This window comes from Heloderma suspectum, chromosome 3 (genome assembly GCF_057233095.1).
Source record: "Heloderma suspectum isolate Gila_16-S chromosome 3, 16-S_ref, whole genome shotgun sequence".
Classification (NCBI taxonomy): Eukaryota; Metazoa; Chordata; class Lepidosauria; order Squamata; family Helodermatidae; genus Heloderma; species Heloderma suspectum.
The window spans coordinates 294836643-295075360 of record NC_139460.1 but is presented as its reverse complement, the minus strand read 5'-3'; the positions used below and the strand labels follow the sequence as shown (position 1 = coordinate 295075360).

At 45.2% G+C, this 238718-nt stretch overlaps 1 long non-coding RNA gene across 1 annotated transcript; it reads left to right on the top strand.

The window, feature by feature from the left end:
* Positions 1–10455: 10455 nt before the first annotated feature.
* On the top strand, positions 10456–185175 carry LOC146351453 (uncharacterized). The gene is made up of 6 exons (XR_014788900.1): positions 10456–10618; positions 11719–11793; positions 42819–42919; positions 47826–47913; positions 180068–180154; positions 184995–185175. It is a non-coding gene; the product is annotated as an uncharacterized LOC146351453 (long non-coding RNA).
* The last annotated feature ends 53543 nt before the right edge of the window (positions 185176–238718 follow it).

The following is a 238718-nucleotide window of genomic DNA, read 5'->3' as shown; positions in this document are numbered from 1 at the left end:
AATCATTGGCAGTTCTCTGGATCTCATTGTAATTTCCACTCATGTCCATATCAATTTGCCAGGCCCATAATTCAGCGTGTAAGCTAGAAAGAGTGGCACCCCATCACAATCACCTTTTTGAGATGGGAAAAACAAAGATGCCTCTTGGAGTTTGTGGTTAGAATTAATTCACAGTGAACAGGAAGTGCTTTTTCAAGTAACCTCCAAATGGAGTGCACAATGGCAAAAAGTATTATATCTGCAATTTGAAGAGAGTTAGTTGGATAATATTTGTTTAACTTGGATGCTGAGTGGTTTTACAGCTTGCACAATATGTGGCTTACATTTGACAGAGGCATCTAGCATTACCAAGCTGGCTATTTTTATTTTTGTTGGATGCGATTTATTAGTGTACATTTGCACTCTATGCTCCTGCACCAGCCTGGAGCTTCTGCAACATTATTTATATCATGAAAATCACACTGTAACATACATAAACCATAGTAAGAATTCTAGTATCTGCTTGTCCATTTGCCTTCTGTTTGAATTTTTAACTGCGACTCCATCATAACTGCAATTGGTTTGCATGCAACAAACACAGTCCTTTTCTCTCTCACTATGTTATCTTTTATGGGGCTGTTAAAGTACTGTCTGTTTTCTCAGATCTCTTTAGTTTTCTATTAACTGGTTGCCAGTACTTACATACTCTATGATAACGTGCAGTTACAGATAGTCCTGATACGGGTAATGTATTATGTTTGGCATGGCAAGAAAGCATTTGTTCCTCCTTTGGTTGGCTTGGCTTCTGTATTAGTACTCTCTCTGCTGCCCCCAGAACCAGATATTATGCTTACATTCATGTCCGAGCGCTCTGCGGAATATCCAAATTATGTTCTAAACATGAGGTGTAGGGATGCGGGTGCTGAAATGTTTAGCACCTGCCATTTAAAAAAGAAACATCCGAACATCATCCCCAGGACTCAGAGATCATCAGGTGCCATGCTGTGATTTAATGGACAAAGAATACCACTAGTGCAAGCAGGCTTCCACATTCATGTCAACGTTGGAGGGTCTCCATTCTAGGAATGCATGTGAAGAGTTGTACCCATCATTTAAACGAAGCCTTTGCACATGCTGGAATTCCACTGAAACGCAGAAGGAGCATCAGGCTTACATTACAATTTATGCAATGCATTCGGGATTTATTTATTTTTCTGATCAGCAATTGCTGCTCGATGGCCTTCCAAGTAATAAATCTGGCTGTAAAGCCTGTCTTTCTTCCTCTTTTTTGGTGTGCATATTATCTGTCCTCAGCATTTCTATAGCTCTTTATCTTAGGACAACAGGTAAATACATGTTTTGTATTACAGGCTTAATTGTTCTTTTCAGTTAAAGTTTTAAAGCCTGTACATTGCACTTGAGCGAGGTGTGCCTCTCTCTGACCTCCAGGACCACATCTTATATGGATTATTAGCTGAAGGGGAAAGATACCTTTTGATAAAGGAATAGCAAGGAGAAAGAGAGGATGAACTGAAGTTGAGCTGGGGCTCAGTTCATATTTTCAATGACATGGCTCAAATCTGGAAGATATTTTGTTTGTTTCATAGAATCATAGAATCATAGAATAGTAGGGTTGGAAGGGGCCTACAAGGCCATCGAGTCCAACCCCGTGCTCAATGCAGGAATCCAAGTCAGAGCATCCCTGACAAATGGCTGTCCAGCCTCGTCTTGAAGGCCTCCAGTGTGGGAGAGCCCACCACCTCCCCAGGTAATTGGTTCCATTGTCGTATTGCTCTGACACTCAGGAAGTTTTTCCTGATGTTCAGCCGGAATCTGGCTTCCTGTAACTTGAGCCCATTATTCCGTGTCCTGCACTCTGGGATGATCAAGAAGAGATCCTGGCCTTCTTCTCTGTGACAACCTTTCAAGTACTTGAAGAGTGCTATCATATCTCCCCTCAGTCTTCTCTTCTCAAGGCTAAACATGCCCAGTTCTTTGAGTCTCTCTTCATAGGGCTTTGTTTCCAGCCCCTGATCATCTTTGTTGCCCTCCTCTGAACCCTCTCCAGTTTGTCTGCATCCTTCTTAAAGTGTGGTGCCCAGAACTGGACACAGTACTCCAGATGAGGCCTAACCAGTGCTGAGTAGAGGGGAACTAGTACTTCCCGGGAGTTGGAAGCGATGCTTCTATGAATGCAGCCCAAAATAGCATTTGCCTTTTTTGCAGCCACATCACATGGTTGGCTCATATTCCGCTTGTGATCGACAACAATTCCAAGATCCTTCTCGCTTGTAGTGTGGTTGAGCCACGTATCCCCCATCTTGTAACTGTGCATTTGGTTTCTTTTTCCTAGGTGCAGAACTTGGCATTTGTCCCTATTAAATGTCATTCTGTTGTTTTCTGCCCAGCGCTCCAGTCTATCCAGATCACTTTGAATTTTGTTTCTGTCTTCCAAAGTATTAGCTATCCCTCCCAGTTTTGTGTCATCTGCAAATTTGATCAGCATTCCCTGCACCTCCTCCTCCAAGTCATTAATAAAAATGTTGAAGAGCACTGGGCCCAGGACTGAGCCCTGCGGTACCCCACTCGTTACCTCTCCCCAGTTTGAGAAGGTCCCATTGATAAGAACTCTTTGAGTCCGATTCTGTAGCCAACTGTGGATCCACCGGATCGTTGTTTCATCTAGCCCACTTTGAGCTAGTTTGCTCATCAGGATATCATGGGGCACTTTGTCGAAAGCTTTGCTGAAGTCAAGGTATATGATGTCTACAGCATTCCCACGGTCTACAAGGGAGGTTACTTGATCAAAAAATGAGATCAGATTTGTCTGGCAGGACTTGTTTTTGACAAATCCATGTTGGCTTCAAGTAATCACGGCATTGTTGTCAAGGTGCTTCCAGATGGATTGCTTTATCATCTGCTCCAGAATTTTCACAGGGATTGATGTCAGACTGACTGGTCTGTAGTTCCCAGGGTTCCTCCTTTTTACCGTTTTTGAAGATAGGGACAATGTTAGCCCTCCTCCAGTCATCTGGCACTTCCCCCGTCCTCCATGATTTCTCAAAGAGAATAGACAGCGGTTCTGAGAGTTCTTCTGCCAGTTCCTTTATGACTCTAGGATGCAGTTAGACTCTAGGATGCAGTTTGTTTGTTTGTTTTCTTAATCTCCCATTTGGCCGGTCACCTGGCCACTCTGGGCGATGTACAACAATACAAACAGTTTAAAACAATAAAATTTCACATTAAAACATCATATTTCTAAAATTACCCTAACCCACCCCAAATGCCTGCCTGAACATTCAAGTTTTCAATGCGTGGCAGAAGCTCATTAAAGAAGGGGCATGGCAGAATTTCCTAGGGAGGGAGTTCCACAGAGTGGGGGCCACCACAGAGAAGGCCCTCTCCCTCATCCTCACCAGCCTAGCTGGCCTGGCTGATGGGGCAGAGAGAAGGCCATCCGGGGCTGATCTTGTTGAGTAGTCTGTCTGGTGTTGCTGGAACCATATGAAATACTACCACTACTACTACTGATAGCAAGGCTGTTTCTGAGCCCATGCATGGTATTACTTCCTCTCCATAGTGAGCCCACCTCTACAGATCTCCAATGAATGCCCAAGATATTTTTTCAAATAAGTGACGTGAGCAGAAAGGGTTGAGTATTAGGATTTTTTAAAGGGAAAAATGAAGTTCTAAGAGAGGAAGGGACGACATGGAAGCTTTACCAAGCTTCTGATGATGTAAGACTGATGTCCAAATTTATGATGTTTGCAGCCTTTGTTTCTTGTATTTTGAAGATGGATTTAAACAATGAGAGGAAAATATCTTGGTATGTGTAAAGGTGGTGGCTGGATATGGGGAATGGATATGGAAAAAACAAGAAACCTCAAAATAGGAGGAAAGAACAAAGAGATATTGCTGCCATTTCTGTCCTAATTGGTCAGTTCTAGAATGGGTGAACATTTTTTTTCAGTTTTTTTTCCTAATAAGAACTTACCCAAATCTGCAAATTTCTTCATAAACTGGATGCAAAGAATGTGAGGTTTAAAACAAAAATGGAATGTGGGAAGAACTGAAATGAACAGATTAAACTGTCTAGGCCCAGGACTTTGAGCACTTAGCTCTTAATAGTCAGGTTTTGAATCCCTGTACATTCAGGCACGTTTGTGGTGCAGAGTTGGCATTGCCAGCTCTTTTTTAGGATGGGCCCCTCATCTTTAGCAGGGAGGAAGGTACAACATGGTCCTCCCCATTCTGGGAATAGCTGTACCTATTGAATTTGGTTCATGCAGACATACGAGGATTTCGTTCAGTATGTTTCAGTATGGTATTAAGGAATATATATTTATTCCTCAAACAATCTTAACATCATTCTCATCCTCATCCTCATTATTATTATTAACATTTCTTTACCACCCCATAGCCGAAGCTCTCTGGGCAGTTTACAGAAGTTATACTGAACCAAACCATTAGTCTACCTAGCCCAGTGCTGTATATTCTGACTAGAAGCAAGTTCTCTTAAGCAAAGAGACCTTTGCTTTTGTCTCTTTTCCAGCCTGCAAACTTGAGACCCTTTCTTAGATGGAAATGGCAAGGCCCAAATCTTCTGGGTGTTGGGAATATTGCAACCTCATCTGCAAGTTTCAGGAAAGGGGCAGTGTTACTGTTCGTTCATGGGAATTTGAGGCATAGCTAGCCTTAGGATCTCTATAGCCTACAGTGTGGTTTCCTGCTTCTCCCCTTCCTTCTCTTCCCCCTCTCTCTATGACCTTCTACCATTGCTGGGAGCACACATGTTTGCTCTCTCTCCTGCCAGTGTTATAGAACACAAAGAAACAGACTGAACAAACTGTGTCTGAAACTATATGCTGTACCTGTATTTTTATGCAAGAATATTTGTGAGTAAACCATTTACCTTTTCTTCACTAAAGAAGGGCGTGGTCTCCTCTTTTTTTAGCTTTTCTGTGCATGTGGAATACTCATTCTGTTCTGCCTTTTGTTTTTCTCTGCTAACTGCCTTTTGAACAGGAGGCAGCAATACCAAATAATCCCATAACTGGGATCTTCTGTACGCAGAGCATGTGGTATTCCACTGACTATGACCCCTCTGCTATACTGATCTGATTTTAATTGATCTATATTGTGAATGAGTAAACCCTACATTGGCCAGAATGCACATCTGAACTGCAGAATGCCTCTCTTCCAATCTGCTTTCTGTTCTGAATTATAAATGGCCACTGAGTGGCCAAAAGGCAATTTAAGCCTCATATGTGAAAATGCACAAATCTCTTTTATCAACCAATATCACGTCTGTTTAATGATGGCTGTTCCTGATGCTCCCGTGAACAGGTGAAAGCATTTATGATACACACACATCTTATATGCATCTTTCTATAAGGTGCAGGCCAGGTTTAAAATATGAATATATATATATTCATAAAAACACAGCCAGTATATGGTCCAAAGCTTTCTCAAAACTGTGTCAACCATTTGTCTTTATAAATGGAACAGGTGGTAGTATTTGTACATCATATGAAAAAGTAAAGCAAAGACCAAACATGTCCGCCTGCTTTAAAAAAAGCAGCAAACCTTTTCTTTTTTGCTTTTGAAGGAATATTAGAAAATTGACGTCAGACTTGTCCACTTGCCCTCATTTTGTAATGGAAGATTTTTGGAAGGACATGAAACTGTACAGGGTTTTCAATAGAATTGTTAGTACGAAATTCAGTATGAAACCAAGTTTGTCATATGTTGGAATCAGGAAGTTAAAGACATTTTTTAGGCTGCAACCCTATACCCTCTTACCTAACAGAAGTCAATAGAACTTACTTCTGAGTAGGATTGCACCATGAATATTTAGGCTAATGGTACAATCATATGCATAGTTAGACAGGAAAACATCCTACAAGCCCCAGCATTCCCCAGCCAGCATGCTGGATGGGGAATACTGGAACTTGCAGGACTTTTCCCTATCTAAATGTGTATACAATTGCACCCAAAAATGCTTTATGTTTTAGCCTGCTAGGGTTCCAGCCTTTAGATATTTTAATGGAAAGCTTTTATATCATTTTTAATCCATAGGGCTCTCCCAAGAACAGTGCTATAACAAAGGCATACATTTTTAAAAAGCAACAAAAAATCAGCAAAAAACCTTCTCTTTTCGTTTCAAAAAAGCAGGCATTGACGAACAGAGACACGATTGTTATTTTTTCTTTTATTGTCATCTTTAAAGTACTTTCAGGGAATCAAACCAACTGTAAGGGCTTAAAATCAAGACTGAAGCAAAATATACAAATGCCAATCTAAATTCATTTTGCTGCTTGTAAATTTCATAATAAATGTCAGCAGAAGCTCAAGGAGATCAATGCCTGTCTAGTTGGATTTGTGCGTAGAATGAACAAGCAGGTTGACTGGAATAGCACCAGACGTGTTAACATGTTTCATACAGAGCCTCTGCTAACAGAGTGCTGCCGGGATTGATTTTCATGATGTGTAATTTCTTCCCCAGCAAAGTCCTGCTCAAGTCAATCAGAACAAGGCACTATTTAAAGCAGAACCGGTGTTTTCTTTTAGGCAACGTTTTGGACCAAGCTTAGTATACCCTTCACTAACCCGGTGTGCCCAACTGTGTCAGACTATAACTCCTGTCATCCCCAGGCAGCATGACCATTGGCTATGGGAGTTGTTGGCTTAGTGCATAATAATACCTAGAGTTGGATCCAGACTTAGTTGTAGTTAGAGTTGTTGTCGTTGTCGTTCAGTCGTTCAGTCGTGTCCGACTCTTCGTGACCCCATGGACCATAGCACGCCAGGCCTTCCTGTCCTGCGCTCTCTCCCGGAGTGTGCCCAAGTTCATATTCATTGCATCGGTGATGCTATCTAGCCATCTCATCCTCTGCCGTCCCCTTCTCCTTTTGCCTTCAGTCTTTCTCAGCATCAGGGTCTTTTCCAGAGAGTTTTCTCTTCGTGTTCGGTGGCCAAAATATTTCAGCTTCAGCTTCAGGATCTGTCCTTCCAATGAGCACTCAGGGTTGATTTCCTTTAGGATGGACTGATTTGACCTCCTTGCAGTCCAGGGCACTCGTAAGAGTCTTCTCCAGCACCACAGTTCGAAAGCATCAATTCTTCGGCGCTCAGCCTTCCTTATAGTCCAGCTCTCACAGCCATACATTACTACTGGGAAAACCATAGCTTTGATTAGACGGACCTTTGTCGGCAAGGTGATGTCTCTGCTTCTTACTATGCTGTCTAGGCTTGCCATAGCTTTCCTCCCAAGGAGCAAGCGTCTTTTAATTTCATGGCTACAGTCACCATCTGCGGTGATCTTGGAGCCCAAGAAAGTAAAATCTGTCACTGCTTCCATTTCTTCCCCTTCTATATGCCAGGAAGTGATGGGGCCAGAGATGCCATGATCTTAGTTTTTTTAATGTTGAGTTTCAAACCAGCAGTTAGAGTAGATCCATTGAAATAAATGGGACTTAAGTTAGTCACGGAACTACTCTATGACTAAGTCTGAATCCAACTTACAGCATTTTAATAAGAAAAAAATAAGAAAATAAGTAGAGCCGTGCTGGATCCGACCAAGGGTCCATCTAGTCCAGCATTCTGTTTGCACAGTGGCCAACCAGCTGCCCACAAGCAGGACATGAGTGCAACAGCACCTTCCCACCCATGTTCTTCAGCAACTGGTATACGTAGGGATGTTGCCTCTGATACTGGAGGTAGGATATAGCCATCAGGACTAATAGCCATTGATAGCTTTATCCTCCATGAATATGTCCAATCCCCCTTAGTTTAAAGCCGTCCAAACTGGTGGTGATCACCACACCTCGTGGAAGTCTATTCCATAGTGTAACTATGCACCTCTTGAAGAAGTACTTCCTTCTAACTGTCCTGAATCTCCCAACAATCAACTTTATGGGTTAACCTCAGGATCTGGTATGAGAGAGAAAAATATCTCCCTATCCACATTCTCCACACCATGCATAATTTTGTACACCTCTGTCATATCTCCCCTTACTTCCCTCTTTTCTTAAGCTAAACGGTCCCAGATGTTGTAATCTTTCCTCATAGGGGAGTTGCTCCAGCCCCTTGATCATTTTAGGGCACAATCCTATGGGGATAGGCAGCTGCCTCCGAACACAGAGGTGACTGCCTATCTAATACAGGGCAGGAGAAGCACAGAGGAGATTGTTCCCTCTGCACTTCTCCTGCCCTGCATTTTTGTCTAGACTAGGGATGGCGGAGAATTTTGCCATGGATTCCAGGGAGGCCGAATGCCAGCGCATTCGCCCCCTGGAATCCGTGGCAGAGCGAAGCCCCCCACCCTGCAAAATGCGCATGGAATGGAACTTACCTGCTGCTGTTCACTGGTGCTTTGTGAATGGCGGCCACGTCTGCAGCCGCCATTCACCTCCCCACGAATGCCGTGATAGGCTACGTAAGTATTTACGTAGCCTATCACAGATAACGCAGGGATGCCATTTGCATCCCTGCAGAGGCCGTGATAAGCTACGTAAATACTTACGTAGCCTATCACTGCAAAAGGCAGGAACGCAAATGGCGGCCGCTATCATGGCAAAAGTGGGGATGCAAATAGCGTAGCGGCCGCTGTTTGCATCCCTGCCCTTTGCTGTGATAGGCTACGTAAGTATTTACATTGCTTATCACAGCAAAAGGCAGGGACGCAAATGGCGGCAGCTACGGCAGCCGCCATTTGCGTCCCTGCGCAGCCCAGCAGTGGCTGGATGTCAGTGGCTGGAGGCCCTGGCTGGCGGCTCTGTGGAGTTGCCACAGAGCGAAACCAGCCGGTGAGGATTTTGGGGGGAGGGATAGAGCGCCTCCCCCCACCGTGGATGCCACGAAACTGTAAGTGACATTCGTACATCCCTAATCTAGACAGCTGATTTCGGCTGTCTAGCCATGGGAAGGCGGAGCAGGGGAAGAGGCTGCTGGGCAACACATTGGATGTGTCGTACCGGCATTTCTGCCTTCCCCGCCCCGGAATGCCCCCCGGAATGCCCTGTTTTGGCCGCTCCACACTCCTTTTTCAAGCGCAGAGCATGAGGCTGTTTTGTGCTCCCTGCAAGGAAGGGGGGAAGGTCGGTTCCCAGAAAACCAGATATCTTATAACCATCTAGCCGCTGACTGGCAGCCATAAGATTGCTCCCCCAGTTGCCCGTTTCCCAACTCTACACTATCCTTTTTTAGATGTGGTGACCAGAACTGTACACAGTATTTGACCACCCTTAGAATACTGTGTACAGTTAGAGTGTCCCATAAGTAATTTAATTAAGTAATTTGCGATATTTATATACCACTAAATATAATAAAATATCTGAACGGTTTCATAGTGCTTCACCCATATAATATCTCAGCCCTTATAACAGCCTGTAAGATGAATGGTTTTATATTATCCCATATTGCTGATGGAGGGGGAAATGAGGCTAAGAGTGGTTTTTCTAATGCTACCCTCTGAGTTTGTGGCAGAAGTAACATTATTGATTTATTTGAAAGATGTTTAGCCTGCCTTTCAGGGTGCACTGTCCTCACAAGGTGGCTTATAATATTAAAAAAACCCGATTGTACAATTTTTAATTTGATGCATGCGCGAGCGTGCACATGCACACAACGCAGTAGTAGCAGGAGTAACAGCAGCAAATAATTTTAAGCACCAATGATGACTGGAATAAATGTGTCTTCAGGGTTTTTTTTTCTTTTTCTTTTAAAGGCCAGCCTAGGGAGGAAGTGGTGTGTGGAGCCACCACTGAGAAAGCCCTATTGCTAGCCCTAATGACTCTTGTTTGTCTTTAGGCCAGAGAGAACGTCATCTGATGCTGATCTTAATGCTTGGGCAAGCTCACACAGGTCCTTCAGAACCAGTGTGCATAACAGTATGTTCAGAACCTTAGCATTCAGTGGGGTTTACTCCAAAGTAAAGAGGAGTGCAGCCAGAGCCACTCTTCCTACAGGTTTGTAATGGTATGCCTCTACACATGGATTCAAAGTCCTCTTCAGCTATTGATGAATTCAGTCGCTATAGGACAAGTTAATTCTTTGCTCTCCACTTAATAATATTTGTCAAACACCTATAAAAATGGGCATTGTAACAAATTATTTTTTAAATGGCCCTGTCTTAAAAAGAAGAAGAAGCTTATCTGCTAATAAATGTCATTTTTAAGAAGGAGGGCAAAAAGGAAAAGAAAGACAAAAACAGGAGAAGAGACTGATAGTGAATTTGCCAAAAGGGCAATGAGGATCGGAGAACAAGCCAGGAGTCAGGGCCAAGGAGCAATGAGGATCAGAGGGTAAACAGAACAGAGGACCAGAAAGCAAGAGTAGAAACACAGGACACAGAGCTCAGGAACAGCTTGTTGCTCAAACAAGGCTCAGCTGCAACAATAAATGTACTCCCACAGAAATATACTCCAAATGATCCAATGGCCACTTTGGGTGGGCGGAGTCAGCTCAGGCCTGGAAGATTCTTTGCTGAGAAGCTGCCACCTGCAGTTCAGTGATTCTCCACATGGGGCAGCTGCATCCAGTTCCTGGCAAGAATAGGGATGGATGAGCCTATCTACATCCGGGGTGGGGGGAGCTCGATGAACTGCCCCCCGCAGCTCGTGCAGCTTGGACCTGCTCGGTGAGCTTCCCTGTTCGCCCTGCCTGCCTGCGAGCTGTGCGAGCCACCCCTCTTCCTCGCACCGGCTGTCAAGGGCTGGCATGGGGAAAAATGGCCTCAGTGGCCAGCCCCCAGCCTCCCACCCTGGCCTTCTCTAGAGGACACCAGGGCGAGAATGCTGGGGTGCCACCATTGCCCTTCTTCCTCGCACTGGCTGTCAGGGGCTGGTGCGGGGAAAAAGGGTCTTGGTGGCCAGCCCTCCACATCTCACCCTGGCCTCCAGCAGTTGGCGGGGGGGGGGGATAGGTGCCTCCTTCTTCTGTCTGCTCCCACCTGCTACAGCAGCAGCACCAAGGGACAAGCTGATCATTTTCCATAAGGCTCTTACATTTACAGAAAATGACCAGCCTGCCCTGTGCCACTGCCACTGTAGCAAGGATGGGAGAAGGAGGAGAGAGAGATGCTGCCTTCTGCTCCTTTCAGCGATAGGTGACTGGCTCACCGAGGGAGTGGGTGCCCATGTTCTTGCCAGACGGAGCATGCCACCGAGTCGGGCAAGAGCTCAGGTCCACGAACTGGTGTCCGGGGGGCCGAACTGGCAACTTCTTGCTGGGCTTCGAGCATCAACCAGACGCTCGCACTATCCCTAGGCAAGAATACACTGAGAGGATGTTCAGAGCTAAGACAACAACTGTAGTTTACCATCTCCCGCCTGTCTCTTTCGATCCTGGTTTGTGGGCAAACCATGATTGGCTGGGTTCAGATGAAATATACAGGAAAGGAGACTGACCTCTTGTGAACAAAAACAAAAGAACAAAGGGGCTAATTACATTTGTGTAAGAATATATGATAGAAACAAGTCCCAATAATGATGAATTAATCCCCCAAACAGAAAATACAATAAAATCATAGAATCATAGAATACTAGGGTTGGAAGGGGCCTATAAGACCATTGAGTCTAACCCCCTGCTCAATGCAGGAATCTAAGTCAAAGCATAGAGAATACAAATGCAAAATGATGTAGAATACAAACAAATTGCCAATGTGCATCCAGAGTTCCTGATCTAACACAGAATTCTGCTTCTTCATATGGACCTCTCTTTTTGGATTACGACATTCAGCTGTGCTGCCTTCAGCTGTATGCCATGCTGTAGCATCTAAGGAGCCCAAATTCAAGACCTATTCAACAGAGATATGTGAGTTGTTCTGCGCTGCGCGCACATTTTTATTTGCATATTGGTTGTTTTATTTTCACATAGATTTCCTCATGATGAAGAAACTCTGAACAGTGGTCCTACCAGTTTGTGACTTTGTGTAATATTATTAGTGATGAGGAACACAGGGTATAATCTAGCCAAATGTAAGCATGGCATGAAAGCTTTCTGCTGAAATCAATGAGACTTAAAAATACTTCCATATAGCTGGATCATGCCCAAATGTTTTTGAGGTTGTTTTCCCAAGCCTTCTTGTTTAAGACTTTTAGGGTGCAACCCTATGCAGGGCTGGCTGGAGGGATGCAGGGAGTAGTAGGACTTTTTCTAGGGATGGACAGACTCACCTGTCTGTGCCACAGGGTGCTCACCGAGCTGCCACCACCTGTCTACGCCTGTTCGGCTCCCTGGACAAGCTGCTGCATGGGCCATCAGCACCCAGCAAGAGCCTGGCAGCCTCCCAACCCCTCAGCGAGCCGTCATTTTGCAAAAAAAATGGCAGCTCTGGTTTTTCCATAAATGTAAGGTTGTGTAAATGGACCCTTCACAGCCACCATTTAAGTACCATTACATTTACGGAAAAAAAAGAGATGCCATTTCTTTTGCAAAATGGCAGCGCACTGAGGGGTCAAGCAGCTGCCAAGGGCTCATGGACCATGTGGTAGATCAGCAAGCAGGATCTGGTAAGTGCAGTCGCTCGGCAAATGGGGTCTGGGAGGCCAAGCATGGGGGGAGTACACCGGACTGCACCTCGCTCTCAGATTCCCATGACATCCCTACTTTTTTCTGTCTAAACATGCACAGGATTGCGCCCTAACTCCTTTAACACATAATTTGCTGGAAAGGGTTGACAAACCCATACGGCCCCATCTGATCTATCTCCAAACTGAAACTGCTGTTTCAAAAATCACTTGCATTTTTTTTACTTGTTAGTTTATCAAGAGCCAGACCAAGAAGAAAGGTTGTGCCCCTTCTGCTGCCATTTTGTCTGGAGCTGAACATTCAGAAGCCTTATTACTCACTGGATTTCATAGTATTGGTAGTATGTTTCAGTGTGTCCAGTTATTCAGTGTAGCGACCAACATAGTCATTTTTATGTTCCTTACATGAATATGAACATATGAAGCTACCTATAAAGGGGCATGGGTGGCCATCTGTCCTACTTTACAGAGGACAGTCCTCTATTTGAAGGCATCCTGTATTTGAAGGGCTATCCAAGTCTGGTTTTAAAATAAAGAACCATAAGCAGGGAGTCTAGGAGGGGCCTTGAGGTTGTCCATTGTCCAGTCCCAACTTCTTGGTACTGAGTCTCAGGTTTCAGTAAAGCTTTTATTGCAGTAATTCTAGTAAATGGCTTTCAGCCTTTACAGTCCCAATATAAATCAGCAGAGAACAGATTACAATGTAGTTCCTTAACCAGGATCACTTTCTGGGTTTCCCAACAAAACATCCAAACAGACTACAGAATAAGTGCAAAGGAGTTTATAGTTCCAACAAAGAAACAAGACAATGAAGTTTTTCAGGTTAGAAAGATGTTACATCTAGCAAACTCTATTGCCTGTTGCTCTCATTTAAATACAAGGGAATGGCCACTAAAGATTACTACCGGACACTCGCCCCTGGCAGGGAAACCCAGTTCGCAAATGCGTGCGGCGTAAAGATGTATGGATTGTGTTAAACCTGTTCTGTCTGTGTTTCTCAGGTTGTCAGGTGCCTTTCATTCAATCATCCACCCATTGAAGGAAGTGGATTTGTTTTTTAGTTTCTGAATTTGCACAAATTTGTATTTGTGCAAATTTGCATGCACAAAAATGCGCAAATCCCCACAAAATGTGCAAATCCCCACAAAATGCCCATTTTCACGCTTTAGCCTATGGGGTAAATGAACATTTTGGCCCTCTTTTAAAAAAAAATGCATAGTTTTCTATGACAAAATTTGTGCAAAGTTCCTGAAGGTTAGAAAAACAGTCCACAAGTCTGCGGAATCCACCTGACAAGGGAAAAACTGGTCCACTGTGGAATCCAGGGGTCAGATTAATAAAATCCGAACTCATCTGGTTCCGTTGCGGATTTCTCCAACAGCCCTACTGCTGCACCTCACCAGATGCCTCTGTTCCACTCTCTTGAGTTGACACACCCAAGAATAGGGATGTACGAAAGTCACTCACCTTTCCGCGGATTATGTTGATGGTGTGTGTGGGGGGAGGCGTTCCATTCCTCCCCCCTGGAATCCTCCATGGCCGGCTGTGCTCCGTGGCAGCTCCATGGAGCAGCCGGCCAGGCCCAGGCCAGAGCCGTCCGCAGTCGGATTTCTACGGCCACCTCCATTTGCATTCCTTATTTTTGGCCGTCTTAATCTACGTAAATATTTATGTAGACTATGACAGCGAAAATAAAGGGGAACACAAATAGCGTAGCGGGCGCTATTTGCGTCCCTTTTTGATTCACCGTCTTATCCGACGTAAATATTTACGTAGGCTAAAACGGCGAATCAAAAAGGGACGCAAATAGCGCCCGCTACGCTATTTGCGTTCCCCTTTATTTTCGCCATTATCGTCTACGTAAATATTTACGTAGACTAAGACGGCGAAAAATAAGGAACGCAAATGGTGGTGGCCATAGCCGCCACCATTTGCATATGCAGTTTGTTTGTTTTTTAACCCAGCCATGATAGGCTACGTAAATCTTTACGTAGCCTATCAAGTCTTGTAAAAAAAAACAACTCCCCCCCCCCCAACAAGACTGCAAATGGTGGTGGCGGCAGCCGGTCGGAAGACCAGCCGCCGCAGCTGCTGCAGCCGCCGCCGCAGCCACCACCGCCTGGAACATCCGCCCCAGGTACGTCTCATCCCAGGGGGGATCCGTGGGGGGGTAGGCTGTTCTGCCATGGAGTTCAGGGGGCCGAATGCACTGGCATTCGGCCTCACCGAGATCCGTGGTGAAATTCTCTGACATCCCAAGAAGCCTCGTCTCCTTCAGAGTCCTCCCCATGATGCCCTGTTCCATGGAAGGTGCCCTTGATCAAGAAGCAGGGGCCTCCATCAAGGTCAGGTCTCCCAGCTATGGAAGATAGGCTGTATCAGCATCCTGAGTCTCACCCCCTCCTGGCTCGTAACCAGGTGCGAGGCCTGGTAGAACTGAAGTCTCCAGCTTCCCTGGCTTCTCACAGCTGGCCTTGCTCCACAGCATCCCGCACTGACCTAGAATCAGTGTCACAGGCTATTGCTCCCCCCAGACGGGGGCACGGCCTGACACCCATCAACATTTAGCACCTGGACAGCAGACTGAGCAGGCACACAGCTCACCACTATGGGGAGATGCATTGCATTTCTATTTAAATTGCAGCATTTGTAAATTTGCATCTACCCATATTAATTAGCACATTATCCTTTAGGGATAGGCCTGATTTGCATGGATCTTTCCTTTTTTATTTTAACAGCAAAGAGCAGAGAATGATCAAGCTACCTGCTTATTTTATTTATTCAAATGATATGTATCTTGCCTTTGGGACTGTAACAAAAAAAAGTGTCTCATAGTATTAAAACAACACCAACAACATACAGTTAGGGACAAAGCAGATGTGCACCATTTCGGCTATATAATAATGGGATTGGGTTTAAGTTTTTACAGTAAAAGAAGCACACCTGTGAAGGAGAAAAAGCCATCTCTGCTGCTGCCTTACTTCCCAGTGTTCTGCTGCTTTAAGGGCACAACCCTACGCATGTTTAGACAGAAAAAAGTCCTACAATTCTCAGTGTGCCCCAACCTACATGGCTGGCTGAAGGGATGCTGAGAGTTGGAGGGGTGTCTTTCTGTCTAAATATGCATAGGATTGCACCCTCAGATACTTTCCCCAAGCTCAGCTCTTCTCCAGGAAGTGAATTAGCAGGGAGAGCTTGTCTTAAGCAGGGAGCATGCGGAGGTAAGGCAGGTTTTCCTCCTCTCCCCCTGGAAGCTGTAAAAAGTTAATCCCTCACCCCTGTTCGAAAGCCAAACTGATGAGAGCATATTTAAAACGCATACACACACCTGGTTGGGTCCTAAATTGTAAACAATAAATAATTTAAAACACACACACAAACTCATTGTTTAGCTCTAAAAGCAAACCTGTAAACAATAGACCATGAAAGAGATATCATCAATATAAATAACAATCACATCAAATGATCAGCAGTAATATAAGACAGCAGCATGTTTAAATCAACCCAAACATGACCAAAAGCCAGCCATGAACAAACCTACTCAGCTTTCTGAGGGAGGGAGGTTGTAAGGGCACCAAGACCCTTAAGAACTGATTTCTAACATATCCTTACACAGGAAGGCATTGATAAACACATACCTTTGTACATATGGAATGTAGCACAACTGAACCAACCCCTTTTTTTCGGGGAGGATTTTCTCATCATCATCATTATTATTATTGTTATTATTAATTGGCTAAGCAATATTTCATGATCTTAGGAAAGAGATGGCCTGGGCCAGGGAGCTTTGTTCTGATCTGCCAAACATGTAAGGCCAGACTTGTTCTACCTAAGGGGCCTAGCACAAGACTGTGTAGAACAGGGGTGGGCTACTTCTGCGGATCGGGGGATGCATTGCCCCTCCTGGAAACCACTGGGAATTGGGCTGCACCACTGCCACCCAAATTGCTGCTGAATTTGCTTCTTCAGCGGGAGGTTTTTGGAAGCTTGATTTGGGCTTGGCAGCCAAGCACACAGTTCCCATGCAGCTTGTTTTCTTGCAACATCACTGCTTTGGGTGGGTGGGGCACTGCTGTGGCAAGTTCGGGGGCAGGGGTGCCAAAATGCTCAAGAGACGGCATCAGTTTCATGTTTGATGTGAATTTGTCCTATACATAAAACACTTGAGGGCCAGCATGGTATAAGCGCATCCTTCCCCAATATGATGCTCTTCAGATGTTTTGAACTATAGCTCCCATCAGCCCCAGCTGGCATGGCTACTAGCTGGGGATCATTGGAGTTGTGGTGGTCCAAAATAGCTGGAGGGAACAACATTGGGGAATTGGGGAAGCCTGGTGTAATGGGGCTAGAGTGTTGGACTAGGTCCTCTTTCTCATCATTGCTACAAACAAGCAGAGATCTGATGAGCAAATGGGCAGCGGCATTTCTTGTTCCTCCATCTTACCACCACTGTCGCCTGGGCCAGAGAGAGAGAGGCAGGTGAACAAGCAGGTTGCAACAGTGAAGGGGAACAAGTCCAGGGGACTCTTGTCACTGGGCCCCTGCTTGACCGCAGGCCCTCAGCAAGTGCCTGACCATGCCTACCCTTGATGCCGACCCCGGCTGTGATGATAAAAGCGTGTGTGTGGTGGGGATGAGCTTCTTGAAAGGAGGATGGGGTGTAAATGTAAGAAATAAATAGAGAAAAAACAAAGGCAGTCATGCTGGTCCATAAGGGGGAGGGGAAATCCAAAACCCACAGTTGGGCATGTGCCACATGGAACTTTTTCATCTAATATTTCCTCCATTGTTAAGGGCTGTCACTTTCAGCTTCTTAATCATTCCAAGATTTGGTTGTTGTTTTTCTTTCTGTTTGCTGCTCATTCTTTACTCCATTCTTTGATTTTTATCTCAGATGGATTATTATATCCTTTACTTCATTCTTTGTTTTGATCTTGGTTGGATTATTATAATCCTTTGTTGGCTCACCCTTATCTCATCCTAGGCCTCTTATTTCAGTCTTCCTTCTTCTGCTTGTCTTATTTTTTAAGTCTGTAAATTTCATCATGCCACTCCTTCGTCGCTTTCCCTTCATGAGTTATTTATCCCTTCCATATTGGTAAATAATAGTTGATTACGGTCATAAGACCAGCAAAGTAAAGTAGCAGTATAAATACAATAATATGAAAGCAATAAGAATTAGTTAAAATGCAAATAAATAAGAATTGCACCTAATCCCGCATAATATTAAAATACTTAACAAATTAAAACATTATCAAACAATTGACATCATCCCACACCGACAAACAATTGCAGCAGCGCTGAACCTAGCCACCTTAGAGGTTACCTGAGAATTCTGGTTAGCCAGCAGGTAATCTGTATAGAACACATCAGATCTCCCAGGTACTCCTTGTAAAATAGGAGTAATAAAAATATGCTGAAAATCATGATAGACAGAACAATGCAGCAGTATTGCAGCCCACAGTCTCCACCACACCAGCTTCATGGGGGCATAAGCACTCAGAGTGTAAGGTACCATATATCTACCCTCCAAAACTGCAGAAGATAACACATTGACCTTGGCCAGCGTGAACGCTCTCCTATATTTTGGAATGGTTAGAGTAGTTAAATAGGTTGCAGGTAAGAAAGCCCACCCCCTATCTCTGAATTTGGAATATGGAGTAGCTACTCTTATATGATCTTGTAACTCATTATCCCTAATATGCTGGCGTACGTCCCCTTTGGCTTTTGTGTGGCCCAGCCGCCCAGGGCAAAGGTGGCATTTTGCAAGAAACCCAAATTATGAAGTTTCTCGTTCACAGCCCTTTTCCATTTTGACTGAAATGCGTCAGTCAAAGTCAGAGGGGCCAAACCTTGAGGAGCAAATATCAATTTTAACCAAAAAATGTAACATATACATCCAAACCCGGGATTCAACCGAGATTTGGCCTGTCTCTAGACGCAAGGGCACATTGGGCATACAACTTGGAAGGCCAAGGATATTTCTCAGAAATTTTGTTTGAGTGGATTCCATAGCGGCAATGTTACTGTAAACACACAGCTGTGCACCATATAACATTTGTGTTAACACCCTGACAGAAAAAACAGTTAGGGCTGATGGCATGTTCTGGCCTCCTTTGGCATAAAAAAAAAAAAAGAGATGAGCGATTTAACACTCCTCTGAGCATTTTCAATGGCGTTAGAGATTTGAGTTCTCCAAGAGCCAGATGACTGGAAAATTACTCCCAAATATTTGTAGGATTTAACCTGCTCGATTGGATGCCCATTTATCTGCCAGTGATGTTTAGTCCATTTTCAAGTAAAGACTCAGACTTTAGATTTGGCATAGTTAATCACCAGTTTCTCAGTTTTGCAATAAATGTGCAAGGTTCTTAATAACCGCCTGAAGCCAATGCATATCAAAGAGAGAAGTGCTGCATCATCTGTATATAATAAGATAAACAAAGGTCTAGTTGCCAATTTAGGAGGGTGGGACTTTGTCTCGGAAAAACTATTGACCAGGGAATTCATGTAAATGTTGAACAAAGTAGGGGCTAAAACACAGCCCTGTTTGACACCGATATAAGTTGGTATCGGTGTGGTCAGATGGCTTACGCGGTTGCATCTCTCCTGCAGCCAAGTTTTATCATAGAGACTACAAATAAGAGTCAACAATCGGCTATTGATGTTAGCAGCCTCAAGTTTTTGCCATAACCTGTCCCTCAGAATTAGATCAAAAGACTTAAAGTCAATAAAGGCTGTGTAAAGTGCCCCCCCCCAGGAACAGAAGAATATTTTTCAACCAGGTGCTGCAACACAAGCCCCTGGTCAGCTGTGGAGTGCCCTGGTCTGAAACCTGCCTGCTTGTCTTCCAAAAGGTTTTCCTCCTCCATCCAGCTTGAAAGTTTCTCAAGGAGGTGACTGGCATACGGCTTACTGACAATACTCAGTAGACTGATTGGCCTGTAATTAGCAGGGTCTGATCTTTTCCCGCTTTTATATATCAGAGTGATGGTAGCGAGGCCCGAATCCTCTGGTATATATGCTGACTGATCGATACAGGTAAATAAGACTGCTAGGACCAGGGCCCACCGCTCCATGTTGGCCTTAAGCAACGCGGGTGGAATGTTGTCGCTCCAGGGTGCTTTGCCCAATTTAAGCTTAGAAATAAGCCAGTCAGGTAGAGCATTCATTTCAGTTTGTAATAGTGGGGCTCTGGATTCTCTTTTTGCATACAAATCCCTAAAATATAATTCCCAGGTTTTAACTGGAATGTGGAAATCCATTCCACCTGGTTTACTATGCCAACCTCTAGAGGCAATTCTCCAGAAGGCGGCTGAGTCATGAGCCCTCAAAGCGGCATTCAGATTCTGCCAACTCACTCTCTGTACCTGGTTCTTTTTCTCCCTAATTAAGTTTTTAACTCTTCTTTAGAGTCAACCATTCAGGGGGTATAACTGGCAAATCCTATTTCCTGTATAGTCTATATTTATCTATTAGGGATTTCTTCACGTCCACGCATTCTTGGTCGAACCAAGGTTTGGGCATACAAAGAGGAACATGCTGCCCCACGGGTTTTATAGGTCAAGTAATTTTGCAAGGATAAGATCAATTCTTGATACAAGTCCAAAACATTTTGCGGGGATCTCGCAGTTAACAAAGTATTCTGCAGTCTGAGACAGCTTTCAGAGTGTAACAATGAAGATAATTTTTCCTCTGACTTGGTTGACCATCTTATACATGAAGCTCGAATAGAACAGGGGTTTAAGATCCGCATGGATATCCTGATTCTCAGGGTTTAAGAGTACAATTAAAGGGAGGTGCTCACTCTCAGTGCACGTACCCACCCTGCAACTGATCAGCTAATTTAGTGAATTATAGGAAATAATAAAACAATCAGTTGTTGATGCTCCAGAACCTGATAAAAATGTGAATTCACCTTTTCTATCCTCTTTGAAGCCCCCATTCAGCAGTACTAAATCTAAGTCATTTATCATACGTAGCAGGAAAAACGCAGAGTAATTGCAGCTCTTATCTTTGGACTGCCTTTCAGGTATTAAGTGGGCCACCTCTATTTCAGGAGGATACTCACCAAAGTGATGGTAAGGAGCTTCATCATTCTGGCCAATTCTGGCACTGAAGTTTCGTGCCAGTATCACAAATGCTTCTAGATACAAGGTTATCCTTCTGTCAATAAACTCTTGCAGTCTTAACCATCTATCCTTATTTGGCTGTTTTTGGCGCAACTTGGATAAATAAACGTTTATTAACAGTAGGGAGAAAGAGCAGAAGTTAATAACTAGGGAGACTGTGATATTAGGATATAAGGAGCCTGGGGAAGGAGGACCAGCCAGCAGCTGCACCGGGTGATCCTGAGCCTGAGCCTGCTTCTGCCCCCGCCCACAGGTACTTAAGGCGGGGCTGCCAGAGGCAGCGCCTCAGCATGCGCCTCGGCGTAGCGCCAAGTGCGACACTAAGTGCGTGCTTAGCGTCGCAGTTGGAGTCGCATAGGACCTGAAGATCTACCCACCTGCCTCTCCAGAGACATCAGCAGCCACAATACCAGCAGCAAATAGCAGCAGCAGCAGAGGGCAGCAGCTTTAAAGACAAGGGGAAGGGGCAAACGTGGACTATCTGCTCCTTCTTAGCTGCTGTTCTCTTTTATCTCTTTTATATTCTTTTAAACTGTTGTGTATTTTATATCTTAATATTTTAATATGTGCCTGGGAGGACTATTGGGCAACTCAGGGGGTGGGGGAGGTGCCACCATAACTGTGGTCACGGGCAGGGGGAGGTATGGCGTTGGGGGATTAACAGGCCAGCTGAGGAGAAGAGGGGCTAGACACCTTACAGCTGTCCCCTCTTCTGGTTCTTCCCCCAACCTGATGGTTCCTGGCAGCCTTACCAGTCTGCCCTCGGGTCTGGTGGTGCTGCTGCTGAATGCCAGGTCTGCCCAAAATAAGACCTCCCTCATCCATGATTTGATTGTGGATGAGGGGGCTGACCTGGCATGTATTACTGAGACCTGGGTGGGGGAACTGGGAGGGGTCACTCTCTCCCAGCTGTGCCCTCCTGGGTACTCGGTGCAGCACCAACACCGACTTGAGGGTCGGGGAGGGGGGGTTGCCGTGGTCTATAGGAATTCAATCTCCCTCTCCAGGCTTCCTGCTCATTCGAGTGCAGATCTTGAGTGTTTGTACCTTGTGTTGGGTACCCGGGACAGATTAGGGATTCTGTTGGTGTATCGCCCACCCCGCTGCCCATCAGACTCCCTGCCTGAGCTGACGGAGGTGGTCTCGGACTTGGTGTTGAGGACCCCCAGGATGATGGTCCTGGGGGATCTCAACTTCCATGCCGAGGCCGCTGTATCCGGGGCGGCTCAGGACTTCATGGCCGCCATGACAACCATGGGGCTGTCCCAACATGTCATCGGCCCAACGCATATAAAAGGACACACACTTGATCTGGTTTTCTCAACTGGGCAGGTGGATGGTGATCTGAAAGTAGAGGAATTAACATCTGTCCCTTTGTCATGGTCAGATCACTTCCTGCTGAGGTTTAGACTTCTGGTGGCCTTTCCCCTCTGCAAGGGTGGGGGACCTATTAAAATGGTCCGCCCCCGGAGATTAATGGATTCCGATGGATTCCAGAGGGCTCTGGGGGATTTTCCTGCTGGTATGGCTGGTGCTCCTGTCGAAGCCCAGGTCGCTCTGTGGAATGCAGAGATGACTCGGGCGGTTGACACGATCGCGCCCAAGCGCCCTCTCCTCTGAGCAGAGCCCGGCCAGCTCCTTGGTATACACCTGAGCTGAGGGCAATGAAGCAAGAGGGGAGACGGCTAGAACGCAGGTGGAGGAAAACTTGTGCTGAGTCTGACCGAACACAGGTAAGAGCCCACTATCGAGCCTACTCTGTGGCGGTGAGGGTGGCAAAGAGGCAGTTCTTTTCCACCAGCATTGCATCTTCTCAGTGTCATCCAGCGGAGCTTTTCTGAGTGGTTCACGGCCTGTTACATTCTGGGCCAGGGAGAGAGATGGTGGAACCCTCGGTAGCACGCTGTGACAAGTTTGCGCGGCACTTTGAGGATAAAGTCGCTCAGATTCGTCATGAATTGGACACCACCATTAATGCAGTTCCATTGGTAGAGGCATTCAGAGCACCGTCTGGTCCAGTTTTATTGGATGAGTTTCAGTTACTGAGGCCTGAGGATGTGGACAAGGTGCTTGGCCAAGTCCGATCGATCACTTGTGTGCTTGACCCTTGCCCTTCATGGCTTATTAAATCAAACAAGGAGGGGTTGTCCGGCTGGGTCCAGGAGGTTGTAAATTCCTCCTTGAGAGAGGGAGTGGTGCCTGCTGCTTTAAAAGAGGCAGTAATTAGACCACTCCTGAAAAAGCCTAACCTATACCCAGAGGATGTTAACAATTATAGGCCAGTGGCCAACATCCCCTTCCTGGGTAAGGTGCTTGAGCGGGTGGTTGTAGGACAGCTCCAGGCACTCTTGAATGAAACGGATTATTTAGATCCATTTCAATCGGGCTTCGGGCCTGGTTTTGGAATGGAAACTGCCTTGGTCGCCCTGTGGGATGACCTCTGCCGGGAGAGGGACAGGGGGAGTGCGACCCTGTTGATTCTCCTGGACCTCTCAGCGGCTTTCGATACCATCGACCATGGTATCCTTCTGGATAGGTTGTCTGGGTTGGGAGTTGGAGGCACTGCACTACAGTGGTTCCGCTCCTACTTGGATGGCCGATTCCAGAAGGTGGTGCTGGGGGATTATTGCTCTGTGCCATGGCAATTGTGCCATGGGGTTCCACAGGGCTCTATTTTATCCCCCATGCTGTTTAACATCTACATGAAACCGCTGGGGGAGGTTATCCAGAGGTGTGGGCTGAGGTGCCATCAATATGCGGATGACACCCAGCTCTACCTCTCTTTTTCATCAAACCCAGGTGAGGCAGTGGCTGTTCTGAACCAGTACCTGGGCACGGTAATGGACTGGATGAGGGCTAATAAACTGAAACTCAATCCAGACAAGACAGAGGTACTGTTAGTGGGTGGTTCGTCTGCCCGGCTAGGTGATATTCAACCTGTTCTGGAGGGGGTTGCACTCCCCCTAAAGGATCAGGTTCGTAGTTTGGGGGTGCTCTTGGATCCAGAACTGTCACTTGAGGCACAGGTGAACTCAGTGGCATGGAGCACTTTTTATCAGCTTAGGCTGGTATACCAACTATGCCCTTATCTGGACAGAGATAGCCTAGCTACAGTTATCCATGCTCTGACAACTTCTCGTCTGGATTACTGCAATGCGTTATACGTGGGGCTGCCTTTGAAAACGGTCTGGAAACTTCAGCTGGTCCAAAATAGGGCAGCAAGATTGTTAACAGGGACTGGCCTGCGAACTCATATTACGCCAGTACTTTTCCAGCTGCACTGGCTGCCAGTCCATTTCCAGGCCCGATTCAAAGTGCTGGTGTTAACATTCAAAGCCCTTAACGGCTTGGGGCCAGGTTACCTGAAGGATCGCCTCCTCCCATATGTGCCTGCCTGGACCTTAAGATCATCATCAGCGGCCCTTCTCCGTGAGCCCCTGCCAAAGGAAGTGAGGCGGGTGGCTACTAGGAGGAGAGCTTTTTCTGCTGTGGCACCCCGGCTCTGGAATGAGCTCCCTAGTGAGGTTCGCCTGGCGCCTACATTGTACTCCTTTCGGCGCCAGGTGAAGACCTTTTTATTTTCCCAGGCTTTTTAGCTTTCTAAATTTTTATCTTTGCTGTTTTAAATCTGTATTTTAAATTCCTGTACTGCTGCTAGGTTTTATTGTGGTTCTATTGTTATATTGTGGTTTTAATGTTCTATATATTTTAAATTGTTTTATTGTGTGTTGTTTGGTTTTAATTTTTGTGAACCGCCCAGAGAGCTTCTCCTATTGGGCAGTATAGAAATGAAATGAAATAAAAATAAATAAATAAATATTAGGCAAAGAATCTAAACTGATAGGGGTGGCTCGGAGTTTAGTAGAAACCAACACCCCGAGACCTCCTTTGGGACAACCGCCCCTAATGCTAGGCTTAGCATGACCTCCCAAGTCTCTTCCATATTAAGTCCAAGATTTTTTGGCTACATATTTTTGGGTGCATCCTTTCCATATTCCATTGCTCCTTCATATCTATCTTCTGTGCTTTCACTTTATTCTCTTTCAACCTTTAAGAAGCATCTTAAAGCACATGTAATTCAGTTAGGCACAGGGACAGATAGATCATAGTATTTTTGGTTCATGGCATTTTCACATCCATTCATTCATAAGCCTATTATTTCCTATTCTCCACATGAATCTCCATTTTTTTAATCCTTGCGAAAATTTGCATTTAAATATGTAGTTTTGCATTTTCTCACAAAATACGCATTTCCAAATGTATTTTATATAAAATACATATTTGGTATACACATTTTGGTACATTTTCTAAACCAAGAGATGGAGATTGCAAAATCTGGAGAAATGAGAAATTCAGAGGATAACTGCATTGTGATCCACACATTAGCTCAGAAGTTGGGTATCAGATCAGTTCATGTCAGAATTTGCAAAGAATGAATTCCTCAAGCATCTCCTGTTAGGTCACATTCATACATAACATTAAGGGCACAATCCTATGCGTGTTTAAACAGATAAAAGTCCTACAACTCCTATAATTCCCCAGCCAGTCTAAACATGCATAGGACTGTGCTCTAAACAAACCTCGGGCTTCACTATTTTTTCCCTTTCTTCTCATATTATTTATTTAAATCCTTTTTCTAGGCCATTGGCCTCCACAAAGTAGCCTACAAAGTAACCAAAGGAGTACATTTTAAAGCAATAGCATAGGCAATCAACATAAAATCAATTTAGGGTCAATTCTATTGGATTGCTACCCATTAGATGGAAACCTCTCATCTCAGAGAATCTGGTACCCTCCGGTACCCTACTGGGCTGTTGCCAGCAGAGCAGGAGGAATGATGGAGGTGATTTTCACCTCCTGGTCTTCCTTTTCAGCAGTTTGCATGAGATGGGCTTCTGAGCCTATCTAGTGGAGTCATGTTGCTGGGGAAGGGGCCAGGACTTCAGATGCTTTAAGATCTGGTGGATCCTGACATCTTGTCCTCCCTCCCCTCCCTGTCCACCAGCATGGCCCCCTTTTTCTAGGGATGTACGAAAATTCTGCCACGGATCTGGGGGAGGCCCCCGGGATGAGACTTACCTTGGGCGGATCTTCCTGGTGGTTGCGGCGGCGGCTGCGGCGGCGGTTCGGCGGCAGCAGCTGGTCTTCCGACCGGCTGCCACCACCGTCATTTCCAGTTTAAAAAAAAAACAAAAAAAAAACGTGATAGGCTACGTAAAGATTTATGTAGCCTATCACGGCTAGGTTTAAAAAAAAAATGTGATAGGCTACGTAAATGTTTATGTAGCCTATCATGTCTGACTTTAAAACAACAACAACAACAACAACAACGCGCGTACACAAATGGCGGCGGCCGTGGCTGCCGCCATTTGCGTACGCGCGTTGTTTTTTTTAAGTCAGCCGTGATAGGCTACGTAAACATTTATGTAGCCTATCACGGATGACTGCAGGCGGCTACGGCCACCACCATTTGCGTCCCTGCTAGCCAGCGGCTGGATGTCCGGCTGCTGGCGGAGCCGGCTGGCGGTTCCGCAGAATCCCTGCGGAGCACAGCCGGCCGGGCAGGATTCCGGGGGGGAGGAACGGAGCGCCTCCCCCCCGGTGAGGATTCCAGGGGGAGGGATGGAACGCCTCCCCCCCAACCATAAACATAATCCGCGAAAGGTAAGTGCCTTTCGTACATGGTAAGTGCCTTTTCCTCTGCCATCCTGTTATGGATCTGCCACGAAAGGTTGGTGGTACAGTTCTCAATGTGCTCAAAATGATTACTGACTATTACTGACTATTCCCTACGCCCACCAAAGCAAAAACTGTCTTGTCTTGGAGCTGTAAGCATGTTGCATAGAAGGTAATGAGGAATCCAGAGAATTAAATAAATAATAAAATAACTGGTACCGATAAGGAAGATACAGAGTCACAAGCAGGTTCATAATAGGGATATACGAATTACTTACCTGTTCCGGTCGGGGCATCCACTGGGGGGGGGAGGCGCTCCGTCCCTCCCCCGGAATCCTTGACTGGGGGGGGAGGCGATCCGGTCCTCCCCCCCCCGGAATCCTTCCTGGCTGGCTCTGCCCCGCGGCAGCTCCGCGGAGCAGCCGGCCAGGTCTGTCCGCAGCTGGACTTCCGTCCACGGATGGGCTGCTGCGGATGCAAATGGCGGCCGCCATAGCGGCCGCCATTTGCATCCTTCCAGGCTGCCGTGATACGCTATGTAAGAATTTATGTAGCCTATCATGGCTACCCCCACCCCCCCCAAAACATGTACGCAAATGGCAGTGGCTACGGCGGCCGCCATTTGCGTTCCCTATTTTTCGCCGTTCTAGCCTACGTAAATATTTACGTAGGGAATTACGGCGAAAAAAGGGAACCACAAATAGTGTAGTGGGCGCTATTTGTGGTTCCCTTTTTTCGCTGTAATTGCCTACGTAAATATTTATGTAGGCTAGAACGGCGAAAAATAGGGAATGCAAATGGCAGCCGCCGTAGCTGCTGCCATTTGTGTACGCCATTTTTTTTGGGGGGGTAGCCATGATAGGCTACGTAAATTCTTATGTAGCCTATCACTGCAGCCTGGAGAGATGGCAATGGCGGCCGCAGCTGGCCAGCCGCCGCATCCGCCACTGGAACCGCCACCGCATCCGCTGCATCCGCCGCATCTGCCCCAGGTAAGTGCCGTCCCGGGGGATTCCGTGGGGGGGCGGGGGGCAGGAGGCCGTTCCGCCATGAATTCTGGGGGGGCGGATTCTATAGAATCCGGCCTCACTGGAATCCATGGCGGAATTCTCCACCATCCCTAGTTCATAATGCATTCTGGGTAAGTGGCATAAAAATAATGGTCAAAATGACCTGAATGGTATACAAAGAGAAAATGCTGATTTAAAGCCCTGTCACTTGGGCCAAAATGTTATCTGAGACATGAACAGGTGTGAGACCGTATTGTTGTTGTCTATTCATTCAGTCGCTTCCGACTCTTCGTGACTTCATGGACCAGCCCACGCCAGAGCTTCCTGTCAGCCGTCGCCACCCCCAGCTCCCCCAAGGTTGAGTCCGTCACCTCCAGAATATCATCCATCCATCTTGCCCTCGGTCAGCCACTCTTCCTTTTGCCTTCCACTTTCCCTACAATCAGCATCTTCTCCAAGGTATCCTGTCTTCTCATTATATGGCCAAAGTACTTCAGTTTTGCCTTTAATATCATTCCCTCAAGTGAGCAGTCTGGCTTTATTTCCTGGAGTATGGACTGGCTTGATCTTCTTGCAGTCCAAGGCACTCTCAGAATTTTCCTTCAGCACCACAGTTCAAAAGCATCTATCTTCCTTTGCTCATCCTTCCTTATGGTCCAGCTCTCGCAGCCATAGGTTACTACGGGGAATACCATTGCTTTAACTATGTGGACCTTTGTTGTCAGTGTGATGTCTCTGCTCTTCACTATTTTGTCAAGATTTGTCATTGCTCTCCTCCCAAGAAGTAAACATCTTCTGATTTCCTGGCTGCAGTCAGTGTCTGCAGTAAACTTTGCGCCTAGAAAGACAAAGTCTGTCACTGCCTCCACGTTTTCTCCCTCTATTTGCCAGTTATCAATCAAGCTGGTTGCCATAATCTTGTTTTTTTTTTTTAGGTTTAACTGCAAACCAGCTCTTGCACTTTCTTCTTTCACCTTCGTCATAAGGTTCCTCAGCTCCTCCTCGCTTTCAGCCATCAAAGTGGTATCATCTGCATATCTGAGATTGTTTATGTTTCTCCCAGCGATTTAAAATCAAGCCTTGGCTTCATCATGCCCAGCACATCGCATGATGTGTTCTGCATACAGGTTGAATAGGTAGGGTGAGAGTATACAACCCTGCCGTACTCCTTTCCCAATCTTAAACCAGTCCGTTGTTCCATGATCTGTTCTTACTGTTGCTACTTGGTCATTATACAGATTCCCCAGGAGACAGACAAGATTATTTGGTATCCCCATACCACCAAGAACTTGCCACAATTTGTTATGATCCACATAAAAGGTAAAGGTATCCCCAACCAGTCGTGTCCGACTCTAGGGTGCGGTGCTCATCCCCGTTTCTAAGCCGAAGAGCCAGCGCTGTCATGTGGCCGGCATGATTGAACACTGAGGTGCACGGAACGCTGTTACCTTTCCCGCCGAGGCGGTACCTATTTATCTACTTGCAATTTCTTGCTTTCGAACTGCTAGGTTGGCAGGAGCTGGGACTGAAGACGGGAGCTCACTCCGTCACGCAGCACTCGGGTCTCAAACTGCTGACCTGCCAACCTTCCAGTCTGCAGTTCAGCGTCTTAACCACTAAGCCACCGCGGCCCCACATGATACACATAGTCAAAGGCTTTAGAATAGTCAATAAAACAGAAATAGATGTTTATCTGAAACTCCCTGGCTTTCTCCATTATCCAGTGGATATTGGCAATATAGTCTCTAGTTCCTCTGCCTTTTCTAAACCCAGCTTGTACTTCTGGCAATTCTCATTCCATGAATTGCTGGAGTCTACCTTGCAAGATCTTGAGCATTACTTTACTGGCATGTGAAATAAGTGCCACTGTTCGATAGTTTGAATATTCTTTAGTGTTTCCCTTTTTTGGTATGGGGATATAAGTTGATTTTTTCCAATCTGATGGCCATTCTCATGTTTTCCAAATTTGCTGGCATATGGCATGCATCACCTTGACAGCATCATCTTGCAGGATTTTAAACAGTTCAGCTGGGATACCGTTGTATCAGCATTATACGTATTAGCAAAGCTTCTTAAGGCCCATTCAACCTCACTCTTCAGGATGTCTGGCTCTAGCTCACTGACCACACCGTCAAATCTATCCCCGATATTATTATCCTTCCTATACAGATCTTCCGTATATTCTTGCCACCTTTTCTTGCTCTCTTCTGCTTCTGTTAGGTCCTTGCCATCTTTGTTTTTGATCATACCCATTTTTGCCTGGAATTTACCTCTGATGTTTCTAATTTTCTGGAAGAGGTCTCTTGTCCTTCCTATACTATTATCTTCTTCCGCTTCCGCGCGTTGCTTGTTTAAAAAATAATTCCTTATCTCTTCTGGCTAACCTCTGGAATTTTGCATTTCATTGGGCATAACTCCCCCTATCACTGTTGCTTTTTGCTTTCCTTCTTTCTTGGGCTACTTCCAGCATCTCAGCAGACAGCCTTCTTGCCTTCTTGGTTTTCTTTTTCTTTGGGACGTTTTTTGTTGCTGCCCCCCGAACAATGTTGCGAACTTCTGTCCATAGTTCTTCTGGGACCCTATCTACTAAATCTAGTCCCTTAAATCTGTTCTTCACCTCCACTGCATATTCATGAAGAATATTAGTGAGCTCATATCTAACTGATCTGTGGGTCTTCCCTATTCTCTTTAGTCTGATTCTAAATTGTGCAATAAGAGGTTTGTGATCTGAACTACAGTCAGCTCCAGGTCTTGTTCTTACCGACTGTATAAATGTCCGCCACCTTTGGCTACAAAGGGTGTAGTCAATCTGATTTTGGTGTCGACCATCTGGTGAAGTCCATGTATAAAGTCGTCTTTTAGGTTGTTGGAAGAAAGTGTTTGTTATGCACAGTGAGTTGTCTTGACAAAATTCTATCAGCCTATGTCCTGCTTCATTTTGCTCTTCCAGACCATGCTTGCCTGTAATTCCAGGTGTCGTTTGACTACCCACCTTAGCATTCCAGTCTCCTGTAATGAAAATAACTTCTCTTTTTGGCGTATTATCCAGTAGGTGCTGCAGATGCTCATAGAACTGATCTACTTCTGCTTCTTCAGCATCTGTGGTTGGGGCGTATATTTGGATCACTGTGATGTTAAATGGCTTACCCTGAATTTGAATTGAGACCATTCTATCATTTTTTGGATTGTATCCAAGCACTGCTTTAGCCACTTTATTATTAATTATGAAGGCTTCTCCATTTCTTCTGTGGTCCTCTTGTCCACAGTAGTAGATCTGGTGGTCATCTGATGTGAAATGGCCCATTCCAGTCCATTTCAGTTCACTGACACCCAAAATGTCTATATTTAATCTTGACATCCCCCCAGTAACTACATCCAATTTGCCCTGGCTCATAGATCTTACATTCCAGGTTCCTATGGTGTGTTGATCTTTAGAACATCGGATTCGTCGTTCACCACCAGCACCGTCGGCCGCTAGCCATCCTTTCAGCTTTGAGCTAGCTGTGTCATTCTATTTGGGGCTAGTTGAACTTATCCTCTGTTCCTCCCCAGTAGCATTTTGACCATCTTCCAACCTGGAAGTCCCGTCTTCCAATGGTATACCAACATATCTCTGGTTGTACTGTTCCATTTAGTTTTCATGACAAGAATACTGGGGTGGGTTGCTGTTACCTTCCCCAAGGATCGTATTTAGTCTGACCTCTCTACCATGACCTCCCTGTCTTGGGTGTCCCTTCACGGTTTAGCTCATGGTGTCATTAAGGTGCTCAAGCTCCAGCACCACGAAAATGTAACTATCTCCTTTGCTGGAGGAGACTGTATTATTCCAGGTCAAAAGTGTTCTTAAAGTTTTCACTTATCAGTTAATGAGCAACAAATATCATGTAAGGTATACACATCAAAAAGCTTTATATACAGGTGTCTAGAAAGATTTATAGAATAGGTTCAACTGGGAAATGTTGAGTAAGTAGTTATCTTCTCAAAGGTATAATTCAAAATTGATCTTATTTAGCCTGAAAGGTATATGTTTAAGCCTTTTAAGTATGCTCTAATTTTTTTAGGGATGGTTAATAAGAATAATTAAGACTGTGAGCTCTTATTTATGGGAGTAGATAATAGTAGATATGAAATTATTTCTACACAAAAAAGTATAAGTATGTGCTGATTTTTGAATGTGGGAGCTTATTAGAAGCTCACCAGGCCTGTGTACCTGTCAGCTGAATAGCCTATTCAGTACTGAGCTTTGTAATTAGAATGAGATCTGTTCTTTTTAAGCTATTAAGAACTAAGTAAGGATCTCTAGCAATGCTCTCTTTTACAACAAAAATGTCACTGTAGTTATATTTTAATGTGATGCTAGAAGTATATTTCTAATTTTTAAAAAATGTATCAGAAAGGTTTTCCTTTACTAATTCTTGTTAGTACAAAACCAAAATTGCACCCACCTAAAACAATTTCCAAACTTTGAAGTGTATTGATCAGCTATGGGTAGTTAACTGGCAGCCAATGGCTTCCTAAATTCTGGAGCTATATTATGATTACTCAGCAAAGTCCCAAATCTGCAAGTGTTGTGTCCTTTCTATCTTCTTTTGGCTAGAAAGCCACAGGAGTCCAGAATGGGTTTTTTTCTGCTGCTTACTTAATTGAAACTTCTAGAAGTACTGAGCACACCAAAGGGGACTTGCCTGGATCTGTTTGCAGGGAGCCCTAAATAATCAAAAGGAGGGGAGAACAACAGATCACAGGCACACTCAGTCAACTATAGTTACAATAACGCTGACCTAATACATTATAGTAACAATTCTCTTCCAAGGTCATGACACCAGTCTTGGAAGAGGAGCTGCCATAGAGCTTTCTGTGGAGGCCAAAAGGGGGACGGGGGGAGGATCTGAGTGAGGATTTTTACCTCCAAGGTCATAGCTTTGTCTATTACCATGGAGGTGAAAATCCCCATGGCCCCCCTCCCAAGTGTCCAGGGGCCAAAGGATTGTTCTTGTTAGAATAAAAATGCATATGACATTTTTTAACCTTAAGACAGTAGCATATAAAACACCCTAATTCAGACTAGCAAAGATAACACAGAGAGCAATAACAGTTTTGAAACTCCAGACCAGCCTCAGGGTACTTCATACTGAATGACAAAGATTTAATCAAAACTGATTTTTTTTTTTTGCCAGCTATCCATCATCATATATATTATGTAACCAACTTTGTATTAACAACATCATTAACAACGTGAACCTACAATTCTTCTTCTGAAATGTTATTGTTTTTTTTGCCAGTGAAATAACGACATCAGTTGGGTGTATTTATTATATTCAATTTGTAATATTTGGCTTGCATTTGCATTCGGGACTTAAAGATGCGTAGTGATGTACATTCACAAACAAGACATCCGATAAGTCTCTGTTCTCACTGCACGGTGTGAATGCAATGCATTTCAATTGTGAAGAGCATTAATGGAATGAATGCTCTCGTGTCACTAATTGGGCACAGATGCCCAATCATCTTATATGGCCAAACTAGATGTGAAATCTGCAGTACAAATCATGTAATGCAAATAGCAGCTGTGCGGTCGGTAGGTTGGTGGAGAAGAGGGGCTGATAATTATTGGAATAACAGCAAGTGAGGCAGGGACATTTAACCTAGTGGAGGTGGGTGGCTCTGATGTCAGTGGGGCTTTGAATCCGCTCCAGGTTTCAGTCAGAACCAGCCATAATTCTACAGGAGCTATCCAAGGTACAGATGTGACCAGTCTGCACTGGTTTAGCCCTTTCTTCCCCTGTTGCATTTCTGAAGAATACCACTCCTCTGAAGCTGCTATTTGCATTGGGAGGACGAAAGCTCCCACTGGTGTCCAGTGGTGTGCTTATGTGCAAGAGAGTTTCTTGGGATCCATATGCACTGACAGTGCAACTGTGCATTATCTTTTCAAAGCCAGTATAAAACAAAGTATGAAATAAGAGAAAACAGACACAAAATCAAGCACAAGTATGAATCCCCTAATTCCAAATCAGCCCATTAGAACACCAGATCCAGAAGGAACACTACACCAATCTTTATAATGTATTAATAAACAAAACAAAACCCACTTTGTTTCTCCTATAAATGTTGCAGAACTCAAACTGTTTTGACTTATTTTCAAACTCTCCCACCTTATGTGAGTTTTGACAGATCTTCGCACACTTCAGAGATTTTCAACATTGCCATTATATAACAGATTTGGCTAATCCAAGCCGGCTTCCCTTTTCCCGGAATGTCATTATGGTCATCTTAGCTACAACAATAGAAAGTATAATTGGACCCATATTATGTTTTTAATAGTAGTAGCAGCTGACTGCACCTCACTGAGAAGTCCCCCATGTAGCTTCCAACTATGAATCGGAAGAGTTGCTAAATTCTGTTTGAACATCAAGCATGTACTTTTCCCTTCCTCTTTCTTCACTGAATTGGCTTTTTAAAGGCCACGGGCTGCTGAGTGTTGCAGAGATAACAAGGACTAAAGAATCTACAACAGGTGGCACCAACTGTGCAACTTTAACTCCCAGCCAAAATAATCTGATGTCCCACTGTGGGGGAAGTTTGGGACTCAGAAGCATGTGTGAGTCTGCAGGAAGTGGGGGTAGCATGCCTGGCTTTCCAGATAGATTTGGATTCCTGTGTTATTTTGTGGAAAGTCAGTGTGGCATGCCATGTCCAAAACGTTTAAACCCTCTTGACTCATGCAGAGAGAAGACACAAAACACAAAAGCTGGCTTGCAAACTGTGCCAGGCAAATTTGGGGCAATGGAAGAGTTAGAACCCAGTCATATGCAGAGTTAGGATAAGCATGTCTCCGAGTCAAACTATACTGTTACCTTAATTGCTTTCAACAGACATCTTAATTCCATGACAGTAGGTTACTCCTCATCCTCCCTGTCCTGGGGGGGGGGGGGTAGAGATTAACAGCACAATCTTATGCATGTCTACTCAGAAGTAAGTTCTACCAAATTAAATTATTTATTCATTATTTATTTATTGCATTTATATCCCACCTTTTTTCCTCTTGCAAAGAACCCAAGATGGCTTACATTATCCTCCACTCCATTTTATCCTCACAACAACAACCCTGTGAGGTAGGCTGGGCTGAGAGTCTGTGACAGGCCCAAGGTCGCTGTCAGGAGCGCCCTAGCTGCCTCTTACAGTCCCCTCCAATAGCCAACTCAAGACACAGATGAAAGGGATTCTTTCCAAGGCTTTATTCCATTACAACTTAATGACTCTTTCAGATGTTAATCACTAGCGACTAAGCAAGGAACAGCACTAGGGAAAGATAGCAGAGTAGCCTAAGCTCCAGGTAAGGCAGCTGGTCCCCGTTTGAAGGAGAACCACGGGAAGACCCTGAACTTATGGGCTAGGGAGAGATCCTCCCTCTTTCCCTTGGGTCCTCGGGACGCGACCGTTGTTTGAGTGCCAAACGAGCGGTACACCTCCTTTCGGCGCCCTCCATCTCTCGTCACTCCCTGCATCTGCGCCGAGCGTCCAGCAAGCCCCCCTCCAACGCTCTCTCACTGCCAGTGTCACTATCTATCCCAGGAATGCTGGCAGGAGGAATCTCTGCCAGCTGCTGTGCTTGTGAGAGATGAGCGAGCTCCTCTCCCATGGGTTGTAGCTCTTCCTCAGAATCAGAACTGTTCTGGGGCTCTATGGGCTCAGTTTCCACCCTGACAGTCACCTAGTGAGCTTCCATGGCTGAGTGGGGACTAGAACCCGGATCTCCTGGCTCCCAGTCCAACACTCTCACCACTACACCACACTGGCTTATGGGACTCATTCCCGGGTAAGCGTGTTTAGGACTGCAGCCTAAAATGCTTAAATGGTCTGGGAAATTTTTGTTTAAAAGCCTTCACCCAGAGCCAAAAAGACATCAAGGTAGGTGCCAGTGTGACATGCCTGATGGAACAGATCTTTATCAGTAATTATTATGTGTGTGCAGCCCCAATTCAGATCCAGATCACCACACACTGGGCGGGGAAAACCTCCCCGCCACCATTTCCTCCTGAAACTCCCCCATACACACGAGTTTTAAAAGAAAAAAAAGTCGGTTGGCATCGATCGGTGTGCAGCGGAGGGGAGGGCGTGATTTCAGGTAAAATGGTGTGTGAGGGTGCTACTTCAGGGTGCTATTAAATCATAGATTTGCTTTAGCAGAAAGTGCTTTTACTCACGCATGTCAGGGCACCTGATTTTGGGTAATTCCCCTACTCAGTGACGACCTATGCCCCTCTGAAACACTGCCTTTAAGGGCTGAGGAGCCCTCTGAAACAGAATGGGATATGGCTTTGAGAACTGCAGGAGGTCGCTGGGATTAGTGAAAATTGGGTGCAGTGATGGAAGGGCACGGAAGTGCTTTCTGCTAACGCAGTGGAGGCTGGTGGCTCCAATGTCAGTGCGGCTGCGAATCCATCCTGGGTTTCAGTCAAGACCAGTCAGAACTCCACAGGAGCTACCCAAGGGGCTGAACCTTTTGGGGGTGTTCAGCTCAGAACCTTGGATAGCTCCTTTGGCGTTCTGACAGGTTCTGATTGAAACCCAGAGTAGATTTACTGCCCCACTGAAATCAGAGCCACCAGCCTCCACTGCGCTAAGGCAAAGCTAACATTGGATACAACCCTAAATGCTTCCATTTGGGTGGAAGCACACTCAAAATGTTTGGAGACCCATCACTTGTGTTGTAGGTATTATAGGCTTAGTAGCATAACAACATTGGAATCTTGAACTGGGCCAGTCGCTTTGAATCAGCTTAACATCTCACCGGGGTGCTGTGAGGATCAAACAGGGGTGGGGGGATGAGACCATGTATACTACCTTGAGCTTCTTGGAAGAAGGGTGGAATCAACATGGAATGAAGAAACAATAATATCAAGAGCTTATTAGCCTGTGTTTTTCTGAAGAATGGTTAAAAATGTGGCTTTTTCATCCAACTGAATAAGAATGGTTGAAAAAATGCAGAAGAAAGTGTTGGGCCTATGCTAGAAAAAGCTGAAAATCCTAGTTTTAGATAAGTATTTCTGTCTCAAATATATCTTTGAAGTGAACCGTGGTTGACCTTTAGAGAGCTTTTGGCTTCTTCAGAACAAGAGGATGTGCAACAACTAGAATATCCTCTCTTTAACAGAATATGTGCCCAAATAAACTTTGATTATACAGACACAACACCTCATTCCTTTCCACCATTTCTTTCAACGAGTGTCTCTTAAGTCTGTGACAGTAAGTTATTCCTCATTCTCCCTGTCTTGGACGGGGCTGGGCATGTGCTCTTTATTCTGCAATCATGCTTTCATCACTAAGCCGCAAAGATCTCCCCTTTTTATTTTCTTCTCTCTGCGCAAATAAATTTCCTCTGCTTCTGCTGTCACCCCTTGCAATATGCCCATATATCTAGTCATTTTTAAGAATTTATACCCCACCCTTCACTATAAATATTACCACAGTGGGTTGCAGTGACGAACAATTGTGACAAAAAGGGAAAACGACAATTAAATACAAAATAAAACAGCAAACTTACAGCATTATTAAAATTAGCTGCTCAGAGATTAACAACACAATCCTATATATATCTACTCAGAAGTAAGTTCTACTGATTTAAATGGGACTTATTCCCAGGTAAGCATTTTTAGAACTGCAAATTAAAATACTTAACAAGTCTTTGAAAAAAATGATGATGATGACGACGATGATGATTTTCACCCAGGGCCAAAAAGACATCATAGTAGGTGCCAGTGTGACATGCCTAATGAAACAGACCTTTATCAGTAAAAACTGATGACTTATCCCAGAAAACTTAGAAGATTTAAAACCTCCGAGAATTTAGGGTTGAAAAGTCTCCTGCTAACTCGTTGAAAGAAATGGTGGAAAGGAATGAGGTGTTGTGTCTGTATAATCAAAGTTTATTTGGGCACATATTCTGTTAAAGAGAGGATATTCTAGTTGTTGCACATCCTCTTGTTCTGAAGAAGCCAAAAGCTCTCTAAAGGTCAACCACGGTTCACTTAAGCTGGTCAAAAAAAATGGGAAGAGAGTGTGTTCATTTCTCTCTTGTTAGCCTTTATTAAAAAAGTAACATATAATAAAAAGAGTAATTAGATTTTTTTAAATAATAGAAAATAATAATGAATCACACCATGAAAAAACCTTTATCCAACACTCTATAAAAGCCTCATTGACCTAAAAGTTTAGGGCCTAGAAGCCCAATGAGGGCAAAAGCCCATCCAAAGTGGCATACATGATTCTATTCTCTCCTTTGTTCTCCTCCTAGTTCCCTTTTCAAGTCTGTCTTAATTCTGTCCAAAATGTCATTATGTTTCTGGATTCTCATAAGAACAAAACATTATTTGTACACTCTGAGAGTAGCTGGACATGAGTGCAACAGCACCCTCCTGCCCATGTTCCCAGCAACTGGTGTACATAGGCATACTGCCTCTGATACTGGAGGTAGCACATAGCCATCAGGCCTAGTAACCATTGATAGCCTTCTCCCCCAGGAATGTATGAAACCCCTTTGAAGCCATCCAAATTGATGGCCATCACTACACTTTGTGGTAGTGATTTCCATAGTTTAACTATGCGCTGGGTGAAGAAGTACTTCCTTTTATCTGTACTGAATCTCCCACCAATCAGCTTCATGAGATGACCCTGGGTTTTAATATTATGAGAGATGGAGAAAAATGTCTCCCTATCCACATTATCCACACCATACATAATTTTCTACACTTCTATCATGTCTCCCCTTAGTCTCCTTTTTTTTTCAAGCTAAACAAACCCAGCTGTTGTAACGTTCCCTCATTTGGGAGATGCTCCAGCCCCTTGATCATTTTAGTTCCCCTTTCTGCACTTTTTCCAGCCCTAAATACTTTTTTTTAGGTATGGTGACCAGGACTGTACACAGTACTCTAAGTGTGGTCGCACCATAGACTTATATAAAGGCAGTATGATATTGGGAATTTTATTCTCAATTCCTTTTCTAATTGTGCCTAACATGGAGCTGGCCTTTTTTTTTTACAGCAGCTGAACACTGGGTTGACATTTTCATCGAGCTGTCCACCACAACCCCAAGGTCTCTTTTTAGGTGGGTCATCACTAGCTCAGATCCCATCAAGTTATACTTGAAGTTGGGATTTTTTGCCCCAACGTGCATCACTTTACACATGCTTACATTGAACCTCATTTATCATTTAGATGTCCATTCTCCCAGCTTGAAGAGATCCTAATTTCTCCATATTAATAAAATAACACTGGTACAATGAAAATAAAAATAACAATCAAAATAACAACAATAACAACAAAGAATCTGCTAAGTTACCGTCAAAAGGACATGAGGGGAAGGGACAAAAAGGCACGATGTTACAGAAGAAATCACATAAAATATCAAGCTAAACCAAAATCAAATAATGTTAGAAGCAAATATGAGATAATAAGTAGGGATGGGCGGATTCCCTACCTGTCAGTCCGTGGGGAATCCACCCACAGGGGGGAGGCGATCTGTTCTTCCCCCTGGAATCCTCTTTAGCCGGCTCCGCTCTGTGGCGATTCCATTTACAGCTGCATTTACCTTAAACTAAGACCTTTACAGCTGCAAATGGCATCCTGGACGCCATTTGTGTCCACAGTCAATACCCCTCAGCCAGCGATATGCCATAGCAGCTGTATCGCTGGTGCTTCGGAGCTGGCCAGCAGCTCTGCGGAATCACTGCAGAGCAGAGCTGGCCAAAGAGGATTCCAGGGAGAGGAACAGATCGCTTCCCCCCGCGGTCGGATTCCCCACAGATCGGCAGGTAGGGAATCCGCCCATCCCTATCCTAACCCCTGCTCCCCACTGCTGCCACTCTGGGACTCCCCAAAAGCCCATCTGGAGAGTCAGGGGCCCTCTTGAGGGTAGGGATGTATGAAAGTCACTTACCTTTAACGAAATTTTATTCGCAGTGGGGGGGAGGCGCTCCGTCCCTCCCCCCGAAATTCTGGCCGGGGGGGAGGCACTCCGTCCCTCCCCCCCGAAATTCTGGCCAGGGGGGAGGCGCCTCATCCCTCCCGCTGCGAATCCTGGCCGGCCGGGAACGCAAATGGCGGTGGCCATAGCTGCCGCCATTTGCATCCCTGCAGTCAGCCGTGATAGGCTACGTAAACGTTTACATAGCCTATCACGGCTGAGTAAAACAAAAAACAAAAAAACCGCGCGTACGCAAATGGAGGCGCCCATGGGTGCCGCCATTTGCGTTCCTTATTTTGGCACGTCTAGTCTATGCAAACATTTACGTAGACTACAGCGAAAATAAGAGGAACGCAAATAGCGTAGACGCTACACTATTTGTGTTCCCCTTATTTTCGCCGTAGTGTATGTAAATGTTTACGTAGACTAGACGTGCCAAAATAAGGAACGCAAATGGCGGCACCCATGGGCGCTGCCATTTGCGTATGCGCGGGTTGTGTGTTTTTTTTTTTACTCAGCTGTGATAGGCTACGTAAATGTTTATGTAGCCTATCACATTTTTTTTTTTTACTGGAAATGGCGGCGGTGGCAGCCGGTCGGAAGACTGGCTGCTGCCGCCCCGCCACTGGAGCTGCTGCCGCCAGAGAGATTCGCCCAAGGTAAGTCCCATCCTGGGGGGGGCGGGGGGGCAGACTGTTTCGCCACCGATTTCGGGGGGCCGAATGTGGTGGCATTCGGCCTCCCTGAGATTCGTGGCGAAATTCTCTGACATCCCTACTTGAGGGGTGTGAGATGGGAGGGGGCATGAGAGACTGCTAGGGGGAACAGAAGATGGCAAATTTGTCTTCCATGAAATTTGTTAATTTCACTTATCTTAGGAACAAAGCCTGATTTTAGGTGATTCTCACCTCCCACAGCACCCCCTCCCCCCACACACCCATGCCCACCCTACATGATTCAGGACCAAGGCTTTGACCCTCCAGAGGGGCTTTTGGGGGGCACAGGTAGCTACAGAGGAAAGATGGGGGCAGGAAGCTTTTCTTCCATGACCTCCTTTAAGTTATTTATCATAGGATCCAAGCCTGAGAGATTCACCAGAATTTTAATGAATTCTTATACATTCTAGAGCTGTGCTGAAAATTTATTCCACCTTCCCCCACCCCAATCATTCTCACTCAATTGGATAGAAAAGAAATTGGTCTCAAAACGAAATTCAAAGGAGAAGAATATTCTGGAGAACTTCTCATGGATTGGGTTTGGTGTTCTTGTGATTTTCTTACTTATGAGGTGGCCAGGTGTTCTGCATTTCATTGTTGCCACCCCAGCTTCCTGCACTTCAGTTAAAACCTTGGGGAAGACATCATGAGGTAATTCCCCTGACAGGGCTTTTTCAGATCAAGAAGTGCAGGGAGCCTGCATGGCTATGTAGCAGAACATTCATTGTACTGCATTGAATTGATAAGAATTTATTGTATTTTGTAGACGTGACTTGTTCCATGTGTGTGTGTTATGAGATAACTGTGAGTAATGGAATGTAGTAGAGATGTACAAATCCCTTACCTTGTTCCGGGTGGGGGCCTCAGTAGTGGGGGGGAGGCAATCCTTCCCTCCCCCCAGAATCCTCCTTGGCCAGCTTCACTCTGTGGCAAGTCTGCAGAGCTGCCAGCCAGGACTGGCCACTGCCTGACTTCTGGCCACGGCCGGTCTTCAGACGCAAATGGCGTCTGTCGTGGCGGACAACATTTGCGTCCCCTGCCTTTTGCCATGATAGGCTACGTAAATTTTTACGTAGCCTATCACGGCAAAAGGTAGGGATGCAAATGGCGTAGCAGACGCCATTTGTGCCCCTGCTCTTTGCTGTAATCATTTGCATCTGAAGAGGAGCGGCGGCGGATGGTGGAGGGCAGCTGGAGGGGTCCGTCCTGGGGGAATCCGTTGTGGTAGGGTCCATCCAGGGGGGATTCCGTGGGGTGGCGGCGGGGTAGTCCGTTCCACCACCGACTCTGGGGGGCTGGATTCTAAAGAATCCGGCCTCATTGGAGTCCATGGCAGATTTCTACGCCATCCCTAATTCTAGGAATTGAAGGAAGGCTACTACAGCTGGGTCAGTTAGGTACTGGAAGCAGCAAGCTGCTTAGTTTAGTAGGGATACCTTTGTCTAGGTGTTACTGGTGTCAATGGCAGGGCTGGTTACATTGAGAACAATGGGAATGATAGTATGACCAGGCCCAAAATTAAGGATGAGGTCATTGACATCATGGGGGTTATAAAAGACCAGGGTTTGATTTGTTTGGGAGAGAGATCTTGGGAGATGTGTGCCTAAGCTCGCTTCGCCCACCATGCCTTCCATTTAGGTAAATATGAAACTTTGATATTGACTGTTAGATTGAAGGAACCTAGGTTTGACCATGTTAACAACATGCTTGCTATTATTTTCATTATACTCTTAGTGATCATGCTTGTGTCTATTTAGGGATGTTTGTAACCTGCCTCATCTTAGCTAAAGATCAGCCCTGGATGTGTCTTTACTTATGATTGACAGTTCAAAGTTGTTTTTAGTTATATTTTGTTTGTGTATATTGTCTGTGTGTTTTTATGTAAATGGCTTTTAAACTTTTTATATTGTATTTAATGTTTTAATTTCTGTAAACCACCCAGAGAGCTTCCACTATGGGGCAATATAGAAATGTAAATAATAATAACAATAACAACAACAACAACACTCTTAAGACTGTTTGAGCAATAAATATATATCCCTTAATACCATATTTGTGTTGTTTGGCTTGAGAGAGGTTTCAGGGACCACTACCCATACATTAATTCTTGAAGCCCTAAACACTTGGTAGAAGTTTGCAAACCTATCACTGAGTGGGGTCTGTCCTTAAAACCATTCTCCCTTGAGGTGGTGAATCTCAGATACACCCATTCAAGTTTGGGCAACAAGCTAGTTGGATGGAGTGACAAGAAGTTACTCGTCTTAGCTACAGAGTAGTACTAGAGAGATGTGTACTAAAAAGAAGAGAAACACACACACACACACACACACACACACACACACAGAGCATTCTTGGACATCTTGCAGTGGTTAGGTAAGCTCAAAACACCACCCAAAGAAATTCAACATAAATTATAGACTGCCCTGAGAATGAGGCAGAAAAATGGAAGCCTCTTTCATGGTGGATTCCCCCGCCCCCCGGAAATTGGAAGACAGAATTTTAGCACAGCATTAACTCTACCCCTTTCCTGGAGCTGGAGACAACAGTTGCCCCATCACATTTGCTTCAGGGCATTCAGTGAAGGAGTAGGATCAGAAGCATCAGCAATAGAGACAAGATGTATCCACCATCACCGCTCAGAAATTTTATGTTTGGAAGACCCTGAGGAAGGTGCTGAATCCTGAAGAACGATCTTCCTCGGGGTCTTCCAAATCAATTTATCTCGGCATATGAGCAGTTGTTTCACAGCATACTATGTAATAATAATAAAGGTAATAACAAACACATATTTGGGGATCATTGCCTTATAGGTACAGAATGGGGAAGCAACTTCACACACCGACGGAGATTGATTGGAAAGAGGCACACCCAAAGCAGCAATCACGCAGAGTAACGTAGGCCAGATTCCTCTGTGAGTAGGTGCTTTGTCTTTTAAAGGACTTTTGGTTATTTGATTAACCAGTTTATCTTGGCATACTTGCAGTTGTTTCATGGCATGCTGTTTGCGAATCATTGCTTTAGGTATGGACAGTGGAGGCTGGTGGCTCCAATGCCAGTGGGGCAGTGCATCTGCTCTGGGTTTCAGTCAGAACCAGCCAGAACTTTAAAAGAGTTATCCAAGGTGATGAACTCAATTTGGCGATTGGCTTCGGCACTTTGGATAGTTCCTTTAGAGTTCTGACTGGTTCTGACTGAAACCCAGAGCGGATGCACTGCTCCACTGAAATAGGAGCCACCAGCCTCCACTGGCTATAGAATGGGGGAAGCAACATATCTAAATAAACAAATGACAGACAGCTGACATTTAACGCATAATCCAGTGATGGAAATTTGTGGATAAAAGCGTTCAGCTCTGCACTTCATTTTCAGTTATCTCAATGTGACTTAAGAAAATCTCACTATGTGTCTCATGATGTGTTCAATCAATGGGGCTTACCCCCAGGAAAGTATGCATTGGATTACTTGTTTAAAGTTTATTTGTTATTTGCTATGGATTTGTCATCTGGCTTTGTACAAATCAAGAGCAATCAGACAAATTCATTTGAAATATTTGGATTTATAATGCTTTTGGGCCCAAAAATCAATAGAATTAAACTAGTTTAGAAGCAAGCCAGCTAGCTTGACTAATGTATCATGTGCTTGGGATTTTTTTTGTTTTTGTTTTTTTGAAAAAAAAACATATCAGGAAGATTGTAAGGTTATAAAAACAATTTGTTACTACAGTGAGGCTAAAGGATCTGCTTCGGTATTTAATTTGTGAAGCTCAAAAGAAGTTATTCACCAAATTCCCTCCTTTTTATAGAATAATTTACAAATATTTTATCTAATCACTGCCTCAATAATCACCTTAGCAAAACGTCTCAGAAGAATTACTGAACATTCTAATGATTTATTAGCATTCTTGCTGAAACAGTTTCTCCAGAAGAACACTTCCAAACACAGCGATCTGTTTCACACAACATGACAACCCACCGTGGGTTGTCAGCCTTGTTTGTTTCAGAATGGCTTGTCATGACATTCAAACCTGCCACGCTAGATTCAGCGTGGCTTGTTAACCTCACACAAGTCACCCTGAGAACCAATGGGTTGTGGTTGAGTTGTTGGCAGTGGCTTGTTTTCAGAGTAGCTTGTTGTGACTTCAGAACCTGGCACCATGGCTTGTGCCAAAAGGCTACAGATAGGGATGTTGGAGAATTCTGCCATGGACTCCAGTGAGGCTGGATTCTTTAGAATCCGGCCCCCCAGAGTCTGTGGTGGAACGGGGCAATCCCCACCACCACCCCGCGGAATTCCCCCGGGACAGAGCCTACCTGGTGGCAGCGGCTCCAGCGGCTCCAGGGGCTCCAGCGGCAGCTCCGGCAGCAGCGGCTCCGGCGGTGGCTCCGGGTGGTCTTCTGGCCGCTGCCAGGCTGCGGCCGCAAATGGCGGCTGCTACGCCGGCTGCCATTTGCGTCCCTGCCAAGCCATGATAGGTTACATAAGTATCTACGTAGCCTATCACGGCTAACGCAGGGACGCCATTTATGTCCCTGTCTTTTGCTGTGTTTGGCTATGTAAATATATACGTAGCCTATCATGGCTAACGCAAGGACACAAATGGTGTAGTGGGGGGGGATGGAGTGCCTCCCCCCCCACCGCGGATGACCCCAGTGGAACAAGGTAGGTATTTCGTAAACCCCTTGCTACAGAGTCTCTTGACAAGAGCAGCAGAAAACCTGACCGCTTCGCTTGCTCTCTTGCGATCGCATATGTCAGACTGGCAACTGATCGCATATGTCAGACTCGATTCTCATTTGCAGTTGCAATCACTTCTCACTCTGTGCAAACAGGACAGTTGTGCAGATTGAGCACTGACAGACTATGGAATTTGCACAAATTTCCTAATTGGGGGACAATTTTTTTAAAAAGTTCTGGAATAGTATACCAATTTAGTCATACAAAAATATGGTGGGGGAGGGGGCAGCAGGGGGAAGCAAGAGACCAAAAATACACACTTCCCCCCTCCCCATAGGCTAAAGCATGAAAAAGTGGATTTGGGGGAGATTTGTGCTTTTTAACCTTTTTTTCACTTGTGGGGAGACTTTTGCAAATTCGCATTAACTAGTGGGCATTAGTTAATGTGAATTTGTGCAAATCTCCCCCAAAGTGAAAAAAAAGGTTAAAAAGTGCAAATCCACTCCAAATCCATATTTTTATGCTTTAGCCTATGGGTGGGGGTTTGGTGGGAATCTGTATTTTTGGTCTCTGGGTTTTTGCCCCATATTTTATTTTTTGTACGATAAAATCTGCATACAATTCTGGATTTTTTTTTAAAAAAAAGATGCCTGACAATCCAAGAAACACAGATAGAATGGATTTAACAAAATCCATACATCCCTAGTTTTACTCTTTAAAAAAAGTTATGCTGCAAAGGCCACTGGGATATGTGCCAGGAGCAGGTGGGAAAGAAACTATGGCAAAGGAAGAGTGCCTGATCATCTGATGGCAGCAGCGTGAGTTAGCGATGGATTAAACAAGCCACTGCAGTTTGTTTTTAGTTTGGCTTATCATGATGTGCAAACTTGCCCTATGGCTTGGTCTAGATGTAACGGGGAACCACAGTTTCCATTACAAGAATGAGCCACAGCAAGCCTTGAGCTCACATGCTCCATCTTCCTCTCTTTCACAGTTATGAGGAGGAAACTTGAAAGCTTCTGATTTCAATATTAAACTAACCACAGTTCCCTGTGACATCCAAACACAGGGAATTATGGCTTGCTTAAACTTTGAGTGAAACCAGGCTAGAATCAAACCATGGTTTCAGATCCTGGCTTGTTCTCAAAACATAATTGAAACAAACCATAGTTTCCTAAGTTCGGACATAATGGGTACATGTGGTTAGTTTTTTAAATAGAGCATTCAATCTCCTTCTCATGGCATGAAAGAAGGGGAAGCAGGGGCATAGGAGGCAGATCATTTGTGTAGTGGAAAAGCACCATTTTTCACTATGTGAACCAAGCTTATTTCTACACAGTCCTTGTTTCATTTTTGAGTAATGGGACAAACACTCCTATTGCTATATCAGTGTTAGAAAATGTACTTCCTCATTTGGTGCTACCATGCAGGAAAACTTGATGATCCACCCAGCTGCCTTTCCGAATATCAATTGTTTATCTTTACGATCTAGCCTTTCTATTATCCCATAATGTACTCACTGGGTTTATGATGCTATTTGAAAAAAATGCCTACAAATTCGAGTCCCTCTCTTTCCATTTGTTATGTAGGGTTTTTGTTATTTTTGATTTAGAGTCCTGATTGTTTTTGCTACATGTAGTTTGCCACATGGGGGCATTGATGGTATAAATTACAAATGCTGCACTATGGGTGGAAAATACATTAAGGATTAGTAAAAGGTTTCACTATGTAGGTTTATAATAGCAACGTAGTCTGCCAAGTGAAAGCAGTAGTCATGGGTTCTTGTTCATATAAAGATTAGAATTGCTTTTCTTTATATGGCAGATCTGAGAATCAATCACTTTCTTTTGTGCTATTTTCACTGTGCTACCTGGATAGCTCCCTTTGAGCAAGTTGGTACTCATTATCACACTGCCATTATTAAACTCTAAAGCTAGGGTGCTGATGTGTCCTACTTTACAGAGGATGGTCTTCTATTTAAATGACTAACAGAGGACAGGCCTCTGAAGCTTTCCTCTATTTGAAGGGCCATTCAGTGCAAGTGCCATTTACAAATATAGAACCATAAGAAGGGAAAGCAAGGGCCTTGAACTGGCCCATCAACAGTTAGCAACTGGTAGACTGCGCAGCAGGCATACCTGGTAATATGGTGAGATGCATTGTATTTCTATTTTAATTATAGTAATGATCACTGAATTTGCATATATGTTGATGGGCAGAATTCAATGGGGCCCTTCAGCCCTCAGCAATTTTCTTCCACCCTGCCATTGTGCAAATGGGACCCAACGCTTAAGCAAGGGAGATTTAATGCTTCCTAGGGGAGGCCGTGAAATGAGCCTGTTTCTGGAAGTAGGCAGGTCGGTGGAGCTTACATAAGGGAACTCCACTGATCTGCCTCCTTCTAGAAATGAGCGCTTCCAATTGTTCCAGGGGCTCCCCAAGGAAGCGCTGAATCTGCCTTGCATAAGCATTGGGTCCTGGTTGCGCAACAGAATTGGTGGGACCCACTGCTTGTGGAAAGGAATTGGCAGGGCAGCAGAAAGGAATCAGTGGGGGCGTAAGTGCTCTGTTGGATTTTGCCATCTATCTATCTATCTATCTATCTATCTATCGCATATACTCTCTCTTTCTCTCTCTCTCTCCCTTTCTCCTCCCCCCCCCCCAGACATATACACACACACATACACAATTTCTTTTGTTTTGGCAATGCGTACATGGCCACTTTATATGAAAAGCTGGGACAATTTCTTAATATGTATGAAATATCCATATGGCAAGTTATGCCTTATGGACTATCATAACAGAGGAATTTAATGTAGCGGTAGGTTTTCTATACATAGAAATACACAGCTTTAAAAAAAAAAGACTAAACTAAAAACTCCAAAAAGTGAATTTCCTTAATGCTGAATGTCATTTCAAAGGTAAGATCAACATATCTAGGATTGAGCCGTATGAGAATAGACTCTAATTCCTCTAGATTACAACCCTATATTGCACAAGATATCAGCCATATATTGCCTTCCACAACAATGGCCTATAAAAATTGATTTGTTGAAGTGCAAATGAATTCATTCTCAAAGACCACCATAAATAAAACATCTGAATATATCACTTTGCTTACAAAGGAATTGTTTTCTTTGTAGATTATGGAACTATTCTTCCTGCTTTTGTGTCATAATAAGGCTGGCAACTCAGTTTACAGTCAGAAAGTAATCCTACGAAGGAAGCCAAGTGAGTGTTTATAATAAGAGCTCTCAATTCTGTCTCCTTTCAAATGTAGGGAAGTGATGACACAGGAGATATAGGGACCTGGTGAAAAGAGGCAACATATTTGTAGTCTACACTGGGCATTGTCTAAAAACAAGTGTATTGTATTTGCAGTTTTAAGAGAAGAATTACAATTTGGAAACCATAACAATTTGCTTTCCTGAATGCTTTACTTATAATCCCTGAGTTAAATAAATGATGGGATTTGAAGGCACCTGTCAAAAACATAACTTTAGGAATGTTTATTTTTCTTTAATTCAAAGCAGACATGGGGGACTGCTAATTTTATCTGGGATGCAGTACTAGGGGACTTCTTAAAAACTTTCTCCTATTGTGCCATTTCCCATCAATGTCAACCCCTTCCAAAAGCTGCAATTAACCCGTGGGAGGTATGTATATTTTTTTTTGTAGGGCTAATAAGTGACTTTGGGGTGGGGGCATTTCAACTGTGGGGAAACAAAGTAGCAGGAAGGGTTAAACGCCATCCTTTCTCAGTGTTCCTGCTCCAATCAAATTAGCACATCATTTCCCCTGTGACTCAGGGCTGGCCCTGCCGTTAGTAAGGATGTTTGAAAAATTATTTTCTTAGTGTTTGCCAGAATTTATCCAGTATAAACCTCCCAGGACGGAACCTGGACCCGAATGCAATCAATACTTGAAGTCCTTATAGGTCTAAGCTTGTGTGATGTGATTCATGGAACAAAACAAATGTGTTTAAAAATGCATGCATTTGAAAAATGCATATGAAACAATGCATACTACTGAAAAATGTGCACAGCCACACTTTAATCAATGGGAGAAAAATGGATACATTTCAGAAGTGCTCACATTTGATGCATACATTTGAAAAAAAATATGCAAGCAAATATGGACACATTCCATGCAGAAAGAAACAAAGCTTGCAATCCAGTACTGGTTCGAGTCAAAATGAGCTTCAAGGTGGAATTCGGAAAATCTTGACAAACTCCAAATGTGCTGATTTGCACATCATTATAGTCAAAGTGAGACGGCTGTCTCTAGCACGTGTATTAATATCTTACAAATGGTCAACAAATTAAAATATATTTTGAGAGCAATCTAATGGTCCCTTGGCGAGCATTCCAGGGACCATAGGACAATAGGATTATTCAGATTCCCCCTTCTGAGGTTGGAGACAGTGCTCTAGAAGGGGGAGTTGGAGATCCAGACCTTCTCCCCCGCCGCCTTGCAGTTGGAGCAGAAAGAATATGGCAGCTGCCCTCTGAGGTCAGAAAAGTGACCTCAGAGAAGGAGGAAGGGGGGCGTTCCAGTGGGAGGGAAGGAGACTGGAGAGGTCAGCATATGAATTATCTCCTCCAGCCTCCTTCCCTCCCCCTCCAAAGCACCCTTGCTAGACAGGCTAAAAAGCCTATCTAGTGAAATCTGCAGGGCAGGAGGATGGGTAGGGGAAGATTGGCTCCACCTCTCCTCCCAGCCTGCATTGGATGATTGGATGCCTCCGAGTTCAAGGTCTTCTGACCACTGAAGGCGCAATCAACAGGATTGTGCCTAGGGATGTCACAGGAGTCCAAGAGGTGGGTGGAGTCTGGTGGACTCCCCACTGTTCAGCCTCCTGGACTCCTGTCCATGGACCCTTGCCACTTATGTGCCATATTTGGCTCCTTGGTCAAGCCGGGAGGCAGTCTGCAGGTGGCCAGTGAGCAGTGCGTGGATGCCCGACTCCTCAGCGAGCTGCTCTTTTTCATAAAAATGGCAGTGTGTTGTTTTACACAAAATACATTTTATGTAAATGGTGGCTATAAAGTGACCATTAACGCAAGGTTATGGGTGTGAATAGACCATTCACACCTGTAATCTTGGGTAAATGGCCACTTTACTGCAGCCATTTACATAAAAAACTTTTTACATAAAAGAACAAGCTGCCATTTTTATGCAAAATGGTGGCTCGCTGAGGAGTCGGGCGGCCATGTGCCATTTGCCAGATGCCTGTGGACCACCCACCGGCTCAACCAGGGAGCCCAACATTGTGGGTAAGTGGCAGGGGTCTGGCAAGTAGTGCAAGATGGTTCGCCCGACCCTAATTGCACCCTTAATTTACTACTATTGCATTTTTATTTCCAGGGCCTGGCAGTTGCTGGACCTTCTCTAAACCTGGCCAGCTTTGGGAGCTATGCACCTTGGTTTTGGCTGGGGGGGTGGGCCACCATTTTCTGCTCCACCTCAGCCAGCAAAGTGTCTTGGGCCAGCCCTATTTGAAGTAAAGACAAAGAAGTCATAGTTTGGCCTTGAGTTATCCATTGTGTTTCCATGTTCCCAAGAAGCTGGAATGACAAACCTAAATTTAGCTGTTGTAACATTTTTGGTCTGCCCAGATTTATCCTTCAAGAGTGGTTTGATTAACAATCATATATTTTGGTACTGTACACTATTTTATTAAGCTGAATGAGAACTGGGTGTCTTCAGAATGAGGCGTAAGGAGAACTGAGGAGCTGTAGCTCAGTGGAATAGTACAGGCACAGTACACAAGAGGCTCCAGGTTCAAATCCTAATCCCAGACTCCTTGGAGGAAGGGCTGCGATGCATAGCTGTAGCAAAACACTGGCCTCCCTCATATAACTCTCTCTTGCAAATAGTGTCCTCCTGCCATTCATTTCAGGGAGGGGCTGTACCTGAGTGTTAGAGCACATGCCTTGTGTACAAAAACTCCCATGTTCAAATACTGGTATCTCAAGATATGACTGGGAAGGACTCCTGTCTAAATCCCTGGAGCACCATTGCTAGTCAGTGTAAACCAGCCTTCCCTAACTGGATGCCTTCCAGATAGATCTTTTGGACTTCAACTCCCAGCATTCCTGGCCATTGGCCATGTTGGTTGGGGCTGATGGGAATTGAAGCCACATAGAACCAGCAGATTTGGGAATACAGGAAGCTGCCTTATACTAAGCCAGATCTTGGTCCATCTAGCCCAGTATCGACACTGACTGGCAGTGGCTCACCAGGGTTTCAGGCAGGATTCTTTCCAGCCCTACCTGGAGATGCTGGGGATTGAACCTGGGATCTTCTGCATGCAAAGCAGGTGCTCTACCACTGAGCTTCAGACCTTCCTATAGCACCCTTTTATTGCCACTCCTCTCTGGTAGAATGTTCTGGCTCACCAAACTGGTGCCCTCCAGATGTTTTGCACTTCAATTCCCAGTATTCCTGACCAATGGCCATGTTGGTTAGGGCTGATGGGTGTTGCAGTCCAAAACATCTGGAGGGCACCAGGTTGGGGAAGGCTGGTGTAGATAATACCGCGCTGGTTGGACCACTGGCAGTTTCCTGTGTTCCATATAGTGAATCAGAGACTGCAATCTTGCACCCACTCACCTAGGAATAAGCCCCAGTAAACTCCGGGGGACTTACTTTTGAATAAACATGTATAGGGGGACTGCACTGTGAATCATGCAACTAGGGATGTACGAACACCCTACTGTCCAGTCAGGGGCGTGGCATTGTGGGACAATTTGGGCCACTTGGGGCCCTGCTGCATCCACCGGAATTGGCAGAGTGGCTCTTCGGCTTCCTATAAAATGCGATACGCTAATGGCGGCTGCCATTAGCCTATCGTGGGAAAATTCCAGCCATAAATGGCATTTTTTACACCAGTTGCAGCTGTAAATCACTTACTTTTACCTAAATTGCAGCTTTTTACAGCTGTAGTTAGGTCAAAGTCAGTGCTTTATGGCTGTAAATGGCGTACAATATGCCATTTACGGCTGCAACTTTCCTGAGAAAGGCTAATGGCAGTCACGATTAGCATATTGCATTTTATAGGATGCCGGAGAGCTGCCTCGTGGGGATTCGTGGGGATCTGGAGGTAAGTGTGGCCAGTCCTCCACAGACTCTGGAGGTCGGATTCTTTGGAATCCGGCCTCATTTGAGTTGGCAGCAGATTTCTCCAGCATCCCTACATGCAACATCGCCAAACATCCATTTAGGAAATAAACCCTATGTTCCATACTAAGTTTTTTGTTTAAGAGCTATGAGGTGTGTCAGTAAAGTTATATATATTTTTTAAAAATCTGATTAATAATACATGGCCTAAGTAGCAAAGTATATCAAACCCAGCAAAACTGGATCTTTTGCTGCATGTGGTCTGAATGAGTCATTTCAGTTTCACCCAGAAAGCTTTGCTTTATGTCAGTAAAAGATCATTGTTCCCCCCCCACACACACAAATTTAACATCTGCATCAGCCAAGCTAAACAAGTAATTAACTTAAAAGGCATAGGCTGAGTACTAAACTATTATCACTAGCATTCAGCCTCCCCCAAAGACCATCATTATGCTCAGCCAAGGATGATTAAGCCATGGGAGGCACAGCAATGGGTTCATGACACCTGTGGATCTTAAGATAAAGGTGAGCATGCAGTGTTCAAGATGATTGCCAATCAGTCTGACCCAGCTGAATGCAACAGAGTTAAATTTTTAATCAGCACTCGTGAAAGATAAGGTCACTCTGTGGCAAATGATATTATTTTAAAAAGTGTTATTTGGAATATAATGTTTTGCTTTGCAGCTATGATTATCCAAGAAAATATCAGACCATGGGTTTTGGTGATCTACCCCTCAGATGAGATAACAAATACCATAGAATGACTTTTACTCATTGCTGAGTAAAATGACTGAAACGTGTGCAACAAGTTGACTGAAATGTGTGCAACAAGCTGTTTTATGAATAATAAAGTTCAAAAGCAGAACATGCCCAGATGTTACCCCCTTTTTTCTGATTGTGTCTCAGAAATGGCACGATTCTCTGAATATATACTAGTTAGTCCTCATGAACCTTCTGTTGTGACTGGATTATCAGCCTTGTCCATGTTTTCATAGTATGAATCAGCGCATCTTCAAAAAGCCCTCACAACCTGGCAGAAAACGTTTTCATGCTGTTTTACATGGTGAGGTGTATATTTTCCCCCTTTTCTTTTGAGAGATTAACAGACAAGCAGTATAATCAGAGGCAGACAACCCTTTTGTCCTGTGGGCACGTTTGGCAATTTGAGAAATTGTCCTGGGCACCACCACAAATGGCTGCCGTACAAAGTAGAGGTGGTGTCTGAGCCCCAACTAGGGATGCTGGAGAAATTTGGGAAGAACTAAAATGAGCTCAGATTTCTAAGAATCCAACCTGCAGAATCCACTGCACAACAACCCCCAGAGTCTGTGGACTTTTGGATTATTATTTTTTTACTTTCCCGAAATTTACGCATATTTATTTGTAGGAAAATATGCAAGTTTCTGCTGAGGAAAAGATGAATCAAATGGGGGACAATACACTAAATGTTACATACTAAGGTAAATCATGTAAATTCTTACGAAACCTCTTATGTAACTATTTGCATATTTTTCTGCATGATGAAAAAAATTGTTTGCATCCATCTGTGAACAGATGATGGAACAAAAGGTGCCTGACAACCCACAAAACACAGACGGAGCGGCTTTTACACAGTCTGTACACCCCTAGCCCCAACACACTGAACAACTCCTTTGAACGTCACAGTGTTCAGCAGCACCAACTGCTATTGGACAGCAATCCCAGCAGCCATTAAGAAATGAGATCTTAATGATATAGGGCAGGATACAAATGTTTTAAGTAAAATAAATAACATGTGATTGATTGATTGATTGATTGATTTAAAGTGGCAGGAGTAGGGCACCTTGGGGGCATTGAAGTGTCCAAGGTCATCATGTTGCCTACTCCTGGTGCACATTCTAAGCCCTAACTGCTTTTTCTGCATCACCATCTCCCTCATATTCCTACTAATACATGATCATATAGTTCCTTATTTGTATATATGTTTTGTTTATGTACAAATATACATAAAGGAACCTGGAAATGGCTCAATAGTGGCGGGTGGGTGCAGGCAAATATGCTTGTGCAAGCTCATCCCTCCCTCTCCTTCATTGCTTACTTATTATTGGATAAAGAACCAAGACTGCTGAGGTACTTTAAAAACTCTTGAGGAATCTAAACATGACGCGCGCGCGTGCGCGTGTGTAAATTGCCATAAAATTTCTAATTCTGTATCATTTTTGAAGACTGAGATCAGAATGAAACTTTGTATGCACATTCAGTAGATTATTCTATGTTTAAAGTTCTAGGTACAGATTGTCCCACACCGTTTTTTAGGGGCTCAAGGAAGATGTATAATATGCTATTTTCAGCATTGATACTACAATGAAACTGGGCATCTATCTATGTTTATGACACAATTCTCTGTTTACTGTTTAGTCATCAACTCTACCCTCATACTTGTTTTCTTGGGGACTATAAAATATGTGAAACACACTGTAATAACATATCTCTCTTGAGCCCTGAGGGAGCATGGTGAAATTTGATCCATAAAGTTTACGAACTCTTACTCAACACTCACATCCATTTTTAATACAACAATTTGTTATAAAGTGAGACCTCTTGAACATGGTGCTTTACAAGTGTAGAGTATGCATGGGTGTATCTGTCTGTTTTGCTTCCTTCCACATTCAATCTCAAGTTCTTTCTGTCCCATTCATGAAAAAATTTGCAAACTTCTGCAAGTTCTTATCAGAAAATGAACCAAATGAAATCCTCACCCACCTGCACTGGCCAAATTAAATAGGCACAGCTATCCATAGCAAGGAGACAACCATGTTGTACCTGCCTGCCATAGTTCTGTCAAAGATGAGCAGCCTGTCAGACAAAAGAGGTGTCAACCTTAATTCAGCACCAGAAACATGGTTGAATACAAATGCTGTTGAATTTTGTAATTAAATTAGTCGGCTTGTTGGTCGAATCTCATCCCTTAGTAACATGCACCTTTGTAGTGAGCTTGGATCGATGTATTATGAATTCTCTATCAAGTTTGGAAATGATTGTGAGCTTTGGGGGCTGCACACTAAGGCAGTACACAGATTCCCCTCCCCACATTTTCAGCCATCCTACCACCTAGAACCCCCCAAACTTACCTGAAGCAGCCTCCTTAGCAGCTTCTGACTCCACGAGGAGAAGGACTTGGCAGGGTTCATCTTCATATCAGTTATGACAAGTAAACATCACATGACATCATCACGCAGGTAGGCCGTGTGAAAACAACCAATTAGAAAGGGGCATAACATGGTGACGCATGCCACATGCCACACTATGCAATTCCAAATTACAGCTCTCAAAATGCACACTGATATTGTGCATGTGCAAAAACTCATATATATGGAACAAGTGTTCATCTGAAAGGAGTACTGTTGTCTGAGCTCACATGGGCAAATTCGTTACTTTCCAAGTAAATTATGAGTTGACTCAGAGTAAGTTCCCCCATCGCTAGAGCTAAGCTCTCAAAGCCCTCTGCTTAGGTGGATGAATCTGTCAGTTCCACTGTCTCCCACATGTTTTTAAATCTCACGTTTTTCCCATCCCATTTATGAATATATGAATTTTGTTATTATCAAACAACAAACCAAATGCAATTCTCACCCATCCCTAGCATAGAGTTGCTTTGGGTTCTGTTATTGGGACTAGCACTGGATCATGTTTCTGAAGCTCAGTTCACACTGTACTCCAAACTTCCTTGTGTTTCTCTCTCCCCACCTTTTCTTTTTCCCTATGTATGAACACTTCTTTCAGTAGGAGACATAATGCAGAAAAATATTCTCTTGGTGTTTACTTCAACACTGTTTCATTTTGCCTTTCTGTAGATTTTTGTAATGACTCCATAACTGCTTAAGCATCGATGTCTGAAAGGTAGAGCAGAAATACAATAAAGCTCCTTTCTTTTCTTACTGCCCCTTTTTCACATAACATCACACCACAAAAGCGGATAACATAGATGTTAGAAAAAGGACTGTTTGCTGGATTTAAGAGACTTAAGGCGGGAGAAGACATTGAAATGGGCTAAATTCTGAATCCTGAGAGAGAGTATCTCTGTCCTTAATATTGGGCTTGAATGTTTAAAGTTTGGAAGTTCAGAACAGATTGAAAACAGGGTTTTCCATGGATGCTGAGATGATTATACCACCCAAATACTTTGAATTGTCCCTTTCCTAAATAGCCATCTGTAATGTGATGTTTTAATGAGGCAGAAGCACACAGACCAAAGCAAATGGGGAAGGGCCATAGCGCAGTGATACAGCACCTGTTTTGCATGCAGAAGGTCTTGGGTTCAATCCCCACCATCTCCAGGCAAGGCCAGGAAAGAATCCTGCCTGAAAAAACCCTGGAGAGCTGCTGCCATTCAGTATAGGCAATACTGGGCTAGATGGACCAAGGGTGTGACTCTGTGTAAGGCAGCTTCCTATGGTCCAAAATGTGCAACTAGATTGTGATGTCTTCATATAGGTTATTCATGTAGAAAAATCTCTTCAGCAACATGGTATTTCCTCATTATTTTAACTGAAAGGAAAAACTGAACAAACATGAAGACACTAGCTAAGTAGCATCACCTTTTTAATGTGGGAAATTGTCTAGATGGACTTTGTTGAGGGAAGTTAGCTTCTTGGAAGGGAGAGCTATGATATTTCATGATTAGTAGAGATGTAAGCCATTTACTATGGCTGATATTACATGTTACAGGAAGAGGTGTGGGTGCTGTTGACCCATGTGTATCTTCATTTCATTGGCAGCCTCTCATGCAGGAGGGAAAGTGCTAATGCAATGACAACATCGCTCACATTTTTCAGTGGTACCTTTGTTTGTTTGGGAGTGCTTCCGAACAGAGGGGTCCTAGTGCTACCAATGATAAGTCATTGTGCACGTATTCGATCTTTTCTTAATGGGTTATCTGCAAAAGGAAAACAGATTGAAGAAAAGGTGGTAATCAAGGGAGGGTGACAAAAGAGAAATGATAACATCTGAAATCTTCCTCCATAACATTCTGTGAACAAGGTAGGGCAACGGTACCAAAAAAGCCTTCACCTAGAAGCACCCTGCTTGTTTAAAGTAGTTGGATGGATCCAGACTTAGTCATTCTTGGAGAAGACCAATTGAAATCAGTTGGAAATCAGGTAAGGGCAATCCAAAGCTTCCATCAGGGGTGGGCAGAAGGTAGATCTCCAGATGTCTGGGACTTTAATACTTAGCTTTCTTGACCATTGGCTATGCTGGCAGGGGCTTATGAGAGTTGAAGTCCAAAACACCTGAAGATCTACCTTTTTCCTACCCCTTGCTTAGATGACATGGCAACTGAGGTGGCCCTCTCCTGCATCCCTAGATAGATGTGAGTTAGCAGCAGCTACACATCTCTCCAAAATGTATAACTTAGGCCTGTGGCCCATCAGTGAACTATACCCCTGAAGAAAGTGTAGTGATGCAATACACTCTTTGACTCACTGTGTACCTTTTACAGTAGTAGCAGGTATAACACCACCATGGGGAGAGAAGAAATGGAGCCTGCATTTGTGTCATGGGGCAAACAGTCTTCTCCTCCCTCAGGACAAAAGGACCAGGGAAGAAACAGATGACAGTGTGGCTATCTCACCTCCTACCTGACAGGTGCATTTAAAGGTAAATGCTCATTTTCTGGGTTTCAGGCTGGCAACTCTCTTCCTAGAGCATTTGTGAGGCTTAAATCCCAGTTATGGCCACCCTACTTATAGGATATAAAACTGGCCCACTCAACTTCTATTATGTATTTTTTACATTTATATCCCACCTTTCCTTCAAGGAACCCAAGGCAGCATACAAGATGCTCCTCCTCTCCGTTTTAGATTCACAACCTTGTGAGGTAGATCAGGCTGAGAGTGAGCATCTGGCCCGAAGTCACCCAGTGAGCTTCATGGCGAGTGGGGACTAGAACCTGGGTCTCCCAAGTCCCAGTCCAGTACTCTAACCACTATACTACACTGGCTCTCTAACCTGCCAAACCAAATGCAGGCTACCAGCCAGGTGTTGCAGGCCATCTCTGTTTTTGCAGTCCCAGGTATGGTTATCAAGCCTTTGGTGGGCCACCATGTTTGGCTAGTGGCCTGTAGTTGGTTTGATGGGTCACAAGTTGTCTAGGCCTGTGGTATGTGGCCCTGTACACATATCCCCTATTTATGGAGAATACAGGAAGAATAACTACCCTTACATTTGCATTAGTGAACCATCTTTGGCTAAATTTAGTAAAAAGCATCCTGTTCTAAAAACAAAAAAGTCACCTTGATTAAATACAGAATCATTTGAAGGGTTATGCAAGACATGGGCGCTGTTATTCTATGAAAAAGGATTGGGTTAAGAGATGATCTATGAGAATGTTTCTCCAATGAAAATTTCCTTGGTGACAAAGGTGTTTAAAGAAAGAGGAGCCCATCAAAATGAACTGAAAAAGAAAACAGCTCAAATACCTACATGCAATAAGTTATGGGCCTGGAGCTAGACTTCATAATACAGTTTGCTATATTCTTCTTTAAAAGTTGCTGACAAGTCTGATTGGTCTCTGACCTTAAAACATGCACAGTTTTATTGACTAGATCTTGTCAATCTCACATGATAAAACCCCTCACCATACTGAGAGAGAAAATGCTTTGAGCCCCCACTCCCCCATTTCAAGCAGCATCTCCTCCTCTTCCATTCCTGAAAGATTAAACAAGCATAATATGAGGATTGAGAACACTTCATTCCTAGAAGACATTACAGTTCTTGTGCAAAGTTTCAATCTTGCCAAATTTAGTCATTTAGTTCAGGGATGGGCAGAAGGTAGATCTCCAGATGTTTGGGACTTCAACTCCCAGAAGCCACTGCCAGTATGGCCAATGGCCAGGAATGCTGGGAGTGACCAAACACCTGGAGATCTACTTTCTGCCCACCCTTGATTTAGGTGATTTCCAAGTGGTTTTGCATAGAGTTCACAGTAAATGTTTCTAATGATTTCACCAATAACGTTTCTAGAAATCTACAGGTATACGATCATTAGTCAGGCAAAGGATCAATTCAAAACTTCCTTTTAACCCCGTCCCTCATTCTTAACTATTTAGGGTGCAATCCGATACACACTTCCCAGGGAGTAAGTTAGTGGGGACCCAGGGGGACTTACTTGTAAGTGGACATGCAGAGGATTGAGCTGCTAATTGTTAATACCTTCTTTCAGTAAAACCTATTTTCTGGGAAAGCTCAGACCTGTCTCTGTTGCTCTCCAAGTACTTTCCAAGGGCACCCCTCTATCCACACTAAGCAGTCACAATGTTACTCATGCTTGGCTCCTGTATGGTCACCAAATGACTGGTGACAGCAGAAAAAGGGGTGGGGTTGAGAGAGGGGGCATGGCTACCTGGAGAACCCCGGAGGGCTTGATTTGGCACATGGGCCTGAGATCCTAAGTGCTTATGGACCAACAGCAGCCTGTACCCAATAGTCACATTGGGAAGTGATTTCCACTAGCCAGGCCCAGTATCAGCAGTGCTGAGGGTCCTAGGGATGTACGAAAATCACTTACCTTTCGGGGATTCTGCTGATGGTGGGGGGGGGAGGCGTTCCGTCCCTCCCCCGGAATCCTCACCGGGTGGGGAGGTGCTCCGTTCCTCCCCCCCCCGGAATCCTGGCCAGCCAGCTGTGCTCCACAGCGATTCTGCGGAGCTGCCGGCCGGCTCCGCCAGCAGCCGGACATCCGGCCGCTGGCTAACAGGGACGCAAACGGCGGCAGCTGTAGCTGCCGCCGTTTGCATCCCTGCAGTCAGCCGTGATAGGCTACGTAAATGTTTACGTAGCCTATCACGGCTGACTTAAAAAAAAAACAACAACGCGCGTATGCAAATGGTGGCGGCCATGGCCGCCGCCATTTGTGTTCCTTATTTTGGCACGTCTTAGTCTACGTAAATGTTTATGTAGACTAAGACGTGCCAAAATAAGGCCATGGCCGCCGCCATTTGTGTACGTGCATTTTTTTTTTATAAGTCAGCCGTGATAGGCTACGTAAACATTTACGTAGCCTATCATGGTATTTTTTTAAAATCTAGCCGTGATAGGCTATGTAAATCTTTACGTAGCCTATCACTTTTTTTGTTTTTTGTTTTGTTTTTTTTAACCTGGAAATGGCAGCGGCGGCAGCCGGTTGTAAGACTGGCCGTCGGAGCCGCCGCTGCCGAACCGCCGCCGGAGCCGCCACCAGAGCCACCACCGCCAGGAAGATCCGCCCAAGGTAAGTCCCGTCCCGGGGGGGGGGGGCGGGCTGTTCTGCCACCGATTTCAGGGGGCCGAATGCGCTGGCATTCGGCCTCCCCAAGATCCATGGCGGAACTTTCGTATATCCCTAGAGGGTCCAAAGGCTGAGAAAGGCCTCTCTTCCCAAGCCTGCCACAGCTGCTGCCATCTTCCCTCTTGTCCTCCCAGCCAGCCCTGCTGATGAAAGATACAGCTACAAGCCAAGCCTGCAGGCTCCATGATGGTGCTCTACTCAAAGTTTTTTTTTTTTTTAAACACCTTCTGAGTAGCAGTAATGTGAACCAATCAGATACTGCCTGGGGGGGGGGCATGCAGTCAGTGAGGGCACAGGGCAGTCCTTACATTACCATATACCATTATTGGCTGAATACTCTCCAAATGCAGAATCTGATTGGTTCAGAACACTTCTACTCAAAATATAAGTTAAAACCCCCACCTTTTAAATTTGCATTCAGGAGCTGAGGCTTGGTTGGATGTCTCAGCGCTTTGCCAGTGAGGCCACCTGGGAAGGATGAGGCCAATGACAAGCAGCTGCCCTTACTCCATATTAAAAATTGCAGGAAGGCAGGCAAACAGCCTTTGGTGGCTGTATCTCTGAGGCTGCCTTTGGCAGGCAGGGGGCTTTGGTGGCTGGCAGTGGGAGCAGCTGGGCAGGCAGGTTAGGCTGGCTGCTGGCTATTGTGGTAGGCAGGAGTTCTGGGGGCTTTGGTGATGGGCGTGTGGGAGGCTTCAGAAACTGCCCGTAGCACAATGTTTGGACTGAATTCACCCAGCACTCATGTTCCAGAAAACCTTATTCCCCCAGCAAGAAGAATTAGGATGCAGACATATTTGCTGACAGGAATCCTGAGCAAGCATGGTAATATAGCAGATCCAGGTAGAATGATGAGCCCCCCCCCTCCCAGTCTGTACACGATGGGCTCAGAAAAAAGCTGAACTTCTTCCACACATTCCTATATCTCACCTTGCAGGATAACTCCCTCCTTGCAAAACAGCTTACAGAGATTTGAAAAAAAAACCCAACAACAATCAAAACATCCAACAACAACAATTGTAAGCCATTTTGAATACCTCTGTAGAAAGATGGGATGGAAATAAATAAATATAAAATAAAACGGTACCTCTACAAACAGTGGTACGGATTCTAAGTTTTCACTCTATGAATGGAGTTTCTGCCACGAAGACAGAATCATAGAATCATAGAATAGTAGGGTTGGAAGGGGCCTACAAGGCCATCGAGTCCAACCCCCTGCTCAATGCAGGAATCCAAGTCAGAGCATCCCTGACAGATGGCTGTCCAGCCTCGTCTTGAAGGCCTCCAGTGTGGGAGAGCCCATCACCTCCCTAGGGAATTGGTTGCATTGTCGTATTGCTCTAACAGTCAGGAAGTTTTTCCTGATGTTCAGCCGAAATCTGGCTTCCTGTAACTTAAGCCCATTATTCCGGGTCCTGCACTCTGGGAAGATCGAGAAGAGATCCTGGCCGTCGTCTCTGTAACAACCTTTCAAGTACTTGAAGAGTGCTATCATATCTCCTCTCACTCTTCTCTTCTCAAGGCTAAACATACCCAATTCTTTCAGTCTCTCTTCATAGGGCTTTGTTTCCAGTCCCCTGATCATCTTTGTTGCCCTCCTCTGAACCCGCTCCAGTTTGTCTGCATCCTTCTTAAAGTGTGGTGCCCAGAACTGGACACAGTACTCTAGATGAGGCCTAACCTGTGCTGAAAAGAGGGGAACTAGTACTTCCTGGGATTTGGAAGCTATGCTTCTATTAATGCAGCCCAAAATGGCATTGGCCTTTTTTGCAGCCACATCACATTGTTGGCTCATATTCAGCTTGTGATCAACAACAATTCCAAGATCCTTCTCGCTTGTAGCGTTGTTGAGCCATGTATCTCCCATCTTGTAGCTGTGCATTTGGTTTCTTTTTCCTAGGTGCAGAACTTGGCATTTATCCCTATTCAATGTCATTCTGTTGTTTTCTGCCCAGCACTCCAGTCTATCAAGATCACTTTGAATTTTGTTTCTGTCTTCCAAAGTATGAGCTATCCCGCCCAATGTTGTGTCATCTGCAAATCTGATCAGCATTCCCTGCACCTCCTCCTCCAAGTCATTAATAAAAATGTTGAAGAGCACTGGGCCCAGGATTGAGCCCTGCAGTACCCCACTCATTACTTGATCAAAAAATGAGACCAGATTCATCTGGCAGGACTTGTTCTCAACAAATCCATGTTGGCTTTGAGTAATCACTGCATTGTTTTCAAGATGCTTCCAGATGGATTGCTTTATCATCTGCTCCAGAATTTTCCCAGGGATTGATGTCAGACTGACTGGTCTGTAGTTCCCAGGTTCCTCCTTTTTACCCTTTTTGAAGATAGGGACGTTAGCCCTCCTCCAGTCATCTGGCACTTCCCCTGTCCTCCATGATTTCTCAAAGAGAATAGACAGCAGTTCTGAGAGTTCTTCTGCCAGTTCCTTTATTACTCTAGGATGCAGTTTATCTGGCCCTGGAGATTTGAACTCATTCAAAGTAATTAGGTGTTTCCTGACCATATGCCTATCGATCTCAAGCTGCAATCCTGCCCCTTCAGGTGAGAGTGTTGGACTAGGAGTCGGGAGATCCGGGTTCTAGTCCCCACTCGGCCATGGAAGCCCACTGGGTGACTTTGGGCCAGTCACAGACTCTCAGCCCAACCCACCTCACAGGGTTGTTGTTGTGAGGATAAAATGGAGGAGGAGGATCGTTGTGTAAGCCGCCTTGGGTTCCTTAAGGAGGAAAAAAGGCGGGATATAAATGTAATAAATAAATAAATAAATAAATAAATAAATAAATAAATACTTCGCCTTTGCCAGGGGGGTCATAGACCCTCTTTTGGGAGAAGACTGAGCCAAAATAGGAATTGAGCACCTCTGCCTTTTCATTGTCATCTGTTATCATTTTGCCATCCTTATTTAATAGCTGAACAACCATTTCTTTCCTCTGTCTTTTACTGTGCACGTAGCTGAAGAAAACCTTTTTGCTGCTTTTAGCATCCCTCGCTAACCTCAGCTCGTTCTCAGCTTTAGCCTTCCTGACGCCATCCCTGCAATTCTGTGCTACCTGCCTGTACTCTTCCTTTGTTGATTGGCCTTCTTTCCACTTCCTATATGTGTCCTTTTTTTGTTTTCAGGTCATCTCTAAGCTTTTTGTGAAGCCACATTGGCTTCTTCTGTTGTCTTCCACCTTTTCTTCTTGTTGGAATTGTTTGTAATTGTGCCTTGAGAATTTCCTTTTTTAAAAGCTCCCACCCATCTTGGACTCTTTTTCTTGTTAGAGTCGCTTGCCATGGGGCCTTACTGATCATTGTTCTGAGTTTATTAAAATCAGCTTTCCTAAAATCCAGGGTATGCGTTTGACTACACTCAGCTTTTGCTTCCCTTAGAACCAAGAACTCAAGGACAACATGGTTGCTTTCCCCCAGAGTTCCTGTAACTGATACTTTATCCACTAAGTCATCTCTGTTGCTTAGGATCAAGTCAAGGATAGCCGATCCTCTAGTTCCTTCCTCTACTTTCGGTAGGAGAAAGTTATCCACCATACAAGTCAGGAATTCATGGAGGGGCCATGTTTTGCAGAATTTGTCTCCCAACAAATATCGGGGAAATTGAAGTCCCCCATTACTACTACATCATGCTTCCGTAAAATATTGGCTATTTGCTTTTCAAAAGTTTCATCCTCGTCTTCTCCTTGATTGGGTGGCCGGTAGTAGACTCTGACCACCATATTCCTTTTATTCTTTGCTCCATTTATTTTGATCCAGATGCTCTCAATAGGGCTACCAAGCTCATCCTCCTGTATTTCTGTGCAGAGATATGTATTTTTCACATACAGTGCAACCCCACCTCCCTTTCTGTTCCTCCTTTTCTTTTTGAGCAAGTTATATCCTTCAATTGCTGTATTCCAGTCATGAGAGTCATCCCACCAAGTCTCAGTTATACCTATCAAGTCATAATTTCCCTCTTGTATTAAGAGTTCAAGTTCGTTCTGTTTGTTTCCCATACTCTGGGCATTAGTGTATAGACATCGAAGACCATGTGCTTCATAGTCTGGCTTTCTTCCGACATGTATCTGAAGACTATTGGGTGCTATTAGAGCTGTTCTCCCCGTTGCGGTGCATGAGCCTTCATCCCTTGTTACCCCCAACTTTACATCTCCCTTCCCCGTAGGATTCAATTTAAAGCCCTCCTGATGAAGTTCTTCATGCTGAGAGTTGCACACACAGAATTCTCCTTCCATAAATGGATGTTTCTCCCACTGACATAGCAAATTTTAGGATCCAAACCATTGTCTCTCCATTATATATCCCTCAATTTGTTGTCATGGCCTGTTAGTCCCCCCCACACCCAGTGATTCTAGCAGAGAATCAGTGAAGGATGTTAGCATGCTGGAATGTAAAGTGCAAAATTGGTTTTCTTGGACTATATGCTATTGATTGCAATGATAATAATAGCCACAATCCTAACCTTCCGGGCAGGCTGGCCACAGGGTTTTAGGAAGCTATGTAAGTGCTGCTCTGCTGGTAGAGAGGGAAATCTGCTGATGGGATGACATTCCACAGGAATTCTCCAGTTCCACCAGCAGGGGTGGGTGTGGATCTGCCAGATCCAAAGCCCCCTTGTTCCCTTGAAATGCTAACAGAAATGGCCCAGCACTCCACCAGCGATGGGGCTTGCTTAATTATTTCCCTTCCATTGTGGTCAATGGGAGGGAAGAAGAAGAAGCTGCCCCCCACGTCCTGCCCAAGTCACAGTGAAATGGCAGGGCAATAGGTTTAATGGTTGCTCTGGCGGCTGATCTCCTTCCTCCTGCATAAATGCAAGGTAGGATTGCTCTGCTATACTTGTTATTTATAGAAGAAGGAGATAATAACAAGGGGAAGTAGATGGTGGGATAAATACAATCTGAAAATGCAAGAATGGCCACAGGAGTGCATTTGCTATTACTTACACCACTGTTTTTAATCAGTTCGGTTCTTTGCCGTTTAATAAAATGAACACGCCTGCAACGTTTTCCTCACTGCAATCTCCAAAAATTGTTGTTGTTTGATACAGATTCTTAAACCCATGTTTGGTGAGGAAGTATTTGGCTATGAGTGGGGGCATTTGGACTGCAGTCTGTATTGTACTTTGACTTATAAGGTAACTCAATGTCTCCTTGCAGGCCAAATTGCTTTCATACTTTATCCAGTTAAAAAATAGTATGGACGTGGACCTGGCAAGAACATTTGATAAGTGCTTGGCTAAAGTTTTGAGCATTTTTAGAAATGTTTCTTCATCGTTGCTCTCTTTGATACAGTTGCAGCTGCTGCAGTTCCAACATGTTCTTAAGAAGCTGTAGCATTTGCGGGGAGATGCCCTGCAATGGGAAATTAATTCTGTTGGTTTTACAACTCCCCATGTTCATGAACTGCATCAGGAATTCAGTCCCCACAATCAGAATCTTTGAAATGTGAAGAGCTGGTGAGGAATGATCTTGGTGGAGCACAGTTCTGGTTGCCACAGCTCAAAAGCGGTTATTGTAGAGCTGGAAAGGTTCAGCAAAGGGCAGCCAAAACGAACAGGGGCCTGGAGCAACTCCCTTAGTAGGAAACATTGGAACATTTAGAAATAAGTTGAGAGGGCCGTGCTAAGAGGTATAAACAAATATGTATGGCATGGAGCACATGGATAGAAAGAATGTTTTCTTCCTCTCTAAGAATACTAGAACCTGGGGTTGCCCAGAGAAGCTGAACAGTGTGAGACAGACTGAGATTCAGGACAGAGAAAAGGAAGTACTTCTTCACACAGTGTGTAGTTAAAAAATGGAAATGGCTAGAAGCACTAGCTTAGAAGGCTTGAAAAGGAGAGTAGACAGGTTCATGGAGGATGGCTGCTAGTCATGATGGCTATTAGCTACTTCCATGATCAGAGGCCTCTGAATACCAGTCACTGGGGAACAACAGTGGAAGAGGGATATTAATTACCCTAATGTCCTGCTTTGACACCAGGTTGTGGGAAACAGGATGCTGGACTAGATAGACCTCTGAACTGATACAACATATGTTCTTATGTTCCGAAACCATTATTATCCTTAGCATGGTAGCAGTTTCTCAGTAACCTTTCCATACCATTTCTGCACCATGGTTTATAGTGCAATATTTGTTTTTAACCTCTGAAAAGAAAACAAGGCATCGATTGTTATTCCTTGACTGTAAATATTCTAGGGATGGAAGAATCAGTGAGACCCAAGCTCACTGAGATCCTTCAAGTTCCACCTTGAAGCTTGGAGCACCTCATTCCCATTCCCAGATGTGAGCCTTTTTGTTGTTGTTTGAACGGGAAATGTGCGCATTTAAGTGCACATTTTTAAAAGCATCCAAATGTGTATTTTCCCCCCATTGACTAAAGCATGAAAACGCTATTTTTCATCCCAAATGCACACTTTTAAAGTGTACATTTTTCTAACAAATACATTTTGCAAATATGATTTCAAAATCATATCTGTGCCCCCACCCCCATGCTTGCATTTGAGTTCAGGGTGGGACTGGGGCCCTCCATCCCCAGATTGTCATCAGCCGCAACTGTTTCTCTCTCTGTGTGTCTTTCCTCTGTGTCTTCCAAACTTCCCACTGCCATTTTCACACACACAATCTGATCTGCTTAACACTCAACTCAGATGTCACACATTGGTGAATTGCCCATTCAGGGGATCATCCACAGCAACGAAGAGATGAATTCGTCTATTTTGGGTCAATGTCAATTTTGCATGTGTTCATTCATAAATCCACTCTGTCTTGATTTTTGCATTTAGCTGTTTAAAAAAAATACTACACAAAAATCCATATTTAAAGTTTAATGCATATTTTGAATGTATTCTCATAAAATACACATTTCTATATGTATTTTGTCCTAATATACACATTTATATGTGTGTTTTAGTATACCTTTTGAGCCTACATTGCATTGCCAAATTCAGAGGTGTGAGATCTCAAGGACATCACAGCTATTTCAAACAAAACACCCCCCCCCCAACATACACACACCATTAAAATACTTCTGTACAAACCCTGACTCTAATCAGGTGACAATTTATGGCAAAATCATAGTGATAGACACAAACTAGCAATAACATCACAGAAGGGGCAAATCATATATATAAAGGCATACAGATATAGATTCTCTCTCTCTCTCTCTCTCTCTCTCTCTCTCTCAGACACACACACACACACACACACTTTATTTATTTATTTATTTATTACATTTCTATACAGCCCAATAGCTGAAGCTCTCTGGGCAGTTCACAAAAATTAAAACCACAAGTAGAGCAGAAAAACAATATAAAACATAAAAGCACAGCCAGCATAAAACCTAGCAGCAATGCAGATATTTAAAATACAGTAACAAATATAAAACAGCAAAGCTAAAAGACTAGAATGTTAAAATGCTAAAATACCTGGGAAAATAAAAAGGCCCTGGTGCCAGAAAGAATACAACGTAGGCACCAAGCAAACCTCTCTAGGGAGTTCATTCCACAACCGTGGTGCCACAGCAGAAAAGGCCCTCTTGCTGGTAGCCACCTACCTCACTTCCTTTGGCAGGTCTCCTGGAGAAGGACCCCAGAAGATGATTTTATGATCTGGGCGGGTACATATGGGAGGAGACAATCCTTCAGGTAACCTGGACCTAAGCTGTTTGCATCTTTATGAGCACTTTATACATCTTTATGAGTGGATGAATAGAGTGTGTCTCCAATTTTAAGTTAGGAAACTGCCCAGGAATCAAAACCTGGGGAAAAAATGAGGTAGAAACTGGGAAACAATGAGGCAGAATTATCATGGGACAGGGTCATCTGGCATTTGTTCTTGTACAAATGATTGCTCTTCACACAATGGTTTGGACAGAGTTGGTGAATATTATTCGATGTACACAACATTCATAATATTATTATTGAGTATTCGTATGTTACGTTACTCACATCCTAGAAAAATGGCTTTATTTACCCTTCGAATTACGAGAACTAAAAGCAATTGCAAAGTTAACAAGGAACTTTAACCACATCTCTCTCTCTCCCTCTCTCACTTTTATACTAAAGTACCCCAAGCATAACATAAAGAGGGGAGATGTAGCTTCTCTCTCTGCATCTTCAACCCATTTGAGGGTTATTATATAACAGGCAGCACAAGGAAAAACTATTTTTATGGTGAAATCTAGAGGGGAAAACGTTGACAGGGAGAACTCTCATTTAATGTGTTTGATGCATCAAGGGGAAGCTTGTTCTGGGCAAAAGTGCAACCTGACAGGAAGAGGAATGGCGCTTTACATGCAGAAGGTGGCATCTCCTGTTAAAAAAGGATAAAGTAGCAGGTGACATAAGAATGGAAAATTCCATTCCAAAGCTTGGAATGGGACTACAAAGAGACAAAAGAGAGGATGTGGATGAACACTGCTCAGGCGTTAAGAAAATGATGATAGTAAATGTGTGAGAAGAGGGGGGGACCTTGCCCCTAACCCCTCTGTCGTTGCCCTCTGCATGTGGAGGGTGACTTTGTGAAGAGGAGAGCCTCCTATATCCATGGGGGCTCTCGACAGGATCCAAAAGGTGTAGAAGGTGACAAAAGCGATGGTGGGGGTATGTGTGGCTAGCACGTTCCCCCTCCTTGCATGTTTACTGTTGTCGTTTTCCTAATGCCTGAACAGGGCTTAAGTAGAATTCAGGAAGCAAACAGGGGTATCTCTGTTTTCTCTGTTGAGTATTGCAACTTTGTCTGCAAGTGACAGGAAGGGGGCAGTGTTGCAGTTAGTTAGCTAATGAATGGGCATTTTGGGCACAGCTAGCCTTAGGATCTCTATAGCCTCCAGTGTGGCTTCCTGCTCCTCCCGTTCCTTCCCCCACCCCTTCTCTCCGACCTTCCTCCATTGCTGGGAGCACATGGCTTGCTCCTGCCTCTGTCAAGGAACACAAAATGGACTGAACAAACTCCTCTTGAAACCCTATGCTGTGCCTGCATTTGTATGTGCAAGAATACTTGTGAGTAAAGCTGTTTTCTTTCCTTCACTAAAGGAAGAGTGCGGTCTCTCTCTCTCTCTCTCTCTCTCTCTTTTACTAAGATACTGCATGTGGGACTGGTAAATGCTCATTCTGTTCTGCCTTTTGTTTTTTCTCTCGTAACTGCCTTTTTAACAGGAGGCATCAATACTAAATAATCACATTATTCTTTTATGGTAACTGAAGAAATTACAGACCACTTTTTACCAGTAGAAGCAGCCCCCTCTGCACCACCACCTTGGGATGCAATTGGTCGATCTCTGCCACTCCACTCCGCCCTGGTCTCATTTGGGATTGCTCTGTAATTTATAAACAGCAGCTAAGAGATACAGATATATAGATGTAGTCAGTAAATTGGGAAAACTTGCTCCTCTCATTTCAGAATGGTAAAGGTATGCTCTATTGTGATCACTTCTAAGGTTATTCATTACTTGATAAACGGGGAGTGGGAGGATGACGGATATATAAGATGGTGGATTTTGTTTGTAGCATATCAGAACAAGTTGTAGGATGCCATTCAAGCTTTAGTTTTGTTTTTTCTTTGATGTAAATAGTTGTGTTTCATGGGTTTAATATGAATAATTCATAGTGTGAACATTTGCAGGAGCTATGTATAGTAAATCTGTATATTTTGTATACATGTAATATTTTAAGGGGGTATGACCCTTCCTTCTTGGTGGAGATAGAAACGATCCTCATATGAACACTTCGGGAGCATGCATTTTTCTCAAGCCATCTTCATCTCAGGAATCTTGTCAGCTGTGTATATACCGATTCACATGGTGGCTTGAACTCTCACAAACATAGCCCCACACAAATCCAGACCGGTATAATGATTGTCTGGTGCTGGGATTTACATATGAGCTTGCTAGCCCAGAGTCAGAGGTAGAAAGGTGCCTCTTTGTTGTTGTTCAGTCATTAAGTCGTGTTCAACTCTTCGTGACCCCATGGACCATAGCACGCCAGGCCTTCCTGTCCTCCACTCTCTCCCGGAGTGCACTCAAGTTCATATTCATTGCATCGGTGATGCTATCTAGCCATCTCATTCTCTGCCGTCCCCTTCTCCTTTTGCCTTCAATCTTTCCCAGCATCAGGGTCTTTTCCAGGGAGTTTTCTCTTCACATTAGGTGGCCAAAATATTTGCGCATCAGTTTCAGTATCTGTCCTTCCAATGAGCACTCAGGGTTGATTTCCTTTAGGATGGACTGATTTGACCTCCTTGCAGTCCAGGGGACTCGTAAGAGTCTTCTCTAGCACCACAGTTCGAAAGCATCGATTCTTCGGCGCTCAGCCTTCCTTATAGTCCAGCTCTCACAGCCATACATTACTACTGGGAAAACCATAGCTTTGATTAGACAGACCTTTGTCGGCAAGGTGATGTCTCTGCTTCTTACTATGCTGTCTAGGTTTGCCATAGCTTTCCTCCCAAGGAGCAAGCGTCTTTTAATTTCATGGCTACAGTCACCGTCTGCAGTGATCTTGGAGCCCAAGAAAATACAATCTGTCACTGCTTCCATTTCTTCCCCTTCTATATGCCAGGAAGTGATGGGGCCAGATGCCATGATCTTCGTTTTTTTAATGTTGAGTTTCAAACCAGCTTTTGCACTTTCCTCTTTCACCCTCAACAAGAGGCTCTTTAGATCCTCTTCGCTTTCTGCCATTAGGGTGGTATCATCTGCGTATCTGAGGTTGTTGATAATTCTCCTGGCAATCTTAATTCTGAGCTGTGATTCATCCAACCCGGCGTTTCTCATGATGTACTCTGCATATAAGTTAAATAAGCTGGGCGACAATATGCAGCCTTGTCGTACTCCTTTCCCAATTTTGAGCCACTCGGTTGTTCCATGTCTGGTTCTTACTGTTGCTTCTTGACCCTCGTACAGGTTTCTCAGGAGACAGGTAAGGCGGTCTGGTACTCCCATCTCTTTAAGAATTTGCCAGAGTTTATTGTGATCCGCACAATCAAAGGCTTTAGCATAGTCAATGAAGCAGAAATAGACGCTTTTCTGGAATTCTCTTGCTTTCTCCATGATCCAGAGAACGTTGGCGATTTGATCTCTAGTTCCTCTGCCTCTTCGAAACCCAGCTTGTACTTCTGGTAGTTTTTGGTTCACATACTGCTGAAGCCTAGCGTGTAGGATTTTGAGCATCACCTTGCTGGCATGGGAAATGAGTGCAATTTTATGTTAGTTGCAACACTCTTTGGCATTGCCCTTCTTTGGAATTGGAATGTAAACTGACCTTTTCCAGTCTTGTGGCCTCTGTTGAGTGTTCCAAATGTGTTGGCATATTGCGTGCAGCACTTTAACAGCATCATCTTTTAGGATTTTAAATAGCTCACCTGGAATACTGTCATCTCCACTAGCTTTGTTGTTAGTAATGCTTCCTAAGGCCCACTTGACTTCACTCTCTAGGATGTCCGGCTCAAGTTCAGTGACCGCACTTAGGGACTGCCCATTTCCGTACGCGCTTTTTTTTTTTTCCAAAGTCACCCGTGATAGGCTACGTGACGATTTACGTAGCCTATCACGGCTGACTTTGGAAATCTAGCCGTGATAGGCTACGTAAATCGTTACGTAGCCTATCACGGGTGTTCTTTTTTTTTTTTTTACTTTAGTTTTTTTTTTTTTGCAATGGCGGTGGCGGCAGCCGGTCGGGAGACCGGCCGCCACCCGCGCCGAACCGCCGCCGAACCACTGCCGGGACCCGCCGCCGGGAGGGACATTCGCCGAAGGTAAGTCTTCGGGGGGCCGAATGCGTCGGCGCTTGGCCTCCCAAAGATTTGGTGAGAAATTCTCCGCCATCCCTACTAGAATTACTGTGATGTTGAATGGTTTGCCTTGGATTCGTACTGAGGTCATTCTATCATTTTTGAGATTGTACCCCAGTACTGCTTTTCTCACCCTTTTATTGACTATGAGTGCTACTCCATTTCTTCTAAGGGATTGTTGCCCACAGTAGTAGATATAGTGGTCACCTGAATTAAATTCGCCCATGCTTGTCCATTTTAGTTCGCTGATTCCCAAGATGTCGATGTTCAATCTTGCCATCTCATGTTTGACCACCTCCAGCTTACCTTGATTCATTGAACTTACATTCCAGGTTCCTAAACAATATTATTCTTTACAGCATCGGATTTTCTTTTCACCACCAGACACATCCACAGCTGAGTGTCTTTTCGGCTTTGGCCCAGCCCCTTCACTCTTTCTGGCGCTACTTGAAAATATCCTCTGCTCTTCCCCAGTAGCATATTGGACACGTTCCGACCTGAGGGGCTCATCTTCCGGCGTCATCTCTTTTAGCCTTGTGATACGTTCCATGGGGTTTTCTTGGCAAGAATACTGGAGTGGGTTGCCATTTCCTTCTCCAGTGGACCACAGTTTGTCAGAACTCTGTGCCATGACCTGTCCGTCTTGGGTGGCCCTGCACGGCATAGGTTATGGTTTCACTGAGTTACGCAAGCCCCTTTGCCACAACAAGGCAGTGATCCATGAAGAGGAAAGTTGCCTCTACTAGAACATAAATACAACTGAAACAGCAATCCTATACCCACTTACCTGGGAGTAAGCCCCCATTTACTTCTGAGTAGATCTGCATAGGATTGGGCTGTAAATGTGCAATGATGAAGGAATAAAATCATTTTATCATAGAATCATAGATAATAGAATAGTAGGGTTGGAAGGGGCCTACAAGGCCATCGAGTCCAGCCCCCTGCTCAATGCAGGAATCCACATCTACTCTAGATCCCTACGGTAGATCTAGATATTGCATAACAAAAAACATTTTTATATCTCATAAATGTACTTCATCTATACATTAATATATAGAAGTAATATGGGTTTGTGCCAGAAAAATGATTTGAGGCAACGTGGAAACAAATGAGCTAGTTGGTAACAAATCTGGCATTTCACTCTCTAGAATCTCCAGCCAGATCCTATTACACTGAAGCTGCTCCTTTCAATAGTTGGATTCTCCATCTGGGTCCTTTGTTAACCTCTGTTGTGTACAGTTCTTTTGCTTGCCTTTGTTCCAAACATTTTATGTGCCCTCTTGGATTCCCATGCCAGCTTATGAGAGCAACGCTCCTTCTCCTGTTTCATTAAGATCTTTCCTGCTTAACTATTATTTTGATAGCCTTTGATTAAATTAAGGAATGCTCATTATGGATCTATAGACAGAAATGAGCCTTATATGATGCATATTTCTGTGTTAGGGGCTGACATTTATTTTTTGTTCTGTACTCTTGTCAGTGATTCCAAAGCCAGCTTTTCACTTTTGTTGCTTCCTTAAAACTTCCTGAGTTGATAGATTTCCAGAGTGCTCAGTTCTAGGGATGCCAGGCAATATTTTATTTGGAGCTAGACTAATCAGCATGGAAAATTCCAGCGGCATCATTAATGTCATTTGAGAAGGCAGGCAATTGTATTTCATCCTTTCTTTTTCTTTTTTTTTGGCTTGCATTTATGCCTGATCTTGTACACACAAGATTTATTGAGCAGGAGTATAACTACCCCTTCCAAAAGGTATAATCATCATAGGATGGATTAGTTGAACTGCTTAGAATCCCACAATATGGTGAATTACTGATGGCCACTCCATTGAAATATAACGGTTCTTTCTTTATGGTAGTGAAGGCTGCAATCCTATGCACACTTACATGGGAGTAAGCCCCATTGAATTCAATAGGGGTTATTTCTGAGCAGACATGCATAGGATTCCACTGTAGGTGACATTTAGGGTAGCTACTTACACATCATGAGAAATGTGTCACCAAAAAAGAGGACAAAAGAGGACACCAGTTAGCATAACATTTGAATATGTTATGCAAACAGGTGCAAATTTAGAAATAATTGTTATTTAAATAGAACTACAGCATATCTTGCCACATGGGAAAGACTGTGATCAGGTAACCTGTGTGCCTGTTCAGTCTGCTGTCCAGGTGCTACCTGTAGAAGGCTCTTGCTCTCCACTTCTTATAGTTCTTTGAGCATCTCTACACCAGCCTAAATTCCTGCATTTAAAATGGGGCTTTTTGCTTTTGTGTTAAATGCAGGTTAACAACCCCCTCCCCCTCCTCCTTATCTGAGTCTTCCATATGTTTCATTGACCTTGCTCCTCTTCTTGTGGCTTTTCCTTTTTCATGGAGAGAACTCAAGCAGAACACAAGAGGGGTAATTTGATAGCTCATTATCTCCAATCTATTTAAAAATGGAATACAACTCATTTAGTGCAGGAGATGCCCTGCAGCAGGTTCACGACATCATCTAAAGGGCCTGCAAACTCAATAGCAGGATAAAAGCTCCGTGTGAAGAAGCCCTTTGACTTTAAACTAGACTTGGACTGGACAGTCCAGCAAATAGAGGACAACTTCAAATAGAGGACTCTCCTCTGTAAAGTAGGACATCTGGCCACCCTAGCAATTCCATATAAGAAATTAATGCCATCTTACATTTTTCAGACTTAATTCATTTTACTGTTCCTCTTATTTTATAATTCTCCTTCATTTCCCCGCATTCTGGGTGGGTCTGACGGCCTGACTACAAATCACATACAAAATGCATATAATAGAAGAATCCCAAAACTCTTAAAAAAGAAGAAAGAAATGGAAAAAAAAAACACAGTTTGGGGAGGAGGTAATTTGGAGCTGAAAAGCAGCAGGAGACAGGATTGTATTTATTTATTTACCAGGTTCCTGGGGTGATGTACAATTCAAACATTACAACATTACTATTTCACACACACAAAAGAACCACAAAGAGCCAAGGAGCAACAAAACCACACACACACTAAAATCAAAGAGTAGCATTAAAATCAAAGAGAAACAGAACATTAGAAAACATTAAGGGAAGAATTGAACAAAACAGTATCATCTAAAGCAAAACGAAGGAGCCAAACTCTCCTCCCGGGGGAGGGGTAGTTTCACAATAGGGGTGCTGCCACCAAAAAGGCCCTGTCTCACGTTTCCATCAAACTAGCCTCTCTAGGTAGTGGGACATAAAACAAGGCCTACCATGATGATTGCACGTTATGGTCAGGTTCATGTGGAAGGATATCCTGTACCCTTACCCTGGTCTAGGGATGTACAAAGCCCCTACCTTCCATTCCGGGGGGGGGTCCACAGGGGGGGAGGCGACCCGTTCCTCCCTCCCCCCAGGATCCTCTTGAGCGTCTGTGCATCTGCTGGGTTCCACGGACTGGCACGCCTACTCCGGATCCTCTGGCGATATGGCAATGGCAGCTGCCATTGCCGCTTTGCTTTGAGAAAGACAGCCACAAATGGTGTAGTGGACACCACTTGCAGCCGTAAAGCCCTTGCAGCCATTTACGGCTTTATTTACGTAAAGCTCAGGGCTTTACGGCTCTCTTTCTCAAAGCAAAACGGCAATGGCAACTGCCATTGCCGTATCGCTGGAGGATCCGGAGCAGGCATGCTGGTCCGGCAGGAATCCTCCCAGAGTGGAGGTAAGAGGCGCTGTCCTGCCGCAGACCCCGGAGGCCAGATTCCAAAGAATCCGGCCTCATTGAAGTCCACAGAGGATTTCTCCAACTTCCCTACCCTGGTCCTTCAGATATGCCGGCCCCAAACCATTTAGGGCTCTGCAGGTCAAAGCCAGCACCTTGAAGTAGACAGAAAGCCAGTGAAGTTGTTCCAAAACTGGTGAAATATGGTCTACAAAGTGCACGCCTGGTAAAAGTCTAGCTACCACATTTTGCACTAGCTACAGTTTCTGAACACTTTTCAAGGGCAACCCAATGTAGAGAGCAAAATAGACTCAACACATACATAATGAAGGTATGATGCTTTCCCCACTTGATGCTGCTTCTCTGCAAATCCCTTCCCAAGGTTCATGCTGTTGAGGGGAAAAGTGGTTGAGTAAAGCCCTATCCAGAATGCATGGATTGTGGCCTTTCCCAGGCACTGGATAGGAAGAAATGTCTGTTGTAGCTCTAATCTCTTTTCTTTTATTTTAAAAATGTAATGCTTTATGCAAAGCAGTTCTAATTTAAAGTCTAGTGATAGAAACTATACAGAGTGGTGTAACATTGGTTGCAGCCCTGCTCCAAGTTAGGTAATTTTGTGCTAGAATGCAATATTAAAGCCTGATCTTATAAATCTGCTTTTTTTTTTAAGCTGTGGTGACAGCATGGATTAGGAAACCATTTATTTCAGGGTGGTGCCCATCATGTGTAGGGGGCAGATGTCAATTAATAGGAAGTCAGTGTGGGATGGCAGAGAAACAGAGTCTGGGCCAAATTCCAAGAAAACCATTTATATACTGCAGTGCTTTTTCAGCCTTAGGCATATGGATTAGGCTGAATTTACTGATCTAGAGAATCGACCAGGCCTACACAACCAAGCTGAATACAGCCTATCAGATAGTAGTGTTGCTTGCCAGGCACTCAGTAAACCTCCTGTTTATGCTGCTTACCTGAAAGAAAGAGGAAGGTGTTAGTGGAAGTGGCTGCATAAGCAGACTGAATCCAGAACAGGAAGGGCTGGGCAACCATTCCTCAGTGATGAACAGATGGTCCCCTGGCTAAGCCAGAGATATAAAAGATCAGGCCTAGCTGCTGGCAGCATGAAACCACCACTGCTCCCACTGCCACTACAAGACATAGTGAACATCCTAGTCTTTTTGTAGACAAGAAACCCAGCCAAAAGGAACCGTATTTGGCTCCACCTGGCTTCTAGCTACCTGTAACCCTCTACACAATTATGCATTTAGAGCTCTGTACTTTGAGTGACTCCTTTCACTGCAGCTACGAACTGCTTTGAAAAAACCCCCAGGAACAAATCAACCCTTAACCTTCATCTTTCTTTGGTGTGTTCCCCTGCCATCACTATTCCAATGGGAAGGGGATGTTCTCAGACTCTTGGCAGACTATAATATATGGGAGCTGGATTGCATTCAACTTGGTGGGTGATAAGTAATTTGTTGCAGGCCTGGAATAGACTGGCCTAGTAACAATCTAAGGCTGTAATCCTATACAACAACTTGTGGCTGTCCAGATGTCATTGAACTGCAGCTCCCATCATCCCTTGCTGGCTAGCACTAATGGGCGTTGCAGACCAACCACAAATTGCCTATCTGTGCTCTACACACAAACCTGGGGGTAAGTACACTGAACTCAGTGGGACCTCTATCTGAGTGGGCATGTCTAGGTCTGCATTGTGAGAGCATTTGCTTGAGTGCTGCAGATTCTTAAGATCTACTTGATGGCCGTGTTCATTATTCCTGCTGCGGCATTGAAAGGATTTGTACTATTGAAGATGAAGTCACAGGAGGACAAGAGGAAACCAAAGCGGCCTCCTTGGGATTTCTGATTTACAGTTTATGTTCAACCAGTGGGAGAGAGAAATGCAGGGTCTCTGGTTACATTCCTGTCAAAGCCATATAAATTCAAGCATTGAAAGGAGGAAAAAGAAAGAAGTACAACTGGACAAAATAAACAGAACTTCTATCTCCTTCAGAGTTTTTGTCCTGACTTGTGCTTTGTAAAGATCCCACGAATAAATAGAAAATGGCCTGTGTTTTTGTTTTACTATTCTCCATCTTTGTTTCTTTCCGAATACTACGACTACTACTACTAAATAGCCCCATGTTTGAGAAAGAAATCTTACAGAAGCTAAACGTTTCAAATCTGTTTGAATGAAGCCATGTTAAAATCATAATGGAGGTGTGAATCCAAAAATGCCGTTCTTTTGCAGGAAGGAGTCCTTCCTCCTGTGGAAGCTTGTTCTATTGGAAAAAGCCAGTCTACTTTTGGATACAACCAGTGGCGTTGAGTTCATCACAAACTAGGGTGTAGTTCCCCCAACAAAACCTGGGGTGATTGGGGCAGCCTTTACAGCAGGGGTAGGGAAACTGCATTCCTTGGGTGGCAATTTGTTGATGGCCACATGCCAGTGATGGGTGGGTCCAAAGCCAGAGGTGGGTGGGGCCAAAAACAAAATTGGATGGGGCCACCCCTTTCTCTCTCTCTCTCTCTGCCACCCCTACTCTCTCTCCCCATTCAGTTTTTGGGGAAGGGGGGATAGATTGCTCTTGCCAAAAGGTTGAAATGATCACTTGCAAAGGGCTTTTGAGATTAGGTTGAGGGCACCGTGCATCCCTGGAGCCACAGTTTTCCCACCCCTGCTTTACAGAACCAGTGTTGTTTGGAGGAAAGAACACTGGAAATGTGTATGCCTCAATCCAGACCATGGGCTCCTTCACACGGAGCTTTTATCCTGCTATTGAGATTGCTCACTCACGGAAGTTCAAGGTCCTTTTCTTGACATCGTCAACCTCCAGGGCACATCCAGAGGTATTTCCTGTTTATTCCATCTCAAAAAGATTCAGAACTAATGAACTATCTTTTAAAGTCAGAATGTTATGAGATTAAAACAGCCACTAGATGGCCTTGTTTCATTGAGTTCTATGGAACTGTGAAAAATAAAACCTTCCCCTCTCAGCAACCACGTGGGCACTGTCTGGGAGCCCGCAATAAATGAGGAAAGGCTCCAGAGCAGGAGGACTACAGGGGTTTTCTTAAGTGTAAAGGCAGCCCATAGTACGTACTGCAATGCCTGCCCAGATTTCCCCTTCCATTCAGATAAATGAAGGTGGGGGAGATACAGGAGACTTTTGAAACAGAAAGAGCAGAGGCAGGACAAGTTCCGCAGCAACATCAACCCATCTTTCCAAATGTCCAGCAAGCTCTAAGTACAACAAAATGCAAAGCAATTCTTTCCTATCAAACCTCTCCTGGAAACTCTTGAGTCAGACCAGGCAAATGTTTCAACATGCCCCCTCCCACCCCACCAGCAAATGTGGATTGGTATGAATGCCAGATACATTCCAGATATTTGTTGACTATAGGTTTTGACCTCTGGATTCTTTTGAGAGTGGCTTTGAGTCTTATAGAACATTGGTGTGGGTGCATGGGTGTGCAGAGCAGTGGCGCAAAACCCCTTTGAGCCTGAGGGCTGAATTCCATTTCTGAGAAGCTCTCCATTCCAGTGGTGAGAGGGGGCAAGGGCAAAGGGGGCAGGGCCAAATTGGCAAAAATATCCACTCATTTTAGCTCAAAGTTCTTACTGCCAGTAAATAAGCTTCAGGAGAGGGCATTCAGCCTTTTAGAATGAGGGGCGGGGGCAGAGCTACACAAAAGTCAGGGAGCCACCAAACAATTGGTTGTTGGTGGAAAGGGTTGTGGCCATTTGCAGCAGAGGCTGGTGGCTCCAATGACAGTGGGGTGGTGAATCCAGTCTGGGTTTCAGTCCGAACTCTGAAGGAGCTCTCCAAGGTGCTGAACCTATTTGGGGGAAAGCGTTGAGTGCCTTGGATAGTTCCTTTAGAGTTCTGACAGGTTGTGACTGACACCCGGTGTCACTGCCCCACTGACATCGCAGCCACCAGCCTCCACTGGCCATCTGGGAAATCCCAGAAGCCCAGATTGGGATCCCATGCGGGCTGGATTTGGCTACCAGGCCTGAGCTTCTGCATCTCCCATGAAGAGAGAGGATGGAAATGATGGAGGCATGAACGTGACATGCCTCCATCATTTCTGTGTAACTCTTTGCCTCTTTGTAACATGCAAAGAGTATAAACACAGCTATCTTCCCAAAGAGAATGTGAGGTCTCCCCTCTCCACCATCAGGTGGAGTGATGCAGCCCACCACAGGGAAGGTCCCACTTCGGATGTTACAGAGGCAAGGTGATTCTCTCTCCCTCTCCCACGCTTGGCCTCTTTTTGTGTAATGTGCAAGCTGCCCTCAATTTCTCCTGTTCACTAGCGTGATCTCCAGCATAAGGAGCTCTGAGCTGGAGCAAACACATGGCTATTTTATAAGAACCATCCTGTAACTAGAAAGGAAACAAACTGGTACGATAATATACTGGTGATGAGATGTCATGCATAAAACTGAGCATCTCTACACCAGCCTAAAATCCTGCGTTTAAAAGGGGGCTTTCTGCTTCCGTATAAAATGTAGGATCACAACGGACTCCCTTTATACGTGCTTCCTTTCCCCCCTCCCCTTTCCCCCTCCTTCTCCCCCCATTTGAGTCTTCCAGATCTTGCTCCTCTTCTTGTGGCTTTTCCTTTTTCATGGAGGGAACTCAAGTGGAACACAAGTGGGGTACTTTGATAACACATTATCTTTGATCTGTTTAAAAATGGAATAAAGGTCATTTAGTGCAGGAGATGCCCTGGGGGTTTACAACGTCATCTAAAGGGCCCACAAAATTCCACAAGTGAGCAATCTCAATAGCAGGATAAATGCTCTGTGTGAAGTAGGGATGTCAGAGAATTTCTCCCCGAATCTCGGGGAGGCTGAATGCCAACGCATTCGGCCCCCTGAAATTGGCAGTGAAATTCTCCGCCCCCCCGTGCCCCCCCCCCCGGGATGGGACTTACCTCCTGCGAATGTCCCTCCCGGCGGCGGGTCCCAGCGGCGTTTCGTCGGGGGCGGGGGCGGCGGATGGTCTTCCGACCGGCTGCTGCCGCCGCCATTACAAAATAAAGTAAAAAAACCCACAAAACCCGTGATAGGCTACATAACGATTAATGTAGCCTATCACGGCTGACTTTGGAAATCTAGCCGTGATAGGCTACGTTAATCGTTACGTAGCCTATCACGTTTTTTTTTTTCACTTTTTCTTTCGCGGCCGGGGAGATGGGGCGCTTCTCCCCGGCCTGAATTTCAGCCGGGCGAGGCGGGACGCCTCCCCCCCGCCATGAACTTCGGGGGGAGAACCGAAGCGCCTCCCCCCACCGCGAAGCAAGCTGCGGGACCAGGTAAGTCCTTTTCGTACATCACTAGTGTGAAGAAGCCCGGTGTCTCTGGTGGCTGAAAAGAAGACATGCATTTGCAACTGAGTGAGGCATATCAAGCCCCAAAAGACAGAAGGCTGGAACTGTCTTAGGGTAGAACAAGTTCATAAGAACCATCAGGACTTCTACTCTGCCACCTCAAGGCTACAGCTCTGAGGAAAGCATCTGTGTTCCTCCAGTGTCCCTGCCAAGTGAGGTGTACAGAAGGTGGTACCTGGGTAAAGGGCCTTTCTGGTAAGGGCACCCTGGTTGTGCAATATTCTCCCTAGAAAGGCTCACCTGGAGTCTGCTTTGTGTTCTTTTTGGCACCAGGCGAAGACCTGATTTCATTCCCAGGCCTTTTAAACTTGTAATTTAAAATATAACATCTGTTCGGTTTGTTTCTTGTTGTTGCTAAGAGGTCTTGTGGGTGGCATACATTGTTAATAACAAGCAAACAAGCAAACAAATAAAGAAATAATAGACATGGGATTCTCAGCTTCCTATTGGGTAGCATATTAATTTTGTTAACAATAAACAATCAAACGTGGGATTCCCAGCTCCCTTTTTCCCTTGTAAGGCCAATATGGTCCAGGCCATCTTTGTGCACTTTGAGTCATAATGCTGAGACAATGTGGGGAACAAGGGAGGGTCAACAGGCAAGCAGGGTTGCCAGACCCTTCCCTAACTTGCCAATTGTCCCCTCCAAATCCCACACTGACCACTTTTAATTCACTGTTGTTCCCTGGCCTGGCCAGGAAGTGAGCCTGGCTGAAGTTAGCCTTGTGGAGTTAGGGTGGCCATGTGTCCTACTTTACAAAGGATGGTCTTCTGGTTGGAAGGCTGTCAGAGGTCACTCCTCTGTTTGAAGGGCTGCCCAGACCAAAGACAAAGAACCTCAAGAAGGAGGAGCAGGGACCTTGAAGTTACCTGCCTACACTTAGCACCTGGACAGCACAGCAGATTAAGCAGACACATAGGTCAACTGCTCAAAGTCTCCCTCACTATGGTGAGAAGTATTGCATGTCTATTTAAAGTAGTAGTCATTCTTTCTAAATGTGCACCTATATATATACAATAGCACATGCAAATTTTATGAAAACCTGTGCCCTCTTTTGTCTTCTTGTCAATGTGTAAGACTGTTTGTAAGGAAGGAGCAGAGTTAAGGACCATCCTGTATTCCAGTTACTGCGGGAAATTTAGGCATAGGAACATATACTGTATATCTAGTAGTTTCACCGTAAGGCAGCATCAGTCTTCTTGTATATCTCGTTGGGGTGTATTGATAATTCTGTTAAAAAGGATTTTTAATTCTGCAAATTTGGAATCCTTTAAGAGCACCAAGAATGTTGCTTGCCCCTAAAGGGTGACCATCAATGGCTTCTACAATTAGAGAATTGCTTTGCAAAATGACAAAAATTGCAGAGAGAGAAAATTAACAGACATGAGAATAGTTATACAAAGCTCTAAGTTCTGTTGCTTACTGTGTATTAAGTATTTTAAAGGATGCTTTAATTCTGATACAACAGAAAACACCCATTTTTTATATTAATATCCATATAACTTCACATGTGTTCATCTATAGTTAACTCCACATGGTAGCATATCTTGGAAACACTTTCCAATTATGTAATTGAATTAATATTATGAAAATTATTTTTAAATGATCGCGTTCTACCATCTTCTTGAGGATCCAGGAAGTGTGGTGTCCCTGACTGTTTAAAAACCAGTTATTCAACCAGAGCCACTTAAAGGCGCAATCCTATGCATGTTTGGACAGAATAAAGTCCCACAGCTCCAAGCATATCCCAGCCAGCATGGCCCTAAGATAAGTAATGCCACCCATTAACCAGTAAGAGCTGTTAGATTGCTGGATACTGGGGACAGGGCCTTTTTAGTGATGTCGCCCCCCCCCATTGAATTCCCTCCCATGGGAAGTATGTACAGCTCCTGTACTGCCAGTTTTTAAAGGAACTCTGAAGATGTTTTTATTCCAGTCCACATTTCTTTGATATGTTGTGCTTTGAAAAAACCTTTTAGCCATTGCTGGCTTAAATAATTGTTTTGAAACTGTAATATGGTGTTTGCTTATGATGGGATTATTTAGTAATAATGCCTCCTGTGAGAAAGGCAATTAGCAGAGAAAAACGAAAGGCAAAACAGAATGAGTGTTTACCAGTCCCACATGCACATAGGGCTATCTTATAAAGGAGACCACACCCTTCTGTAGTGAAGAATGGTAAAACAGGTTTACTCACAGATGTTCTTGAATAAAAATGCTGGTGCAGCAAAGGGTTTCAAAAGGAGCTTGTTCAGTCTGTTTTGTGTTCTGTTACACAGGCAGGAGCAAGGGCAAACGCTTTTGCTCCCAGCAATGGTGGTCAGAGAAAGAGAGGGAGAGAGGGAAGGAAGGAAGGAAGGAAGGAAGGGGAGAAGCAAAAGGAAGAAATCTTAGGAAACCACTTTGTAGGCTATAGAGATCCTAAGGCTAGCTGTGGTCAAAATTCCGATAAACTAACTGCAACAGTGCCCACTTCCAGTAACTTGCAGACGAGGTTGCAATATTCCCAACAGCTTATTGCTCTGTATTTATTATATCTGTATGTGTTCTAAATCTTTTTTTAACTGCCTTGTAACGGCAATATATCCTGAAAGATGGGTTAGAATTTTCAATACATAAATATTAGGAGGAGGTTGGGGCAGGGCCGAGGGCCACGCAGCTGAGGCCTGTCGGAACGATCCCAGTTCTGCCTCCATGGGTTGCCTATGCAGGATATATGAAGCTGAAAACCGTGTTTCTGAGTCTTTCTGCTGAGTCATTGAGTTCTTCCTCTTGTAAGCTTTTTTTATTGTGTTTAAACTCCACTTGCTTTGATAAAAGCAACTGTTGTTGCTCATCTCCCATTTGAAAATACTGCATGAATTATACAAGCCACATAAGAAACAGACGGTGCGGCATTTGTTTCCATTCGCTTGAGTTCCTAGAAGGGATAATCAAGAATCACGGAACAGCAAGAGTAAATAAAAGGGATTTATTTGTTGTTGCTGCTGTTGAATTGAGCCAACTGAACTAAATCATGTTTCATAATAACTGCTCTGCATTTTTTATTTTTTTTGTTCTGGCTATCAGTAAGGATTCCAGCTTTCCCATCAAGCAATGGATTCCTGGATACCCACTTCTGTATTTCTGATCAACAAAATAGTAATTTTCCAAAGCCAGGTCTTTTCTGGCACATAAGCTTGAGTGTGTGGGATGATGGAGAATGTGCTAGTGTTTTAACATAATTTAATATGTTGCCTTATATATTTATGTTAGCTGCCTCGTAGATTGGAAAGGTAGCATATGCATGAAGCAATCACAGCCATTGCGGGTCAAATGCCACCCTACAGACAGAGCTTTTATTTCATTCAAGACAGATAAAAGGAAATACTTCTTCACACAGTACATAGTTAAACTATGGAATTCATTACCACAGGATGCAGTGATGGCCACCAAATTGGCTAGCTTTAAAAGGGGGGTTGGACAAATTCCTGGAGGAAAAGGCTATCAACGGCTACTAGGCTTGATGGCTACATGCTACCTCCAGTACCAGAGGCAGTGAGCCTGTGTACACCAGTTGCTGGGGAACATGGGTCGGAGGGTGCTGTTGTGCTCATGCCCTGCTTGGGGGTTCTTGGCCAACAGCTGGTTGGCCACTGTGTGAACAGAATGCTGGACTAGATGGACTCTTGGTCTGATCCAGCATAGCTCTTCTTATGTTCTCATATTCTTATATCGGGGGGGGGGGGACTGTCTGACTATTTAATAACCAGCCATTCTCCTGAGGCTACTGAAGAGCCGAAATATAGTTCCATCTATTCAACCATCTTCTAGAGGGGCCTTCTCCAACCTAGTGCCTTCTAGAAGTGCTGTACTACAACCATTCACCCTCAGCCAACATGGCCATTGTAGTCTTACACTACTGGAGGACACTACTTGGAGAAGGCTGTTGTTGAGGAGACAAGCGTGCTGCTTACAGTGGCATGGGAACAGAGCTCCAGGGATTTAGCCAGGGTCAATACCAAAGGCAAGGTGCATAGGTAGTCCAAAATCCAGAGAAGAGCTAGGTTAATAGGAAAATGTAAGGTAGGTATCTAGGAGCTGGTGTGTAGACATTGTTCCAGCTTTCTGTGCCTACAACAGAAGGCTTTTAAGCCTGAGCCTTCAGAGCCCCTTCCAGATCACAGCTGCAGGCCATTAATGCCTCCTGAGGAATGGTCTACTCATGAGTAGATCACAAAGAAGAGAAACATAAGAAGAGCTCTGCTGGATCAAACCAAGGGTCCATCTAGTCCAGCATTCTGTTCACACAGTGGCCAACCAGCTGTTGACCAGGGACCCACAAGCAGGGCATGAGCGCAACAGCACCCTCCCACCCATGTTCCCCAGCAGCTGGTGTACACAGGCTCACTGCCTCTGGTACTGGAGGTAGCACGTAGCCATCAAGCCTAGTAGCCATTGAGAGCCTTTCCCTCCAGGAATTTGTCTACCCTCTTCTAAGGCCATCCAAACTGGTGGCCATCACCACTTCCTGTGGCAGCAAATTCCATAGTCCAACTATGCGCTGTGTAAAAAAAACACTTCATTTTATTTTTTCCTGAATCTCCCACCAACCAGCTTCATGGGATGACCCCAGGTTCTACTATTTTGAGAGAGGGAGAAAAATGCCTCCCTATCCACCTTCTCCACACCATGCATAATTTTGTACACCTCTATCATTTCTCCCCTTACCCTCCTTTTTTCCAAGCTAAGAACCTGTTTTGCATCCTGAGAACCTGTTTTTCTTAGAATCATGGGATAGTAGCGTTGGAAGGGACCTATAAGACAATCAAATCCAACTCCCTGCTCAATGCAGGAATCTAAGCAAAGCATCCCTGACAGATGGCTGTCCAGCTTAATCCTGAATGCCTCCAGTGTGGGAAAGCCCACCACCTCCCTATGGAATTGGTTCCATTGGCGCATTGCTCTAACAGTCAGGAAGTTTTTCCTGATGTTCAGCTGGAATCTGGCTTCCTGTAACTTGAGCCCATTATTCCATGTCCTGCACACTGGGATGCTCGAGAAGAGATCCTGGCCGTCCTCTCTGTGACAACCTTTCAGGTACTTCAAAATCACTATCATATATCCCCTCAGTCTTCTCTTCTCAAGGCTAAACATGCCCCGTTCTTTCAGTCTCTCCTCATAGGGCTTTGTTTCCAGTCCCCTGATCATCCTCGTTGCCCTCCTCTGAACCCCATCCAGTTTGTCTGCATCCTTCTTAAAGTGTGGTGCCCAGAACTGGACACAGTACTCCAGATGAAGCCTGACCAGTGCTGAGTAGTGGGGAACTAGTACGTCCTGGGATTTGCAAGCTATGCCTCTATTAATGCAGCCCAAAATAGCATTTGCCTTTTTCCAGCCACATCACATTGTTGGCTCGTATTCAGCTTGTGATCTACCACAATTCCAAGATCCCTCTTGCTTCTTCTTTGTGACCTACTTTGGATGCTCCTCTCCCCTCTGCTTTTTTATTTTTCTGCTCCTGAGTAGAGTCTTCCTTACAAGTATACCTTCGTGCTGAGTCCTTATCCTCCGGGCAGGCACTTCTGCATCTGGTAGTCGGCTGAGCCTGCACAGATGTTATGTGTCTGTTTTCCCTGGGGCTAGGTGGCCCCCATTCCACCTGGATCTCTTTGGGTGTATTTCTCCCGACTGTGCGCAACTCTCTCTCCATCAGCCGCATTCTAGTTAGAATAAAAGTTGCTCTTCTGGACCCTGAAGTATCCGACTCTGCATCTGACTCTGGAGAAAGGCTTTCTGGGAGCTGAGGGCAGTATCCAAAAGGAGTGCTGAGCCCACTCCCAGTGGTGGTGGGCCTGCGATATCCCTGCTGGCCCTGGGGTGTGTGTGGTGGTGAAGTCGCGCTTCCAGGGGCTCCTCCCAGAAACAGCAAAAACATCCCTTCCTGGAAGGGGTGCAACGTGCCCCTTCTGGGAACAGGTGTTCTCAGTGTTTCTGGGCTTTGCTCCAGAAGCATGACTTCACCACTGTGTGCGGTAGGGGCTGCATGCACACCAGGACCGGCAGGACTAGGACAGGCACGCTGGCCCCAGGAACCTCAGTCAGTCTTGGATACTGCCCTGAGTCTGAAAACCCTCTGAACCCATGTATAAACAGGAATATTCTATAACCCGTGTTGATTAACAGGAGAGTATTACGTGTGCTTTGTATTGTTCTTATAAGTCACTTTAAGAGCCTAGTCATCTGAAAAGCAGCTAACACATGTATTAAATAAATAGAAGCACCTCATCTCACCCAGCCACAATATATCTCAGGAGAGTCAGCTCACAAATCAGGGTAACTTAAGCCACAGACGTATCAAATTATGTGCATTAACATATTACTCATCACAGCCACTGTTGTGTTATCTCAGGTTTGTTTCCTACCATCAGACAATCCCACCTTCATGCCACGGTTTAGTATACGGGAAACAGCAGCACACGCCCCATGTCTTTGTAATGATTTGTAAGAGGGGCATACATGTCTTAACTGAACAACTGTCAGGGTTGTCCTGGCCCCCAAGAGGTTATGTAGGCTCAACCGCTCCTGACTGGTTTCTGTGCCAAAGTGAAAGCATTCCCTTCTATTCCTCTCCCATGGCCTGCTAATACTGAGGCCTTCTGGGCTTTCCTCTTAAAGAAGCAGTGCCGAACAGCCACAACCCATGACGAAAAACTGTATCTATTGCTTGGCTGTTCCATGTTGTTCTGCAGATGGGAGAGATGGAATGTCTGGAGGTTCTCCCTTTATAAGTGCTAAGAGTTGTTATGTGGGGAAGCATTCAATCCCACACCTGCAATGGGAAGTAGTATAGCCCAGCAACCGATCCATCCCATCGGATTGGTGATGGTTTGTTTTGGCTCTCAGACCTGTGATAAAAAAAGGGAAATGGTCCAAACACAAAGCTCACAATAAACTGACAACATCTCCTTCTTCAAGAATATGGTGTTCTTTAAGAAGTGTATGGAATGCTCTCAAAAAGAACACAACATTCCTGTGGGAAGAGAAGCCCAGAAGAAGCAGAGGACATTTCATTGGCTGGGTAGGGACCCGCCAAAAACGTACCTCTCTATACTAAAAAATGCTTGTACTTCCTTAGGCAAGACTGCCTCATGGTTTGAGGGCCGTGTGTGGACAATGTAGCTCAAATGGGATATGATAAATCATGTGATGAACGAAGACAGCTATTATTATCACTTCAGTACTGGAACTTAATTAAACACAGCCCATATTCATTTGGCAAGGCAGAATAGCAATCAGTCATGTTTGGATGATAAAAAACCTGGCCTGAATTTAAATGAAAGACCTTGAAATGAACAGATAGCACATGGCCAGTTTGGATTCCATAACAACAACATTCTTGTGTAGCTTCCTGACTGTTGTGCCTTCTTATCCTTTCATGACACCAATGGAACCTTAATCACAAGGCTGTTTGAAAGGATCTCAGAAAAGATATGATAGAACTGGAGAATGTGCAGAAACAGGGACCTGAAATGAACAGGGGTCTGGAGCAAGTCCCCTTGAGAAAAGACGATAACTTCTGAGACTTTTTAGTTTCAATAAAAAGCAGGTAAGGGGGATTTATAAAATTATGCAAAGTGTGGAGAAAGTGGATTGTAGAGAGATATTTTTTTCTATCTCTCCCACAGAAGAAGAACCCAGGGGTCATCCATAGGGATGTTGGAGGAATCCTTCCAGGGAGTCAAGTCCACTGAGGTTTGGGGGCTTAGACTTTGCCTCTCTTGTCCACGAGCTGCTCCAACTTGACATACGTTGACTCGGGCCAACTCACGGACTGCCGCTGGGTGGCTTACATAGCATGCCGAGTGGGTCCAGGCTGTATGGGGGGGGGGGAGCTTGATGAGCTCCCCCATGCCCTGGACAGAGGTGAGTCTGTCCATCCCTACTTGCAATAAAGCTGCAATCCTAAGCACACTTACTGAGGAGGAAGCCCCATTTGTGTAAACATGCATAGGATTGCATTTTAAAATACATTAATAGAATGATTTCATCTCAATCCAATAACATTTTACTACCTGGATACTCAGTTATGGAATGGGTTATAGAAAGGAAGCTGGTGGTGCATGCTTTCAACATTTGATGAACATTCATCCCCAAAGTCACACTACCCATGAAGACAAATGCCTTCTACCAACCAGGTATGGAGGCCCATCTGAGGGCTAATATGCCACTTGTTTTTGCTGGTGCCTAGGAGTATAAAATCAGAGGATTCCCCCTTCATGTGTTAATCAGAATTAAGTTGAAGCTGGACTGCACCACTGGCTATGCACCTCACTCCCCAACTTTGTCACCCAACCTCTGTCCATCGAGTGAAGGCCTGAAGGGGGAACTAGCTGTACTTGGGGAGGAGAGTTTGGCCAACTGTTTTGTCACTAGGCAATGGTTCTTTTTGGAAATTCAGAGGCAATGAACACACCAATGGGTGAAGGCAAGAAGTTTATTTAGCTAAAATAGGCTAATAAAGCAAGAACAAGCAAGACAATAGGTTCAAAGCATAACACATATGATCCTTCAGCTACTGGGAACCCCATACTCTTAGCAAGGTAGGAGTCAACAGCAAATGTAACCCCATAATGGCTTGGCCTGCAGCACCGGTTCAGGCTTGGCTAGGGATGAACGAAACTCCCCTTACCTGGCTCGACCGGGTTCCGCTGGGGCGGGGAGGCGCTCCATCCCTCCCCCTGGAATCCTGGCCGGCTGGCTCCGCTCTGCAGGGATTCCGTGGAGCCGCCGGCTGGCTCCACCAGCAGCTGGACATCCGGCCACTGGCTAGCAGGGACGCAAATGGCGGCGGCCGTAGCCACTGCCATTTGCATCCCTGTAGTCAGCCATGATAGGCTACATAAAGACTTACATAGCCTATCACGTCTGGCTAAAAAACACACACAAAACCATGCGTACGCAAATGGCGGTGGCTATGGCCGCCGCCATTTGCGTTCCTTATTTTTGGCCGTCTTAGTCTACGTAAATATTTACATAGACTATTATGGCTAAAATAAAGGGGAACGCAAATAGCATAGCGGGTGCCATTTGCGTACGCGGGTGTTTGTTGTTTTTACCCAGAGCCCTCCGCGGCCGGAAATCCGGCTGCGGACGGCTTTGGCCTGGGCCTGGCCGGCTACTCTGCGGAGCTGCCACAGAGCACAGCCAGCCGGTCGAGGATTCCAGGGGGGAGGAACGGAGTGCCTCCCCCCCCTGGGGGGAGGGATGGAACGCCTCCCCCCCACACCATAAACATAATCCGTGGAAAGGTAAGTGACTTTCGTACATCCCTAGTTAGTTGTAAAGCCTGGACTGGTGTTTATGGACAGAGAAGATAAATGCCAGTTGTGTGCTTCACAACTGAACTAATACACCTGGCCATCTAAAGCTGCCCCCCCACTGCCCCCGTCCAAAGATATTGAAGTCCAGTTGCACTATGTGGTATGATACTGGGCACAGGGTAAGTGGTGCAACCCACTTCCCTTTAACCATGTAGAGCTCCTTTACACAACTGATGCTTAAAGGGAGTAAGGGTTAGGGATGTGTGAACCCACTCCTGTCCAAGGTTCTCTGGGTGCCTGCTCAGCCCTTGCCCCTGATTGCTGGTCCTTGGACTGCACTCGAGCCCCTCCCATGCTCAATGAGCAGCCCACACTCACCCCGGTGGCCTCGTTGAGCGCCGTAGTCGCCATTTTGATCATTTTGATCTCAAAAATGTGCATATTTGCGTATGCACAAAAATGTGCATTTCCACGCATACGCAAATATGCACATATGCAAATATGCACATTTTTGCAATCACCATTTGTTTTTCAAAAATGGCGACCACGGAGCTCCAAGTGGCCGCCGGGGTGAGTGTGGGCCACTCGCTGAGTGCGAGCAGGGGCAAAGGCTCAGTGAGTGGGGCTCGGGGGTGCAGACAGGGGGGTTTCCACGGGATCCCCAGATGGAATCAGGCCCCCACACCATCCCTAGTTAGGGTGTCATATGCCTGACAGACTACAACATATCACAACTGGTGGACTGTGCTTAACTTGGTGGCTTACCAGTTGTGGACATCTTCTGTATTTCTTTCCAGAGGGGTAGTCATGTTAGTCTGTTGTAGCAAAACGACAACTTGTCTTGGGGCACCTTAAAGACTAACAAATTTATTTTCACATAAACTTTCATAGATAATAGTCCATTTCATCAGATGTATTAAGTGTTACCCTGAGGTGCGGGTTTACACATGGATGAGGAGTGGCCTTGATGGTGGGAAGTAAACAGGGAGCTCAGAGGGAAATAAGATGCAGAAAGTACAGTCAGTGACAATTACAACAAAGATTCTTGCGGCACTTCAAGGTACCACAAGACTCTGTTGTTTTTGCTGAAACAGATGAACCCTCTGGAAATAGTGACAATTATATTATTAACAGTGGCCATGCACAAAACAGTTGTTGGTATTATTAGCACAGACATGCTGGCACTGGTAAGCAAATTAACACCATAGTATAATAAAGGTCTGCTCTAGTTGGTCAAGCATACAAACCACTGTCTATTCGACACTTCAGACACAACTGTTTTTGTTTTGTGGGACAGTCAGTAACAGACACCTTCAGTATATCTCGCATAGTAAGAGGGTATCTAAGAGGGTATGTGAATAATACCAACCAACCCACCGAAACTGTCAAAATGTGTTTTAACATTTGTATTTTTTACTGATGATCTCCTAAGGGAAACAAATGTTTTAAAAATGACCATTAGCAGAATGCCTGGAACAGGTTTGATGGACGAATTTGGGGTCAGGGAGGAATTGTCCAAAAGGTCAAATTGGCTGTAGAGCCTGTTTTCTTTTCTGTTTTCTCTGCAGGGTGGGTTTAGCTAACTCGCTTGACTCATCGTTTTTGTGATTATTTTGATTTCCCTATAAACCACTTTGAGCACCAGGGGGTAAGGTGGCCTAGAAATTGAATAAATAATTCATAAAAATAATCTAAAGCCATTTGCTCTGTGGGCATCTTCAGCGGCGCCTCTGCTCTCTGTTTGTGGCACACTGTTTAGGGATTGGGTCAAGAAGTCACTGAAGGGGCGGTGGGAGTGGTGTGGGGATTGCTTGCTATATGGAGCTAGACTGAAAAAAACACTCTACTTTTACTTGGAAATGTGGAATAGGCAGGGCAGAGGGCATGGTAATAATTGAGCACATCAGTTTGTCAAGCGATCAGTGAGGCCACAAACTTAAATTTAGGCCTACTGCTGTAAAGTCCATGCAAAAAAGGGCAACCAAAATGATCAAGGGGCTGCAGCAAATCGCCTATGAGGAGCAGTCACAACGTCTGGAACTGTTTAGCTTAGAAAAAAGGCGAGTATGGGCAGATATGATGTTGTTGTTGTTGTTCAGTCATTAAGTCGTGTCTGACTGTTCGTGACCCCATGGACCATAGCACACCAGACCTTGCTGTCCTCCGCTCTCTCCCGGAGCATGCTCAAGTTCATATTCGTTGCATCGGTGATGCTATCTAGCCATCTCATCCTCTGCCATCCCCTTCTCCTTTTGCCTTCAATCTTTCCCAGCATCAGGGTCTTTTTCCAGGGAGTTTTCTCTTCGCATTAGGTGGCCGAAATATTTGAGCTTCAGCTTCAGTATCTGTCCTTCCAATGAGCAGTCAGGGTTGATTTCCTTTAGGATGGACTGATTTGACCTCCTTGCAATCCAGGGGACTCATCGTAAGAGTCTTCTCCAGCACCACAGTTGGAAAGCATCAATTCTTCGGCGCGCAGCCTTCCTTATAGTCCAGCTCTCACAGCCATACATTACTACTGGGAAAACCATAGTTTTGATTATATGGACCTTTGTTGGCAAGGTGATGTCTCTGCTTCTTACTATGCTGTCTAGGTTTGCCTAGGGATGTACGAAAGTCACTTACCATTTCGAAGGGTGACATTCGCGGTGGGGGGGAGACACTCCATCCCTCCCCCTGAAATTCTTTCCAGCCGCCAGCTGGGGCTGCCTGCAGCCGGACATCCGGCCACTGGGCACCCTGCAGGGATGCAAATGGCGGTGGCCGAAGCCGCCGCCATTTGCGTCCCTGTATTTTGCCGTGATAGGCTATGTAAATATTTACGTAGCCTATCACGGCAAAAAAACCCCAAATACAGTGGATGCAAATGGCGGCGGCTACGGTGGCGACAATTTGTGTTCCCTTTTTTTTGCTGTTTTAGCCTACGTAAATATTTACGTAGGCTATTACGGTGAAAAAAAAAAGAAAACGCAAATGGTGGCCACCGTAGCCGCCGCCATTTGCGTCTGCTGTGTGTGTGTTTTTTTGCCGTGATACGCTACGTAAATACTTACGTAGCCTGTCACAGCCTCCGCAGGGACACAAATGGCGTCCCTGCATTAGCCGTGATAGGCTATGTAATTATTTACGTATCCTATCACGGCTATAATGAGGAAGCAAATGGCAGGTGCAGACGCGGCCGCCATTTGCAAGTCAGCGTGGATGGCAGCAGGTAAGTGCTCTGTTTCGTGTGCCTTTTGTGGGGGGGGCAGGGGGCTTTGTTCCGCCATGGATTTCGGGAGGCCGAATGCACTTTCTTCAATTTAAGCCAAAATTTTGCAAGAAGCAGCTCAAGATCTGAGCCACAGTCAGCTCCAGGTCTTGTTTTTACTGACTGTATAGAGCTTCTCCATCTTTGGCTGCAAAGGACATAATCAATCTGATTTCGATATTGACCATCTGGTGATGTCCATGTGTAGAGTCGCCTCTTGTGCTGTTGGAAAAGAGTGTTTGCTATGATCAGCGTGTTCTCTTGGCAAAACTCTATTAGCCTTTGTCCTGATTCATTTTGTACACCAAGGCCATGCTTGCCTGTTATCCCGGTGATTTCTTGACTTCCTACTTTAGCATTCCAATCCCCTATGATGAAGAGGACATCTTTTTTTGGTGTTAGTTCTAGAAGGTGTTGTAGGTCTTCATAGAACCGATCAACCTCAGCTTCTTCGGCCTCAGTGGTTGGGGCATAGACTTGAATTACTGTGATGTTGAATGGTTTGCCTTGGATTCGTACTGAGATCATTCTATCATTTTTGAGATTGTACCCCAGTACTGCTTTTCCCACACTTTTATTGACTATGAGTGCTACTCCATTTCTTCTCAGGGATTCTTGCCCACAGTAGTAGATATAATGGTCACCTGAATTAAATTCGCCCATGCTTGTCCATTTGAGTTCACTGATTCCCAAGATGTCGATGTTCAATCTTGCCATCTCATGTTTGACCACCTCCAGCTTACCTTGATTCATTGATCTTACTTTCCAGGTTCCTAAACAATATTGTTCTTTACAGCATCGGATTTTCTTTTCACCACCAGGCACATCCACAGCTGAGTGTCCTTTCGGCTTTGGCCCAGCCACTTCACTCTTTCTGGTGCTAGTTGGAAATACCCTCTGCTCTTCCCCAGTAGTATATTGGACACCTTCCGACCTGAGGGGCTCATCTTCCGGCATCATCTCTTTTAGCCTTGTGATACATTCCATGGGGTTTTCTTGGCAAGAATACTGGAGTGGGTTGCCATTTCCTTCTCCAGTGGGACCACATTTTGTCAGAACTCTCCGCCATGACCTGTCCATCTTGGGTGGCCCTGCACAGCATAGCTTATGGCTTCGCTGAGTTATGCAAGCCCCTTCGCCACAACAAGGCAGTGATCCATGAAGGGGGCAGATATAATAGAGTGGTACAAAAGTATGCATGGTGTGGAGAAAGTGGATAGGGAGACACATTTCTCTCTCTCCCATAATACTAGAACCCAGGGTCATCCAACGAAGCTGAATTGTGGGAGATTCAGGACAAACAAATGGAAGTACTCCTTCACATAGCACATAGTTAAACCATGGAATTTGCTATGACAAGATGTAGTGATGGGCACGGAGGGAGAAATCCACTACACAGTGGCTACACAGTGGCTAGACAGCCATGGGATATTGTGTTATCTGGGAACAGACCTCACAGCTGGCGCTCCAAGTTCAGTTCCCAGAGAACCGACCTCCCCCCACTTCCGCGCTGCCTTGGAGGCAGTTTGGAATATACAACCATCGTGATTAGTAGCCATTGATAGCCTTATCCTCCATGAAAATGTGTAACCTCCTTTTAAAGCCATCCAAGTTAGGGCACAATCCTGTCCAGATAGGCAGCCGCTTCCAAACTCAGAGGCGACCACCTATCCAAAGCAGGGCAGAAGCACGGAGGGGATTGTTCCCTCTGCGCTTCTCCTACCCTGCATTTTTGGCTCGACAGCCTTTTCAGATGCTCCGTGCTCCTCTCATGAGCACAGAGGATGCGGCTGTTCCAATTTATTACCTGCAGTATCAGAGTATGCCTCCATATAAAAGTTGCAGGAGTGCCATTGCACTCATATCTTAATTCTGGGCTTTGCATAGGCAGCTGGCTGGCCACTGTGTGAACAGAATGCTGGACTAGATAGGCTTATGGTCTGATTCGGCATGGCTCTTCTTATGTTCTTATGCTTCCAAGGCCAATTGGGGAACTCCCTTCTGCTTCCCTTTTTTTTTTCTCCAAAAATTCCAGTGGCAGCATTTTCCTAGTGGGGCGTGAATCAAGAAAACACGTATTTTATTACCCCCAAAGGAAGATTTTTCTGCATGTGTGTGATGGAAGAATGCTTCCTCAAGGTTTCCAAGTTTCAGCCCTCAAAGAAATGCTGAAGTCTGGTATTCTTTCTAACCATACCTTCTTTCTCTCCCCTCACCCCCAAATTATAGTGATTGTAACTGTTCACTATAAAAGCAAGATAATTACTCATGACCATGAAATCCTATGATGTACTCATTAAAAATGAAACACATCTGGAAGTCATTTATTATACACATGGAACAAAAGCATGGGGACTCTTTTAATGTCAGGAGTGATGCAATATAATTTTGCTCTCGTCAAGCACCAACTGAGTCTGATTAAGCCTTGGGCTACACTGCAGATAGTAAAGGAAAGATGTGATTATGTTCTTTGAATTTCAAACCACGGGTGAATTTACATTTTCCCCATTTCTGTTGTAGAATATGTAATGATTATCATGGATCCAGTGGAGGCTGATGGCTCTGATGACAGTGGGGTGGTGAATCCACTCCAGGTTTCAGTCAGAACCAGACTGAACTTCACATTTCACTGCTTCACACCATAGAGAGCTACTTTAAAGTTTTGACTGGTTCTGACTGATATCTGGGGTGGATTCACTGCCCCACAGATATTGGAGCCACCAGCCTCCACTGCATGGATCCAATCCATGAAGATATACATAACCAGGGGAAGTTGCATTCCAATACTTCTGATAGGAAAATAACCACACTCACATTGTATGTGAAATCATGAGCCACGCAATCTTAGCATCCCAATTTTGCTCAGTACGGATTGTGATTTTTGCCTAACTGCTGCATTGGGTTCTCTATATATGCAGAGCACTTTGGTGTATAGAGTTAGTGCTTTATGATCACTATCTATGAGATAGCAGGGAGGCCATTATTGTCCCATTTTACAGATGGAGACTTGAGTCAACTGACATTTCCACTTGCCCTAAACCCAGCAAATGATAATCTATGAAACATTGACCAACTCTCCAACTTTCACATACCTTACACCAGAGGTGAGGATCATGTGGCCTTCCAGATGTTGGTGGGCTTCAACTCCCACCATCCTAAACCACCTTAGCCAATGGTGGATGATGGGAGTTGCAGTCCAACAGCATCTGGAGGGCCACATCATCCCTATCCCTGCCTTCCACTGTATTGTGGACCTTAGTGACAGCTCTTGCCAAGGGATGTGCAAATCAGCGAAACTCGAGCTTGCCAAATTTCTCCAAATTCCATCTTGAAACCCGTTCTGACTGGAGTCCATATCGGATTGTGAACTTTTTTTTTCTTTTTGCATGAAAATCCATGTGTAGTTCCTAGTGTATTTTCCCAAATGTACACATCAATTGTGCACATTTTTGAAGCATTTGTTGTTGTTGTTCAGTCGTTCAGTCATGTCCGACTCTTCGTGACCCCATGGTCCATAGCACGCCAGGCCTTCCTGTCCTGTGCTCTCTCCCAGAGCGTGCTCAAGTCCATATTCATTTACCTTGATTCATTGATCTTACATTCCAGGTTCCTAAACAATATTGTTCTTTACAGCATCGGACTTTCTTTTCACCACCAGACACATCCACAGCTGAGTGTCCTTTCGGCTTTGACCCAGCCCCTTCACTCTTTCTGGCGCTACTTGGAAATTCCCTCTGCTCCTCCCCAGTAGTATATTGGACACCTTCCGACCTGAGGGGCTCATCTTCCGGTGTCATCTCTTTTAGCCTTGTGATACGTTCCATGGGGCTTTCTTGGTAAGAATACTGGAGTGGGTTGCCATTTCGTTCTCCAGTGGACCACATTTTGTCAGAACTCTTCGCCATGACCTGTCCGTCTTGGGTGGCCCTGCACGGTATAGCTTATGGCTTCACTGAGTTACGCAAGCCCCTTCGCCACAACAAGGCAGTGATCCATGAAGGGGTTTTGAAGCATACACATTTTGAAATGTACACATTTTTGAAGCATATGCATTTTTGAAGTGCATACGTGCTGTCAAATGCATTTTTTGGTGGATCCACGAAACACACTGCAAGCTTGGAAATGTACAGATGTCAACTGCAGATTGCTTTTGAGTCTGTGTTTGATCCGGAAGATGTGAACCGGGTAAAATATTGATAAAAAATGAACTGAAATAAATTTCTTGTACATCCCTACTCTTGCCTCCTAGCAAAGACGCCCATAGACTAATCACACACATATTTTCAATGTATGGTGATGGAAGTCTCAGATGAAGTCCATGTACACTTGGCACATCAAGGCAATTGATACATATAGCAGCTTATATCTCAATAGACTTTGGGAAAAATAAGAAGAGCCTTGCTGGATCAGACCAAGGGTCCATCTAGACCACTATTCTGTTCACACAGTGGCCAACCTGTTTGAACCCACAAAAAATATATAAGGCAAGGGTGCAGAACCTATTTCAGCCTGAGGGCCAAATTCTATTTTAGAGAAGCTTCTGGGGCCCACATCCCAGCGATGGGTGTGGCTGAAGGCAGAAGAGGAATAGGCAAAGGAAAAAAGGTGGAATCAAAATACCTCATGGCCTTATGGGGAACCCCAGAGAGCCTTATGGGACCTCCCAGAGGGGCAAATTTGGCCCCAGGTCTGAGGCTCTCCACCCCCCTGATATAAGGGGTCTTACTACTTATTAATTATTACATTTCTACACTGCCCAATAGCCAAAGTTCTCTGGGCAGTTCACAACAATTATAACTGTAAAATGTTGTTGTTGTTGTTGTTGTTTAGTCGTGTCCGACTCTTCGTGACCCCATGGACAATAGCACGCCAGACCTTCCTGTCCTGCGCTCTCTCCCGGAGCGTGCTCAAGTTCATATTCATTGCATCGGTGATGCTATCTAGCCATCTCATCCTCTGCCATACCCTTCTCCTTTTGCCTTCAGTCTTTCCCAGCATCAGGGTCTTTTCCAGACAGTTTTCTCTTCGCATTAGGTGGCCAAAATATTTGAGCTTCAGCTTCAAGATCTGTCCTTCCAATGAGCAGTCGGGGTTGATTTCCTTTAGGATTGATTGATTTGACCTCCTTGCAGTCCAGGGGACTCGTAAGAGTCTTCTCCAGCACCACAGTTCGAAAGCATCAATTCTTCGGCGCGCAGCCTTCCTTATAGTCCAGCTCTCACAGCCATACATTACTACTGGGAAAACCATAGCTTTGATTAGACGGACCTTTGTTGGCAAGGTGATGTCTCTGCTTCTTACTATGCTGTCTAGGTTTGTCATAGCTTTCCTCCCAAGGAGCAAGCGTCTTTTAATTTCATGGCTACAGTCACCGTCTGCGGTGATCTTGGAACCCAAGAAAATAAAATCTGTCACTGCTTCCATTTCTTCCCCTTCTATATGCCAGGAAGTGATGGGGCCAGATGCCATGATCTTAGTTTTTTTAATGTTGAGTTTCAAACCAGCTTTTGCACTCTCCTCTTTCACCCTCAACAAGAGGCTCTTGAGATCCTCTTCGCTTTCTGCCATTAGGGTGGTATCATCTGCATATCGGAGGTTGTTGATAATTCTCCCAGCAATCTTAATTCCGACCTCTGATTCATCCAACCCAGCATTTCTCATGATGTACTCTGCATATAAGTTAAATAAGCAGGGTGGCAATATGCAGCCTTGTCGTCCTCCTTTCCCAATTTTGAACCACTCGGTTGTTCCATGTCTGGTTCTTACTGTTGCTTCTTGACCCTCGTACAGGTTTCTCAGGAGACGGGTAAGGTGGTCTGGTACTCCCATCACTTTAAGAATTTGCCACAGTTTGTTGTGATCCACACAATCAAAGGCTTTAGCGTAGTCAATGAAGCAGAAATAGATGCTTTTCTGGAATTCTCTTGCTTTCTCCATGATGCAGCGAAAGTTGGCGATTTGATCTCTAGTTCCTCTGCCTCTTCGAAACCCAGCTTGTACTTCTGGTAGTTCTCGGTTCGCATACTGCTGAAGCCTAGCTTGTAGGATTTTGAGCATCACCTTGCTGGCATGTGAAATGAGTGCAATTGTGCAGTAGTTTGAACACTCTTTGGCATTGCCTTTCTTTGGAACTGGAATGTAAACTGATCTTTTCCAGTCTTGCGGCCATTGTTGAGTGTTCCAAATTTGTTGGCATATTGAATGCAGCACTTTAACAGCATCATCTTTTAGGATTTTAAATAGCTCAGCTGGAATACTGTCATCTCCGCTAGCTTTGTTGTTACTAATGCTTCCTAAGGCCCACTTGACTTCACTCTCTAGGATGTCCGGCTCAAGTTCAGTGACCGCACTATCATGGCTATCAGGGACATTCAGATCTTTCCTGTATAGTTCTTCTGTGTATTCTTTCCACCTCTTCTTAATCTCATCTGCTTCTGTTAGGTCCCTGCCTTCTTTGTCCTTTATCATGCCCGTCTTTGCACAAAACGTTCCCTTGAGATCTCCAATTTTCTTGAAGAGATCTCTAGTCTTTCCCATTCTGTTGTTTTCCTCGATTTCTTTGCATTGTTCATTTAATTGTTCATTCATTGTTCATTGTTCATTGAGCCTTCTTGTCTCTCTTTGCTATTCTCTGGAACTCTGCATTCAGTTGGATATATCTTCCCCTTTCTCCCTTGCTTTTTGCTTCCCTTCTTTCTTCAGCTACTTGTAAAGCCTCATCAGACAGCCACTTGGCTTTCTTGCATTTCTTTTTCTTTGGGATGGATTTCGTTGCTGCCTCCTCAACAATGTTACAGACCTCCGTCCATAGTTCCTCAGGCACTCTGTCTATCAGCTCTAATCCCTGAAATCTATTCCTCACCTCCACTGTATATTCACTGTAAAATACAGGATGATAAAATATAATGTAAAAGTCTAAAACTGCAGTATAAAAAGTAAAAAATACTAACCAAATAGAAGCTAGCAGCAGCACAAAGATTTAAAATACAGTACCAGATTTAAAACAGAAACTCAAAAACCAAAATGCCTGGGAAAATGAAAAGGTCTTCACCTGGCACAACGTAAACACTAGGCAAACCTCTCTGGGAAGCTCATTCCACGAGTAGGGTGCCACAGCAGAAAAGGTCCTGTATTTGGTAGGCACCCGCCTCACTTCCTTTGCTGGGGGCTCTGGGAGAAGGATCGCTGAAGCCGATCTTAGGGTCTGGACAGGTGGATATGGGAGGAGATACGCCCCTTCATGGAATGGCTGTACTATCTGCCAGTTGTGACCAAGGCTGAATCTACATATGGCAGTTATACCTCTATCATACTGTTATCATAACCATTGGTGCTAATTGGTGTCATGTGTACCAATAGTTACGATAATGGTACGATAATGGTATAACTGCTATGTGTAGATTCAGCCCAAGTTAAAGCAATGCCAGTTAGCCACACTAGAGAACAGAGCACACAGAAGACAGTAAGGAGTAAACTTGCTCTGGAGAGCCCAGCCAGCCACCCTCCTGCCATGGCATTTGCAGAGCTGACAGAGCAGCTGGTGGGGCTCTCTGGAGCAGCCGCCCACCCTGTTTCCCTCACATTGTGTGCCCTCCCTTCCCCTTAGCTCTTCTCCTCTAAGGGTCCAGCTGGCCGGCCAAGCTGCCATGAGAGCCACACAGCCAGGAAGGGGCATGAGGCAGTGGCGGCAGTGGGGAGGGAAGGGGCATATGGCGGAGGCAGTGGAAGTGGCAGCGGTGGGAAGCAGTGGTGACAGTAGCACATGTTCTTGCCTCAGGTGGTAAGAAACCTTAGGCTGGTGCTGGTCTTCTGTGAGTGCCAGGTGAATAACATTTTTCACCCAGGCCTTTTAAATAACTAATGTGAGCTATGTTTCGAATCGATTACAGTTTACGCTCATGTGGTAAACACCAATGGTCAAAATTCACCTCATAAGCCTGACCTGGTAAGATCATCTCATGGTAATGAAGTACAACCAGGACCCTTCCCTGGACCTCAGAAGAGGAACATAAGAGTTCTGTATCTTCTTCTCAGGAAGGAGGACCCAGAAGCAAGATTTGTATGAAACGTGATTTCTAAACTCTTATTTACAATGTTTTTCCTTCCACTCATCTCCTCCTTTCTTTCTACCGCCCTCTCTTTCTGTCTGTCCTCTCCTTGCATTTCCACCTCCTCTACTGGGGCCCTCTATGGACAAAACTTTTCACAACTCAAAACAAGGAAGCGCCTATAGGATGCAACAAAGAGCCATGCTGGATCAGACCAAGGGTCTATCTAGTCTGGCATTCTGTCCATACAGGGATGCCCACAAGCAGCCATGAGTGCAACAGCATCCTCCTGCTCGTGCTCCCCCGTCATTGGTATACGTCGGGATATTTCCTCTAATACTACAGGTAGAATATAAGGGCTGTGCACCGCTTTGGCCTGAAGCCCGAGCTCTGAGTTGAAGTGGGGAGCTTTGGGCTGCCTCCAAGGTGAGGCAGAAGGCTCACGAAGTGGCATGAAGCAGGTCAGATCATTCCGAAGCACTTCGGTGTGCTTCGGCACAAACTGGCAGCCCAGCTGCATTGCTGCCGCTGCCCAGCCCCCAGCTCCTTACCTCGGCCCTCTGGATGCATGCCGGCATCCATCTTGTTGTTCCGGAGGGGGGAACCATTCTAAAAATGGCTCCCCCTGGAGCAGCAAGACAGCTGCTGGAACACATCTGGGGGGCCCAGGAGCTGGTGGCAGCTGTGGCTCCCCTGGTGGTGGTAGCTCCCCCAGAAACAGTGGCTCCCCCCAAAAAAAAGATGGCTGGCAGTGTAAGGGCCCAGGTAAGGAGCCGGGGGCTGGGTAGCGCATTGGAGGTTGGGGGGTCCGAATCCTACTTCAGCTTCATAAGCGAAAGCGGGTTGTGGGGGGCCTGAATCAGCCCGAAGCAAATCAGGCCTGCCTTGGAAGCCCCGAAGTGGCCTCTGAGGTAGATTGGGGGGTCCACGCACAGCTCTACAGAGAATAGTTATAATGACTAATAGCCATAGATACTGACCTCAGATTGTAGGGGAGGGTGCTCCATTCACCCTTGCCTTCCAACACTCATCACCTCAGCTCTGAGGAGGTTGCTGCCTTCTGATGCTCTGACTTGGATTGATGCTCTGACTAGGATTCCTGCATTTAGCAGGAGGCTGGACTTGATGGTCTTATAGGTCCCTTCCAACCCTACTAGTCTATGATTCTATGATTCTGTGCAATGTTTTGTGCTGTTGTCTCCTACTGGTTCAGGACTCCCTCACCAATTGTCTGTGGTCCCTGTGGCTCTTTAGGGCAGAACTAAAGAACTAATGTTGAACTAAAGAACTAAAGAAACAGAACTAAAGAACTAATGTTGGTGACACACTTTTTAGACATGGATCATTTCGTGACACGGTAATTCAGTTTTACTAGAGGTTAAACTAACCCGTTATAAGAGATACGGACACATACATAAATTGTAATAACGAAATGTATGGGGATAGAACATATCTCATGAAAACCTTTCATTTATATTTTTAAAAATATATGATTTGTATGATAATAACATACATTGTTGTCATTTATGAGTAACAGTATGTACGTATGTGCAAGAAAATGTGAAAAATAAACAAAACTAACTAAAGTATTTACAATACATATTAGGACACATACGCCCAGGTAGGAGCTCAGCTGCAAAAACACATGAAGTAGAGAAGCAAACGTCCAAAAAAAAATGGTGTAAATATATATGTCTCACTACAAGGCTATACTGCTGTAAATATTTGCAATGCCTATGTCCAGAGTCCAGTTCCAGCACTCTCTGGTGGTACACTGCCGGTGTGTAGTTAATCCACAATTACAGCAGAGTAAAAATAAAAATAAATGGCAGAAATCAAATCATAAGTGCCACGTGGTGGGTGGCTTGCTGTTTGCCACGTTGGGTTTGGGAGGGTGGCCTCCCTTCAGCCAGCAGCAGGTGGGTTCACTGGGTGACAGCCTGCAGCTGCGCTCGCCCGGGTGCTTGGGAGCACACTGATTCTGAGGCTTCTGGCCTCCACTGAGCTCCGTTCCGACTGGCCAAGATGGCGGACGGCCCGCTTGGTGCAGTCCCAGGCGGCGTTTCCACCCACGCGCTACTCTGGCCTGGCTGCACAGGAGCATGGTGCAGAAGTCCGCGAAGGGCGAGCTCGAAATCTCACAGGGCTGGTGGCCGCTGCCACTTCTCCGCGCCGGCGTCGGCCAAGCTCTGCTCCCAAGGCAGCATCTCCCTTCCCCTCTCTTCGCCTCACGCCTCTGCCTCGCCGTACTGCTCCAACACCGCCAATCACATACGTCCTACGTCAAGGCGCCACCTGATCCTAAAGCAGCTAATGTTAAAGCAGCTAAGCCTTAGCTGCTTTAACATTAGCTGCTTTAGGAGGTTCCGGGGGAGGGGCCAAGGGAAGCAAACGCGAGTAAGGGAGCTCCGCGGTGCCCTTCCGCACAATTTTCTGCATTTCGCGCGACACACCTACACACTGCCGCCGACACGCTAATGTGTCGCGGCACACAGTTTGGAAAGCTCTGCTCTAGGGGCTGCCATAGACTTCCCACTGATGTCAGTTTCTGGACAGACATTGGAGATGAACTGCTGCTTGGTCAGCAGTGGCAGCAGGGCAAACCTTAGCACCAGGAACCTCAGCGCTTTCACTAGATGATTTTGGCCCATTTCCACCCCAGACTGTTACCGGGAGTCCTTTCCTCATAGTTGGAGGAGCATGTCTTACCAAACTGCAGATGCTAGAAGGAGGGTTCCACTTCAACCCACACTCATGCACAGAGAGTAGCCTTTTGGGCTAGCAGGGGCGTCAATCTACATGCAGAACCCTGCAGCCACATATGTATTGGCTTCTCTGAGTTGGGGCAAAAAATGTTGAGAGTTTTTAACAGCTTTGCCAGTGCAGTCGTCCTCAGAGGCCTTCAGCTGTAGGGAAACAGCAAGAGGAACTATTACTGCTTACAGACGGTACGGTCTTTGTACATTTCCAAAATCTGCTTAGCTGCACATACAGAAGCAAATTTGTGTGAGAATTCATGTGTGTTGTGTTGCTTTCGGCACCTCCTGAAGACATTGTTATTTTGAGAGGCCTTCCCTGAGTGACCAGCTGCGGTTTATTAGGTTCCGAATCTGTTCTTTTAAAATGTTTTAATGGTTTTAATTATGGGGTTTTATTCTTTTATCTTGTTGTTCACCACTCCGAAACCTTTGATGTGGAGCGGTATATACATATTGTAACTAACTAACTAACTAACTAAGTGTTAATGGGGATGATCCAGTCGACACTGTTTACTTGGTTTTCCAAAAGGTTTTTGACAAAGTCTCCCACCAAAGATTTCTGTCCAAACTTAACAGTCATGGAATAAAAGAAGAGGTCCTCTTATGGATCAATAACTGGTTAAAGAAGAGAAAGCAGAGAGTAGCAATAAATGTAAACAGTGGGACCCCACAAGGATCTGTATTGGTACCAATGATTTTCAACTGGTTCATATATGAGCTGGAATTTGGGGTGAGCAGTGAGGTGTCCAAGTTTGCTGATGACACTAAATTATTTAGGGTGTTTTAAACAAAAAGGAATTGTGAAGAGCTGCAAAACCAAAAGGATCTCTCCAAACTGGGAGAATGGGCATCAAAATGGCAAATTGGGCTCAACGAAAGCAAGTGTAAAGTGATGCATGTTGAGGCAAAAAATCCCAACTTCACATATAAGCTGGTGGTATCTGAGCTAGTGTTGACTGACCAAGAAACAGACCTTGGGGCTATGGTGGACAGCCTGATGAAAATTGAGGGGAGCCCAATGGATTCCTGGACCCAGTCAGGTGCAATTTACATTAGAACGACCGAAAACTTCTCTATAACCAGTGACTGCATGTACTTCCACAAGCGCAATTGTGTGGGTAGCCTTTCTTAGAATAAAAATGGATTGGTGCTCCATTTGTTGAAATAAATGGTTCTTCTTCTTCTTTTTGGTTGCAAAATAAATGTGATTGAATTTGAAAACCAATTATTTCCCTCTTGCTAGAAGAGATATTAAGAGCTAACCTGGCTCTGCTCCCTGAGCTGTGGCCTCGGGGAAAAAAAAAAAGCCTTGCTTTTGCAACATCTCCTTCTATGGATTTATGAATAAAATATTCAAACCAATGCACTGAGAGGTACAGCTATGCCAGTTCTGACATCTCAGATGGGATTTGGGCAATAAAATTCTAGTGCAACACTGTTAAAAATAGATGCACAATTGGCCAACTGCTTCTACTCCCTGCATGTTTAGAGCAGATCCAACAAAATACAGTAGACATGAACTGGGCTGAAGGTATGGGAGATGCAATTGCAGGCATATAGAGATACACATTTCCAAAAGCCTGATTCCAAAAGGCAGCATGTGAAGAGACCAACTTAATAGGACTCCGGAGGCTTCCCCTTCTGACCAAATCCATCTGGACCACCTGCACTTTTTTTCCCCCCTGAATCTTGGATGATTTTCAAAAGCAGACAACATCAATGCAGCACAAACAGCTGTGGTCAGAAAAAAAACAGGCCCTAGTGACTACCCAGGCAGTGCAATTGTGCATTCCAACATGCTCTTTGACTCAAAGCCAGTCTCATACAGTTCAGATATTTTGGAATTATATCCATTACTTTACTCCATGCAACTTGGATAGTGTATGTCGGTAGGGTCGCCACTAATGCATCTCTGAACATGAAGAGATGCACCGCAGCAAAAGAGGGCAAAAGAGGACACAGAACAGCATAAAATGTGCCTATGCTAATGTACATATATAGATACAAATTTAGAAACGATTACTCTTATTTATTTATTACATGCTTGTCCAGAGCCAATTTGGCCCTTGGCCCCCAAAATGTTCCCTACCCCTGAAATAGAGGACACCTTCAAATAGGGCCCTGCTCCTTGACATCCCTTCAAACAGAGTGCTATCCTCCTCAAAGTAGCATGCATGGCCATCCTAGTAGGCATGCACATGCTGCTTGCCTCCATTTAGGCTCTATTTGTGTATCTGTAAATGCTTGAGAAAAAGCAGCATAAGTCTCCAAAGCTCTCCATCAAAGCTGGCAAGGAACTGGAGACAGCAGGTGGCGGAAGAGGTTCAGTGGAATAAAGAGCTTTTCTACACGAGGCCTTTATTGTGCACTTTGGTTATTTATGAGTTCTTTAGATGATGTCATGACCCTCCAGTTTCACTTTTGTTTTTAAAGAGCATTTTCCTAGAGGTTTTTTAGAGCAGGGAAAATGGAGTATTATTTGTAAAGGCAAAAGAAAGTGTATTTTCCTACTTGTGTAATTGTGTTATTCCACTATAGCACAGCACCACCTAGAGATTATGTAGTGGAAAAGCAGAAAAGGAAAATGTCTTTGTGTAGAGTTCGTATCTCAATTCTGTGTTGAAACTGAAAGCAGATACAGCTGATTAACAGTCTCATGTAGAAAAGCCCATAGAGAATGTGTGGCAATTTGGTGAATGGAGATAGGGTTGAGGGACAGAAAGAAAGCCTTCAAAAGAACTTACATCTGCAAAATGTTCAGAAGTGAAGGGTGTTTGTTTGTTTTTACATTAATTTGTAGTTGCAAGACGCAATCCAGGCCACATCATACCACTGAACTTCCTCCTGTGTTCGTAAGATGTAGGATCCATAGCTGTTATTTCAATTTATTTGAAGACAGCCAGTGTGGTGAAGTGGTTAGAGTATTGGACTCAGGAAAGCCTGGTTCTAGTCCCCACTCAGGCACAGTGGAGGCTGGTGGCTCCAATTTTGGTGGGGCAGTGAATCCATTTTAGGTTTCAGAACCAGCTGGAACTCTGAAGAGCTACCCAAGGTGCTGAACCTATTTGGGGGATAGGGTTCAGCACCTTGAATAGCTCCTTTAGAATTCTCCCAGAAGAGATACACAGCCCCACCTAAATCAGAGCCTCCAGCCACCACTGCTCAGCCATGAAGCTTACTGGGTGACTTTTGCCTAATCACTGACTCTCAGTCTAACCAACCCCACAGGATTCTTGTGAGGATAAGATGGAGAGGAGGAGTACCACATAAGCCATGTTGGGTTCTCTTGCAACTGCAAGTGGAAAAAGGTGGGATATAAATAAAATAATACATACAATAAACTGTTCATAGCGCTCCATGATCATTGCCTCAATAATGAGACCTCTGTAATATAAGTCAGCTTTATTACTCCCATATTGCAAATGGAAGACTGAGGTTCGTTTACGGCAACCAAGGATTGTCATGGTAAGATTTGAACCAGGGACTTCGCAGCTCATCCTCTTAGCCACTACACCAATGTATATTCATTGCTCAGTATATTCGCTGCAACTAGGTAAGGAGCATCTGAAGGCACCGTGCATGTCATACAATGCATTATGCAAGCGAGAAATAAAATACTCAGAAGGTGTGCTTTCTGGTGTAGCTGGTTCACTGGAGTCATTTAATAGAAGTGTCCCCAACTTCTTCACAATCCTGCCTTCAGAACACTTAGGGGCAATCCTATGCATGTTTAGACAGAAGAAAGTCCTAGCTGGCTGGAGAATGCTGGGAGGTGTAGGACTTTCTTCTTCATGCATAGGATTGCCCCCTAAATGTGTTAAGCCAGTGAACCATCTTTCATAGGTGTTGACAAATATCTGCAATGAAAATGCTATTAAGAATCTTTTTAGCAGTAAGGGTGTCTCATTTTATTATTTATAGTCTGGATTCCCTTCTTTTAATATTTTACCATTCAGAGAGAAGTTGGAATTAAATCCCAGCTAAATGTAGGCTATCCAAGCTCCAATTACTTTGGCAGCATATGAACAAAAAATTAAACAAGTGGAAGTAAAAATTTAACCATTTTTCTTTTGGCTTAACATTTATTTTGGGGGGAACAGAGGAGAACACGAAGGAAAGCACAGCACTGTGGACCACCGATTTACACAGAAAGGGTCCTGGGCTCAGGTCCAAGGCAAGATGTTTAAGTCTCTTCTTTTTGGTTCATTCAACCCAGTTATAAATTTGGGTGAAAGGACAGCCTTTATCTAAAGTCACATCTCACACAGGAGCATATGGTTCCTTTGTGACAGTGGTTCAGCTTTTGTATCTGCAGTGAATTGCGGAACACAATGTCACTGTTTCAGATTTGTGGTTGAAGTAAGTGGATTCTTTAAGATAATCATTTTGCAGGACTTTGTCAGAGGAAGACATGCTAAGATGTACAAAACTTTGTTAAGAATAATTAGTAGGGCTTTTCACATTTATTTATTTAATAGATTTATATACCATTGAACATATTAAAAATATCTCTAGGCAGTGTAGTTTCTTAATTATACAAATCAATTGATAACTTTTGCTCAATTAAAAAGCTGCCTCCAATTAAATGAGCAGCAGATCCCCCCCCCCCAATGGCTTACTATTTTTAATTTACATAAACCAGAGATGAGTAACCTCCAACCCATGGGCTGACTGACTGGAGCTCACCCAGCTCACTGACTGGAGATAAGACAGTTGCCCTGCTCCACCCTAATGCTGCATTAAAGGTGCAATCCTCTGCATGCTCAGACAGAAAAAAGGTCTACAACTCCCAGCTTGCCCCAGGCTTTCTTCACACAGAGCTTTTGTCCTGCGATTGAGATGGCTCCTTCATGGAAGTTTGCAGGCTCTTTACATGACACCGTGTTCCTCCAGGGCGTCTCCTGCACTAAATGCCCTTTGTTCCATTTTTAAATAGATCACAGATAACATCCACTGAGCTATCAAATTACCCCGTTGTGTTCCACTTGAGTTCCCTCCGGGAAAAAAGTTAAAGCGGCAAGAAGAGGAGTGACATCAATGAAAGATAATGGAAGGGGGGAAAGGAGTTGGAAAGGGGAGGGGGAAGCACGTGTAAAGGGAGTCTGTTGTGATCCTGCATTTAACACGGAAGCAGAAAGCCCCAGTTTAAATGTGGGATTTTAGGCTGGTGTAGATGCCCCCAGCCAGCATGCATAGGACTGCATCCGATGACTATTCCAAAGCCTCCATTGGTGCCAATGGAGGCTTTCTAAAAGCCTAACTGCAGATAGGGAGTATTTTGGGGGGCCCACCGGGGGGGCTACCCCCTCCAACTCTGCAACCCCTCAAAAAATCACTCCTCCCCACTGCAGTCCAACTTTTAAAAAGCTCCTGTGGAGTGGGAAATCAAGTTGCAGGGTCACGTTGGACCTCGGCCCTGCCCACTGCGGGGCATGCATGCCCATGACTAACTCAGCCCTTGAACTAAGAAAGGCTCCCCAATCCTGACATAAACCAATCTTAGAAGAGGCATTTTTGCCTTCCCTCTCTCCACAAGAACAGTTGCCTTCTAAGAGGGGTCTTGCTGTGACATGGGCATGCCCCATCCCCAAATAAAGGAAAAGCACCCCCCCCCATCAGAACAGGTTTTAATTCATATTTATATAGATTCAGTCAACTAATTAATGAAACAAACTATTGCTTAAAACTCATATGGTAAAATCTACAGAGATTCCTTTAATTAAATAACATTCCTAAGAACTACCGTAGCTACTCTACAATCCATTTTTTAAGCTGCCAGAGAACCATCCTCTATTTGAAGGCATCCTCCATTTGCTAGGCTGTGTAGTTCAAGTGTGGGTTTGGCGATGCATAAAAGACCACTGTAATTCCTCTTTGGCAGCAGACCCAGTACTTCACCTTGGACCTCTAGAGACAGGCACTCATCAAAGCAACCTCTCAGCTCTCTCCCCTCCCCATGTCAAAAAAACTGCATGTTTTGTTTCTTCATACACCCTCCCTGCCGTTGCACCAGAACCCCTCTCCTTAACTCTGTGTGTGCATGGGGTGGGGTGAGAAGAAGTGTATGCAATCTAAAACAGCACAGCGCAGTCCATAAGCACTCATTTAAAAACAGCAGCAGAATTACACACAAAATAGTGAAGAAACCAGATGAATTTCAATTTGGTAGGCCACAGCTGTGGTGCCACCATTAAGAAGGCCTTGTCTCTCATGTTCATCCGCATTGTGGCCTGGAATGAAGACACAACAGACAGGGCTTCTGAGCCAGATCTCAAAGCCCAGGCAGTTCTGTATGGGAGTAGGGGGCTCTTAGGGGAACCTGGTCTTGGCTGCCTTGGTTTGACTAGCTAGTGCTTTGGCATGGATCTTGGTACAGCATAGGAGCGGACCCAAACAGCTGCCCCCAATTCACCAGCCTATTTGCAAGTGATGAATTTGGGGCAGTTGATTCTGTGCCATGCTGAGGACTGTGATTTGACCCTCAAAACAGTTTCAGCTTATGATGGCAAGGGGGGAGGGTCTTACTTTAAAAAACACACACACCAAAAGTTGCTTTGGTGGAATGGCAGCAGTGCCACTTTGGCCACCGTCATCATCCTTTCCTTACAGAACAATGGTAGGAAGGACACTAGCATGTCATGCTGACATCATTCACAGAGGTATACTGGGAAATAAGATGTCCACCACACTTCCGCCGCCCCTGCCATACGAACATAGGAAGCTGCCTTATACCAAGTCATGTCATTGGTCCAACTAGCTCAGTATTGTCTACACTGACTGGCAGCAGTATTTCAGAATTCCAAACAGGGGTCTTTCCCAGGCCTACTTGAAGATGTCAGGGATTGAACCTGGGACCGTCTCTATACAAACCATGTGCTTAACCATGGAGCTATAGCCCTTTCCTAGTATTACCATCTCCAGCCATAGATTTGTGAGAGAACAGATTATGTTTACATACACCACAAGTCTTCACTGCTCCCTTCTCCAAAGAAAATTGATCCCATAAAATCTGCTCTTTCACATGACGTGACTGGGGCAGTCTATCCATACAGGAGATATGTAAGCACAATGACACCTACAGATCTCTGAATCAGGACAGAGTTAAAACCGAGATGACGTGCTCCAAAACCCATTCCAACGCATTGCAAAACAATCCATTTGATAGTTGAGGAAGTTACTGAAATTAGAGCTCTACTATCATTACAGCTAACTAAATTCTGATGAAATAAACATTCTCTTAAATTTCAGAAGACTTTGATTTCAACGTTCAAAATTGCGAAATACATTGGTTTCACCATTCAAACTACAAATTACAGGAAAACATTTGCGCATTGCTGCCCTGCACATTCTTCCAATAATATGTAACTGGAAAAGGTGTGAAATGCATAATCAGATTCATGGTTCCCCCATGACCAAGCAGAAATTGATGAATTAGGGACACTTTACAGGAGATATGTGAGACGAGATATGTGTTAGCAGCATCAAGATTTTTGCCATAATGCAGTATCGGTATCTCAGTGCTGAGTTGGAATGTCAGTGACATTTTTAAAAGGCCACTGATAATGCAATCTTATATAGGTCTCCTCAGAAGTAAGCCTCATTGAGATCAATGGGGCTTAACCTCGAGATAAGTAGGTATAGGATTGTAGCCTAGGGGTGTATGGATCCCCTACCTTTCCGGTCTGGGGGGGTCTGCAGGGGGGGGGGAAAGTGATCCATCCCTCCCCCCTGGATTCCGTCCAAGTCGCCTCCCTCTGCGCGTCGATCCTGCGGAGCTGGCCACTGGGCCAGCATCGCTGGCGATACGGCCGGCCGCCATTGCCGTGCCATATCGCTTCGCTGGGCTAACTAACTCTGGCCACAAATGGTGTCCACTATGCCATTTGCAATGGTAAAGCTGTTAGATTAGCCTAAATACAGCCATTTACAGCTGCATTTAGGTAAATCTACCAGCTTTACGGCCACAAATATTTGCGTAGCCTATCGCATGAAAAAACAGGGATGCAAATGGCGTCCATTACGCCATTTGTGGCCGTAAAGCTGGTAGATTTAGTGGCGTAGTGGACGCCATTTGCAGCCGGAGTTAGTTAGCCCAGCAAAGCGATATGGCATGGCAATGGCGGCCAGCCGTATCGCCAGCGATGCGGACCCAGCGGCCAGCTCCGCAGGATTCCCGCAGAGCGGAGCCAACCCAGACGGATGCTGGGGGAGGCGGAGGTGAGTGCTCCATTCCACCATGGGTCCCAAAGGGGCTGGATTCTTGGAATCCGGCCTCATTGGGGTCCATGGGGGAATTCTCCGCCATCCGTATTGTGGACTAAATCATACAAGATACATGCCTACATAGAAGAATGAAACATTCTCATAGGGAAAGCAAATGACTCCTAGGGGTGTACGAAACCCCACTTACCTGGCTCCGCCGGGTTCCACTGCGGGGGGGAGGCGCTCTGTCCCTCCCCCCGGAATCCTCACCAGGGGGAGGCGCTCTGTGCCTCTCCCTGGAATCCTGGCCGGCCGGCTCTGCTCCACGGGGATTCTGCGGAGCCACCAGCTGGCTCCGCCAGCAGCTGGACATCCGGCTGCTGGCTAGCAGGGACGCAAATGGCGGCAGCCGTAGCCGCCGCCGTTTGTGTACCTGTATTCAGCAATGATAAGCTACGTAAAGACCTACGTAGCCTATCACGTCTGGGTTAAAACAAAAACAACGCGTACGCAAATGGCGGCGGCTACGGCAGCCGCCATTTGTGTGCCTTATTTTTGGCCGTCTTAGTCTACGTAAATATTTACGTAGACTAAGACGGCGAAACTAAGGGGGAACGCAAATAGAGTAGCCAACACTATTTGCGTTCCCCTTTATTTTCACCGTCTTAGTCTATGTAAATATTTACGTAAACTAAGATGGCCAAAAATAAGGAACGCAAATAGCGGCGGCTGTAGCCACCGCCATTTGCATACACTTTTTTTTTTTTTAACCCAGGCGTGATAGGCTACGTAAGTCTTTACCTAGCCTATCATGAATGGGGGGGGAAACAGACTGTAAATGGCGGCAGCGGCGGCAGCCGGTCGGAAGACCAGCTGCCGCCTCCTCCGAAGCTGCAGCTGGAGCCGCCGCCACCCAGAACATCCGCCCCGGGTAAGTCTCGTCCCAGGGGGGATCCGCAGGGGGCAGGGGGAGGTGGCAGGCCATTCCGCCACGGAGTTCGGGGGCCCGAATGCATTGGCATTTGGCCTCACCGAGATCTGTGGTGGAATTCTCTGACATCCCTTGACTCCTACTATCTGAAACAAAGTCTTCTTAAATGAAGATATAAAGCCAAAGGGTTGTATCCAATAAAGATCAGACTGCTGACAGAAGACATCCACCAGCAAAATGGAAGAAAGGTTATTTTTGGCGATTCCCCTTGCAACCGATCACACATCCCCCAAATCTTTTTGAGGAAAGGTCTAGAGCAGATGTGGGCAGTGCACAGAGGACCACAAGGGGGACAAGAATTGCTCAAAATCTCTTCCCTTTCCATTCCATTCCATTCCATTTTATTTATTTATTTATTACATTTATATCCCACCTTTCTTCCATCTTGGAACTCAAGGTGGCTACATGTGGTTCCCAGGTGGTCATAGAATCATAGAATAGAAGAACTGTAGGGTTGGAAGGGGCCTACAAGACCATCAAGTCCAACCCCCTGCTCATCTCAGGAATCCAAGTCAAAGCATCCCTGACAGATGTCTGTCCAGCCTCATCTTACATGCAGTGTGGGAGAGCCCACCACCTGCCTAGGTAATTCGTTCCATTGTCGTATTGCTGTAACAGTCAGGAATTCTTTCCTGATGTTCAGCCAGAATCTGGCTTCCACTAACCAGACCTAGACCTGCTTAGCTTCAGCAAGGTGGCTGCCTCATGTGCCTTCAGACCATGCCCTGGCACTAGCAGGCATCTTCTGACAGCAGAGTGTCTGCCACTGGATACAATCCAGGGGCTTGAACTCATCATTCAGTTTTTCTCCTTATGTTCCTTCCTTTTCCTTTCTTCCCCTTGTCATCTCTTATTCCGTCTACTAATGTAAATATTAGCTGCTACTCAGAACACTAGCTGACATTTGGAAATTAAACCACGACAGGATTTCATTGGGGGATTTCTAGCAACCATAATGAACACATGTTATTCAATGGAGAGCAAAGAGCAAGCAAAATAGGTCAGCCAGCAGGACAATTGTTAAGAATAAAATGATTAGTTATGACATTTCAAAGGCACAAAAACATATGTACCTGTCTCTGGTTTGCTGTATTCTGATGTTTTTACAGGAGGAGCTGCGACCACTCCTGTCCTGAGATCAGAAGATGATAATTAATGATACCCTGGTTTTTCTGCTCTAAAACAGGGGTAGTGCAAAGTGGCTTACAAAATATATAACACCCTTAAAAACAATAATCATTAAAACACATTTATAACAAGCCTAAAACAGCAGCAATGACAAAAACACGATGATCCACACAAGCTAACAATCAATGAATAAAATTAAGCAACAGAGTCAAATTCTTATATAAATAGAAATGTCCTCAATTGCTGGTGGAACCCAAGTAAAGAGGAAAGTGACCTAATCTTTTGGGGACAGGGAGCCTTAGATATGGGGTGCTGCTGCTGAAAAAGCCCTCTCGTGTGTCACCTCCAGCCATGCCTCTGGAAGGCAACAGCACATGCAGGTGATCTTCACGAACTGATCGGTTCACGCAGGAGAAGATGGTCCTTCAAGCAGCCAGGTCCCAAGCCTTTTGGGGCTTTAAGGTGATAACCAGCACCTTGAATTGCATTCAGAAATGGACTGGCAGCCAGTGCTGTTAATACAATAAATGGGTCACATGATCCCAGCACTTTATTTATTACATTTATATCCCACCTTTCTTCCATTTGTGGAAATCAAGGTGGCTACATGTGGTTCCCAGGTGGTCTCCCCTCTAAGACCTGGCCAGATCCAGACCTGCTTAACTTCAGCAAGGTGGCTGCCTCATGTGCCTGCAGACCATTGCCCCGATCAACATTCTAACAGCAGCATTTTGCACTAATTAACATTTCCAAGTGGGTTTCAAGGACAGACCCATGCAAAGTGTGTTACAGTAACCTAGTCAAGACATAACTAATGCATGCAGGATCATGGCCAGGTCTGACTGTACTAGGAATGGATACAGCTGGTGCCCCAGCCAAAACTGGGCAAAACATTATTTGGCTGTAGCTGATGCCTGGTCATCTAATAACAGGATCAAGGCTGGAATAGCTCCCAAGCTAAGGACCTGATCTTTTAAAAGTGCAACCCCATCCAGAGTGGCTGACATCTTTTCAACCAACAGCACCTCTTTCTTGTCTGGATTCAATTTCAGTTTGTTTAATTTATTCTTTTAAATATTTGTGTTTTGTTATATATATTTTTAACAGTTTGTATGGCATCTTAGTCTTTGAACTATCTGTGATCCACCCAGAGAACAGTGGTTATTGGGTGGATTAAAAAAATATAATAAACTAAGGGAACAATCCTATGCATGTTTAATGCATAGTCTCCTTCGCTATTGGAAATACTTATTGAAGCTGATCAGATATATTGACCTACAATTCATGTTTATAAAGATTTATTATCAATGAATAAATATGACACAAGTAGTTTACAGTACGGATGTCAGAGAATTCCGCCATGGATCTCGGTGAGGCCGAATGCCAGTGCATTCGGCACCCCGAACTCCGTGGCGGAATGGCCTGCCCCCCCGCCCCCTGCGGATCCCCCCCGGGACGAGACTCACCTGGGGTGGATCTTCCAGGCGGCGGTGGTGGCGGCTCCAGCGGCGGCTCTGGCGGCGGCTTCGGCAGTGGTGGCGGCGGTGGCGGCGGCAGCTGGTCTTCTGACTGGCTGCCGCTGCCACCATTTCCAGGCTTGCCTTGTGTAAAAAAAAAAAAAGACGTGATAGGCTACACAAAGATTTACGTAGCCTATCATGGGTAGGTTTAAAAAAAGAAGAAGATGTGATAGGCTATGTAAATCTTTACGTAGCCTATCACGGCTGGGTGGGTAATAAAAAAACAACAACGTGTATGCAAATGACAGCGGCTATGGCCGCTGCCATTTGCATTCCTTCTTTTTACCGTCTTAATCTACATAAATATTTACGTAGACTATGACAGTGAAAATCAAGGGGAACGCAAATAGCGTAGCGGGCGCTATTTGCGTCCCCCTTTGATTCACCATTCTAGCCTAAGTAAACATTTATGTAGGCTAAAACGGGGAATCAAAAAGGGACGCAAATAGTGCCCGCTACGCTATTTGCATTCCCCTTGATTTTCGCCGTCATAGTCTACGTAAATATTTACGTAGATTAAGACGGCCAAAAAGAAGGAACGCAAATGGCGGCGGCCGTAGCCGCTGCCATTTGCGTACACGGGTTTTTGTTTTGTTTTGTTTTACCCAGAGCCCTCCGCGGCCAGAAATCTGGCTGCAGACGGCTCTGGCCTGGCTGGGTCAGACCTGGCCGGCTGCTCCACGGAGCTGCCGCGGAGCACAGCCAGCCATTCGAGGATTCCAGGGGGAGGCGCCTCCCCCCCAGCCAGGATTCCGGGGGGAGGGACGGAACGCCTCCCCCCCCCATCAACATAATCCACGAAAGGTAAGTCACTTTCGTACATCCCTAGTTTACAACAGGGATGGAACAGGGAATTGGAATGACCTATTTTGCTTAATCAATGGACTGCTGTTTTGGGGTCTGTGTCGGACACTTCAATGCATCTTCAGTTACGCCTTATTCAGCAAAATCTTTTGTTTCGGGTCTATTGGATGCCACAATGTCTTTTTAGTAAAGGCTTGTCAAATTCAGCTAATTGTTGGAGGTGTAATGCAGCCAATGCTTCTTTTATTCACATGTTTTGGAAATGCCCAATGGCCACCTCCTTTTGGGAGGAAGTCATTGTATGGATAAATTTTGTATTGGAAAGCTCATTAATATTTACTGATGTAAATGTTCTCTTAAATTACTTACCTGCTTCTTGGAATGTAACACATGGTCAATGTAAATTGATTTTTTGTGCCTTTGGGTTGCAAAAAGACTGATAATATGATATTGGAAAGGTAAAAGCTCACCGCCTATAACACAGTGGACTGAAGATGTAACAACACTAGCAACATTTGAAGGAGTGGTATATAGGTATAACTAGAAAATGGACTTATATGTGGATATTTGGTCTGCTTTTACTGAAGTTTATTTGTAACCTTTTTTTTTTTTTCTTCCCACCCCCCCACCCCCAAATATTGTAATGTTAGAAACTGAGGATATTGAATAAGTTGTTGGTATTTTTTATTTCACTTTTTCTTCTTTTTTTCTTTTTAGGTTTTGTAATGTTTTCAGTTTGTTTTGTTTTGTAAAAAATTCACAAAAAACTTATCAACCCTCCCCCCCCCCTGAAAAAAAGTCCTACAGCTCCCAGCATTCCCCAACCAGCATGGAAAATGCTGTCTTTTTTCTGTCTAAACATGTATAGGATTGCACCCCAAACAACAAATAAATAAATAGTCTCATCTAATCCATCACTGACTCCAAACACCAACTCAGAACCTCCATAGTAGTGGTATAAGAAGTCAATGTAAAGCAGGAAGTGTAAACTTCCTAGATAACAAAGGCCATGTCTGAAATCTGCTTTTGTTAGTAGCAGCAATGGGTGACAATTTAGTTTCGGTTGGGTTTTGATAAGAATTTACCAATATTTGTGAAATTCTCATATTTGGGACAAAAATAACTTGAGATGTAAAACAAACAAAAAAACAAATACGGGAGAAAGTGAAACTAGCAGACCCAGCCATCCAGGCCCAGGGCAGTGAGTGCTTTGCTCTTATAAGTCATAATCGAATCCCTGAGTATCCAACCCTGGTAGTCCTTAATTAAGGTTGGCGACTCTTTTTTTTTCTGCCAGGTTCTTCATCTTTAACAGCTATATGGCTGGAAGGCACAGCATGGCCCTCTCCATGCTTGGAATAGCTGTACCTATTAAATTTGGCTGGTGCAGATGGGTGAGAATTTCAGTTCAGTTTCGGTTTTGATAAGAATTTACCAAAAATGTGCAAAGTCCTTCATATTCAGGAGAGAAAGAACTTGAGATTGTCAACTTGAGATACCTCCTTACTACATCCTTTACTGTTCTGGGTAGATATCATAATCTCTGGAAATTTTAGTCCCTTGCCTTGATAAAAGAAGCAGAAATTTGACCTGGGCACATTACTCCATTTTTCCAGACAGAAACTATAGCCAGGATCCAGTGTAGCGAGCGTGTGTGTGTTTGAAAGGTTGCCATGTAGCACAGGGAATGGTTGCTCAAACAAGCCAAGAAGAAATGCAAGGTTGTCTGGGGCCAGATCTACACCTTGTGTCATACCGTTATGATCCCATCGTGGTAACACTATATCCCTCTTGCGCATTTATACCTCATAGGACACACAATGACAATTGTTGTGGTATGTTGAATAATGTGGAATAAAAAGCAGGAAATAACACTACAAAATATATCGAATGTGTGATGTGCCCCAACAGTTATCAGTGCACCTCAATACCAGTATAAAACAGTAGTGTAGATCTAGCTCAAGTCTTTTTAACAAATATAACAAACATGTTATATTCTGCACATATCTCAATGCTGAAAAAGCTTTATGTTCTTATGTAAGAGCCATGACTTAGTTCTCACTGAGATGATAAACCTGTATCATTTCAGGCTCCGGATGAGGCTTCACATGCATAACTGTTCTACCATACAGAAATTCCTTCCACATAGAAAACTACTTGCTAGGGAGCAGGCTAAGCAAGAACTCCCCCTTTCCATGACATTCTAGCTTTTCTTTTGGCAGGGGCAACATGCATTCAAAACTCATGGACTTCTGCATGTTAGGTGCTAATCCAGACCTATTCTGAGCGATGAAGCATTTACGTATTAATCGGCTACAAAGAGATTGAACCTTTTCTTGCTAAGATACAAGGACATTTTCCTGTAAACATAACTGGTAAAAAGCCTAAAGCAAATACACACTAGCTGGTGATCCCAAGCACATCAAACAATATTTTCAGAACAAAACTCTAGCCAACTCACTGTACACAGTTGAAGCTGTTCGGAGCAAGCAAAAGGGGGATGATATGTTGGGGTCAATAGTTTGGGGCCAATTTATGACTTCAAAATAGCTGACATGCGCTGTCGCTCACATAAAGACCCATCTAGTTGTAGTGGCTAGAGCAGTGGTCTTCACTATTTTTCAAGCAAGAGCCACTTCGGCTCCAGACAATGCTGCTGGGGCCACACCATGTGCAGGTCCACACACTGCTCTCTCTCTCTCTCTCTCTCTCTCTCTCTCTCTCTCACACACACACACACGCACACAATTCCCCACCCTTCATCAGCTGCACAGCCATCACTGCAGCTAGCCAATCACTTATTTATTTATTTAGTAATTAATTTATATCCCACCCTTTTTCCTCTTGCAAGGAACCCAAGGAGGCTTACATTATCCTCCTCCTCCTCTCCATTTCATCCTCACAACAACTCTGTGGGGTAGGTTGGGCTGAGAGTCTGTGACTGGCCCAAAGCCACCCAGTGAGCTTCCATGGCCGAGTGGGGACTAGAACCCGGATCTCCCAGCTCCCAGTCCAACACTCTCGCCACTACACCACGCTGGCTCTCATGTTGCTCTTTGTCTCTGGGGCTCCTCCCCAGCACACCCAACTGGCTGATTGCACCTGCGTTCTCCTCCCCGCCCCCGCCGCCTTGCAGCAGGTGAGCAGCAGGTCACCTGAAGCCTCTTCCAGTAGCTCAGAGCAAAACAACAAAGCAAAGCTAGAGAGCCCCTGCTGAGACTGAGCAGCCGCTACAGAAACAGAGAGAGGCAGAGGGCCCCACTTGAGATGACTAGGAGCCCCCGGTGGCCCCCAGGCCTTACAGTGAATAACACTAGGCTAGATGGATAGGTAATCTAGGGCCCTCTGCATGTTTTGGACTAAGAGGTTCATAATCTCTGCCCATTGGCCATGCTGGCTGGGGCTTACTGTAGCCCAAAAGTTGTGGAGGGCACCAGGTTGCCTACCCTGCTGGTCTAGGGGCTTTTCAAAATGAGGCTTTTATCGTGTGCTCATCATTTCCTACTCACAGTTGTTTATAGGTTCTTTAGATGACATGGGCCTCCAGTTTTGCTTTTGTGTCTAACAAGCACTTTTGGTGTGTGTGTGTGCGTGTGCGCGCGCGTGTGCACGTGCGCGTAGGGAATATGTGGCATTTAACCATGACACAGCAAAAGAAACCATTTTTCTCATTTGTGTATTTGTGCTACTTCACTCTACCACAGTGTCACCTAGCGGTTATATAGTGGAAAAGCAGGAAAGGAAACACTGTTCGTGTAGTGCTTGGATCTCAGTTCTGCAACAAAACCGAAAGTAGATATGCTGGATTAACAGCTGATCAACAGCTGTGGACATCCAAGGAGGGAGAATGAGGATGATCGCGGTAGATTCACCCACCGTCACCCTCCTTGGCATTACTATCTGTGGAGTGCAACTTGTCTGCAGGCTCTATTCATGGAGGTTCTCTGCATGATTTTGAACCTTGGAATATCAGACTTCTAAACTGTGTGAGGAGCCTCCATTGGTACAAAAAGCTCTCTGCTGCAGACAGTCACCCTCGGTGCTACAGCTAGGTAGTTTTAGACCATGGACTTAATGATCTTAGGGCGCAATCCTATGCATTGCTGGCTGGGGTATGCTGGGAGTTGTAGGCCTTTTCTCTGTCTAAACATGCATAGGATTGCACCGTGTGTGTGTGTGTGTGTGTGTGTGTTGGGGGGGGAGTCCTTTAGATGGCCAGGTGTATTACTTAAGTTGTGAAGCACACAATTAACATTTCTCTTCTTCCCTCCCCATCATTCCATGCTTCACAACTGGTTTTACATTTACATTCCTGATATGTCAGAGCAAGGAAAGGAAAGGAAAGGAAAGGAAAGGAAAGGAAAGGAAAGGAAAGGAAAGGAAAGGAAAGGAAAGGAAAGGAAAGGAAAGGAAAGGAAACAGGGGCGGGGAGCCACTGTTTGCCAAAAAAGAAACACTCTAAGCACGTGCAGTTTTGAATTTTAAACTCACTCGAATCACAGAACTGCAGGAATGAAACGGAGCTTGCTTCCGCTAGATGCGTTTAAGCACTATTTTGATGTAGAAAAGGAAAATATATTTTTAAAGTAGAAATAATAACATGAGCATCTGTATACATGTACATGCCCAGACAGCTGCTCCGTAACTCTAAAATGTTTCAAAATAAGAAGAAAGGATGTTGCACTGAGCAGCGTCAGCCCTGGTGGGCCAGGCTAGCCCAGGGCCTATTTGCCACTCCCTGGATGGTCAGGGCGGGGGTGTTGGGGGGGCTGTGGGGGCCCTGGACTTCAGCCCCGAGGTCCAGTCCTAGCTGCACCACTGCTCAACCTCAACATGGAGAGGGTGATGGAGGAAAGTGGAGCTAATGTTCTCATCCTTGCTCTCTCTTCTTGCAAGTTTATAGAACGCCTTTCTCAGATGCTTGAACAGGTCTCTTGCTAAATGACTTTCTGTACAGTATGCTATACAGCAGAAGCAACTATGGGCCAATCTTGAATGATGTGGTTGGGACTGTCACATTAGCATTTACTCTACTTTTATTTGGACTATAGATAGAGGATATGAGTTACATGTGCTCTTTGTCCAACAGCCTGTTCAAACCAAAGTGCCCAGCTTTCACCGAAACTAATCCTTTTGTTCACACCTGTCATCTTTTTTGTTACACTTTTCGTTATAGCTGTCAGGAAAAGGGATGTCAGAGAAATCCGCAATGGAATTAGACGAGTTCAGATTTTGATGAATCCGAACCGCAGATTCCGCAGTGGACCGGCTTTTCCTGAGTCAAATGGATTTTCCCGAGTTGCACTTTTCCCATGTCACACAGATACACTGACAGAACTGATTTTAGAAATCTGTACATCCCTAGTCAGGAAAGACATATTCTTTCATGTTTCATGAGATAGATATAGTCCACCATTATTCATTAGTGATTCTTACACTTAATAAAGATATTCTAAGTACTTTGATTGTTAATTTGCCCATGCTTCAAACAATCATCGCTCTCTTAACACTTCTGGAATTTCTTCCTGATGTATATGTACATATTTGAGGACAAAATTATTTGGATTAAATATTAAACCTCTGGTTTAAACCTCTTGGCTCAAAAAGTGGGTGGGAACCTAAAAGAAGAGTTCAGGGTGAGAACAATTTTGAAAGCAAACCAGGATTGAAAAAAAGCCATGATATAATAAGAAATTTAAAAATATATATCTGGTAAGGACAACCAGCTCTGGACTTTCTTTATATGGTCACATTACTGAAGCTTTGATATATATATATTTTTGAATAGTTAAATACGTTCCATTGTATACGCTCAGGGAAAGTGGAAGGCATGAGGAAGAGGGGGTGACCAAGGGCAAGATAGATGGATGATATTCTGGAGGTGACGGACTCGAACTTGGGGGAGCTGGGGGTGGCAATGGCTGGCAGGAAGCTCTGGTGTGGGCTGGTCCATGAAGTCATGAAGAGTTGGAAGCGACTGAATGAATAAGCAACCAACAACATATGCCCAATTGCATATACAGTTTTAAATCCAGTTTACCGAAATGAAATCAGTGGAATTCAAGAAGTGCTTAACTTTGGCTGTGTTGTGCTCTGTGGATGCTTCTGGCAAAATTAGTACGTTCATTTTTGAAAGCAAGCCCAACTGCCTTCCTAGTGGAGTAGGGTTCTCCCTCCCCAAGGGTTGACAGCTTAGCTCCAGCCCTGCTGTGAGTAATTTTGCTATAATACCTTTATTCACAAGCCTCTCATTCATTCCAGAGCAGCTCTATCGGATCCCCATTTCCATCCTGATCTCTACTATGAGATTGACTACAAAAAAAATGTTTCAATTGGCTGTTTGGTGAGGTGTGGCTGGACAATGAATAGTAGCTTTGCCTGGCATGGGAAATGTTATGTCTGCAACTCAAGTAGCAGAACAAAGGGGTCTTCAGATCTTGAAAAATAGGGAGATGCTTTCAGCTCAAATGTGAGAATTCATCATGCCAGGCAGAAAAGAGTACCCCCACCCACCCACCCCCACCCTGGCCTTGCCACAAGAGTTGAAGATGGTAGAATAGAGGCTCAATTCCCACTGGGGTGCAAACTCATCCCACTACCATCTCTGTTCTCATACATGTCAGGCTTTTGTACTGCTTCAAAAATATGCAAAACCTGAAATACTCATGTATACCTGGAATACCTGGAATACTCAGGAATACTTCGGATAGCTGGAATACACATCCCACTACCATCTCTGTTCTCATACATGTCAGGCTTTTGTACTGCTTCAAAAATATGCAAAACCTGAAATACTCATGTATACCTGGAATACCTGGAATACTCAGGAATACTTCGGATAGCTGGAATACACATCCCACTACCATCTCTGTTCTCATACATGTCAGGCTTTTGTACTGCTTCAAAAATATGCAAAACTTGAAATACTCATGTATACCTGGAATACCTGGAATACTCAGGAATACTTCAGATAGCTGGAATACACATCCCACTACCATCTCTGTTCTCATACATGTCAGGCTTTTGTACTGCTTCAAAAACATGAAAAACCTGGAATACTCATGTATACTCATCCCACTACCACCTCTGTTCTCATACATGTCAGGTTTTTGTTTGACCAGGGACAACATGAGGGCCAAAAGAAAAGAAGAAAAGAAGCAAGTGTGTGCACCACAAGTAATGATGCCACAAGTAGGGATGTACGGACTGTGTAAAATCCGCTCCATCTGCGTTACGCGGATTGTCAGATGCATTTTGTTTTGTCATCCATCCACAGATGGATGCAAATTTTTTCCCCCATCATGTGGAAAAATACAGAAATAATTACGTACATAATTACGTAAGTATTTATGTAATTATTTACATAATTTACCTCAGTACATAACATTTAGTGTATTGTCCCCCATTCCATTCAACGTTTTCTCAGCAGAAACATATGTATTTTTCTACAGATTTATATGTGTAAATTTCAGGAAAGTAAAAAAATCATCTGAAAGTCCATCGACTCCGCACAGCCTGAGGGGGCCACTCCACAGTAGATTCTGCAGAAATCCGAGCTCATTTTAATCAGTCTCGAATTTCTCCAGCATCCTAGCTGCAAGTGAGTCCTTTGTTATACCACCTTCAACCAGCAGGGTCATCAAGGTATGCATCAGTGGTAGACACTAAGGCAGGCAGTCTAGAAGGCAGAAATGCTTTTTATTGGATGTTGGGAATATTAAAATGTGTTACCGTTAAAAAATAAATGTCTCAATAACGGCAGTTTCAGGTAGGGATGTGTGAATCAGAAAAACTTGACCTCACCGAACTTCTTCAAATTCCATCTTGAAGCTCATTTCGGACTAAGTTTACGAAACTGCACCACTACATAGAAGCATAGAATATTAGGGATGGAAGGGGCCTACAAGGCCATCGAGTCCAACCCCCTGCTCAATGCAGGAATCCAGGTCAGAGCATCCCTGAGAGATGGCTGTCCAGCCTCATCTTGAATGCCTCCAGTGTGGGAGAGCCCACCACCTCCCTAGGGAATTGGTTCCATTGTCATATTGCTCTAACAGTCAGGAAGTTTTTCCTGATGTTCAGCTGGAATCTGGCTTCCTGTAACTTGAGCCCATTATTCCGTGTCCTGCACTCTGGGATGATCGAGAAGAGATCCTGGCCTTCCCCTCTTTGACAACCTTTCAAGTACTTGAAGAGCGCTATCATATCTCCCCTCAGTCTTGTCTTCTCAAGGCTAAACATGCCTAGTTCTTTCAGTCTCTCTTCATAGGGCTTTGTTTCCAGTCCCCTAATCATCTCTGTTGCCCTCCTCTGAACCCTCTCCAGTTTGTCTGCATCCTTCTTAAAATGTGGTGCCCAGAACTGGACACAGTACTCCAGATGAGGCCTAACCAGTGCTGAGTAGACAGGAACTAGTACTTCTCAGGATTTGGAAGCTATGCTTTTATGAATGCAGCCCAAAATAGCATTGGTCTTTTTTGCAGCCACATCACATTTTTGGTTCATATTCAGCTTGTGATCGACAACAATTCCAAGATCCTTCTCGCTTGTAGTGTTGTTGAGCCATGTATCCCCCATCTTGTAACTGTGCATTTGGTTTCTTTTCCCTAGGTACAGAAGTTGGCATTTATCCCTATTAAATGTCATTCTGTTGTTTTCTGCCCAGCGCTCCAGTCTATCAAGATCACTCTGAATTTTGTTTCTGTCTTCCAAAGTATTAGCTATCCCGCCCAATATTGTGTCATCTGCAAATCTGATCAGCATTCCCTGCACCTCCTCCTCCAAGTCATTAATAAAAATGTTGAAGAGCACTGGGCCTAGGACTGAGCCCTGCAGTACCCCGCTCATTGCCTCTCCCCAGTTTGAGAAGGTCCCATTGATAAGCACTCTTTGAGTCCGATTCTGTAGCCAACTGTGGATCCACCGGATCATTGTTTCATCTAGCCCACTTTGAGCTAGTTTGCTCATCAGGATATCATGGGGCACTTTGTCCAAAGCTTTGCTGAAGTTGAGGTATATGATGTCTACAGCATTCCCACGGTCCACAAGGGAGGTTACTTGATCAAAAAATGAGCCCAGATTCATCTGGCAAGACTTGTTCTCGACAAATCCATGTTGGCTTTGAGTAATCACTGCATTGTTTTCAAGATGCTTCCAGATGGATTGCTTTATCATCTGCTCCAGAAGTTTCCCAGGGATTGATATCAGACTGACTGGTCTGTAGTTCCCAGGGTTCCTCCTTTTTACCCTTTTTGAAGATAGGGACAACGTTAGCCCTCCTCCAGTCATCTGGCACTTCCCCCGTCCTCCATGATTTCTCAAAGAGAATAGACCTATCTTCTAGGTCTACCTAGAAATCGCTACCTTCAGGTATTGTTTGTCTCCAGTATGATTCCATGGATGTGACATCCAGCATCACCTTCAGTGTATTCTGCTCTCTGGGTAGAGCACATGCTTTGTGTTGTGGAAGTTGTAGGTCAAAGGGCAGAACCTCAGGCCTGGGAATGAAATCTGGCCTGCCTGAAGCCCCACTCCAGTACTCCGCAGTTCCCCAGATGGCTATACCCCTTACCCCTGGTCTCACTCCCTTTTCCCCAACCACCAGTCATTTGGTGGTTTCCTGGTTTTATTCCATTTTCCCTCATTCTAAAAGGTTGAAATGCCTCTCCTAATGCACATTACTGGCAGTAAGAGCTTTAAGCTATGATGTGCCGGTATTTTTTGGACCTGCCTCTTTTGCCTTTGGCCCTGCCCACTCTGGAATGCAGCCTCCAAGAGCTTCTGTGAAATGCAATTCAGCCCTCGGACTGGAAGAGTTTCAACATCTCTGGGCCTGGTTTAGCCCCTGTCATCCCCAGTTTAGAAGGATTAAGAAACAGATGAGGTGAAAGACATCTGCCTGAGAGCCTGAAGAGCTGCTGTCAGTCCAAATAGACAATACTGGGCTCAATGAACCAATAGTCAAATGTGGTGTAAAGCAGCTTTCTGTGATCCACATTTTTAATCTGAGTGCACATCTTTAACTCAGGCTGAAGATGAGGAAATTTGTAGGTTTTGTAAGGCTCTGATAGGGGAGGGATTGGTTATAAGAACATAAGAAGAACCATGCTGGATCAGACCAAGGGTCCATCTAGTCCAGCATTCTGTTCACACAATGGCCAACCAGCTGTCAACCAGGAACCCACAAGCAGGGCATGAGCACAACAGCACCCTCCCAACCATGTTCCCCAGCAACTGGTGAATATAGGCATACTGTCTCTGATACTGGAGGTAGCATATAGCCATCGATTGCCTTCTCCTCCATGAATTTGTCCAATCCCTTTTTAAAGCCATCCAAATTGGTGGTCATCACTACATCTTGTGCAAGTGATTTCCATAGTTCAACTATGCACTGTGTGTATAAGGTTATAGCCTTAGTGACATAAAAGAGGCATTTGAAAAAAAGTTCTTATTGCCCTGAATCAATCAGATTGTCCACAAATGCAATAATTAGTCAGTGTGTGTGTCCCCCATCACTCAGATTATACTCTAAATGTTTTTTTAAAAACAAAACAAAAACCAACAATCTGTGATTCATATTGTTTTATGAATTGTTGTAAACTGCCTAGAGAGCTTTGGCTATTGGGTGGCATAGAAAGGAAACAAACAAACAAACAAATCCATGAATTCATTCCGTTCAGGCCTAACACTTCAACATAACAACAACAACAACAACAACATTAATTCATTCAGTTCAAGCCTATCACTTCACATAAGCTGTAACCAGTAGACATTTCAAGTCTTTTCCCCTAGCATTTAGGTGAGCTGAACCTTTTGTCATTCAGCATTCTTCCCAGCTACCCAATTGAAACTATACAGCACAATAAGCTCAAACTAGAAAGCATGTGCCAGAATGAGGTGAGTCGGAAAATGTGAGACTCCTCATGGGATACAAACATCTCATATTTAATGGGTCACTGAAATGGGCCATTCAGGAATCAGATGTGGGTGACGGTCTTCTGAACTCCCAGTCATGGGATGTCTTGGAGCAGGCACAGGATGCCTTTGTTCTACACCAGATTGAGTGTATTCTTTTGTATGATTTTGTAAGAGTATAAAACACTATCACAGAAGGACCAATGGGAATCGCACAGGATAACCACACTCGAGTCTCCAGTTGCAACAGACAACGTTACAACACACAAAAGAACATCTTTCTCATTTTGAGGCTATTGTGCCAAGATCCGTTACAAATCATGCTCCCAATTTTTTGTGAACACTGAGCCCTCTTTATTTTTCAACGAGGGCAACCTCAGTGCATTTCTCGTCTCCGTTATGGCTACAGCCTCATTTTGCCCAATAAGACACTAGCACCCAATGTATAAGCAGGTGAGTGTATTTCTGAGATGGCATAGTATACATGGAGCTAGGTGAGAATGCCAGCATTGGAGTCAAGGGGACTTTTGAAGATATCACTCTAAAAATGTATGTGTAACAAAATGGAAAATTTGGTGTTCTAGGGTAAGGAGGCGATGCTTGATCAGCCTTAGAAATTTCACTTTCCTCTAAGCCCATTCAATACACACACACACACACACTTCCCCACCCCCTCCCATGTTTAAAGGAAAGTAAATGAATCAAACAACTGTGAAAGGGTGAATATATTCGTGTTGATTAGTCAAAAACATGAGACTTCAAGCTTGGACTTCTTGAAAAATTCTCAGAATAGTTGCTTTTCCACTTGAATCAAAGATAGCAGGTAGCAATATAATTATGAGTCATGTGAGTGCTAAAATTGTCAGGACTATCACTCTGTTCTTGCTTTTCACACAATCCTGGTTCACACATGTCTGTCTGTCACTGCAACATCAAGTGATGAGTGTGTGTGGATGCCCCATCACAGAGAGAGAACACCGCAGACAGAACTTTCATATTGCTCCAAATCACTTCAAACACAATTATTTTTCAATGGATGCTCACACATAGAATCATAGAATCATAGAATAGTAGGGTTGGAAGGGGCCTACAAGGCCATCGAGTCCAACCCCCTGCTCAATGCAGGAATCCAAATCAGAGCATCCCTGACAGATGGCTGTCCAGCCTCGTCTTGAACGCCTCCAGTGTGGGAGAGCCTACTACCTCCCTAGGTAATTGGTTCCATTGTTGTATTGCTCTAACAGTCAGGAAGTTTTTCCTGATGTTCAGCCGGAATCTGGCTTCCTGTAACTTGAGCCCATTATTCCATGTCCTGCACTCTGGGATGATCAAGAAGAGATCCTGGCTGCCTTCTCTGTGACAACCTTTCAAGTACTTGAAGAGTGCTATCATATCTCCCCTCAGTCTTCTCAAGGCTAAACATGCCCATTTCTTTCAGTCTCTCTTCATAGGGCTTTGTTTCCAGTCCTCTGATCATCTTTGTTGCCCTCCTCTGAACCCTCTCCAGTTTGTCTGCATCCTTCTTAAAGTGTGGTGCCCAGAACTGGACACAGTACTCCAGATGAGGCCTAACCAGTGCTGAGTAGAGAGGAACTAGTACTTCCCGGGATTTGGAAGCGATGCTTCTATGAATGCAGCCCAAAATAGCATTGGTCTTTTTTGCAGCCATATCACATTGTTGGCTCATATTCAGCTTGTGATTGACAACAATTCCAAGATCTTTCTCACTTGTAGTGTTGTTGAGCCACGTATCCCCCATCTTGTAACTGTGCATTTGGTTTCTTTTTCCTAGGTGCAGAAGTTGGCATTTATCCCTATTAAATGTCATTCTGTTGTTTTCTGCCCAGCGCTCCGTCTATCAAGATCACTTTGAATTTTGTTTCTGTCTTCCAAAGTATTAGCTATCCTGCCCAATGTCGTGTCATCTGCAAATCTGATCAGCATTCCCTGCACCTCCTCCTCCCAGTCATTAATAAAAATGTTGAAGAGCACTGGGCCCAGGACTGAGCCCTGCGGTACCCCACTAGTTACCTTTTCCCAGTTTGAGAAGGTCCCATTGAGAAGCACTCTTTGAGTCCGATTCTGTAGCCAACTGTGGATCCACCAGATCGTTGTTTCATCTAGCCCACTTTGAGCTAGTTTGCTCATCAGGATATCATGGGGCACTTTGTCGAAAGCTTTGCTGAAGTCGAGGTATATGATGTCTACAGCATTCCCACAGTCTACAAGGGACGTTACTTGATCAAAAAATGAGATCAGATTTGTCTGGCAGGACTTGTTTTTGACAAATCTATGTTGGCTTTGAGTAATCACGGCATTGTTGTCAAGTTGCTTCCAGATGGATTGCTTTATCATCTGCTCCAGAATTTTCCCTGGGATTGATGTCAGACTGACTGGTCTGTAGCTCCCAGGTTCCTCCTTTTTACCCTTTTTGAAGATAGGGACAACATTAGCCCTCCTCCAGTCATCTGGCACTTCCCCCGTCCTCCATGATTTCTCAAAGAGAATAGACAGCGGTTCTGAGAGTTCTTCTGCCAGTTCCTGTATTACTCTAGGGTAGAGTTCATCTGGCCCTGGAGATTTGAACTCATTCAAAGTAATTCGGTGTTCCTTGACCATATGCCTATCGATCTCAAGCTGCAATCCTGCCCCTTCAGCCTGCACTTTGCCTTTGCCAGGGGGGTCATAGACCCTCTTTTGGGAGAAGACTGAGCCAAAGTAGGAATTAAGCACCTCTGCCTTTTCTTTGTCATCTGTTATCATTTTGCCATCCTTATTTAATAGCTGAACAACCATTTCTTTCCTCTGCCTTTTACTATGCACGTAGCTGAAGAAAGCCTTTTTGTTGTTTTTAGCATCCCTCGCTAACTTCAGCTCATTCTCAGCTTTAGCCTTCCTGATGCCATCCCTGCAATTCTGTGCTACCTGCCTGTACTCTTCCTTTGTTACTTGGCCTTCTTTCCACTTCCTATATGTGTCCTTTTTTGTTTTCAGGTCATCCCTAAGCTTTTTGTGAAGCCACGTTGGCTTCTTCTGTTGTCTTCCACCTTTTCTTTTTGTTGGAATTGTTTGTGATTGTCCCTTAAGAATTTCCTTTTTTAAAAGCTCCCACCCATCTTGGACTCCTTTTCTCGTTAGAATCACTTGCCATGGGACCTTACTGATCATTGTTCTGAGTTTATTAAAATCAGCTTTCCTTAAATCCAGGGTACGCGTTTGACTACACTCGGCTTTTGCTTCCCTTAGAACCAAGAACTCAAGTGTAACATGGTCGCTTTCCCTCAGAGTTCCTGTAACTGCTACTTTATCCACTAAGTCATCTCTGTTGGTTAGGATCAAGTCAAGGATAGCCGATCCTCTAGTTCCTTCCTCTACTTTCTGTGGGAGGAAGTGATCCGCCACACAAGTCAGGAATTTCCTGGAGGGGCCATGTTTTGCAGAATTTGTCTCCCAACAAATATCGGGGAAATTGAAGTCCCCCATTACTACTACATCATGTTTCCTTGAAACATTGGCAATTTGCTTTTCAAAAGTTTCATCCTCGTCTTCTCCTTGGTTGGGTGGCCAGTAGTAGACTCCGACCACCAGGTTCCTTTTATTCTTTGCTCCATTTATTTTGATCCAGATGCTCTCTACGTACATTCAGTTATGTACACTACAGTACATACAGTAACCAAGCCTAAATTTATTTTATTTATTTTATTAGTAAAACTTATGTAAGATCATAAGAAGAGCTGCACTGGATCAGACCAAGGGTCCATCTAATCCAGCATTCTGTTCACACAGTGGCCAACCAGCTGCCCACAGGAAACCCATGAGTGCAAGAGCACCCTCCCACCCATGTTCCCTGGCAACTGGTGTACATAGGCATACTGTCTCTAATACCGGAGGTAGAATATAGCCATCAGGACTAGTAGCCATTGATGGCTTTATCCTCCATGAATTTGTCCAACCCCCTTTTAAAGCTGTCCAAATTGGTGGCCATCACTACATCTTGTGGAAGTGAATTCCACAGTTTAAGTATGCAGTGTGTTAAGAAGTACTTCCTTTTATCTGTCCTAAATCTCCCACCAATCAGCTTCATGGGATGACTCCAGGTTCTAGTATTATAAGCGAGGGAGAAAAATGTCTCCCTATCCACTTTCTCCAACCATGCATAATTTTATACACCTATTAATATAATAAAATACCACTCAATATAATAAAATACCACTCAATATAATAAAATCTCTAAGTGGTTAATGAATAAGTCAAGAGATATACGTACCTCTGTGTAAACTGTTTTAGGCAGATTTCCACAGGAGAATTCCAATGGGTGATAGTAGCTCTGTTCAGGCATTAAGCCCAACAGTGTACATAAGCAAGGTCCAGGGGGTTATGTGCAATGTCCCTGCATGCACCGGCCTCAACTCCACAATTCTTAACCTCCCCATGTTGAGCATGAAGAGGAGTTCTATTTGCAGTCACTTCAATGTGAGTAGAAGTCTCTGCATGATCAGGGACACTGTTTTCCCTGATCGCATGGAGAGTTCTACGTGTGTTTAAGTGAACATGAGTGGAAGTCCTCTTCAGACTGTGCTGGTCAACACAGCAAGGTTGGGGACTGAGGGGGTGTGCCTGGACCTTATGGCAACATAATTGCAGGGCCATCATGTGCAGTCCCATGTCCCTCCTGTTGGGGCTTAATACTTGCACAATGCTAGTGCTGAACAGAAAACCGGATAGGCCCAAATATTTAGCCCCAGACTGGAACACCATGGCATTATTAAATATTATTATCAGATGCCCAGGAAAGGAACACGAGATTTTTTAACACAGCTTGGTAGTTCTAACTATCCCTGGGGGTATCGTAATGCAACACTTAAGTTATTCTGTAAACAGACAGAGACAATTTTCTCCATCATACTAGAAGCTGGCCTGTCAAATGCCTCTTCCCACCTTTTCGCAAGGAACATCTTGGATGCAGATGAAAAGAGAGACAGAAGCTGGTTCAGTAAGAATTCTGAAGGTGATAGGTGAATGAATGAATGACCAAAGTCTGAAATTAAATAGGAAACAAAAACCATCCAGAGAAGACAGGGGGAATTGTTTCTTCCTAGGGTGAGGCAATAGGCCAAAATGTCTCTCTCCATACTTCAGATACAGGGGAATCTAAGGGCTGCTTTGTGTGGAACTGAAACACAAGTGAAGGCATGTTGTGCTTCCACTGGCTGAGTGCCTCCAAGGCACCTGCAACAGGGGATCTTGTGCATTGTCCCTGTGCAAAGACCCCAGAAGAGGGGGGAAAGGGGGCTAGAGTTTCCCCTAAGATTGGCCAAGGGCTGAGCCCCATTGGAGATGATCAGAGAGCTTGGGGGGGATCTTTTTGTTGGGGTCATGGTGTAGGAGAAAAAACTGACACCCCCTCCCCCTGTGTGTTGCAGTCTCAATCCTAGTTGTGCCTCCCCGTGGCTATTTGTAACCGTAAGCACATTCACAGAATCTAAAATGTCATGTTTACCATCAGGGCCAGAGTCAAGTGTAAGCATGTTTAGGCTCCTGCTGAGAGCCCGCATCCCAGGAGGGGTCCACTGACAAAACCTCCCTGGACTTTGCAGCTTGCTTATTCATCTGCCTCTCATTCTGGCCCAGACAAACGTGATGGTGAGAAGGATGAACCACAGATGCCCCGCCTTCTTGCTTGCTGGCTCTCTGCCTGTCAAGCAAGCAGGGAGTAGCGATGATGAAGAAGAGCAACAGGAGCTGGTGGCAATGGTGGTGGGAAGATGGGAGGGAGCCCATCGAGGGTGTCTTCCTCAAGGGCTCTCATAAACCTGGAGCCAACAGTGCCTCGCTTCATGCGTAGCTTGGCCCTAAAACTGATCAAACCTATGCTGTGGGTGCCAGAAGTGTCACAGGCATAGAGGGTTTTGGACATCAGCAGGAAGGGTCATTGCTAGGGTGGATGGCTGTCCTATTTTACAGAAGACAGACAGGTCTCTATTTTGGAGAGCTGGCAGACAACAGTCCTCTAATTGAAGGTGTCCTCTGTTTGAAGGGCTGTCCAGCCCAGGTCAGTTTTATAGTCAAAGGACCATAAGATGGGGAGAGCAGGAGGGGCCTTGAAGTGGCCCATCCACAGTTAGCCCCTGGACAATAGCAGACTGAGAAGGCATACAGGCCATGTGGTCAGTCTTCTCCACTATGTCATGCAAATGGGTGCTCTCTTTAGTCCTCTTTTTTGCGGATTTATTTCCTCTTTTGGGGAGAAGCGTAGGTGGCCACCCCACCCATTGCCCTCGTTTTGGCACAGAGAGCAGTCTGAACATTCCTGCCTTCCTCTCCCACGCAATGTTGCTGCCTTCTCCGCAGCTCTGTAGGCTTGAGGCAACCCCCCACCCACCCCAAGACGCGGAGAGCTGCATAGATGTGCTCTAGTTTGCATCAGAGGGCCATCATTTGATTCTCTGGACTTCTGGCATGCTTTCTAAAAACCTTGGCCACCCCAGCTTAGACCATATATTACTAGGAAGAACTGGAGCCCTGCAGGCCCCATGATTTCAAGCCACAACTCCCCTAGGGCCAACTGCATGCAACACCAGGCAGGCAGGATAAGACCCAGGAGGCTGCGTCCCTAGCTGACCTTTCCCACTAAGACCTCTTAAGCCCAGTGATTCAGCAGGCAGTGTCTGCCATCTGAATCCTGGAATTTATTTTCTGCTTGCTGCCTGGCAGTTTTCCACTATCTTCTCCCCTTCTCATCTTTCCATCTTCACACTCTGACACATTCTTGTTCTCTTTCCTCTCCCACAGTTTTAAGCGATCCTTACCTCCCCCTCCCTGCTCTGAACGTCCCTTTCCCCATTTTCCCCCAAATCTCCCTGACCCCTCCTCCGTTTTTCCTTAGTAATCAGGAAATACTTTGATAGTGTGTGCAGTTAAAAATGAATGCATCCTCTGCCCAGCCTTGCTCTGATCATTTTGCTTGTACTTTCCTTTATCATACCATTGCTTTTTGCTGCTGCTGCTGCTGCTGCTTCTTCTTCTTCTTCTTCTTCTTCTTCTTCTTCTTCTTCTTCTTCTTCTTCTTCTTCTTCTTCTTCTTCTTCTTCTATTTAAGCCTCTACCTTTTGGGGGGCAAAAATTGTCCTAATATGAGCCCTGTGTTGTTTGACCTGACAGGTGGTATGTTTATGGCACAACAATTAAAATATTTAGTTTTGATAGAAGAAGACAAGCAGAACCTAGAATAGGGGTGGGCAGAAGGTAGATTTCCAGATGTTTTGGACTTCAACTCCCAGGAGCCCCTGCCAGCATGGCCAGGAATGCTGGGAGTTAAAGTCTAACAGATCTAGAGATATACTTTCTGCACACCCCTAGCCTAGAACAATATGTTGCAGTGTGGAGTGATCCTGCTGTGTGCCAGCCAGCCAGCCAGCCAGCCATGCTCTTTTTCAGGATACTCTATTCCATCCCCCCCACACAGGGTTTCATCCCCCAGCCATCAAACACTCAGAACTCTGTGGTCACTGAGCATGTTCAGTCCTAAATATCAGGTGGTATAGACACGTAATAAATAATAATAACAATAATAAATTATGGTTTTGTTTTTTACTCCCTTAAGTCCCCCCACACCCTGGTCTCATCCTAAGGATTTGTTGTAAATCCTTATACGTGTTCCTGTAATCTGTATCCATCCTAAAATACACATTATGATAATAACTGACAACTAATGTGAATATAAATATAATAACTACTGTGTGTGTACGTATGTGCATATGCATGCACACACATGTGTGTGCCTGTGTGTGCATATGTGTGCATATATATGTGTTTATAGATTTTAATATCTTAATATCTTTACAATTATTATTTATCTGAAGAAGCAACTCATATGCAAAACAGGATTACACCGGATTCCTGTAAGACTTTTTGGATGGACTTTGAGATCCTTTGAACAAATTATAATATTTATATGTATATACCTGTGGTACAGATGCTTCTGTTATCTTCCAATATATGTACAATTGTATTCATATTGTTTTCATATGTATAATTATATTGTTCCAACAATTGTTGTTGTTGTTGTTCAGTCGTTCAGTCGTGTCCAACTCTTTGTGACCCCATGGACCATAGCACGCCAGGCCTTCCTGTCCTGCGCTCTCTCCTGGAGTGTGCTCAAGTTCATATTCATTGCATCGGTGATGCTATCTAGCCATCTCATCCTCTGTCGTCCCCTTCTCCTTTTGCCTTCAGTCTTTCCCAGCATCAGGGTCTTTTCCAGAGGGTTTTCTCTTTTCATTAGGTGGCCAAAATATTTGAGCTTCAGCTTCAGTATCTGTCCTTCCAATGAGCACTCAGGGTTGATTTCCTTTAGGATGGACTGATTTGACCTCCTTGCAGTCCAGGGCACTCGTAAGAGTCTTCTCCAGCACCACAGTTCGAAAGCATCAATTCTTTGGCACTCAGCCTTCCTTATAGTCCAGCTCTCACAGCCATACATTACTACTGGGAAAACCATAGCTTTGATTAGACGGACCTTTGTCGGCAAGGTGATGTCTCTGCTTCTTACTATGCTGTCTAGGTTTGCCATAGCTTTCCTCCCAAGGAGCAAGCGTCTTTTAATTTCATGGCTACAGTCACCATCTGCAGTGATCTTGGAGCCCAAGAAAGTAAAATCTGTCACTGCTTCCATTTCTTCCCCTTCTATATGCCAGGAAGTGATGGGGCCAGATGCCATGATCTTAGTTTTTTTAATGTTGAGTTTCAACCCAGCTTTTGCACTCTCCTCTTTCACCCTCAACAAGAGGCTCTTTAGATCCTCTTCACTTCCTGCCGTTAGGGTGGTATCGTCTGCATATCGGAGGTTGTTGATAATTCTCCCGGCAATCTTAATTCCGACCTGTGATTCATCCAACCTGGCGTTTCTCATGATGTACTTTGCATATAAGTTAAATAAGCAGGGTGACAATATGCAGCCTTGTCGTACTCCTTTCCCAATTTTGAACCACTCGGTTGTTCCATGTCTGGTTCTTACTGTTGCTTCTTGACCCTCGTACAGGTTTCTCAGGAGACAGGTAAGGCAGTCTGGTACTCCCATCACTTTAAGAATTTGCCACAGTTTGTTGTGATCCACACAATCAAAGGCTTTAGCGTAGTCAATGAAGCAGAAATAGACGTTTTTCTGGAATTCTCTTGCTTTCTCCATGATCCAGCGAATGTTGGCAATTTGATCTGTAGTTCCTCTGCCTCTTCGAAACCCCGCTTGTACTTCCGGTAGTTCTTGGTTCGCATATTGCTGCCTAGCTAGTAGGATTTTGAGCATCACCTTGCTGGCATGTGAAATGAGCGCAATTGTGCGGTAGTTTGAACACTCTTTGGCGTTGCCCTTCTTTGGAATTGGAATGTAAACTGACCTTTTCCAGTCTTGTGGCCACTGTTGAGTGTTCCAGATTTGTTGGCATATTGAATGCAGCACTTTAACAGCATCAACTTTTAGGATTTTAAATAGCTCAGCTGGAATACTGTCATCTCCGCTAGCTTTGTTGTTACTAATGCTTCCTAAGGCCCACTTGACTTCACTCTCTAGGATGTCCGGCTCAAGTTCAGTGACCGCACTATCATGGCTATCAGGGACATTCAGATCTTTCCTGTATAGTTCTTCTGTGTATTCTTTCCACCTCTTCTTAATCTCATCTGCTTCTGTTAGGTCCCTGCCTTCTTTGTCCTTTATCATGCCCGTCTTTGCACAAAACATTCCCTTGAGATCTCCGATTTTCTTGAAGAGATCTCTAGTTTTTCCCATTCTGTTGTTTTCCTCGATTTCTTTGCATTGTTCATTTAAGAAGGCCTTCTTGTCTCTCCTTGCTGTTCTCTGGAACTCTGCATTCAGTTGGATATATCTTCCCCTTTCTCCCTTGCTTTTCGCTTCCCTTCTTTCTTCAGCCACTTGTAAAGCCTCATCCGACAGCCACTTGGCTTTCTTGCATTTCTTTTTCTTTGGGATGGATTTCGTTGCTGCCTCCTGAACAATGTTACGGACCTCCGTCCATAGTTCCTCAGGCACTCTATCAGGTCTAATCCCTTAAATCTATTCCTCACCTCCACTGTATATTCATAAGGGATATGATTTAGGCCATACCTGAATGGTTTATTGGTTCAAAATTTAAGCTGAAATTTTGCAACAAGAAGCTCATGATCTGAGCCACAGTCAGCTCCAGGTCTTGTTTTTACTGACTGTATAGAGCTTCTCCAGCTTTGGCTGCAAAGGACATAATCAATCTGATTTCGATATTGACCATCTGGTGATGTCCATGTGTAGAGTCGCCTCTTGTGCTGTTGGAAAAGAGAGTTTGCTATGATCAGCGTGTTCTCTTGGCAAAACTCTATTAGCTTTTGTCCTGCTTCATTTTGTACACCAAGGCCATGCCTGCCTGTTATCCTGGTGATTTCTTGACTTCCTACTTTAGCATTCCAATCCCCTATGATGAAGAGGACATCTTTTTTTGGTGTTAGTTCTAGAAGGTGTTGTAGGTCTTCATAGAACCGATCAAACTCAGCTTTTTTGGCATCAGTGGTTGGGGCATAGACCTGAATTACTGTGATGTTGAATGGTTTGCCTTGGATTCGTACTGAGATCATTCTATCATTTTTAAGATTGTACCCCAGTACTGCTTTTCCCACCCTTTTGTTGACTATGAGTGCTACTCCATTTCTTCTAAGGGATTCTTGCCCACAGTAGTAGATATGATGGTCACCTGAATTAAATTCGCCCATGCCTGTCCATTTTTGTTCGCTGATTCCCAAGATGTCGATGTTCAGTCTTGGCATTTCATGTTGACCACCTCCAGCTTACCTTGATTCATTGATCTTACATTCCAGGTTCCTAAACAATATTGTTCTTTACAGCATCGGATTTTCTTTTCACCACCAGACACATCCACAGCTGAGTGTCCTTTTGGCTTTGGCCCAGCCGCTTCACTCTTTGTGGCGCTACTTGGAAATACCCTCTGCTCTTCCCCAGTAGTATATTGGACACCTTCTGACCTGAGGGTCTCATCTTCCGGCGTCATATCTTTTAGCCTTGTGATATGTTCCATGGGGTTTTCTTGGCAAGAATACTGGAGTGGGTTGCCATTTCCTTCTCCAGTGGACCACATTTTGTCAGAACTCTCTGCCATGACCTGTCCGTCTTGGGTGGCCCTGCACGGCATAGCTTATGGCTTCACTGAGTTACGCAAGCCCCTTCGCCACAACAAGGCAAATAGATCACTAACACCCACTATGTTCATCGTGTGTTTATATTGTTATAACATTATACTATTATTACCTGACCTATTTACAGTTGTGTGCTTGTTCGCTTATTTCTTATTGGTTTTTACAACTATGGCCCTTTTTGTACTCATTGTGCCAGCCAGCCAGCCAGCCAGCCAGCCAGGCTCTCTTTCGGGATACTGTATTCCATCCCACCCACACAGGGTTTCATCCCCCAGCCCCCAACCATCAAATACTCCAAATTCTGTGGTCACTGAGCATGTTGAGTCCTAAATATCGGGTGATATAGACATGTAATAAATAATAATAACAATAATAAATTATGGTTTTGTTTTTTACTCCCTTAAGTCCCCCCACACCCTGGTCCCATCCTAAGGATTTGTTGTATTTCTGCAAAACTTGGGGTTCCCGCTAGGGATGTCCAGATTTTGTGAAACCTCTTCCGTGTGTGCTTCGTGGATTGTGTGGTGTCATTTGTTCCAGCATCTCTTCACAAACAGATTAATTTTGTTGTTGTTATACAGAAGGTACGCAAATAATTCTGTATGAGAGTTTGCAACAATGTACGTAATTTATATTAGTACATAATATTTAGCGCATTGTCCCCCATTCCATTCAGCTTTTCCAGTCTCAGGAGAAACTTTGCAATTCCCTTTGAATAAATGTGTGTAAATTTTGGGAAAGTTAAAAAAAAACCACCTATCTGGAAGTCAATGGACTCCACGAGGAGGCCAGTCTGCATCAGGTTCCACAGGTTGGATTTTTAGAAATCCGAACTCATTTTAGTCTGGCTCGAATTTCTGCAGCATCCCTCATTCCTGTAAGCATGTTCCTTCTTGTTTATCAGTTTCCCTTCTTTAGCCACTATCCTATCAGCACTCACCAGTGCTGATAGTGAGAATAGGCCACAGAAAGTCCCTGTCCGAATGGTATTGTGAGACAGAATGGACACCTGCAGGTGAGCAAGATAGCCAAAATGCATCTGGGATTTATTTCCAGTGATACCCGTACACTGGGGAGAGGGGCAGAACCCAATGCATGTGCTGCCAAGGACAGGTGAACCCTCTTTAGGTCCTTCCAAGGAAGGTGGCCAGGTGCCCTACTTTTCAGATGACAGTCCTCCATTTTGGAGAGCTGGTGGAGGACAGTCCTCTATTTGAAGGTGTCCTCTATTTGATAGGCTGTCCAGTCCAAGCCTGGTTTAAAGATAAAGAACCATAAGAAGGGGAGAGCAGGAGGGGCCTTGAAGTTTCCCACCCACAGTTAGCCCCTGGACAGCAGACCGAGCAGACACACCAGTCCCCTAGTCAGTCTTCTCCACTATGGTGAGATGTCTCGTATTTCTGTTTAAATAACACTTATTATTTCTAAATTGGTAGCTATACATATACACTTGCAAATGCAGATGTTACGCAAATAGGTGACCTCTTTTGCCTCCTCTTTGGGTAATGCACTTCCTCTTTTGGAGTGATGCCTAAGTGGACTCCCTACTGCCAAGAGAACTGCTACTGCATGAGTCCTTTCCTGCTCATTGAAGCTTAGAATTATCTCAGAAAGTTACAGAGAAATCTGAGACGTGCTAAGTCAGAAGTCAGTCCCTTGGCATCTGGTGTGGCTTATCCACCGGACAGTGTGCATGAGACTCCAGCCTTAGTAACCTTTTGGATATGCTCTTTGGGTGTCCATGGAGGACGGAACTATCATGGCAGGTTAAATGCAATCCCAACGCTCAGAGGCAATATTCAGAGCATCAGATGCAGTGACAGAAACAGAGGGTTGTTCTGATCTTTATGCAGGAGTGGGGAACCTGTGGACTACAACTCCCATAATCCCTTCATTCCACCAGCCCCCATCATTACAGCTCTTCAAGGGGGCCCTAAAGACTTATTTATTTGCCTTGGCCTATTAACTAGTCTACAGGGTACCCTTGGGCCTATGGTGTTATCTTTTGACACCATATTAACATGGTGCATATAGTGTTAGGTTTCTATTAAGCTTGTTTTCAAGCTGAATTTGGCTGTTTGGGCCTTCTGTAGAGGGTTGCCACTGACAAAATTGCTGATTTTTGTTGGCAGCAGGAACGTGGACTGAAAGGGGGGGTCCAGGAGGGGAGAAGTGGCCCTTGGACCCCTTCCCCAAAGATGCCCACCCATGAGATAGACCTTAGTGTGATCCAGCCAGGCCTGTGAGTTGTTTTTTTTTTAGTTCTTATGCTCCTAAAGTTAAAATCCCCCGCATACTTGTTTGGGAATGTGGCCCATGGAAATCAGTGGGACTCACCCTGAGTAAACATGCATCAAGCAAGGGGTTGGACTAGATGGCCTACCAGATGGCCTCCAATTCCTTGATTCTATAATTCTATGCATAGGATTGGGCTGCACACATAGCCTTTCTGGAGCCGTGGTTGCAAACTTTTAATCATCTGCGCCTGCTTCTTTGACTTTAATAGCCCCCTGACATGTAGAAATTCAGCAGCGGAAACTTTCCTTGTCACTTTATCCTCATGCTAGGAAAAATCTCACCTGCTTAATTTCTGCATGTCAGGCTTCTGTTAAAGTCGAAGGAGCAGAACCAGTGAAAAAAGCTGGCAACCCTACATTCCCGCCCTTCCACTGTTAAATGTTCATTCACACATCCCCTTGCCTTCTGATTACTCTGTGTTGCAGTCTTACCTTCCTGATGCATCTATCTTAGTTGATCAGTCTCTCATACAGTAGTGATGCTTGTAATGCGATATGGGATTGAAATCATGTTGTCAGTCAATCAGCAATTGTTGCCACAAGCAGATAATTAAGTAAATTTACCCTGAATTTGTCCACTTGAAACCGCCCCACGGCTTATGTAAAGAAGTGAAAAAGAGAACCATTGGTCTTGACAGCAACTCTGAAATGCCATTGAAGTGCAAATCACGAAATTCAAATATCCAGCAAAGGTAAATAAGATTCAGACTACTAACTGTAGCTTGTTTACTCTAATGAAATAAAAGGGGTTCTAAAGTTGGATCACTAATAATTACCCAGGCAGTGCAGGAGAGGTAGAAAAACACAACTTTTCACGGTAGCTTAGTGGTTAAGACCCTGAACTGCAGACCGGAAGGTCAGCAGGACAGCAGTTCGAGACCTGAGTGCCGCGTGACGGAGTGAGCTCCCGTCTTCAGTCCCAGCTCCTGCCAACCTAGCAGTTCAAAAGCAAGGAATTGCAAGTAGATAAATAGGCACCGCTTCGGCGGGAAAGGTAGCAGCGTTCCGTGCACCTTGGTGTTCAGTCATGCTGGCCACATGACCACGGAAGCATCTTCGGACAGCGCCGGCTTTTCGGCTTAGAAATGGAGATGAGCACCACACCCTAGAGTCGGACACCTTTACCTTTTTTTACATCCAAGAAGATCTGCCCATAATCAAAGGGCTTGGGGGTAGGAGTGCTCGAAAGTCACTTACCTCGTCTTGCAGCTTGCTTCGCGGTGGGGGGGAAGCGCTTCGCTTCTCCCCCCGAAATTCAGGCCGGGGGGGGAGGCGCTTCGCCTCGCCCGGCCGAAATTCAGGCCGGGGGGGAGGCGCCTCGCCTCGCCCGGCCGCGAAATAAAAAGTAAAAAAAAAAAAACGCCCCCGTGATAGGCTACGTGACGATTTACGTAGCCTATCATGGCTAGATTTGCAAAGTCAGCCATGATAGGCTACGTAAATCGTCACGTAGCCTATCACGGGTGACTTTAAAAAAAAAAAAAAGCGCATACGCAAATGGCGGCCCCCATAGGGAGCCGCCATTCGCGTTCCTTATTTGGTCGCTGTAGTCTACGTAAATCTTTACGCAGACTACGGTGAAAATAAGGGCAACGCAAATAGCGTTGGGCAACGCAAATATACCCAGGAGAGGAGATGAAATTAAGTGGGTGGTTGCCACCAGCGCCTGTGTTGGAGGCTCCCCTCCCCTGTGTAGAGCATAATAAATGCCCTGCCAATGAAGTTAACTCAGCAGGCTGGCAAATATGCAGGGGAAATGGAGGCTGGCAAATATGGAGGGGAAAACCCTGGTCAATCTCAGAAAAACCTGCCCATAAAACAATTCTATACTATATTCACAAATCATTCAGTTGCTTTACGACATGTAGAAATGTTCTTATGTATCCATGCTTGCTGCCTGCTTTTCAAGGTCTTTGCCAGATAGCATATCAAGGGGGAAAGATCCGTTCTGCCATTTGCCCCTCCTTCAATCACCCTTTTTCTCCACTGCTTCATTTGATGCTTCCTCTGCGAGCCCCCACATCACTCGTTCCTAAGCGCTTCAGATGAGGGACCAGTGCAACCTTCCCCAACTGGCCCCTCTCCAGTTGTCTTAGACTATAACTCCTATTTTCCATAGCCAGGACTTTGACCATGCTGGCTGTGGGTGATGGGAGTTGTAGTCCAGCACATCTGGGAGGTGCCAGGTTGGCCAAGGTTGGACGAGGCTAATATGATGTAGGACAATTGTATAGCCACCTATATTTAGCAGTGAGCTCGTTATCAAATCGGCAAAATGCCTTTATGGAGAAATGATTTAGGGAGTTGGTTTTAGACTTGCTAACTGTATGGTTCTCTAGCCTTCCAGGAAATGGGAGATGGTGAATTTACATGCCCACTCATTTGATACATTTTAACTAGCCTTGACCTCTCTGGTTTGTCCTAAGCCCTACTGCTAATTACTTCAAGCTAGTTTCAGTGCACAACCCTCCTAATGCAGACAATAGAGAAGTTTGTGTGACCTTCTCATTACTAAGTAATATGATCCAATTTGGCTTGTATGTGTTTTTTACATCATATACCACCTAATATTAATCTGCAGTTTTGTTAAGATAAACAAAAAATGCCTAGTTTTTCTTTACTTCTGTTTTTCTCCTAGCAAGGACAGGTGACACTGTCAATTCTGGTTTTTCCCAGTTCCTGATTTTCCCAACTGTAAGTTGATTTCAGCCCATTTCCACATCAGCTTGCACATTTAGCAAAAAAAAAAAAGAAAAAAAAAAGAAAGAAAAATGTGTACAAACACACTTCAAGCAATGGGAGAAGAATGCGTACATTTCAAAGATGTGCACAATTGATGCCTGCATTTTGAAAAATATGCACAGAAATTAGGGATGTATAAATCCCTTACCTGGCTCCATGCAGGGGCATCCGCGGTGGGGGGGAGGCACTCTGTCCCTCCCCCAAGAATCCTCGACGGGGGGGGAGGCGCTCCGTCCCTCCCCCCGGAATCCTGCCCAGCCGGCTTCACTCCACGGCCGAGCCGCGGAGCCACCAGCCGGCTCCAGCCGCCCGCAGCTGGACATCCGGCTGCTGGGCAGCCCTGAAGGGATGCAAATGGCGGCTTTCATAGCCACTGCCATTTGCGTCCCTGTATTGAGCCATGATAGGCTACATAAATATTTACGTAGCCTATCACGGCAGGGAGAAAAAACCCAGTGTACGCAAATGGCAGTAGCCGTCATTTGCATAGGCTGGGTCCCCCCCCCCCCGCCGTGATAGGCTACGTAAATACTTACATAGCCTATCACGGCCTCCGCAGGGACGCAAATGGTGTCCCTGCGTTAGCCGTGATAGGCTACGTAAGTATTTATGTAGCCTATCACGGCTGGAAGAGGAGGAAGCAAATGGTGGCCAGGACGGCCGCCATTCACAAAGCAGCGCGGACGGGAGCAGGTAAGTGCTCCGTTTCGTGCGCCTTTTGTGGGGTGGGGGCGGCGGGGACTTCGTCCTGCATGCCTTTCATGGGGTGGGGTTGGGGGCTTCATTCCGCGACGGATTTCAGGGGGGCTGAATGCACTGACATTCGGCCTCACCAAGATCCGTCGCGGAATTCTCTGACATCCCTAACAGAAATATACATAATTTTTCATGCAAAAAGAAAAAAAACAAAGATTGCAATCTGATACTGATACAAGATGGAACAAGCTTCAAGCTGGAATCTGGAGAACTTCAACAAGTTCACATTTTGCTTGTACACACATGGCTAGTAACAGGTGGATTTTATATTTTCAAAGAGGGGGCATCAACCATTGTATGTTCCTTTGTCCCAGAAGCCCTAGGTGCACCCTGAAACCTAGTAGACTCCTTGTAGGCCAAAAATACCAGAATACTGTAGCTTAAACCTCTTTCAACCAGTAACTAACCCTCAGGAGAGGCATTTCAACCCTTAAGAATGGTGGGGAGGGGGATATCCTGGGAAACCACTAAAGGATTGGTGGCTGGGGAAACCGGGAAACCACTAAAGGATTGCTGGCTGGAGGAAATGGGTGGGTTCAGGAGAAGGGGGTGTGGCCATCTGGGCTGGGTTGGGACCCCAGGAGGGCCAGATCTGGTCCCCACACCAGAGGTTCTGCACGCCTGTAGTAGAAACCCAGTCTAATTAAGGCTACAATGCTATGCCTCCGTACTAGGTAGTAAACCTTCTTGACCTCAACAGGACTTATATCTGAGTAAATATGCTTAGAACTGCACAGTAAATACAGGGAAACATCTGAATGTGAATTTGCCTGAGGTGAAGAAGTAGTCCTGGGACATCATTAAGGGATAGCTGTAATTCATCACATGTGAGTGAATATTGGCTCCAGCCATTATCAAGCTGTTCAGTGAATCTTCCTGGTCTGGTTGTTAAAACCACACAGAGAGATTTCTTTGCAGTGACGTTTGCTGGTACATTAGCTCTATATTTGCTTTGCTGAACGGGTCAGATGAGCAGGCCTGGAAAAAGAGAAGGGAGTTATTCAATCAACATTTCTCCTCAGGTTCTTCTGTGAAAACAGTTGGTTTAACTGAGAGGAGCTGACCTTTTCCATTTGCATTCCACAGATTGTTGTAACACTTGCTCAAATCTATTCTCTACGGTGGAGGGGTGGGGGCAAGGCAGGGAAGGATTCTGATGCAGTCAATTAATGTGAATCCGAACAGGTTGGAAGCTCAATACATAAAGCTGCAAGGACTAAATCTCAGCAGAAGGAAACTTTTTCCTGCTCTTGCAATATGGAACTTGGTGTCGCCTAATGAAATGAAATTGCAGTGGGTTCTCAGACCACCCGACAAAAGCGATTCCTACGTCACACCACTCAGAATTTATGGACAGAAGGTGAAATCATGTTAGTCTGTTGCAGCAAAACCAACGAAGGGTCTTGTGGCATCTTGAAGACGAACACATTTATTGTGGTATAAGCTTGACCAGAGTTTGCCGCCAGAAAACATGGTGGTGGTCACTGACTTGGAGGGCTTTAAAAGCAGTAGTTTAACGGAGTCAGGGTTTTCAGGGATGCAGCACTGACACCTTTTTATTAGTGGGGATCTGATGTCGTCTCCCAGCCCCCTCAGAATTCCCTGTTCCCTCTGAGCTTAGCTGTGTGTGTGTGTGTGTGTGTGTGTGTGTGTGCGCATGGGGGGTGGGGGTGGGGAATGAATTTTCCCTGCAACTATATACTGTTCCCTGTTGTAATGCAAAGTATTCTGCAGTGGCTTGGTCTGGAATGGGCAATTAAGGGTGAAATCTGTTAGTCTGGCTGATTGTCTCATTGCTCCTTAGGTCCCACCTTTGACCAGAGCAGGGGTATAAAAGCCCAGGGAATGGGAGCTCCGGTGTGGTGCTTTTTGTTCCTGCTGCTGCTCCACTTCCCTCTTTCTGCCGTGCCACCAGACCCATGGATTTAGGTAACTATGGACTGAATTCACTAAATCCTATGCATATTTAGACAGGGAAAGCCCTACAACCCCCAGCATAGCTGGCTGGGGAATGCTGGGAGTTGTAGGACTTTTTCCTGTCTAAACATGCATAGGATTGTGCCCTAAGTTCTATTACCTTTAAAAAAGACCTGCTCTAGAGGTGAACACTAAGGGATTTCTACACCAGCCTAAAATCCTGCATTTAAAATGGGGCTTTCCACTTCCATTTTAAATGCAAGATCACAACTGATGCCCTTCACACGCGCTTCCTTCTCTGTAGATGGCCATTCCCATAGCGTTATGTTTCCGTGAAGAGGCTTTACATATGCTCCAGGTTCAGCAATACTTGCTCCTGGGTTCCTGCCCCTTTCCTTCCCCTTGCACATTACTGGTGGATGGGTCTGACACGTGGACAGCCCCCCCCCCCGCTGGGGCCCACCTCCCTCTTCCATGCTTTTGGCCACTCCCTGATGCTCAGCCCCTCTGCTGCCCTCCTCGCTGCCGCTCTGCCACTCTGTTTTTAACAGGCAGGCTGAAAATGAGGAGGAGCCAAAATGGTGCAAGAGCGGGAAGGCTGAACACCCATCAGAACTTCGTCACCATGGAGGACATGGCACTCCATTTGCGCATATCTGGAAAAATATCCATTTTTTTCCATTTGAGGAAAACATGGGATAGAGGGGAGGAAATAGTGGAATAATGACTGGACAATGATAATGTCATGTATTGGAACCACACGATTCAGTGACTGAGCAACCATGAATGCGCAATAAACTTGAGGTGTAGAGATCCCCTAAAACTGGTTTGTTGATATGGATTAACACAGCTGCCACTACACCACTGGGGATTAGATGTCATAGAATCAGTAAATTCAGTTTGAAAATTGCATCAGGGGCATTTAGTTCTTCAATATCATTTGCGTGTATCTTTCCACAGTTCTCCATGATTCCTCAGTGGAGGTCCCTAAAGTCAATAAGCTGGAACCACGTTTCAATAAATGTGTCTGTCTCCTTCTGTCATCTTGGTGCTTGGCTAAGACAAAGTTCCAAACATAGTTATATCTTGTTTCAATTGACAGATCTGTTAGTTCTTCCCCATGTTTAGCTCTCAATTGTGCTGTAACCATCAGAAAGGCCAGGAATTGTGGGAATTGCAGTCCAACACATCTGGAAGGCAACTGGTTGGGGAAGGATAATCTAACCACTGCTCAAGACCAGATTGACCCATAGTCCAATCAAAGATTTTTTCCCACATATTCTGAAGGGTTTGGATTGGGCCACAATATGTTGGCTTCCTCCAGTGAGTTGGATTCCTCAGCCTGGGCCAGACTGAACCCATCACGACTGGGGCAACAGGAATGTCTTGACAAGTTATCAAAAACCACGGAAGGTTGAGAGATTGAATTGGAAGGTTGCTGAGAAAAGGAATCCTGCACCTTGTCCATAGAAGCAGGGCTGGATTAAATGCCACGCCAAGTATGCGGTTAAGCAGAACTGCCCCAGTTATCTAATATTTTCCCCTTGTGTGGAGTACAAGTTCTGGAATTAGGTACAAATTCTGTACAGTTGCAACAGAGAGTGCACATTGGGAAGACAGGCTTTGTGGCTATTATATCAGTACCTTCCTAAAGTAAATTTCAAGTCTCTGATATTGCAGAAGTAAGTTGTCTTTATATGAGGGAAAGAGCACCATGATAAAAGCTAGAATGAGAAACTTTGACACACACACACACACACATACACACACAGTGTTTTTTTTTTTCTTTCCTTCTAACATAATTGTGTGCTTGGAAATGGTATTTCTGTCATACATCTACAAGCCTCAAGCAGCAGCCATGATACTTCTAATAAAGCAATAGCCTATAGATTTGCAAGGCTCAAACTGTGTTATCATCTTTATTACATCTGAGCTTTAGTGGCATCAAACGCTGCATCTCAATATTGGACTTTTTTTAAAAAAAGAAACTCTGATGCTGTAATCTTTCTTTGGTCTCCGTATGTAATGAAAAGTCAAAAGTGTCCACAATGTCAGAAGAAAGAAATCAGGTAGGTCAAAGGATGGATGAAAAAGGGAAACATGAAGTGAAAAGATGTCATTTCATCTGATTTTTAATTGCTCACTTTGATGCATTTGTGTAATAGCGCTGTACACCTCTTGCTGCACTAGCAAAATCCAAACTTGTACTCCATATTTAAGAAGAACTTTCTCCTCTGAAATAGAGGTGGGGAACATCTGACTCATCGGCCTAATCTGGCCTGATGCAGCCCACTGAGGCTTGGACTCAATCCATGGGACTACCCACTCCCTTCCCCAATATGCCCCTGGAGTCTACCAGGAGCTTGGCAGTGGAGGCTGGTGGCTCTGATGTCAGTGGGGCGGTGAATCCGCTCCGGGTTTCAGTCAGAACCAGTCAGAACTCTAAGACAGCTATATAAGGTGCTTCTGCACCTTGGATAGCTCCTTTAGAGTTCTGACTGGTTCTGACTAAAACCTGGAGCAGATTCGCCACCCCACTGACATTGGAGCCACGAGCCTCCACTGGAGCTTGGAGAGGAGACAGGAGGAGGGATCTCTTTGTTATCTCCAATCTGTAATCAGAGATAACAATAGGATTCCCCTATGTGCTGTTCCCTCTCCCGATGGGAGGGCAAGCAGCACAAAGGGGTGTTATCTCCCTTGTTATCTCTAGGGATGTGCATTGCTTGGAACTCCACCTTGCTTTTGGCTCGACGGAGTTCTGAGGGGTGCCTGGCTCGGCTGACATTTGCAGGCCAAGCAGCACCTTTTTCCCTGAACTTTGTCAAGCCAACCATAACTTGTGCAACTAAAGATTTGCAGCTGTGATGTGTGTGCAAATTCACGCAATTTGCACAAATTGTGGCTGTAATTTGTGCAAATAAAAAAACAAACTTGCCCAACATGCTACAGAGTGACTTGGGATCCACAGGATGAAAACAGACCAAAGTCCAGGGGGCCAAATCAATGGAAGCTTGTTGAGCTCCATACACCGCCCCCCCCCCCGATGGATTTCTCTGACATCCGTAGTTATCTCCAATCACAGAGTTTAAAAGATGTTTCTGACTGAGGAGGTGCAAATGTGTAAGCTGCTTTACAATGCAATCCTAGACATGACTACTGAAAAGCATTATTTATATTTTATTTATTTATTACATTTATATCCCACCTTTTTTTCCTCTTGCAAGGAACCCAAGGTAGCTTACATCCTCCTCCTCCTCTCCATTTTAGCCTCACAACAACAACCCTGTGAGGTAGGTTGGGCTGAGAGTCAGTGACTGGCCCAAAGTCACCCAGTGAGCTTCCATGGCCGAGTGGGGACTAGAACCCAGATCCCCTGTCTCCCAGTCCAACACTCTAGCCACTACACCACACTGGCTCTCAATGGGACTTACCCCCAAGTAAGTGTATATAGGATTGCAGTGGCACTATCTGTGTACAGTCAATCTTTAAAACAGCCCTGTGAGTTAGTCACCCACTGAGTTCATGGCTGGCCAAGAATTTGAGCATTGCTCTCCCGCTTCCCTACATTAACTGCTTGACTATATTGGATTATGCCAGCATACAAGGGGCACCCGTGTTAGTTGTTTCACCACTTCATAGCAATTCCATTAGAATAGTATGAGTATGACAAAACTTTTATTTCTTTTAACATACATTGTACAAGCCCCTGGGACGAAATGTTCCACCTTCCTGGAATCCATGTAGTTTTTCACTTGACTGAAATTAACCCACCTTAAGGCTGCCATGGAGCCAATTTAATGCCTCTTGTAGTTACTAAATGCTCAGCAAATATAGCAGCAGACTGAGAAACCTCACACCAGTTATCCTGGGATTAATTCTTCACTACCCACTCATTCTTTAATCTTTGTCTTGCTGCTTATTCTCCTGAAACTCTCAGCAGACTGGATACATTCTGGATGGCAGGTGGGTGGGAGGGGAAGTATAGTTAGGGCTGCCTTCCCCAATCTGGTGCTTTCCAGATATTTTGGTCTACAAGTCCCAGCATTCCTGAACATTGATTGGCCCATGCTGGCTGGGGCTAATGGGAGTTGAAGTCTAAAATATCTGGAGGGCACCAGGCTAGGGAAGGTTGGTTAGGGATTTATCCAGTACTGGTTCCATTCCCCCGCCCCCAGGGGGACAGGACCCCTGGGCATGATGCTCTCAGTGGCTTCCTCTCTTCCTCACCATTGTTGCTGTTGCCCATTGACTACCCACTCGCTTCCCTCCCCCTTCTCTCCGGGCCAAATTGGCGCCATCCACCAGAGAGAGGAGCCCTGTTCAGGAGTTTCCTTGGACATAAACTCTGTTCATGGAGGCTCTCCCTGACATTTTAGAAGCCTAGGCAAGAGCGGCAAGCTAGCGCTCATCCTCACTCCTCCTCCTCACATGTAGAGCTTACACATGAGGAGAATGCCTGAATAGGTTATTGCCTCTTTTTTCTTTCTCCTCTGCTTGCTCACTCAGGGTCAAACAGTACTTTTAATATGTAGCACACAGTTCTGCATGAATGTTCTCTTTATGTAGTAAGCACAGACAGGGCCGATCTGGTTTAGGACTGCAACATGCAGGGAAGGGAACTTTAAGCTCCCAGAGAGGGAGTGATCAGAGCGAGGGAACAGGGAGAGCAAACAGGAGTTTGGCAGGGTTGTTGGGCAGGGGAGGTCCCTAACAATTTTTGTTGCTTTAATTTCTTTTTCACACACCTCTATACCCGTGGGACTCTGTTGTCAACCTCCAGTAAGTAGAGGACAAAGAAGAGGCTATTCCAGTACAATCAGAAAGCTAGAAACAAAAAAGGGAATAGAGACTATGGAAGGAAATGACTCTGCAGTGGTGGTGACCTGCAAGATATGTGCAATGTTTGTTTTCTTGCCAGAGAGCAACATGGCCTACATGTGCAACAAGTGCAAGTTGATTACATTGTTGGAAGAAAAGGTGAGAGGCCTGGAGTGGCGAGTGGCGACCCTCCGGGGAATAAGATAAGATGAAGAGTTCTTAGACAGAACGATGGAACTACAGCAGCAAAGCGAAGTACAGAAGCTAGAAGAGAAACAGCAAGCTGAGGCAGAAGAGGAATATGCTGAGGTGAGGAAAAATGAAGTAGAGGATACTCCTTGGAAAAGGGTGACAGGAGTAGAAGAAGCCACTTTGCACCAGTGGAAGCAGTGGAGCTATGGAACCATTTCCAGGTACATGAGGATGAGACTGGAGGACAGCCTGCACAGGAAGAATTACAGGGGACCCCGCATGAGAGCGAACAAGAGGCTGAAAGTCAGTCAAGCAGAGGCAAGGAAACCAAGGCCTACAGCAACAACAAGAAGAGTAGTAGTTGTGGAAAAATCCTTGCTGTGTGGGATTGAAACCCAAATATGTCACAAAGAGCCATGGGCTTACCAGGTATGCTGTCTCCCAGGAGGATGGATTAGAGATGTGACTCAAGAGTTGCCTGCACACATAAAGCCCACTGACAGGTATCCCTTTCTTCTCTTCCATGTGGGAACAAATGATACCGCCAAGCGGAGCTATGAAAAAAAAATCATGTCAGACTTTGAAGCTTTGGGAAGGAAACTCAAGAACTTTGGGGCCCAGATAGTTTTCTCATCCATCCTTCCAGTACTTAGAAGAGGGATAGAAAAGGAAAGAAAAATACTCCAGGTGAATGACTGGCTATGAAGGTGGTGCCGACGTGAAAGATTTGGATTCTGGGACCATGGGCTATACTTCCTGGAAGATGGATTGCTGGCAAGGGATGGGTGCACCTCACAAGTGCTGGGAAGAATGTGTTTGGCCACAGCATGAAGAACTTCATTAGGAGGGCTTTACACTGAATCCTATGGGAGAGTGAGATATAAAGTTCGGGGGAACAATGGGTGAAAGCTTACGTACCACAACAGAGAGAACAGCTTTAATAGTACCCAATAATAGTCTTTTAAAAAAAAAATAGAGGAAGAAAGCCAGACTATAAAGCACATCGTCTTCGATGTCTATATACTAATGCCCAGAGTATGGGAAACAAACAGAATGAACTTGAACTCTTAATTAGGGGTGTACAAATCACTTACCTCTGTCCGTTGTGGGGCTTCCAGGGTGGGGGGGAGGCGCTCTGTCCCTCTCCCTGGAATCCTCCCCGGCCAGCTCCGCTCTGCGGCAACTCCGTGGAGCTGTGGGCCGGAGCCAGCCGGAGCCAGACTTCCGGCCACTGCCGGGCTGCTGCGGCCGCTACGCTGGTCATCATTTGCGTCCCTATCAAGAAATGATAGGCTAAGGCTACATAAGTATTTACGTAGCCTATCACAGCTTAATGCAGGTATGCAAATGGCAGCTGCTACGATGGCCACCATTTGCAGCTGCAGCAGCCCGGCAGCAGCCGGAAGACAAGCCGGATCCACCGCCGCCACCGCATTCGCCGCCGCATCTGCTGCCACTGCCGCCACCGCATCTACCGCCAGGTCCGTCCCGAGGGGGATTTCGGGGGTGGCGGGGGGGAGGCTGTACCATCACGGACTCCAGGGGACCAGATTCCAAAGAATCCGGCCTCACTGGAGTCCGTGGCGGATTTCTCCAACATCCCTACTCTTAATACAGAAGGGAAATTACAACTTGACAGGTGTAACTGAAACTTGGTGGGATGACTCCCATAACTGGAATACAGCAATTGAAGGATATAACTTGTTCAAAAAGAAGGAACATAAAGGAAGATGGAGTCGCACTATATGTTAAAAATACATATCTCTGCACAGAAACACAGGAAGATGAACTTGGTACCCCCATCGAGAGCATCTGGGTTAAAATAAATGGAGCAAAGAATAAAAGGAACATGGTGGTTGGAGTCTACTACTGACCACCCAATCAAGGAGAAGATGAGGATGAAACTTTTGAAAAGGAAATTGTCAGTGTTTCAAGGAAGCATGATGTAGTCATCATGGGGGACTTCAGTTTACCATATATCTGTTGGGAGAAAAATTCTGCAAAACATGGCCCCTCCAAGAAATTCCAGGGATGTACAAATCCCATACCTGCCATTCTGGGGGGGGGTCTGCGGGGGGGGAGGTGATCCATTCCTCCCCCCGGAATCCTCACCAGCTGGCTCCGCTCCACGGCGTCTCTGCAGAGATGCTGGCTGGCTCCATACAGCAAGCGATATGGCCGCCATTGCCGTGCTGTACCACTGAGCACTCACTGCAGGAAGGGATCCAGATGCAAATGGCGTCTGCTATGCCATTTGCATCCCTGTTTTTTCACGCGATAGGCTACACAAATATCTACGTAAATATAAATGCATAGCCTATCACATGGAAAAACAGGATGCAAATGGCATAGTGGACGCCATTTGCGGCCATAAAACTGTTAGATTGACCTAAATGCAGCCTTTTACAGCTGCATTTAGCTTAATCTAAAACCTTTACAGCCGCAAATGGTGTAGCGGATGCCATTTGCATCCGGATCCCTTCCTGCAGTGAGTGCTCAGCGATATAGCATGGCAATGGCGGCCGTATCGCTTGTTGTATGGAGCCGGCCAGCGAGGAGGATCCGGCTCCGTGCAGGTCAGGCAGGAGGCGGAGGTAGATGGACCTGTTCCGCCATTAGAATCCGGAGGCTGGATTCAAAAGAATCTGGCCTCAATGGAGTCCATGGAGGAATTCTCAGACATCTCTAGAAATTCCTAGGGGTGCACGAAAGCCACTTACCTGGTCTCGCAGCTTGCTCCATGGTGGGGGGGAGGCGCTTTGCTGCTCGCCCGAAGTTCAGGCCGGGGGGGGGAGGCTTCCCTCCTCGCCCGGCCGAAATTCAGGCTGGGGGGGAGGCTTCCCGCCTCACCCGGCTGAAATTCAGGCCGGGGAGGAGGGGCCTCGCCCGACCGCGAAATAAAAAGTAAAACAAAAAAAAACGCCCCTGTGATAGGCTACGTGACGATTTACGTAGCCTATCACGGCTAGATCTGCAAAGTCAGCCATGATAGGCTACGTTAATTATCACGTAGCCTATCACAGGTGACTTTAAAAAAAAAAAGTGCATACGCAAATGGCGGCCCCCATAGGGAGCCGCCATTCGTGTTCCTTATTTGGTCGCTGTAGTCTACGTAAATCTTTACGTAGACTACGGCGAAAATAAGGGCAACGCAAATAGCGTTGCCCTTATTTTCGCCGTAGTCTCCGTAATCTTTACGTAGACTACAGCGACCAAATAAGGAACGCGAATGGCGGCTCCCTATGGGGGCTGCCATTAGCCGTACGCGCTTTTTTTTTTTTTAAGTCACCCGTGATAGGCTACGTGACGATTTACGTAGCCTATCACGGCTGACTTTGCAAATCTAGCCGTGATAGGCTACGTTAATCGTCACATAGCCTATCACGGGGGCGTTGTTTTTTTTTACTTTTCTTGGAATGGCGGCGGCGGCAGCCGGTCAAAAGACCGGCTGCCGCTCCCGCCCCTGACGAAGACCTGCCGAACCGCCGCCAGGACCCGCCACCAGGAGGGACATTCGGGAAAGGTAAGTCCCATCCGGGGGGGGGGTGCAGAGAATTTATCCCCGAAACTACTTCGGGGGGCCGAATACGTTGGCACTCGGCCCCCCGAAGTTTCGGGGAGAAATTCTCCCCCATCCTTAGAAATTCCTGACTTGTGTTGTTGATAACTTCCTCCTACAGAAAGTGGAGGAAGGAACTAGAGGATCAGCTAACCTTGACTTGATCCTAACCAACAGAGATGACTTAGTGGATAAAGAAGCAGTTACGGGAACTCTGGGGGAAAGTGACCATGTTATACTTGAGTTCCTGGTTCTAAAGGAATAAAAGCTGAGTGTAGCCAAACGTGTATCCTTAGGAAAGCTGATTTTAATAAACTCAGAACAATGATAAGTAAGGTCCCATGATAAGCCACTCTAACATCCCGCTGCTGCGCAGCCCTGCAGGTACGCAAGTGGTGGCTGTCGTAGCTGCTGCCATTTGCGTGCCTGTATTTAGCCACTGCCATTTGGTAGGCTGGGTTATAGGTAGCCGCCACCATTTGCGTACACTGGGTTTTTTCCCCCTGCCGTGATAGGCTACGTAAATACTTACGTAGCCTATCACGGCCTCCGCAGGGACGCAAATGACATCCCTGCATTAGCCGTGATAGGCTACATAAGTATTTACGTAGCCTATCACGGCTATGAAGAGAAGAGGAAGTGAATGGTGGCCACAGGACGGCCGCCATTCGCAAAGCAGCGCGGACGGGAGCAGGCAAGTGCTCCGTTTCGCGCGCCTTTTGTGGGTTGGGGGAGCAGGGGCTTCGTTTCATGATGGATTTCGGTGGGCTGAATGCACTGGTATTCGGCCTCACTGAGATCCATCGTGGAATTCTCTGACATCCCTAGTCCCAGGGAAATTTTGCGGGGTGGTGGAGGGGATTGCTCCGTTCCGCCATGGACTACGGGGGGCTGGATTCTTTAGAATCTGGCCTCACTGGAGTCCATGGCGGAATTCTCTAACATCCCTAAAGAAATGGTGGTTCAACTATTAAATAAGGGCTTCATCACACCGAGCTTTTATCCTGTAACTGAGATTGCTCCTTCACAGAAGTTTGCAGGCTCTTTACATGACACCGTGACCCTGCCGAGACCCACCTGCAGTAAATGCCCTTTGTTCCATTTTTAAGTAGATCTCAGATAATGCGCTATCAAATTACCCTGTTGTGTTACGCTTCAGTTTCCTCCATGAAAAGACTTAAAGCAGCAAGACTCAGATATGGGGAGAAGATGGGGCCGGAAAGGAAGTGCATGTAAAAGGAGTCAGTGGTGATCCTGCATTTAAAACAGAAGCAGAAAGCCGCATTTTAAATGCAGGATTTTAGGCTGGTATAGAAATTCCCTAAGGATGGGAAAATGATAACAGATGACAAAGAAAAGGCAGAAGTGATCAATTCCTACTTTGGCTCAGTCTTCTACTGAAAGAGGGACTATAATCCCCCTGGCAAAGGTGAAGTACAGGCTGAAGGGGCAGGACTGCAGCTTGAGATTGATAGGCATATGGTCAAGGAACACCTAATTACTTTGAATGAGTTCAAATCTCAAGGGCCAGATGAACTTCATCCTAGAGTAATAAAGGAGCTGGCAGAAGAGCTCTCAGAACCATTGTCTATACTCTTTGAGGAATCATAGGGGATGGGAGAAGTGCCAGATGACTGGAGGAGGGCTAATGTTGTCCCTATCTTCAAAAAGGGTAAAAAGGAGGAACCTGGGAACTACAGACCAGTCAGTCTGCCATGAATCGCTGGGACAATTCTAGGGGTGTATGAAACCCACTTACCAGTCCGCTGAAGGGGTCTACTGGGGGGGGAGTCAATCTGTCTCTCCCCCTGGAATCCATTCCGGCCAGCTCCGCTCCGCGGCAAGTCCGCAGAGCTACCAGCCCAGCCTGTCTGCAGCTGGATTTCTGTCCACTGCCACGCAAATGGCATCCGGCATAACGTCTGGCGTAGCAGATGCCATTTGCGTCCCTGCTCTTTGCCATGATAGGCTACGTAAATATTTACGTAGCCTATCATGACCAAGGGCAGGGACGCAAATGGTGTCCGCTACGCTGGACGCCATTTGCATCCGCAGCCCGGCAGTGGATGGCTGCGGACTGAAGACAACTGACCTGGACCAGCCGGTGCCAGGTAGGGTCTGTCCCGACCGGACTTCATGAGGTGGCGGGGGGGGGGGAGCAGTCCATTCTTCCATGGACTCTGAGGGTCTCATAGAATCATAGAATAGTAGGGTTGGAAGGGGCCTACAAGGCCATCGAGTCCAACCCCCTGCTCAATGCAGGAATCCAAATCAGAGCATCCCTGACAGATGGCTGTCCAGCCTCATCTTGAATGCCTCCAGTGTGGGAGAGCCCACCACCTCCCTAGGGAATTGGTTCCGTTGTCATATTGCTCTAACAGTCAGGACGTTTTTCCTGATGTTCAGCCGGAATCTGGCTTCCTGTAACTTGAGCTCATTATTCCGTGTCCTGCACTCTGGGATGATCAAGAAGAGATCCTGGCCTTCCTCTCTGTGACAACCTTTCAAGTACTTGAAGAATGCTATCATATCTCCCCTCAGTCTTCTCTTCTCAAGGCTAAACATGCCCAGTTCTTTCAGTCTTTCTTCATAGGGTTTTGTTTCCAGTCCTCTGATCATCTTTGTTGCCCTCCTCTGAACCCTCTCCAGTTTGTCTGCATCCTTCTTAAAGTGTGGTGCCCAGAACTGGACACAGTACTCCAGATGAGGCCTAACCAGTGCTGAGTAGAGGGGAACTAGTACTTCCCAGGATTTGGAAGCTATGCTTCTATGAATGCAGCCCAAATAGCATTTGCCTTTTTTGCAGCCGCATCACATTGTTGGCTCATATTCCACTTGTGTTCGACAACAATTCCAAGATCTTTCTCGCTTGTAGTGTTCTTGAGCCACGTATCCCCCATCTTGTAACTGTGCATTTGGTTTCTTTTCCCTAAGTGCAGAACTTGGCATTTATCCCTATTAATGTCATTCTGTTGTTTTCTGCCCAGTGCTCCAGCCTATCCAGATCACTTTGAATTTTGTTTCTGTCTTCCAAAGTATTAGCTATCCCACCCAATTTTGTGTCATCTGCAAATTTGATCAGGATTCCCTGCACTTCCTCCTCCAAGTCATTAATAAAAATGGTGAAGAGCACTGGGCCCAGGACTGAGCCCTGCAGTACCCCACTCGTTACCTCTCCCCAGTTTGAGAAGGTCCCATTGATAAGCACTCTTTGAGTCCGATTCTGTAGCCAACTGTGGATCCACCGGATCGTTGTTTCATCTAGCCCACTTTGAGCTAGTTTGCTCATCAGGATAACATGGGGCACTTTGTCGAAAGCTTTGCTGAAGTCGAGGTATAAAATATATGAAAGCTCATTGGATGCTGTGGCATATTTCTCCGCCATCCCTAGAAGATTCTGGAACAGATTATAAAGTGATCAGTGAGTAAGCACCTTGAAAACAATGCAGTGATTACTCGAAGCCAACATGGATTTGTCAAGAACAAATCCTTCCAGATGAATCTGATCTCATCTTTTGATCAGGTAACCTCCCTTGTGTACTGTGGGAATACTGTGGACATAATATATCTTGACGTCAGCAAAGCTTTCGACAAAGTGCCCCATGATATCCTGAGGAGCGAATTAGCTCAAAGTGGGCTAGATGAAACAACGCTCAGGTGGATCCACAGTTGGCTACAGAACTGGACTCGAAGAGTGCTTATCAATGGGATCTTCCCAAACGGGGAAGAGGTAACAAGCAGGGTACTGCAGAGTTCAGTCCTCTTCAACATTTTTATTCATGACTTGGATGAGGAGGTGCAGGCAAATAGCGTTGCCCTTATTTTCGCCGTAGTCTACGTAAAGATTTACGTAGACTACAGTGACCAAATGAGGAACGCGAATGGCGGCTCCCTATGGGGGCTGCCATTAGCCGTACGCGCTTTTTTTTTTTTTTTTAAGTCACCCGTGATAGGCTACGTGACGATTTACGTAGCCTATCACGGCTGACTTTGCAGATCTAGCCGTGATAGGCTACGTTAATCGTCATGTAGCCTATCACAGGGGCGTTTGTTTTTTTTTTAACTTTTTAGTTCGAGGCCAGGTGAGGCGAGGCGCCTCCTCCCCGGCCTGAATTTCGGCCGGGCGAGGCGGGAAGCCTCCCCCCTGGCCTGAATTTCGGCCGGGCGAGGCGGGAAGCCTCCCCCCCTGGCCTGAACTTCGCGGGGGGAGCAGCGAAGCACCTCCCCCCCACCGCGAAAAGCTTCGAGGACAGGTAAGTGACTTTCGTGCAGCCCTACCTGGAAGACAGAAACAAAAGTGTAACTGATCTTGATATGCTGGAGTGCTGGGCTGAAAACAACAGAATGAAATTCAATAGGGATAAATGCCTAGGGATGTACGAAAGTCACTTACCTTTTCACGGATTGTGTTCATGGTGGTGGGGAGGCGCTCCGTCCCTCACCCTGGAATCCTCAATGGGGGGGAGGCGATCCGGTCCTCCCCCCCGGAATCCTGCCCGGCCAGCTCTGCTCCACGGCGGCTCCGTGGAGCAGCCGGCCAGCCAGGGCCATCCGCAGCTGGATTTCCGGCCGTGGACTGGCTGGTGCGGACGCAAATGGCGGCCGCTGTAGCGGCCACCATTTGCATCCAGCCAGTCAGCTGTGATAGGCTACGTAAGAATTTACATAGCCTATCATGGCTAACCCCCCAAAAAACAACGGCGTATGCAAATGGTGCTGGCTACGGCGGCCGCCATTTGCGTTCCCTATTTTTCACCGTTCTAGCCCATGTATATATTTACATAGGCAATTATGGCGAAAAAAAAGGGAATCGCAAATAGCATAGTGGGTGCTATTTGCGTTTCATTTTTTTTTTCACCGTAAAAGCCTACGTAAATATTTATGTAGGATAAAACGGCGGGAAAAAAAGAATGCAAACAGCACCCACTACGCTATTTGTGGTCCCCCCTTTTTTTTTTTTTTTGCTGTAATTGCCTACGTAAATATTTATGTAGGCTAGAATGGCGAAAAATAGGGAACGCAAATGGTGGCCCCCGTAGCCACCGCCATTTGCGTACGCTGTTTGTTTTTGTTTTTTTGGGGGGGTTACCCGTGATAGGCTATGTAAATTCTTACGTAGTCTATCACGGCTGCAAAGATGCCAATGGCAGCCATAGCAGACTAGCTGCGGCCAGCCAGGAGACCAGCCGCTGCCACTGCCGGAGCCGCCGCCGCTGCATCCGCCACATCCTTCCCAGGTAAGTGCCATCCTGGGGGATTCCGCGGGGGGGCGGGGGGGGCAGGAGGCCATTCCGCCACGGATTCCTGGGGGCTGGATTCTAAAGAATCCAGCTTCACTGGAATCCGTGGCGGAATTCTCTGCCATTCCTATAAATGCCAAGTTCTGCACCTAGGAAAAAGAAACCAAATGCAGTTACAAGATGGGGCATACTTAGCTCAACAATACTACAAGTGAGAAGGATCTTGGATTTGTTGTAGATCACAAGCTGAATATGAGCCAACAATGTGATGTGGCCTTGAGAAAAGAAGACTGAGGGGAAATATGACAGTGCTCTTCAAGTACTTGAAAGGTTGTCAAAGAGAGGAAGGCCAGGATCTCTTCTCGATCATCCCAGAGTGCAGGGCACAGAATAATGGGCTCAAGTTAACTCAAGAATCAAGTTAAGCCAGATTCTGGCTGAACATCAGGAAAAACGTCCTGACTGTTAGAACAATATGACAATGGAACCAATTAACATAGGGAGGTAGTACACTTTCCCACACTGGAGGCATGCAAGATGAAACTGGGCAGCCATCTGTTAGGGATGCTTTGACTTGGATTCCTGCGTTGAGCAGGAGTTTGGACTCAATGGTCTTATAGCCTCCTTCCAACCCTACTGTTCTATGATTCTGTGATTCTATTCTTCCCTCACTAGCCATGACCCTTCCCCCCAAATCCTCCTCACACAGCAGCAAGAGTAAATACAAACAAACAGAACCCTCTCACCTTCTCATTGGTGCCACTGGGAGTTTTCTTAGGGGTTTTCTACATGAGGCTTTTTAACCTGCACCTTTACCAAGGCTTCTGCTTCCAGATATTTTGCAGAATTATAATCACCTCCTTTACGCATGTTTTTTTCCAGGTTTTTTCTTTCCCTGACTTTCTATATGTTCCATTACACAACCACTAGATGGCACTGTGGTATCGCAGAATTGCACAATTACACGAGGCTCATAGAACATAATTGAGAAAAATGCTAGCCTTCCTTGTTAGGAAAAAAACCCTGTGATAATGGTTGCAAAGCACGGGAGAGGCCCTGGAGGATGACGACAACATCATGTAAAGGACCTGCCAACTATGATGAGCACACAATAAAAACCTTGTGTAGAAAGGCTCTTGGTCTCCCTAGCTGCCATGTGTGGCATTCAGTTTTCATGGGTGCTGCAACTGCTGCTGTACAGTGAAGGTTTAAAACACTCCTTCCAATGTGCTGTGGCCCAATCAGTAGATTGGGCTCCACACTTTTAAATTAAGGTGTGGGGGGTACTGCATGCTACATAGTAAACATAATGTGTACTTTGACCCTCAGAGAGGGCAGGTGAACTAATAGAAATAGCGAGGAGGATCAATAGGAGGTCAAGTAGTCTCAGGGATTGGCAGTGGGCCTCCTTCTGGGATGTGGGACCCAAGCAGAAGCCTAACAATGCCAACTTCTAATCCCCAGCCATGGTCTGATCAGACATGGTATTCTTTATTCATACAAGTCACTGTAGTCATACCCAAATGCCACTTGGGTGAGCTGCGCAATCGTAGTTATTGCTTATATCAGCCTTCCCCCACCTGGTGCCCTCGAAGAGTTTTGGATTACAACTCCCATCAGCCCAAGTCAGCATGGCCAATGATCAGGGATGATGGGAGTTGTAATCCAAAACATTTGGAGGGCATCAGATGGGATAAAGCTAGCATTAGACAATTTTCGCTATTTTGGCAACAACACTAAAGAATACCTGAAAAGGCTACACTTGGAATGGCAACTCTAAGTTACGTAAATATTCTGAACTCACTGAACTCAGATTCAAAAGGTTTTTTTTAACCTGAACTGAAACGAAAAAATAATAACTGAGAAATTCTGCTTTGTTTTAACACTCTTCTGTTGTGAACTGCCGATTTGGGTGTTAGAAGGTCTGCTTTGCCTCTGAAATTGGAATATTTCCACATAGCCACCCTGTTTAAACCAAAACCCAACATGAGAACTTCAAATTAGGACTTGAGTTTGAAATTTGAATGCCAAAACTGAGAGTTTCATGTCTGGATTTAGAATTGTCTTCAAGTTCTCATTCCTTCCAACTCTTCATCATGACAGTTTTTGCATTATGACGAATAATGCTGTATAATACAAAAGATGTCTAACTTTTACACCAATAGAATTCAGTCAGTAAAACATAATTTTGCTGTCTGTCTGTCATCCTCTTAGACTTCCTGTACAAGGGTTGCCATTGTCAGGTTTCCTTCTTGGTGGTGTCTGAGATATTACAGTGTGGAAATAGCTCCCTCTGGTGCCAAGAAGCACTTAACTTTTCCCTCTGAGTAGAAAATGTTCCTTGGGAAGATCCAGGAAGAGCGTGATTGTTCTATTGATGACTCAATTAAGCACAGCTTGGTTCCCCCAGGCAGCAATCCTCCACTTGGTTGTGAGTTACACTGAAAGCAGTGGGATTTCCTTCTAAGTCAACATGAATATGATCTTCCCGGGGAACAGTGAACAGAGGTCTCAGGAAATAGTGGTGCCACTAAGCAATTAATGGGGGGGGGGGTGTTAGATGGCTAAGTGTATTATTTCAGTTGTGAAGTGCCCAAGTAACATTTCTCTTTTCCCTTCCCTATCATTTCATGCTTCACAACTGGTTTTCACAATGTCAGAGCAAAAAACCCCAAACAACAAGAAATACTCTGAGCATGTACAGCTTGCATTTTAAACTCACTTAAGTCACAGCACTGCAAGAATGAAACAGCTTGCTTCTGCTGAACAGATTTACTTGTGAATAAGCACCATTTGGATGTAGAAAAGGATAATACATTTTAAAGTAAAAATAATTAATTGCACATCCATGAACATTTACATGACCAGCCAGCTACCCCCTAAGTCTAAAATGTTGCAAAACAAGAAGAAAGGATGCTGTGGTGATGCTAGCATCAGCCCTAGAGGGCCCCAGCAGCACCCTGAGGCCACCCCAGGTGCTGACTCAGGGCCCGTTTGCCACTCTCTGGAGGCACATTTGGGCCCCCCAGCTTTGGGGGCCCTGAAACTGGGCCCTGAAGTCCAGCTACACCAATATGAACAAACTAGATGATATGGGGCATGTTGGGGAAACAAAGAGGGCTAGGATGTGGCAGAACAATACTGGTTGGATGCCTTCACCAGTGGAGCTTTCTGCAGATGGTCCAGGGGGCTTCTGATGGCTAAGCAAGGAAGGCATCAAGGATAGGCATGGTTGGGCACCTGCCAAGGGCCCACACTCCTGAAGGTGGCCACTGACAAGAGCCCCCCTGGATTTTCTCCTCCACCATTGCATCCTGCTTGTTCCCTTGCCTCTTGCTCTGGCCCAGGCAACAGTGGTGGTGAGAAGGAGGTGCAGTAGATGCCATTGCTTTCTTGCTCACTGGCTCTCTTTCTCTTAAGCAACCAAGTAGTAGCAGTGATGAGAAAGAGGATGAGGAGCATCAGCAGGTGGTGACAATGACAGTGCCAAGGTACAGTCCTTGAGGGAGGAGGCCCATTGCCCAAGGGCCCTCAAAATCCCAGAGCCGCTTCTGTGGCTAAGTATCATTCTGCCGGGATGCCTCCATTTCTGCCGGCAGATCAACACTTCTTGTGGCGTCTCAGCCAGCTCCTAATGTGTGGCCTCATTTGGCCCTCAGCCCCTCACCCTGTTCCACTCCCTGTCTCTGCTTCCTTCTTTCCATTTACACCTGGCACAGCTTTGTCTCCGTCATGGCTTTGTGACTTCTGTGGTCCCCAAAGGCCTGTGGTAAATATGCATGTGTGGGACAGGAATGGTACAATGCATAAGGGGCTGGGGATGAAATGCTAGCATGGCAGAACCAACCGTGGGGAAGGGCTGCCAACTGACTGGGGAAAACTGAAACAGACTAGAGAAGCAAGGAGCAGGGCCATGCCATACCCAGTCAGGGGTGTTGAACCTCTTTCAGCCCAAGAGCTGAACACAAGTTTGGAGAATCTCTTGGGGGGTGCATTCCAGTGGTGGAGTAGGGTCAAAGGGAAAAGGGGGCAGGGCCCCAAATACCCCAAAGACCAAACATACCTGCATATTGTAGCTTAAAGCTCTTACTGCCACTAAGCCTAAGGAGAAACATTTCAGCCTTTTAGAAAGGGGGGAAAGGCAGGAAACCAATAAACAATCAGCAGTTAGGGGAAAGCCAGTGGGATCAGGGGATGGGGGCTCCTGGGAGCCCCCAGATTGCTGGATCAGGACCCAGGAGGGCCCCACAAGCCAGAGGTTCAACACTCCTGTTTTAGGGGAATAGACCATTTGTGTGTTGGGCTTTGCTTATGGAACCTGCAAAACCCACCGGGTTTTGTGCTCTAGCTATAACATTGGGAACCACTTTGAGCCTCATCCCTAGCATCTGCCTTAGGGAAGGCTCATAGCTCAGTGGCAGAGCCTGTGCTTTGCGTGCGGAAGACCCCAACCTCTGGCATCTCCAGGTGAAAAGAGAAGGTAGCAGGACAGACCTCTGCCAGCAACCTTGGAAAGTCATTGCCAGTGAAAATACTGGGCTAGATAGGGATAGGTCATCTGACCTGCCTGGTATAAGGCAGCTCCCCATGTTGTTCTTCTTCATATAATACCTAAACAATGTATGGAATGTACTGCAATTAGGTGTGGTGTGATGGCTGCTGGGTTATATGGCTTTAAAGTGGGCTTAGACAAAATCATGGAAAGTGATTGGTCTATCAACAGCTTCATTGAGTCATGATACCTAAAAGAAACCTCCATATTCCAAGGCTGTATACCACTGAATACCAGCTGCTGAAGTCAATGGGACACCATCATGCTCTGCTTGTGAGCTTCCCAGGAAAATGGCTGGCCATTGGGGTGGGGTGGTGGGACAAGATGCTAGGTCTTCTTATGAACCAGTTAGCCATGCGTGCCAATGATAGGCCTATTATGCAAGAGGTGGGCAGATGGTAGATTGGGATCTACTGGTAGATCTCTGGGTGATCTGCTATAGATCACCAAGAGTTTCTGACTCCCAATTGTTTAACAACAGCAACAACAAAAAGGCTTCCCCTTCCCTCCTATAAATTAGACTGCTGAGATGGAAGAATGCTTGGGGGGAAAACTAGGGGCATTTCTTATGTGACAGTACTGTGAGCTCAGTTCTGGTACTGAACTCAAATTCCTTGGCTGAGCATGTACTCAGACATACCCCATTCCTTAATTTTCAGAGTGTCTCCTCCTCGCTCCTTTCCCACTATTTTGTACCTGGCTCCAGTTGGTGGACTTCAAGGTTCTAGCAAAAAAACAAAGTAGATCCCACAAGTCTGAGGTCTGACCATCACTGCATTATGCTGTATCCGAACTATGGGTAACTGACGCAGCCTAGGTGTATTCATATTTACATGGCAGTAAATCTCACTGGGTTCAATGGGGCCACACTTTAAGTGTGTCTAGGATTACAGTCTTAGTGCAAAATCATCAGTGGTAGTAGGAGGCTATGAATGTACAATTAAAAGGATATTTGCACCACCCACAGTTCTTTTTTCTATTGTTTAAAAAATGTATACTAGCTTCCTTCCATCTGTATAAACTAGTGCTGTGCTAAAAATTTATCCCACTTTTTTTTTTTTTACCATTCTCATTCAATTTGATAGAAAAGAAATTGTTTTCAAAAAGAAATTCAAAGGAGGAGAAATTTCGGATAAATTATCACAGGTTGGGCTTGGGGTTCTTGTGCTTACTTTACTTATGAGGTGACTAAGGAGTGTGCATGAGTGTCCTGTCTGTCATTGTATAGTAATCTCTGTGGCAGCCTGTAGCATCCTCAGCTTCCCTCACTTCAGTTAAAGCCATGAGGAAGACATCATGAAGTGATTCCTCCCATGGGGCTTTTTCAGTTCAGAAAGTGCAGGTGGCCTGGAAGGATGCAGAGCAATGGAAAGATGTGTAACAGAGAGAGAAAACACACACAGCACCCTTGGCCACCTCACAGTGATTAGGTAAGCTCAAAAATACCACCAAAATAAATTCAAAATCCTGCCTCAAAAAAAGTGAAAGCTTCACCACAGTGGAAGCCTCACCACACCACCCACAAAAGCAGTGCAATAAACCAAAAGCCCTTCAGAAAAAGAAAGAATCTGTGTGACAACCCCTGCCAATAGCGAGCCCTATCTGTGAGAAGCTGTTGGAGAATTTCTCCTCCCCTAGGAGAAATTCAGTGAAATTGTCCCCCCACCCCAATTTCTTTGCCCACAAATAGGCTGGAGAGTTTTGAGAGGCCATTTGTGCCCAGCACTAGAATAAACACAAAGTGGAGATCATTACCTTGTTGTGGTGCTGGAGCTTGAGCACCTCAATGACGTCATGAGCTAAACCTTGAAGGGACACACAAGACGGGAAGGTCATGGCAGAGAGGTCAGACTAAATACGATCCCTGGGGAAGGAAACGGCAACCCACCCCAGTATTCTTGCCATGACAACTAAATGGATCAGTGCAACCAGAGATATGTCGGTATACCATAGGAAGATGGGACTCCCAGGTCGGCAGATGGTCAAAATGCTACTGGGGAGGAACAGAGGATAAGTTCAACTAGTCCCAGATGTGATGACGCAGCTAGCTCAAAGCCGAAAGGACGGCTAGCAGCCGATGGTGCTGCTGGTGAACGACGAATCCGATGTTCTAAAGATCAACACACCATAGGAACCTGGAATGTAAGATTTATGAGCCAGGGCAAATTGGATGTGGTTATTGGGGAGATGTCAAGATTAAATATAGACATTTTGGGTGTCAGTGAACTGAAATGGACTGGAATGGGCCACTTCACATCAAATGACCACCAGATCTACAACTGTGGACAAGAGGACCACAGAAGAAATGGAGAAGCCTTCATAATTAATAATAAAGTGGCTAAAGCAGTGCTTGGATTGTTGCTGTTCAGTCGTTCAGTCGTGTCCGACTCTTCATGACTCCATGGACCATAGCACGCCAGGCCTTCCTGTCCTGCACTCTCTCCCGGAGCGTGCTCAAGTTCATATTTATTGCATCGGTGATGCTATCTAGCCATCTCATCCTCTGCCGCCCCCTTCTCCTTTTGCCTTCAGTCTTTCCCAGCATCAGGGTCTTTTCCAGAGAGTTTTCTCTTTGCATTAGGTGGCCAAAATATTTGAGCTTCAGCTTCAGTATCTGTCCTTCCAATGAGCACTCAGGGTTGATTTCCTTTAGGATGGACTGATTTGACCTCCTTGCAGTCCAGGGGACTCGTAAGAGTCTTCTCCAGCACCACAGTTCGAAAGCATCAATTCTTCGGCACTCAGCCTTCCTTATAGTCCAGCTCTCACAGCCATACATTACTACTGGGAAAACCATAGCTTTGATTAGACGGACCTTTGTCAGCAAGGTGATGTCTCTGCTTCTTACTATGCTGTCTAGGTTTGCCATAGCTTTCCTCCCAAGGAGCAAGCGTCTTTTAATTTCATGGCTACAGTCACCGTCTGCGGTGATCTTGGAGCCCAAGAAAGTAAAATCTGTCACTGCTTCCATTTCTTCCCCTTCTATATGCCAGGAAGTGATGGGGCCAGATGCCATGATCTTCGTTTTTTTAATGTTGAGTTTCAGACCAGCTTCTGCACTCTCCTCTTTCACCCTCAACAAGAGGCTCTTGAGATCCTCTTCGCTTTCTGCCATTAGGGTGGTATCGTCTGCATATCGGAGGTTGTTGATAATTCTCCCAGCAATCTTAATTCCGACCTCTGATTCATCCAACCCAGCGTTTCTCATGATGTACTCTGCATATAAGTTAAATAAGCAGGGTGACAATATGCAGCCTTGTCGTACTCCTTTCCCAATTTTGAACCACTCAGTTGTTCCATGTCTGGTTCTTACTGTTGCTTCTTGACCCTCGTACAGGTTTCTCAGGAGACAGGTAAGGCGGTCTGGTACTCCCATCACTTTAAGAATTTGCCACAGTTTGTTGTGATCCACACAATCAAAGGCTTTAGCGTAGTCAATGAAGCAGAAACATATGTTTTTCTGGAATTCTCTTGCTTTCTCCATGATGCAGCAAATGTTGGCGATTTGATCTCTAGTTCCTCCACCTCTTCGAAACCCTGCTTGTACTTCCGGTAGTTCTCAGTTCGCATACTGCTGAAGCCTAGCTTGTAGGATTTTGAGCATCACCTTGCTGGCATGTGAAATGAGCACAATTGTGCGGTAGTTTGAACACTCTCTGGCATTGCCCTTCTTTGGAATTGGAATGTAAACTGACCTTTTCCAGTCTTGCAGCCATTGTTGAGTGTTCCAAATTTGGTGGCATATTGAATGCAGCACTTTAACAGCATCAACTTTTAGGATTTTAAATAGCTCAGCTGGAATACTGTCATCTCCACTAGCTTTGTTGTTACTAATGCTTCCTAAGGCCCACTTGACTTCACTCTCGAGGATGTCCAGCTCAAGTTCAGTGACCGCACTATCATGGCTATCAGGGACATTCAGATCTTTCCTGTATAGTTCTTCTGTGTATTCTTTCCACCTCTTCTTAATCTCATCTGCATGTGTTAGGTCCCTGCCTTCTTTGTCCTTTATCATGCCCGTCTTTGCACAAAACGTTCCCTTGAGATCTCCAATTTTCTTGAAGAGATCTCTAGTCTTTCCCATTCTGTTGTTTTCCTCGATTTCTTTGCATTGTTCATTTAAGAAGGCCTTCTTGTCTCTCCTTGCTATTCTCTGGAACTCTGCATTCAGTTGGATATATCTTCCCCTTTCTTCCTTGCTTTTCGCTTCCCTTCTTTCTTCAGCTACTTGTAAAGCCTACTCAGACAGCCACTTGGCTTTCTTGCATTTCTTTTTCTTTGGGATGGATTTCGTTGCTGCCTCCTGAACAATGTTACGGACCTCCGTCCATAGTTCCTCAGGCACTCTGTCTATCAGGTCTAATCCCTGAAATCTATTCCTCAACTCCACTGTATATTCATAAGGGATATGATTTAGGTCATACCTGAATGGTTTAGTGGTTTTCCCTACGTTCTTCAATTTAAGCTGAAATTTTGCAACAAGAAGCTCATGATCTGAGCCACAGTCAGCTCCAGGTCTTGTTTTGACTGACTGTATAGAGCTTCTCCATCTTGCTTGGATACAATCCAGCAAATGACAGAATGTTCTCAATTTGAATTCAGGGTAAGCCATTTAACCTCACAGTGATCCAAATATACACCCCAACCACAGATGCTGAAGAAGCAGAAGTAGATCAGTTCTATGAGGATCTGCAGCAAATACTGGATAGTACTCCAAACAAAGATGTTATTTTCATTACAGGAGACTGGAATGCTAAGGTGAGTAGTCAAACGACACCTGGAATTACAGGCAAGCATGGTCTGGGAGAACAAAATGAAGCAGGACATAGGCTGATAGAATTTTGCCAAGACAACTCACTGTGCATAACAAACACTCTCTTCCAACAACCTAAGAGACGACTTTATACATGGACTTCACCAGATGGTCGACACCAAAATCAGATTGACTACATCCTTTGTAACCAAAGGTGGCGGACATCTATGCGGTCAGTAAAAACAAGACCTGGAGCTGATTGTAGTTCAGATCATGAACTTCTTATTGCACAATTTAGAATTAGACTAAAGAGAATAGGGAAGACCCACAGATCAGTTAGATATGAGCTCACAAATATTCCTCATGAATATGCAGTGGAGGTGAAGAATAGATTTAAGGGACTAGATTTAGTAGATAGGGTCCCAGAAGAACTATGGACAGAAATTCGCAACATTGTTCAGGAGGCGGCAACAAAAAATGTCCCCAAAAAAAAGAAAACCAAGAAGGCAAGATGGCTGTCTGCTGAGACACTGGAAGCAGCCCAAGAAAGAAGGAAAGCAAAAGGCAACAGTGATAGGGGGAGATATGCCCAATTAAATGCAAAATTCCCGAGGTTAGTCAGAAGAGATAAGGAATTATTTTTAAACAAGCAATGCACGGAAGCAGAAGAAGATAATCGACTAGGAAGGACAAGAGACCTCTTCCAGAAAATTAGAAACATCGGAGGTAAATTCCAGGCAAAAATGGGTATGATCAAAAACAAAGATGGCAAGGACCTAACAGAAGCAGAAGAGAGCAAGAAAAGGTGGCAAGAATATATGGAAGATCTGTATAGGAAGGATAATAATATCGGGGATAGATTTGACGGTGTGGTCAGTGAGCTAGAGCCAGACATCCTGAAGAGTGAGGTTGAATGGGCCTTAAGAAGCATTGCTTATAACAAGGCAGCAGGAGATGATGGTATCCCAGCTGAACTGTTTAAAATCTTGCAAGATGATGCTGTCAAGGTGATGCATGCCATATGCCAGCAAATTTCGAAAACACAAGAATGGCCAACAGATTGGAAAAAATCAACTTATATCCCCATACCAAAAAAGGGAAGCGCCAAAGAATGTTCAAACTATCGAACAGTGGCACTTATTTCACATGCCAGTAAGGTCAAGCTCAAGATCTTGCAAGGTAGACTCCGGTAATTCATAGAACGAGAATTGCCAGATGTACAAGCTGGGTTTAGAAAAGGCAGAGGAACTAGAGACCAAATTGCCAATATCCGCTGGATAATGGAGAAAGCCAGGGAGTTTCAGAAAAACATCTATTTCTGTTTCATTGACTATTCTAAAGCCTTTAACTGTGTGGATCATAACAAATTGTGGCAAGTTCTTGGTGGTATGGGGATACCAAGTCATCTTGTCTGCCTCCTGAGGAATCTGTATAACGACCAAGTAGCAATGGTAACAACAGACCATGGAACAACAGACTGGTTTAAGATTGGGAAAGGAGTACGGCAGGGTTGTATACTCTCACCCTACCTATTCAACCTGTACGCAGAACACATCATGCGACGTGCTGGGCAGCCTGGGCTTGATGAAGCCAAGGCTGGAGTTAAAATCGCTGGAAGAAAAATTAACAATCTCAGATATGCAGATATCTTTTCAGATATCTTTTCAGATATGCAGATATCATATGCAGATATGCAGATGTCTTTGCACTTTCCACTTTGGTGGCTGAAAGGGAGGAGGAGCTGAGGAACCTCATGATGAAGGTGAGAGAAGAATGTGCAAAAGCTGGGCTGCGGTTAAACCTAAAAAAAATCAAGATTATGGCAACCAGCTTGATTGATAACTGGCAAATACAGGGAGAAAACGTGGAGGCAGTGACAGACTTTGTCTTTCTAGGCGCAAATATTACTGTAGACGCTGACTGCAGCCAGGAAATCAGAAGACGTTTACTTCTTGGGAGGAGAGCAATGACAAATCTTGATAAAATAGGGAAGAGCAGAGACATCACACTGACAACAAAGGCCCACATAGTTAAAGCAATGGTATTCCTCGTAGTAACCTATGGCTGCAAGAGCTGGACCATAAGGGAGGCTGAGCAAAGGAAGATAGATGCTTTTGAACTGTGGTGCTGAAGGAAAATTCTGGGAGTGCCTTGGACTGCAAGAAGATCAAACCAGCCCATACTCCAGGAAATAAAGCCAGACTGCTCACTTGAGGGAATGATATTAAAGGCAAAACTGAAGTACTTGGCCACATCATGAGAAGGCAGGATACCCTGGAGAAGATGCTGATGCTAGGGAAAATGGAAGGCAAAAGGAAGAGGGGCCGACCAAGGGCAAGGTGGATGGATGATATTCTGGAGGTGACGGACTTGACCTTGGGGGAGCTGGGGGTGGCGACGGCCGACAGGAAGCTCTGGCATGGGCTGGTCCATGAAGTCACAAAGAGTCGGAAGCGACTGACCGACTAAACAACAACAAACTCTTAAATGCTCAGAGTTATTGAATATACAGGGCGTACCTCTCTAGTATGCATGTTAAATTCATTTGGAATGCTATAGCTGAACTTTTCTTTGAACACCAAAAATCCTCATTTTGAATTTATTTAAAATAAATAAAATAAAAGTAGCACAAGACTTCCGGTAGGAGCCATGTCGCCCTGGCAAGCGTCTTGTGGAAGCTCTGCAGGTTGCCTCCTCAAACAGCTTTTAAAAGGTTGAAAATCCTTTTCATCTTCCCCTGGAATTAAAAGGGGTAGCATCTGGATAAGATCTTGGAAGAACAACTCCTTTTGTGGAGCAGCAGAAGAGCTGGACTCTAAAGTCAGTTTTCCAGAGCCTCATCTACTCAAAGCTGTCTTGAAACTCCTATGTAATTAGGAGACTTCAGGGCTGACAAGTTCCAAAAGTATTTATGAATTAAAAATGCCAACAATATCTGAGGACCTGCAAAATCTGTTGAAGTGACTGTTTGTTTGTAATTATACTTACTTGTTTCCTTTATGGAAGAGGAGGAAAAAAGGGGAAGGAAAAAAGCCACGGGACCACTGCCAACTCCCCCAACTAGGGATGTACGAAAGTCACTTACCTTTCCACGGATTATGTTCATGGGGGGGGAGGCGTTCCGTCCCGCCCCCCGGAATCCTTGACGGGGGGGAGGCGATCCGGTCCTTCCCCCCGGAATCCTGGAAAGCTGGCTGTGCTCCGCGGCGGCTCCACGGAGCAGCCAGCCAGGCCCAGGCCAGGGCCGTCCGCAGCCAGATTTCCATCCGCAGAGGGCTCTGGGTAAGGAAAGACAAACAAACACATACACAAATGGCGGCAGCTATTGCTGCCGCCATTTGTGTTCCTTATTTTTCTTCGTCTTAGGCTACGTAAATATTTACGTAGACTAAGACGAAGAAAAATAAGGAATGCAAATGGCGGTGGCCGTAGCCACCGCCATTTGTGTATGCCTTTTTTTTTTTTTTTACCCAGACATTTTAGGCTACATAAAAACTTACGTAGCCTATCACGTCTGGGTAAAAAAACAAACAAATGCGTACACTAATGGCGGTGGTGGCTACGTAGGGATGTCAGAGAATTCCGCCACGGATCTCGGGGAGGCTGAATGCCAGCGCATTCGGCCCCCCGAAATCAGTGGTGGAATGGTCTGCCCCCCCGCCCCTCCCGGGACAAGACTTACCTGGGGCGGATCTTCCTGGCAGCGGTGGCTCCGGTGGCGGAACCGGCGATGGTGCAGTGGCAGTGGTGGCCGGTCTTCTGACTGGCTGCCGCAGCCGCCATTTCCAGTTAAAAAAACACACAAAAAAAGTGATAGGCTATGTAAAGATTTACGTAGCCTATCACGGCTAAGTTTTAAAAAAAAATGTGATAGGCTACGTAAATGTTTACTTAGCCTATCACGGCTGACTTAAAAAAAAACAACAACGCGCGTACGCAAATGGCGGCGGCCACGGCTGCCGCCATTTGCATTCCTTATTTTGGCACGTCTTAGTCTACATCAAGATTTACGTAGACTAAGACGGCGAAAAAGTTTTTATGTAGCCTATCACGTCTTTGTAAAAAAAGAAAGAAAAAAAGACAAGACTGCAAATGGCGGCGGTGGCAACCAGTCGGAAGACCAGCCGCCGCAGCCGCCGGAGCCGCCGCAGCCGCTGCCGCCGGAGCCACCGCCACCCGGAACATCCACCTCAGGTAAGTCTCGTCCCAGGGGGGATCCGCGGGGGGGCGGGGGGGCTGGCCATTCCGCCACAGATTTTGGGGGGCCGAATGCACTGGCATTCATCCTCACCAAGATCCGTGGCGGAATTCTCTGACATCCCTACCCCCAACCACTCCCTTGGCAAAGGTTTCTAGAGATGCCAGAAATGTAAAGGAGTTGCTGACTCTGATAAAAACTTCGTCTTTTCAATTAGCAGAACAGGCTAAGATGCTAGATACAATCCAAGGTTCTATTACTAACCTTCAAGGGGCTGTGGATTTAATTAATAGTTATTTGCAAAAGATGGAATTGAAGGTTAATGCTCTCTAAGACCAGGTGTCTATGCAAGAGACGGCTATGCATGCCTCCCATAATATCCAGTTTGCGAGAATTTCCCAACTTACTGGAGGTATGTACTCATAGAGCAAATCTGCGTATCCTTGGTATCAAAGATCTGCCTGCTGATATAAGTCTGTTTAAATTCTTGAATAAATTTCTGCATGAGCTACTCACTCTGCCATCTGATTATTTACTTCATATTGAGCATGCATACCATGTTCCAGGTCCAGTTTGTGGCACCAAAGGGACTGCCTATACTGTTATAATTCAATTTGCAAGAGTTTCCACAAAAAATCATATTTTGTGCTTGGCAAGGAAAGTGGGAGAACTTTTTTGGGGGCCAACATGAGACAAAGTTATGTTATTTCTGGATTACACTAAAGAAATCGCTGACAAAAGAAGGCAATTTACCAAGGCAAGAAATCAGGCAAGACAAATGAATCTGCAATATCATATCAAATACCCTGCTGTATTTTGCATTCTTTTTGAAGGCCAGATGAAAAAGTTTTTAAATCATGAAATGGCAGAGGCTTGGCTAGCTGGTGTTCAAAGTAAGGCATGGGAGACATTTTCCCCAGCCTCATGAGCTGGGAGCTTTTCAATTCTTATTCTTCTTCTTCAGATTTATTTGGGTTATAAGGTCCGGGCAGTATGCCAGTCCAGAGGACTGTTTACATATATCCCCTTTTTTCCCTGTCTTTTTCTTACTTCCTCTTTTTTTACATTAGACATGATATACTGTATAATAAAATTCCTGTTTGTGTGTGTATAGATATGTATACATTCATATATAGATTTAGAAATGACACTATCTAAAATATAGATAGCATAAAGTTATTATTATTACTTATCCTTTTTAATTTCCTTCCCTATTTATTATTATTACTATCATTATTATGAGACTTTGATTAGTAATATTTTTGGCTGGTTAAATTGTGAAGCTTTACTATTATATGTTAACTGAAGGGCAATATATGGTTATTGGAAATGAATTGTAGGCTTGCTCCCTTGCTATAAGACTGAAGATATGATATTGAAATGTAAGGTTGATTATCTATGCTGTACTGAATTGTAATATTGGCAATGTTATAGGTATAACTTTTAAGTAGAATGATACTTGAAGTTTGTGTGTAGTGCAGTTTAAATTTAATCCTTTTAAGTGACTTTTTTATATTTTTTCTTTTTTTTCTTGCTTTCTTCTTCCTTTTCCTTCTTCTGTTCTTTTTTTCTTTTTTGTTATTGCTGTGTCCTCCTAAGAATACTGTATTGTTGGAAACTGTAGATAATGACTAAGTTGTTGGTACTGTTTATTTCATTTATAAAGATAAAAAATAGAATAAGAAGTATTTTCAAAAAAAGTAGCACAGAATAACAAAAACACAAAATTACCCCTTCTACAAGGACCTCTTAACCTTTCTTTCTTTAGATTTCTTTTGATGTTGCTAAGCAGTATGTGGACAATGTATGTGGACATAGAATGGTAAATAAGCATCTGTTTGGGAAGGGCGGAGGGAAAAAGGGTGAATTCTTTATTCTGGTGTGGACAACACCTATTTAGGCACATGAGTCAGTGTGGCATAGTTGTTAAAATGTCAGACTAGGAATGAAGGGTCAAATTTCAGTCAAATTTCCTGAAGCTTGCTGAGTGACTTTGAGCCATTCACTCTCTTTCAGCCTAACTTACTTTGCAAGGTTGCAGTGATGATAAAATGAGCAGGGCAGGGGTGGATAGATGGATTTGTAGAGGCCTGGGCAATATTGTCATACCAGCCCAAATGGGAGTGGAGTTCAGTGGGTCATGAAGCAGAGGACCCAGAAAATGTTCTGCCTAACTGAGCCCAGACTACAACTCAAAGCAGGGTCAGCCCTAACTTTAGGCCAAGTGAGGCAGTCACCTCAGCTGGCAGATACTAAGAGGCGGCCGGAAGGTGTTAAAGGAGAGATCTGTGTACCATGTGGCCTGTCTTACACCCGCTTCAGGTAGAGGTTGCAGTCCTCAGTACTGAAGTAAGGTTCAACTGCAGGACCAGCTGGCTTTTCTACATGGAATGGGAGTGGACACCATCTTGGTAACCTCAAGGCTGGATTACTGAAATGTGGTCTGTGTGGGGCTGCCCTTGGTTTTGGTCTGGAAGCTGCAGCTGATGCAGAGGCTGTTAACAGGGCCTCTTTTCTATAGCATGTTACAACTTTGCTAAAAGAACCACACTGGCTGCCAGTAAGCTACCAAGCCAAGTTTAAGGTGTTGTGGTTAACATATAAAGCCTTAAATAACTTGGGACCAAGTTTCCTTAGGGATTGCCTCACTCAGCACAGGCTCCAGGTTTTTGAAGGCCCTTGGGCAATACACCCTCCATGGGCCCCCTCCCTCAGCGAGTCTGCCTTCTCACCACCATTGTTACCAGCTGCTGTTGCTCCTCATCCTCTTTCTCATCATTGCTACCGCTTGCTTGCTTGGCAGGCAGGGAGGCAGTGTGCAGGTAGGCAGTGGCATCTACTGTTCCTCCTCCTCACCATTGCTGTTGTTTGGGCCAAAGAAAGAGGCAGGCGAAGAAGCGGGTTGCAAAGGTCAAAAGGAGATGCAATCCCAGGAGGCTCTTGGTAGTGGGCCTCTGCTGGGGTGTGGGCCCTTGAAAGGTGCCCAGCCATGCCTATCCTTGATGCCAATCCTGGCCTCACCCCTTGCCCAGTCTTTGCAATCTTTAGAAGGACTCTAAGGGAGTGCTTCTGATGGTGCCACATGGTCTGGAGGATTGCCTCAGGAGCACTCACAGCAGAGCATTTAGTGCTGCAGCATCTACCCTCTGAAATGCATCCCAGTTGTCATTAGACAGGCACCGCCACCTTGATGTTTAGGTGTATTCTTGAGACCCATCTCTTCACCCAGGCTTTCCCTGAGGTGGGCCCCAGCCAGTTCTGGTCTGCAGTGTGCCGCAAACTGTATAGTTTTATTGTTAATTAGTAATTATTTGTCATTGCTTTGTTTTATGATGTGTTATATTGTGACCTTTTAGTGGCAATGACACGGCATGTTCACCATTTTGATATCTTGATGGAAAGCAATATATGCATTTGTAAAATAAACAAACAAACAAACAAATAAATAGTGAACATTAGCCAGCATAACACTTTAAATTGCCTGGGCGAATAAGGACAAATAAATAAGTATGGATAATTAAAAATTGCACTTTAAATAACCTAACACTTTAAATTGCACTTTAAATAGCCTAACACTTTAAATGTTTAAAACACTTTAAATGTTAGAGGGAGCAATCCAATGGACGCTAGACAGTGGCTAGACGGCCATAGGATATGCTGTTTTCTGGGAACCGACCTTGAAGGCTGCGCTCTGAGGTCGGTTCCCAGAGAAACAACCTCCCCTCACTTCTGTGCTGCCTTGGAGGCAGCACGGAACAGCCCTGTTCTCCATGCTGAGAAGAAAGGGGCGCGGCTGGGGGTGTTCTGGGGCAGGGAGAGTGTAGCTGCGTGTACAACACATCCAATGTGTCGTACAGCAGCCTCCTTCCCCGCTCCGTGCACCCACAGCTAGACAGCCACAATCGGCTGTCTAGCCAAAAAGCAGGGCAGGAGAAGAGCGGAGGGGGCAACCCCCTCTGTGCTTCTCCTGCCCTGCTTTGGATAGGCAGCCACCTCCGAGTTCAGAGGCGGCCACCTATCTAGTTAGAATTGCACCCTAAAACACTTTAATATTTACATGTTAATGTTTAACACTTTAAAATTGCACTTTAAACAATATAACACTTTAAATTGCCTGGGTGAATAAGGACGAATAAATGAGGACGAATAAATACATAGTGAATATTACCCAGCATAATACTTTAAATTGCCTGGGTGAATAAGCACCATGCTACAGAACACAGAATCTTAACCAAGGTGGCACCTGATAAATATTATAGCATTGACTGTTCCCGGTCTTGTGTACTAAGCACAATTCCAGGCAAGTATGGCTATCTCTCGTATTGTCACAATAAAACCACCAATGTTGTCACACTTTTATATAGTTGCTGTCCACTGTAACAAGTGGTTCAGTATTACTTTTGCACCTTATTTCTGGATTATTTTTAGCAATAGGGCAGGAAACCCCCTCCCCCATATGTTAATAAAGTTGGCTACAGAAGCAAAAGAACCTCATCAAACACTTTGCACAGAAAATGTCCTTGAGAAACCTGGGTCTGAAATGGGAATCAATATGGAAAAAAGCAAAGAAAACAAGGTGCTTTGCTGCACAGTGTGACAGAATGTGTTTTCTTTTTAAAAAATGTTTATTTTGTGACCTTGCAACCAGACTGTCTGTTGAGCTCAATGGAAGAGAACAGTGTCTGCTAGTAAGTTGACCAGGTCATCATATCCCCTGAGTGAAGAGGAGCTATCATGACAAACAACGTATTTGGTGTTCCTCAATCCCTACATGTATTGTGCAGTGCTGGATTTCGTTTCTGTACTGTGGCAGGGGATTGAGGAGAGAGACTGAGCATACAACCTGTGCCACTGTTAGGAAATGGCATTAAGGCAAGGAGGGTGGGCAACCTGCAGCCCTAGGGTGCCATGCAGCCCTTGGCCTAATTTCAAAAGCCTTCTGCAAACAAGTTCAGACCTCTGGCAAGGGCAATCTGTCCCTTCCCTGGCAGCCCACTGTGGTGGGGACAGGGAAATCGGAAAGAGAGAAAGACAGGCTGTCAGAAGGGGGAGAGAGAGAGAGAGAGAGAGAGAGGGTGTGTGAGCGAAAGGGTGGCAGAAATAGAGAGATAAAAGTGGGTGGCAGAAAAAAAGACAGATAAAGGGGGTGTCAGAAAGGGGAGAGAGAGAGGGTGAGAGAGAAAGAGGGTGTCAGAAAGAGAGAGATAAAAGTGGGTGGCAGAAAAAAAGACAGATAAAGGGGGTGTCAGAAAGGGGAGAGAGAGAGGGTGAGAGAGAAAGAGGGTGTCAGAAAGAGAGAGAGAGAAAGAGGGTGGCATAAAAATAAAGATAATAGGGGGTGTCACAAAGAGAGAGATAAAAGAGGGTGGCGGGGGAAAAGAAAGATAAAGGGGGTGTCAGAAAGGAGAGGGGGTGAGAAAGAGGGTGTCAGAAACAGAGAGAGAAAAAGAGAAAGAGAAGAGGGTGGCAGAAAAAAAAAAGAAAGGGTGTCAGAAGGTGCACCGTACACTCCTGCACTTTCTGCCTGCTAATTCTGAACTCCAGTCACAAGGTCAGCCCAGAGTTCTATATGAACCCAGTGGCTTTAAAACCTTGATGGCATGGAAGACACATTAGCTAGCACTTTGCTCTGAACACACCACATTTGATCTGACATCTTAATTATCAAATTATAGGCTCACTCTCTACCTGTCACTGACAGCGAGCAATCAGAGCAAGTACAGATGCACTGGTAAAGACATTGATGAGGGCAATTTTATTATCATGTGTCATTATGGAATCTGATTCAGAGAAGCTCTTATCTGCCAAACCCCATAGATAGAGAACTATCTATGCGAATTATGCCCTGAAAATGCCAGTACTAACTTTGTGACCCATTAAAAAAAATAAAAAATTAGCCATTCATTCTCGGTCTCTTTCCTCCACCAGTTAAGGAACTGCTCTTGCCCTTTGGTCTGGAGAAAATATCGTGAGTATAGCACATTGTATGCAGCAGAGGGCCTTTTGAGAAAGCAGGTAAGGAATTTCAAGAAGTAAACTGAACTCAGTTGTGACTTGTGTTGGGGGGGTTAAAGGTAGAACAGGCCTGAATGGAATTGACAAATCCCACCCAAGTTTGGATTCTCACCACTTTTAGCAAAATCATGCCTCCTCCTTAGAGGCTTCTCAAATGGCAGTTATGGGGGCTGTCACAAATGGTCCCCCCCCTCCACTGTAATGGCTGGCATCTTTAGGCCCTAGAAGAAATTATGTTAAATCTGTGTCCAGCAAGTACATCTTTTGTTCATATTTAGAGTAGGTGCAGGGGGGGATACAGATTTTAAAAACTGCCTTACCCACTCAGTACCATGCTAGGTCCCAATCTGAATCAAGCTTCGTGTGCCTACTGTAGAGTTTTAAAAAAATTAAAAGATGGAGCCGCTAGACACAGATATAAAGTAATGTTGGTTTTGACAAAATGTGGCCCCACTGGAGAAGGAAATGGCAACCCACTCCAGTATTCTTGCCAAGAAAACCCCATGGAACGTATCACAAGGCTAAAAGAGATGATGCCGGAAGATGAGCCCCTCAGGTTGGAAGGTGTCCAATATACTACTGGGGAAGAGCAGAGGGTATTTCCAAGTAGCGCCACAAAGAGTGAAGCGGCTGGGCCAAAGCCGAAAGGACACTCAGCTGTGGATGTGTCTGGTGGTGAAAAGAAAATCCGATGCTGTAAAGAACAATATTGTTTAGGAACCTGGAATGTCAGATCAATGAATCAAGGTAAGCTGGAGGTGGTCAAACATGAGATGGCAAGATTGAACATCGACATCTTGGGAATCAGCGAACTAAAATGGACAAGCATGGGCAAATCTAATTCAGGTGACCATTATATCTACTAATGTGGGCAAGAATCCCTTAGAAGAAATGGAGTAGCACTCATAGTCAACAAAAGGGTGGGAAAAGCAGTACTGGGGTACAATCTCAAAAACGATGAAATGATCTCAGTACGAATCCAAGGCAAACCATTCAAAATCACAGTAATTCAAGTCTATGCCTCAACCACTGAGGCCGAAGAAGCTGAGCTTGATCGGTTCTATGAAGATCTACAACACCTTCTAGAACTAACACCAAAAAAAGATGTCCTCTTCATCATAGGGGATTGAAATGCTAAAGTAGGAAGTCAAGAAATCACCGGGATAACAGGCAGGCATGGCCTTGGTGTACAAAATGAAGCAGGACAAAGGCTAATAGAGTTTTGCCAAGAGAACACACTGATCATAGCAAACACTCTTTTCCAACAGCACAAGAGGCGACTCTACACATGAACATCACCAGATGGTCAATATCGAAATCAGATTGATTATGTCCTTTGCAGCCAAAGATGGAGAAGCTCTATACAGTCAGTAAAAACAAGACCTGGAGCTGACTGTGGCTCAGATCATGAGCTTCTTGTTGCAAAATTTCGGCTTAAATTGAAGAACATAAGGAAAACCACTAACCCATTCAGGTATGACCTAAATCATATCCCTTATGAATATACAGTGGAGGTGAGGAATAGATTTAAGGGATTAGACCTGATAGACAGAGTGCCTGAGGAACTATGGACGGAGGTCCGTAACATTGTTTGGGAGGCAGCAACAAAATCCATCCCAAAGAAAAAGAAATGCAAGAAAGCAAAGTGGCTATCTGATGAGGTTTTATGAGTAGCTGAGGAAAGAAGGGAAGTGAAAAGCAAGGGAAAAAGGGGAAGATATATCCAACTGAATGCAGATTTTCAGAGAATAGCAAGGGGAGACAAGAAGGCCTTCTTAAATGAACAATGCAAAGAAATCGAAGAAAACAACAGAATGGGAAAGACTAGAGATCTCTTCAAGAAAATCGGAGATATCAAGGGAACGTTTTGTGCAAAGACAGGCATGATAAAGGACAAAGAAGGCAGGGACCTAACAGAAGCAGATGAGATTAAGAAGAGGTGGCAAGAATACACAGAAGAACTATACAGGAAAGATCATAATCCCTGATAGCTAGTGCTGAACTTGAGCTGAACATCTTAGAGAGTGAAGTCAAGTGGGACTTAGGAAGTAGGGATGTACGAAAGTCACTTACCTTTTCGCAGCTTGGCTTCGCGGTGGGGGGGATGCGCTTCGCTTCTCCCCCCGAAGTTCAGTCCCGCCTCGCCCGGCCACAAAACAAAGTGTAAAAAAAAACAAAAAAAACCGTGATAGGCTACGTAACAATTAACGTAGTCTATCACGGCTAGATTTCCAAAGTCAGCCGTGATAGGCTATGTAAATCGTTACGTAGCCTATCACGGGTGACTTTGAAAAAAAAAAAGCGAGTACACAAATGGCGGCGCCCTATGGGCGCTGCCATTTGTGTTCCTTATTTGGTCCCGGTAGTCTACATAAAGATTTACGTAGACTACGTAAATCTTTACGTAGACTACCGGGACCAAATAAGGAACGCAAATGGCGGTGCCCATAGGGCGCTGCCATTTGTGTACGCGCTTTTCTTTTCTTTTTTCCAAAGTCACCCATGATAGGCTACATAACGATTTACATAGCCTATCATGGCTGACTTTGGAAATCTAGCCGTGATAGGCTACGTTAATCGTTACGTAGCCTATCATGGGTTTTTTTGGTTTTTTTTACACTTTGTAATGGTGGCGGCGGCAGCCGGTCGGAAGACCTGCTGCCACCCTCCGCCCCCGACGAAAGGCCGAAGAACTGCCGCCGGGACCCGCCGCCAGGAGGGACATTCGCCAAAGGTAAGTCCCATCCCGGGGGGGTGGAGCAGAATTTCACCGCATTTCGGGGGGCTGAATGCGTTGGCGCTCAGCCCCCCGAAGATTCGGGGAGAAATTCTCTGCCATCCCTATAAAATAGGAAGCATTCCTAACAACAAAACTAGCAGAGATGACAATATTCCAGCTGAGCTATTTAAAATCCTAAAAGATGATGCTGTTAAAGTGTTCAAAATCCTACAAGCTAGGCTTCAGCAGTATGTGAACTGAGAACTACCGGAAGTACAAGCTGGGTTTCGAAGAGGCAGAGGAACTACAGATCAAATCACCAACATTCGCTGGATCATGGAGAAAGCAAGAGAATTCCAGAAAAACCTCTATTTCTGCTTCATTGACTACACTAAAGTCTTTGATTGTGTGGATCACAACAAACTGTGGCAAATCCTTAAAGAGATGGAGTACCAGACCACCTTACCTGTCTCCTGAGAAACCTGTACGACGGTCAAAAAGCAACAGTAAGAACCGGACATGGAACAACTGATTGGTTCAAAATTGGGAAAGGAATATGACAAGGCTGTATACTGTCACCTTGCTTATTTAACTTATATGCAGATTACATCATGAGAAACACTGGGTTGGATGAATCACAGCTCAGAATTAAGATTGTCGGGAGAATTATCAACAACCTCAGATACGCAGACGATACCACCCTAATGGCAGAAAGCAAGGAGGAACTAAAGAGTGTCTTGTTGAGGGTGAAAGAGGAGAGTGCAAAAGCTGGTTTGAAACTCAACATTAAAAAAACTAAAATCATGGCATGTGGCCCCATCACTTCCTGGCATGCATATAGAAGGGGAAGAAATGGAAGCAGTGACAGATTGTATTTCTTGGGCTCCAAGATCACTGCAGACAATGACTGTAGCCATGAAATTAAAAGACACTTGCTCCTTGGGAGGAAAGCTATGGCAAACCTAGATAGCATAGTAAGAAGCAGAGACATCACCTTACCGACAAAGGTCCATCTAATCAAAGCTATGGTTTTCCCAGTAGTAATGTATGGCTGTGAGAGCTGGACTATAAGGAAGGCTGAGCGCCGAAGAATCGATGCTTTCGAACTGTGGTTCTGGAGAAGACTCTTACGAGTCCCCTGGACTGCAAGGAGGTCAAATCAGTCAATCCTAAAGGAAATCAACCGTGACTGCTCAATGGAAGGACAGATACTGAAGCTGAAGCTCAAATATTTTGGCCACCTAATGCAAAGAGAAAACTCCCTGGAAAAGACCCTGATGCTGGGAAAGACTGAAGGCAAAAGAAGAAGGGTACGGCAGAGGATGAGATGGCTAGATAGCATCACCGATGCAATGAATATGAACTTGAGCACACTCCGGGAGAGAGTGGAGGACAGGAAGGCCTGGCGTGCTATGGTTCATGGGATCATGAAGAGTCGGACACGACTTAATGACTGAACAACAACAACACCCAGAGAGTGTGGAAACTTTATTGTATGGAAAGTCAATATATCGTCTCCCTTGGAATTCTCCCACATTTACCACAGGAATTGTGTAAAAACTTCAGATTGGACAGGTCTTTTCAGGTCTCCCTACAACTCTAGGACCTCAAGAGGAGCAGTGTTTGCTGAGGTTTCCACCATAGAAATGGTTGCTTTATGTGTGTACATTATTATGCTGAAATGGTTCATGGCAAAGCAACCACTGAGAAGGCATTTCTGAATGTTATTTTCCTGAATATATGCATTTTTGAGAGCATGTTTTTCTAATATACACTTTTTGATGCATTTTTTTAAAATCGGGGAACTCTATTGCAAATCTGGAGATGTGTGAATTTTGAAGGATAAGTGAATTTCTGTTCATCTGTTTGTTCAAAGGTGTAAAATTAAAATGTGAACCAAACAAATGTATCCCCCAAACAGAGTAATATGTGTTTTCATGATGGGCATTTCACTGGATTTTTTTTTAAACCCCCAATATATCCAAAATCAATACATGAAGACTACAAAGTGATCCATGTCTTGACCTATTCTTCTTTCACACATTGAGATCATTCTGGTCCCTGGAGTGGCCCATTTCTCATTTCCTGTGTGATCATGACCTTGTTCTTCCTTCATTTCAGATTTCTAGATGCTGCTAGGAAGCAGCAATGAAGAGCTTGGAGTTTGTTTTAGTCACTGGATTCGTCATCAGTTCAGGCCGTCCACAGGAGTGATTGGATTTATGTTTCATGGAACTGCACAGCAGAGACAAAGAATCTGCTGCCGTTATTAAAATGTGGAAAGTTGACACAGTATATATGATACCAGTCATGTCCCATTTTTCATTGTGTTGATTGTCTATGCCTCTCTTCTCTTGTGGTCTCACTTGCTTCTGACAGCCTTCGATCATGGTGTCCATGGCAACTCAGAGAATGGGATGATGCTGGGTAGCAAGAAGATGTACAGTGTAAGAGAGAGCTTGATTTTCTAAGGTTAGATAGATTAGGGATGTACGAAAGTCCCTTATCTTTTTGAAGGGTGACATTCATGGTGGGGGGGAGGTGCTCTGCCCCTCCCCCCGAAATTCTTTCTGGCCGGCTCCACTCTGCAGCGATTCTGCGGAGCCACCGGCCGGGGCCACCCGCAGCTGGACATCCAGCCGCTGGGCAGCCTGTATTTTGCCGTGATAGGCTATGTAAATATTTACGTAGCCTATCACGGCAAAAAAACCCAGCTATGGCAGCCACCATTTGTGTTCCCTTTTTTTGTGTGGCTGCGATAGGCTACATAAATATTTACGTAGCCTATTACAGCAAAAGAGATGGGCACAAATGGTGGCCACTACGCCATTTGCACCCCTCTCTTTTGCTGTAATAGACTGTGTAAATATTTACATAGCCTATCACGGCAAAAAAAAAAGGAACGCAAATGGCGGCCGCCATAACCACCGGCATTTGCGTTGCCTTTTTTTTGCCGTGATAGGATGCGTAAGTATTTACGTAGCCTATCACGGCTATAATGAGGAAGCGAATGGTGGCCACAGACGTGGCCACCATTCGCAAAGCAGCACGAACGGCAGCAGGTGGGTGTCCCATTTCACACACCTTTCGCGGGGGGCAGGGGGGCTTTGTTCCACCATGGATTTTGGGGGGGCTGAATGCACTGGCATTCGGCCTCACCGAGATCTGTGGCAGAATTCTCTGACATCCCTAAGATAGATAGGAAAACAAACTGTAATCTATTCAGGAAGTTATAGCTATTTGTAAACATAGGAATGGATCCAGATTTATGCAGGTGCAACTGAGGAGGTGGAAGGAATTTCTATGTCTCCTCTTCCCCATGGCACCTTCTCCAACCCCCTCAAAATTCTACATGCAGGATCAGGAGACCCTGCTGAATGGGATGAGCTGTGGTGCAGTGTGGGAGGGAGAATCTCTAAGTGGAGTCACCTTCCATCAGCAGAACCCTTCCATCGATGGAAGGCACATTCTCTATCCAACATATTAACCCTCTAATGGTTGAACATTCAAAGAGTAGTGCATATGACAATAGGAAATATACATTCATTTCTAACCCTACTTCATAAATTACTGATGATGACTAGGGATGTACGAAAGTCACTTACCGTTTCGCAGATCTACTTCACAATGGGGGGGGAGGCACTCCATCCCTCTCCCCGGAATCCTCAATGGGGGGGAGGTGCTCCGTCCCCGCCCCCCGGAGTCCTGCCTGGCCGGCTCCACTCCACGCGGATTCCACGGAGCCGCCGGCCAGCTCCGCCTGCAGCCGGACATCCGGCTGCTGGGCAGCAGGGACGCAAATGGTGGCTGCCATAGCTGCTGCCGTTTGCATCCCTGTATTTAACCGTGATAAGCTACGTAAATATTTACATAGCCTATCACGGCAAAGTAAAAATATAAACACATACGCAAATGGCAGTGGCTATGGCCGCTGCCATTTGCGTTCCTTTTTTTTCGCTGTTTTAGCCTACATAAATATTTATATAAGCTATTAGAGGGAAAAAAAGGGGAATGCAAATAGCATAGTGGACACTATTTGCGTTCCCTTTTTTTTTGCCATAATAGCTTACGTAAATATTTACGTAGGCTAAAACGGCGAAAAAAAGGAACGCAAATGGCGGCCGCCGTAGCTGCCGCCATTTGCGTATGTGGTTTTTTTTTTACCTTGCCATGATAGGCTACGTTAATACTTACGTAGCCTATCACGGCCTCCGCAGGGACGCAAAAGGCGTCCCTGCGTTAGCCGTGATAGGCTACGTAAGTATTTACATAGCCTATCACGCCTATGAAGATGAAGCGAATGGCAGCCGCAGAAGCAGCAGGTAAGTCCTCCATTTTCCACGCATGTAGGGGGTTGGGGGCTCCGTTCTGGGCCCATTTCGTGGGGTGGGGGGCAGAGGGGCTTCGTTCTGCCATGGATTTCGGGGGGCTGAATGCACTGGTATTCGGCCTCACTGAGGTCCGTGGCGGAATTCTCCACCGTCCCTAATGATGACAGTGATCCTCTTTGTGTGGTAGAGAAACAGGAACACAGATCTGTCTTTTTCACCACTCTGATGACTCATGTTAGGGATGTATGAGAACTAATTCATCTTTTAAGCAGATTTGGCCCATTTGGCTCTGAACGCTAACGCAGACATGAGTGGATTTTTTTCAGGAAAAGCTCACAGGTTCCTAAGCTTGCATTCTTGTTGTTGTTGTTGTTGTTGTTGTTTTTAAGCCTATTTTTAAAAAATGCACATGTTGGAAACAAACTCATTTTCACGTGTTAGTCAATGGTGGAAAAGTGCACACTTGGGTGAGCACTTCAAGAAATGTGCACCAAAATGTGCACTTTTTCTGCCTGACAAACACACACAAAAGCTCATGATAGAACACAAACATGAGATGAACCAAGCTTCAAGGTGACTGTGGTTCTCCCTTCCCTACCTTATATATGAAATGGATGCTCTATGCATACCAATACTCAAGTCAACTTATATTATGCATATGACAGTTCATATGCATAATGTAAGTTATGAAGCTGCCTGATACTCAGTCAGACCACTGGCGCCCTCAGCCCAGTATCTACAAAGGTAAGCTATGGCTCTCTCCAGGGTTACAGACAGGGATTTATGGACTGTGTAAAATCCACTCCGTCTGTGTTACGCAGATGGTCAGGCACCTTTCGTTCCGTCATCCGCCCACAGACGGATGCAAATTTTTTCCTGTCATGTGGAAAAATACGGAAATAATTATGTACATAATTATGTAAGTATTTACGTAATTACTTACATAATTTACCTCAGTACGTAACAGTGTATTGTTGTCCCTCATTCTATTCAATGTTTCCTTAGCAGAAACATATGTATTTTTCTATGGATTTATATGTGTAAATTTCGGGAAAGTAAAAAAATCATCTGAAAGTCCACGGACTCCACACAGCCTGGGGGCCCCTCCGCAGTCGATTCCGCAGATCGGATTCTTAGAAATCCAAGCTCATTTTAATCCATCTCAAATTTCTCCAGAATCCCTAGTTACAGATAGGAGACTTTCCCAGCCCAAACTGGAAATGCCAGGGATTGAACCTAAGACTTTCTGCTTGCAAAGTATGTCCTCTGCCATAGGGACGTATGAATTTTGTAAAATCTGTTCCATCTGCATTTCGCAGATTGTTAGGCGCCTTTTGTTCTCTCATTGATGAAATCAGTCCCCCCCCCCAATTTCCTGAATTTGTGCAAGTTTGCACTTGCAAAAAATGTGCAAATCCACCCAAAATGCACAAATCCCCCCCATGCACATTTTTATGCTTTAGCCTATGGAGGAAATGTGCATTTTTGGCTGATTTTTTATTTTGTGTATAGAAATGTAATAATAAATAACTAAACAGAAACTAGCAGTCCTTGAAACAAGCCCAGAAATGAGCTGAAATGCTAGTTTCTGAAAGCTCTGCTGCCCTGCCCTGTTCTGCTGACTTGTTTCCACTCATTTCCACTCATTTCAGGAACCACTTGTTTTTGTTGTGCTAGTGATCCATTCTGCTAGCATGGAGGCAGGATATAAGATACTTCCCATGGCCACTCTAACCAGTTCTGGCTCTAGGTTTTTGAGGGCCCTTGGGTAAGTCACTCGCAATGCCCTCCTTCCTTCAGTCCCCCTCTTTCTCATAACTGCTACCGCTTGGGGAGAACCAGTGAGCAAGCAGGCGGGGGCCTCTGCTGCTCCTCCTTCTCACCACCACCACTGTCTGTTCCAGAATGAGAGACAGGTGAACAAGCAGGTTGCAAAGGTGAAGAGAAGAAGCAAGTCCAAGGGGCTGTTGTCAGTGGGCCCCTGCTGGGATATTGGCCCTTGGCAGATGCCCAACCATGCCTACCCTTGACTTGGGCCCTGACCCTACCCACTGGCAACCTGTATGGCCTCTGCCCTGCCCCTGCTCCTCCTCTTCCTCCTCCTAGATGTCACTTCCTGTTCACCCGAGCCTTCTAAGCAAGGGAGCACTGAGAAGACCAAGGAGCAGCTACCTCTGTTCACCCTGCCCTCTCCCAATTCAGACCAGGCATCCTGCCCTGACTCTAGAGTAAAATGATAGATAGATAGATAGATGATAGATAGATAGATAGACAGACAGACAGACAGACAGACAGACAGACAGATATAGATATACAGTAGATATAAAGATAAAGATATAGATATACCAAAGTAACCTGTGCTTTGTCCTGGAATGGGCAGTGGAGCTAGCAGCAGCAAGGTGGAGGTGACACCATTCAGGGAAGGCATCTTGCCCAAGCCCCCCCTCCACCTCCCAAAAGCCCCCCCCCCCCCGAGCCAGGACTAATAGCTACTATCAAGCAAAGTCAGCAAAGCACTCACACTGAACTTTATGTCTGAACTTAAAATGAAAACAGCAGCAGAAAACAACAACACAATGAAGTTTCCACAACGACATCCTCCTTGTCCCTCAGGGGAAAGCATTTTCCCTCTGCAAATGGATTTTTTTTTTTCCCCATCAGCGTTAAAAAATAGGCTTAACAAGCTTATTTTTCTCCTCTGTGGCAATAGGCAATTGCTAACTTCCTGATAACTTAAGGCACTATCATGAAAGAAGTGTCAAATAATAATAATCCAAAATACCCAGTGAGCGATGTTTTATAGAAATCAGAAACCATTATGGATGCCTGTGTAGTGCTAATGAGAGTTAGCTGACAAAACTCTTTCTTTTTCCATTACTCAAACAGCACCTTCTGTTTTAGCTATGAGGCTCATTCTAAGCTCAAGTAAACAACAAAAACACAAACTTTTCACTAAGAACGTACAGAGTTTTCCTGAGTATATGAAACCAAACAGTACATTTTAAATATACAACACAATACAATAACAATGTAATATGATAAAATCTAGAATTAAAACAACATCAGATTAAATCAGGTACAAATCCAAGAAAACCAAGAACAGAGAATAGACAGTGGAAACACTAAAACAGGGTAAAAAGGTTCAAGGTTTTAGAAGCTTGGGAATATAAAAAGGTCTTTGCCAGGTGCTAGAGGACATCAGAGTAGGCACTAGGCAGACCTCTCTAGCGAGGGCATTCTGCAATCAGGGGCCACCACTGAAAAGGGAATTTCACTTGTAACCACTGCCCTTCCTCATTTGGTGGGGGCATTTGAAGAAGGGCCTCAGATGAAGAACTGAGGGTTCATGTAGGTACCCATGGGAAGAGACTTCTTATACAACTGGTATTCAAGAAACCACCTTGGAGTGAAATTTCAAAACAGAAGATTGAACATTCTAAACAGAATATTTCCTTAAGAGCTGTCAGTTGATGAAATATTAATGGAGAGAACTCAGAAACAGGGCTGGCCCTCCCATGAGGTGGGATGAAGCCCTCACCTCAGGACCAGGTGGCAATCGTTAAAGGCGATGGATCCCGTGTGTCTGCCACCAGGAGTCCTGCTTCTGGCACTGACCTATGGCACTCAAGGTGAGCTATGGGGCAGGTGGTCACTCCAGAGAGAATGCAGCTGTTGTTGCTGTCCAGAGCAGCAGCAGCAGCTGCAGCTGCCACCATCACTACCACTGCCCACCCTTGCCTCACTCTGAGTAAGGCTTAGCCAGATGGCCACATCCCTGCAGCAAAGGCCACAGGAAGAGGGCACCCACTGTGGCTCTCCACAAACCCTGCCCAGCCAAATACCTCACTCTGAGGGGTCCTTTTTCAGATCATGACATTGGCTGGGAGAGGACCCTGGAGATCATCTGTGCTGCTGTGCAACAGGCAATCTCTTTGGCCACCGCCCCGCCACCGCCAATGTCTCGATCTGGAAAAGGACCCCTCAGGTATTGAGGGGAAGGTGGGAGGAGGCAGCTGCTGTGGCATGCAATGCTGGCTCACACTCCCCCCCCCCCCCGCCAGCAGTGGTGCTTGGTGGCAGCTTGCATTACCCCCCACACACTCCTGGCAGCAGTGTGGGGTGTACACTTCCCCACTCCCCCGCATCCCTCCCAGCTGCGGTGCACAGCAGCTTACACTCCCCCAGCCCCAGCTAGGGATGCTGGAGAAATTCGAGATGGATTAAAATGAGCTTGGAGTTCTAAGAAACTACCATCTGTGTTCCCTTTTTTTTGCCGTGATAGGCTATGTAAATATTTATGCAGCCTATCACAGCCTCCGCAGGGACGCAAATGGCATCCCTGCATTAGCCGTGATAGGCTACATAGATATTTACGTAGCTTATCACGGCAATAATGAAGAAGAGAATGGTGGCCGCAGAAGCGGCCACCATTCGCAAAGCAGCACGAACGGCACGAGGTAAGTGTCCCATTTTGCGTGGCTTTTGTGTGTGTGGGGGCTTTGTTCAGCCACGAATTTCAGGGGGCCGAATGCGCTGGCATTCGGCCTCACCGAGATCTGTGGCGGAATTCTCTGACATCCCTAATTATAACTAAGACCCAGAATAGAGTACATTATCCTGCCATCATCATTGTTGCTAGTTTTATTATTGGCTTTTATTGTTTTTATGTTTTTATCATTTTTAATATGAACTGTTTTTATGTATTTTATTGCTGTAAGTTGCCTTGGGAGGGCTTCTGCCCTGAAAGGCAGCCAAGAAATGTTTTAAATAAATAAATAAAATATGTATGCCTGTATCACTTTTTTCCAGTGGAGGATGGTGCCTCCAATTTCTGTGGGGCTGTAACATCATTCTGGGTTTCAGTCAAATCCAGCCAGAGCCTGAACCTATTTTGGTGATGGGGTTCAGCACCATGGATAGCTCCTTTGGATTTTGGCCCCACCAAAATTGGAGCCAACAGCCTCCACTGCTCGCTCACTCGCTTTCTTTCTTTCTTTCTTTCTTTCTTTCTTTTTCTTTTAAGAATTAAGATCAAGGGACAGGTGAGGCTTATCTGCCCTGATCCTGGTGGCAAAGGCACCTTCAGGGATACATAGCAGCTGGGGGAAATTTTCATCAAGAAAATGGTACAGAGGTAAAATTGGACCCCTCCGCCCCACATGCTGAAGTCCTGATCTGAATTGCACATGCACACACATGCACGCACACACGTGCGCACACACAAACACATGTCTACTGCTTCTTTAATGAAAAAGAAAACAAGTTCAGTATAGATGATCATGTGCTAAATGTCTGAGTCTAAAGTTTTCTCAAAAGCCCAAAGTGCTTTACTCCTGAAGGCCCAAGAGAGCCTTTGCTGAGGTTTGCCTTGTTCACCAGCTTTGCCCTTTCTTGGATCATGCAGAGCTGGTTATTGTTACTCATGCACTAGTCACATCCAGATTGGACTGTCACAATGCACTCTATATGGGGCTGTCCTTGAAGAGCGTTTGGAAACTCCTTGAAGAGTATTCGAGAACTCCAGCTAATCCAAAATGCAGCGGCCACAGTGTTTGTTTTCCCCCACCAGAACCTATCACACCAGTTGTTGTTGCTGTTGCTGTTGTTGTTACTAATTACATTTATATACCGCCCCATAGCCAAAGCTCTCTGTTAAAACAGTTAACAGTTTAGAAAAGTTTAGATAAGTTTGGGCAGTTTAGAAAAGTTAAAACATTAAAATACAGTTTACAAAGTTTAAAAAGCCCCAGTTTACGTGGGGCTGCCTTTGAAAACGGTCCGGAAACTTCAGCTGGTCCAAAATAGGGCAGCAAGATTGTTAACAGGGACTGGCCTGCGAGCTCATGTTACGCCAGTACTTTTCCAGCTGCACTGGCTGCCAGTCCATTTCCAGGCCCGATTCAAAGTGCTGGTGTTAACATTCAAAGCCCTTAACGGCTTGGGGCCAGATTACCTGAAGGATCGCCTCCTCCCATATGTGCCTGCCCGGACTTTAAGATCATCATCAGCGGCCCTTCTCCATGAGCCCCTGCCAAAGGAAGTGAGGCGGGTGGCTACTAGGAGGAGGGCTTTTTCTGCTGTGGCACCCCAGCTCTGGAATGAGCTCCGTAGTGATGTTCGCCTGGCGCCTACATTGTATTCCTTTCGGTGCCAGGTGAAGACCTTTTTATTTTCCCAGGCATTTTAGCATTTTAGCTTTCTAAATTTTTATCTTTGCTGTTTTAAATCTGTATTTTAAACTCTTGCACTGCTGCTAGGTTTTATTGTGGTTGTATTGTTATATTGTGGTTTTAATGTTCTATATATTTTAAATTGTTTTATTGTGTGTTGTTTGGTTTTAATTTTTGTGAACTGCCCAGAGAGCTTCGGCTATTGGGCAGTATAGAAATAAATAAATAAATAAATAAAAACTATTTACATAAAAGCATACGGACAATATATACAGACAACATATATCTAAAACCAACTCTGAATTAAAACTTTTTTTTAATTCAACAATAAAACAACACAGTAGATTACCAGGTCCTTTCTCATTTGCATCAGCTTCTGATTTGTTTCAAAATGCTGGTTATTTCCTATGAAGCCCTAAACTGCCTGGGACCATGGTGTCTAATGGCTACAATGTGCCTTTCTAAATGTGGACATTTGCTCCTTTGTTTTTCTAAGATTTGCTATACCTAGCAAGCAAGTACTTCTGGAATTTCTGCACTTTCCTTCCAAGTTCCTGAAGGAGTTTTACTCTGAAACATTAAAGGTTTCTACCATCACTCAGCACCAGAGTCTTCTCTGTCTGGTTCTCCTTTTTAAACTGACCCTGCCGTTTGATGCACCTCCCTTGCTTCTGTTTTAATTATTTATTGCTGGATTGTGTTTGTGTATAAGTTTTACTGATCTTATTGTATTGCACTGTTGGTTTGATTTGTTATTGTTCTGGCAGCTGCCTTGTGGGCCCTTTTGGGAAATGAAAAGCAGGGTGGAAATCTTCTAAAATAAATAACAAAATAAATATTCCATGCACTTTCAAAGAGTAACTGGCATCTCCTACTCTCTTTCCCTCGAAGTGGCTTCTTATATTGCACTGAATGCATGAGAGAAGGGGCGTTCTGTGTAAGCAGCTGCTTTGCATGCACGCTCACACGTAGGCTCACTGCCAGAGATAATAGTACAGTACATCCAGCAAGCATCTGTGCCACAAAAGGCTGCACTGCCCCAGTTCTCCAGTGAGCCAGCTGTCTGCGGTGTTCCCTTGTTATCGTCAGGCTGTCCGCCATCCAGCAGCTACCCTTGACAGACCCCCTCCTCTTCACTCAGTATGTCTAATGAAAACTGATTTCGCTGTCTCTGCTTGTCGGTGCTTTTTTTCACCGGGAACATCGGATGGAAGACATCAAATGCACGGAATTTGAATTAACCTTGGAATAGCCCACAGACTTCATTAAGCCGTGTTGTGGCAGAAACAATGATTCCAGGGAAGGGGGCTTGGAACCTGGAAATGGCTTCCAATATAATGACTCGGGGCGAAACTAGACGTTACGTTTATTGTGTGGTTGGCCTTTGCAGAGCTTTCTTTCTTTTTTAAAGAAATAATGAGTGCAGCCCTCCCGGAACCTCATAGGAACAATGGCATTTGACCCTTTGTCCTGGTCATGGTCCAGATCAGAACTCTCATGCTATTCCTGATGGGAAGGAAGCTTCCACTGCATGGGGGGTATTCCAGTCAATCCCACAGTGAAGGTAAAAGGTTAAGCCTTGCTCTCTGGTCTAGCTCAGCCTCCTACCCCAGCGGTCCCCAACCTTTTTGGCACCAGGGACCAGTTTCGTGGACTACCCCCACCCAGCCACCCCCCGAAATCCCCCCAGGATGGAACCTACCTGGTGGTGGCTGGTCCGGATCCATCCCAGGGGGATTTGGGGGGGGTAGCTGCACCCGGAGTGCGGACGCAAATGGCATCCGGCATAGCCGACGCCATTTGCATCCCTGTTCTTCAAGTAATAGGCTACATAAATCTTTACATAGCCTATTACTGCAAAGAACATGGATGCAAATGGCGCCCACTACGCCATTTGTGTCCCTGTTCTTTTCAGTAATAGGCTACATAAAGATTTACGTAGCCTATTACTTGAAGAACAGGGATTCAAATGGCGTCCACTATGCGGACGCCATTTGCGTCCCAATGGCTGGAGCTGGCCGGCAGCTCCGCGGACTTGGCCAGGGCCGGCAAGGATTCTGGGAGGGAGGGACGGATCACAGCCTGGGGGTTGGGGACCCCTGTCCTACCCCACCTGCTATTTATCTAAAAGATACCTCAAGCACTGGCTCAACAAAGGCATAAAGGCAATTTTAAACCATCTTTTAAAAAGAAAACGATATTAAAAGCATAATGTAAATACACCATTTGCTGAGCAGTTTTACAGCACAATCCCATACCACACCACTCTACTCAGAAGTAAGTCCCATTGAACTCAATGGGGCTTACTCCCAGTAAGTAAGTATGGGATTGCACTGTTCGAAAGCAAGGTAACTCTTGGGAGGAGGAGAACTGAGCTTATTACGTGACATTCAAAACAAGTATGTTTGGGGAATAACTGCTGGAGCACAATTCAGTCACATCACAATGCAGACCATCGATGTAATGTGTGAATACAGCCCTCTCTGGCCCACAGTCCCGCCCTGACTGCATTTTCAGCTACCACTTGATCCTCACCTGCCCGAACATCACCGTTCCATTATTACGTCCTCTCCGCTTATGTCAGCGATGGCCCAGCCACCATACTATGACTGCGAGGATGAACTGACATTTTAGGTAGCAAGTATGTTTCCTGCCCAGTAGGGCTGCCAACTGACTGGCTGCAACCCTCCCATGGCTGGAAGAGAGAGCAAGGCCAGTATTCCTGCCTAGTTTCCTTGCCTAAATAAATGTATTGAAGGATAAAAATGATGAACACTCTTGTATATGCATGCCACCTTGCACTGCATGGGCAGATGCCAGGGATGGGGGGGTGACACGCCATATGCGATGTCGGGGCATATGTGGTATGGCCCCACTGGGGACATAGCCCCAATCATGTGTTCAGGTAAATGGGTAGTGCCAGTGCCAGTTGCAGGTTTTGGGGGGGGCTTAGGCAAGATACCCTCCATGGGCCCCCTCCTTACTGTGTCTACCTTCTCACTGCCATTGTCACCAGCTGCTATTGCTGCTGCTCCTCTTTTCCATCATTTCTGCCACTTGCTTTCTTGACAAGCAGACCCAGTGACCAAGTAGGCAGTGGCATCTGTTCTTCCTTCTTCTCTCCATCACCTTTGCCTGGGCCAGAGTGAGAGGCAGATGAATGAGCACATTGCAATGGTGAAGGCAAGCAGCAACTCTAAGGAGCTCTTGTCAGTGGGCCCCTGCTTGGGTGTGGGCCCTTGGCAGGTGACCAACCATGCCTACCTTGACATCAACCCTGGGTAGTGCCCGTATAGGGCAAGGGTGAGTGTGAAATGGCATTTATGTCATGTGTATGTAGTAGCCTGGTATTGTATGTGGATCATAGAATCATAGAATAGTAAGGTTGGAAGGGGCCTACAAGAACATCGAGTCCAACCATCTGCTCAGTGCAGGAATCCAAGTCAGAGCATCCCTGACAGATGGCTGTCCAGCCTCATCTTGAATGCCTCCAGTGTGGGAGAGCCCACCACCTCCCTAGGAATTTGGTTCCATTGGATGGTATTGCTTTGTGGCAGGTGACTTGTAATTATATGTAATAGCTGTACACTTCAGACAAAGTTGAAGTGTACAGCTCCACTTCAGGTGGAGCATTTCCTGTGGGCTCTGGCTTTTAGCATTGGTTCCACCCTCCAGTACTAAGGCTCCATCCTCCAATATCTAGGCTCCACCTCTTTATCCAACCATGCACTGTGCCCCTGACCCACCCCAGGTTCCATCTCAAGGCCCCCACCTTGAATTTTGCCTTTCAAGAGACAGCCATACTACCTAGAGATCAGTGGGGGGTTTTAGAAGTAAACACTCTAAAATGTCAAAAGAATGAACAAGGACATTATACATGACAAGGAACCCTGGCCACCTGGGGGTCCGTAGCACCCGTTTCCAAACATGAAACTCCCTTTCAGCGCTTTTGATGTTTATCAGTGCAAAGCTGTCCATGTAAACTGTGAAAAGTGCAGGAGATCTATGACTGGATTTCCAACATTAAAAAGAAAGAACACAAATAGCAGCATGGGGGGGGGGGTGTCAGAGGAAGTTAATGCATGCTTGGGAATCCACAGTAGCAGTGTTGCATGTGTGAATGTAATTGATTAAACACACTGGTGTTTTTGCACATAGCAGTAAGGTAGAAAGGCTGGTTAAAGAGATTTTGATTGCCTCGCTTTGATTATTTGTATTATCTTTACTAGGTTGATGATACTTCTTAAATTTATCAACAGGAAGTCAACTTTTTGGGATACAGTATGAATGAATGATACTGAAAGACATACAAGGGCACAACCCTATGCATGTTTAGACAGAAAAAGGTCCTACAACTCCCAGCATTCCCCAGCCACCAATGCTGGCTGGGGAAAACTGGGAGTTGTAAGACTTTTTTCCGTCCAAACATGCATAGGATTATACCCCCAAACTATTATTTTCAGATGAGTTCAGAACTAAGTGTGAATGTGATAGCACTTTGTTTTGAGCAGTATTAAACAATATTCAGTATTTCTTGCACCTGTAGCTTGGAGCTTTTACTAAAGGAAAGGTGGGCTTGATTAAACATCTGCCTAATGAGTAGACAGACAACTCTTCCCTTGCTGTAATGATGGTGTTATTCCTAAAGATAAATGTTTTGCAGGTGTTACATGTATACATATTACCATTAATTATACTATTCTGGGCACAAACTGCTATTCTAAGAATCTTTATTATTAAGCACCTGAACACTGGCTAAATCTCACTTCGGTACACCACAATTCAGTCCCAGAGAAACATAACATGCCCAGTCCAAAAAGCATCTCATCACTCCAGCAACTGTAGCTGGACTACATGGGTGTTTCCAAATGAGGCTTTTATTGTGCAATTGTAACACTTTTCTCCAGGCCTTGTACAGGTACAATTAACATATATCATTTTACTTTCTTAAACACAATAATAATGCACATGTAATAATTCTACATGCATAACAATACGCTTATCACCAAAAACAATCAAACAGAGCACACACTTCTCCAAGTTCTGACTTTCACCTTGAGTCCACAACAAAAATATAAATAAAACTTATCTCAGAAGCTTGATCTTTCTGCTGGCCAAAGAAAGAAAACAGTACTCAGTTCACTCCAGCTCTGTGGCAATCTTCTCAAAATGGACCAGGATCCAGCAACACAGGAACAATTTTGTAAGCAGCCCTTTATACAATATAAAAGAACATAAACAAACAAGGAACTTATTGTGTTTGTAAAAAAAAAAAAAAGACTCCTTAAATTTTTTTAAAAATGAAACCTCCCTACTAACCTGTCTCAAGGGCTCAGGGTCTTACAGAGAGGAGAAAGCAAGCTTCTTCCACACTGCATTTTGGTAACTGCCTAAAATGGTGGCCATTCCCTATCTCTCTCCTTTACTGAGCATGTGCAGGAATATTCCCACTCAGAATTCTTAAAGAAAAATATACGAGTAGGTTACACAATCACCCTGCCTCACTCACAGAATTTTTGCGGGGGGGGGGATGTTCTAGATGACATCACATTCCACTTATAACCCCCCTGTGTTTTCCTGCCACTTCTTCCATCTTTATTCTTAACAGAAAAAAATGGTTGAGGCCGAAAATTCAGATGTTCTGCACAATGCCTTATGAGCACGGATGGGGAGCCTCTGGTCTGTCAGCCAGTTTGGCCTGCTAGCCCAGAGCATTCATCCCACAGAGCCTCTCCCTGAAGCCTGGGGGATACTGGGGGCTTGGGGAGGTGGAGGGGAGAAGAATCCCCAGTGTCGAACCAGTGTGCGGCTGCTGTGAAAAAGGCAAATTCCATGTCAGGCATAATTAGGAAAGGAATCAAAAATAAAACTGCCAAGATCATACTCCCCTTATACGAATCTGTGGTGCGACCACACATAGAATACTGTGTACAGTTCTGGTCACCCAATCTAAAAAAAGGCTGTTGTAGAGTAGGGATGTCAGAGGAATCCGTTTGGGGGTGGAGTGCGGCGGGTTTTCACTGGCTTGGTCCCTTGGACTCCAGCTTGCTTGCCCGGCTTGACATAGATCAAGTTGGACCACCTCGTGGACTTCCACTGCCACCATTGTGCTGGCTGCGCTGTATGCAAGTCTCTCCTTCTCCCTCCTGGGACCCGCCACTGTGTGCAGGACCGGGGAGGGAGAAGGAATGACTCACGCATAGCGACCCCACCACAGCCAGCAGGGAGCCCTAACGCCACCCTCAGCCATGCAACGTCCATTACACAACCTCCCCTACTGCAATAGGTGGACCTGAACTGCAAAATATTTGATTTTGCTCAATTTCCACATAAAATGTGGGTACTTAACTGTTGAGATTGCCTTCATGTTATTCGAGTTAACAGTGCTTGTTCCAGGTTTTTGGAAGCTCTTGCTAAGATGCTCTCCATGTGTGTTGGCTCTTGCTAAGATGCTCCCCACCCCCTTGGGCACACTTCCTCACTGTGCCGCTAGTTCCTTCTTCTTCTAGGCCTAATCAGCAGCACCTCCCAGGGAGAGAGGTTACTGCTCCTCCCCACTCCTTTCATTCCTTGCTCACTTGGAGACAGCAGGTAAACAGTAGCAACAGCAAGGAGAAGGAGCAGTTGGCCCAGGAGTCTCCAGGAACTGGCAGTGTGTTTTCCCTCTCCTTCTCCCTTCCTGTAATGAGGCAGGTGCCTTGGCCGGTGCCCAACAATGCCAACTCTTGATGCCGGTTCTGAGATTTAATACAACAAAGATGATTTTCTTCTCACTCCTTTGTTCTATTTTATGTCTGAAGAACATACAGTTCAGACAATTGTATGTTTCCTTTTGGAACAGAGCCAGCATATTTGCCCAGAAGTGTTTCAGGATCATGGGTGTGGCTCTTAACTAGTTTCTGGTTCCTCTCAGGGAGCACCATTGGCTGGTCTATGGCAACATTACAGGCAGTAGCCAAATGGTCATCCACATCAATCATGGGTACAGTTTCAGGCTCACCCTCAATTATCAACAGACCTGTGGAAATAAGAAGGAGCAAGTGACGGAAGGCCGATCTACATTGTGCCCGCCATCGCAATGAATTCGGTGTCCCGTCAGGTTAAACGCTCTTGCATTAAAACATGATTAGCCACACTCGCCCATTTTCCCTGTTGCGGTGCTTCATTGAATGCATGAGCTTGGTTCACACTTGAGTGCTGTGCTGTTTTTCTGTTTTCCTGCGCACGCTTGTCTGATCTCAGAAGCTAAGCAGAGTCAGCCCTGGTCAGTAGTTGGATGGGTGACCGCCTGCGAATCAGGCTTCCTGCACTAAGCAGGGGGTTGTTCTATCCCTTCAAATGAGACTAAGTTTTACCCCCTCCTATCCCCCAATCCGGATTTTTTTTTTTAATTAAGGCATTATCTTCGAAGAATCGTGGCTCCTCTGCAATGTATTTTTTTTTCTAATTCAGGCATGATCTTTGAAGATGTGAAGCTTCGAATCTTCGAAGATCATGCATGCCTGAATTAGAAAAAAAAAAAACATTGCAGAGAAGCCACAATTCTTCGAAGATAATGCCTTATTTAAAAAAAAAAATCTGGAGTGGAATATGAGCGGGTAAAAGTTAGTCTCATTTGAAGGGATAGAACAACCCCCAGCGCAGGAACCCTGATTCCCAGGCGGTCGCCCATCCAACTACTGACTGGGGCCAACCCTGCTTAGCTTCCGAGATCAGACAAGCACACGCACATCCAGCCCTTTGCTTGTTGCTGAGGAAATGGGGACTGCTGAGGAAGCTGTGCGATCAGTAGGGATGGCAGAGAATTCTTGGCACGGATCTCGGGGGGCAGGCCGTTCCACCACAGATTTCGGGGGGCCGAATGCCAGTGCATTCGGCCCCCCGAAATCTGTGGTGGAACGGCCTGCCCCCCACCCCCCCACGGATCCCCCCAGGACAAGACTTACCTGGGGTGGATCTTCCGGGCGGCAGCAGCTCCGACGGCGGCTTCGGCGGCGGCGGCTGCAGTGACTGGTCTTCTGACTGGCTGCCGCTGCTGCCATTTGCAGGTTTTTTGTTTTTTTTTACACACACATGATAGGCTACATAAGTTTTTACATAGCCTAAAATGTCTGGGTAAAAAAAAAAAAAAAGCGTATGCAAATGGCGGCGGCTACAGCCTAAAAAAGTTTTTTTAAAAAGTTTTTAAAAGTAGCCTAAAAGGACTGGGTTAAAAAAAAAGTAGCCTAAAAGGACTGGGTTAAAAAAAAAAAAAAAGCGTACGCAAATGGTGGCGGCTATGGCCGCCGCCATTTGCCTTCCTTATTTTGGGCCGTCTTAGTCTACGTAAATAATTACGTAGACTAAGAAGGCGAAAATAAGGGGAACGCAAATAGCGTCCACTACGCTATTTGCGTTCCCCTTATTTTTGCCGTCTTAGTCTACGTAATTATTTACGTAGATTAAGACATCAAAAATAAGGAATGCAAATGGTGGCGGCTGTAGCCGCCGCCATTTGCATATGCGTTTTTCCCCCCCCCAGAGCCCTCCGCGGCCAGAAATCTGGCTGCGGATGGCTCTGGCCTGGCTGGGCCTGGCTGGCTGCTCCGCGGAGCTGCCGCAGAGCACAGCCGGCCGCGGATGATTCCGGGGGGGGGAGGAATGGAGCACCTCCCCCCCATCCAGGATTCCGGGGGGAGGAACGGAGCGCCTCCCCCCCTTCCAGGATTCTGGGGGGAGGGATGGAATGCCTCCCCCCCACCATAAACATAATCCGCAAACCGGTAAGTGATTTTCGTACATCCCTAGTGATCAGTAGCCGGAAGACGACATGGGGCCATCGAGAGCTGATTGGACAGGAGGGGAATACAAACACTGCTGTATATGGACAGACGGGAGAGGGGACTACAAACCGATACAGTAGCAAAGGTGGAAAATCAGAGGACATTAAGGGGAAATACCAGGATATTAGGGTATTGAAAGCAGGAGCACGGAAGTGGGAAATTCTGGTTCCAATTCGAGGCGGCTACTGTGTAGCGTGAAAGATGGGCAGTGAAACCTCATTGGAAGCAAAACCCTCCGTAAGTGTACATCGGCCTGGAGTGAGACAACAGTAGGCAAAGGGAACATCAGGGCCTGCTCCAGTCAGACTCCGCCCCAGCCCCAGAGATGAGGACCTTTCCACCAGCCCTGCTGCCAGCCTACTTAATCTCTTCCTCTTACCTCCATATTACTTTCCCTTGTGTGTCATGTCTTTTCAGATTGTAAGCCTGCAGGAAGGGACTGTCCTGTTCGTTGGTTGACTGTAAGCTGCCCCACCCCCACCCCCCGGGAGCCTTTTTTAGCTGAGGAGTGGATAAAAATACTTTCAATAAATAAAGTATTTACTTAGCTTTGTATCTTAACCTTCATATATCATGCATCCCAATTCCATGGCCACAGCTCCATCCGTAACACCTATGCCAGTTGGACTGTTTCTGCCCAGAACTGTGGGTACAGTAAAGAGAAGTACTGGCTTTTTCCCCTGAACGAACACTGTATAAATATTCTTTATTCAAAGCAAAAACAATTATCTTGTTCATGGGCTGTTGTGAAAGATTCATTCCTGTTTGTTTAGTTCTTGGAAGACAGTTCTATGAAAAAGATACATATTGAGATGGGGAAGGGGGTGGAAAGCAATTTCAAAGCAGCTTTGTTAAATGCTGGGATAGTGAAGGAAAACTATAGGTTTTAACATTTTCTCTTTTTTGAAAACTGCAGATTTGATTACTTTTAGCACTCACTGTGAAATATGGCTCCTGCACCTGCTTTCATTTATGGCATAATAAAATAATCTACAGCAGGTAGCTGGCAGCCATTTGTTCTGGATCTCTGTTCAATAACAAGCTTGAATTCTTACTGCCAGCAAAACTAAAGTGCACAGACAGGAGACGTGAGGAACAAACTACCATACTTGGGAGGAAACGAAATAAACTGAAAGCAAATGGAAGAGAGGAAACCAGTTGCATCATTAAAATGCAGGGCCACACTAGATGTGACATGGGAAATTCATGATCAGATCTTCCGGCAATGCCATTTTCGTTGGTTAAGAACAGTTGTGGGAGAGGGGGTAGGGCAGGGTAAAGTTGGGTTAGGGCAAGGTACGCGACCTGCTGCCCCCCCATGTTTGTACTGCAACTCCCACAAGTCCTAGCCAGCATGGCCAATGATCAGGAATTATGGGAGTTGGATCAGGGCTGTACTGGTGAGAAGACAGAGAATAATCCATTGCCCTCTGTGCTCATGGTTGCCTTTCACCAAAGGAAAAAAATTGTCAGGATATCTTATCATGAAACTCTCATATCAGAATAGTTTAGGAGTGGGACTGTCACTCAGCAGTAGAGCACATACTTTGCATGCCAATGGTAATAGTTTCAAGCCCTAGTATTTCCAGATAGATAGATACATAAATAGATAGATATGGTAGCAGATGATGCAAAGGGGCTTTTTCTGGAGAGCAACTGCCAAAGTAGACAATACTGGGCGTGATAAAAATAAATAGTCTGATTAGGCAGCTTCCCATGGCTCTTAAACTATAATCCGGTGCATAAGGGACACTTTATACAATCAGTAGTAGTAAAGATTTTCTGGGACTGGACTGATTTAGGCTACAGGTGGAGGGCCTGTATGTTTGAATGCACACACACCGTCATGGGAAAACTGTGGGCATATAGAAAAATATTGCATCACGGCAGGAGCAGGTTTGGATGAATTTTTTCTGTCTGCAGGGAGGAGGCCCTTTACTTTTTTCCTTTCCTTTCCTTTCCTTTCCTTTCCTTTCCTTTCCTTTCCTTTCCTTTCCATCCTTTCCTACATGGATTTTCCCCACTATATCCTGAAGAAGTACAATTCAGGAAAAGCTTTACCACTTGATTGTGTGAGTTATATGGTCACCACTGTGAGGTGGACAATAGCCGATGTTAAATTATTTTAAATCCCATTGATTTCAAGAGTTAAGTTCAAACTTAATTTTTCTTGCTTTGAAATCAATACATCTGAAGTTATACTTCAACTAGGACCTGGTACACAATCTATGTTAGCCTTCCCCAATGTGGTGCTCACCAGATGTGTTGGACTACAACTCCCAGCATACCCCAGCCAGCCATGCCCCCTGTTTGGGGCATGCTGGGAGTTGTAGTCCAACTCATCCGGAGGGCACTACATTGGAGAACACTGTTCTGTGTCAACTAGACCCCTGTTCTGGCATTTCCCCACACACATTGCCCATTGCAGGAGGGTGGGGGGAGAACAAGGTCAACCCTGTCTCCTGTGTTGCATTCCTGATAGCCCAGCCCCACCATGCTCTGTGTGTTGAGGCTGAATGCCTGCAGTGGGGAGCCGGATGTATTTGTGGAGGTTCCTAACACAATTTAGAACTGTGCATGATCCAGAAAAAGCTGTGGTTCAGTGTTTGCATCTCGAAATAGACATGAGTGAGAATTCCATTTCGGTTTGGTTTTGATAAAAATTTACAGGTTCTCCATATTTGAAACAAAAAGAACTTGAGATTTCAAGACATTGAATGTGGGAGAAATGAAAACTGACTGATTAGTCCACCCAGGATGAGGGCTTTGAGTACTTTGCTCTTAAAAGTTTGGGTTCGAATTAGGGATGTCCAGACTGTGTAAAATCCGCTCCATCTGTGTTTCACGGATTGTCAGGCACCTTTCATTCCCTCATCCACCCACAGATGGATGCAAATATTTTTTTTTTTGGTCATGTGAAAAAATACGGAAATATTTATGTAAATATTTACATAAATGTTTACATAAGTATTTACATAATTTACCTCAGTACATAACATTTAGTGTATTGTCTCCCATTGCATTAAATGTTTCCTCAGCAGAAACGTACATATTTTTCTATAGATTTATATATGTAAATTCCAGGAAAGTAAAAAAAAACCCGAAAGTCCATGGACTCCGCGCGACCTGAGGGGGTCGCTCCGCAGCAGATTCTGCAGGTCGGATTCTTAGAATTACAAGCTCATTTTAGTCTGTCTCGAATTTCTCCAGCATCCCTAGTTCAAATCCCTGTGTATTCAACCGTGTTTGTGATGCCTCCTCTTTTTTCTGACAAGCACCACAGGCAGGTGCATCATGGTCCCTTTCATGCTGGGAGCAGCTGCGCCTGTTGCGCTGGGCTGGTGCAGATAGGTGAGAATTTCAGTTCGGTTCATTTTGATAACAATTTTCCAAAATTCGCAAATATCATATCTGGGAGAGCATGAACTTGGGATTTTAAAAATTGGAACATGGGAGAAAGAGAAACTGATATCCCAATCTCTAACCCATCTGTATCTCAAAATGACCCCCTTCCCACATTGCTGCCACACGATACCGCTTTAAAAAAAAAATGTATTTATTTATTTATTTATTTATTTAGTACATTTGTAACCCACCCAACCCCTTCATGGATCACTGCCTTGTTGTGGCGAAGGGGCTTGCGTAACTCAGTGAAGCCATAAGCTATGCCGTGCAGGGCCACCCAAGACGGACAGGTCATGGCAGAGAGTTCTGACAAAATGTGGTTCACTGGAGAAGGAAATGGCAACCCACTCCAGTATTCTTGCCAAGAAAACCCCATGGAACGTATCACAAGGCTAAAAGATATGACGCCGGAAGATGAGCCCCTCAGGTCGGAAGGTGTCCAATACGCTACTGGGGAAGAGCAGAGGGTATTTCCAAGTAGCACCAGAAAGAGTGAAGCGGCTGGGCCAAACCCGAAAGGACACTCAGCTGTGGATGTGTCTGGTGGTGAAAAGAAAATCCGATGCTGTAAAGAACAATATTGTTTAGGAACCTGGAATGTCAGATCAATGAATCAAGGTAAGCTGGAGGTGGTCAAACATGAGATGGCAAGATTGAACATCGACATCTTGGGAATCAGCGAACTAAAATGGACAGGCATGGGCGAATTTAATTCAGGTGACCATCATATCTACTATTGTGGGCAAGAATCCCTTAGAAGAAATGGAGTAGCACTCATAGTCAACAAAAGGGTGGGAAAAGCAGTACTGGGGTACAATCTCAAAAATGATAGAATGATCTCAGTACGAATCCAAGGCAAACCATTCAACATCACAGTAATTCAAGTCTATGCCCCAACCACTGAGGCCGAAGAAGCTGAGGTTGATCGGTTCTATGAAGACCTACAACACCTTCTAGAACTAACACCAAAAAAAGATGTCCTCTTCATCATAGGGGATTGGAATGCTAAAGTAGGAAGTCAAGAAATCACTGGGATAACAGGCAGGCATGGCCTTGGTGTACAAAATGAAGCAGGACAAAAGCTAATAGAGTTTTGCCAAGAGAACATGCTGATCATAGCAAACACTCTTTTCCAACAGCACAAGAGGCGACTCTACACATGGACGTCACCAGATGGTCAATATCGAAATCAGATTGATTATGTCCTTTGCAGCCAAAGATGGAGAAGCTCCATACAGTCAGTAAAAACAAGACCTGGAGCTGACTGTGGCTCAGATCATGAGCTGCTTCTTGCAAAATTTCGGCTTAAATTGAAGAACGTCGGGAAAACCACTAAACCGTTCAGGTATGACCTAAATCATATCCCTGATGAATATACAGTGGAGGTGAGGAATAGATTTCAGGGATTAGACCTGATAGACAGAGTGCCTGAGGAACTATGGACGGAGGTCCGTAACATTGTTCAGGAGGCAGCAACGAAATCCATCCCAAAGAAAAAGAAATGCAAGAAAGCCAAGTGGTTGTCTGATGAGGCTTTACAAGTAGCTCACGAAAGAAGGGAAGCGAAAAGCAAGGGAGAAAGGGGAAGATATACCCAACTGAATGCAGAGTTCCAGAGAATAGCAAGGAGAGACAAGAAGGCCTTCTTAAATGAACAATGCAAAGAAATCGAGGAAAACAACAGAATGGGAAAGACTAGAGATCTCTTCAAGAAAATTGGAGATCTCAAGGGAACGTTTTGTGCAAAGACGGGCATGATAAAGGACAAAGAAGGCAGGGACCTAACAGAAGCAGATGAGATTAAGAAGAGGTGGCAAGAATACACAGAAGAACTATACAGAAAAAATCTGAATGTCCCTGATAGCCATGATAGTGCGGTCACTGAACTTGAGCCGGACATCCTCGAGAGTGAAGTCAAGTGGGCCTTAGGAAGCATTAGTAACAACAAAGCTAGCGGAGATGACAGTATTCCAGCCGAGCTATTTAAAATCCTAAAAGATGATGCTGTTCAAGTGCTGCATTCAATATGCCAACAAATCTGGAACACTCAACAGTGGCCACAAGACTGGAAAAGGTCAGTTTACATTCCAATTCCAAAGAAGGGCAACGCCAAAGAGTGTTCAAACTACCGCACAATTGCGCTCATTTCACATGCCAGCAAGGTGATGCTCAAAATCCTACAAGCTAGGCTTCAGCAGTATGCGAACCGAGAACTACCGGAAGTACAAGCTGGGTTTCGAAGAGGCAGAGGAACTAGAGATCAAATCGCCAACATTCGCTGCATCATGGAGAAAGCAAGAGAATTCCAGAAAAACGTCTATTTCTGCTTCATTGACTACGCTAAAGCCTTTGATTGTGTGGATCACAACAAACTGTGGCAAATTCTTCAAGTGATGGGAGTACCAGACCACCTTACCTGTCTCCTGAGAAACCTGTACGAGGGTCAAGAAGCAACAGTAAGAACCAGACATGGAACAACCGATTGGTTCAAAATTGGGAAAGGAGTACGACAAGGCTGCATATTGTCACCCTGCTTATTTAACTTATATGCAGAGTACATCATGAGAAATGCCGGGTTGGATGAATCAGAGGTCGGAATTAAGATTGCTGGGAGAATTATCAACAACCTCAGATATGCAGATGATACCACCCTAATGGCAGAAAGCGAAGAGGATCTCAAGAGCCTCTTGTTGAGGGTGAAAGAGGAGAGTGCAAAAGCTGGTTTGAAACTCAACATTAAAAAAACGAAGATCATGGCATCTGGCCCCATCACTTCCTGGCATATAGAAGGGGAAGAAATGGAAGCAGTGACAGATTTTACTTTCTTGGGCTCCAAGATCACCGCAGACGGTGACTGTAGCCATGAAATTAAAAGACGCTTGCTCCTTGGGAGGAAAGCTATGGCCAACCTAGACAGCATAGTAAGAAGCAGAGACATCACCTTGCCGACAAAGGTCCGTCTAATCAAAGCTATGGTTTTCCCAGTAGTAATGTATGGCTGTGAGAGCTGGACTATAAGGAAGGCTGAGCGCCGAAGAATTGATGCTTTCGAACTGTGGTGCTGGAGAAGACTCTTACGAGTCCCCTGGACTGCAAGGAGGTCAAATCAGTCCATCCTAAAGGAAATCAACCCTGAGTGCTCATTGGAAGGACAGATACTGAAGCTGAAGCTCCAATATTTTGGCCACCTAATGCGAAGAGAAAACGCCTTGGAAAAGACCCTGATGCTGGGAAAGACTGAAGGCAAAAGGAGAAGGGGACGGCAGAGGATGAGATGGCTAGATAGCATCACGGATGCAATGAATATGAACTTGAGCACGCTCCGGGAGAGAGCGCAGGACAGGAAGGCCTGGCGTGCTATGGTCCATGGGGTCACGAAGAGTCGGACACGACTGAACGACTGAACAACAACAACAACCCACCCAATAAATAATATTCTCTGGGTGGGTTACAAACAGCTAAAAAACTAAAATGTCATATACCAGTTAAAAATATGAAATGCAATACAAACATTTAAAAGAATAAAATACAATATAATGCAAAACAATAAACAGCACAGGAACTGATTAAAAAGTCATAATAACCTAGAACTAGGCCTCTAAAATACCTAGGAGAAAAGAAAGGTCTTTGCTTAGTGCCAAAATGGCATGATATTAATATGGTGACAGTGCTAGATGCATTCTTAGAAAACTGAGAAATGGATTGCACAGTTTAGAACGTTGGGTGATCAGGGTTCTAAATCGTGGCGGGAACTCCTAGGAGTAAAGCAAGTTTCATAAAACATGGAGGGGGCTTGGCCTTCCAGAAGGTGACAGAGGTGGGACCAGTGACAGCATCCTCACCCTCCCACTTCACATGATGGGCATTGTGTCAGGGAAAAACACCTGAACACGGCTCAAAATTGGGTTTATTTTGTTAAATACTGGTTGAAAGCAATTCATGGCCATGTCTAGATTCAGCAAACTATGAATTTCATTACATGATCCCATTCTAGCCATAGCTAGACAATATGAGCTCTTCTTAGTATTTAAAATACTATTGGGAAGAATTTTTCTCATAAGTTATATTAATACTTTTGGAGAGCTACTAGGATCCATATAAAGTATCAAAATAGTAAAAAAATATCCAGAGAAATAGTTGGGTTACCGTGCAAACCTACTACATCCCTATTCTGAAGTAAGTCTCATTGAGTTCAGTGGGACTTGTCTCAGGTAAGTGTGCATAGGATTGCAGTTTGGACCTGCTTCTGAAAAGTCATACGTAGGATTGCACTGTAAGTATGTAGCAGCAAATACAACAAAGTAATAGACTGACTATGGCATAAGCTTTTGTGGACTAGAGTCCACTTCGAGCGCTGCATGAAGGGTTACCTTCATGGATTTAGAGAGGGGGAAAAATATTATAAACCATGGGGTCAAATAGTAATGGAATGAAAAAAAGCACAGCCAATTAATGTATGCAAAATAATCAAAGTGAGAATTCACAACAGCACTAATGGGTGATATGCACAGGCATCTTAGCTTTTCTGTGATTAGGGATGTATGGATTGTCTCAAATCCTCTCCATTTGTGTTTCCCGGATTGTCAGGCACCTTTTGTTCAATCATCCATTCACAGATGGATTTTTTTTCCCCTGTTATATGGAAAAATACGCAAATAATTCTTTAAGAAGGTTCACAACAATTTACATGACCTTAGTACATAACATTTAGCATATTGTCCCCCATTCCATTCAACTTTTTCCCATGTATATTTACCATATATTTACACAGCAGACACTTGCATATTTTCCTACAAATAAATATGCATAAATTTCAGGAAAGTAAAAAAAAATAAATCAGAAAGTCCAAGGACTCCGTGCAGCCTGAGGAGGTTAGGCAACAGCGGATTCTGCAGCTCATTTTAGTCCATCTCAAATTTCTCCAGCATCCCTAGCTATGATAATTAACACCTGTAGTGGGCTAGAAAACCATTGTCTTTGTTGAAGCCCCAACTGTCATTCATTCATTCATTCATTCATTCATTCACTACATTTACATCTCACCATTTTTCCTCCTTAAGGAACCAAGGCGGCAAACATGATCCTTGCCCTCCTCCATTTTATCCTCACAACAACAACCCTGTGAGGTGGGTTGGGCTGAGAGTCTGTGACTGGGCCAAAGTCACCCAGTGAGTTTTGATGGCCAAGTGGAGACTAGAACCCGGATCTCCCGACTCCCGATCCAACACTCTTGCCACTACACCACACTGATCTCACAGAACTTCTTGAGATGCTGTAATTCAGCAATTTCATGCTGGAGTCTCCCTTTGAAGTTTCGTTGCTGAAGAATGGCTCTTTCCAAGGCACCAGCATTGTATATTGGGAGGCTGGAATGTTCTCCCACTGCTTTATCTAAATCAGGGGTGGACAACTCTGGCCATTTTTGCAGCCCCCCCCCCAAGTTACTGCCCCACCACTGCTATCACCAAAATTTGGCAGTGCAGTAGGAAAAAAGCAGCAAAATAGCCCCCTTGAAAAAGAATATAGTGGTAATTTGCATCCCAAACCTGGTGGCGCAGCAGCTGCAGCAGCAAAAAGAGGATATTTTGCTGCTTTTTCCCCACTGCCTTGCTGGCCAATTCTGATGGCATATTCAGTAGCTGGACCAGGGGTGCAGCCCCCAGTGGGGTCGGAGGGGTAATGTGGCCCCCTGACCCCAGAAGTTGTCCACCTCTAGTATAAACAGTAAAACCTTTTGCACTGGCTATACTTTTAAAGAGATGCAAATAACAGGGAAATTAATATATAAATAATATATTTATAATTTATAATAAATGTGTGTGTCATATATACAATACACACACACACGCACACACATACACACACACATCCATGGGATCCATCTCACTCAGATCCCATAGGAAGAGGCTCTAATCCTGGCACGAGTCCTTGTGTTGCCTCTAGCAACTCTTGAATGGGCAGTGACAATTGCATTGATTCACATGGCGAAAAGACTGAACTCTGGATATCCTTGGAAAATCAGTGTAAGACTGGAACGTAGTGGGCAAGTGGACATTGTAGATTGCTCTGCCAACAACTGCTGCTTTTTCAGGGTCAAGCTCCAAGGCTTTTAACAGCAGGAAACATTCAAATGACCACCAGAAAAGGTAATGGAAGATTACAGCCACTCTTCATGCAAGGCTGGGCATCCAAATCTCTCATAATCAAATGGCATCCTCTGGAGGTGAATGGAGCAAAATCTAGATGAGCTCCTTGAAATTCAAGGATTGGGACTGTTGTGATTCAGTCATTGTGTGCTCATGGTGCCTGCTATAAAAGTACACTGTGCATTGGATTCTAACCAGGACAGAAACTGAGCAAATATTGGTAAAGATGATATTTTTTTTAAAAAAAAAGAAATTGTTCTTGGCTCTTTTATAGCATGTCTTCATGGAAACATTGGTGCGCGACACTGTATAAGCCAAAAAAAAGGGTCAGTATTGACCTTCATGTGCTATTGCCTCATTCTACTGTTCCTTGTAATCAAAGGCAATCCATCTCCCCAGTTTTCTAAGGATGCACTTAGCGCTAGGGATGTCTGTGGGGGTCCGCGGAGTCTGTGGGGGTCCGCGGGTGGGGGAGGAGGCGATCCGTCCCTCCCCCCCGGAATCTTCGCCGGCCGGCTCCGCTCTGCGGCGAGTCCGCAGAGCTGCCGGCCAGCTCTGGCCACTGGCAGACTTCCGGCCGCTGGGACACAAATGGCGCCCGGTGTAGTGGACGCCATTTGCGTCCCTTCTCTTTGCCATGATAGGCTACGTAAAGATTTACGTAGCCTATTACTGCAAAGAACAGGGACGCAAATGGCTTCCACTATGCTGGATGCCATTTTCTTCTGCAGGACGGCAGCAGATGGACCAGACTGGCTGGGGCAGGTAGGATCTGTTCCGCAGCAACTTCGTGGGGTGGCGGAGGTGGATGGTCCGTTCCGCCACAGACTCCGAGGGGTTGGATTCTTTAGAATCCAGCCTCATTGGAGTCTGTGGCGGAATTGTCTAACATCCCTATTTAGCACTGTCTGCATCTTAGGAAGCAATCCTATGCATGTCCTACAAATCCTAGCATTCCCCAGCCATCTCATTAGAATGTTGCCATATCAATCTGGAACCACTGTGCTAAAATGGCTAAAGCAGTGGTTTCGATACTGGAAACCCCGATTCATGTCCTTGCTGTGGCATGGGTGCTTTTTAGGGATGGCGGAGAATTTCTCCACGAATCTCCGGGAGGCCGAATGCCAACGCATTTGGCCCCCCGAAATTGGTGGTGAAATTCTCGGCCGGCCCCCCAGCCCCCCCCCCCGGGATGGGACTTACCTCGTGCGAATGTCCCTCTCGGTGGCGGGTCCCGGCGGCGGTTCAGCGGCAGTTTGGCGGGGGCGGCGGCGGCGGACGGTCTTCTGATCAGCTGCCGCCACCACCATTGCAAAATAAAAAAGAAAAGTAAAAAACAAAACAAAACACACCCGTGATAGGCTACGTAATGATTTATGTAGCCTATCACGGCTAGATTTCCAAAGTCAGCCGTGATAGGCTACATAAATCGTCACGTAGCCTATCACGGGTGACTTTGGAAAAAAAAAAAAAGCGCGTACGCAAATGGCGGTGCCCATGGGGCGCCGCCATTTGCGTTCCTTAGTTTGTCACGTCTAGTCTACGTAAAGATTTACGTACACTACAGCGAAAATAAGGGCAACGCAAATAGCGTTCGCTTATTTTTGCCGTAGTCTACGTAAATCTTTACATAGACTAGATGTACCAAACTAAGGAACGCAAATGGCGGCACCCATGGGCGCCGCCATTTGCGTACGCGCTTTTTTTTTTTCAAAGTCACCCGTGATAGGCTACGTGACGATTTACATAGCCTATCACGGCTGACTTTGGAAATCTAGCCGTGATAGGCTACGTAAATCGTTACGTAGCCTATCACGGGTGTGTGTTTTGTTTTTTTTACTTTTTTTTTGCGGCCGGGTAGACAGGGCGCTCCTCCCCGGCCTGAATTTCGGCGGCGAGGGATAGGGCGCCTCCCCCCCAGCCTGAATTTCGGCCGAGCGAGGCGGGGTGCCTCCCCCCCCTCGCCTGAACTTCGGGGGGAGAACCGAAGCGCCTCTCCCCCACCGCGAAGCAAGCTGCGGGACCAGGTAAGTCCCTTTCGTCCATCCCTAGTGCTTTTCGTTGTGAAGCTAAAAAGTGTCCTCTCTGAGCTCCTGGGAGGAAGATAGAGCTACAGATGTAAGAAAAGTACTACCAAAGGCCAGATAGCACTGTCATTATATGGAGAAGGGATGAATTACAGTGGATTTGGGGTTATCCTTATTTATTTATATCCCCTGCTCTTGAAATGCCTGTGAAGTGTCAGGACACTACTGGGAGCGGGAGGCTGACCAATAGAGGACTTTTCATCTGTCCCTAGACAGGAACAAAGATCCATGTGTTCTATGGCTAGGGGTGGCATGGGCACCCAATTCCGTCTGGGAATGTGCCAGAACTGCTCCTGCCTGTACTGAGCCCCACTCACTGAGCCACTGTCCCTGGTCACCTCTGCCCACGCTCAGCATTTTTTCCCCAAAAATGAGCATTTCACACATACATTCACAAATATGCGCATTCGCAAAAATGTGCATTTTTGCGCATATGCAAATATTCGTATCTTGTGATTGCCACTTTATTTTTCAATAAAAATTGAACTCGACGAGGCCACTGGGGTGAGTGCAGGCTGCTCGCCGAGCACAGGAGAGGCTCAAGCACAGTCTGGGGACCCAGCGAGCAGGGGCAGTGGCTGGTTAGGCACTTGGAGAACTCAGACAGATATGGGTTTGCACTGCCCTACCTGTGACCTCTATGTTGAATACACATTTGAATCCAGGAATCTGAGTGACATTTTTTTGCATTGTCATTCTATATGTGTAGTGCCAGATGGTTCCATGTTTAAACAATAATAGTTAAGGAGCCATAGGACTCTGAGGAGAGATGAGACTGAGGGAGATTTTGAAGAGTGAAAAATGAGCAGGAGAAATGAGACCTGGATTAACACGTGGGAGAAAGAAAAACATCTGAGAGGAGGTCCAAGAAGGGATGGTGAAGGATGCAACGGCAGTCTTCTCTTCTGACACTTTCCTCAGTGGCAGTAAACATTTAGGGTAGTATCCATTGGTGGTTCAACATTAGCACCAATGACGTTGCACTAGTGTTGTTTTATGCTAGCACAATGACATTAGTGCTAGCTCTGCCCTACCACTGGATACTACTCTTAGCCAGGGAATAAATGTTTACATCCAACCAAGGTCATTGCAGGCCACACAGAGATTCTGAGAACCATATCACCAGTGCGTAGGTAGCTTGACAGTGTGTAGGTATTCTAAAGTAGGTATTCTACTGGATTCAACACCTTCTGGTTATCAGTCTTCCCTTTGCATTCTACAGCTCTTTATCTGGATTTTCCCCACCATTTTCACTTCTACTAAATAAATCCTGTTTCTTGAACTCTGTGTAATCCTCATGAAGGAAGATAAAGCCGAAGGACCTCTGAGTTTGGGTTGGACTGCATTATCTACTCAAATATTATTTGCCTGTTGGCCATTGTACCATTGGTAAGAAGAGCTGGGAGCTGATGGGATGGGAGAAGACCTGTGAATTAAGTTTGTGGCCCTCAGGATAATCTTAGGAAGGTATCTTATATGGAGTCAGAGCATTGGTCTGTCTAGCTCAGTATTGACTGGTAGAGGTTCTGTAATGTGGACATTACTGATTACACTGACTGGCAGTGGCTCTCCAGGGTGTCAGAGATGTGTTTTGCCCAGGCCTACCAGGAAATGCCAAGGACTGAATCCGGGACCGTCTTCATGGAAAGTATGTGCTCCGCTACTGAGCTGCTGTAATCCTCTTCACTTCTTACACTTCATCAGTGGAGCCAAGTCTTAGATTTCCCCCATAATAGCTCTTGGTGAAGAATAGTGGGACTCCATATAAACTGGGCACATTATGAATATGCAAATATCTATATATTTGTGGTACTCCAAGAACATCATCCCCTAATTTGTTTTTCAATTTAGTACATTTAAAAAAATAATCAGACAAAATATGATAGTTGTTAACATACAGTACAAATGACATCGAATATGTGAGGGGGTAGGGAAACACAGTTAATTTCAAAGCAGGGTGTAAGGCTCAGAAAATGAGGATTCAAGAGTATTTTTTTTCTCAAATGAAATGACTGAAAGCACATCATTAAATCAAAGTATTTGCTTATTCATTCAGCCTGAAGAGCAGAATAATGACATCTGTTATTCACTATTCTGTGTTATTAAAATTGTTGATAGCAGGAGGACAGCCAGTCTACTGAAACAAATGAGTGAACACACCAGTTCCACAGATCATTTATTTGTTTCTATTTATTTACTCAAGGCCTTTGGGTGAAAATGTTACTTCTTCCTGTGATGTGAAGGAGATTCTGTTCTAGAACTACCATCGTACATAATCTGAGCAGTAAATTTTTGGAAATAGAATTTATTTACAAAATAAATATAAATAAGCATTCACTTGCACAGGGCTATATGCAAAAATCTGGAGGAGGAGGAGGAGGAGGAGGAGGAGGAGGAGGAGGAGGAGGAAGAAGAAGAAGAAGAAGAAGAAGAAGAAGAAGAAGAAGAAGAAGAAGACTTCTTCCTCATCCAATGTGATTAACACCTGTGCTTGAATTATTTGGAGGCAGATTGCACATAGCTCACCTTAGCCACGGTTTTTTTTAAGACTATAGGTGGGGGCATGTTTTGTCTAAAATTGGGTGGAGTCAGAGGGTGGGTCTTATGGGTTTCATTAAGGCCCCTTTACCTTTCCTCTTATAATCTGTGCACTGTTCAGCACTATATACTGCAAAACACATCAGTGTGTCCATATCTGTGCATGCACATAAGTACAGTGCCAAAATTTCCTAATAAAATAATGCAGATAAATAGTAACAAAGATCTTCTTTTAAGTAAGCTAATCAGGACAAACTAAGGCATGGACCAACTATAATAAAGCTTTTAGATGAGTGACTTAATATCATTTTAAATGAGAAAATGAATAAACACCCCTGGGTTAAGCACTCCCCTTATACACTGCTATTCTATTCCAAATTGCCCCCCTCACAGTATCTTTTCTTGGTGCCAATGTGGTGCCATCAAGATGTGTCATACTACAATCCCCACCATCCTGAACCAGGATGATGGGAGTTGTGGTGTCCAACACACCTGGAGGATGCCAGGTTGCAGATTATATGTGTGCATAAATATGACAATGTATTTCAACTAATAACTCCTTCCTCCTCATCACAATTTTGCTACAACCTCCTTCTCTTAAATTATGACAAATTTCACAGACAATCCCCGAAGAGGGATGACTCTCCACTCTCCATCATGTACCTATGCACATGGCATTATGGCCAGTATTGACAGAGTAATGTTCAGCTTATTTGTTCACCACTGTGAATGAATACAAAATTCCCCTGAATGATATAAAAAGCTTTGGAAACTTGTAGGTTGGTGAAAAGAACAATTCCTGGCAATTCAGTTGCACAAAGCTAAGAAGAGACAAATCCAATTTTGACGTTGAATGGAATTGTTTCATTCAGAACATAATAAATCAGAACACTGTCTTCTGGGATATTTCTTCAGGGAAAAGCTTTAACGTTTTGAATAGCACATTTATACTGCATTTGAAGCTCCTAGGTCTTGATCACTTCCGTCTGAAATATATTATTGAATTCATCCCAAAATAAGGTGCATCCCACTTTGAACAACAGCCCTATGCAGGCATTCAGCCTGCACACATGAAGGCTAAAAGGGGGGAGGGTGCACTCACAATTCCCCCCCCCCAGTGTCCCCATCCTCTCTGTTCCTGAACTTTCTGCACTGAGCAGCAAAGTACGAAGGGTGCTTCTACTTTCGTTTGCTTGAATGTAAGGCGAACTGTCTGTGAGATGGGGAACCCTGCTTTATCATGCAAATAGATGCTCCTCTCACACCTTGTTGCTCAACGTGGCAAGGACAGGAACAGGAAGGGCAGGGGTAGCATGGGGATGTTGAAGGTGGGGGTTGTATATGTGCTCTTCTCCCCACTGCTGTGGTAGGCCTTGGCTAAGCCATAGACACCTTGGGGAGACATTTGCTTTTCACACCTTACCTGACATGCCCCGTGATCAGTCGTGATGTTGCACAATGTCACAAATTGTGCTTGCTTACAACTTACCCTCCATGCACCCACACTTTTCCTGGGTCTTTCAGTTCCAAATCCAGATTGGGACGAAGGAGTGCCTGGGACCAGCAAAGATGCACCCTACCTGGGGTCTGCTGAGTTCTACACTCTGGATTCTAGGAGAGGTCTCTTTCAACCTTCATCTGGGTCCACGAAAGCCTGTTCTTCAGATCTCTGCTTGGGATAGGTAGCTATAGGTTCCTTGTAATCCCCCTCACCCTGCTGCTGCTGCCACCACCCACACTCTCTTCTTTTTCTCTAAAAGTTTGGACCATACTGCTCTATAGCTGAAAGCTTCAAACACTGCATTTAACTAGTTTGGATTGGTGGAAGTTTAAGTACAGCTAAGTACAGTTGAAACTGCTGCTGGACTTACTTGCGCCTACTAACAATGTTTGGGGCCTAATAATATTGGGCCTACTGGGCCTACTAATGTTTGCTTGTTCTTTTTTTAAATAGGCCTTAGCAAGAGTTAAACTGTAGTGTATTTTGCATAGTGTACACATGTATTTTCTTTGTAATCATTGCATGTTTCACATTTTACTTCTGTGTATGAAGTTCTTCCCCTTCATGGATCACTGCCTTGTTGTGGCGAAGGGGCTTGCATAATGCAGTGAAGCCATAAGCTATGCCATGCAGGGCCACCCAAGATGGACAGGTCATGGCGGAGAGTTCTGACAAATGTGGTCCACTGGAGAACAAAATGGCAACCCACTCCAGTATTCTTGCCAAGAAAACCCCATGGAACGTATCACAAGGCTAAAAGAGATGACGCCGGAAGATGAGCCCCTCAGGTCGGAAGGTGTCCAATATACTACTGGGGAAGAGCAGAGGGAATTTCCAAGTAGCGCCAGAAAGAGTGAAGCAGCTGGGCCAAAGCCGAAAGGACACTCAGCTGTGGATGTGTCTAGTGGTGAAAAGAAAGTCCGATGCTGTAAAGAACAATATTATTTAGGAACCTGGAATGTAAGATCAATGAATCAAGGTAAGCTGGAGGTGGTCAAACATGAGATGGCAAGATTGAACATCGACATCTTGGGAATCAGTGAACTCAAATGGACAAGCATGGGCGAATTTAATTCAGGTGACCATTATATCTACTACTGTGGGCAAGAATCCCTTAGAAGAAATGGAGTAGCACTCATAGTCAACAAAAGGGTGGGAAAAGCAGTACTGGGGTACAATCTCAAAAATGATAGAATGATCTCAGTACAAATCCAAGGCAAACCATTCAACATCACAGTAATTCAAGTCTATGCCCCAACCACTGATGCTGAAGAAGCTGAGTTTGATCGGTTCTATGAAGACCTACAACACCTTCTAGAACTAACACCAAAAAAAGATGTCCTCTTCATCATAGGGGATTGGAATGCTAAAGTAGGTAGTCAAGAAATCACTGGGATAACAGGCAAGCATGGCCTTGGTGTACAAAATGAAGCAGGACAAAAGCTAATAGAGTTTTGCCAAGAGAACATGCTGATCATAGCAAACACTCTTTTCCAACAGCACAAGAGGCGACTCTGCACATGGACATCACCAGATGGTCAATATCGAAATCAGATTGATTATGTCCTTTGCAGCCAAAGATGGAGAAGCTCTATACAATCAGTAAAAACAAGACCTGGAGCTGACTGTGGCTCAGATCATGAGCTTCTTATCACAAAATTTCGGCTTAAACTGAAGTAGGGATGTCAGAGAATTTTGCCATGAATCTCGGGGAGGCCGAATGACAGTGCATTCGGCCCCCTGAAATCGGTGGCGAAATGGTCTGCTACCCCCCCGCCCCCCTGGGACGGGACTTACCTTTGGCGAATCTCCCTGGCGGCGGCGGCGGCTCCGGCGGCGGTTCGGCAGCGGCGGCCGGTCTTCAGACCGGCTGCCACCGCCGCCATTTCCAGGTAAAAAAAAACACAAAAAAGTGATAGGCTATGTAAAGATTTAGGTAGCCTATCACGGCTAGATTTTCAAAAAATACCGTGATAGGCTACGTAAATGTTTACGTAGCCTATCACGGCTGATAGGCTACAGGCATGATAAAGGACAAAGAAGGCAGGGACCTAACAGACGCAGATGAGATTAAGAAGAGATGGAAAGAATACACAGAAGAATGATACAGGAAAGATCTTAATGTCCCTAATAGCCATGATAGTGCGGTCACTGAACTTGAGCCGGACATCCTAGAGAGTGAAGTCAAGTGGGCCTTAGGAAGCATTACTAACAACAAGGCTAGTGGAGAGGACAGTATCCCAGCTGAGCTATTTAAAATCCTAAAAGATGATACTGTTAAAGTGCTGCACTCAATATGCCAACACATTTGGAACACTCAACAATGGCCACAAGACTGGAAAAGGTCAGTTTACACCCCAATTCCAAAGAAGGGCAATGCCAAAGAGTGTTCAAACTACCGTATGATTGCGCTCATTTCACATGCCAGCAAAGTTATGCTCAAAATCCTACAAGCTAGGCTTCAGCAGTACGTGAACTGAGAACTACCAGAAGTACAAGCTGGGTTTCGAGAGGAAGAGGATTGGAACTAGAGATCAAATCGCCAACATGCGCTAGATCATGGAGAAAACAAGAGAATTCAAGAAAAACATCTATTTCTGTTTCATTGACTATGCTAAAGTCTTTGATTGTGTGGATCACAACAAACTGTGGCATATTCTTAAAGAGATGGGAGTAGGGATGTACGAAATTCCCTTATCTTGCCCGAAATCTGATTCGCGGTGGGGGGGAGGCGCTCCGTCCCTCCCCCTGAAATTCTGGCCGGGGGGGAGGTGCCCCATCCCTCACCCTGAAATTCTGGCCGGGGGGAGGTGCCCCGTCCCTCCCCCCCGAAATTCTGGCCAGGGGGGAGGCGCCCCGTCCTTCCCGCCGCGAATCCTGCCAGCCGGGTACGCAAATGGCGGCGGCCATAGCCACCGCCGTTTGCGTCCCTGCAGTCAACCGTGATAGGCCACGTAAATGTTTACGTGGCCTATCACGGCTGAGTGAAAAAAACAAAACAAAACCGCGCATATGCAAATGGCGGCGCCCATGGGCGCCGCCATTTGCGTTCCTTATTTTGGCACGTGTAGTCTACGTAAACATTTATGTAGACTATGGAGAAAATAAGGGGAATGCTATTTGCGTTCCCCTTATTTTCGCTGTAGCCTATGTAAATGTTTACGTAGACTACACGTGCCAAAATAAGGAACGCAAATGGCGATGCCCATGGGCGCCGCCATTTGCGTACGCGCAATTTTTTTTTTTCACTCAGCCATGATAGGCTACATAAACATTTATGTAGCCTATCACAGTATTTTTTTAAAATCTAGCCGTGATAGGCTACGTAAATGTTTACGTAGCCTATCACGTTTTTTGGGTTTTTTTTTTTTTAATTGGAAATGGTGGTGGCGGCAGCTGGTTGGAAGACTGGCCGCCGCAGCCACTGCTGCCGAAACTCCACCAAAGAGTTGGTCGGAAAAGCTGCCACCACCAGGGACATTCGGACAAGGTAAGTCCCGTCCCGGGGGGGGCGGGGGGTTGGCAGACCGTTTTGCCACCCATTTTGGGGGGATTCATGGCGAAATTCTCTGACATCCCTAGATGGGCGTACTAGACCACCTTACCTGTCTCCTGAGAAACCTGTACGAGGGTCAAGAAGCAACATTAAGAACCGGACATGGAACAACCGATTGGTTCAAAATTGGGAAAGGAGTACGACAAGGCTGTATACTGTCGCCCTGCTTATTTAACTTATATGCAGAGTTCTTCATGAGAAACGCCAGGTTCGATGAATCACAGGTTGAAATTAAGAATGCCGGGAGAATTATCAACAACCTCAGATACGCAGACGATACCACCCTAATGGCAGAAAGTGAAGAGGATCTAAAGAACCTATTGTTGAGGGTGAAAGTGGACTGTGCAAAAGCTGGTTTGAAACTCAACATTAAAAAAACTAAAATCATGGCATGTGGCCCCATGACTTCCTGGCATGCATATAGAAGGGGAAGAAATGGAAGCAGTGACAGATTTTATTTTCTTGGGCTCCAAGATCACCGCAGATGGTGACTGTAGCCATGAAATTAAAAGATGCTTGCTCCTTAGGAGGAAAGCTATGGCAAACCTAGACAGCATAGTAAGAAGCAGAGACATCACCTTGCCGACAAAGGTTCGTATAATCAAAGCTATGGTTTTCCCAGTAGTAATGTATGGCTGTGAGAGCTGGACTAAGGAAGGCTGAGTGCCGAAGAATTGATGCTTTCGAACTGTGGTGCTGGAGAAGACTCTTATGAGTCCCCTGGACTGCAAGGAGGTCAAATCAGTCCATCTTAAAGGAAATCAACCCTGACTGCTCATTGGAAGGACAGATACTGAAGCTGAAGCTCAAATATTTTGGCCATCCAATGCGAAGAGAAAACTCTCTGGAAAAGACCCTGATGCTGGGAAAGATTGAAGGCCAAAGGAGAAGGGGACGGCAGAGGATGAGATGGCTAGATAGCATCACCGATGCAATGAATATGAACTTGAGCACACTCTGGGAGAGAGCGCAGCAGGACAGGAAGGCCTGGCATGCTATGGTCCATGGGGTCATGAAGAGTTGAACACGACTGAAAGACTGAACAACAACAACAATGAAGTTCTTCCACACTGAGTTTTCTTTATGAACCATTCATATCTGAAGACTTCTCATGTGGCATGATTTTATTTGTTTAGCAACTTAAAAGTGTTTCACTGTTTTCCTGCTTAAGTTTTAAAATATGTTTTCAAACAAATTGAACTTTTAGATAGCTTTTTAGATAGCAGGGATCTATATTAGGACCGATGCTTTTCAACTTGTTTATAAAGACAGTGTGGTGTAGTGGTAAGAGTATTGGACTGGACCCTGGGAGATCGGGGCTGCAGTCCCCACTTGGCCGTGGAGTTCACTGGGTGGCTTTGGGCCACTCACTGACTCTGAGCCACACCTACCTCGCACGATTGTTCTGAGGATGAAATGGAGGACGAGGATACCCATGGAAGCTGACTTGGCTTACCTGCAAGAGGAAAAAGGGCAGGATATAGATGTAATAATAACAAATGTACTACTACTACTACTACTAGTAATAATAATAATAATAATAACAAATGTACTACTACTACTAGTAGTAGTAATAATAATAACAAATGTACTACTACTAGTAGTAATAATAATAATAATAATAACAAATGTACTACTACTACTAGTAGTAATAATAATAATAATAATAATAAAATGATCTGGAACTAGGACTAAGCAGCAAGGTGACCAAGTTTGCTGATTACACCAAATTATTTAGAGCAGTTAAAACAAGGAGGGATTGCGAAGAGCTCTGAAAGGATCACTCCATATTGGAAAAATGGACATCAAAATGGCAAATGCAGTTCTATGTAAGCAAGGGTAAAGTGATGCACATTGTGGGGGAAAATCCCAACTTCACTTGTATGTTCGTGACTGACCAAGACAGAGATCTTGGGCTTATGGTTGACACTTTGGTGACAATGTCAACCAGTGTGCAGCTGCTATGAAAAAAGGCACATTCCATGCCTAATTATCCAAGGCATAATTAGGAAAGGAATCGACTTGGCTGAGGGGATGGGAAAATGCTTCAAGGCACTGATGTTTCAACACACTCTTAAAGTCGTTGCCATCCCCCCCGATCAATGACTTTCTGGTTCAAGTCAGGCAAATACTGTATAAGGACAGTAATTTCACATGTTCTCAGGCCAATTTCTGCAGATTCAAACAAAAAGAAAACTTCCAAGTTACACAGGATTCTTTGTACAAGAGAGTCAGAAGTATGCTGTATCATGCACTCAGAAATTTTAATTAATTTTTATCACAGAAGCTTCCACACTGCCAGTCACTTTTTCATAGGGATGTCAGAGAATTCCGCCACGGACCCCAATGAGGTCCCAAGAATCCGGCCCCATTGGGGTCTGTGGTGGAATGGAGCACTCACCTTCGTGCCCCTCCAGAATCCATCCAGGCCAGCTCTTCCACGTGGTGATGCTGCAGAGCTGGCCGCTGGTTCTGCAGCACTGGTGATATGGCCAGCCTCCACCATTGTGCTGTATCACTGTGCTAAGTCCGGACACAAATGGCATCCACTACGCCATTTGCATCCCTGTTTTCACACGATAGGCTACGCAAATTATGTATTCATAGATATTTGCATAGCCTATCGCATGAAAAAACAGGGACACAAATGGCATAGCAGACACCATTTGCGTCTGGACTTAGCACAGCGATATGGAACGGCAATGGCGGCCGGCCATATCGCCAGCACCGTGGAGCTGGTGGCCGGCTCCGCAGCATCACCACAGAGCACAGCCAGCCTGGACAGGTTCTGGGGGGAGGGGTGGATTGCCTCCCCCCCCCACAGACCCCGCCCCCGGAACGGGGTAAGTGATCTACCCATCCCATAAGTGATCTGCCCAGAAATACATACATACATACATACATACATACATACATACATTTTGTACTGTGCTGCTTCTGGGTAGGCCTCCTCTGGTAGATGCTTTGTGATGGATTTTTGGATGTTTTCAGAACAAAAGCATGGATGTTGGGAGGCTTTCAGAACTTTTTCCTATGTTCCAAAGGCTGCTTTTCTATTTGGCTCTGAGAGTATCACATCTTATTTTAATTATTATCATTGATATTATGGCTGTATGGACTCTCTGCTCCCATTCATCATCTTAAAGTCACCTGACTCTCTGTGAAATGGGAGTTATTGCTAGAACAGGACAATGTGGATGCAAAGAAGTGTGGTTATGTGATCCCCCCCTCGCATGTTTTGTGCCTCAGTTTTCTCCTTCTGTGGTATGGGTCAGGGATTCGAAGACTGCTCCTCATCCACTGATCCCCCTTGGCTCTGCCTCTCATGAGCTCTTGGCTCTGCCTCTCATAACCCCTCTGCTGCCTTGCCCTCTGTCCCACCATTCAGACTGGCCACTGGTCTCCATTGTATGATAGTGGAGTTTAAAACCATGCATGGTTAGAGAAAGTAGATAGGCAGACATTTTTCTCCCTTTCTCATAATATTAGAACCCAGGGTCATCCCATGAAGCTGATTGGTGGGAGATTCAGGACATGTAAAAGGAAGTACTTCTTCATACAGCATGTAGTTAAACTATGGAATTCGCTGCCACAAGATGTAGTGATGGCCATTGGCCACTAATTTGGATGGCTCTAAAGGGACATTGGACAAATACATGAAGGGTAAGGGTATCAAGGGCTACTAATCATGATGGCTATAGCTTTCTCCAGTATCAGAATCAGTATGACTATTTACACCAGTTGCTAGGGAACATGGGCAGAAGGGTGCTGTTGCACTCACGTCCTGTATTGCTAGAGGAATCCTACTATGAGGTGATTCACACCTTTATTTTGTGAGTTGACCAATGTCTTTACTAGGTGAGTTTATAGTGAGAGATGGGTGGCTCCTTTAGTGTAGCTGGGCTGAGAGCAGTACTAGTGCTAATAATCGTGTGTGGTACATGTAGATGTATTTCCTAGCAACAGTATGACTGATGATGTTGCCAGTAGTGGTGAGATGTGGTGATGATACAGTAAGGCTCAGATGCTTCATAAGGCAATACAGGACCAGGACAACGTGGAGCATCTTTGCTGGTCCCGGGCACTCCATCATCCCAATCTGGATTTGGGACTGAAAGACCCAGGAAAAGTGTGGGTGCATGGAGGGTAAGTTGTAAGCAAGCACAATTTGTGATATTGCACAACATCATGACTGATCATAGGCCATGTCAGATAAGGCATCAGCTTTAGTTTCCAGTTTCCTGGCTTTATGGAGTTTGGGCCAACATGAGATAGCCTTATTGTCTGGTCTTTTAAACTGGCAGGTTTTTTAATTTTTGATTTTTTAAATATATATATATATATACACACACGCGCACGCACGCGCGCCACGCGCACACACACACAGGCACGCACGCACGCACTTGCAGTTCTGTATGTACTATAAATAGCATCATGTGGTGCTATTCAGGAGACAGGAAAGCTTTCCAAAAATAATGTCATCCACTGAGTTGGGACCTAAATTATTCATTTATTACTGGTGTTCTGAGATCTTGAAAGACAATGTACTAAATGCCTGGTTAATCCACATGTGAAAATTTAGGACAGTTATTAAGGTTTCAGTGATTAGTAGTATAATAATGAACAACAGTAATTTTCTAGTTGCTGTGCATTTAATTCCTTGGAGATTACTTAATATTTTCTAAAGGAGGAGTCTGGGCTGTTCTTTATGTAGGCCAGAATATTTCAGCCTTGGAGATTTTTCCTCCTATTTCCCAGATGTGTGTATACATCACTAATTTGCTTCAAATCTGTATGGGATCCATGCAATTGCCACAAATTGTAATGGAATCTATTCAAGTCCAACAAAAGATTTTCTGGAACTATAAGGTAATGCAGAATAATGGGTGGAAACTGTGGGGCTGTTTAATCTTTTTTTTATTGCCTCCAGCGTAATGAGTAACAAGCAAAACGATGCACTGAATGGTTTAAAAGAAATCACTGGAGTTGAGCTTAAAATCAGGAAGGACGTGGTATTTATGTGTGTATAATTGCTGGTTATTAGCTTGAAGACATTTCATATTGCATGATTGAAGTTGGCAGATAAAGTAATACAATCCAAAAATGTGATTTGATATGAGGCTTTAAGATTTAGGAACTGTCAGAGAGTGGATGGTGAGAATGACATGTTCAAGGCTGATATGACAGCAGCTTCACACACTACAGTTTTAGGGGTACTCCTCAATATGTGAATATGTCAAAGATGTGCTTACAAGAAAGTATTATACTAGTATATGCCTCAACATTCTGTGACTGGTTGCAACTCCCTGCTTTGTCCCTTACTTTCTTTGGTGGCAAGTAAGGGCCAAAAAGCCATTACTTCAAAGATATTGCTAGCAGCTATGTATTTCCCCCCATTTTTACTCTAGTGTAGGCATAGGGGCCTGATCCAGATTGGGACCTTAGTGTGTAGGAAGGGTAGTGGGACTTTTAACCCTTTCTCTCCCACTATAGGCCTGTTCCAGATCAGGCATCCTGCATCTGCCATTTCTATTGAGAAATAATGACAAAGCAAATTGAATTTTGCAAAAGAAACTTCAGGTGCAAGAAAGGGGGAAGGGTTAAAGCCCACTACTCCCCATGCTAGGGTCCCAATCCAGATCCGGGCCCCTGTACCTACTCAAGAATATTGTTTTTAAAAATAAACACATTGCTGCTTGCTACATCTTTAAAGTTAGTGCTGTGCCGAAACCTTACCTGCCTTTTCACAACCTCTTTGTTTCCCTACGAATGAGGCAGTCGTAGGGATGTCAGAGAATTCCGCACGAATTTTAAATGGGATCGAATTCTGACAAATCCGGTCTGCGGAATCCTCCTCGGAACGGAGCGGCCCGGTCGACCCAGACTGGAGCTCACATGGACCCCTTTTTTTTTTTGTCCGCCGAACGGCAGATTTTATGAAAATAATTCTGAAAAGAAATCCGTAAATCGGAAATGGAGGAAGAAGAACGTGACCAGCTTCACCCTTTTTATGAGGCATTTTCTCTGTGATCCAAGGCTTTCTTTCGCTGGGGCTGGGTCTTGAACTCCATGGAAATCCTCCATCTTTTCTGTTTATTGTCTGTGGAGATGAGGTCAGGTGAGGTCAGGACAGGTCCAGTGAGGTCCGGTGAGGTGAGGTCAGGACAGGTCTGGTGAGGTCAGGTGAGGTCAGGTGACTGGACGTTACGTGGGGAATCCCCATGAAGGGCTTTACCCTTCTTACAAAAATAAATATGCATTTTCCCTATGACCTGAGGCTTACGGAGACCGATGGCAGGTGCGCGGAAAGGATTTTTCAGCGGTACTTACAGAATTATTTACGTACATTTGGGGAGCCGAAAAAAACCACGGGGTAATCCGGGGCATGTGGATGGCAGATGGGGCGGCCCTCAGCTCTGCAGAATCCTCGCGGAGTGGAATCACTCCAGGGGGGAGGAACGGATCGCCTCCCCCCCACAGATTCTCCACTGGAACGACGGTGGGGAATCCGTACATCCCTAGGCAGTCACTGTTCTGCCTCTTTCATTTAGGGATGTATGAAACACTTACCTGGTTTCGTCCAGGGACATCCGCGGTGGGGTGGAGGCACTCTGTCCCTCCCCCTAAAATCCTCGATGGGGGGGGAGATCCGTTCCTCCCCCCTGGAATTCTGCCTGGCCAGCTCTGCTCCGCAGCCAGGCTGCGGAGCTGCTGGCCAGGCCAACCCGCAGCGGGGCCTCCAGCCGCTGCCAGGCTGCTGTTTCTCCGTGATAGGCTAAATAAATATTTACGAAGCCTATGACGGCTAAAATGGGAACGCAAATGGTGTAGGGGACGCCATTTGCATCCCTGCTTTAGCTGTCATAGGCTACGTAAATATTTACGTAGCCTATCACGGGCTACCATAGGGATGCAAATGGCGTCCCCTACTCAGGATGCCATTTGCGTCAGCAGCAGCCCGGCAGTGGCTGGAGCCGCCACTGCTGGAGCCACTGCTGGAGCCGAAGCCACAGCCGGAGCCGCCGCCGCCAGGTAGGCTCCGTTCCGGGGGGCTTTCATGGGGTGGTGGGGCGGATTGCTCCTTTCCGCCATGGATTCTGGGGGGCTGAATTCACTGGAATTCGGCCCCCCTGGGAACTGTGGCGGAATTCTCTAACATCCCTACTTTCGTTGGGATGTTGAGAAGTTCGGAGACATTTCTCAGGGTGCAGGGCTTCAGTGCTTACATCATTGTAAGGAGGTGGCTGAGGGGTATGTGCACTCTTTATCTTACCATTTCCGCTGTTTTGACCTCGCAGTCTCTCCAGCTGCTCAAGCTTCTTAGCCAGGACTTCCTCCCTTGGGGCTTCCTTGTATGGCTGCCTGCTCAGTGCCTGAAAGCTGGGAGAGGCATTTTGGTTTTGCTTTGCTGTTATTAAAAGTCATTTTAACAGCAGCAGCAGCAGCAGCAACAACAACAACAATGACTCCTCTCTCAGCTTTCAGGCACTCAGGAGGCTGCAGCACAGGGACACCTCAAGGGAGGAAGTCTGGCTTAATCTTCTAGGGCAGCGGTCTCCAAAGTGGGGTGCATGCACCCAAAGGGGTGCGTAAGGTGATCCACTGGGGTGCACAAGCCGACTGATAATTGAGCAGCCCCCTGCTGCCCCAATGAGCTGCCACTGTGTGCAATGATGGTGGAGGCAGCAGGATGGGATGGGAGCCGAGTGGGAAGCTCCGTGGCATTTCTCTCTTGGCTCCAGCCCTATCCCGCCTCTGCCGCGGCCACGGAGAGCCACTGCACCAGTCTCTGCCAGGCACGGCAGAGGAAGGTGCAGCTGCTTGCTCGGCCGCAGCACTGGAGCAGCTGCCATCCTGCCGAAGGAGAGCAAATGTCTTCCACATTTGCCGACCTTTTCTGTGATGACCAGCGGCTGCCAGTAGTATGCTGCCCAGCAGAACTTGTTGAAAAAAATAAACACACTTAATCTGTCCCTTCAAGGTAAAGGTGACATTTTAACAACGAGTGAGAAGTAACTGCTTTTTGAAAGAAACTCGTGCTATCGAGAGAGCATTTAGGAAATGGGTATTTGGAAATGTTTCCATCGGTATGTGATTTTGTTGTCGAAAACGATGCAAGTGTGTCCCATATAAAAACTCTTATATCTGCACACTTAAAAAACTTGGGAATGGATTTTCTAACCTGTTTAAAAATCTTCCAAATGAAGATTTTCAGTGAATTTTGAACCCATTTGTTTAAAATATAAAAATGCAACGCCTTCCGAATAGTTTGCGAGAACAAGCGAATCACATCAGGGAAGATGGAAGTTTACTAGCTGAATTTCAACAAAAATATTTGCATAATTGGTGGATGGGATTGAAAAATGAATATCATGATTTAGTAAGCACACAGCCAGTGATGCACATCTTCCATGTGGCTCTGCATACCTTTGGGAGGTGTCTTTTTCTGCTATGACAGCCATTGAAACCAAGTATCAAAATAAACTGAACTTAGAACCAGACCTTAGAATCGCTGTATCACAAAGTGTTAAACCAAGATTTTTAAAAAATAATGAAGCATATTCAATCACATTGCTCTCACTAAAAAATCTTTAAAATATTTTTTTAAATGAGAGCAAAATGATTTTTATACTGTTAATAAAATAAATTACTTTTGAAATATTGTTTATTTTGTCCTTATCTCATTCTTTTTTATTTCTATTTTTGTGTATGTTTTATAATGTACATAATATATTAGTAAAGAAGAACATGTATATCATTTATAAATAAATAGACATATATTGGGGGGTGCTCAAAAAATCTTTACTTGTAGGGGTGCGCAATCTAAAAAGTTTGGATACCAGCGCTCTAGGGGATTTCCAAGAAGCTCAAGCAATCGGAGATAGGGATGTAACGAGCACCTGAGATTGGGGTGGAGTCTGATAGACTCCCACCTGCTTGGCCCCCTGGACTTGCCTCACTGAGCTGCTGCCCCCACCCGCCGAGGTGTGCGAGCCCCCGTGACTTACTGACCCCTCCACAAGTGCCTGGCAGCCCAGCTTAGGGATGTACGAAAGTCACTTACCTTTTCGCAGGGGTGCTTCGCGGTGGGGGGGAGGCGCTTCGCTTCTCCCCCCAAAGTTAAGGCGAGGGGGGGGAGCCGTCCCGCCTCGCCTGGCCGAAATTCAGGCCGGGGAGAAGCGCCCCGTCTCCCCGGCCGCGAAACAAAGTGTAAAAAAAACACAAAACCCTGTGATAGGCTATGTAACGATTAACGTAGCCTATCATGCCTAGATTTCCAAAGTCAGCCGTGATAAGCTACATAAATCAATACGTAGCCTATCACGGGTGACTTTGGAAAAAAAAAAAAGCACGTACGCAAATGGCGGCACTGTATGGGCGCCGCCATTTGCATTCCTTATTTGTTCCCGGTAGTCTATGTAAAGATTTATGTAGACTACAGCGTAGTCTATGTAAATCTTTACGTAGACTACCGGGACCAAATAAGGAACGCAAATGGCGGCGCCCATACAGCGCCGCCATTTGCGTACGCGCTTTTTTTTTTCTTTCCCCAAAGTCACCCGTGATAGGCTACGTAACGATTTACGTAGCCTATCACGGCTGACTTTGGAAATCTAGCTGTGATAGCCTACGTTAATCGTTACGTAGCCTATCACGGGGTTTGTTTGTTTTTTTACACTTTGTAATGGCAGCGGCGGCAGCCGGTCGGAAGACTGGCTGCCGCCCCCGCCCCCGACGAAAGGCCGACGAACCGCCACCGGGACCCGCCGGGAGGGACATTCGCCAAAGGTAAGTCCCATCCCGGGGGGGTGGCGGAGAATTTCACCACCGATTTCGGGGGGCCGAATGCGTTGGCACTCGGCTCCCCGAAGATTCGGGGAGAAATTCTCCGCCATCCCTAGCCCAGCTCAGGTTTTTCTGTAACAACTGATTGGTTCAAAATTGGAAAAGGGGTATGACAAGGCTGTATATTGTCACCCTGCTTATTTAACTTATTTGCAGTGTACATCATGAGAAACGCCAGTTTGGATGAATCACAGGTCAGAATTGAGATTGCCGGGAGAATTATCAACAACCTCAGATACGCAGATGATACCATCCTAATGGCAGAAAGCGAAGAGGATCTCAAGAGCCTCTTGTTGAGGGTGAAAGAGGAGAGTGCAAAAGCTGGTTTGAAACTCAACATTAAAAAAATGAAGATCATGGCATCTGGCCCCATCCCTTCCTGGCATATGGAAGGGGAAGAAATGGAAGCAGTGACAGATTTTATTTTCTTGGGCTGCAAGATCACCACAGACGGTGACTGTAGCCATGAAATTAAAAGATGCTTGCTCTTTGGGAGGAAAGCTATGGCAAGCCTAGACAGCATAGTAAGAAGCAGAGACATCACCTTGCCAACAAAGATTCATATAATAATCAAAGCTATGGTTTTCCCAGTAGCAATGTATGGCTGTGAGAGCTGGACTATAAGGAAGGCTGAGAGCACCGAAGAATTGATGCTTTCGAACTGTGGTGCTGGAGAAGGCTCTTATGAGTCCCCTGGACTGCAAGGAGGTCAAATCAGTCCATCCTAAAGGAAATCAACCCTGACTGCTCATTGGAAGGACAGATACTGAAGCTGAAGCTCAAATATTTTGGCCACCTAATACGAAGAGAAAACTCTCTGGAAAAGACCCTGATGCTGGAAAAGACTGAAGGCAAACGGAGAAGGGGACGGCAGAGGATGAGATGGCTACATAGCATCACTGATGCAATGAATATGGTCTTGAGCACACTCCGGGAGACAGCGCAGGACAGGAAGGCCTGGCATGGTATGGTCCATGGGGTCACGAAGAGTCGGACACGACTGCACGACTGAACATCAACAATAAACATGCGGAAACGGTGGCCGTAAAGACGCCATTTCTACAAAACTGCAGGCAGAAGGATGACAAGAGGGGCTTCCCATCTCCTCCTCCCATCCTGGCTACTGCTCTCCTCTCCTTGGCAGGGGTGGGGATGGATTTTGCCCCCCACCCCCAATCACGAGAAGCACTTTGAAAGTCTAATGTAAGTGAACGGAGCTCCTTGGTTCATTCACTTACATCAAATTTTCAAAGTGCTCCTTGCAAAAATCGGGGATGGTGGGTGGAATCCCACCCCCGGCCATGGGTTCTCGTGGCCACAGGTCCCATGGTGGTGGTGGGGATTCCTCCCACCCCTGATTTTTGCAAGGAGCACTTTGAAAATTGAATGTAAGTGAATGAACCAAAGAGCTCCGTTCACTTACATTAGACTTTCAAAGTGCTCCTTGCAAAAATCTGGGAGAGGGGAATCAACCCCCCCAACCATGGGACCTTGGGGCCATAGGACCCGCAGCAGGGGTGGGATCCCCCCCCCCGATTTTTGCAAGAAGCACTTTGAAAGTCGAATGTAAGTGAATGGAGCTTCTTAGTTCATTCACTTGCATTTTATTTTCAGAGCGCTCCTTGAAAATATTGTGTGTGTGGGTGAAATCCATACATGCCCAAGGACTGTGGGGACAAGCAAGTCCTTGGTATGGGGGCCGGATTTCCCCCCCAAAGTGCATTTCCCCCCCGCCAGGCTGAAAGATCCCTCTCTATACTTGCGTTTTAAAGGCAAGAGGCTAGAAGGATCCTCTACCCCAGCTGGGGGAAAATGCCATTTAGGGGCAAAGTCGATGGGTGTGTGGTGGGGGAGGGGATGCCCTAGTGTTGGGAAACACCTTTGGGTCTCCCCCCCCCCCAGCCCGGCATGATATGTAATCCTGCTCGGAAATAGGTCTTTCAAAGTGGGATGGAGTTAAGATCCCCTCTGCTTTCCCCCACCCTGCTTTGAAAGACCAGGTTCCCAGCAGGGTGCCACATCATGCATTCATTGGAGGACACCCAGAGGAGTTCCCCAACACTAGGGCATGCTCCCACTGCCACACACTGCCTTCTCCCCGCCCCAAGGCATTTTTTCCTCTGCCCGGCTGAAACACCCCTTTTTACAGATTGAATTTTAAAACACAAGCTGTGTGAGGGATCTTTCAGTCAGGCATGGGGGGTAAATCCTTTTTTGGATAGAAGGTGGTATGTGGCAGTGGGGGAGTGTGCCAATGGTGTAGTGGCTAGAATGTTGGACTGGGAGTCGGGAGATCTGGCTTCTAGTCCCCACTGTGCCATGGAAGCTCACTGGGTGGCTTTGGGTCAGTCACAGACTCTCAGCCCAACCTACCTCACAGGGTTATTGTTGTGAGGATAAAAGGGAGAGGAGGAGGTCTATGTACGCCACCTTGGGTTCCTTAATGAGGAAAAAAGGAGGGAGATAAATGTAGGGATGTTGGAGAATTCCGCCACGGATGGCCCCCCAAAATCCATGGCAGAATGACTCCCCCCGTGACAGGCGCACGAAAGGGAGCACCTACCTGGTGCCATTCGCGCTGCTTTGCGAATGGCGGCTGCATAGTGAAGACACTATTCGCGTCTTCATTATTGCTGTGATAGGCTATGTAAATACATAGCCTATCATGGCAAAAGACAGGGGTGCAACTGGCAGCCGCTACACCATTTGCACCCTTGTCTTTTGCCGTGATAGGCTACGTAAATATTTACATAGCCTACCATGGCAAAAAAACAGGAACATAAATGGCGGTCGCCGGAGCCACCGCCATTTGCGTTACCTTTTTTTTTTTTTTGCCATGATAGGCTACGTAAATATATACGTAGCCTATCACGGCGAAAGACAGGGATGCAAATGGTGGTGGCTACAGCGGCTGCCATTTGTGTCCCTGCGCAGCCCAGTGGCTGGATGTCTGGCTGCAGGTGGCCCTGGCCGGCGACTCCAGCCAGGGAGAATTTCGGGGGGAGGGATGGAGCACCTCCCCCCCACTGCGGATGTACCTGGATGAAACCAGGTAAGTGTTTTGTACATCCCTAGATACATATAATAAATAAATAAATTTGGGTGTCCGCCAAGCGCATTCCACCATGGCCCCCTGCTTTCCATATTTTTTTACCATTCTAGTGCAAGAACAGAACAAAGACATTTAAAAAAATTGCTGTGCTCCATTTCTCCTGAGGAAGCGAGGGTGCCCGGCATGGGGAGGGGTAGGAAGGGGTGCCTGGCACCCCTTCCCACCCCTCACCGTGCCTGGCACCCTCACTTCCTCAAAAGAAATGGAGCACTTTCCCAGCTCCCCATAGGGATTCCTCTCTCTGCCTTGCTTTTGAGACCTGTCAGGTTTTTTGACAGGTCTCAAGAGCAGCACCAAACCTGCTTGCCAAGCACAGGGTTGCTCAGCGAACGGGTCCAGGTGAGCGCAGAGGCTCATCGAGTGCCTCCCGGGGGGGGGGGAATGGAGGCAGAGGCTCAGCGAGTGCCCGAGCAAGTCTGTCCATCCCTAGTTTGAGAAGCTGTGAGGATGGAATGGGGGAAATGGTAAAAAAAGAGAGCATACAGACACACAACCCTTAGCCACTTCCTTCCAGTAAGGTAACCACGGAAGCCCTGAACTCAGAGAAATTTCTCTGAAATTCTCACCCCTTCCCACAATTTTTGGGTGCTGTTCCTTTTCATCCCCCCCCCCGCCCCAACCAATAGTCAAAACTAAATAGTTCCAAAACTTCGGCACAGTGCTACTTAAAGTCACGTCTGCTTTGGCCATAAGAGTTTGCCTCTGTAATGGGTAAAATGATGCAGATGGAGGCAGATCATATTACAAGACTGGGGCCCCAGTGAGTCTGCCTTGAAATCAGGATAAACAGAGGCCAGTGCAAAGCAAGTAAATGCAAGAAAATGCTGCACACCAGGGTGGACGATAGCAAGAAATGCACCTTGAAGGTGGTTCATACATATTTAAGTTCAACCTTTCTCAACAAATACTGGAAGATGCTTCTCAAATTACTTCTTTTAGCAAAATGCTTCAAAGCAGAGATTACTGAAATATTTAAACTTGCCATGCCAGTCTTCCACTGCCAGTCCTCCACTGTCTGTTTATTTACTATGTGTGTATATATATATATATATATAGAGAGAGAGAGAGAAAGAGAGAGAGAGAGAGAGAGAGAAAGAGAGAGAGAGAGAGAGAGAGAGAGAGAGAGAGAGTATATAAACACTAAATGTAGAACTTAACACAGAGATTGAGTTAAGACAGAACGTTAGATCTCGCTTTTTCACCTTTCTGTTGGCTTTCCCTTGATGCAGTATTGTTTGTTCGTGTGATATGTAATGCAGGAGGACCAGATATAACACATCATCATGATGGCTGGTTTTTAAAAACACATTTAAAGTATGCGATATGACACAATTGGTGAGATCTACCTAGAGACATAACCCTAGATCCTCATAAATCAATTCTGAAAGAAGTCTTTTCAGTAGGCTATAAATAAATGGCCTTAATTTGGACACAATTTGGCATCCACTGGATAAGCAGAACAAGTGTAAATTAAATATCAAAGAACAGGCTTGGGCATGTGGTGAAGCATGTGCTATGAATAAAAGCAGCTTGGATTATCATATATTCTGCTGTCTATCTCACTGTTCTTCTTTTCTGCCACTTATTATATAAAGTAAAGATAACCAAGTGGGGGCCTTGGTCAAGGTCTGCCCCTCCCCCAGCAATTTTTATATGGAAGACAGCCATTATTTACCAAGTTATGGTAAAAAAAAAAAAAGTTTGCACACTGTTTCATTTATAAGGATAATACTGAGTCTGTGGGCAGTATCCAAATGTCTCATTTATTTAGTGCCAGTGATGTCGCACTAGTGGAAACTAGGTTCTGAACTATGTGCAAATGAGGAATCCAACTAAGGGTACAATTCTATGCATACTTAGGACTTGGAGTTGTAGGAGTTGTTTAGGACTTGTAGGACTTTTTTCTGTCTAAACATCCATAGGATTGTGCCCTAAAGTTAGGTTTGCACAAGTGTGGTTGTGCAAGTGGTTTTGCAACCAACTGCACATAACTCTTGTGCAACTGGTTGTGCATTCCTGTTGTGCAACCAGATGGACAACTGCTTGCACCCATTGTGCGACCCACTGTACAACCTGTTGTGCAATTGGTTGTGCGACTGCTTTGCCCCTGTCGTGCAAGCCCTTGTGTGACTGGTTGCACAATGGCTTGCACAACCAGTTGTGCAAGGGTAACAGGCAACCAAGTGTGCAACAGAAAGATTCTGCAGAGCTCTGCTAGCATTATTTCAGTTTGCAGAATGACACCATAGGATACGGTTCATAAGAAATAGACTTTTCATACATTAATACTGCATTTCTCTTTTTGATGTTTGTGCTCCTTAACTGGGAAGCCCAGTTACTTCTAGATGGTAGCAATGGTGTTATCAAGATAAACCACTGGTTAAGGCCCAGGGTCAGCTTGTTTGGCAAGATATACCTCTGGACACCACTGCCTGCACAGAAGACTAGCCCTGAGAAGACAGAAGTTGACTATTCCTCATAGAAATGAATTCCTATGACATAACGTGAGGTGTACCCATAGTTCAGAGGGAACAGACTATCTCTGGTTTCTTGTCTCTCTCTCTTGAACAAGGACCTCTCTTTTTCCCAGCTGGACCCTGTGGGAATATTGAGCCTAGGGAGGGGAGAACCAGGAATGCCTTAGCTTGTCGAAATTTTCCAAACACTGCTTTGAAGCTCAGTTTGCCTCACTCCTGTTTTCATTTGTGACCTGTTTTTCTTTTCATTAGAGCAGGAAAGTGCATTTTCTGGGAGCCCCTGCCAAAAGAAGTGAGGTGGGTGGCTATCAGGGAAGAGGGCCTTTTCTGCTGTGGCACCCCAGTTGTGGAATGAGCTCCCTAGAGAGGTTCACCTGCAGTGGCACCTACATTTTACTCCTTTTGGGGCCATTTTCCCAGGCAATTTAGCATTTTAGCTTTCTAAGTCTTTTAGCTCTGCTGTTTTAAATCCATATTTCAAATCTCCGCATTGCTGCTAGGTTTTATTCTGGTTGTACTTTTATATTGTAGATTTAAGCATTTCTATTGTATATTGTTTTATGTTGTACTTGTGGTTTTAATTCCATTTGAAAGAGCTCATCACCATTTTCTTATAATTTCAACCCTTGGGCAGTATCCGACGGTGACCGTCTGGAAGCGACCAGCCCCACTAATTTCATCGCAAAAGGGGGGCCTGCCTATTCCACAATGGAGAGTTAGTGCATAAGGGAGCTCTGCTGTTCTGGAAATGAGTGTTTCCGCTCATTTTGGGGCGTGCCTCTGGAAGCGCTAAATCTCCGTTACACAAATGGTGGGCCCCACTTGCACAACGGAATTAGCAGGGCTGGCCGCTTGCAGAGCAGAAATGGCAGCAGGCCCTGCTTGCAGATGGTCACCACTGGATACTTCCCCTTGTGTGTTCCTTAATCTATACTCATTTAATCTAAACTCCCCTTTGCAATCATAAGGGGAAGAGGCAAGAGTACCTGCAGTAAGCAGTTCTGACACGACTGTAGCCAAATCAAATGTTACAGTTGTTTTTTTTCTTTTTCTCCCTGTACTTGGTACTAATCCGTGTTAATATATTCCATAGCAATTAAAGCAATAGACTGGCTTAACAAGCCATGTGTTAATGGCATTTTTATGGGAGATTGATTATTTAGGACATGCTCTGAAGTTATTGTAGCATAAGATCCGAATTGATTATAGATATTAACTCTTTTCTGGTAGCACGCCAACACAATGCAGCAGCAGCTCTGAAATATTACGTTATTTGCTTGATTATGTATTTCTCACAGGGCTTGCTGAATTAAATATGTGTGTTTTAAATGGTACCTGTTCTGTTTTGTTCTTACATGTTTGCTCAGAAGCCATCACTGTGTTGTAATTAGGTTCTTGGCTCAGTTATTTTTCTTTTAGTCTTACTAGTTTGCCTTCTGGGAAATTAATGTTTTGTGACCAGCCATGGTCACATGGTCACGGGGATTGGGCTCGATGGTCTCATAGGCCCCTTCCAACCCTACTATTCTATAATTCTATGACAAGCATGGCAGCCATTTTGTGAGAACACCCGTGACACTCTTTCAAAATTCCAAATGAGCCCACTGACCCAACAACATTGGGGACCCCTGCTCTGTGTTCTTCATAGGCCGCTGTATACTTCTGCAAAGGAATAACACCTGCGGCTTCCTGAAACTTGCCCAGTTGGGATATGCCTGTTCCCAAAGCGTAAATAAACACATTTTGCAGTGTCAGCCATTGTTTACATTCTGCTCTCATGACCTCAGTTCATGACCTTAACGTCCTATTTCTTAGTCCTCATTGCATTTATGTTAATCAAGTACTGATTTCCCA